The sequence below is a fragment of the Aotus nancymaae genome, unplaced genomic scaffold (assembly GCF_030222135.1).
Source record: "Aotus nancymaae isolate 86718 unplaced genomic scaffold, 86718_ANA_hifiasm-v0.15.2.pri h1tg000027l, whole genome shotgun sequence".
Lineage (NCBI taxonomy): Eukaryota > Metazoa > Chordata > Mammalia > Primates > Aotidae > Aotus > Aotus nancymaae.
Genome location: NW_026988440.1, coordinates 4553478 through 4841835, shown reverse-complemented (window position 1 = coordinate 4841835; position 288358 = coordinate 4553478).

Here is a 288358-nt window from a genome sequence, read left to right as displayed (position 1 = left end):
AGATATTTCTCTTTACAGCCTATACTCCTATTCACTCTGGAATATCCAAGGGCAGCTCCTAGAAGAAATGGGTTTCTGACTAGATGAATGTAAACATAGCTTCAATTCTCTTTGGTGAACGAACAAACAAAGAGCAGTTTGATAGAAATGTTTCTCCTGAATTTCAGACTCAGTCTTACTGTTATTTTAATATATGCCATATTGTGCTTGAAATTCCTCTTTTGGGATTCTGCACAGGAAGGGTTTGCAAACTGCTGAATCCACACACGAGATTAGCTCTGTAAGTTGAATGCACACCTTGACAACCATTCAGTAAGATAGCTGCGTTTTGTTTTTTGAAGAGGATATTTATCTTACAGCCTGTACTCTCATTCGCTCTGGAATATACACACACAGCTCCTAGACTAAACGGGTTTCTAACTCGCTGAATCTAAAGATAGACTCAACTCTCTAAGGTGAACGAACGCACAGCAGAGCAGTTTGAACAAAACGTTTGTACAGAGTATTATACGCAGTCTTACTGCTATTTCTAATATATGCCGATATTGGGCTCTAAATATCTGTTTGGGGATCATGCAGAGAAAGTGTTTGCTGACCGCTGAATACACACACGAGTTTAGCTCTGGAAGTTAAATGCACACATTGACAACCATCCAGTTAGATAGCTGCCTTTTGGTTTTAGAAGGAGATATTTCTCTTTAAAGCCTATTATCCCATTCACTCTGGAAAATCCAAACGCAGCTCCTAGAAGAAATGCGTTTCTAACTCGTTGAATCTAAGCAAAGATTCAAGTCTCTTAGGTGAACGAACGCACAACAGAGCAGTTTGAAAGAAACGTTTCTCCTGAGTTTTAGAAGCTGCCTTACTGCTATTTCTTATATATGCCGGTGTTGGGTTGGAAATGCCTGTTTTGGGATTCTGCACAGAAAGAGTTTGCAGACTGCTGAATCCACACACGAGTTTAACTCTGTAAGTTGAATGCACGCATTGACAACATTCAGTTAGATAGCTGCATTTTGGTTGTCGAAGCAGATATTTCTCTTTACCGCCTATACTCCCAGTCCCTCTGGAATATCCAAACGCAGCTCCTGGAAGAAACGAGTTTCTAACTCCGTTAATCTAAACATAGATTCAACTCTGTTAGGTGAACGAACGCACACCAGAGCAGTTTGAAAGAAAAGTTTGTCCTGAGATTTAGACGCAGTCTTACTGCTATTTCTTATATATGCCACTATGGTGCTGGAAATGCCTGTTTTGGGATTCTGCACAGAAAGTGTTTGCAGACTGCTGAATCCACACACTACTTTAAATCAGTAAGTTGAATGCACACATTGACAACCATTCAGTTAGGGAGCTCTGTTTTGGTTTTAGAAGCACACAATTCTCTTTACATCCTATACTCGCATTCACTCTTTAATATCCAATCGCAGCTCCCAGAAGAAAGGGGTTTCTTAGTTGCTGAATCTAAACATAGATTCAACACTCATAGGTGAACGAACGCACAGCAGAGCACGTTGAAGGAAACGTTTCTCTTGAGTTTTAGAAGCTGTCTTACTGCTATTTCTTATATCAGCCGGTATTCTGCAGTAAATGCCTGTTTTGGGATTCTGCACAGAAAGTATTTGCAGACTGCTGAATCCATGCACGAGTTTAACTCTGTAAGTTCAATTTACACGTTGACAACCATTTAGTTATATAGCAGCGTTTTGGTTTTAGAAGCAGACGTTTCTCTTTACGGCCTATACTCCCATTCACTCTGGATTATCCAAAAGCAGCCCCTAGAAGAAATGGGTTTCTAAATCGCCGAATCTAAACATAGATTCAACTCTCTTAGGTGAACGAACGCACAGCAGAGCAGTTTTAAAGAAACCTTTCTCCTGAGTTTTAGACCCAGTCTTACTGGTATTTCTTATATCAGCCGGTATTCTGCAGTAAATGCCTGTTTTGGGATTCTGCACAGAAAGTATTTGCAGACTGCTGAATCCATGCACGAGTTTAACTCTGTAAGTTAAATTTACACATTGACAACCATTTAGTTATATAGCAGCCTTTTGGTTGTAGAAGCAGATATTTCTCTTTACAGCCTATACTCCTATTCACTCTGGAATATCCAAGGGCAGCTCCTAGAAGAAATGGGTTTCTGACTAGATGAATGTAAACATAGCTTCAATTCTCTTTGGTGAACGAACAAACAAAGAGCAGTTTGATAGAAATGTTTCTCCTGAATTTCAGACTCAGTCTTACTGTTATTTTAATATATGCCATATTGTGCTTGAAATTCCTCTTTTGGGATTCTGCACAGGAAGGGTTTGCAAACTGCTGAATCCACACACGAGATTAGCTCTGTAAGTTGAATGCACACCTTGACAACCATTCAGTAAGATAGCTGCGTTTTGTTTTTTGAAGAGGATATTTATCTTACAGCCTGTACTCTCATTCGCTCTGGAATATACACACACAGCTCCTAGACTAAACGGGTTTCTAACTCGCTGAATCTAAAGATAGACTCAACTCTCTAAGGTGAACGAACGCACAGCAGAGCAGTTTGAACAAAACGTTTGTACAGAGTATTATACGCAGTCTTACTGCTATTTCTAATATATGCCGATATTGGGCTCTAAATATCTGTTTGGGGATCATGCAGAGAAAGTGTTTGCTGACCGCTGAATACACACACGAGTTTAGCTCTGGAAGTTAAATGCACACATTGACAACCATCCAGTTAGATAGCTGCCTTTTGGTTTTAGAAGGAGATATTTCTCTTTAAAGCCTATTATCCCATTCACTCTGGAAAATCCAAACGCAGCTCCTAGAAGAAATGCGCTTCTAACTCGTTGAATCTAAGCAAAGATTCAAGTCTCTTAGGTGAACGAACGCACAACAGAGCAGTTTGAAAGAAACGTTTCTCCTGAGTTTTAGAAGCTGCCTTACTGCTATTTCTTATATATGCCGGTGTTGGGTTGGAAATGCCTGTTTTGGGATTCTGCACAGAAAGAGTTTGCAGACTGCTGAATCCACACACGAGTTTAACTCTGTAAGTTGAATGCACGCATTGACAACATTCAGTTAGATAGCTGCATTTTGGTTGTCGAAGCAGATATTTCTCTTTACCGCCTATACTCCCAGTCACTCTGGAATATCCAAACGCAGCTCCTGGAAGAAACGAGTTTCTAACTCCGTTAATCTAAACATAGATTCAACTCTGTTAGGTGAACGAACGCACAGCAGAGCAGTTTGAAAGAAAAGTTTGTCCTGAGATTTAGACGCAGTCTTACTGCTATTTCTTATATATGCCACTATGGTGCTGGAAATGCCTGTTTTGGGATTCTGCACAGAAAGTGTTTGCAGACTGCTGAATCCACACACTACTTTAAATCAGTAAGTTGAATGCACACATTGACAACCATTCAGTTAGGGAGCTCTGTTTTGGTTTTAGAAGCACACAATTCTCTTTACATCCTATACTCGCATTCACTCTTTAATATCCAATCGCAGCTCCCAGAAGAAAGGGGTTTCTTAGTTGCTGAATCTAAACATAGATTCAACACTCATCGGTGAACGAACGCACAGCAGAGCACGTTGAAGGAAACGTTTCTCTTGAGTTTTAGAAGCTGTCTTACTGCTATTTCTTATATCAGCCGGTATTCTGCAGTAAATGCCTGTTTTGGGATTCTGCACAGAAAGTATTTGCAGACTGCTGAATCCATGCACGAGTTTAACTCTGTAAGTTCAATTTACACGTTGACAACCATTTAGTTATATAGCAGCGTTTTGGTTTTAGAAGCAGACGTTTCTCTTTACAGCCTATACTCCCATTCACTCTGGATTATCCAAAAGCAGCCCCTAGAAGAAATGGGTTCCTAAATCGCCGAATCTAAACATAGATTCAACTCTCTTAGGTGAACGAACGCACAGCAGAGCAGTTTTAAAGAAACCTTTCTCCTGAGTTTTAGACCCAGTCTTACTGGTATTTCTTATATCAGCCGGTATTCTGCAGTAAATGCCTGTTTTGGGATTCTGCACAGAAAGTATTTGCAGACTGCTGAATCCATGCACGAGTTTAACTCTGTAAGTTAAATTTACACATTGACAACCATTTAGTTATATAGCAGCCTTTTGGTTGTAGAAGCAGATATTTCTCTTTACAGCCTATACTCCTATTCACTCTGGAATATCCAAGGGCAGCTCCTAGAAGAAATGGGTTTCTGACTAGATGAATGTAAACATAGCTTCAATTCTCTTTGGTGAACGAACAAACAAAGAGCAGTTTGATAGAAATGTTTCTCCTGAATTTCAGACTCAGTCTTACTGTTATTTTAATATATGCCATATTGTGCTTGAAATTCCTCTTTTGGGATTCTGCACAGGAAGGGTTTGCAAACTGCTGAATCCACACACGAGATTAGCTCTGTAAGTTGAATGCACACCTTGACAACCATTCAGTAAGATAGCTGCGTTTTGTTTTTTGAAGAGGATATTTATCTTACAGCCTGTACTCTCATTCGCTCTGGAATATACACACACAGCTCCTAGACTAAACGGGTTTCTAACTCGCTGAATCTAAAGATAGACTCAACTCTCTAAGGTGAACGAACGCACAGCAGAGCAGTTTGAACAAAACGTTTGTACAGAGTATTATACGCAGTCTTACTGCTATTTCTAATATATGCCGATATTGGGCTCTAAATATCTGTTTGGGGATCATGCAGAGAAAGTGTTTGCTGACCGCTGAATACACACACGAGTTTAGCTCTGGAAGTTAAATGCACACATTGACAACCATCCAGTTAGATAGCTGCCTTTTGGTTTTAGAAGGAGATATTTCTCTTTAAAGCCTATTATCCCATTCACTCTGGAAAATCCAAACGCAGCTCCTAGAAGAAATGCGCTTCTAACTCGTTGAATCTAAGCAAAGATTCAAGTCTCTTAGGTGAACGAACGCACAACAGAGCAGTTTGAAAGAAACGTTTCTCCTGAGTTTTAGAAGCTGCCTTACTGCTATTTCTTATATATGCCGGTGTTGGGTTGGAAATGCCTGTTTTGGGATTCTGCACAGAAAGAGTTTGCAGACTGCTGAATCCACACACGAGTTTAACTCTGTAAGTTGAATGCACGCATTGACAACATTCAGTTAGATAGCTGCATTTTGGTTGTCGAAGCAGATATTTCTCTTTACCGCCTATACTCCCAGTCACTCTGGAATATCCAAACGCAGCTCCTGGAAGAAACGAGTTTCTAACTCCGTTAATCTAAACATAGATTCAACTCTGTTAGGTGAACGAACGCACAGCAGAGCAGTTTGAAAGAAAAGTTTGTCCTGAGATTTAGACGCAGTCTTACTGCTATTTCTTATATATGCCACTATGGTGCTGGAAATGCCTGTTTTGGGATTCTGCACAGAAAGTGTTTGCAGACTGCTGAATCCACACACTACTTTAAATCAGTAAGTTGAATGCACACATTGACAACCATTCAGTTAGGGAGCTCTGTTTTGGTTTTAGAAGCACACAATTCTCTTTACATCCTATACTCGCATTCACTCTTTAATATCCAATCGCAGCTCCCAGAAGAAAGGGGTTTCTTAGTTGCTGAATCTAAACATAGATTCAACACTCATCGGTGAACGAACGCACAGCAGAGCACGTTGAAGGAAACGTTTCTCTTGAGTTTTAGAAGCTGTCTTACTGCTATTTCTTATATCAGCCGGTATTCTGCAGTAAATGCCTGTTTTGGGATTCTGCACAGAAAGTATTTGCAGACTGCTGAATCCATGCACGAGTTTAACTCTGTAAGTTCAATTTACACGTTGACAACCATTTAGTTATATAGCAGCGTTTTGGTTTTAGAAGCAGACGTTTCTCTTTACAGCCTATACTCCCATTCACTCTGGATTATCCAAAAGCAGCCCCTAGAAGAAATGGGTTCCTAAATCGCCGAATCTAAACATAGATTCAACTCTCTTAGGTGAACGAACGCACAGCAGAGCAGTTTTAAAGAAACCTTTCTCCTGAGTTTTAGACCCAGTCTTACTGGTATTTCTTATATCAGCCGGTATTCTGCAGTAAATGCCTGTTTTGGGATTCTGCACAGAAAGTATTTGCAGACTGCTGAATCCATGCACGAGTTTAACTCTGTAAGTTAAATTTACACATTGACAACCATTTAGTTATATAGCAGCCTTTTGGTTGTAGAAGCAGATATTTCTCTTTACAGCCTATACTCCTATTCACTCTGGAATATCCAAGGGCAGCTCCTAGAAGAAATGGGTTTCTGACTAGATGAATGTAAACATAGCTTCAATTCTCTTTGGTGAACGAACAAACAAAGAGCAGTTTGATAGAAATGTTTCTCCTGAATTTCAGACTCAGTCTTACTGTTATTTTAATATATGCCATATTGTGCTTGAAATTCCTCTTTTGGGATTCTGCACAGGAAGGGTTTGCAAACTGCTGAATCCACACACGAGATTAGCTCTGTAAGTTGAATGCACACCTTGACAACCATTCAGTAAGATAGCTGCGTTTTGTTTTTTGAAGAGGATATTTATCTTACAGCCTGTACTCTCATTCGCTCTGGAATATACACACACAGCTCCTAGACTAAACGGGTTTCTAACTCGCTGAATCTAAAGATAGACTCAACTCTCTAAGGTGAACGAACGCACAGCAGAGCAGTTTGAACAAAACGTTTGTACAGAGTATTATACGCAGTCTTACTGCTATTTCTAATATATGCCGATATTGGGCTCTAAATATCTGTTTGGGGATCATGCAGAGAAAGTGTTTGCTGACCGCTGAATACACACACGAGTTTAGCTCTGGAAGTTAAATGCACACATTGACAACCATCCAGTTAGATAGCTGCCTTTTGGTTTTAGAAGGAGATATTTCTCTTTAAAGCCTATTATCCCATTCACTCTGGAAAATCCAAACGCAGCTCCTAGAAGAAATGCGTTTCTAACTCGTTGAATCTAAGCAAAGATTCAAGTCTCTTAGGTGAACGAACGCACAACAGAGCAGTTTGAAAGAAACGTTTCTCCTGAGTTTTAGAAGCTGCCTTACTGCTATTTCTTATATATGCCGGTGTTGGGTTGGAAATGCCTGTTTTGGGATTCTGCACAGAAAGAGTTTGCAGACTGCTGAATCCACACACGAGTTTAACTCTGTAAGTTGAATGCACGCATTGACAACATTCAGTTAGATAGCTGCATTTTGGTTGTCGAAGCAGATATTTCTCTTTACCGCCTATACTCCCAGTCACTCTGGAATATCCAAACGCAGCTCCTGGAAGAAACGAGTTTCTAACTCCGTTAATCTAAACATAGATTCAACTCTGTTAGGTGAACGAACGCACAGCAGAGCAGTTTGAAAGAAAAGTTTGTCCTGAGATTTAGACGCAGTCTTACTGCTATTTCTTATATATGCCACTATGGTGCTGGAAATGCCTGTTTTGGGATTCTGCACAGAAAGTGTTTGCAGACTGCTGAATCCACACACTACTTTAAATCAGTAAGTTGAATGCACACATTGACAACCATTCAGTTAGGGAGCTCTGTTTTGGTTTTAGAAGCACACAATTCTCTTTACATCCTATACTCGCATTCACTCTTTAATATCCAATTGCAGCTCCCAGAAGAAAGGGGTTTCTTAGTTGCTGAATCTAAACATAGATTCAACACTCATAGGTGAACGAACGCACAGCAGAGCACGTTGAAGGAAACGTTTCTCTTGAGTTTTAGAAGCTGTCTTACTGCTATTTCTTATATCAGCCGGTATTCTGCAGTAAATGCCTGTTTTGGGATTCTGCACAGAAAGTATTTGCAGACTGCTGAATCCATGCACGAGTTTAACTCTGTAAGTTCAATTTACACGTTGACAACCATTTAGTTATATAGCAGCGTTTTGGTTTTAGAAGCAGACGTTTCTCTTTACGGCCTATACTCCCATTCACTCTGGATTATCCAAAAGCAGCCCCTAGAAGAAATGGGTTTCTAAATCGCCGAATCTAAACATAGATTCAACTCTCTTAGGTGAACGAACGCACAGCAGAGCAGTTTTAAAGAAACCTTTCTCCTGAGTTTTAGACCCAGTCTTACTGGTATTTCTTATATCAGCCGGTATTCTGCAGTAAATGCCTGTTTTGGGATTCTGCACAGAAAGTATTTGCAGACTGCTGAATCCATGCACGAGTTTAACTCTGTAAGTTAAATTTACACATTGACAACCATTTAGTTATATAGCAGCCTTTTGGTTGTAGAAGCAGATATTTCTCTTTACAGCCTATACTCCTATTCACTCTGGAATATCCAAGGGCAGCTCCTAGAAGAAATGGGTTTCTGACTAGATGAATGTAAACATAGCTTCAATTCTCTTTGGTGAACGAACAAACAAAGAGCAGTTTGATAGAAATGTTTCTCCTGAATTTCAGACTCAGTCTTACTGTTATTTTAATATATGCCATATTGTGCTTGAAATTCCTCTTTTGGGATTCTGCACAGGAAGGGTTTGCAAACTGCTGAATCCACACACGAGATTAGCTCTGTAAGTTGAATGCACACCTTGACAACCATTCAGTAAGATAGCTGCGTTTTGTTTTTTGAAGAGGATATTTATCTTACAGCCTGTACTCTCATTCGCTCTGGAATATACACACACAGCTCCTAGACTAAACGGGTTTCTAACTCGCTGAATCTAAAGATAGACTCAACTCTCTAAGGTGAACGAACGCACAGCAGAGCAGTTTGAACAAAACGTTTGTACAGAGTATTATACGCAGTCTTACTGCTATTTCTAATATATGCCGATATTGGGCTCTAAATATCTGTTTGGGGATCATGCAGAGAAAGTGTTTGCTGACCGCTGAATACACACACGAGTTTAGCTCTGGAAGTTAAATGCACACATTGACAACCATCCAGTTAGATAGCTGCCTTTTGGTTTTAGAAGGAGATATTTCTCTTTAAAGCCTATTATCCCATTCACTCTGGAAAATCCAAACGCAGCTCCTAGAAGAAATGCGTTTCTAACTCGTTGAATCTAAGCAAAGATTCAAGTCTCTTAGGTGAACGAACGCACAACAGAGCAGTTTGAAAGAAACGTTTCTCCTGAGTTTTAGAAGCTGCCTTACTGCTATTTCTTATATATGCCGGTGTTGGGTTGGAAATGCCTGTTTTGGGATTCTGCACAGAAAGAGTTTGCAGACTGCTGAATCCACACACGAGTTTAACTCTGTAAGTTGAATGCACGCATTGACAACATTCAGTTAGATAGCTGCATTTTGGTTGTCGAAGCAGATATTTCTCTTTACCGCCTATACTCCCAGTCACTCTGGAATATCCAAACGCAGCTCCTGGAAGAAACGAGTTTCTAACTCCGTTAATCTAAACATAGATTCAACTCTGTTAGGTGAACGAACGCACAGCAGAGCAGTTTGAAAGAAAAGTTTGTCCTGAGATTTAGACGCAGTCTTACTGCTATTTCTTATATATGCCACTATGGTGCTGGAAATGCCTGTTTTGGGATTCTGCACAGAAAGTGTTTGCAGACTGCTGAATCCACACACTACTTTAAATCAGTAAGTTGAATGCACACATTGACAACCATTCAGTTAGGGAGCTCTGTTTTGGTTTTAGAAGCACACAATTCTCTTTACATCCTATACTCGCATTCACTCTTTAATATCCAATCGCAGCTCCCAGAAGAAAGGGGTTTCTTAGTTGCTGAATCTAAACATAGATTCAACACTCATAGGTGAACGAACGCACAGCAGAGCACGTTGAAGGAAACGTTTCTCTTGAGTTTTAGAAGCTGTCTTACTGCTATTTCTTATATCAGCCGGTATTCTGCAGTAAATGCCTGTTTTGGGATTCTGCACAGAAAGTATTTGCAGACTGCTGAATCCATGCACGAGTTTAACTCTGTAAGTTCAATTTACACGTTGACAACCATTTAGTTATATAGCAGCGTTTTGGTTTTAGAAGCAGACGTTTCTCTTTACGGCCTATACTCCCATTCACTCTGGATTATCCAAAAGCAGCCCCTAGAAGAAATGGGTTTCTAAATCGCCGAATCTAAACATAGATTCAACTCTCTTAGGTGAACGAACGCACAGCAGAGCAGTTTTAAAGAAACCTTTCTCCTGAGTTTTAGACCCAGTCTTACTGGTATTTCTTATATCAGCCGGTATTCTGCAGTAAATGCCTGTTTTGGGATTCTGCACAGAAAGTATTTGCAGACTGCTGAATCCATGCACGAGTTTAACTCTGTAAGTTAAATTTACACATTGACAACCATTTAGTTATATAGCAGCCTTTTGGTTGTAGAAGCAGATATTTCTCTTTACAGCCTATACTCCTATTCACTCTGGAATATCCAAGGGCAGCTCCTAGAAGAAATGGGTTTCTGACTAGATGAATGTAAACATAGCTTCAATTCTCTTTGGTGAACGAACAAACAAAGAGCAGTTTGATAGAAATGTTTCTCCTGAATTTCAGACTCAGTCTTACTGTTATTTTAATATATGCCATATTGTGCTTGAAATTCCTCTTTTGGGATTCTGCACAGGAAGGGTTTGCAAACTGCTGAATCCACACACGAGATTAGCTCTGTAAGTTGAATGCACACCTTGACAACCATTCAGTAAGATAGCTGCGTTTTGTTTTTTGAAGAGGATATTTATCTTACAGCCTGTACTCTCATTCGCTCTGGAATATACACACACAGCTCCTAGACTAAACGGGTTTCTAACTCGCTGAATCTAAAGATAGACTCAACTCTCTAAGGTGAACGAACGCACAGCAGAGCAGTTTGAACAAAACGTTTGTACAGAGTATTATACGCAGTCTTACTGCTATTTCTAATATATGCCGATATTGGGCTCTAAATATCTGTTTGGGGATCATGCAGAGAAAGTGTTTGCTGACCGCTGAATACACACACGAGTTTAGCTCTGGAAGTTAAATGCACACATTGACAACCATCCAGTTAGATAGCTGCCTTTTGGTTTTAGAAGGAGATATTTCTCTTTAAAGCCTATTATCCCATTCACTCTGGAAAATCCAAACGCAGCTCCTAGAAGAAATGCGTTTCTAACTCGTTGAATCTAAGCAAAGATTCAAGTCTCTTAGGTGAACGAACGCACAACAGAGCAGTTTGAAAGAAACGTTTCTCCTGAGTTTTAGAAGCTGCCTTACTGCTATTTCTTATATATGCCGGTGTTGGGTTGGAAATGCCTGTTTTGGGATTCTGCACAGAAAGAGTTTGCAGACTGCTGAATCCACACACGAGTTTAACTCTGTAAGTTGAATGCACGCATTGACAACATTCAGTTAGATAGCTGCATTTTGGTTGTCGAAGCAGATATTTCTCTTTACCGCCTATACTCCCAGTCACTCTGGAATATCCAAACGCAGCTCCTGGAAGAAACGAGTTTCTAACTCCGTTAATCTAAACATAGATTCAACTCTGTTAGGTGAACGAACGCACACCAGAGCAGTTTGAAAGAAAAGTTTGTCCTGAGATTTAGACGCAGTCTTACTGCTATTTCTTATATATGCCACTATGGTGCTGGAAATGCCTGTTTTGGGATTCTGCACAGAAAGTGTTTGCAGACTGCTGAATCCACACACTACTTTAAATCAGTAAGTTGAATGCACACATTGACAACCATTCAGTTAGGGAGCTCTGTTTTGGTTTTAGAAGCACACAATTCTCTTTACATCCTATACTCGCATTCACTCTTTAATATCCAATCGCAGCTCCCAGAAGAAAGGGGTTTCTTAGTTGCTGAATCTAAACATAGATTCAACACTCATAGGTGAACGAACGCACAGCAGAGCACGTTGAAGGAAACGTTTCTCTTGAGTTTTAGAAGCTGTCTTACTGCTATTTCTTATATCAGCCGGTATTCTGCAGTAAATGCCTGTTTTGGGATTCTGCACAGAAAGTATTTGCAGACTGCTGAATCCATGCACGAGTTTAACTCTGTAAGTTCAATTTACACGTTGACAACCATTTAGTTATATAGCAGCGTTTTGGTTTTAGAAGCAGACGTTTCTCTTTACGGCCTATACTCCCATTCACTCTGGATTATCCAAAAGCAGCCCCTAGAAGAAATGGGTTTCTAAATCGCCGAATCTAAACATAGATTCAACTCTCTTAGGTGAACGAACGCACAGCAGAGCAGTTTTAAAGAAACCTTTCTCCTGAGTTTTAGACCCAGTCTTACTGGTATTTCTTATATCAGCCGGTATTCTGCAGTAAATGCCTGTTTTGGGATTCTGCACAGAAAGTATTTGCAGACTGCTGAATCCATGCACGAGTTTAACTCTGTAAGTTAAATTTACACATTGACAACCATTTAGTTATATAGCAGCCTTTTGGTTGTAGAAGCAGATATTTCTCTTTACAGCCTATACTCCTATTCACTCTGGAATATCCAAGGGCAGCTCCTAGAAGAAATGGGTTTCTGACTAGATGAATGTAAACATAGCTTCAATTCTCTTTGGTGAACGAACAAACAAAGAGCAGTTTGATAGAAATGTTTCTCCTGAATTTCAGACTCAGTCTTACTGTTATTTTAATATATGCCATATTGTGCTTGAAATTCCTCTTTTGGGATTCTGCACAGGAAGGGTTTGCAAACTGCTGAATCCACACACGAGATTAGCTCTGTAAGTTGAATGCACACCTTGACAACCATTCAGTAAGATAGCTGCGTTTTGTTTTTTGAAGAGGATATTTATCTTACAGCCTGTACTCTCATTCGCTCTGGAATATACACACACAGCTCCTGGACTAAACGGGTTTCTAACTCGCTGAATCTAAAGATAGACTCAACTCTCTAAGGTGAACGAACGCACAGCAGAGCAGTTTGAAAAAAACGTTTGTACAGAGTATTATACGCAGTCTTACTGCTATTTCTAATATATGCCGATATTGGGCTCTAAATATCTGTTTGGGGATCATGCAGAGAAAGTGTTTGCTGACCGCTGAATACACACACGAGTTTAGCTCTGGAAGTTAAATGCACACATTGACAACCATCCAGTTAGATAGCTGCCTTTTGGTTTTAGAAGGAGATATTTCTCTTTAAAGCCTATTATCCCATTCACTCTGGAAAATCCAAACGCAGCTCCTAGAAGAAATGCGTTTCTAACTCGTTGAATCTAAGCAAAGATTCAAGTCTCTTAGGTGAACGAACGCACAACAGAGCAGTTTGAAAGAAACGTTTCTCCTGAGTTTTAGAAGCAGCCTTACTGCTATTTCTTATATATGCCGGTGTTGGGTTGGAAATGCCTGTTTTGGGATTCTGCACAGAAAGAGTTTGCAGACTGCTGAATCCACACACGAGTTTAACTCTGTAAGTTGAATGCACGCATTGACAACATTCAGTTAGATAGCTGCATTTTGGTTGTAGAAGCAGATATTTCTCTTTACCGCCTATACTCCCAGTCACTCTGGAATATCCAAACGCAGCTCCTGGAAGAAACGAGTTTCTAACTCCGTTAATCTAAACATAGATTCAACTCTGTTAGGTGAACGAACGCACAGCAGAGCAGTTTGAAAGAAAAGTTTGTCCTGAGATTTAGACGCAGTCTTACTGCTATTTCTTATATATGCCACTATGGTGCTGGAAATGCCTGTTTTGGGATTCTGCACAGAAAGTGTTTGCAGACTGCTGAATCCACACACTACTTTAAATCAGTAAGTTGAATGCACACATTGACAACCATTCAGTTAGGGAGCTCTGTTTTGGTTTTAGAAGCACACAATTCTCTTTACATCCTATACTCGCATTCACTCTTTAATATCCAATCGCAGCTCCCAGAAGAAAGGGGTTTCTTAGTTGCTGAATCTAAACATAGATTCAACACTCATAGGTGAACGAACGCACAGCAGAGCACGTTGAAGGAAACGTTTCTCTTGAGTTTTAGAAGCTGTCTTACTGCTATTTCTTATATCAGCCGGTATTCTGCAGTAAATGCCTGTTTTGGGATTCTGCACAGAAAGTATTTGCAGACTGCTGAATCCATGCACGAGTTTAACTCTGTAAGTTCAATTTACACGTTGACAACCATTTAGTTATATAGCAGCGTTTTGGTTTTAGAAGCAGACGTTTCTCTTTACAGCCTATACTCCCATTCACTCTGGATTATCCAAAAGCAGCCCCTAGAAGAAATGGGTTTCTAAATCGCCGAATCTAAACATAGATTCAACTCTCTTAGGTGAACGAACGCACAGCAGAGCAGTTTTAAAGAAACCTTTCTCCTGAGTTTTAGACCCAGTCTTACTGGTATTTCTTATATCAGCCGGTATTCTGCAGTAAATGCCTGTTTTGGGATTCTGCACAGAAAGTATTTGCAGACTGCTGAATCCATGCACGAGTTTAACTCTGTAAGTTAAATTTACACATTGACAACCATTTAGTTATATAGCAGCCTTTTGGTTGTAGAAGCAGATATTTCTCTTTACAGCCTATACTCCTATTCACTCTGGAATATCCAAGGGCAGCTCCTAGAAGAAATGGGTTTCTGACTAGATGAATGTAAACATAGCTTCAATTCTCTTTGGTGAACGAACAAACAAAGAGCAGTTTGATAGAAATGTTTCTCCTGAATTTCAGACTCAGTCTTACTGTTATTTTAATATATGCCATATTGTGCTTGAAATTCCTCTTTTGGGATTCTGCACAGGAAGGGTTTGCAAACTGCTGAATCCACACACGAGATTAGCTCTGTAAGTTGAATGCACACCTTGACAACCATTCAGTAAGATAGCTGCGTTTTGTTTTTTGAAGAGGATATTTATCTTACAGCCTGTACTCTCATTCGCTCTGGAATATACACACACAGCTCCTGGACTAAACGGGTTTCTAACTCGCTGAATCTAAAGATAGACTCAACTCTCTAAGGTGAACGAACGCACAGCAGAGCAGTTTGAAAAAAACGTTTGTACAGAGTATTATACGCAGTCTTACTGCTATTTCTAATATATGCCGATATTGGGCTCTAAATATCTGTTTGGGGATCATGCAGAGAAAGTGTTTGCTGACCGCTGAATACACACACGAGTTTAGCTCTGGAAGTTAAATGCACACATTGACAACCATCCAGTTAGATAGCTGCCTTTTGGTTTTAGAAGGAGATATTTCTCTTTAAAGCCTATTATCCCATTCACTCTGGAAAATCCAAACGCAGCTCCTAGAAGAAATGCGTTTCTAACTCGTTGAATCTAAGCAAAGATTCAAGTCTCTTAGGTGAACGAACGCACAACAGAGCAGTTTGAAAGAAACGTTTCTCCTGAGTTTTAGAAGCAGCCTTACTGCTATTTCTTATATATGCCGGTGTTGGGTTGGAAATGCCTGTTTTGGGATTCTGCACAGAAAGAGTTTGCAGACTGCTGAATCCACACACGAGTTTAACTCTGTAAGTTGAATGCACGCATTGACAACATTCAGTTAGATAGCTGCATTTTGGTTGTAGAAGCAGATATTTCTCTTTACCGCCTATACTCCCAGTCACTCTGGAATATCCAAACGCAGCTCCTGGAAGAAACGAGTTTCTAACTCCGTTAATCTAAACATAGATTCAACTCTGTTAGGTGAACGAACGCACAGCAGAGCAGTTTGAAAGAAAAGTTTGTCCTGAGATTTAGACGCAGTCTTACTGCTATTTCTTATATATGCCACTATGGTGCTGGAAATGCCTGTTTTGGGATTCTGCACAGAAAGTGTTTGCAGACTGCTGAATCCACACACTACTTTAAATCAGTAAGTTGAATGCACACATTGACAACCATTCAGTTAGGGAGCTCTGTTTTGGTTTTAGAAGCACACAATTCTCTTTACATCCTATACTCGCATTCACTCTTTAATATCCAATCGCAGCTCCCAGAAGAAAGGGGTTTCTTAGTTGCTGAATCTAAACATAGATTCAACACTCATAGGTGAACGAACGCACAGCAGAGCACGTTGAAGGAAACGTTTCTCTTGAGTTTTAGAAGCTGTCTTACTGCTATTTCTTATATCAGCCGGTATTCTGCAGTAAATGCCTGTTTTGGGATTCTGCACAGAAAGTATTTGCAGACTGCTGAATCCATGCACGAGTTTAACTCTGTAAGTTCAATTTACACGTTGACAACCATTTAGTTATATAGCAGCGTTTTGGTTTTAGAAGCAGACGTTTCTCTTTACAGCCTATACTCCCATTCACTCTGGATTATCCAAAAGCAGCCCCTAGAAGAAATGGGTTTCTAAATCGCCGAATCTAAACATAGATTCAACTCTCTTAGGTGAACGAACGCACAGCAGAGCAGTTTTAAAGAAACCTTTCTCCTGAGTTTTAGACCCAGTCTTACTGGTATTTCTTATATCAGCCGGTATTCTGCAGTAAATGCCTGTTTTGGGATTCTGCACAGAAAGTATTTGCAGACTGCTGAATCCATGCACGAGTTTAACTCTGTAAGTTAAATTTACACATTGACAACCATTTAGTTATATAGCAGCCTTTTGGTTGTAGAAGCAGATATTTCTCTTTACAGCCTATACTCCTATTCACTCTGGAATATCCAAGGGCAGCTCCTAGAAGAAATGGGTTTCTGACTAGATGAATGTAAACATAGCTTCAATTCTCTTTGGTGAACGAACAAACAAAGAGCAGTTTGATAGAAATGTTTCTCCTGAATTTCAGACTCAGTCTTACTGTTATTTTAATATATGCCATATTGTGCTTGAAATTCCTCTTTTGGGATTCTGCACAGGAAGGGTTTGCAAACTGCTGAATCCACACACGAGATTAGCTCTGTAAGTTGAATGCACACCTTGACAACCATTCAGTAAGATAGCTGCGTTTTGTTTTTTGAAGAGGATATTTATCTTACAGCCTGTACTCTCATTCGCTCTGGAATATACACACACAGCTCCTGGACTAAACGGGTTTCTAACTCGCTGAATCTAAAGATAGACTCAACTCTCTAAGGTGAACGAACGCACAGCAGAGCAGTTTGAACAAAACGTTTGTACAGAGTATTATACGCAGTCTTACTGCTATTTCTAATATATGCCGATATTGGGCTCTAAATATCTGTTTGGGGATCATGCAGAGAAAGTGTTTGCTGACCGCTGAATACACACACGAGTTTAGCTCTGGAAGTTAAATGCACACATTGACAACCATCCAGTTAGATAGCTGCCTTTTGGTTTTAGAAGGAGATATTTCTCTTTAAAGCCTATTATCCCATTCACTCTGGAAAATCCAAACGCAGCTCCTAGAAGAAATGCGCTTCTAACTCGTTGAATCTAAGCAAAGATTCAAGTCTCTTAGGTGAACGAACGCACAACAGAGCAGTTTGAAAGAAACGTTTCTCCTGAGTTTTAGAAGCTGCCTTACTGCTATTTCTTATATATGCCGGTGTTGGGTTGGAAATGCCTGTTTTGGGATTCTGCACAGAAAGAGTTTGCAGACTGCTGAATCCACACACGAGTTTAACTCTGTAAGTTGAATGCACGCATTGACAACATTCAGTTAGATAGCTGCATTTTGGTTGTCGAAGCAGATATTTCTCTTTACCGCCTATACTCCCAGTCACTCTGGAATATCCAAACGCAGCTCCTGGAAGAAACGAGTTTCTAACTCCGTTAATCTAAACATAGATTCAACTCTGTTAGGTGAACGAACGCACAGCAGAGCAGTTTGAAAGAAAAGTTTGTCCTGAGATTTAGACGCAGTCTTACTGCTATTTCTTATATATGCCACTATGGTGCTGGAAATGCCTGTTTTGGGATTCTGCACAGAAAGTGTTTGCAGACTGCTGAATCCACACACTACTTTAAATCAGTAAGTTGAATGCACACATTGACAACCATTCAGTTAGGGAGCTCTGTTTTGGTTTTAGAAGCACACAATTCTCTTTACATCCTATACTCGCATTCACTCTTTAATATCCAATCGCAGCTCCCAGAAGAAAGGGGTTTCTTAGTTGCTGAATCTAAACATAGATTCAACACTCATAGGTGAACGAACGCACAGCAGAGCACGTTGAAGGAAACGTTTCTCTTGAGTTTTAGAAGCTGTCTTACTGCTATTTCTTATATCAGCCGGTATTCTGCAGTAAATGCCTGTTTTGGGATTCTGCACAGAAAGTATTTGCAGACTGCTGAATCCATGCACGAGTTTAACTCTGTAAGTTCAATTTACACGTTGACAACCATTTAGTTATATAGCAGCGTTTTGGTTTTAGAAGCAGACGTTTCTCTTTACAGCCTATACTCCCATTCACTCTGGATTATCCAAAAGCAGCCCCTAGAAGAAATGGGTTTCTAAATCGCCGAATCTAAACATAGATTCAACTCTCTTAGGTGAACGAACGCACAGCAGAGCAGTTTTAAAGAAACCTTTCTCCTGAGTTTTAGACCCAGTCTTACTGGTATTTCTTATATCAGCCGGTATTCTGCAGTAAATGCCTGTTTTGGGATTCTGCACAGAAAGTATTTGCAGACTGCTGAATCCATGCACGAGTTTAACTCTGTAAGTTAAATTTACACATTGACAACCATTTAGTTATATAGCAGCCTTTTGGTTGTAGAAGCAGATATTTCTCTTTACAGCCTATACTCCTATTCACTCTGGAATATCCAAGGGCAGCTCCTAGAAGAAATGGGTTTCTGACTAGATGAATGTAAACATAGCTTCAATTCTCTTTGGTGAACGAACAAACAAAGAGCAGTTTGATAGAAATGTTTCTCCTGAATTTCAGACTCAGTCTTACTGTTATTTTAATATATGCCATATTGTGCTTGAAATTCCTCTTTTGGGATTCTGCACAGGAAGGGTTTGCAAACTGCTGAATCCACACACGAGATTAGCTCTGTAAGTTGAATGCACACCTTGACAACCATTCAGTAAGATAGCTGCGTTTTGTTTTTTGAAGAGGATATTTATCTTACAGCCTGTACTCTCATTCGCTCTGGAATATACACACACAGCTCCTGGACTAAACGGGTTTCTAACTCGCTGAATCTAAAGATAGACTCAACTCTCTAAGGTGAACGAACGCACAGCAGAGCAGTTTGAACAAAACGTTTGTACAGAGTATTATACGCAGTCTTACTGCTATTTCTAATATATGCCGATATTGGGCTCTAAATATCTGTTTGGGGATCATGCAGAGAAAGTGTTTGCTGACCGCTGAATACACACACGAGTTTAGCTCTGGAAGTTAAATGCACACATTGACAACCATCCAGTTAGATAGCTGCCTTTTGGTTTTAGAAGGAGATATTTCTCTTTAAAGCCTATTATCCCATTCACTCTGGAAAATCCAAACGCAGCTCCTAGAAGAAATGCGCTTCTAACTCGTTGAATCTAAGCAAAGATTCAAGTCTCTTAGGTGAACGAACGCACAACAGAGCAGTTTGAAAGAAACGTTTCTCCTGAGTTTTAGAAGCTGCCTTACTGCTATTTCTTATATATGCCGGTGTTGGGTTGGAAATGCCTGTTTTGGGATTCTGCACAGAAAGAGTTTGCAGACTGCTGAATCCACACACGAGTTTAACTCTGTAAGTTGAATGCACGCATTGACAACATTCAGTTAGATAGCTGCATTTTGGTTGTAGAAGCAGATATTTCTCTTTACCGCCTATACTCCCAGTCACTCTGGAATATCCAAACGCAGCTCCTGGAAGAAACGAGTTTCTAACTCCGTTAATCTAAACATAGATTCAACTCTGTTAGGTGAACGAACGCACAGCAGAGCAGTTTGAAAGAAAAGTTTGTCCTGAGATTTAGACGCAGTCTTACTGCTATTTCTTATATATGCCACTATGGTGCTGGAAATGCCTGTTTTGGGATTCTGCACAGAAAGTGTTTGCAGACTGCTGAATCCACACACTACTTTAAATCAGTAAGTTGAATGCACACATTGACAACCATTCAGTTAGGGAGCTCTGTTTTGGTTTTAGAAGCACACAATTCTCTTTACATCCTATACTCGCATTCACTCTTTAATATCCAATCGCAGCTCCCAGAAGAAAGGGGTTTCTTAGTTGCTGAATCTAAACATAGATTCAACACTCATAGGTGAACGAACGCACAGCAGAGCACGTTGAAGGAAACGTTTCTCTTGAGTTTTAGAAGCTGTCTTACTGCTATTTCTTATATCAGCCGGTATTCTGCAGTAAATGCCTGTTTTGGGATTCTGCACAGAAAGTATTTGCAGACTGCTGAATCCATGCACGAGTTTAACTCTGTAAGTTCAATTTACACGTTGACAACCATTTAGTTATATAGCAGCGTTTTGGTTTTAGAAGCAGACGTTTCTCTTTACGGCCTATACTCCCATTCACTCTGGATTATCCAAAAGCAGCCCCTAGAAGAAATGGGTTTCTAAATCGCCGAATCTAAACATAGATTCAACTCTCTTAGGTGAACGAACGCACAGCAGAGCAGTTTTAAAGAAACCTTTCTCCTGAGTTTTAGACCCAGTCTTACTGGTATTTCTTATATCAGCCGGTATTCTGCAGTAAATGCCTGTTTTGGGATTCTGCACAGAAAGTATTTGCAGACTGCTGAATCCATGCACGAGTTTAACTCTGTAAGTTAAATTTACACATTGACAACCATTTAGTTATATAGCAGCCTTTTGGTTGTAGAAGCAGATATTTCTCTTTACAGCCTATACTCCTATTCACTCTGGAATATCCAAGGGCAGCTCCTAGAAGAAATGGGTTTCTGACTAGATGAATGTAAACATAGCTTCAATTCTCTTTGGTGAACGAACAAACAAAGAGCAGTTTGATAGAAATGTTTCTCCTGAATTTCAGACTCAGTCTTACTGTTATTTTAATATATGCCATATTGTGCTTGAAATTCCTCTTTTGGGATTCTGCACAGGAAGGGTTTGCAAACTGCTGAATCCACACACGAGATTAGCTCTGTAAGTTGAATGCACACCTTGACAACCATTCAGTAAGATAGCTGCGTTTTGTTTTTTGAAGAGGATATTTATCTTACAGCCTGTACTCTCATTCGCTCTGGAATATACACACACAGCTCCTGGACTAAACGGGTTTCTAACTCGCTGAATCTAAAGATAGACTCAACTCTCTAAGGTGAACGAACGCACAGCAGAGCAGTTTGAACAAAACGTTTGTACAGAGTATTATACGCAGTCTTACTGCTATTTCTAATATATGCCGATATTGGGCTCTAAATATCTGTTTGGGGATCATGCAGAGAAAGTGTTTGCTGACCGCTGAATACACACACGAGTTTAGCTCTGGAAGTTAAATGCACACATTGACAACCATCCAGTTAGATAGCTGCCTTTTGGTTTTAGAAGGAGATATTTCTCTTTAAAGCCTATTATCCCATTCACTCTGGAAAATCCAAACGCAGCTCCTAGAAGAAATGCGCTTCTAACTCGTTGAATCTAAGCAAAGATTCAAGTCTCTTAGGTGAACGAACGCACAACAGAGCAGTTTGAAAGAAACGTTTCTCCTGAGTTTTAGAAGCTGCCTTACTGCTATTTCTTATATATGCCGGTGTTGGGTTGGAAATGCCTGTTTTGGGATTCTGCACAGAAAGAGTTTGCAGACTGCTGAATCCACACACGAGTTTAACTCTGTAAGTTGAATGCACGCATTGACAACATTCAGTTAGATAGCTGCATTTTGGTTGTAGAAGCAGATATTTCTCTTTACCGCCTATACTCCCAGTCACTCTGGAATATCCAAACGCAGCTCCTGGAAGAAACGAGTTTCTAACTCCGTTAATCTAAACATAGATTCAACTCTGTTAGGTGAACGAACGCACAGCAGAGCAGTTTGAAAGAAAAGTTTGTCCTGAGATTTAGACGCAGTCTTACTGCTATTTCTTATATATGCCACTATGGTGCTGGAAATGCCTGTTTTGGGATTCTGCACAGAAAGTGTTTGCAGACTGCTGAATCCACACACTACTTTAAATCAGTAAGTTGAATGCACACATTGACAACCATTCAGTTAGGGAGCTCTGTTTTGGTTTTAGAAGCACACAATTCTCTTTACATCCTATACTCGCATTCACTCTTTAATATCCAATCGCAGCTCCCAGAAGAAAGGGGTTTCTTAGTTGCTGAATCTAAACATAGATTCAACACTCATAGGTGAACGAACGCACAGCAGAGCACGTTGAAGGAAACGTTTCTCTTGAGTTTTAGAAGCTGTCTTACTGCTATTTCTTATATCAGCCGGTATTCTGCAGTAAATGCCTGTTTTGGGATTCTGCACAGAAAGTATTTGCAGACTGCTGAATCCATGCACGAGTTTAACTCTGTAAGTTCAATTTACACGTTGACAACCATTTAGTTATATAGCAGCGTTTTGGTTTTAGAAGCAGACGTTTCTCTTTACGGCCTATACTCCCATTCACTCTGGATTATCCAAAAGCAGCCCCTAGAAGAAATGGGTTTCTAAATCGCCGAATCTAAACATAGATTCAACTCTCTTAGGTGAACGAACGCACAGCAGAGCAGTTTTAAAGAAACCTTTCTCCTGAGTTTTAGACCCAGTCTTACTGGTATTTCTTATATCAGCCGGTATTCTGCAGTAAATGCCTGTTTTGGGATTCTGCACAGAAAGTATTTGCAGACTGCTGAATCCATGCACGAGTTTAACTCTGTAAGTTAAATTTACACATTGACAACCATTTAGTTATATAGCAGCCTTTTGGTTGTAGAAGCAGATATTTCTCTTTACAGCCTATACTCCTATTCACTCTGGAATATCCAAGGGCAGCTCCTAGAAGAAATGGGTTTCTGACTAGATGAATGTAAACATAGCTTCAATTCTCTTTGGTGAACGAACAAACAAAGAGCAGTTTGATAGAAATGTTTCTCCTGAATTTCAGACTCAGTCTTACTGTTATTTTAATATATGCCATATTGTGCTTGAAATTCCTCTTTTGGGATTCTGCACAGGAAGGGTTTGCAAACTGCTGAATCCACACACGAGATTAGCTCTGTAAGTTGAATGCACACCTTGACAACCATTCAGTAAGATAGCTGCGTTTTGTTTTTTGAAGAGGATATTTATCTTACAGCCTGTACTCTCATTCGCTCTGGAATATACACACACAGCTCCTAGACTAAACGGGTTTCTAACTCGCTGAATCTAAAGATAGACTCAACTCTCTAAGGTGAACGAACGCACAGCAGAGCAGTTTGAACAAAACGTTTGTACAGAGTATTATACGCAGTCTTACTGCTATTTCTAATATATGCCGATATTGGGCTCTAAATATCTGTTTGGGGATCATGCAGAGAAAGTGTTTGCTGACCGCTGAATACACACACGAGTTTAGCTCTGGAAGTTAAATGCACACATTGACAACCATCCAGTTAGATAGCTGCCTTTTGGTTTTAGAAGGAGATATTTCTCTTTAAAGCCTATTATCCCATTCACTCTGGAAAATCCAAACGCAGCTCCTAGAAGAAATGCGCTTCTAACTCGTTGAATCTAAGCAAAGATTCAAGTCTCTTAGGTGAACGAACGCACAACAGAGCAGTTTGAAAGAAACGTTTCTCCTGAGTTTTAGAAGCTGCCTTACTGCTATTTCTTATATATGCCGGTGTTGGGTTGGAAATGCCTGTTTTGGGATTCTGCACAGAAAGAGTTTGCAGACTGCTGAATCCACACACGAGTTTAACTCTGTAAGTTGAATGCACGCATTGACAACATTCAGTTAGATAGCTGCATTTTGGTTGTAGAAGCAGATATTTCTCTTTACCGCCTATACTCCCAGTCACTCTGGAATATCCAAACGCAGCTCCTGGAAGAAACGAGTTTCTAACTCCGTTAATCTAAACATAGATTCAACTCTGTTAGGTGAACGAACGCACAGCAGAGCAGTTTGAAAGAAAAGTTTGTCCTGAGATTTAGACGCAGTCTTACTGCTATTTCTTATATATGCCACTATGGTGCTGGAAATGCCTGTTTTGGGATTCTGCACAGAAAGTGTTTGCAGACTGCTGAATCCACACACTACTTTAAATCAGTAAGTTGAATGCACACATTGACAACCATTCAGTTAGGGAGCTCTGTTTTGGTTTTAGAAGCACACAATTCTCTTTACATCCTATACTCGCATTCACTCTTTAATATCCAATCGCAGCTCCCAGAAGAAAGGGGTTTCTTAGTTGCTGAATCTAAACATAGATTCAACACTCATAGGTGAACGAACGCACAGCAGAGCACGTTGAAGGAAACGTTTCTCTTGAGTTTTAGAAGCTGTCTTACTGCTATTTCTTATATCAGCCGGTATTCTGCAGTAAATGCCTGTTTTGGGATTCTGCACAGAAAGTATTTGCAGACTGCTGAATCCATGCACGAGTTTAACTCTGTAAGTTCAATTTACACGTTGACAACCATTTAGTTATATAGCAGCGTTTTGGTTTTAGAAGCAGACGTTTCTCTTTACGGCCTATACTCCCATTCACTCTGGATTATCCAAAAGCAGCCCCTAGAAGAAATGGGTTTCTAAATCGCCGAATCTAAACATAGATTCAACTCTCTTAGGTGAACGAACGCACAGCAGAGCAGTTTTAAAGAAACCTTTCTCCTGAGTTTTAGACCCAGTCTTACTGGTATTTCTTATATCAGCCGGTATTCTGCAGTAAATGCCTGTTTTGGGATTCTGCACAGAAAGTATTTGCAGACTGCTGAATCCATGCACGAGTTTAACTCTGTAAGTTAAATTTACACATTGACAACCATTTAGTTATATAGCAGCCTTTTGGTTGTAGAAGCAGATATTTCTCTTTACAGCCTATACTCCTATTCACTCTGGAATATCCAAGGGCAGCTCCTAGAAGAAATGGGTTTCTGACTAGATGAATGTAAACATAGCTTCAATTCTCTTTGGTGAACGAACAAACAAAGAGCAGTTTGATAGAAATGTTTCTCCTGAATTTCAGACTCAGTCTTACTGTTATTTTAATATATGCCATATTGTGCTTGAAATTCCTCTTTTGGGATTCTGCACAGGAAGGGTTTGCAAACTGCTGAATCCACACACGAGATTAGCTCTGTAAGTTGAATGCACACCTTGACAACCATTCAGTAAGATAGCTGCGTTTTGTTTTTTGAAGAGGATATTTATCTTACAGCCTGTACTCTCATTCGCTCTGGAATATACACACACAGCTCCTAGACTAAACGGGTTTCTAACTCGCTGAATCTAAAGATAGACTCAACTCTCTAAGGTGAACGAACGCACAGCAGAGCAGTTTGAACAAAACGTTTGTACAGAGTATTATACGCAGTCTTACTGCTATTTCTAATATATGCCGATATTGGGCTCTAAATATCTGTTTGGGGATCATGCAGAGAAAGTGTTTGCTGACCGCTGAATACACACACGAGTTTAGCTCTGGAAGTTAAATGCACACATTGACAACCATCCAGTTAGATAGCTGCCTTTTGGTTTTAGAAGGAGATATTTCTCTTTAAAGCCTATTATCCCATTCACTCTGGAAAATCCAAACGCAGCTCCTAGAAGAAATGCGTTTCTAACTCGTTGAATCTAAGCAAAGATTCAAGTCTCTTAGGTGAACGAACGCACAACAGAGCAGTTTGAAAGAAACGTTTCTCCTGAGTTTTAGAAGCTGCCTTACTGCTATTTCTTATATATGCCGGTGTTGGGTTGGAAATGCCTGTTTTGGGATTCTGCACAGAAAGAGTTTGCAGACTGCTGAATCCACACACGAGTTTAACTCTGTAAGTTGAATGCACGCATTGACAACATTCAGTTAGATAGCTGCATTTTGGTTGTCGAAGCAGATATTTCTCTTTACCGCCTATACTCCCAGTCACTCTGGAATATCCAAACGCAGCTCCTGGAAGAAACGAGTTTCTAACTCCGTTAATCTAAACATAGATTCAACTCTGTTAGGTGAACGAACGCACACCAGAGCAGTTTGAAAGAAAAGTTTGTCCTGAGATTTAGACGCAGTCTTACTGCTATTTCTTATATATGCCACTATGGTGCTGGAAATGCCTGTTTTGGGATTCTGCACAGAAAGTGTTTGCAGACTGCTGAATCCACACACTACTTTAAATCAGTAAGTTGAATGCACACATTGACAACCATTCAGTTAGGGAGCTCTGTTTTGGTTTTAGAAGCACACAATTCTCTTTACATCCTATACTCGCATTCACTCTTTAATATCCAATCGCAGCTCCCAGAAGAAAGGGGTTTCTTAGTTGCTGAATCTAAACATAGATTCAACACTCATAGGTGAACGAACGCACAGCAGAGCACGTTGAAGGAAACGTTTCTCTTGAGTTTTAGAAGCTGTCTTACTGCTATTTCTTATATCAGCCGGTATTCTGCAGTAAATGCCTGTTTTGGGATTCTGCACAGAAAGTATTTGCAGACTGCTGAATCCATGCACGAGTTTAACTCTGTAAGTTCAATTTACACGTTGACAACCATTTAGTTATATAGCAGCGTTTTGGTTTTAGAAGCAGACGTTTCTCTTTACGGCCTATACTCCCATTCACTCTGGATTATCCAAAAGCAGCCCCTAGAAGAAATGGGTTTCTAAATCGCCGAATCTAAACATAGATTCAACTCTCTTAGGTGAACGAACGCACAGCAGAGCAGTTTTAAAGAAACCTTTCTCCTGAGTTTTAGACCCAGTCTTACTGGTATTTCTTATATCAGCCGGTATTCTGCAGTAAATGCCTGTTTTGGGATTCTGCACAGAAAGTATTTGCAGACTGCTGAATCCATGCACGAGTTTAACTCTGTAAGTTAAATTTACACATTGACAACCATTTAGTTATATAGCAGCCTTTTGGTTGTAGAAGCAGATATTTCTCTTTACAGCCTATACTCCTATTCACTCTGGAATATCCAAGGGCAGCTCCTAGAAGAAATGGGTTTCTGACTAGATGAATGTAAACATAGCTTCAATTCTCTTTGGTGAACGAACAAACAAAGAGCAGTTTGATAGAAATGTTTCTCCTGAATTTCAGACTCAGTCTTACTGTTATTTTAATATATGCCATATTGTGCTTGAAATTCCTCTTTTGGGATTCTGCACAGGAAGGGTTTGCAAACTGCTGAATCCACACACGAGATTAGCTCTGTAAGTTGAATGCACACCTTGACAACCATTCAGTAAGATAGCTGCGTTTTGTTTTTTGAAGAGGATATTTATCTTACAGCCTGTACTCTCATTCGCTCTGGAATATACACACACAGCTCCTAGACTAAACGGGTTTCTAACTCGCTGAATCTAAAGATAGACTCAACTCTCTAAGGTGAACGAACGCACAGCAGAGCAGTTTGAACAAAACGTTTGTACAGAGTATTATACGCAGTCTTACTGCTATTTCTAATATATGCCGATATTGGGCTCTAAATATCTGTTTGGGGATCATGCAGAGAAAGTGTTTGCTGACCGCTGAATACACACACGAGTTTAGCTCTGGAAGTTAAATGCACACATTGACAACCATCCAGTTAGATAGCTGCCTTTTGGTTTTAGAAGGAGATATTTCTCTTTAAAGCCTATTATCCCATTCACTCTGGAAAATCCAAACGCAGCTCCTAGAAGAAATGCGCTTCTAACTCGTTGAATCTAAGCAAAGATTCAAGTCTCTTAGGTGAACGAACGCACAACAGAGCAGTTTGAAAGAAACGTTTCTCCTGAGTTTTAGAAGCTGCCTTACTGCTATTTCTTATATATGCCGGTGTTGGGTTGGAAATGCCTGTTTTGGGATTCTGCACAGAAAGAGTTTGCAGACTGCTGAATCCACACACGAGTTTAACTCTGTAAGTTGAATGCACGCATTGACAACATTCAGTTAGATAGCTGCATTTTGGTTGTCGAAGCAGATATTTCTCTTTACCGCCTATACTCCCAGTCACTCTGGAATATCCAAACGCAGCTCCTGGAAGAAACGAGTTTCTAACTCCGTTAATCTAAACATAGATTCAACTCTGTTAGGTGAACGAACGCACACCAGAGCAGTTTGAAAGAAAAGTTTGTCCTGAGATTTAGACGCAGTCTTACTGCTATTTCTTATATATGCCACTATGGTGCTGGAAATGCCTGTTTTGGGATTCTGCACAGAAAGTGTTTGCAGACTGCTGAATCCACACACTACTTTAAATCAGTAAGTTGAATGCACACATTGACAACCATTCAGTTAGGGAGCTCTGTTTTGGTTTTAGAAGCACACAATTCTCTTTACATCCTATACTCGCATTCACTCTTTAATATCCAATCGCAGCTCCCAGAAGAAAGGGGTTTCTTAGTTGCTGAATCTAAACATAGATTCAACACTCATCGGTGAACGAACGCACAGCAGAGCACGTTGAAGGAAACGTTTCTCTTGAGTTTTAGAAGCTGTCTTACTGCTATTTCTTATATCAGCCGGTATTCTGCAGTAAATGCCTGTTTTGGGATTCTGCACAGAAAGTATTTGCAGACTGCTGAATCCATGCACGAGTTTAACTCTGTAAGTTCAATTTACACGTTGACAACCATTTAGTTATATAGCAGCGTTTTGGTTTTAGAAGCAGACGTTTCTCTTTACGGCCTATACTCCCATTCACTCTGGATTATCCAAAAGCAGCCCCTAGAAGAAATGGGTTTCTAAATCGCCGAATCTAAACATAGATTCAACTCTCTTAGGTGAACGAACGCACAGCAGAGCAGTTTTAAAGAAACCTTTCTCCTGAGTTTTAGACCCAGTCTTACTGGTATTTCTTATATCAGCCGGTATTCTGCAGTAAATGCCTGTTTTGGGATTCTGCACAGAAAGTATTTGCAGACTGCTGAATCCATGCACGAGTTTAACTCTGTAAGTTAAATTTACACATTGACAACCATTTAGTTATATAGCAGCCTTTTGGTTGTAGAAGCAGATATTTCTCTTTACAGCCTATACTCCTATTCACTCTGGAATATCCAAGGGCAGCTCCTAGAAGAAATGGGTTTCTGACTAGATGAATGTAAACATAGCTTCAATTCTCTTTGGTGAACGAACAAACAAAGAGCAGTTTGATAGAAATGTTTCTCCTGAATTTCAGACTCAGTCTTACTGTTATTTTAATATATGCCATATTGTGCTTGAAATTCCTCTTTTGGGATTCTGCACAGGAAGGGTTTGCAAACTGCTGAATCCACACACGAGATTAGCTCTGTAAGTTGAATGCACACCTTGACAACCATTCAGTAAGATAGCTGCGTTTTGTTTTTTGAAGAGGATATTTATCTTACAGCCTGTACTCTCATTCGCTCTGGAATATACACACACAGCTCCTAGACTAAACGGGTTTCTAACTCGCTGAATCTAAAGATAGACTCAACTCTCTAAGGTGAACGAACGCACAGCAGAGCAGTTTGAACAAAACGTTTGTACAGAGTATTATACGCAGTCTTACTGCTATTTCTAATATATGCCGATATTGGGCTCTAAATATCTGTTTGGGGATCATGCAGAGAAAGTGTTTGCTGACCGCTGAATACACACACGAGTTTAGCTCTGGAAGTTAAATGCACACATTGACAACCATCCAGTTAGATAGCTGCCTTTTGGTTTTAGAAGGAGATATTTCTCTTTAAAGCCTATTATCCCATTCACTCTGGAAAATCCAAACGCAGCTCCTAGAAGAAATGCGTTTCTAACTCGTTGAATCTAAGCAAAGATTCAAGTCTCTTAGGTGAACGAACGCACAACAGAGCAGTTTGAAAGAAACGTTTCTCCTGAGTTTTAGAAGCTGCCTTACTGCTATTTCTTATATATGCCGGTGTTGGGTTGGAAATGCCTGTTTTGGGATTCTGCACAGAAAGAGTTTGCAGACTGCTGAATCCACACACGAGTTTAACTCTGTAAGTTGAATGCACGCATTGACAACATTCAGTTAGATAGCTGCATTTTGGTTGTCGAAGCAGATATTTCTCTTTACCGCCTATACTCCCAGTCACTCTGGAATATCCAAACGCAGCTCCTGGAAGAAACGAGTTTCTAACTCCGTTAATCTAAACATAGATTCAACTCTGTTAGGTGAACGAACGCACAGCAGAGCAGTTTGAAAGAAAAGTTTGTCCTGAGATTTAGACGCAGTCTTACTGCTATTTCTTATATATGCCACTATGGTGCTGGAAATGCCTGTTTTGGGATTCTGCACAGAAAGTGTTTGCAGACTGCTGAATCCACACACTACTTTAAATCAGTAAGTTGAATGCACACATTGACAACCATTCAGTTAGGGAGCTCTGTTTTGGTTTTAGAAGCACACAATTCTCTTTACATCCTATACTCGCATTCACTCTTTAATATCCAATCGCAGCTCCCAGAAGAAAGGGGTTTCTTAGTTGCTGAATCTAAACATAGATTCAACACTCATCGGTGAACGAACGCACAGCAGAGCACGTTGAAGGAAACGTTTCTCTTGAGTTTTAGAAGCTGTCTTACTGCTATTTCTTATATCAGCCGGTATTCTGCAGTAAATGCCTGTTTTGGGATTCTGCACAGAAAGTATTTGCAGACTGCTGAATCCATGCACGAGTTTAACTCTGTAAGTTCAATTTACACGTTGACAACCATTTAGTTATATAGCAGCGTTTTGGTTTTAGAAGCAGACGTTTCTCTTTACAGCCTATACTCCCATTCACTCTGGATTATCCAAAAGCAGCCCCTAGAAGAAATGGGTTTCTAAATCGCCGAATCTAAACATAGATTCAACTCTCTTAGGTGAACGAACGCACAGCAGAGCAGTTTTAAAGAAACCTTTCTCCTGAGTTTTAGACCCAGTCTTACTGGTATTTCTTATATCAGCCGGTATTCTGCAGTAAATGCCTGTTTTGGGATTCTGCACAGAAAGTATTTGCAGACTGCTGAATCCATGCACGAGTTTAACTCTGTAAGTTAAATTTACACATTGACAACCATTTAGTTATATAGCAGCCTTTTGGTTGTAGAAGCAGATATTTCTCTTTACAGCCTATACTCCTATTCACTCTGGAATATCCAAGGGCAGCTCCTAGAAGAAATGGGTTTCTGACTAGATGAATGTAAACATAGCTTCAATTCTCTTTGGTGAACGAACAAACAAAGAGCAGTTTGATAGAAATGTTTCTCCTGAATTTCAGACTCAGTCTTACTGTTATTTTAATATATGCCATATTGTGCTTGAAATTCCTCTTTTGGGATTCTGCACAGGAAGGGTTTGCAAACTGCTGAATCCACACACGAGATTAGCTCTGTAAGTTGAATGCACACCTTGACAACCATTCAGTAAGATAGCTGCGTTTTGTTTTTTGAAGAGGATATTTATCTTACAGCCTGTACTCTCATTCGCTCTGGAATATACACACACAGCTCCTAGACTAAACGGGTTTCTAACTCGCTGAATCTAAAGATAGACTCAACTCTCTAAGGTGAACGAACGCACAGCAGAGCAGTTTGAACAAAACGTTTGTACAGAGTATTATACGCAGTCTTACTGCTATTTCTAATATATGCCGATATTGGGCTCTAAATATCTGTTTGGGGATCATGCAGAGAAAGTGTTTGCTGACCGCTGAATACACACACGAGTTTAGCTCTGGAAGTTAAATGCACACATTGACAACCATCCAGTTAGATAGCTGCCTTTTGGTTTTAGAAGGAGATATTTCTCTTTAAAGCCTATTATCCCATTCACTCTGGAAAATCCAAACGCAGCTCCTAGAAGAAATGCGCTTCTAACTCGTTGAATCTAAGCAAAGATTCAAGTCTCTTAGGTGAACGAACGCACAACAGAGCAGTTTGAAAGAAACGTTTCTCCTGAGTTTTAGAAGCTGCCTTACTGCTATTTCTTATATATGCCGGTGTTGGGTTGGAAATGCCTGTTTTGGGATTCTGCACAGAAAGAGTTTGCAGACTGCTGAATCCACACACGAGTTTAACTCTGTAAGTTGAATGCACGCATTGACAACATTCAGTTAGATAGCTGCATTTTGGTTGTCGAAGCAGATATTTCTCTTTACCGCCTATACTCCCAGTCACTCTGGAATATCCAAACGCAGCTCCTGGAAGAAACGAGTTTCTAACTCCGTTAATCTAAACATAGATTCAACTCTGTTAGGTGAACGAACGCACAGCAGAGCAGTTTGAAAGAAAAGTTTGTCCTGAGATTTAGACGCAGTCTTACTGCTATTTCTTATATATGCCACTATGGTGCTGGAAATGCCTGTTTTGGGATTCTGCACAGAAAGTGTTTGCAGACTGCTGAATCCACACACTACTTTAAATCAGTAAGTTGAATGCACACATTGACAACCATTCAGTTAGGGAGCTCTGTTTTGGTTTTAGAAGCACACAATTCTCTTTACATCCTATACTCGCATTCACTCTTTAATATCCAATCGCAGCTCCCAGAAGAAAGGGGTTTCTTAGTTGCTGAATCTAAACATAGATTCAACACTCATCGGTGAACGAACGCACAGCAGAGCACGTTGAAGGAAACGTTTCTCTTGAGTTTTAGAAGCTGTCTTACTGCTATTTCTTATATCAGCCGGTATTCTGCAGTAAATGCCTGTTTTGGGATTCTGCACAGAAAGTATTTGCAGACTGCTGAATCCATGCACGAGTTTAACTCTGTAAGTTCAATTTACACGTTGACAACCATTTAGTTATATAGCAGCGTTTTGGTTTTAGAAGCAGACGTTTCTCTTTACAGCCTATACTCCCATTCACTCTGGATTATCCAAAAGCAGCCCCTAGAAGAAATGGGTTTCTAAATCGCCGAATCTAAACATAGATTCAACTCTCTTAGGTGAACGAACGCACAGCAGAGCAGTTTTAAAGAAACCTTTCTCCTGAGTTTTAGACCCAGTCTTACTGGTATTTCTTATATCAGCCGGTATTCTGCAGTAAATGCCTGTTTTGGGATTCTGCACAGAAAGTATTTGCAGACTGCTGAATCCATGCACGAGTTTAACTCTGTAAGTTAAATTTACACATTGACAACCATTTAGTTATATAGCAGCCTTTTGGTTGTAGAAGCAGATATTTCTCTTTACAGCCTATACTCCTATTCACTCTGGAATATCCAAGGGCAGCTCCTAGAAGAAATGGGTTTCTGACTAGATGAATGTAAACATAGCTTCAATTCTCTTTGGTGAACGAACAAACAAAGAGCAGTTTGATAGAAATGTTTCTCCTGAATTTCAGACTCAGTCTTACTGTTATTTTAATATATGCCATATTGTGCTTGAAATTCCTCTTTTGGGATTCTGCACAGGAAGGGTTTGCAAACTGCTGAATCCACACACGAGATTAGCTCTGTAAGTTGAATGCACACCTTGACAACCATTCAGTAAGATAGCTGCGTTTTGTTTTTTGAAGAGGATATTTATCTTACAGCCTGTACTCTCATTCGCTCTGGAATATACACACACAGCTCCTAGACTAAACGGGTTTCTAACTCGCTGAATCTAAAGATAGACTCAACTCTCTAAGGTGAACGAACGCACAGCAGAGCAGTTTGAACAAAACGTTTGTACAGAGTATTATACGCAGTCTTACTGCTATTTCTAATATATGCCGATATTGGGCTCTAAATATCTGTTTGGGGATCATGCAGAGAAAGTGTTTGCTGACCGCTGAATACACACACGAGTTTAGCTCTGGAAGTTAAATGCACACATTGACAACCATCCAGTTAGATAGCTGCCTTTTGGTTTTAGAAGGAGATATTTCTCTTTAAAGCCTATTATCCCATTCACTCTGGAAAATCCAAACGCAGCTCCTAGAAGAAATGCGCTTCTAACTCGTTGAATCTAAGCAAAGATTCAAGTCTCTTAGGTGAACGAACGCACAACAGAGCAGTTTGAAAGAAACGTTTCTCCTGAGTTTTAGAAGCTGCCTTACTGCTATTTCTTATATATGCCGGTGTTGGGTTGGAAATGCCTGTTTTGGGATTCTGCACAGAAAGAGTTTGCAGACTGCTGAATCCACACACGAGTTTAACTCTGTAAGTTGAATGCACGCATTGACAACATTCAGTTAGATAGCTGCATTTTGGTTGTCGAAGCAGATATTTCTCTTTACCGCCTATACTCCCAGTCACTCTGGAATATCCAAACGCAGCTCCTGGAAGAAACGAGTTTCTAACTCCGTTAATCTAAACATAGATTCAACTCTGTTAGGTGAACGAACGCACAGCAGAGCAGTTTGAAAGAAAAGTTTGTCCTGAGATTTAGACGCAGTCTTACTGCTATTTCTTATATATGCCACTATGGTGCTGGAAATGCCTGTTTTGGGATTCTGCACAGAAAGTGTTTGCAGACTGCTGAATCCACACACTACTTTAAATCAGTAAGTTGAATGCACACATTGACAACCATTCAGTTAGGGAGCTCTGTTTTGGTTTTAGAAGCACACAATTCTCTTTACATCCTATACTCGCATTCACTCTTTAATATCCAATCGCAGCTCCCAGAAGAAAGGGGTTTCTTAGTTGCTGAATCTAAACATAGATTCAACACTCATCGGTGAACGAACGCACAGCAGAGCACGTTGAAGGAAACGTTTCTCTTGAGTTTTAGAAGCTGTCTTACTGCTATTTCTTATATCAGCCGGTATTCTGCAGTAAATGCCTGTTTTGGGATTCTGCACAGAAAGTATTTGCAGACTGCTGAATCCATGCACGAGTTTAACTCTGTAAGTTCAATTTACACGTTGACAACCATTTAGTTATATAGCAGCGTTTTGGTTTTAGAAGCAGACGTTTCTCTTTACAGCCTATACTCCCATTCACTCTGGATTATCCAAAAGCAGCCCCTAGAAGAAATGGGTTTCTAAATCGCCGAATCTAAACATAGATTCAACTCTCTTAGGTGAACGAACGCACAGCAGAGCAGTTTTAAAGAAACCTTTCTCCTGAGTTTTAGACCCAGTCTTACTGGTATTTCTTATATCAGCCGGTATTCTGCAGTAAATGCCTGTTTTGGGATTCTGCACAGAAAGTATTTGCAGACTGCTGAATCCATGCACGAGTTTAACTCTGTAAGTTAAATTTACACATTGACAACCATTTAGTTATATAGCAGCCTTTTGGTTGTAGAAGCAGATATTTCTCTTTACAGCCTATACTCCTATTCACTCTGGAATATCCAAGGGCAGCTCCTAGAAGAAATGGGTTTCTGACTAGATGAATGTAAACATAGCTTCAATTCTCTTTGGTGAACGAACAAACAAAGAGCAGTTTGATAGAAATGTTTCTCCTGAATTTCAGACTCAGTCTTACTGTTATTTTAATATATGCCATATTGTGCTTGAAATTCCTCTTTTGGGATTCTGCACAGGAAGGGTTTGCAAACTGCTGAATCCACACACGAGATTAGCTCTGTAAGTTGAATGCACACCTTGACAACCATTCAGTAAGATAGCTGCGTTTTGTTTTTTGAAGAGGATATTTATCTTACAGCCTGTACTCTCATTCGCTCTGGAATATACACACACAGCTCCTAGACTAAACGGGTTTCTAACTCGCTGAATCTAAAGATAGACTCAACTCTCTAAGGTGAACGAACGCACAGCAGAGCAGTTTGAACAAAACGTTTGTACAGAGTATTATACGCAGTCTTACTGCTATTTCTAATATATGCCGATATTGGGCTCTAAATATCTGTTTGGGGATCATGCAGAGAAAGTGTTTGCTGACCGCTGAATACACACACGAGTTTAGCTCTGGAAGTTAAATGCACACATTGACAACCATCCAGTTAGATAGCTGCCTTTTGGTTTTAGAAGGAGATATTTCTCTTTAAAGCCTATTATCCCATTCACTCTGGAAAATCCAAACGCAGCTCCTAGAAGAAATGCGCTTCTAACTCGTTGAATCTAAGCAAAGATTCAAGTCTCTTAGGTGAACGAACGCACAACAGAGCAGTTTGAAAGAAACGTTTCTCCTGAGTTTTAGAAGCTGCCTTACTGCTATTTCTTATATATGCCGGTGTTGGGTTGGAAATGCCTGTTTTGGGATTCTGCACAGAAAGAGTTTGCAGACTGCTGAATCCACACACGAGTTTAACTCTGTAAGTTGAATGCACGCATTGACAACATTCAGTTAGATAGCTGCATTTTGGTTGTCGAAGCAGATATTTCTCTTTACCGCCTATACTCCCAGTCACTCTGGAATATCCAAACGCAGCTCCTGGAAGAAACGAGTTTCTAACTCCGTTAATCTAAACATAGATTCAACTCTGTTAGGTGAACGAACGCACAGCAGAGCAGTTTGAAAGAAAAGTTTGTCCTGAGATTTAGACGCAGTCTTACTGCTATTTCTTATATATGCCACTATGGTGCTGGAAATGCCTGTTTTGGGATTCTGCACAGAAAGTGTTTGCAGACTGCTGAATCCACACACTACTTTAAATCAGTAAGTTGAATGCACACATTGACAACCATTCAGTTAGGGAGCTCTGTTTTGGTTTTAGAAGCACACAATTCTCTTTACATCCTATACTCGCATTCACTCTTTAATATCCAATCGCAGCTCCCAGAAGAAAGGGGTTTCTTAGTTGCTGAATCTAAACATAGATTCAACACTCATAGGTGAACGAACGCACAGCAGAGCACGTTGAAGGAAACGTTTCTCTTGAGTTTTAGAAGCTGTCTTACTGCTATTTCTTATATCAGCCGGTATTCTGCAGTAAATGCCTGTTTTGGGATTCTGCACAGAAAGTATTTGCAGACTGCTGAATCCATGCACGAGTTTAACTCTGTAAGTTCAATTTACACGTTGACAACCATTTAGTTATATAGCAGCGTTTTGGTTTTAGAAGCAGACGTTTCTCTTTACGGCCTATACTCCCATTCACTCTGGATTATCCAAAAGCAGCCCCTAGAAGAAATGGGTTTCTAAATCGCCGAATCTAAACATAGATTCAACTCTCTTAGGTGAACGAACGCACAGCAGAGCAGTTTTAAAGAAACCTTTCTCCTGAGTTTTAGACCCAGTCTTACTGGTATTTCTTATATCAGCCGGTATTCTGCAGTAAATGCCTGTTTTGGGATTCTGCACAGAAAGTATTTGCAGACTGCTGAATCCATGCACGAGTTTAACTCTGTAAGTTAAATTTACACATTGACAACCATTTAGTTATATAGCAGCCTTTTGGTTGTAGAAGCAGATATTTCTCTTTACAGCCTATACTCCTATTCACTCTGGAATATCCAAGGGCAGCTCCTAGAAGAAATGGGTTTCTGACTAGATGAATGTAAACATAGCTTCAATTCTCTTTGGTGAACGAACAAACAAAGAGCAGTTTGATAGAAATGTTTCTCCTGAATTTCAGACTCAGTCTTACTGTTATTTTAATATATGCCATATTGTGCTTGAAATTCCTCTTTTGGGATTCTGCACAGGAAGGGTTTGCAAACTGCTGAATCCACACACGAGATTAGCTCTGTAAGTTGAATGCACACCTTGACAACCATTCAGTAAGATAGCTGCGTTTTGTTTTTTGAAGAGGATATTTATCTTACAGCCTGTACTCTCATTCGCTCTGGAATATACACACACAGCTCCTAGACTAAACGGGTTTCTAACTCGCTGAATCTAAAGATAGACTCAACTCTCTAAGGTGAACGAACGCACAGCAGAGCAGTTTGAACAAAACGTTTGTACAGAGTATTATACGCAGTCTTACTGCTATTTCTAATATATGCCGATATTGGGCTCTAAATATCTGTTTGGGGATCATGCAGAGAAAGTGTTTGCTGACCGCTGAATACACACACGAGTTTAGCTCTGGAAGTTAAATGCACACATTGACAACCATCCAGTTAGATAGCTGCCTTTTGGTTTTAGAAGGAGATATTTCTCTTTAAAGCCTATTATCCCATTCACTCTGGAAAATCCAAACGCAGCTCCTAGAAGAAATGCGTTTCTAACTCGTTGAATCTAAGCAAAGATTCAAGTCTCTTAGGTGAACGAACGCACAACAGAGCAGTTTGAAAGAAACGTTTCTCCTGAGTTTTAGAAGCTGCCTTACTGCTATTTCTTATATATGCCGGTGTTGGGTTGGAAATGCCTGTTTTGGGATTCTGCACAGAAAGAGTTTGCAGACTGCTGAATCCACACACGAGTTTAACTCTGTAAGTTGAATGCACGCATTGACAACATTCAGTTAGATAGCTGCATTTTGGTTGTCGAAGCAGATATTTCTCTTTACCGCCTATACTCCCAGTCACTCTGGAATATCCAAACGCAGCTCCTGGAAGAAACGAGTTTCTAACTCCGTTAATCTAAACATAGATTCAACTCTGTTAGGTGAACGAACGCACAGCAGAGCAGTTTGAAAGAAAAGTTTGTCCTGAGATTTAGACGCAGTCTTACTGCTATTTCTTATATATGCCACTATGGTGCTGGAAATGCCTGTTTTGGGATTCTGCACAGAAAGTGTTTGCAGACTGCTGAATCCACACACTACTTTAAATCAGTAAGTTGAATGCACACATTGACAACCATTCAGTTAGGGAGCTCTGTTTTGGTTTTAGAAGCACACAATTCTCTTTACATCCTATACTCGCATTCACTCTTTAATATCCAATCGCAGCTCCCAGAAGAAAGGGGTTTCTTAGTTGCTGAATCTAAACATAGATTCAACACTCATCGGTGAACGAACGCACAGCAGAGCACGTTGAAGGAAACGTTTCTCTTGAGTTTTAGAAGCTGTCTTACTGCTATTTCTTATATCAGCCGGTATTCTGCAGTAAATGCCTGTTTTGGGATTCTGCACAGAAAGTATTTGCAGACTGCTGAATCCATGCACGAGTTTAACTCTGTAAGTTCAATTTACACGTTGACAACCATTTAGTTATATAGCAGCGTTTTGGTTTTAGAAGCAGACGTTTCTCTTTACGGCCTATACTCCCATTCACTCTGGATTATCCAAAAGCAGCCCCTAGAAGAAATGGGTTTCTAAATCGCCGAATCTAAACATAGATTCAACTCTCTTAGGTGAACGAACGCACAGCAGAGCAGTTTTAAAGAAACCTTTCTCCTGAGTTTTAGACCCAGTCTTACTGGTATTTCTTATATCAGCCGGTATTCTGCAGTAAATGCCTGTTTTGGGATTCTGCACAGAAAGTATTTGCAGACTGCTGAATCCATGCACGAGTTTAACTCTGTAAGTTAAATTTACACATTGACAACCATTTAGTTATATAGCAGCCTTTTGGTTGTAGAAGCAGATATTTCTCTTTACAGCCTATACTCCTATTCACTCTGGAATATCCAAGGGCAGCTCCTAGAAGAAATGGGTTTCTGACTAGATGAATGTAAACATAGCTTCAATTCTCTTTGGTGAACGAACAAACAAAGAGCAGTTTGATAGAAATGTTTCTCCTGAATTTCAGACTCAGTCTTACTGTTATTTTAATATATGCCATATTGTGCTTGAAATTCCTCTTTTGGGATTCTGCACAGGAAGGGTTTGCAAACTGCTGAATCCACACACGAGATTAGCTCTGTAAGTTGAATGCACACCTTGACAACCATTCAGTAAGATAGCTGCGTTTTGTTTTTTGAAGAGGATATTTATCTTACAGCCTGTACTCTCATTCGCTCTGGAATATACACACACAGCTCCTAGACTAAACGGGTTTCTAACTCGCTGAATCTAAAGATAGACTCAACTCTCTAAGGCGAACGAACGCACAGCAGAGCAGTTTGAACAAAACGTTTGTACAGAGTATTATACGCAGTCTTACTGCTATTTCTAATATATGCCGATATTGGGCTCTAAATATCTGTTTGGGGATCATGCAGAGAAAGTGTTTGCTGACCGCTGAATACACACACGAGTTTAGCTCTGGAAGTTAAATGCACACATTGACAACCATCCAGTTAGATAGCTGCCTTTTGGTTTTAGAAGGAGATATTTCTCTTTAAAGCCTATTATCCCATTCACTCTGGAAAATCCAAACGCAGCTCCTAGAAGAAATGCGTTTCTAACTCGTTGAATCTAAGCAAAGATTCAAGTCTCTTAGGTGAACGAACGCACAACAGAGCAGTTTGAAAGAAACGTTTCTCCTGAGTTTTAGAAGCTGCCTTACTGCTATTTCTTATATATGCCGGTGTTGGGTTGGAAATGCCTGTTTTGGGATTCTGCACAGAAAGAGTTTGCAGACTGCTGAATCCACACACGAGTTTAACTCTGTAAGTTGAATGCACGCATTGACAACATTCAGTTAGATAGCTGCATTTTGGTTGTCGAAGCAGATATTTCTCTTTACCGCCTATACTCCCAGTCACTCTGGAATATCCAAACGCAGCTCCTGGAAGAAACGAGTTTCTAACTCCGTTAATCTAAACATAGATTCAACTCTGTTAGGTGAACGAACGCACAGCAGAGCAGTTTGAAAGAAAAGTTTGTCCTGAGATTTAGACGCAGTCTTACTGCTATTTCTTATATATGCCACTATGGTGCTGGAAATGCCTGTTTTGGGATTCTGCACAGAAAGTGTTTGCAGACTGCTGAATCCACACACTACTTTAAATCAGTAAGTTGAATGCACACATTGACAACCATTCAGTTAGGGAGCTCTGTTTTGGTTTTAGAAGCACACAATTCTCTTTACATCCTATACTCGCATTCACTCTTTAATATCCAATCGCAGCTCCCAGAAGAAAGGGGTTTCTTAGTTGCTGAATCTAAACATAGATTCAACACTCATCGGTGAACGAACGCACAGCAGAGCACGTTGAAGGAAACGTTTCTCTTGAGTTTTAGAAGCTGTCTTACTGCTATTTCTTATATCAGCCGGTATTCTGCAGTAAATGCCTGTTTTGGGATTCTGCACAGAAAGTATTTGCAGACTGCTGAATCCATGCACGAGTTTAACTCTGTAAGTTCAATTTACACGTTGACAACCATTTAGTTATATAGCAGCGTTTTGGTTTTAGAAGCAGACGTTTCTCTTTACGGCCTATACTCCCATTCACTCTGGATTATCCAAAAGCAGCCCCTAGAAGAAATGGGTTTCTAAATCGCCGAATCTAAACATAGATTCAACTCTCTTAGGTGAACGAACGCACAGCAGAGCAGTTTTAAAGAAACCTTTCTCCTGAGTTTTAGACCCAGTCTTACTGGTATTTCTTATATCAGCCGGTATTCTGCAGTAAATGCCTGTTTTGGGATTCTGCACAGAAAGTATTTGCAGACTGCTGAATCCATGCACGAGTTTAACTCTGTAAGTTAAATTTACACATTGACAACCATTTAGTTATATAGCAGCCTTTTGGTTGTAGAAGCAGATATTTCTCTTTACAGCCTATACTCCTATTCACTCTGGAATATCCAAGGGCAGCTCCTAGAAGAAATGGGTTTCTGACTAGATGAATGTAAACATAGCTTCAATTCTCTTTGGTGAACGAACAAACAAAGAGCAGTTTGATAGAAATGTTTCTCCTGAATTTCAGACTCAGTCTTACTGTTATTTTAATATATGCCATATTGTGCTTGAAATTCCTCTTTTGGGATTCTGCACAGGAAGGGTTTGCAAACTGCTGAATCCACACACGAGATTAGCTCTGTAAGTTGAATGCACACCTTGACAACCATTCAGTAAGATAGCTGCGTTTTGTTTTTTGAAGAGGATATTTATCTTACAGCCTGTACTCTCATTCGCTCTGGAATATACACACACAGCTCCTAGACTAAACGGGTTTCTAACTCGCTGAATCTAAAGATAGACTCAACTCTCTAAGGTGAACGAACGCACAGCAGAGCAGTTTGAACAAAACGTTTGTACAGAGTATTATACGCAGTCTTACTGCTATTTCTAATATATGCCGATATTGGGCTCTAAATATCTGTTTGGGGATCATGCAGAGAAAGTGTTTGCTGACCGCTGAATACACACACGAGTTTAGCTCTGGAAGTTAAATGCACACATTGACAACCATCCAGTTAGATAGCTGCCTTTTGGTTTTAGAAGGAGATATTTCTCTTTAAAGCCTATTATCCCATTCACTCTGGAAAATCCAAACGCAGCTCCTAGAAGAAATGCGTTTCTAACTCGTTGAATCTAAGCAAAGATTCAAGTCTCTTAGGTGAACGAACGCACAACAGAGCAGTTTGAAAGAAACGTTTCTCCTGAGTTTTAGAAGCTGCCTTACTGCTATTTCTTATATATGCCGGTGTTGGGTTGGAAATGCCTGTTTTGGGATTCTGCACAGAAAGAGTTTGCAGACTGCTGAATCCACACACGAGTTTAACTCTGTAAGTTGAATGCACGCATTGACAACATTCAGTTAGATAGCTGCATTTTGGTTGTCGAAGCAGATATTTCTCTTTACCGCCTATACTCCCAGTCACTCTGGAATATCCAAACGCAGCTCCTGGAAGAAACGAGTTTCTAACTCCGTTAATCTAAACATAGATTCAACTCTGTTAGGTGAACGAACGCACAGCAGAGCAGTTTGAAAGAAAAGTTTGTCCTGAGATTTAGACGCAGTCTTACTGCTATTTCTTATATATGCCACTATGGTGCTGGAAATGCCTGTTTTGGGATTCTGCACAGAAAGTGTTTGCAGACTGCTGAATCCACACACTACTTTAAATCAGTAAGTTGAATGCACACATTGACAACCATTCAGTTAGGGAGCTCTGTTTTGGTTTTAGAAGCACACAATTCTCTTTACATATTATACTCGCATTCACTCTTTAATATCCAATCGCAGCTCCCAGAAGAAAGGGGTTTCTTAGTTGCTGAATCTAAACATAGATTCAACACTCATAGGTGAACGAACGCACAGCAGAGCACGTTGAAGGAAACGTTTCTCTTGAGTTTTAGAAGCTGTCTTACTGCTATTTCTTATATCAGCCGGTATTCTGCAGTAAATGCCTGTTTTGGGATTCTGCACAGAAAGTATTTGCAGACTGCTGAATCCATGCACGAGTTTAACTCTGTAAGTTCAATTTACACGTTGACAACCATTTAGTTATATAGCAGCGTTTTGGTTTTAGAAGCAGACGTTTCTCTTTACGGCCTATACTCCCATTCACTCTGGATTATCCAAAAGCAGCCCCTAGAAGAAATGGGTTTCTAAATCGCCGAATCTAAACATAGATTCAACTCTCTTAGGTGAACGAACGCACAGCAGAGCAGTTTTAAAGAAACCTTTCTCCTGAGTTTTAGACCCAGTCTTACTGGTATTTCTTATATCAGCCGGTATTCTGCAGTAAATGCCTGTTTTGGGATTCTGCACAGAAAGTATTTGCAGACTGCTGAATCCATGCACGAGTTTAACTCTGTAAGTTAAATTTACACATTGACAACCATTTAGTTATATAGCAGCCTTTTGGTTGTAGAAGCAGATATTTCTCTTTACAGCCTATACTCCTATTCACTCTGGAATATCCAAGGGCAGCTCCTAGAAGAAATGGGTTTCTGACTAGATGAATGTAAACATAGCTTCAATTCTCTTTGGTGAACGAACAAACAAAGAGCAGTTTGATAGAAATGTTTCTCCTGAATTTCAGACTCAGTCTTACTGTTATTTTAATATATGCCATATTGTGCTTGAAATTCCTCTTTTGGGATTCTGCACAGGAAGGGTTTGCAAACTGCTGAATCCACACACGAGATTAGCTCTGTAAGTTGAATGCACACCTTGACAACCATTCAGTAAGATAGCTGCGTTTTGTTTTTTGAAGAGGATATTTATCTTACAGCCTGTACTCTCATTCGCTCTGGAATATACACACACAGCTCCTAGACTAAACGGGTTTCTAACTCGCTGAATCTAAAGATAGACTCAACTCTCTAAGGTGAACGAACGCACAGCAGAGCAGTTTGAACAAAACGTTTGTACAGAGTATTATACGCAGTCTTACTGCTATTTCTAATATATGCCGATATTGGGCTCTAAATATCTGTTTGGGGATCATGCAGAGAAAGTGTTTGCTGACCGCTGAATACACACACGAGTTTAGCTCTGGAAGTTAAATGCACACATTGACAACCATCCAGTTAGATAGCTGCCTTTTGGTTTTAGAAGGAGATATTTCTCTTTAAAGCCTATTATCCCATTCACTCTGGAAAATCCAAACGCAGCTCCTAGAAGAAATGCGTTTCTAACTCGTTGAATCTAAGCAAAGATTCAAGTCTCTTAGGTGAACGAACGCACAACAGAGCAGTTTGAAAGAAACGTTTCTCCTGAGTTTTAGAAGCTGCCTTACTGCTATTTCTTATATATGCCGGTGTTGGGTTGGAAATGCCTGTTTTGGGATTCTGCACAGAAAGAGTTTGCAGACTGCTGAATCCACACACGAGTTTAACTCTGTAAGTTGAATGCACGCATTGACAACATTCAGTTAGATAGCTGCATTTTGGTTGTCGAAGCAGATATTTCTCTTTACCGCCTATACTCCCAGTCACTCTGGAATATCCAAACGCAGCTCCTGGAAGAAACGAGTTTCTAACTCCGTTAATCTAAACATAGATTCAACTCTGTTAGGTGAACGAACGCACAGCAGAGCAGTTTGAAAGAAAAGTTTGTCCTGAGATTTAGACGCAGTCTTACTGCTATTTCTTATATATGCCACTATGGTGCTGGAAATGCCTGTTTTGGGATTCTGCACAGAAAGTGTTTGCAGACTGCTGAATCCACACACTACTTTAAATCAGTAAGTTGAATGCACACATTGACAACCATTCAGTTAGGGAGCTCTGTTTTGGTTTTAGAAGCACACAATTCTCTTTACATATTATACTCGCATTCACTCTTTAATATCCAATCGCAGCTCCCAGAAGAAAGGGGTTTCTTAGTTGCTGAATCTAAACATAGATTCAACACTCATAGGTGAACGAACGCACAGCAGAGCACGTTGAAGGAAACGTTTCTCTTGAGTTTTAGAAGCTGTCTTACTGCTATTTCTTATATCAGCCGGTATTCTGCAGTAAATGCCTGTTTTGGGATTCTGCACAGAAAGTATTTGCAGACTGCTGAATCCATGCACGAGTTTAACTCTGTAAGTTCAATTTACACGTTGACAACCATTTAGTTATATAGCAGCGTTTTGGTTTTAGAAGCAGACGTTTCTCTTTACGGCCTATACTCCCATTCACTCTGGATTATCCAAAAGCAGCCCCTAGAAGAAATGGGTTTCTAAATCGCCGAATCTAAACATAGATTCAACTCTCTTAGGTGAACGAACGCACAGCAGAGCAGTTTTAAAGAAACCTTTCTCCTGAGTTTTAGACCCAGTCTTACTGGTATTTCTTATATCAGCCGGTATTCTGCAGTAAATGCCTGTTTTGGGATTCTGCACAGAAAGTATTTGCAGACTGCTGAATCCATGCACGAGTTTAACTCTGTAAGTTAAATTTACACATTGACAACCATTTAGTTATATAGCAGCCTTTTGGTTGTAGAAGCAGATATTTCTCTTTACAGCCTATACTCCTATTCACTCTGGAATATCCAAGGGCAGCTCCTAGAAGAAATGGGTTTCTGACTAGATGAATGTAAACATAGCTTCAATTCTCTTTGGTGAACGAACAAACAAAGAGCAGTTTGATAGAAATGTTTCTCCTGAATTTCAGACTCAGTCTTACTGTTATTTTAATATATGCCATATTGTGCTTGAAATTCCTCTTTTGGGATTCTGCACAGGAAGGGTTTGCAAACTGCTGAATCCACACACGAGATTAGCTCTGTAAGTTGAATGCACACCTTGACAACCATTCAGTAAGATAGCTGCGTTTTGTTTTTTGAAGAGGATATTTATCTTACAGCCTGTACTCTCATTCGCTCTGGAATATACACACACAGCTCCTAGACTAAACGGGTTTCTAACTCGCTGAATCTAAAGATAGACTCAACTCTCTAAGGTGAACGAACGCACAGCAGAGCAGTTTGAACAAAACGTTTGTACAGAGTATTATACGCAGTCTTACTGCTATTTCTAATATATGCCGATATTGGGCTCTAAATATCTGTTTGGGGATCATGCAGAGAAAGTGTTTGCTGACCGCTGAATACACACACGAGTTTAGCTCTGGAAGTTAAATGCACACATTGACAACCATCCAGTTAGATAGCTGCCTTTTGGTTTTAGAAGGAGATATTTCTCTTTAAAGCCTATTATCCCATTCACTCTGGAAAATCCAAACGCAGCTCCTAGAAGAAATGCGTTTCTAACTCGTTGAATCTAAGCAAAGATTCAAGTCTCTTAGGTGAACGAACGCACAACAGAGCAGTTTGAAAGAAACGTTTCTCCTGAGTTTTAGAAGCTGCCTTACTGCTATTTCTTATATATGCCGGTGTTGGGTTGGAAATGCCTGTTTTGGGATTCTGCACAGAAAGAGTTTGCAGACTGCTGAATCCACACACGAGTTTAACTCTGTAAGTTGAATGCACGCATTGACAACATTCAGTTAGATAGCTGCATTTTGGTTGTCGAAGCAGATATTTCTCTTTACCGCCTATACTCCCAGTCACTCTGGAATATCCAAACGCAGCTCCTGGAAGAAACGAGTTTCTAACTCCGTTAATCTAAACATAGATTCAACTCTGTTAGGTGAACGAACGCACAGCAGAGCAGTTTGAAAGAAAAGTTTGTCCTGAGATTTAGACGCAGTCTTACTGCTATTTCTTATATATGCCACTATGGTGCTGGAAATGCCTGTTTTGGGATTCTGCACAGAAAGTGTTTGCAGACTGCTGAATCCACACACTACTTTAAATCAGTAAGTTGAATGCACACATTGACAACCATTCAGTTAGGGAGCTCTGTTTTGGTTTTAGAAGCACACAATTCTCTTTACATCCTATACTCGCATTCACTCTTTAATATCCAATCGCAGCTCCCAGAAGAAAGGGGTTTCTTAGTTGCTGAATCTAAACATAGATTCAACACTCATAGGTGAACGAACGCACAGCAGAGCACGTTGAAGGAAACGTTTCTCTTGAGTTTTAGAAGCTGTCTTACTGCTATTTCTTATATCAGCCGGTATTCTGCAGTAAATGCCTGTTTTGGGATTCTGCACAGAAAGTATTTGCAGACTGCTGAATCCATGCACGAGTTTAACTCTGTAAGTTCAATTTACACGTTGACAACCATTTAGTTATATAGCAGCGTTTTGGTTTTAGAAGCAGAAGTTTCTCTTTACGGCCTATACTCCCATTCACTCTGGATTATCCAAAAGCAGCCCCTAGAAGAAATGGGTTTCTAAATCGCCGAATCTAAACATAGATTCAACTCTCTTAGGTGAACGAACGCACAGCAGAGCAGTTTTAAAGAAACCTTTCTCCTGAGTTTTAGACCCAGTCTTACTGGTATTTCTTATATCAGCCGGTATTCTGCAGTAAATGCCTGTTTTGGGATTCTGCACAGAAAGTATTTGCAGACTGCTGAATCCATGCACGAGTTTAACTCTGTAAGTTAAATTTACACATTGACAACCATTTAGTTATATAGCAGCCTTTTGGTTGTAGAAGCAGATATTTCTCTTTACAGCCTATACTCCTATTCACTCTGGAATATCCAAGGGCAGCTCCTAGAAGAAATGGGTTTCTGACTAGATGAATGTAAACATAGCTTCAATTCTCTTTGGTGAACGAACAAACAAAGAGCAGTTTGATAGAAATGTTTCTCCTGAATTTCAGACTCAGTCTTACTGTTATTTTAATATATGCCATATTGTGCTTGAAATTCCTCTTTTGGGATTCTGCACAGGAAGGGTTTGCAAACTGCTGAATCCACACACGAGATTAGCTCTGTAAGTTGAATGCACACCTTGACAACCATTCAGTAAGATAGCTGCGTTTTGTTTTTTGAAGAGGATATTTATCTTACAGCCTGTACTCTCATTCGCTCTGGAATATACACACACAGCTCCTAGACTAAACGGGTTTCTAACTCGCTGAATCTAAAGATAGACTCAACTCTCTAAGGTGAACGAACGCACAGCAGAGCAGTTTGAACAAAACGTTTGTACAGAGTATTATACGCAGTCTTACTGCTATTTCTAATATATGCCGATATTGGGCTCTAAATATCTGTTTGGGGATCATGCAGAGAAAGTGTTTGCTGACCGCTGAATACACACACGAGTTTAGCTCTGGAAGTTAAATGCACACATTGACAACCATCCAGTTAGATAGCTGCCTTTTGGTTTTAGAAGGAGATATTTCTCTTTAAAGCCTATTATCCCATTCACTCTGGAAAATCCAAACGCAGCTCCTAGAAGAAATGCGTTTCTAACTCGTTGAATCTAAGCAAAGATTCAAGTCTCTTAGGTGAACGAACGCACAACAGAGCAGTTTGAAAGAAACGTTTCTCCTGAGTTTTAGAAGCTGCCTTACTGCTATTTCTTATATATGCCGGTGTTGGGTTGGAAATGCCTGTTTTGGGATTCTGCACAGAAAGAGTTTGCAGACTGCTGAATCCACACACGAGTTTAACTCTGTAAGTTGAATGCACGCATTGACAACATTCAGTTAGATAGCTGCATTTTGGTTGTCGAAGCAGATATTTCTCTTTACCGCCTATACTCCCAGTCACTCTGGAATATCCAAACGCAGCTCCTGGAAGAAACGAGTTTCTAACTCCGTTAATCTAAACATAGATTCAACTCTGTTAGGTGAACGAACGCACAGCAGAGCAGTTTGAAAGAAAAGTTTGTCCTGAGATTTAGACGCAGTCTTACTGCTATTTCTTATATATGCCACTATGGTGCTGGAAATGCCTGTTTTGGGATTCTGCACAGAAAGTGTTTGCAGACTGCTGAATCCACACACTACTTTAAATCAGTAAGTTGAATGCACACATTGACAACCATTCAGTTAGGGAGCTCTGTTTTGGTTTTAGAAGCACACAATTCTCTTAACATCCTATACTCGCATTCACTCTTTAATATCCAATCGCAGCTCCCAGAAGAAAGGGGTTTCTTAGTTGCTGAATCTAAACATAGATTCAACACTCATAGGTGAACGAACGCACAGCAGAGCACGTTGAAGGAAACGTTTCTCTTGAGTTTTAGAAGCTGTCTTACTGCTATTTCTTATATCAGCCGGTATTCTGCAGTAAATGCCTGTTTTGGGATTCTGCACAGAAAGTATTTGCAGACTGCTGAATCCATGCACGAGTTTAACTCTGTAAGTTCAATTTACACGTTGACAACCATTTAGTTATATAGCAGCGTTTTGGTTTTAGAAGCAGAAGTTTCTCTTTACGGCCTATACTCCCATTCACTCTGGATTATCCAAAAGCAGCCCCTAGAAGAAATGGGTTTCTAAATCGCCGAATCTAAACATAGATTCAACTCTCTTAGGTGAACGAACGCACAGCAGAGCAGTTTTAAAGAAACCTTTCTCCTGAGTTTTAGACCCAGTCTTACTGGTATTTCTTATATCAGCCGGTATTCTGCAGTAAATGCCTGTTTTGGGATTCTGCACAGAAAGTATTTGCAGACTGCTGAATCCATGCACGAGTTTAACTCTGTAAGTTAAATTTACACATTGACAACCATTTAGTTATATAGCAGCCTTTTGGTTGTAGAAGCAGATATTTCTCTTTACAGCCTATACTCCTATTCACTCTGGAATATCCAAGGGCAGCTCCTAGAAGAAATGGGTTTCTGACTAGATGAATGTAAACATAGCTTCAATTCTCTTTGGTGAACGAACAAACAAAGAGCAGTTTGATAGAAATGTTTCTCCTGAATTTCAGACTCAGTCTTACTGTTATTTTAATATATGCCATATTGTGCTTGAAATTCCTCTTTTGGGATTCTGCACAGGAAGGGTTTGCAAACTGCTGAATCCACACACGAGATTAGCTCTGTAAGTTGAATGCACACCTTGACAACCATTCAGTAAGATAGCTGCGTTTTGTTTTTTGAAGAGGATATTTATCTTACAGCCTGTACTCTCATTCGCTCTGGAATATACACACACAGCTCCTAGACTAAACGGGTTTCTAACTCGCTGAATCTAAAGATAGACTCAACTCTCTAAGGTGAACGAACGCACAGCAGAGCAGTTTGAACAAAACGTTTGTACAGAGTATTATACGCAGTCTTACTGCTATTTCTAATATATGCCGATATTGGGCTCTAAATATCTGTTTGGGGATCATGCAGAGAAAGTGTTTGCTGACCGCTGAATACACACACGAGTTTAGCTCTGGAAGTTAAATGCACACATTGACAACCATCCAGTTAGATAGCTGCCTTTTGGTTTTAGAAGGAGATATTTCTCTTTAAAGCCTATTATCCCATTCACTCTGGAAAATCCAAACGCAGCTCCTAGAAGAAATGCGTTTCTAACTCGTTGAATCTAAGCAAAGATTCAAGTCTCTTAGGTGAACGAACGCACAACAGAGCAGTTTGAAAGAAACGTTTCTCCTGAGTTTTAGAAGCTGCCTTACTGCTATTTCTTATATATGCCGGTGTTGGGTTGGAAATGCCTGTTTTGGGATTCTGCACAGAAAGAGTTTGCAGACTGCTGAATCCACACACGAGTTTAACTCTGTAAGTTGAATGCACGCATTGACAACATTCAGTTAGATAGCTGCATTTTGGTTGTCGAAGCAGATATTTCTCTTTACCGCCTATACTCCCAGTCACTCTGGAATATCCAAACGCAGCTCCTGGAAGAAACGAGTTTCTAACTCCGTTAATCTAAACATAGATTCAACTCTGTTAGGTGAACGAACGCACAGCAGAGCAGTTTGAAAGAAAAGTTTGTCCTGAGATTTAGACGCAGTCTTACTGCTATTTCTTATATATGCCACTATGGTGCTGGAAATGCCTGTTTTGGGATTCTGCACAGAAAGTGTTTGCAGACTGCTGAATCCACACACTACTTTAAATCAGTAAGTTGAATGCACACATTGACAACCATTCAGTTAGGGAGCTCTGTTTTGGTTTTAGAAGCACACAATTCTCTTAACAGACTATACTCGCATTCACTCTTTAATATCCAATCGCAGCTCCCAGAAGAAAGGGGTTTCTTAGTTGCTGAATCTAAACATAGATTCAACACTCATAGGTGAACGAACGCACAGCAGAGCACGTTGAAGGAAACGTTTCTCTTGAGTTTTAGAAGCTGTCTTACTGCTATTTCTTATATCAGCCGGTATTCTGCAGTAAATGCCTGTTTTGGGATTCTGCACAGAAAGTATTTGCAGACTGCTGAATCCATGCACGAGTTTAACTCTGTAAGTTCAATTTACACGTTGACAACCATTTAGTTATATAGCAGCGTTTTGGTTTTAGAAGCAGACGTTTCTCTTTACAGCCTATACTCCCATTCACTCTGGATTATCCAAAAGCAGCCCCTAGAAGAAATGGGTTTCTAAATCGCCGAATCTAAACATAGATTCAACTCTCTTAGGTGAACGAACGCACAGCAGAGCAGTTTTAAAGAAACCTTTCTCCTGAGTTTTAGACCCAGTCTTACTGGTATTTCTTATATCAGCCGGTATTCCGCAGTAAATGCCTGTTTTGGGATTCTGCACAGAAAGTATTTGCAGACTGCTGAATCCATGCACGAGTTTAACTCTGTAAGTTAAATTTACACATTGACAACCATTTAGTTATATAGCAGCCTTTTGGTTGTAGAAGCAGATATTTCTCTTTACAGCCTATACTCCTATTCACTCTGGAATATCCAAGGGCAGCTCCTAGAAGAAATGGGTTTCTGACTAGATGAATGTAAACATAGCTTCAATTCTCTTTGGTGAACGAACAAACAAAGAGCAGTTTGATAGAAATGTTTCTCCTGAATTTCAGACTCAGTCTTACTGTTATTTTAATATATGCCATATTGTGCTTGAAATTCCTCTTTTGGGATTCTGCACAGGAAGGGTTTGCAAACTGCTGAATCCACACACGAGATTAGCTCTGTAAGTTGAATGCACACCTTGACAACCATTCAGTAAGATAGCTGCGTTTTGTTTTTTGAAGAGGATATTTATCTTACAGCCTGTACTCTCATTCGCTCTGGAATATACACACACAGCTCCTAGACTAAACTTGTTTCTAACTCGCTGAATCTAAAGATAGACTCAACTCTCTAAGGTGAACGAACGCACAGCAGAGCAGTTTGAACAAAACGTTTGTACAGAGTATTATACGCAGTCTTACTGCTATTTCTAATATATGCCGATATTGGGCTCTAAATATCTGTTTGGGGATCATGCAGAGAAAGTGTTTGCTGACCGCTGAAAACACACACGAGTTTAGCTCTGGAAGTTAAATGCACACATTGACAACCATCCAGTTAGATAGCTGCCTTTTGGTTTTAGAAGGAGATATTTCTCTTTAAAGCCTATTATCCCATTCACTCTGGAAAATCCAAACGCAGCTCCTAGAAGAAATGCGTTTCTAACTCGTTGAATCTAAGCAAAGATTCAAGTCTCTTAGGTGAACGAACGCACAACAGAGCAGTTTGAAAGAAACGTTTCTCCTGAGTTTTAGAAGCTGCCTTACTGCTATTTCTTATATATGCCGGTGTTGGGTTGGAAATGCCTGTTTTGGGATTCTGCACAGAAAGAGTTTGCAGACTGCTGAATCCACACACGAGTTTAACTCTGTAAGTTGAATGCACGCATTGACAACATTCAGTTAGATAGCTGCATTTTGGTTGTCGAAGCAGATATTTCTCTTTACCGCCTATACTCCCAGTCACTCTGGAATATCCAAACGCAGCTCCTGGAAGAAACGAGTTTCTAACTCCGTTAATCTAAACATAGATTCAACTCTGTTAGGTGAACGAACGCACAGCAGAGCAGTTTGAAAGAAAAGTTTGTCCTGAGATTTAGACGCAGTCTTACTGCTATTTCTTATATATGCCACTATGGTGCTGGAAATGCCTGTTTTGGGATTCTGCACAGAAAGTGTTTGCAGACTGCTGAATCCACACACTACTTTAAATCAGTAAGTTGAATGCACACATTGACAACCATTCAGTTAGGGAGCTCTGTTTTGGTTTTAGAAGCACACAATTCTCTTAACAGACTATACTCGCATTCACTCTTTAATATCCAATCGCAGCTCCCAGAAGAAAGGGGTTTCTTAGTTGCTGAATCTAAACATAGATTCAACACTCATCGGTGAACGAACGCACAGCAGAGCACGTTGAAGGAAACGTTTCTCTTGAGTTTTAGAAGCTGTCTTACTGCTATTTCTTATATCAGCCGGTATTCTGCAGTAAATGCCTGTTTTGGGATTCTGCACAGAAAGTATTTGCAGACTGCTGAATCCATGCACGAGTTTAACTCTGTAAGTTCAATTTACACGTTGACAACCATTTAGTTATATAGCAGCGTTTTGGTTTTAGAAGCAGACGTTTCTCTTTACAGCCTATACTCCCATTCACTCTGGATTATCCAAAAGCAGCCCCTAGAAGAAATGGGTTTCTAAATCGCCGAATCTAAACATAGATTCAACTCTCTTAGGTGAACGAACGCACAGCAGAGCAGTTTTAAAGAAACCTTTCTCCTGAGTTTTAGACCCAGTCTTACTGGTATTTCTTATATCAGCCGGTATTCCGCAGTAAATGCCTGTTTTGGGATTCTGCACAGAAAGTATTTGCAGACTGCTGAATCCATGCACGAGTTTAACTCTGTAAGTTAAATTTACACATTGACAACCATTTAGTTATATAGCAGCCTTTTGGTTGTAGAAGCAGATATTTCTCTTTACAGCCTATACTCCTATTCACTCTGGAATATCCAAGGGCAGCTCCTAGAAGAAATGGGTTTCTGACTAGATGAATGTAAACATAGCTTCAATTCTCTTTGGTGAACGAACAAACAAAGAGCAGTTTGATAGAAATGTTTCTCCTGAATTTCAGACTCAGTCTTACTGTTATTTTAATATATGCCATATTGTGCTTGAAATTCCTCTTTTGGGATTCTGCACAGGAAGGGTTTGCAAACTGCTGAATCCACACACGAGATTAGCTCTGTAAGTTGAATGCACACCTTGACAACCATTCAGTAAGATAGCTGCGTTTTGTTTTTTGAAGAGGATATTTATCTTACAGCCTGTACTCTCATTCGCTCTGGAATATACACACACAGCTCCTAGACTAAACTTGTTTCTAACTCGCTGAATCTAAAGATAGACTCAACTCTCTAAGGTGAACGAACGCACAGCAGAGCAGTTTGAACAAAACGTTTGTACAGAGTATTATACGCAGTCTTACTGCTATTTCTAATATATGCCGATATTGGGCTCTAAATATCTGTTTGGGGATCATGCAGAGAAAGTGTTTGCTGACCGCTGAAAACACACACGAGTTTAGCTCTGGAAGTTAAATGCACACATTGACAACCATCCAGTTAGATAGCTGCCTTTTGGTTTTAGAAGGAGATATTTCTCTTTAAAGCCTATTATCCCATTCACTCTGGAAAATCCAAACGCAGCTCCTAGAAGAAATGCGTTTCTAACTCGTTGAATCTAAGCAAAGATTCAAGTCTCTTAGGTGAACGAACGCACAACAGAGCAGTTTGAAAGAAACGTTTCTCCTGAGTTTTAGAAGCTGCCTTACTGCTATTTCTTATATATGCCGGTGTTGGGTTGGAAATGCCTGTTTTGGGATTCTGCACAGAAAGAGTTTGCAGACTGCTGAATCCACACACGAGTTTAACTCTGTAAGTTGAATGCACGCATTGACAACATTCAGTTAGATAGCTGCATTTTGGTTGTCGAAGCAGATATTTCTCTTTACCGCCTATACTCCCAGTCACTCTGGAATATCCAAACGCAGCTCCTGGAAGAAACGAGTTTCTAACTCCGTTAATCTAAACATAGATTCAACTCTGTTAGGTGAACGAACGCACAGCAGAGCAGTTTGAAAGAAAAGTTTGTCCTGAGATTTAGACGCAGTCTTACTGCTATTTCTTATATATGCCACTATGGTGCTGGAAATGCCTGTTTTGGGATTCTGCACAGAAAGTGTTTGCAGACTGCTGAATCCACACACTACTTTAAATCAGTAAGTTGAATGCACACATTGACAACCATTCAGTTAGGGAGCTCTGTTTTGGTTTTAGAAGCACACAATTCTCTTTACATCCTATACTCGCATTCACTCTTTAATATCCAATCGCAGCTCCCAGAAGAAAGGGGTTTCTTAGTTGCTGAATCTAAACATAGATTCAACACTCATCGGTGAACGAACGCACAGCAGAGCACGTTGAAGGAAACGTTTCTCTTGAGTTTTAGAAGCTGTCTTACTGCTATTTCTTATATCAGCCGGTATTCTGCAGTAAATGCCTGTTTTGGGATTCTGCACAGAAAGTATTTGCAGACTGCTGAATCCATGCACGAGTTTAACTCTGTAAGTTCAATTTACACGTTGACAACCATTTAGTTATATAGCAGCGTTTTGGTTTTAGAAGCAGACGTTTCTCTTTACAGCCTATACTCCCATTCACTCTGGATTATCCAAAAGCAGCCCCTAGAAGAAATGGGTTTCTAAATCGCCGAATCTAAACATAGATTCAACTCTCTTAGGTGAACGAACGCACAGCAGAGCAGTTTTAAAGAAACCTTTCTCCTGAGTTTTAGACCCAGTCTTACTGGTATTTCTTATATCAGCCGGTATTCCGCAGTAAATGCCTGTTTTGGGATTCTGCACAGAAAGTATTTGCAGACTGCTGAATCCATGCACGAGTTTAACTCTGTAAGTTAAATTTACACATTGACAACCATTTAGTTATATAGCAGCCTTTTGGTTGTAGAAGCAGATATTTCTCTTTACAGCCTATACTCCTATTCACTCTGGAATATCCAAGGGCAGCTCCTAGAAGAAATGGGTTTCTGACTAGATGAATGTAAACATAGCTTCAATTCTCTTTGGTGAACGAACAAACAAAGAGCAGTTTGATAGAAATGTTTCTCCTGAATTTCAGACTCAGTCTTACTGTTATTTTAATATATGCCATATTGTGCTTGAAATTCCTCTTTTGGGATTCTGCACAGGAAGGGTTTGCAAACTGCTGAATCCACACACGAGATTAGCTCTGTAAGTTGAATGCACACCTTGACAACCATTCAGTAAGATAGCTGCGTTTTGTTTTTTGAAGAGGATATTTATCTTACAGCCTGTACTCTCATTCGCTCTGGAATATACACACACAGCTCCTAGACTAAACGGGTTTCTAACTCGCTGAATCTAAAGATAGACTCAACTCTCTAAGGTGAACGAACGCACAGCAGAGCAGTTTGAACAAAACGTTTGTACAGAGTATTATACGCAGTCTTACTGCTATTTCTAATATATGCCGATATTGGGCTCTAAATATCTGTTTGGGGATCATGCAGAGAAAGTGTTTGCTGACCGCTGAATACACACACGAGTTTAGCTCTGGAAGTTAAATGCACACATTGACAACCATCCAGTTAGATAGCTGCCTTTTGGTTTTAGAAGGAGATATTTCTCTTTAAAGCCTATTATCCCATTCACTCTGGAAAATCCAAACGCAGCTCCTAGAAGAAATGCGTTTCTAACTCGTTGAATCTAAGCAAAGATTCAAGTCTCTTAGGTGAACGAACGCACAACAGAGCAGTTTGAAAGAAACGTTTCTCCTGAGTTTTAGAAGCTGCCTTACTGCTATTTCTTATATATGCCGGTGTTGGGTTGGAAATGCCTGTTTTGGGATTCTGCACAGAAAGAGTTTGCAGACTGCTGAATCCACACACGAGTTTAACTCTGTAAGTTGAATGCACGCATTGACAACATTCAGTTAGATAGCTGCATTTTGGTTGTCGAAGCAGATATTTCTCTTTACCGCCTATACTCCCAGTCACTCTGGAATATCCAAACGCAGCTCCTGGAAGAAACGAGTTTCTAACTCCGTTAATCTAAACATAGATTCAACTCTGTTAGGTGAACGAACGCACAGCAGAGCAGTTTGAAAGAAAAGTTTGTCCTGAGATTTAGACGCAGTCTTACTGCTATTTCTTATATATGCCACTATGGTGCTGGAAATGCCTGTTTTGGGATTCTGCACAGAAAGTGTTTGCAGACTGCTGAATCCACACACTACTTTAAATCAGTAAGTTGAATGCACACATTGACAACCATTCAGTTAGGGAGCTCTGTTTTGGTTTTAGAAGCACACAATTCTCTTTACATCCTATACTCGCATTCACTCTTTAATATCCAATCGCAGCTCCCAGAAGAAAGGGGTTTCTTAGTTGCTGAATCTAAACATAGATTCAACACTCATCGGTGAACGAACGCACAGCAGAGCACGTTGAAGGAAACGTTTCTCTTGAGTTTTAGAAGCTGTCTTACTGCTATTTCTTATATCAGCCGGTATTCTGCAGTAAATGCCTGTTTTGGGATTCTGCACAGAAAGTATTTGCAGACTGCTGAATCCATGCACGAGTTTAACTCTGTAAGTTCAATTTACACGTTGACAACCATTTAGTTATATAGCAGCGTTTTGGTTTTAGAAGCAGACGTTTCTCTTTACAGCCTATACTCCCATTCACTCTGGATTATCCAAAAGCAGCCCCTAGAAGAAATGGGTTTCTAAATCGCCGAATCTAAACATAGATTCAACTCTCTTAGGTGAACGAACGCACAGCAGAGCAGTTTTAAAGAAACCTTTCTCCTGAGTTTTAGACCCAGTCTTACTGGTATTTCTTATATCAGCCGGTATTCCGCAGTAAATGCCTGTTTTGGGATTCTGCACAGAAAGTATTTGCAGACTGCTGAATCCATGCACGAGTTTAACTCTGTAAGTTAAATTTACACATTGACAACCATTTAGTTATATAGCAGCCTTTTGGTTGTAGAAGCAGATATTTCTCTTTACAGCCTATACTCCTATTCACTCTGGAATATCCAAGGGCAGCTCCTAGAAGAAATGGGTTTCTGACTAGATGAATGTAAACATAGCTTCAATTCTCTTTGGTGAACGAACAAACAAAGAGCAGTTTGATAGAAATGTTTCTCCTGAATTTCAGACTCAGTCTTACTGTTATTTTAATATATGCCATATTGTGCTTGAAATTCCTCTTTTGGGATTCTGCACAGGAAGGGTTTGCAAACTGCTGAATCCACACACGAGATTAGCTCTGTAAGTTGAATGCACACCTTGACAACCATTCAGTAAGATAGCTGCGTTTTGTTTTTTGAAGAGGATATTTATCTTACAGCCTGTACTCTCATTCGCTCTGGAATATACACACACAGCTCCTAGACTAAACGGGTTTCTAACTCGCTGAATCTAAAGATAGACTCAACTCTCTAAGGTGAACGAACGCACAGCAGAGCAGTTTGAACAAAACGTTTGTACAGAGTATTATACGCAGTCTTACTGCTATTTCTAATATATGCCGATATTGGGCTCTAAATATCTGTTTGGGGATCATGCAGAGAAAGTGTTTGCTGACCGCTGAATACACACACGAGTTTAGCTCTGGAAGTTAAATGCACACATTGACAACCATCCAGTTAGATAGCTGCCTTTTGGTTTTAGAAGGAGATATTTCTCTTTAAAGCCTATTATCCCATTCACTCTGGAAAATCCAAACGCAGCTCCTAGAAGAAATGCGTTTCTAACTCGTTGAATCTAAGCAAAGATTCAAGTCTCTTAGGTGAACGAACGCACAACAGAGCAGTTTGAAAGAAACGTTTCTCCTGAGTTTTAGAAGCTGCCTTACTGCTATTTCTTATATATGCCGGTGTTGGGTTGGAAATGCCTGTTTTGGGATTCTGCACAGAAAGAGTTTGCAGACTGCTGAATCCACACACGAGTTTAACTCTGTAAGTTGAATGCACGCATTGACAACATTCAGTTAGATAGCTGCATTTTGGTTGTCGAAGCAGATATTTCTCTTTACCGCCTATACTCCCAGTCACTCTGGAATATCCAAACGCAGCTCCTGGAAGAAACGAGTTTCTAACTCCGTTAATCTAAACATAGATTCAACTCTGTTAGGTGAACGAACGCACAGCAGAGCAGTTTGAAAGAAAAGTTTGTCCTGAGATTTAGACGCAGTCTTACTGCTATTTCTTATATATGCCACTATGGTGCTGGAAATGCCTGTTTTGGGATTCTGCACAGAAAGTGTTTGCAGACTGCTGAATCCACACACTACTTTAAATCAGTAAGTTGAATGCACACATTGACAACCATTCAGTTAGGGAGCTCTGTTTTGGTTTTAGAAGCACACAATTCTCTTTACATCCTATACTCGCATTCACTCTTTAATATCCAATCGCAGCTCCCAGAAGAAAGGGGTTTCTTAGTTGCTGAATCTAAACATAGATTCAACACTCATCGGTGAACGAACGCACAGCAGAGCACGTTGAAGGAAACGTTTCTCTTGAGTTTTAGAAGCTGTCTTACTGCTATTTCTTATATCAGCCGGTATTCTGCAGTAAATGCCTGTTTTGGGATTCTGCACAGAAAGTATTTGCAGACTGCTGAATCCATGCACGAGTTTAACTCTGTAAGTTCAATTTACACGTTGACAACCATTTAGTTATATAGCAGCGTTTTGGTTTTAGAAGCAGACGTTTCTCTTTACAGCCTATACTCCCATTCACTCTGGATTATCCAAAAGCAGCCCCTAGAAGAAATGGGTTTCTAAATCGCCGAATCTAAACATAGATTCAACTCTCTTAGGTGAACGAACGCACAGCAGAGCAGTTTTAAAGAAACCTTTCTCCTGAGTTTTAGACCCAGTCTTACTGGTATTTCTTATATCAGCCGGTATTCCGCAGTAAATGCCTGTTTTGGGATTCTGCACAGAAAGTATTTGCAGACTGCTGAATCCATGCACGAGTTTAACTCTGTAAGTTAAATTTACACATTGACAACCATTTAGTTATATAGCAGCCTTTTGGTTGTAGAAGCAGATATTTCTCTTTACAGCCTATACTCCTATTCACTCTGGAATATCCAAGGGCAGCTCCTAGAAGAAATGGGTTTCTGACTAGATGAATGTAAACATAGCTTCAATTCTCTTTGGTGAACGAACAAACAAAGAGCAGTTTGATAGAAATGTTTCTCCTGAATTTCAGACTCAGTCTTACTGTTATTTTAATATATGCCATATTGTGCTTGAAATTCCTCTTTTGGGATTCTGCACAGGAAGGGTTTGCAAACTGCTGAATCCACACACGAGATTAGCTCTGTAAGTTGAATGCACACCTTGACAACCATTCAGTAAGATAGCTGCGTTTTGTTTTTTGAAGAGGATATTTATCTTACAGCCTGTACTCTCATTCGCTCTGGAATATACACACACAGCTCCTAGACTAAACGGGTTTCTAACTCGCTGAATCTAAAGATAGACTCAACTCTCTAAGGTGAACGAACGCACAGCAGAGCAGTTTGAACAAAACGTTTGTACAGAGTATTATACGCAGTCTTACTGCTATTTCTAATATATGCCGATATTGGGCTCTAAATATCTGTTTGGGGATCATGCAGAGAAAGTGTTTGCTGACCGCTGAATACACACACGAGTTTAGCTCTGGAAGTTAAATGCACACATTGACAACCATCCAGTTAGATAGCTGCCTTTTGGTTTTAGAAGGAGATATTTCTCTTTAAAGCCTATTATCCCATTCACTCTGGAAAATCCAAACGCAGCTCCTAGAAGAAATGCGTTTCTAACTCGTTGAATCTAAGCAAAGATTCAAGTCTCTTAGGTGAACGAACGCACAACAGAGCAGTTTGAAAGAAACGTTTCTCCTGAGTTTTAGAAGCTGCCTTACTGCTATTTCTTATATATGCCGGTGTTGGGTTGGAAATGCCTGTTTTGGGATTCTGCACAGAAAGAGTTTGCAGACTGCTGAATCCACACACGAGTTTAACTCTGTAAGTTGAATGCACGCATTGACAACATTCAGTTAGATAGCTGCATTTTGGTTGTCGAAGCAGATATTTCTCTTTACCGCCTATACTCCCAGTCACTCTGGAATATCCAAACGCAGCTCCTGGAAGAAACGAGTTTCTAACTCCGTTAATCTAAACATAGATTCAACTCTGTTAGGTGAACGAACGCACAGCAGAGCAGTTTGAAAGAAAAGTTTGTCCTGAGATTTAGACGCAGTCTTACTGCTATTTCTTATATATGCCACTATGGTGCTGGAAATGCCTGTTTTGGGATTCTGCACAGAAAGTGTTTGCAGACTGCTGAATCCACACACTACTTTAAATCAGTAAGTTGAATGCACACATTGACAACCATTCAGTTAGGGAGCTCTGTTTTGGTTTTAGAAGCACACAATTCTCTTTACATCCTATACTCGCATTCACTCTTTAATATCCAATCGCAGCTCCCAGAAGAAAGGGGTTTCTTAGTTGCTGAATCTAAACATAGATTCAACATTCATCGGTGAACGAACGCACAGCAGAGCACGTTGAAGGAAACGTTTCTCTTGAGTTTTAGAAGCTGTCTTACTGCTATTTCTTATATCAGCCGGTATTCTGCAGTAAATGCCTGTTTTGGGATTCTGCACAGAAAGTATTTGCAGACTGCTGAATCCATGCACGAGTTTAACTCTGTAAGTTCAATTTACACGTTGACAACCATTTAGTTATATAGCAGCGTTTTGGTTTTAGAAGCAGACGTTTCTCTTTACAGCCTATACTCCCATTCACTCTGGATTATCCAAAAGCAGCCCCTAGAAGAAATGGGTTTCTAAATCGCCGAATCTAAACATAGATTCAACTCTCTTAGGTGAACGAACGCACAGCAGAGCAGTTTTAAAGAAACCTTTCTCCTGAGTTTTAGACCCAGTCTTACTGGTATTTCTTATATCAGCCGGTATTCCGCAGTAAATGCCTGTTTTGGGATTCTGCACAGAAAGTATTTGCAGACTGCTGAATCCATGCACGAGTTTAACTCTGTAAGTTAAATTTACACATTGACAACCATTTAGTTATATAGCAGCCTTTTGGTTGTAGAAGCAGATATTTCTCTTTACAGCCTATACTCCTATTCACTCTGGAATATCCAAGGGCAGCTCCTAGAAGAAATGGGTTTCTGACTAGATGAATGTAAACATAGCTTCAATTCTCTTTGGTGAACGAACAAACAAAGAGCAGTTTGATAGAAATGTTTCTCCTGAATTTCAGACTCAGTCTTACTGTTATTTTAATATATGCCATATTGTGCTTGAAATTCCTCTTTTGGGATTCTGCACAGGAAGGGTTTGCAAACTGCTGAATCCACACACGAGATTAGCTCTGTAAGTTGAATGCACACCTTGACAACCATTCAGTAAGATAGCTGCGTTTTGTTTTTTGAAGAGGATATTTATCTTACAGCCTGTACTCTCATTCGCTCTGGAATATACACACACAGCTCCTAGACTAAACGGGTTTCTAACTCGCTGAATCTAAAGATAGACTCAACTCTCTAAGGTGAACGAACGCACAGCAGAGCAGTTTGAACAAAACGTTTGTACAGAGTATTATACGCAGTCTTACTGCTATTTCTAATATATGCCGATATTGGGCTCTAAATATCTGTTTGGGGATCATGCAGAGAAAGTGTTTGCTGACCGCTGAATACACACACGAGTTTAGCTCTGGAAGTTAAATGCACACATTGACAACCATCCAGTTAGATAGCTGCCTTTTGGTTTTAGAAGGAGATATTTCTCTTTAAAGCCTATTATCCCATTCACTCTGGAAAATCCAAACGCAGCTCCTAGAAGAAATGCGTTTCTAACTCGTTGAATCTAAGCAAAGATTCAAGTCTCTTAGGTGAACGAACGCACAACAGAGCAGTTTGAAAGAAACGTTTCTCCTGAGTTTTAGAAGCTGCCTTACTGCTATTTCTTATATATGCCGGTGTTGGGTTGGAAATGCCTGTTTTGGGATTCTGCACAGAAAGAGTTTGCAGACTGCTGAATCCACACACGAGTTTAACTCTGTAAGTTGAATGCACGCATTGACAACATTCAGTTAGATAGCTGCATTTTGGTTGTCGAAGCAGATATTTCTCTTTACCGCCTATACTCCCAGTCACTCTGGAATATCCAAACGCAGCTCCTGGAAGAAACGAGTTTCTAACTCCGTTAATCTAAACATAGATTCAACTCTGTTAGGTGAACGAACGCACAGCAGAGCAGTTTGAAAGAAAAGTTTGTCCTGAGATTTAGACGCAGTCTTACTGCTATTTCTTATATATGCCACTATGGTGCTGGAAATGCCTGTTTTGGGATTCTGCACAGAAAGTGTTTGCAGACTGCTGAATCCACACACTACTTTAAATCAGTAAGTTGAATGCACACATTGACAACCATTCAGTTAGGGAGCTCTGTTTTGGTTTTAGAAGCACACAATTCTCTTTACATCCTATACTCGCATTCACTCTTTAATATCCAATCGCAGCTCCCAGAAGAAAGGGGTTTCTTAGTTGCTGAATCTAAACATAGATTCAACACTCATAGGTGAACGAACGCACAGCAGAGCACGTTGAAGGAAACGTTTCTCTTGAGTTTTAGAAGCTGTCTTACTGCTATTTCTTATATCAGCCGGTATTCTGCAGTAAATGCCTGTTTTGGGATTCTGCACAGAAAGTATTTGCAGACTGCTGAATCCATGCACGAGTTTAACTCTGTAAGTTCAATTTACACGTTGACAACCATTTAGTTATATAGCAGCGTTTTGGTTTTAGAAGCAGACGTTTCTCTTTACAGCCTATACTCCCATTCACTCTGGATTATCCAAAAGCAGCCCCTAGAAGAAATGGGTTTCTAAATCGCCGAATCTAAACATAGATTCAACTCTCTTAGGTGAACGAACGCACAGCAGAGCAGTTTTAAAGAAACCTTTCTCCTGAGTTTTAGACCCAGTCTTACTGGTATTTCTTATATCAGCCGGTATTCTGCAGTAAATGCCTGTTTTGGGATTCTGCACAGAAAGTATTTGCAGACTGCTGAATCCATGCACGAGTTTAACTCTGTAAGTTAAATTTACACATTGACAACCATTTAGTTATATAGCAGCCTTTTGGTTGTAGAAGCAGATATTTCTCTTTACAGCCTATACTCCTATTCACTCTGGAATATCCAAGGGCAGCTCCTAGAAGAAATGGGTTTCTGACTAGATGAATGTAAACATAGCTTCAATTCTCTTTGGTGAACGAACAAACAAAGAGCAGTTTGATAGAAATGTTTCTCCTGAATTTCAGACTCAGTCTTACTGTTATTTTAATATATGCCATATTGTGCTTGAAATTCCTCTTTTGGGATTCTGCACAGGAAGGGTTTGCAAACTGCTGAATCCACACACGAGATTAGCTCTGTAAGTTGAATGCACACCTTGACAACCATTCAGTAAGATAGCTGCGTTTTGTTTTTTGAAGAGGATATTTATCTTACAGCCTGTACTCTCATTCGCTCTGGAATATACACACACAGCTCCTAGACTAAACGGGTTTCTAACTCGCTGAATCTAAAGATAGACTCAACTCTCTAAGGTGAACGAACGCACAGCAGAGCAGTTTGAACAAAACGTTTGTACAGAGTATTATACGCAGTCTTACTGCTATTTCTAATATATGCCGATATTGGGCTCTAAATATCTGTTTGGGGATCATGCAGAGAAAGTGTTTGCTGACCGCTGAATACACACACGAGTTTAGCTCTGGAAGTTAAATGCACACATTGACAACCATCCAGTTAGATAGCTGCCTTTTGGTTTTAGAAGGAGATATTTCTCTTTAAAGCCTATTATCCCATTCACTCTGGAAAATCCAAACGCAGCTCCTAGAAGAAATGCGTTTCTAACTCGTTGAATCTAAGCAAAGATTCAAGTCTCTTAGGTGAACGAACGCACAACAGAGCAGTTTGAAAGAAACGTTTCTCCTGAGTTTTAGAAGCTGCCTTACTGCTATTTCTTATATATGCCGGTGTTGGGTTGGAAATGCCTGTTTTGGGATTCTGCACAGAAAGAGTTTGCAGACTGCTGAATCCACACACGAGTTTAACTCTGTAAGTTGAATGCACGCATTGACAACATTCAGTTAGATAGCTGCATTTTGGTTGTCGAAGCAGATATTTCTCTTTACCGCCTATACTCCCAGTCACTCTGGAATATCCAAACGCAGCTCCTGGAAGAAACGAGTTTCTAACTCCGTTAATCTAAACATAGATTCAACTCTGTTAGGTGAACGAACGCACAGCAGAGCAGTTTGAAAGAAAAGTTTGTCCTGAGATTTAGACGCAGTCTTACTGCTATTTCTTATATATGCCACTATGGTGCTGGAAATGCCTGTTTTGGGATTCTGCACAGAAAGTGTTTGCAGACTGCTGAATCCACACACTACTTTAAATCAGTAAGTTGAATGCACACATTGACAACCATTCAGTTAGGGAGCTCTGTTTTGGTTTTAGAAGCACACAATTCTCTTTACATCCTATACTCGCATTCACTCTTTAATATCCAATCGCAGCTCCCAGAAGAAAGGGGTTTCTTAGTTGCTGAATCTAAACATAGATTCAACACTCATAGGTGAACGAACGCACAGCAGAGCACGTTGAAGGAAACGTTTCTCTTGAGTTTTAGAAGCTGTCTTACTGCTATTTCTTATATCAGCCGGTATTCTGCAGTAAATGCCTGTTTTGGGATTCTGCACAGAAAGTATTTGCAGACTGCTGAATCCATGCACGAGTTTAACTCTGTAAGTTCAATTTACACGTTGACAACCATTTAGTTATATAGCAGCGTTTTGGTTTTAGAAGCAGACGTTTCTCTTTACAGCCTATACTCCCATTCACTCTGGATTATCCAAAAGCAGCCCCTAGAAGAAATGGGTTCCTAAATCGCCGAATCTAAACATAGATTCAACTCTCTTAGGTGAACGAACGCACAGCAGAGCAGTTTTAAAGAAACCTTTCTCCTGAGTTTTAGACCCAGTCTTACTGGTATTTCTTATATCAGCCGGTATTCTGCAGTAAATGCCTGTTTTGGGATTCTGCACAGAAAGTATTTGCAGACTGCTGAATCCATGCACGAGTTTAACTCTGTAAGTTAAATTTACACATTGACAACCATTTAGTTATATAGCAGCCTTTTGGTTGTAGAAGCAGATATTTCTCTTTACAGCCTATACTCCTATTCACTCTGGAATATCCAAGGGCAGCTCCTAGAAGAAATGGGTTTCTGACTAGATGAATGTAAACATAGCTTCAATTCTCTTTGGTGAACGAACAAACAAAGAGCAGTTTGATAGAAATGTTTCTCCTGAATTTCAGACTCAGTCTTACTGTTATTTTAATATATGCCATATTGTGCTTGAAATTCCTCTTTTGGGATTCTGCACAGGAAGGGTTTGCAAACTGCTGAATCCACACACGAGATTAGCTCTGTAAGTTGAATGCACACCTTGACAACCATTCAGTAAGATAGCTGCGTTTTGTTTTTTGAAGAGGATATTTATCTTACAGCCTGTACTCTCATTCGCTCTGGAATATACACACACAGCTCCTAGACTAAACGGGTTTCTAACTCGCTGAATCTAAAGATAGACTCAACTCTCTAAGGTGAACGAACGCACAGCAGAGCAGTTTGAACAAAACGTTTGTACAGAGTATTATACGCAGTCTTACTGCTATTTCTAATATATGCCGATATTGGGCTCTAAATATCTGTTTGGGGATCATGCAGAGAAAGTGTTTGCTGACCGCTGAATACACACACGAGTTTAGCTCTGGAAGTTAAATGCACACATTGACAACCATCCAGTTAGATAGCTGCCTTTTGGTTTTAGAAGGAGATATTTCTCTTTAAAGCCTATTATCCCATTCACTCTGGAAAATCCAAACGCAGCTCCTAGAAGAAATGCGTTTCTAACTCGTTGAATCTAAGCAAAGATTCAAGTCTCTTAGGTGAACGAACGCACAACAGAGCAGTTTGAAAGAAACGTTTCTCCTGAGTTTTAGAAGCTGCCTTACTGCTATTTCTTATATATGCCGGTGTTGGGTTGGAAATGCCTGTTTTGGGATTCTGCACAGAAAGAGTTTGCAGACTGCTGAATCCACACACGAGTTTAACTCTGTAAGTTGAATGCACGCATTGACAACATTCAGTTAGATAGCTGCATTTTGGTTGTCGAAGCAGATATTTCTCTTTACCGCCTATACTCCCAGTCACTCTGGAATATCCAAACGCAGCTCCTGGAAGAAACGAGTTTCTAACTCCGTTAATCTAAACATAGATTCAACTCTGTTAGGTGAACGAACGCACAGCAGAGCAGTTTGAAAGAAAAGTTTGTCCTGAGATTTAGACGCAGTCTTACTGCTATTTCTTATATATGCCACTATGGTGCTGGAAATGCCTGTTTTGGGATTCTGCACAGAAAGTGTTTGCAGACTGCTGAATCCACACACTACTTTAAATCAGTAAGTTGAATGCACACATTGACAACCATTCAGTTAGGGAGCTCTGTTTTGGTTTTAGAAGCACACAATTCTCTTTACATCCTATACTCGCATTCACTCTTTAATATCCAATCGCAGCTCCCAGAAGAAAGGGGTTTCTTAGTTGCTGAATCTAAACATAGATTCAACACTCATAGGTGAACGAACGCACAGCAGAGCACGTTGAAGGAAACGTTTCTCTTGAGTTTTAGAAGCTGTCTTACTGCTATTTCTTATATCAGCCGGTATTCTGCAGTAAATGCCTGTTTTGGGATTCTGCACAGAAAGTATTTGCAGACTGCTGAATCCATGCACGAGTTTAACTCTGTAAGTTCAATTTACACGTTGACAACCATTTAGTTATATAGCAGCGTTTTGGTTTTAGAAGCAGACGTTTCTCTTTACAGCCTATACTCCCATTCACTCTGGATTATCCAAAAGCAGCCCCTAGAAGAAATGGGTTTCTAAATCGCCGAATCTAAACATAGATTCAACTCTCTTAGGTGAACGAACGCACAGCAGAGCAGTTTTAAAGAAACCTTTCTCCTGAGTTTTAGACCCAGTCTTACTGGTATTTCTTATATCAGCCGGTATTCTGCAGTAAATGCCTGTTTTGGGATTCTGCACAGAAAGTATTTGCAGACTGCTGAATCCATGCACGAGTTTAACTCTGTAAGTTAAATTTACACATTGACAACCATTTAGTTATATAGCAGCCTTTTGGTTGTAGAAGCAGATATTTCTCTTTACAGCCTATACTCCTATTCACTCTGGAATATCCAAGGGCAGCTCCTAGAAGAAATGGGTTTCTGACTAGATGAATGTAAACATAGCTTCAATTCTCTTTGGTGAACGAACAAACAAAGAGCAGTTTGATAGAAATGTTTCTCCTGAATTTCAGACTCAGTCTTACTGTTATTTTAATATATGCCATATTGTGCTTGAAATTCCTCTTTTGGGATTCTGCACAGGAAGGGTTTGCAAACTGCTGAATCCACACACGAGATTAGCTCTGTAAGTTGAATGCACACCTTGACAACCATTCAGTAAGATAGCTGCGTTTTGTTTTTTGAAGAGGATATTTATCTTACAGCCTGTACTCTCATTCGCTCTGGAATATACACACACAGCTCCTAGACTAAACGGGTTTCTAACTCGCTGAATCTAAAGATAGACTCAACTCTCTAAGGTGAACGAACGCACAGCAGAGCAGTTTGAACAAAACGTTTGTACAGAGTATTATACGCAGTCTTACTGCTATTTCTAATATATGCCGATATTGGGCTCTAAATATCTGTTTGGGGATCATGCAGAGAAAGTGTTTGCTGACCGCTGAATACACACACGAGTTTAGCTCTGGAAGTTAAATGCACACATTGACAACCATCCAGTTAGATAGCTGCCTTTTGGTTTTAGAAGGAGATATTTCTCTTTAAAGCCTATTATCCCATTCACTCTGGAAAATCCAAACGCAGCTCCTAGAAGAAATGCGTTTCTAACTCGTTGAATCTAAGCAAAGATTCAAGTCTCTTAGGTGAACGAACGCACAACAGAGCAGTTTGAAAGAAACGTTTCTCCTGAGTTTTAGAAGCTGCCTTACTGCTATTTCTTATATATGCCGGTGTTGGGTTGGAAATGCCTGTTTTGGGATTCTGCACAGAAAGAGTTTGCAGACTGCTGAATCCACACACGAGTTTAACTCTGTAAGTTGAATGCACGCATTGACAACATTCAGTTAGATAGCTGCATTTTGGTTGTCGAAGCAGATATTTCTCTTTACCGCCTATACTCCCAGTCACTCTGGAATATCCAAACGCAGCTCCTGGAAGAAACGAGTTTCTAACTCCGTTAATCTAAACATAGATTCAACTCTGTTAGGTGAACGAACGCACAGCAGAGCAGTTTGAAAGAAAAGTTTGTCCTGAGATTTAGACGCAGTCTTACTGCTATTTCTTATATATGCCACTATGGTGCTGGAAATGCCTGTTTTGGGATTCTGCACAGAAAGTGTTTGCAGACTGCTGAATCCACACACTACTTTAAATCAGTAAGTTGAATGCACACATTGACAACCATTCAGTTAGGGAGCTCTGTTTTGGTTTTAGAAGCACACAATTCTCTTTACATCCTATACTCGCATTCACTCTTTAATATCCAATCGCAGCTCCCAGAAGAAAGGGGTTTCTTAGTTGCTGAATCTAAACATAGATTCAACACTCATAGGTGAACGAACGCACAGCAGAGCACGTTGAAGGAAACGTTTCTCTTGAGTTTTAGAAGCTGTCTTACTGCTATTTCTTATATCAGCCGGTATTCTGCAGTAAATGCCTGTTTTGGGATTCTGCACAGAAAGTATTTGCAGACTGCTGAATCCATGCACGAGTTTAACTCTGTAAGTTCAATTTACACGTTGACAACCATTTAGTTATATAGCAGCGTTTTGGTTTTAGAAGCAGACGTTTCTCTTTACAGCCTATACTCCCATTCACTCTGGATTATCCAAAAGCAGCCCCTAGAAGAAATGGGTTTCTAAATCGCCGAATCTAAACATAGATTCAACTCTCTTAGGTGAACGAACGCACAGCAGAGCAGTTTTAAAGAAACCTTTCTCCTGAGTTTTAGACCCAGTCTTACTGGTATTTCTTATATCAGCCGGTATTCCGCAGTAAATGCCTGTTTTGGGATTCTGCACAGAAAGTATTTGCAGACTGCTGAATCCATGCACGAGTTTAACTCTGTAAGTTAAATTTACACATTGACAACCATTTAGTTATATAGCAGCCTTTTGGTTGTAGAAGCAGATATTTCTCTTTACAGCCTATACTCCTATTCACTCTGGAATATCCAAGGGCAGCTCCTAGAAGAAATGGGTTTCTGACTAGATGAATGTAAACATAGCTTCAATTCTCTTTGGTGAACGAACAAACAAAGAGCAGTTTGATAGAAATGTTTCTCCTGAATTTCAGACTCAGTCTTACTGTTATTTTAATATATGCCATATTGTGCTTGAAATTCCTCTTTTGGGATTCTGCACAGGAAGGGTTTGCAAACTGCTGAATCCACACACGAGATTAGCTCTGTAAGTTGAATGCACACCTTGACAACCATTCAGTAAGATAGCTGCGTTTTGTTTTTTGAAGAGGATATTTATCTTACAGTCTGTACTCTCATTCGCTCTGGAATATACACACACAGCTCCTAGACTAAACGGGTTTCTAACTCGCTGAATCTAAAGATAGACTCAACTCTCTAAGGTGAACGAACGCACAGCAGAGCAGTTTGAACAAAACGTTTGTACAGAGTATTATACGCAGTCTTACTGCTATTTCTAATATATGCCGATATTGGGCTCTAAATATCTGTTTGGGGATCATGCAGAGAAAGTGTTTGCTGACCGCTGAATACACACACGAGTTTAGCTCTGGAAGTTAAATGCACACATTGACAACCATCCAGTTAGATAGCTGCCTTTTGGTTTTAGAAGGAGATATTTCTCTTTAAAGCCTATTATCCCATTCACTCTGGAAAATCCAAACGCAGCTCCTAGAAGAAATGCGTTTCTAACTCGTTGAATCTAAGCAAAGATTCAAGTCTCTTAGGTGAACGAACGCACAACAGAGCAGTTTGAAAGAAACGTTTCTCCTGAGTTTTAGAAGCTGCCTTACTGCTATTTCTTATATATGCCGGTGTTGGGTTGGAAATGCCTGTTTTGGGATTCTGCACAGAAAGAGTTTGCAGACTGCTGAATCCACACACGAGTTTAACTCTGTAAGTTGAATGCACGCATTGACAACATTCAGTTAGATAGCTGCATTTTGGTTGTCGAAGCAGATATTTCTCTTTACCGCCTATACTCCCAGTCACTCTGGAATATCCAAACGCAGCTCCTGGAAGAAACGAGTTTCTAACTCCGTTAATCTAAACATAGATTCAACTCTGTTAGGTGAACGAACGCACAGCAGAGCAGTTTGAAAGAAAAGTTTGTCCTGAGATTTAGACGCAGTCTTACTGCTATTTCTTATATATGCCACTATGGTGCTGGAAATGCCTGTTTTGGGATTCTGCACAGAAAGTGTTTGCAGACTGCTGAATCCACACACTACTTTAAATCAGTAAGTTGAATGCACACATTGACAACCATTCAGTTAGGGAGCTCTGTTTTGGTTTTAGAAGCACACAATTCTCTTTACATCCTATACTCGCATTCACTCTTTAATATCCAATCGCAGCTCCCAGAAGAAAGGGGTTTCTTAGTTGCTGAATCTAAACATAGATTCAACACTCATAGGTGAACGAACGCACAGCAGAGCACGTTGAAGGAAACGTTTCTCTTGAGTTTTAGAAGCTGTCTTACTGCTATTTCTTATATCAGCCGGTATTCTGCAGTAAATGCCTGTTTTGGGATTCTGCACAGAAAGTATTTGCAGACTGCTGAATCCATGCACGAGTTTAACTCTGTAAGTTCAATTTACACGTTGACAACCATTTAGTTATATAGCAGCGTTTTGGTTTTAGAAGCAGACGATTCTCTTTACAGCCTATACTCCCATTCACTCTGGATTATCCAAAAGCAGCCCCTAGAAGAAATGGGTTTCTAAATCGCCGAATCTAAACATAGATTCAACTCTCTTAGGTGAACGAACGCACAGCAGAGCAGTTTTAAAGAAACCTTTCTCCTGAGTTTTAGACCCAGTCTTACTGGTATTTCTTATATCAGCCGGTATTCCGCAGTAAATGCCTGTTTTGGGATTCTGCACAGAAAGTATTTGCAGACTGCTGAATCCATGCACGAGTTTAACTCTGTAAGTTAAATTTACACATTGACAACCATTTAGTTATATAGCAGCCTTTTGGTTGTAGAAGCAGATATTTCTCTTTACAGCCTATACTCCTATTCACTCTGGAATATCCAAGGGCAGCTCCTAGAAGAAATGGGTTTCTGACTAGATGAATGTAAACATAGCTTCAATTCTCTTTGGTGAACGAACAAACAAAGAGCAGTTTGATAGAAATGTTTCTCCTGAATTTCAGACTCAGTCTTACTGTTATTTTAATATATGCCATATTGTGCTTGAAATTCCTCTTTTGGGATTCTGCACAGGAAGGGTTTGCAAACTGCTGAATCCACACACGAGATTAGCTCTGTAAGTTGAATGCACACCTTGACAACCATTCAGTAAGATAGCTGCGTTTTGTTTTTTGAAGAGGATATTTATCTTACAGCCTGTACTCTCATTCGCTCTGGAATATACACACACAGCTCCTAGACTAAACGGGTTTCTAACTCGCTGAATCTAAAGATAGACTCAACTCTCTAAGGTGAACGAACGCACAGCAGAGCAGTTTGAACAAAACGTTTGTACAGAGTATTATACGCAGTCTTACTGCTATTTCTAATATATGCCGATATTGGGCTCTAAATATCTGTTTGGGGATCATGCAGAGAAAGTGTTTGCTGACCGCTGAATACACACACGAGTTTAGCTCTGGAAGTTAAATGCACACATTGACAACCATCCAGTTAGATAGCTGCCTTTTGGTTTTAGAAGGAGATATTTCTCTTTAAAGCCTATTATCCCATTCACTCTGGAAAATCCAAACGCAGCTCCTAGAAGAAATGCGTTTCTAACTCGTTGAATCTAAGCAAAGATTCAAGTCTCTTAGGTGAACGAACGCACAACAGAGCAGTTTGAAAGAAACGTTTCTCCTGAGTTTTAGAAGCTGCCTTACTGCTATTTCTTATATATGCCGGTGTTGGGTTGGAAATGCCTGTTTTGGGATTCTGCACAGAAAGAGTTTGCAGACTGCTGAATCCACACACGAGTTTAACTCTGTAAGTTGAATGCACGCATTGACAACATTCAGTTAGATAGCTGCATTTTGGTTGTCGAAGCAGATATTTCTCTTTACCGCCTATACTCCCAGTCACTCTGGAATATCCAAACGCAGCTCCTGGAAGAAACGAGTTTCTAACTCCGTTAATCTAAACATAGATTCAACTCTGTTAGGTGAACGAACGCACAGCAGAGCAGTTTGAAAGAAAAGTTTGTCCTGAGATTTAGACGCAGTCTTACTGCTATTTCTTATATATGCCACTATGGTGCTGGAAATGCCTGTTTTGGGATTCTGCACAGAAAGTGTTTGCAGACTGCTGAATCCACACACTACTTTAAATCAGTAAGTTGAATGCACACATTGACAACCATTCAGTTAGGGAGCTCTGTTTTGGTTTTAGAAGCACACAATTCTCTTTACATCCTATACTCGCATTCACTCTTTAATATCCAATCGCAGCTCCCAGAAGAAAGGGGTTTCTTAGTTGCTGAATCTAAACATAGATTCAACACTCATAGGTGAACGAACGCACAGCAGAGCACGTTGAAAGAAACGTTTCTCTTGAGTTTTAGAAGCTGTCTTACTGCTATTTCTTATATCAGCCGGTATTCTGCAGTAAATGCCTGTTTTGGGATTCTGCACAGAAAGTATTTGCAGACTGCTGAATCCATGCACGAGTTTAACTCTGTAAGTTCAATTTACACGTTGACAACCATTTAGTTATATAGCAGCGTTTTGGTTTTAGAAGCAGACGTTTCTCTTTACAGCCTATACTCCCATTCACTCTGGATTATCCAAAAGCAGCCCCTAGAAGAAATGGGTTTCTAAATCGCCGAATCTAAACATAGATTCAACTCTCTTAGGTGAACGAACGCACAGCAGAGCAGTTTTAAAGAAACCTTTCTCCTGAGTTTTAGACCCAGTCTTACTGGTATTTCTTATATCAGCCGGTATTCTGCAGTAAATGCCTGTTTTGGGATTCTGCACAGAAAGTATTTGCAGACTGCTGAATCCATGCACGAGTTTAACTCTGTAAGTTAAATTTACACATTGACAACCATTTAGTTATATAGCAGCCTTTTGGTTGTAGAAGCAGATATTTCTCTTTACAGCCTATACTCCTATTCACTCTGGAATATCCAAGGGCAGCTCCTAGAAGAAATGGGTTTCTGACTAGATGAATGTAAACATAGCTTCAATTCTCTTTGGTGAACGAACAAACAAAGAGCAGTTTGATAGAAATGTTTCTCCTGAATTTCAGACTCAGTCTTACTGTTATTTTAATATGTGCCATATTGTGCTTGAAATTCCTCTTTTGGGATTCTGCACAGGAAGGGTTTGCAAACTGCTGAATCCACACACGAGATTAGCTCTGTAAGTTGAATGCACACCTTGACAACCATTCAGTAAGATAGCTGCGTTTTGTTTTTTGAAGAGGATATTTATCTTACAGCCTGTACTCTCATTCGCTCTGGAATATACACACACAGCTCCTAGACTAAACGGGTTTCTAACTCGCTGAATCTAAAGATAGACTCAACTCTCTAAGGTGAACGAACGCACAGCAGAGCAGTTTGAACAAAACGTTTGTACAGAGTATTATACGCAGTCTTACTGCTATTTCTAATATATGCCGATATTGGGCTCTAAATATCTGTTTGGGGATCATGCAGAGAAAGTGTTTGCTGACCGCTGAATACACACACGAGTTTAGCTCTGGAAGTTAAATGCACACATTGACAACCATCCAGTTAGATAGCTGCCTTTTGGTTTTAGAAGGAGATATTTCTCTTTAAAGCCTATTATCCCATTCACTCTGGAAAATCCAAACGCAGCTCCTAGAAGAAATGCGTTTCTAACTCGTTGAATCTAAGCAAAGATTCAAGTCTCTTAGGTGAACGAACGCACAACAGAGCAGTTTGAAAGAAACGTTTCTCCTGAGTTTTAGAAGCAGCCTTACTGCTATTTCTTATATATGCCGGTGTTGGGTTGGAAATGCCTGTTTTGGGATTCTGCACAGAAAGAGTTTGCAGACTGCTGAATCCACACACGAGTTTAACTCTGTAAGTTGAATGCACGCATTGACAACATTCAGTTAGATAGCTGCATTTTGGTTGTCGAAGCAGATATTTCTCTTTACCGCCTAAACTCCCAGTCACTCTGGAATATCCAAACGCAGCTCCTGGAAGAAACGAGTTTCTAACTCCGTTAATCTAAACATAGATTCAACTCTGTTAGGTGAACGAACGCACAGCAGAGCAGTTTGAAAGAAAAGTTTGTCCTGAGATTTAGACGCAGTCTTACTGCTATTTCTTATATATGCCACTATGGTGCTGGAAATGCCTGTTTTGGGATTCTGCACAGAAAGTGTTTGCAGACTGCTGAATCCACACACTACTTTAAATCAGTAAGTTGAATGCACACATTGACAACCATTCAGTTAGGGAGCTCTGTTTTGGTTTTAGAAGCACACAATTCTCTTTACATCCTATACTCGCATTCACTCTTTAATATCCAATCGCAGCTCCCAGAAGAAAGGGGTTTCTTAGTTGCTGAATCTAAACATAGATTCAACACTCATAGGTGAACGAACGCACAGCAGAGCACGTTGAAGGAAACGTTTCTCTTGAGTTTTAGAAGCTGTCTTACTGCTATTTCTTATATCAGCCGGTATTCTGCAGTAAATGCCTGTTTTGGGATTCTGCACAGAAAGTATTTGCAGACTGCTGAATCCATGCACGAGTTTAACTCTGTAAGTTCAATTTACACGTTGACAACCATTTAGTTATATAGCAGCGTTTTGGTTTTAGAAGCAGACGTTTCTCTTTACAGCCTATACTCCCATTCACTCTGGATTATCCAAAAGCAGCCCCTAGAAGAAATGGGTTTCTAAATCGCCGAATCTAAACATAGATTCAACTCTCTTAGGTGAACGAACGCACAGCAGAGCAGTTTTAAAGAAACCTTTCTCCTGAGTTTTAGACCCAGTCTTACTGGTATTTCTTATATCAGTCGGCATTCCGCAGTAAATGCCTGTTTTGGGATTCTGCACAGAAAGTATTTGCAGACTGCTGAATCCATGCACGAGTTTAACTCTGTAAGTTAAATTTACACGTTGACAACCATTTAGTTATATAGCAGCCTTTTGGTTGTAGAAGCAGATATTTCTCTTTACAGCCTATACTCCTATTCACTCTGGAATATCCAAGGGCAGCTCCTAGAAGAAATGGGTTTCTGACTAGATGAATGTAAACATAGCTTCAATTCTCTTTGGTGAACGAACAAACAAAGAGCAGTTTGATAGAAATGTTTCTCCTGAATTTCAGACTCAGTCTTACTGTTATTTTAATATGTGCCATATTGTGCTTGAAATTCCTCTTTTGGGATTCTGCACAGGAAGGGTTTGCAAACTGCTGAATCCACACACGAGATTAGCTCTGTAAGTTGAATGCACACCTTGACAACCATTCAGTAAGATAGCTGCGTTTTGTTTTTTGAAGAGGATATTTATCTTACAGCCTGTACTCTCATTCGCTCTGGAATATACACACACAGCTCCTAGACTAAACGGGTTTCTAACTCGCTGAATCTAAAGATAGACTCAACTCTCTAAGGTGAACGAACGCACAGCAGAGCAGTTTGAACAAAACGTTTGTACAGAGTATTATACGCAGTCTTACTGCTATTTCTAATATATGCCGATATTGGGCTCTAAATATCTGTTTGGGGATCATGCAGAGAAAGTGTTTGCTGACCGCTGAATACACACACGAGTTTAGCTCTGGAAGTTAAATGCACACATTGACAACCATCCAGTTAGATAGCTGCCTTTTGGTTTTAGAAGGAGATATTTCTCTTTAAAGCCTATTATCCCATTCACTCTGGAAAATCCAAATGCAGCTCCTAGAAGAAATGCGTTTCTAACTCGTTGAATCTAAGCAAAGATTCAAGTCTCTTAGGTGAACGAACGCACAACAGAGCAGTTTGAAAGAAACGTTTCTCCTGAGTTTTAGAAGCTGCCTTACTGCTATTTCTTATATATGCCGGTGTTGGGTTGGAAATGCCTGTTTTGGGATTCTGCACAGAAAGAGTTTGCAGACTGCTGAATCCACACACGAGTTTAACTCTGTAAGTTGAATGCACGCATTGACAACATTCAGTTAGATAGCTGCATTTTGGTTGTCGAAGCAGATATTTCTCTTTACCGCCTATACTCCCAGTCACTCTGGAATATCCAAACGCAGCTCCTGGAAGAAACGAGTTTCTAACTCCGTTAATCTAAACATAGATTCAACTCTGTTAGGTGAACGAACGCACAGCAGAGCAGTTTGAAAGAAAAGTTTGTCCTGAGATTTAGACGCAGTCTTACTGCTATTTCTTATATATGCCACTATGGTGCTGGAAATGCCTGTTTTGGGATTCTGCACAGAAAGTGTTTGCAGACTGCTGAATCCACACACTACTTTAAATCAGTAAGTTGAATGCACACATTGACAACCATTCAGTTAGGGAGCTCTGTTTTGGTTTTAGAAGCACACAATTCTCTTTACATCCTATACTCGCATTCACTCTTTAATATCCAATCGCAGCTCCCAGAAGAAAGGGGTTTCTTAGTTGCTGAATCTAAACATAGATTCAACACTCATAGGTGAACGAACGCACAGCAGAGCACGTTGAAGGAAACGTTTCTCTTGAGTTTTAGAAGCTGTCTTACTGCTATTTCTTTTATCAGCCGGTATTCTGCAGTAAATGCCTGTTTTGGGATTCTGCACAGAAAGTATTTGCAGACTGCTGAATCCATGCACGAGTTTAACTCTGTAAGTTCAATTTACACGTTGACAACCATTTAGTTATATAGCAGCGTTTTGGTTTTAGAAGCAGACGTTTCTCTTTACAGCCTATACTCCCATTCACTCTGGATTATCCAAAAGCAGCCCCTAGAAGAAATGGGTTTCTAAATCGCCGAATCTAAACATAGATTCAACTCTCTTAGGTGAACGAACGCACAGCAGAGCAGTTTTAAAGAAACCTTTCTCCTGAGTTTTAGACCCAGTCTTACTGGTATTTCTTATATCAGCCGGTATTCTGCAGTAAATGCCTGTTTTGGGATTCTGCACAGAAAGTATTTGCAGACTGCTGAATCCATGCACGAGTTTAACTCTGTAAGTTAAATTTACACATTGACAACCATTTAGTTATATAGCAGCCTTTTGGTTGTAGAAGCAGATATTTCTCTTTACAGCCTATACTCCTATTCACTCTGGAATATCCAAGGGCAGCTCCTAGAAGAAATGGGTTTCTGACTAGATGAATGTAAACATAGCTTCAATTCTCTTTGGTGAACGAACAAACAAAGAGCAGTTTGATAGAAATGTTTCTCCTGAATTTCAGACTCAGTCTTACTGTTATTTTAATATGTGCCATATTGTGCTTGAAATTCCTCTTTTGGGATTCTGCACAGGAAGGGTTTGCAAACTGCTGAATCCACACACGAGATTAGCTCTGTAAGTTGAATGCACACCTTGACAACCATTCAGTAAGATAGCTGCGTTTTGTTTTTTGAAGAGGATATTTATCTTACAGCCTGTACTCTCATTCGCTCTGGAATATACACACACAGCTCCTAGACTAAACGGGTTTCTAACTCGCTGAATCTAAAGATAGACTCAACTCTCTAAGGTGAACGAACGCACAGCAGAGCAGTTTGAACAAAACGTTTGTACAGAGTATTATACGCAGTCTTACTGCTATTTCTAATATATGCCGATATTGGGCTCTAAATATCTGTTTGGGGATCATGCAGAGAAAGTGTTTGCTGACCGCTGAATACACACACGAGTTTAGCTCTGGAAGTTAAATGCACACATTGACAACCATCCAGTTAGATAGCTGCCTTTTGGTTTTAGAAGGAGATATTTCTCTTTAAAGCCTATTATCCCATTCACTCTGGAAAATCCAAATGCAGCTCCTAGAAGAAATGCGTTTCTAACTCGTTGAATCTAAGCAAAGATTCAAGTCTCTTAGGTGAACGAACGCACAACAGAGCAGTTTGAAAGAAACGTTTCTCCTGAGTTTTAGAAGCTGCCTTACTGCTATTTCTTATATATGCCGGTGTTGGGTTGGAAATGCCTGTTTTGGGATTCTGCACAGAAAGAGTTTGCAGACTGCTGAATCCACACACGAGTTTAACTCTGTAAGTTGAATGCACGCATTGACAACATTCAGTTAGATAGCTGCATTTTGGTTGTAGAAGCAGATATTTCTCTTTACCGCCTATACTCCCAGTCACTCTGGAATATCCAAACGCAGCTCCTGGAAGAAACGAGTTTCTAACTCCGTTAATCTAAACATAGATTCAACTCTGTTAGGTGAACGAACGCACAGCAGAGCAGTTTGAAAGAAAAGTTTGTCCTGAGATTTAGACGCAGTCTTACTGCTATTTCTTATATATGCCACTATGGTGCTGGAAATGCCTGTTTTGGGATTCTGCACAGAAAGTGTTTGCAGACTGCTGAATCCACACACTACTTTAAATCAGTAAGTTGAATGCACACATTGACAACCATTCAGTTAGGGAGCTCTGTTTTGGTTTTAGAAGCACACAATTCTCTTTACATCCTATACTCGCATTCACTCTTTAATATCCAATCGCAGCTCCCAGAAGAAAGGGGTTTCTTAGTTGCTGAATCTAAACATAGATTCAACACTCATAGGTGAACGAACGCACAGCAGAGCACGTTGAAGGAAACGTTTCTCTTGAGTTTTAGAAGCTGTCTTACTGCTATTTCTTATATCAGCCGGTATTCTGCAGTAAATGCCTGTTTTGGGATTCTGCACAGAAAGTATTTGCAGACTGCTGAATCCATGCACGAGTTTAACTCTGTAAGTTCAATTTACACGTTGACAACCATTTAGTTATATAGCAGCGTTTTGGTTTTAGAAGCAGACGTTTCTCTTTACAGCCTATACTCCCATTCACTCTGGATTATCCAAAAGCAGCCCCTAGAAGAAATGGGTTTCTAAATCGCCGAATCTAAACATAGATTCAACTCTCTTAGGTGAACGAACGCACAGCAGAGCAGTTTTAAAGAAACCTTTCTCCTGAGTTTTAGACCCAGTCTTACTGGTATTTCTTATATCAGCCGGTATTCTGCAGTAAATGCCTGTTTTGGGATTCTGCACAGAAAGTATTTGCAGACTGCTGAATCCATGCACGAGTTTAACTCTGTAAGTTAAATTTACACATTGACAACCATTTAGTTATATAGCAGCCTTTTGGTTGTAGAAGCAGATATTTCTCTTTACAGCCTATACTCCTATTCACTCTGGAATATCCAAGGGCAGCTCCTAGAAGAAATGGGTTTCTGACTAGATGAATGTAAACATAGCTTCAATTCTCTTTGGTGAACGAACAAACAAAGAGCAGTTTGATAGAAATGTTTCTCCTGAATTTCAGACTCAGTCTTACTGTTATTTTAATATATGCCATATTGTGCTTGAAATTCCTCTTTTGGGATTCTGCACAGGAAGGGTTTGCAAACTGCTGAATCCACACACGAGATTAGCTCTGTAAGTTGAATGCACACCTTGACAACCATTCAGTAAGATAGCTGCGTTTTGTTTTTTGAAGAGGATATTTATCTTACAGCCTGTACTCTCATTCGCTCTGGAATATACACACACAGCTCCTAGACTAAACGGGTTTCTAACTCGCTGAATCTAAAGATAGACTCAACTCTCTAAGGTGAACGAACGCACAGCAGAGCAGTTTGAACAAAACGTTTGTACAGAGTATTATACGCAGTCTTACTGCTATTTCTAATATATGCCGATATTGGGCTCTAAATATCTGTTTGGGGATCATGCAGAGAAAGTGTTTGCTGACCGCTGAATACACACACGAGTTTAACTCTGGAAGTTAAATGCACACATTGACAACCATCCAGTTAGATAGCTGCCTTTTGGTTTTAGAAGGAGATATTTCTCTTTAAAGCCTATTATCCCATTCACTCTGGAAAATCCAAACGCAGCTCCTAGAAGAAATGCGTTTCTAACTCGTTGAATCTAAGCAAAGATTCAAGTCTCCTAGGTGAACGAACGCACAACAGAGCAGTTTGAAAGAAACGTTTCTCCTGAGTTTTAGAAGCTGCCTTACTGCTATTTCTTATATATGCCGGTGTTGGGTTGGAAATGCCTGTTTTGGGATTCTGCACAGAAAGAGTTTGCAGACTGCTGAATCCACACACGAGTTTAACTCTGTAAGTTGAATGCACGCATTGACAACATTCAGTTAGATAGCTGCATTTTGGTTGTAGAAGCAGATATTTCTCTTTACCGCCTATACTCCCAGTCACTCTGGAATATCCAAACGCAGCTCCTGGAAGAAACGAGTTTCTAACTCCGTTAATCTAAACATAGATTCAACTCTGTTAGGTGAACGAACGCACAGCAGAGCAGTTTGAAAGAAAAGTTTGTCCTGAGATTTAGACGCAGTCTTACTGCTATTTCTTATATATGCCACTATGGTGCTGGAAATGCCTGTTTTGGGATTCTGCACAGAAAGTGTTTGCAGACTGCTGAATCCACACACTACTTTAAATCAGTAAGTTGAATGCACACATTGACAACCATTCAGTTAGGGAGCTCTGTTTTGGTTTTAGAAGCACACAATTCTCTTTACATCCTATACTCGCATTCACTCTTTAATATCCAATCGCAGCTCCCAGAAGAAAGGGGTTTCTTAGTTGCTGAATCTAAACATAGATTCAACACTCATAGGTGAACGAACGCACAGCAGAGCACGTTGAAGGAAACGTTTCTCTTGAGTTTTAGAAGCTGTCTTACTGCTATTTCTTATATCAGCCGGTATTCTGCAGTAAATGCCTGTTTTGGGATTCTGCACAGAAAGTATTTGCAGACTGCTGAATCCATGCACGAGTTTAACTCTGTAAGTTCAATTTACACGTTGACAACCATTTAGTTATATAGCAGCGTTTTGGTTTTAGAAGCAGACGTTTCTCTTTACAGCCTATACTCCCATTCACTCTGGATTATCCAAAAGCAGCCCCTAGAAGAAATGGGTTCCTAAATCGCCGAATCTAAACATAGATTCAACTCTCTTAGGTGAACGAACGCACAGCAGAGCAGTTTTAAAGAAACCTTTCTCCTGAGTTTTAGACCCAGTCTTACTGGTATTTCTTATATCAGCCGGTAATCCGCAGTAAATGCCTGTTTTGGGATTCTGCACAGAAAGTATTTGCAGACTGCTGAATCCATGCACGAGTTTAACTCTGCAAGTTAAATTTACACATTGACAACCATTTAGTTATATAGCAGCCTTTTGGTTGTAGAAGCAGATATTTCTCTTTACAGCCTATACTCCTATTCACTCTGGAATATCCAAGGGCAGCTCCTAGAAGAAATGGGTTTCTGACTAGATGAATGTAAACATAGCTTCAATTCTCTTTGGTGAACGAACAAACAAAGAGCAGTTTGATAGAAATGTTTCTCCTGAATTTCAGACTCAGTCTTACTGTTATTTTAATATATGCCATATTGTGCTTGAAATTCCTCTTTTGGGATTCTGCACAGGAAGGGTTTGCAATCTGCTGAATCCACACACGAGATTAGCTCTGTAAGTTGAATGCACACCTTGACAACCATTCAGTAAGATAGCTGCGTTTTGTTTTTTGAAGAGGATATTTATCTTACAGCCTGTACTCTCATTCGCTCTGGAATATACACACACAGCTCCTAGACTAAACGGGTTTCTAACTCGCTGAATCTAAAGATAGACTCAACTCTCTTAGGTGAACGAACGCACAGCAGAGCAGTTTGAACAAAACGTTTGTACAGAGTATTATACGCAGTCTTACTGCTATTTCTAATATATGCCGATATTGGGCTCTAAATATCTGTTTGGGGATCATGCAGAGAAAGTGTTTGCTGACCGCTGAATACACACACGAGTTTAGCTCTGGAAGTTAAATGCACACATTGACAACCATCCAGTTAGATAGCTGCCTTTTGGTTTTAGAAGGAGATATTTCTCTTTAAAGCCTATTATCCCATTCACTCTGGAAAATCCAAACGCAGCTCCTAGAAGAAATGCGTTTCTAACTCGTTGAATCTAAGCAAAGATTCAAGTCTCCTAGGTGAACGAACGCACAACAGAGCAGTTTGAAAGAAACGTTTCTCCTGAGTTTTAGAAGCTGCCTTACTGCTATTTCTTATATATGCCGGTGTTGGGTTGGAAATGCCTGTTTTGGGATTCTGCACAGAAAGAGTTTGCAGACTGCTGAATCCACACACGAGTTTAACTCTGTAAGTTGAATGCACGCATTGACAACATTCAGTTAGATAGCTGCATTTTGGTTGTAGAAGCAGATATTTCTCTTTACCGCCTATACTCCCAGTCACTCTGGAATATCCAAACGCAGCTCCTGGAAGAAACGAGTTTCTAACTCCGTTAATCTAAACATAGATTCAACTCTGTTAGGTGAACGAACGCACAGCAGAGCAGTTTGAAAGAAAAGTTTGTCCTGAGATTTAGACGCAGTCTTACTGCTATTTCTTATATATGCCACTATGGTGCTGGAAATGCCTGTTTTGGGATTCTGCACAGAAAGTGTTTGCAGACTGCTGAATCCACACACTACTTTAAATCAGTAAGTTGAATGCACACATTGACAACCATTCAGTTAGGGAGCTCTGTTTTGGTTTTAGAAGCACACAATTCTCTTTACATCCTATACTCGCATTCACTCTTTAATATCCAATCGCAGCTCCCAGAAGAAAGGGGTTTCTTAGTTGCTGAATCTAAACATAGATTCAACACTCATAGGTGAACGAACGCACAGCAGAGCACGTTGAAGGAAACGTTTCTCTTGAGTTTTAGAAGCTGTCTTACTGCTATTTCTTATATCAGCCGGTATTCTGCAGTAAATGCCTGTTTTGGGATTCTGCACAGAAAGTATTTGCAGACTGCTGAATCCATGCACGAGTTTAACTCTGTAAGTTCAATTTACACGTTGACAACCATTTAGTTATATAGCAGCGTTTTGGTTTTAGAAGCAGACGTTTCTCTTTACAGCCTATACTCCCATTCACTCTGGATTATCCAAAAGCAGCCCCTAGAAGAAATGGGTTCCTAAATCGCCGAATCTAAACATAGATTCAACTCTCTTAGGTGAACGAACGCACAGCAGAGCAGTTTTAAAGAAACCTTTCTCCTGAGTTTTAGACCCAGTCTTACTGGTATTTCTTATATCAGCCGGTAATCCGCAGTAAATGCCTGTTTTGGGATTCTGCACAGAAAGTATTTGCAGACTGCTGAATCCATGCACGAGTTTAACTCTGCAAGTTAAATTTACACATTGACAACCATTTAGTTATATAGCAGCCTTTTGGTTGTAGAAGCAGATATTTCTCTTTACAGCCTATACTCCTATTCACTCTGGAATATCCAAGGGCAGCTCCTAGAAGAAATGGGTTTCTGACTAGATGAATGTAAACATAGCTTCAATTCTCTTTGGTGAACGAACAAACAAAGAGCAGTTTGATAGAAATGTTTCTCCTGAATTTCAGACTCAGTCTTACTGTTATTTTAATATATGCCATATTGTGCTTGAAATTCCTCTTTTGGGATTCTGCACAGGAAGGGTTTGCAATCTGCTGAATCCACACACGAGATTAGCTCTGTAAGTTGAATGCACACCTTGACAACCATTCAGTAAGATAGCTGCGTTTTGTTTTTTGAAGAGGATATTTATCTTACAGCCTGTACTCTCATTCGCTCTGGAATATACACACACAGCTCCTAGACTAAACGGGTTTCTAACTCGCTGAATCTAAAGATAGACTCAACTCTCTTAGGTGAACGAACGCACAGCAGAGTAGTTTGAACAAAACGTTTGTACAGAGTATTATACGCAGTCTTACTGCTATTTCTAATATATGCCGATATTGGGCTCTAAATATCTGTTTGGGGATCATGCAGAGAAAGTGTTTGCTGACCGCTGAATACACACACGAGTTTAGCTCTGGAAGTTAAATGCACACATTGACAACCATCCAGTTAGATAGCTGCCTTTTGGTTTTAGAAGGAGATATTTCTCTTTAAAGCCTATTATCCCATTCACTCTGGAAAATCCAAACGCAGCTCCTAGAAGAAATGCGTTTCTAACTCGTTGAATCTAAGCAAAGATTCAAGTCTCTTAGGTGAACGAACGCACAACAGAGCAGTTTGAAAGAAACGTTTCTCCTGAGTTTTAGAAGCTGCCTTACTGCTATTTCTTATATATGCCGGTGTTGGGTTGGAAATGCCTGTTTTGGGATTCTGCACAGAAAGAGTTTGCAGACTGCTGAATCCACACACGAGTTTAACTCTGTAAGTTGAATGCACGCATTGACAACATTCAGTTAGATAGCTGCATTTTGGTTGTCGAAGCAGATATTTCTCTTTACCGCCTATACTCCCAGTCACTCTGGAATATCCAAACGCAGCTCCTGGAAGAAACGAGTTTCGAACTCCGTTAATCTAAACAAAGATTCAACTCTGTTAGGTGAACGAACGCACAGCAGAGCAGTTTTAAAGAAACCTTTCTCCTGAGTTTTAGACCCAGTCTTACTGGTATTTCTTATATCAGCCGGTATTCTGCAGTAAATGCCTGTTTTGGGATTCTGCACAGAAAGTGTTTGCAGTCTGCTGAATCCACACACTACTTTAAATCAGTAAGTTGAATGCACACATTGACAACCATTCAGTTAGGGAGCTCTGTTTTGGTTTTAGAAGCACACAATTCTCTTTACATCCTATACTCCCATTCACTCTTTAATATCCAATCGCAGCTCCCAGAAGAAAGGGGTTTCTTAGTTGCTGAATCTAAACATAGATTCAACACTCATAGGTGAACGAACGCACAGCAGAGCACGTTGAAGGAAACGTTTCTCTTGAGTTTTAGAAGCTGTCTTACTGCTATTTCTTATATCAGCCGGTATTCTGCAGTAAATGCCTGTTTTGGGATTCTGCACAGAAAGTATTTGCAGACTGCTGAATCCATGCACGAGTTTAACTCTGTAAGTTCAATTTACACGTTGACAACCATTTAGTTATATAGCAGCGTTTTGGTTTTAGAAGCAGACGTTTCTCTTTACAGCCTATACTCCCATTCACTCTGGATTATCCAAAAGCAGCCCCTAGAAGAAATGGGTTTCTAAATCGCCGAATCTAAACATAGATTCAACTCTCTTAGGTGAACGAACGCACAGCAGAGCAGTTTTAAAGAAACCTTTCTCCTGAGTTTTAGACCCAGTCTTACTGGTATTTCTTATATCAGTCGGCATTCCGCAGTAAATGCCTGTTTTGGGATTCTGCACAGAAAGTATTTGCAGACTGCTGAATCCATGCACGAGTTTAACTCTGTAAGTTAAATTTACACATTGACAACCATTTAGTTATATAGCAGCCTTTTGGTTGTAGAAGCAGATATTTCTCTTTACAGCCTATACTCCTATTCACTCTGGAATATCCAAGGGCAGCTCCTAGAAGAAATGGGTTTCTGACTAGATGAATGTAAACATAGCTTCAATTCTCTTTGGTGAACGAACAAACAAAGAGCAGTTTGATAGAAATGTTTCTCCTGAATTTCAGACTCAGTCTTACTGTTATTTTAATATATGCCATATTGTGCTTGAAATTCCTCTTTTGGGATTCTGCACAGGAAGGGTTTGCAAACTGCTGAATCCACACACGAGATTAGCTCTGTAAGTTGAATGCACACCTTGACAACCATTCAGTAAGATAGCTGCGTTTTGTTTTTTGAAGAGGATATTTATCTTACAGCCTGTACTCTCATTCGCTCTGGAATATACACACACAGCTCCTAGACTAAACGGGTTTCTAACTCGCTGAATCTAAAGATAGACTCAACTCTCTTAGGTGAACGAACGCACAGCAGAGCAGTTTGAACAAAACGTTTGTACAGAGTATTATACGCAGTCTTACTGCTATTTCTAATATATGCCGATATTGGGCTCTAAATATCTGTTTGGGGATCATGCAGAGAAAGTGTTTGCTGACCGCTGAATACACACACGAGTTTAACTCTGGAAGTTAAATGCACACATTGACAACCATCCAGTTAGATAGCTGCCTTTTGGTTTTAGAAGGAGATATTTCTCTTTAAAGCCTATTATCCCATTCACTCTGGAAAATCCAAACGCAGCTCCTAGAAGAAATGCGTTTCTAACTCGTTGAATCTAAGCAAAGATTCAAGTCTCTTAGGTGAACGAACGCACAACAGAGCAGTTTGAAAGAAACGTTTCTCCTGAGTTTTAGAAGCTGCCTTACTGCTATTTCTTATATATGCCGGTGTTGGGTTGGAAATGCCTGTTTTGGGATTCTGCACAGAAAGAGTTTGCAGACTGCTGAATCCACACACGAGTTTAACTCTGTAAGTTGAATGCACGCATTGACAACATTCAGTTAGATAGCTGCATTTTGGTTGTCGAAGCAGATATTTCTCTTTACCGCCTATACTCCCAGTCACTCTGGAATATCCAAACGCAGCTCCTGGAAGAAACGAGTTTCTAACTCCGTTAATCTAAACAAAGATTCAACTCTGTTAGGTGAACGAACGCACAGCAGAGCAGTTTGAAAGAAAAGTTTGTCCTGAGATTTAGACGCAGTCTTACTGCTATTTCTTATATATGCCACTATGGTGCTGGAAATGCCTGTTTTGGGATTCTGCACAGAAAGTGTTTGCAGACTGCTGAATCCACACACTACTTTAAATCAGTAAGTTGAATGCACACATTGACAACCATTCAGTTAGGGAGCTCTGTTTTGGTTTTAGAAGCACACAATTCTCTTTACATCCTATACTCGCATTCACTCTTTAATATCCAATCGCAGCTCCCAGAAGAAAGGGGTTTCTTAGTTGCTGAATCTAAACATAGATTCAACACTCATAGGTGAACGAACGCACAGCAGAGCACGTTGAAAGAAACGTTTCTCTTGAGTTTTAGAAGCTGTCTTACTGCTATTTCTTATATCAGCCGGTATTCTGCAGTAAATGCCTGTTTTGGGATTCTGCACAGAAAGTATTTGCAGACTGCTGAATCCATGCACGAGTTTAACTCTGTAGGTTCAATTTACACGTTGACAACCATTTAGTTATATAGCAGCGTTTTGGTTTTAGAAGCAGACGTTTCTCTTTACAGCCTATACTCCCATTCACTCTGGATTATCCAAAAGCAGCCCCTAGAAGAAATGGGTTTCTAAATCGCCGAATCTAAACATAGATTCAACTCTCTTAGGTGAACGAACGCACAGCAGAGCAGTTTTAAAGAAACCTTTCTCCTGAGTTTTAGACCCAGTCTTACTGGTATTTCTTATATCAGTCGGCATTCCGCAGTAAATGCCTGTTTTGGGATTCTGCACAGAAAGTATTTGCAGACTGCTGAATCCATGCACGAGTTTAACTCTGTAAGTTAAATTTACACATTGACAACCATTTAGTTATATAGCAGCCTTTTGGTTGTAGAAGCAGATATTTCTCTTTACAGCCTATACTCCTATTCACTCTGGAATATCCAAGGGCAGCTCCTAGAAGAAATGGGTTTCTGACTAGATGAATGTAAACATAGCTTCAATTCTCTTTGGTGAACGAACAAACAAAGAGCAGTTTGATAGAAATGTTTCTCCTGAATTTCAGACTCAGTCTTACTGTTATTTTAATATATGCCATATTGTGCTTGAAATTCCTCTTTTGGGATTCTGCACAGGAAGGGTTTGCAAACTGCTGAATCCACACACGAGATTAGCTCTGTAAGTTGAATGCACACCTTGACAACCATTCAGTAAGATAGCTGCGTTTTGTTTTTTGAAGAGGATATTTATCTTACAGCCTGTACTCTCATTCGCTCTGGAATATACACACACAGCTCCTAGACTAAACGGGTTTCTAACTCGCTGAATCTAAAGATAGACTCAACTCTCTTAGGTGAACGAACGCACAGCAGAGCAGTTTGAACAAAACGTTTGTACAGAGTATTATACGCAGTCTTACTGCTATTTCTAATATATGCCGATATTGGGCTCTAAATATCTGTTTGGGGATCATGCAGAGAAAGTGTTTGCTGACCGCTGAATACACACACGAGTTTAACTCTGGAAGTTAAATGCACACATTGACAACCATCCAGTTAGATAGCTGCCTTTTGGTTTTAGAAGGAGATATTTCTCTTTAAAGCCTATTATCCCATTCACTCTGGAAAATCCAAACGCAGCTCCTAGAAGAAATGCGTTTCTAACTCGTTGAATCTAAGCAAAGATTCAAGTCTCTTAGGTGAACGAACGCACAACAGAGCAGTTTGAAAGAAACGTTTCTCCTGAGTTTTAGAAGCTGCCTTACTGCTATTTCTTATATATGCCGGTGTTGGGTTGGAAATGCCTGTTTTGGGATTCTGCACAGAAAGAGTTTGCAGACTGCTGAATCCACACACGAGTTTAACTCTGTAAGTTGAATGCACGCATTGACAACATTCAGTTAGATAGCTGCATTTTGGTTGTAGAAGCAGATATTTCTCTTTACCGCCTATACTCCCAGTCACTCTGGAATATCCAAACGCAGCTCCTGGAAGAAACGAGTTTCTAACTCCGTTAATCTAAACAAAGATTCAACTCTGTTAGGTGAACGAACGCACAGCAGAGCAGTTTGAAAGAAAAGTTTGTCCTGAGATTTAGACGCAGTCTTACTGCTATTTCTTATATATGCCACTATGGTGCTGGAAATGCCTGTTTTGGGATTCTGCACAGAAAGTGTTTGCAGACTGCTGAATCCACACACTACTTTAAATCAGTAAGTTGAATGCACACATTGACAACCATTCAGTTAGGGAGCTCTGTTTTGGTTTTAGAAGCACACAATTCTCTTTACATCCTATACTCGCATTCACTCTTTAATATCCAATCGCAGCTCCCAGAAGAAAGGGGTTTCTTAGTTGCTGAATCTAAACATAGATTCAACACTCATAGGTGAACGAACGCACAGCAGAGCACGTTGAAAGAAACGTTTCTCTTGAGTTTTAGAAGCTGTCTTACTGCTATTTCTTATATCAGCCGGTATTCTGCAGTAAATGCCTGTTTTGGGATTCTGCACAGAAAGTATTTGCAGACTGCTGAATCCATGCACGAGTTTAACTCTGTAGGTTCAATTTACACGTTGACAACCATTTAGTTATATAGCAGCGTTTTGGTTTTAGAAGCAGACGTTTCTCTTTACAGCCTATACTCCCATTCACTCTGGATTATCCAAAAGCAGCCCCTAGAAGAAATGGGTTTCTAAATCGCCGAATCTAAACATAGATTCAACTCTCTTAGGTGAACGAACGCACAGCAGAGCAGTTTTAAAGAAACCTTTCTCCTGAGTTTTAGACCCAGTCTTACTGGTATTTCTTATATCAGTCGGCATTCCGCAGTAAATGCCTGTTTTGGGATTCTGCACAGAAAGTATTTGCAGACTGCTGAATCCATGCACGAGTTTAACTCTGTAAGTTAAATTTACACATTGACAACCATTTAGTTATATAGCAGCCTTTTGGTTGTAGAAGCAGATATTTCTCTTTACAGCCTATACTCCTATTCACTCTGGAATATCCAAGGGCAGCTCCTAGAAGAAATGGGTTTCTGACTAGATGAATGTAAACATAGCTTCAATTCTCTTTGGTGAACGAACAAACAAAGAGCAGTTTGATAGAAATGTTTCTCCTGAATTTCAGACTCAGTCTTACTGTTATTTTAATATATGCCATATTGTGCTTGAAATTCCTCTTTTGGGATTCTGCACAGGAAGGGTTTGCAAACTGCTGAATCCACACACGAGATTAGCTCTGTAAGTTGAATGCACACCTTGACAACCATTCAGTAAGATAGCTGTGTTTTGTTTTTTGAAGAGGATATTTATCTTACAGCCTGTACTCTCATTCGCTCTGGAATATACACACACAGCTCCTAGACTAAACGGGTTTCTAACTCGCTGAATCTAAAGATAGACTCAACTCTCTTAGGTGAACGAACGCACAGCAGAGCAGTTTGAACAAAACGTTTGTACAGAGTATTATACGCAGTCTTACTGCTATTTCTAATATATGCCGATATTGGGCTCTAAATATCTGTTTGGGGATCATGCAGAGAAAGAGTTTGCTGACCGCTGAATACACACATGAGTTTAACTCTGGAAGTTAAATGCACACATTGACAACCATCCAGTTAGATAGCTGCCTTTTGGTTTTAGAAGGAGATATTTCTCTTTAAAGCCTATTATCCCATTCACTCTGGAAAATCCAAACGCAGCTCCTAGAAGAAATGCGTTTCTAACTCGTTGAATCTAAGCAAAGATTCAAGTCTCTTAGGTGAACGAACGCACAACAGAGCAGTTTGAAAGAAACGTTTCTCCTGAGTTTTAGAAGCTGCCTTACTGCTATTTCTTATATATGCCGGTGTTGGGTTGGAAATGCCTGTTTTGGGATTCTGCACAGAAAGAGTTTGCAGACTGCTGAATCCACACACGAGTTTAACTCTGTAAGTTGAATGCACGCATTGACAACATTCAGTTAGATAGCTGCATTTTGGTTGTCGAAGCAGATATTTCTCTTTACCGCCTATACTCCCAGTCACTCTGGAATATCCAAACGCAGCTCCTGGAAGAAACGAGTTTCTAACTCCGTTAATCTAAACATAGATTCAACTCTGTTAGGTGAACGAACGCACAGCAGAGCAGTTTGAAAGAAAAGTTTGTCCTGAGATTTAGACGCAGTCTTACTGCTATTTCTTATATATGCCACTATGGTGCTGGAAATGCCTGTTTTGGGATTCTGCACAGAAAGTGTTTGCAGACTGCTGAATCCACACACTACTTTAAATCAGTAAGTTGAATGCACACATTGACAACCATTCAGTTAGGGAGCTCTGTTTTGGTTTTAGAAGCACACAATTCTCTTTACATCCTATACTCGCATTCACTCTTTAATATCCAATCGCAGCTCCCAGAAGAAAGGGGTTTCTTAGTTGCTGAATCTAAACATAGATTCAACACTCATAGGTGAACGAACGCACAGCAGAGCACGTTGAAGGAAACGTTTCTCTTGAGTTTTAGAAGCTGTCTTACTGCTATTTCTTATATCAGCCGGTATTCTGCAGTAAATGCCTGTTTTGGGATTCTGCACAGAAAGTATTTGCAGACTGCTGAATCCATGCACGAGTTTAACTCTGTAGGTTCAATTTACACGTTGACAACCATTTAGTTATATAGCAGCGTTTTGGTTTTAGAAGCAGACGTTTCTCTTTACAGCCTATACTCCCATTCACTCTGGATTATCCAAAAGCAGCCCCTAGAAGAAATGGGTTTCTAAATCGCCGAATCTAAACATAGATTCAACTCTCTTAGGTGAACGAACGCACAGCAGAGCAGTTTTAAAGAAACCTTTCTCCTGAGTTTTAGACCCAGTCTTACTGGTATTTCTTATATCAGCCGGTATTCCGCAGTAAATGCCTGTTTTGGGATTCTGCACAGAAAGTATTTGCAGACTGCTGAATCCATGCACGAGTTTAACTCTGTAAGTTAAATTTACACATTGACAACCATTTAGTTATATAGCAGCCTTTTGGTTGTAGAAGCAGATATTTCTCTTTACAGCCTATACTCCTATTCACTCTGGAATATCCAAGGGCAGCTCCTAGAAGAAATGGGTTTCTGACTAGATGAATGTAAACATAGCTTCAATTCTCTTTGGTGAACGAACAAACAAAGAGCAGTTTGATAGAAATGTTTCTCCTGAATTTCAGACTCAGTCTTACTGTTATTTTAATATATGCCATATTGTGCTTGAAATTCCTCTTTTGGGATTCTGCACAGGAAGGGTTTGCAAACTGCTGAATCCACACACGAGATTAGCTCTGTAAGTTGAATGCACACCTTGACAACCATTCAGTAAGATAGCTGCGTTTTGTTTTTTGAAGAGGATATTTATCTTACAGCCTGTACTCTCATTCGCTCTGGAATATACACACACAGCTCCTAGACTAAACGGGTTTCTAACTCGCTGAATCTAAAGATAGACTCAACTCTCTAAGGTGAACGAACGCACAGCAGAGCAGTTTGAACAAAACGTTTGTACAGAGTATTATACGCAGTCTTACTGCTATTTCTAATATATGCCGATATTGGGCTCTAAATATCTGTTTGGGGATCATGCAGAGAAAGTGTTTGCTGACCGCTGAATACACACACGAGTTTAACTCTGGAAGTTAAATGTACACATTGACAACCATCCAGTTAGATAGCTGCCTTTTGGTTTTAGAAGGAGATATTTCTCTTTAAAGCCTATTATCCCATTCACTCTGGAAAATCCAAACGCAGCTCCTAGAAGAAATGCGTTTCTAACTCGTTGAATCTAAGCAAAGATTCAAGTCTCTTAGGTGAACGAACGCACAACAGAGCAGTTTGAAAGAAACGTTTCTCCTGAGTTTTAGAAGCTGCCTTACTGCTATTTCTTATATATGCCGGTGTTGGGTTGGAAATGCCTGTTTTGGGATTCTGCACAGAAAGAGTTTGCAGACTGCTGAATCCACACACGAGTTTAACTCTGTAAGTTGAATGCACGCATTGACAACATTCAGTTACATAGCTGCATTTTGGTTGTAGAAGCAGATATTTCTCTTTACCGCCTATACTCCCAGTCACTCTGGAATATCCAAACGCAGCTCCTGGAAGAAACGAGTTTCGAACTCCGTTAATCTAAACAAAGATTCAACTCTGTTAGGTGAACGAACGCACAGCAGAGCAGTTTTAAAGAAACCTTTCTCCTGAGTTTTAGACCCAGTCTTACTGGTATTTCTTATATCAGCCGGTATTCTGCAGTAAATGCCTGTTTTGGGATTCTGCACAGAAAGTGTTTGCAGTCTGCTGAATCCACACACTACTTTAAATCAGTAAGTTGAATGCACACATTGACAACCATTCAGTTAGGGAGCTCTGTTTTGGTTTTAGAAGCACACAATTCTCTTTACATCCTATACTCCCATTCACTCTTTAATATCCAATCGCAGCTCCCAGAAGAAAGGGGTTTCTTAGTTGCTGAATCTAAACATAGATTCAACACTCATAGGTGAACGAACGCACAGCAGAGCACGTTGAAGGAAACGTTTCTCTTGAGTTTTAGAAGCTGTCTTACTGCTATTTCTTATATCAGCCGGTATTCTGCAGTAAATGCCTGTTTTGGGATTCTGCACAGAAAGTATTTGCAGACTGCTGAATCCATGCACGAGTTTAACTCTGTAAGTTCAATTTACACGTTGACAACCATTTAGTTATATAGCAGCGTTTTGGTTTTAGAAGCAGACGTTTCTCTTTACAGCCTATACTCCCATTCACTCTGGATTATCCAAAAGCAGCCCCTAGAAGAAATGGGTTTCTAAATCGCCGAATCTAAACATAGATTCAACTCTCTTAGGTGAACGAACGCACAGCAGAGCAGTTTTAAAGAAACCTTTCTCCTGAGTTTTAGACCCAGTCTTACTGGTATTTCTTATATCAGTCGGCATTCCGCAGTAAATGCCTGTTTTGGGATTCTGCACAGAAAGTATTTGCAGACTGCTGAATCCATGCACGAGTTTAACTCTGTAAGTTAAATTTACACATTGACAACCATTTAGTTATATAGCAGCCTTTTGGTTGTAGAAGCAGATATTTCTCTTTACAGCCTATACTCCTATTCACTCTGGAATATCCAAGGGCAGCTCCTAGAAGAAATGGGTTTCTGACTAGATGAATGTAAACATAGCTTCAATTCTCTTTGGTGAACGAACAAACAAAGAGCAGTTTGATAGAAATGTTTCTCCTGAATTTCAGACTCAGTCTTACTGTTATTTTAATATATGCCATATTGTGCTTGAAATTCCTCTTTTGGGATTCTGCACAGGAAGGGTTTGCAAACTGCTGAATCCACACACGAGATTAGCTCTGTAAGTTGAATGCACACCTTGACAACCATTCAGTAAGATAGCTGCGTTTTGTTTTTTGAAGAGGATATTTATCTTACAGCCTGTACTCTCATTCGCTCTGGAATATACACACACAGCTCCTAGACTAAACGGGTTTCTAACTCGCTGAATCTAAAGATAGACTCAACTCTCTTAGGTGAACGAACGCACAGCAGAGCAGTTTGAACAAAACGTTTGTACAGAGTATTATACGCAGTCTTACTGCTATTTCTAATATATGCCGATATTGGGCTCTAAATATCTGTTTGGGGATCATGCAGAGAAAGTGTTTGCTGACCGCTGAATACACACACGAGTTTAACTCTGGAAGTTAAATGCACACATTGACAACCATCCAGTTAGATAGCTGCCTTTTGGTTTTAGAAGGAGATATTTCTCTTTAAAGCCTATTATCCCATTCACTCTGGAAAATCCAAACGCAGCTCCTAGAAGAAATGCGTTTCTAACTCGTTGAATCTAAGCAAAGATTCAAGTCTCTTAGGTGAACGAACGCACAACAGAGCAGTTTGAAAGAAACGTTTCTCCTGAGTTTTAGAAGCTGCCTTACTGCTATTTCTTATATATGCCGGTGTTGGGTTGGAAATGCCTGTTTTGGGATTCTGCACAGAAAGAGTTTGCAGACTGCTGAATCCACACACGAGTTTAACTCTGTAAGTTGAATGCACGCATTGACAACATTCAGTTAGATAGCTGCATTTTGGTTGTCGAAGCAGATATTTCTCTTTACCGCCTATACTCCCAGTCACTCTGGAATATCCAAACGCAGCTCCTGGAAGAAACGAGTTTCGAACTCCGTTAATCTAAACAAAGATTCAACTCTGTTAGGTGAACGAACGCACAGCAGAGCAGTTTGAAAGAAAAGTTTGTCCTGAGATTTAGACGCAGTCTTACTGCTATTTCTTATATATGCCACTATGGTGCTGGAAATGCCTGTTTTGGGATTCTGCACAGAAAGTGTTTGCAGACTGCTGAATCCACACACTACTTTAAATCAGTAAGTTGAATGCACACATTGACAACCATTCAGTTAGGGAGCTCTGTTTTGGTTTTAGAAGCACACAATTCTCTTTACATCCTATACTCGCATTCACTCTTTAATATCCAATCGCAGCTCCCAGAAGAAAGGGGTTTCTTAGTTGCTGAATCTAAACATAGATTCAACACTCATAGGTGAACGAACGCACAGCAGAGCACGTTGAAAGAAACGTTTCTCTTGAGTTTTAGAAGCTGTCTTACTGCTATTTCTTATATCAGCCGGTATTCTGCAGTAAATGCCTGTTTTGGGATTCTGCACAGAAAGTATTTGCAGACTGCTGAATCCATGCACGAGTTTAACTCTGTAGGTTCAATTTACACGTTGACAACCATTTAGTTATATAGCAGCGTTTTGGTTTTAGAAGCAGACGTTTCTCTTTACAGCCTATACTCCCATTCACTCTGGATTATCCAAAAGCAGCCCCTAGAAGAAATGGGTTCCTAAATCGCCGAATCTAAACATAGATTCAACTCTCTTAGGTGAACGAACGCACAGCAGAGCAGTTTTAAAGAAACCTTTCTCCTGAGTTTTAGACCCAGTCTTACTGGTATTTCTTATATCAGCCGGTATTCTGCAGTAAATGCCTGTTTTGGGATTCTGCACAGAAAGTATTTGCAGACTGCTGAATCCATGCACGAGTTTAACTCTGTAAGTTAAATTTACACATTGACAACCATTTAGTTATATAGCAGCCTTTTGGTTGTAGAAGCAGATATTTCTCTTTACAGCCTATACTCCTATTCACTCTGGAATATCCAAGGGCAGCTCCTAGAAGAAATGGGTTTCTGACTAGATGAATGTAAACATAGCTTCAATTCTCTTTGGTGAACGAACAAACAAAGAGCAGTTTGATAGAAATGTTTCTCCTGAATTTCAGACTCAGTCTTACTGTTATTTTAATATATGCCATATTGTGCTTGAAATTCCTCTTTTGGGATTCTGCACAGGAAGGGTTTGCAAACTGCTGAATCCACACACGAGATTAGCTCTGTAAGTTGAATGCACACCTTGACAACCATTCAGTAAGATAGCTGCGTTTTGTTTTTTGAAGAGGATATTTATCTTACAGCCTGTACTCTCATTCGCTCTGGAATATACACACACAGCTCCTAGACTAAACGGGTTTCTAACTCGCTGAATCTAAAGATAGACTCAACTCTCTAAGGTGAACGAACGCACAGCAGAGCAGTTTGAACAAAACGTTTGTACAGAGTATTATACGCAGTCTTACTGCTATTTCTAATATATGCCGATATTGGGCTCTAAATATCTGTTTGGGGATCATGCAGAGAAAGTGTTTGCTGACCGCTGAATACACACACGAGTTTAACTCTGGAAGTTAAATGCACACATTGACAACCATCCAGTTAGATAGCTGCCTTTTGGTTTTAGAAGGAGATATTTCTCTTTAAAGCCTATTATCCCATTCACTCTGGAAAATCCAAACGCAGCTCCTAGAAGAAATGCGTTTCTAACTCGTTGAATCTAAGCAAAGATTCAAGTCTCTTAGGTGAACGAACGCACAACAGAGCAGTTTGAAAGAAACGTTTCTCCTGAGTTTTAGAAGCTGCCTTACTGCTATTTCTTATATATGCCGGTGTTGGGTTGGAAATGCCTGTTTTGGGATTCTGCACAGAAAGAGTTTGCAGACTGCTGAATCCACACACGAGTTTAACTCTGTAAGTTGAATGCACGCATTGACAACATTCAGTTAGATAGCTGCATTTTGGTTGTAGAAGCAGATATTTCTCTTTACCGCCTATACTCCCAGTCACTCTGGAATATCCAAACGCAGCTCCTGGAAGAAACGAGTTTCTAACTCCGTTAATCTAAACATAGATTCAACTCTGTTAGGTGAACGAACGCACAGCAGAGCAGTTTGAAAGAAAAGTTTGTCCTGAGATTTAGACGCAGTCTTACTGCTATTTCTTATATATGCCACTATGGTGCTGGAAATGCCTGTTTTGGGATTCTGCACAGAAAGTGTTTGCAGACTGCTGAATCCACACACTACTTTAAATCAGTAAGTTGAATGCACACATTGACAACCATTCAGTTAGGGAGCTCTGTTTTGGTTTTAGAAGCACACAATTCTCTTTACATCCTATACTCGCATTCACTCTTTAATATCCAATCGCAGCTCCCAGAAGAAAGGGGTTTCTTAGTTGCTGAATCTAAACATAGATTCAACACTCATAGGTGAACGAACGCACAGCAGAGCACGTTGAAGGAAACGTTTCTCTTGAGTTTTAGAAGCTGTCTTACTGCTATTTCTTATATCAGCCGGTATTCTGCAGTAAATGCCTGTTTTGGGATTCTGCACAGAAAGTATTTGCAGACTGCTGAATCCATGCACGAGTTTAACTCTGTAAGTTCAATTTACACGTTGACAACCATTTAGTTATATAGCAGCGTTTTGGTTTTAGAAGCAGACGTTTCTCTTTACAGCCTATACTCCCATTCACTCTGGATTATCCAAAAGCAGCCCCTAGAAGAAATGGGTTTCTAAATCGCCGAATCTAAACATAGATTCAACTCTCTTAGGTGAACGAACGCACAGCAGAGCAGTTTTAAAGAAACCTTTCTCCTGAGTTTTAGACCCAGTCTTACTGGTATTTCTTATATCAGCCGGTATTCTGCAGTAAATGCCTGTTTTGGGATTCTGCACAGAAAGTATTTGCAGACTGCTGAATCCATGCACGAGTTTAACTCTGTAAGTTAAATTTACACATTGACAACCATTTAGTTATATAGCAGCCTTTTGGTTGTAGAAGCAGATATTTCTCTTTACAGCCTATACTCCTATTCACTCTGGAATATCCAAGGGCAGCTCCTAGAAGAAATGGGTTTCTGACTAGATGAATGTAAACATAGCTTCAATTCTCTTTGGTGAACGAACAAACAAAGAGCAGTTTGATAGAAATGTTTCTCCTGAATTTCAGACTCAGTCTTACTGTTATTTTAATATATGCCATATTGTGCTTGAAATTCCTCTTTTGGGATTCTGCACAGGAAGGGTTTGCAAACTGCTGAATCCACACACGAGATTAGCTCTGTAAGTTGAATGCACACCTTGACAACCATTCAGTAAGATAGCTGCGTTTTGTTTTTTGAAGAGGATATTTATCTTACAGCCTGTACTCTCATTCGCTCTGGAATATACACACACAGCTCCTAGACTAAACGGGTTTCTAACTCGCTGAATCTAAAGATAGACTCAACTCTCTAAGGTGAACGAACGCACAGCAGAGCAGTTTGAACAAAACGTTTGTACAGAGTATTATATGCAGTCTTACTGCTATTTCTAATATATGCCGATATTGGGCTCTAAATATCTGTTTGGGGATCATGCAGAGAAAGTGTTTGCTGACCGCTGAATACACACACGAGTTTAACTCTGGAAGTTAAATGCACACATTGACAACCATCCAGTTAGATAGCTGCCTTTTGGTTTTAGAAGGAGATATTTCTCTTTAAAGCCTATTATCCCATTCACTCTGGAAAATCCAAACGCAGCTCCTAGAAGAAATGCGTTTCTAACTCGTTGAATCTAAGCAAAGATTCAAGTCTCTTAGGTGAACGAACGCACAACAGAGCAGTTTGAAAGAAACGTTTCTCCTGAGTTTTAGAAGCTGCCTTACTGCTATTTCTTATATATGCCGGTGTTGGGTTGGAAATGCCTGTTTTGGGATTCTGCACAGAAAGAGTTTGCAGACTGCTGAATCCACACACGAGTTTAACTCTGTAAGTTGAATGCACGCATTGACAACATTCAGTTAGATAGCTGCATTTTGGTTGTAGAAGCAGATATTTCTCTTTACCGCCTATACTCCCAGTCACTCTGGAATATCCAAACGCAGCTCCTGGAAGAAACGAGTTTCTAACTCCGTTAATCTAAACATAGATTCAACTCTGTTAGGTGAACGAACGCACAGCAGAGCAGTTTTAAAGAAACCTTTCTCCTGAGTTTTAGACCCAGTCTTACTGGTATTTCTTATATCAGCCGGTATTCTGCAGTAAATGCCTGTTTTGGGATTCTGCACAGAAAGTGTTTGCAGTCTGCTGAATCCACACACTACTTTAAATCAGTAAGTTGAATGCACACATTGACAACCATTCAGTTAGGGAGCTCTGTTTTGGTTTTAGAAGCACACAATTCTCTTTACATCCTATACTCGCATTCACTCTTTAATATCCAATCGCAGCTCCCAGAAGAAAGGGGTTTCTTAGTTGCTGAATCTAAACATAGATTCAACACTCATAGGTGAACGAACGCACAGCAGAGCACGTTGAAAGAAACGTTTCTCTTGAGTTTTAGAAGCTGTCTTACTGCTATTTCTTATATCAGCCGGTATTCTGCAGTAAATGCCTGTTTTGGGATTCTGCACAGAAAGTATTTGCAGACTGCTGAATCCATGCACGAGTTTAACTCTGTAAGTTCAATTTACACGTTGACAACCATTTAGTTATATAGCAGCGTTTTGGTTTTAGAAGCAGACGTTTCTCTTTACAGCCTATACTCCCATTCACTCTGGATTATCCAAAAGCAGCCCCTAGAAGAAATGGGTTCCTAAATCGCCGAATCTAAACATAGATTCAACTCTCTTAGGTGAACGAACGCACAGCAGAGCAGTTTTAAAGAAACCTTTCTCCTGAGTTTTAGACCCAGTCTTACTGGTATTTCTTATATCAGCCGGTATTCTGCAGTAAATGCCTGTTTTGGGATTCTGCACAGAAAGTATTTGCAGACTGCTGAATCCATGCACGAGTTTAACTCTGTAAGTTAAATTTACACATTGACAACCATTTAGTTATATAGCAGCCTTTTGGTTGTAGAAGCAGATATTTCTCTTTACAGCCTATACTCCTATTCACTCTGGAATATCCAAGGGCAGCTCCTAGAAGAAATGGGTTTCTGACTAGATGAATGTAAACATAGCTTCAATTCTCTTTGGTGAACGAACAAACAAAGAGCAGTTTGATAGAAATGTTTCTCCTGAATTTCAGACTCAGTCTTACTGTTATTTTAATATATGCCATATTGTGCTTGAAATTCCTCTTTTGGGATTCTGCACAGGAAGGGTTTGCAAACTGCTGAATCCACACACGAGATTAGCTCTGTAAGTTGAATGCACACCTTGACAACCATTCAGTAAGATAGCTGCGTTTTGTTTTTTGAAGAGGATATTTATCTTACAGCCTGTACTCTCATTCGCTCTGGAATATACACACACAGCTCCTAGACTAAACGGGTTTCTAACTCGCTGAATCTAAAGATAGACTCAACTCTCTAAGGTGAACGAACGCACAGCAGAGCAGTTTGAACAAAACGTTTGTACAGAGTATTATACGCAGTCTTACTGCTATTTCTAATATATGCCGATATTGGGCTCTAAATATCTGTTTGGGGATCATGCAGAGAAAGTGTTTGCTGACCGCTGAATACACACACGAGTTTAACTCTGGAAGTTAAATGCACACATTGACAACCATCCAGTTAGATAGCTGCCTTTTGGTTTTAGAAGGAGATATTTCTCTTTAAAGCCTATTATCCCATTCACTCTGGAAAATCCAAACGCAGCTCCTAGAAGAAATGCGTTTCTAACTCGTTGAATCTTAGCAAAGATTCAAGTCTCTTAGGTGAACGAACGCACAACAGAGCAGTTTGAAAGAAACGTTTCTCCTGAGTTTTAGAAGCAGCCTTACTGCTATTTCTTATATATGCCGGTGTTGGGTTGGAAATGCCTGTTTTGGGATTCTGCACAGAAAGAGTTTGCAGACTGCTGAATCCACACACGAGTTTAACTCTGTAAGTTGAATGCACGCATTGACAACATTCAGTTAGATTGCTGCATTTTGGTTGTAGAAGAAGATAATTCTCTTTACCGCCTATACTCCCAGTCACTCTGGAATATCCAAATGCAGCTCCTGGAGGAAACGAGTTTCTAACTCCGTTAGTCTAAACAAAGATTCAACTCTGTTAGGTGAACAAAAGCACAGCAGAGCAGTTTGAAAGAAAAGTTTGTCCTGAGATTTAGACGCAGTCTTACTGCTATTTCTTATATATGCCACTATGGTGCTGGAAATGCCTGTTTTGGGATTCTGCACAGAAAGTGTTTGCAGACTGCTGAATCCACACACTACTTTAAATCAGTAAGTTGAATGCACACATTGACAACCATTCAGTTAGGGAGCTCTGTTTTGGTTTTAGAAGCACACAATTCTCTTTACATCCTATACTCCCATTCACTCTTTAATATCCAATCGCAGCTCCCAGAAGAAAGGGGTTTCTTAGTTGCTGAATCTAAACATAGATTCAACACTCATAGGTGAACGAACGCACAGCAGAGCACTTTGAAAGAAACGTTTCTCTTGAGTTTTAGAAGCTGTCTTACTGCTATTTCTTATATCAGCCGGTATTCTGCAGGAAATGCCTGTTTTGGGATTCTGCACAGAAAGTATTTGCAGACTGCTGAATCCATGCACGAGTTTAACTCTGTAAGTTCAATTTACACGTTGACAACCATTTAGTTATATAGCAGCGTTTTGGTTTTAGAAGCAGACGTTTCTCTTTACAGCCTATACTCCCATTCACTCTGGATTATCCAAAAGCAGCCCCTAGAAGAAATGGGTTTCTAAATCGCCGAATCTAAACATAGATTCAACTCTCTTAGGTGAACGAACGCACAGCAGAGCAGTTTTAAAGAAACCTTTCTCCTGAGTTTTAGACCCAGTCTTACTGGTATTTCTTATATCAGCCGGTATTCTGCAGTAAATGCCTTTTTTGGGATTCTGCACAGAAAGTATTTGCAGACTGCTGAATCCATGCACGAGTTTAACTCTGTAAGTTAAATTTACACATTGACAACCATTTAGTTATATAGCAGCCTTTTGGTTGTAGAAGCAGATATTTCTCTTTACAGCCTATACTCCTATTCACTCTGGAATATCCAAGGACAGCTCCTAGAAGAAATGGGTTTCTGACTAGATGAATGTAAACATAGCTTCAATTCTCTTTGGTGAACGAACAAACAAAGAGCAGTTTGATAGAAATGTTTCTCCTGAATTTCAGACTCAGTCTTACTGTTATTTTAATATATGCCATATTGTGCTTGAAATTCCTCTTTTGGGATTCTGCACAGGAAGGGTTTGCAAACTGCTGAATCCACACACGAGATTAGCTCTGTAAGTTGAATGCACACCTTGACAACCATTCAGTAAGATAGCTGCGTTTTGTTTTTTGAAGAGGATATTTATCTTACAGCCTGTACTCTCATTCGCTCTGGAATATACACACACAGCTCCTAGACTAAACGGGTTTCTAACTCGCTGAATCTAAAGATAGACTCAACTCTCTAAGGTGAACGAACGCACAGCAGAGCAGTTTGAACAAAACGTTTGTACAGAGTATTATACGCAGTCTTACTGCTATTTCTAATATATGCCGATATTGGGCTCTAAATATCTGTTTGGGGATCATGCAGAGAAAGTGTTTGCTGACCGCTGAATACACACACGAGTTTAACTCTGGAAGTTAAATGCACACATTGACAACCATCCAGTTAGATAGCTGCCTTTTGGTTTTAGAAGGAGATATTTCTCTTTAAAGCCTATTATCCCATTCACTCTGGAAAATCCAAACGCAGCTCCTAGAAGAAATGCGTTTCTAACTCGTTGAATCTAAGCAAAGATTCAAGTCTCTTAGGTGAACGAACGCACAACAGAGCAGTTTGAAAGAAACGTTTCTCCTGAGTTTTAGAAGCTGCCTTACTGCTATTTCTTATATATGCCGGTGTTGGGTTGGAAATGCCTGTTTTGGGATTCTGCACAGAAAGAGTTTGCAGACTGCTGAATCCACACACGAGTTTAACTCTGTAAGTTGAATGCACGCATTGACAACATTCAGTTAGATAGCTGCATTTTGGTTGTAGAAGCAGATATTTCTCTTTACCGCCTATACTCCCAGTCACTCTGGAATATCCAAACGCAGCTCCTGGAAGAAACGAGTTTCTAACTCCGTTAATCTAAACATAGATTCAACTCTGTTAGGTGAACGAACGCACAGCAGAGCAGTTTTAAAGAAACCTTTCTCCTGAGTTTTAGACCCAGTCTTACTGGTATTTCTTATATCAGCCGGTATTCTGCAGTAAATGCCTGTTTTGGGATTCTGCACAGAAAGTGTTTGCAGTCTGCTGAATCCACACACTACTTTAAATCAGTAAGTTGAATGCACACATTGACAACCATTCAGTTAGGGAGCTCTGTTTTGGTTTTAGAAGCACACAATTCTCTTTACATCCTATACTCGCATTCACTCTTTAATATCCAATCGCAGCTCCCAGAAGAAAGGGGTTTCTTAGTTGCTGAATCTAAACATAGATTCAACACTCATAGGTGAACGAACGCACAGCAGAGCACGTTGAAAGAAACGTTTCTCTTGAGTTTTAGAAGCTGTCTTACTGCTATTTCTTATATCAGCCGGTATTCTGCAGTAAATGCCTGTTTTGGGATTCTGCACAGAAAGTATTTGCAGACTGCTGAATCCATGCACGAGTTTAACTCTGTAAGTTCAATTTACACGTTGACAACCATTTAGTTATATAGCAGCGTTTTGGTTTTAGAAGCAGACGTTTCTCTTTACAGCCTATACTCCCATTCACTCTGGATTATCCAAAAGCAGCCCCTAGAAGAAATGGGTTCCTAAATCGCCGAATCTAAACATAGATTCAACTCTCTTAGGTGAACGAACGCACAGCAGAGCAGTTTTAAAGAAACCTTTCTCCTGAGTTTTAGACCCAGTCTTACTGGTATTTCTTATATCAGCCGGTATTCTGCAGTAAATGCCTGTTTTGGGATTCTGCACAGAAAGTATTTGCAGACTGCTGAATCCATGCACGAGTTTAACTCTGTAAGTTAAATTTACACATTGACAACCATTTAGTTATATAGCAGCCTTTTGGTTGTAGAAGCAGATATTTCTCTTTACAGCCTATACTCCTATTCACTCTGGAATATCCAAGGGCAGCTCCTAGAAGAAATGGGTTTCTGACTAGATGAATGTAAACATAGCTTCAATTCTCTTTGGTGAACGAACAAACAAAGAGCAGTTTGATAGAAATGTTTCTCCTGAATTTCAGACTCAGTCTTACTGTTATTTTAATATATGCCATATTGTGCTTGAAATTCCTCTTTTGGGATTCTGCACAGGAAGGGTTTGCAAACTGCTGAATCCACACACGAGATTAGCTCTGTAAGTTGAATGCACACCTTGACAACCATTCAGTAAGATAGCTGCGTTTTGTTTTTTGAAGAGGATATTTATCTTACAGCCTGTACTCTCATTCGCTCTGGAATATACACACACAGCTCCTAGACTAAACGGGTTTCTAACTCGCTGAATCTAAAGATAGACTCAACTCTCTAAGGTGAACGAACGCACAGCAGAGCAGTTTGAACAAAACGTTTGTACAGAGTATTATACGCAGTCTTACTGCTATTTCTAATATATGCCGATATTGGGCTCTAAATATCTGTTTGGGGATCATGCAGAGAAAGTGTTTGCTGACCGCTGAATACACACACGAGTTTAACTCTGGAAGTTAAATGCACACATTGACAACCATCCAGTTAGATAGCTGCCTTTTGGTTTTAGAAGGAGATATTTCTCTTTAAAGCCTATTATCCCATTCACTCTGGAAAATCCAAACGCAGCTCCTAGAAGAAATGCGTTTCTAACTCGTTGAATCTTAGCAAAGATTCAAGTCTCTTAGGTGAACGAACGCACAACAGAGCAGTTTGAAAGAAACGTTTCTCCTGAGTTTTAGAAGCAGCCTTACTGCTATTTCTTATATATGCCGGTGTTGGGTTGGAAATGCCTGTTTTGGGATTCTGCACAGAAAGAGTTTGCAGACTGCTGAATCCACACACGAGTTTAACTCTGTAAGTTGAATGCACGCATTGACAACATTCAGTTAGATTGCTGCATTTTGGTTGTAGAAGAAGATAATTCTCTTTACCGCCTATACTCCCAGTCACTCTGGAATATCCAAATGCAGCTCCTGGAGGAAACGAGTTTCTAACTCCGTTAGTCTAAACAAAGATTCAACTCTGTTAGGTGAACAAAAGCACAGCAGAGCAGTTTGAAAGAAAAGTTTGTCCTGAGATTTAGACGCAGTCTTACTGCTATTTCTTATATATGCCACTATGGTGCTGGAAATGCCTGTTTTGGGATTCTGCACAGAAAGTGTTTGCAGACTGCTGAATCCACACACTACTTTAAATCAGTAAGTTGAATGCACACATTGACAACCATTCAGTTAGGGAGCTCTGTTTTGGTTTTAGAAGCACACAATTCTCTTTACATCCTATACTCCCATTCACTCTTTAATATCCAATCGCAGCTCCCAGAAGAAAGGGGTTTCTTAGTTGCTGAATCTAAACATAGATTCAACACTCATAGGTGAACGAACGCACAGCAGAGCACTTTGAAAGAAACGTTTCTCTTGAGTTTTAGAAGCTGTCTTACTGCTATTTCTTATATCAGCCGGTATTCTGCAGGAAATGCCTGTTTTGGGATTCTGCACAGAAAGTATTTGCAGACTGCTGAATCCATGCACGAGTTTAACTCTGTAAGTTCAATTTACACGTTGACAACCATTTAGTTATATAGCAGCGTTTTGGTTTTAGAAGCAGACGTTTCTCTTTACAGCCTATACTCCCATTCACTCTGGATTATCCAAAAGCAGCCCCTAGAAGAAATGGGTTTCTAAATCGCCGAATCTAAACATAGATTCAACTCTCTTAGGTGAACGAACGCACAGCAGAGCAGTTTTAAAGAAACCTTTCTCCTGAGTTTTAGACCCAGTCTTACTGGTATTTCTTATATCAGCCGGTATTCTGCAGTAAATGCCTTTTTTGGGATTCTGCACAGAAAGTATTTGCAGACTGCTGAATCCATGCACGAGTTTAACTCTGTAAGTTAAATTTACACATTGACAACCATTTAGTTATATAGCAGCCTTTTGGTTGTAGAAGCAGATATTTCTCTTTACAGCCTATACTCCTATTCACTCTGGAATATCCAAGGACAGCTCCTAGAAGAAATGGGTTTCTGACTAGATGAATGTAAACATAGCTTCAATTCTCTTTGGTGAACGAACAAACAAAGAGCAGTTTGATAGAAATGTTTCTCCTGAATTTCAGACTCAGTCTTACTGTTATTTTAATATATGCCATATTGTGCTTGAAATTCCTCTTTTGGGATTCTGCACAGGAAGGGTTTGCAAACTGCTGAATCCACACACGAGATTAGCTCTGTAAGTTGAATGCACACCTTGACAACCATTCAGTAAGATAGCTGCGTTTTGTTTTTTGAAGAGGATATTTATCTTACAGCCTGTACTCTCATTCGCTCTGGAATATACACACACAGCTCCTAGACTAAACGGGTTTCTAACTCGCTGAATCTAAAGATAGACTCAACTCTCTAAGGTGAACGAACGCACAGCAGAGCAGTTTGAACAAAACGTTTGTACAGAGTATTATACGCAGTCTTACTGCTATTTCTAATATATGCCGATATTGGGCTCTAAATATCTGTTTGGGGATCATGCAGAGAAAGTGTTTGCTGACCGCTGAATACACACACGAGTTTAACTCTGGAAGTTAAATGCACACATTGACAACCATCCAGTTAGATAGCTGCCTTTTGGTTTTAGAAGGAGATATTTCTCTTTAAAGCCTATTATCCCATTCACTCTGGAAAATCCAAACGCAGCTCCTAGAAGAAATGCGTTTCTAACTCGTTGAATCTAAGCAAAGATTCAAGTCTCTTAGGTGAACGAACGCACAACAGAGCAGTTTGAAAGAAACGTTTCTCCTGAGTTTTAGAAGCTGCCTTACTGCTATTTCTTATATATGCCGGTGTTGGGTTGGAAATGCCTGTTTTGGGATTCTGCACAGAAAGAGTTTGCAGACTGCTGAATCCACACACGAGTTTAACTCTGTAAGTTGAATGCACGCATTGACAACATTCAGTTAGATAGCTGCATTTTGGTTGTAGAAGCAGATATTTCTCTTTACCGCCTATACTCCCAGTCACTCTGGAATATCCAAACGCAGCTCCTGGAAGAAACGAGTTTCAAACTCCGTTAATCTAAACAAAGATTCAACTCTGTTAGGTGAACGAACGCACAGCAGAGCAGTTTGAAAGAAAAGTTTGTCCTGAGATTTAGACGCAGTCTTACTGCTATTTCTTATATATGCCACTATGGTGCTGGAAATGCCTGTTTTGGGATTCTGCACAGAAAGTGTTTGCAGACTGCTGAATCCACACACTACTTTAAATCAGTAAGTTGAATGCACACATTGACAACCATTCAGTTAGGGAGCTCTGTTTTGGTTTTAGAAGCACACAATTCTCTTTACATCCTATACTCCCATTCACTCTTTAATATCCAATCGCAGCTCCCAGAAGAAAGGGGTTTCTTAGTTGCTGAATCTAAACATAGATTCAACACTCATAGGTGAACGAACGCACAGCAGAGCACTTTGAAAGAAACGTTTCTCTTGAGTTTTAGAAGCTGTCTTACTGCTATTTCTTATATCAGCCGGTATTCTGCAGGAAATGCCTGTTTTGGGATTCTGCACAGAAAGTATTTGCAGACTGCTGAATCCATGCACGAGTTTAACTCTGTAAGTTCAATTTACACGTTGACAACCATTTAGTTATATAGCAGCGTTTTGGTTTTAGAAGCAGACGTTTCTCTTTACAGCCTATACTCCCATTCACTCTGGATTATCCAAAAGCAGCCCCTAGAAGAAATGGGTTTCTAAATCGCCGAATCTAAACATAGATTCAACTCTCTTAGGTGAACGAACGCACAGCAGAGCAGTTTTAAAGAAACCTTTCTCCTGAGTTTTAGACCCAGTCTTACTGGTATTTCTTATATCAGTCGGCATTCCGCAGTAAATGCCTGTTTTGGGATTCTGCACAGAAAGTATTTGCAGACTGCTGAATCCATGCACGAGTTTAACTCTGTAAGTTAAATTTACACATTGACAACCATTTAGTTATATAGCAGCCTTTTGGTTGTAGAAGCAGATATTTCTCTTTACAGCCTATACTCCTATTCACTCTGGAATATCCAAGGGCAGCTCCTAGAAGAAATGGGTTTCTGACTAGATGAATGTAAACATAGCTTCAATTCTCTTTGGTGAACGAACAAACAAAGAGCAGTTTGATAGAAATGTTTCTCCTGAATTTCAGACTCAGTCTTACTGTTATTTTAATATATGCCATATTGTGCTTGAAATTCCTCTTTTGGGATTCTGCACAGGAAGGGTTTGCAAACTGCTGAATCCACACACGAGATTAGCTCTGTAAGTTGAATGCACACCTTGACAACCATTCAGTAAGATAGCTGTGTTTTGTTTTTTGAAGAGGATATTTATCTTACAGCCTGTACTCTCATTCGCTCTGGAATATACACACACAGCTCCTAGACTAAACGGGTTTCTAACTCGCTGAATCTAAAGATAGACTCAACTCTCTAAGGTGAACGAACGCACAGCAGAGCAGTTTGAACAAAACGTTTGTACAGAGTATTATACGCAGTCTTACTGCTATTTCTAATATATGCCGATATTGGGCTCTAAATATCTGTTTGGGGATCATGCAGAGAAAGTGTTTGCTGACCGCTGAATACACACACGAGTTTAACTCTGGAAGTTAAATGCACACATTGACAACCATCCAGTTAGATAGCTGTCTTTTGGTTTTAGAAGGAGATATTTCTCTTTAAAGCCTATTATCCCATTCACTCTGGAAAATCCAAACGCAGCTCCTAGAAGAAATGCGTTTCTAACTCGTTGAATCTAAGCAAAGATTCAAGTCTCTTAGGTGAACGAACGCACAACAGAGCAGTTTGAAAGAAACGTTTCTCCTGAGTTTTAGAAGCTGCCTTACTGCTATTTCTTATATATGCCGGTGTTGGGTTGGAAATGCCTGTTTTGGGATTCTGCACAGAAAGAGTTTGCAGACTGCTGAATCCACACACGAGTTTAACTCTGTAAGTTGAATGCACGCATTGACAACATTCAGTTAGATAGCTGCATTTTGGTTGTAGAAGCAGATATTTCTCTTTACCGCCTATACTCCCAGTCACTCTGGAATATCCAAACGCAGCTCCTGGAAGAAACGAGTTTCTAACTCCGTTAATCTAAACAAAGATTCAACTCTGTTAGGTGAACGAACGCACAGCAGAGCAGTTTGAAAGAAAAGTTTGTCCTGAGATTTAGACGCAGTCTTACTGCTATTTCTTATATATGCCACTATGGTGCTGGAAATGCCTGTTTTGGGATTCTGCACAGAAAGTGTTTGCAGACTGCTGAATCCACACACTACTTTAAATCAGTAAGTTGAATGCACACTTTGACAACCATTCAGTTAGGGAGCTCTGTTTTGGTTTTAGAAGCACACAATTCTCTTTACATCCTATACTCGCATTCACTCTTTAATATCCAATCGCAGCTCCCAGAAGAAAGGGGTTTCTTAGTTGCTGAATCTAAACATAGATTCAACACTCATAGGTGAATGAACGCACAGCAGAGCACGTTGAAAGAAACGTTTCTCTTGAGTTTTAGAAGCTGTCTTACTGCTATTTCTTATATCAGCCGGTATTCTGCAGTAAATGCCTGTTTTGGGATTCTGCACAGAAAGTATTTGCAGACTGCTGAATCCATGCACGAGTTTAACTCTGTAAGTTCAATTTACACGTTGACAACCATTTAGTTATATAGCAGCGTTTTGGTTTTAGAAGCAGACGTTTCTCTTTACAGCCTATACTCCCATTCACTCTGGATTATCCAAAAGCAGCCCCTAGAAGAAATGGGTTCCTAAATCGCCGAATCTAAACATAGATTCAACTCTCTTAGGTGAACAAACGCACAGCAGAGCAGTTTTAAAGAAACCTTTCTCCTGAGTTTTAGACCCAGTCTTACTGGTATTTCTTATATCAGCCGGTATTCTGCAGTAAATGCCTGTTTTGGGATTCTGCACAGAAAGTATTTGCAGACTGCTGAATCCATGCACGAGTTTAACTCTGTAAGTTAAATTTACACATTGACAACCATTTAGTTATATAGCAGCCTTTTGGTTGTAGAAGCAGATATTTCTCTTTACAGCCTATACTCCTATTCACTCTGGAATATCCAAGGGCAGCTCCTAGAAGAAATGGGTTTCTGACTAGATGAATGTAAACATAGCTTCAATTCTCTTTGGTGAACGAACAAACAAAGAGCAGTTTGATAGAAATGTTTCTCCTGAATTTCAGACTCAGTCTTACTGTTATTTTAATATATGCCATATTGTGCTTGAAATTCCTCTTTTGGGATTCTGCACAGGAAGGGTTTGCAAACTGCTGAATCCACACACGAGATTAGCTCTGTAAGTTGAATGCACACCTTGACAACCATTCAGTAAGATAGCTGCGTTTTGTTTTTTGAAGAGGATATTTATCTTACAGCCTGTACTCTCATTCGCTCTGGAATATACACACACAGCTCCTAGACTAAACGGGTTTCTAACTCGCTGAATCTAAAGATAGACTCAACTCTCTAAGGTGAACGAACGCACAGCAGAGCAGTTTGAACAAAACGTTTGTACAGAGTATTATACGCAGTCTTACTGCTATTTCTAATATATGCCGATATTGGGCTCTAAATATCTGTTTGGGGATCATGCAGAGAAAGTGTTTGCTGACCGCTGAATACACACACGAGTTTAGCTCTGGAAGTTAAATGCACACATTGACAACCATCCAGTTAGATAGCTGCCTTTTGGTTTTAGAAGGAGATATTTCTCTTTAAAGCCTATTATCCCATTCACTCTGGAAAATCCAAACGCAGCTCCTAGAAGAAATGCGTTTCTAACTCGTTGAATCTTAGCAAAGATTCAAGTCTCTTAGGTGAACGAACGCACAACAGAGCAGTTTGAAAGAAACGTTTCTCCTGAGTTTTAGAAGCAGCCTTACTGCTATTTCTTATATATGCCGGTGTTGGGTTGGAAATGCCTGTTTTGGGATTCTGCACAGAAAGAGTTTGCAGACTGCTGAATCCACACACGAGTTTAACTCTGTAAGTTGAATGCACGCATTGACAACATTCAGTTAGATAGCTGCATTTTGGTTGTAGAAGAAGATAATTCTCTTTACCGCCTATACTCCCAGTCACTCTGGAATATCCAAACGCAGCTCCTGGAAGAAACGAGTTTCTAACTCCGTTAGTCTAAACAAAGATTCAACTCTGTTAGGTGAACAAAAGCACAGCAGAGCAGTTTGAAAGAAAAGTTTGTCCTGAGATTTAGATGCAGTCTTACTGCTATTTCTTATATATGCCACTATGGTGCTGGAAATGCCTGTTTTGGGATTCTGCACAGAAAGTGTTTGCAGACTGCTGAATCCACACACTACTTTAAATCAGTAAGTTGAATGCACACATTGACAACCATTCAGTTAGGGAGCTCTGTTTTGGTTTTAGAAGCACACAATTCTCTTTACATCCTATACTCCCATTCACTCTTTAATATCCAATCGCAGCTCCCAGAAGAAAGGGGTTTCTTAGTTGCTGAATCTAAACATAGATTCAACACTCATAGGTGAACGAACGCACAGCAGAGCACTTTGAAAGAAACGTTTCTCTTGAGTTTTAGAAGCTGTCTTACTGCTATTTCTTATATCAGCCGGTATTCTGCAGGAAATGCCTGTTTTGGGATTCTGCACAGAAAGTATTTGCAGACTGCTGAATCCATGCACGAGTTTAACTCTGTAAGTTCAATTTACACGTTGACAACCATTTAGTTATATAGCAGCGTTTTGGTTTTAGAAGCAGACGTTTCTCTTTACAGCCTATACTCCCATTCACTCTGGATTATCCAAAAGCAGCCCCTAGAAGAAATGGGTTTCTAAATCGCCGAATCTAAACATAGATTCAACTCTCTTAGGTGAACGAACGCACAGCAGAGCAGTTTTAAAGAAACCTTTCTCCTGAGTTTTAGACCCAGTCTTACTGGTATTTCTTATATCAGCCGGTATTCTGCAGTAAATGCCTGTTTTGGGATTCTGCACAGAAAGTATTTGCAGACTGCTGAATCCATGCACGAGTTTAACTCTGTAAGTTAAATTTACACATTGACAACCATTTAGTTATATAGCAGCCTTTTGGTTGTAGAAGCAGATATTTCTCTTTACAGCCTATACTCCTATTCACTCTGGAATATCCAAGGGCAGCTCCTAGAAGAAATGGGTTTCTGACTAGATGAATGTAAACATAGCTTCAATTCTCTTTGGTGAACGAACAAACAAAGAGCAGTTTGATAGAAATGTTTCTCCTGAATTTCAGACTCAGTCTTACTGTTATTTTAATATATGCCATATTGTGCTTGAAATTCCTCTTTTGGGATTCTGCACAGGAAGGGTTTGCAAACTGCTGAATCCACACACGAGATTAGCTCTGTAAGTTGAATGCACACCTTGACAACCATTCAGTAAGATAGCTGTGTTTTGTTTTTTGAAGAGGATATTTATCTTACAGCCTGTACTCTCATTCGCTCTGGAATATACACACACAGCTCCTAGACTAAACGGGTTTCTAACTCGCTGAATCTAAAGATAGACTCAACTCTCTAAGGTGAACGAACGCACAGCAGAGCAGTTTGAACAAAACGTTTGTACAGAGTATTATATGCAGTCTTACTGCTATTTCTAATATATGCCGATATTGGGCTCTAAATATCTGTTTGGGGATCATGCAGAGAAAGTGTTTGCTGACCGCTGAATACACACACGAGTTTAACTCTGGAAGTTAAATGCACACATTGACAACCATCCAGTTAGATAGCTGCCTTTTGGTTTTAGAAGGAGATATTTCTCTTTAAAGCCTATTATCCCATTCACTCTGGAAAATCCAAACGCAGCTCCTAGAAGAAATGCGTTTCTAACTCGTTGAATCTAAGCAAAGATTCAAGTCTCTTAGGTGAACGAACGCACAACAGAGCAGTTTGAAAGAAACGTTTCTCCTGAGTTTTAGAAGCTGCCTTACTGCTATTTCTTATATATGCCGGTGTTGGGTTGGAAATGCCTGTTTTGGGATTCTGCACAGAAAGAGTTTGCAGACTGCTGAATCCACACACGAGTTTAACTCTGTAAGTTGAATGCACGCATTGACAACATTCAGTTAGATAGCTGCATTTTGGTTGTAGAAGCAGATATTTCTCTTTACCGCCTATACTCCCAGTCACTCTGGAATATCCAAACGCAGCTCCTGGAAGAAACGAGTTTCGAACTCCATTAATCTAAACAAAGATTCAACTCTGTTAGGTGAACGAACGCACAGCAGAGCAGTTTGAAAGAAAAGTTTGTCCTGAGATTTAGACGCAGTCTTACTGCTATTTCTTATATATGCCACTATGGTGCTGGAAATGCCTGTTTTGGGATTCTGCACAGAAAGTGTTTGCAGACTGCTGAATCCACACACTACTTTAAATCAGTAAGTTGAATGCACACATTGACAACCATTCAGTTAGGGAGCTCTGTTTTGGTTTTAGAAGCACACAATTCTCTTTACATCCTATACTCCCATTCACTCTTTAATATCCAATCGCAGCTCCCAGAAGAAAGGGGTTTCTTAGTTGCTGAATCTAAACATAGATTCAACACTCATAGGTGAACGAACGCACAGCAGAGCACGTTGAAAGAAACGTTTCTCTTGAGTTTTAGAAGCTGTCTTACTGCTATTTCTTATATCAGCCGGTATTCTGCAGTAAATGCCTGTTTTGGGATTCTGCACAGAAAGTATTTGCAGACTGCTGAATCCATGCACGAGTTTAACTCTGTAAGTTCAATTTACACGTTGACAACCATTTAGTTATATAGCAGCGTTTTGGTTTTAGAAGCAGACGTTTCTCTTTACAGCCTATACTCCCATTCACTCTGGATTATCCAAAAGCAGCCCCTAGAAGAAATGGGTTCCTAAATCGCCGAATCTAAACATAGATTCAACTCTCTTAGGTGAACGAACGCACAGCAGAGCAGTTTTAAAGAAACCTTTCTCCTGAGTTTTAGACCCAGTCTTACTGGTATTTCTTATATCAGCCGGTATTCTGCAGTAAATGCCTGTTTTGGGATTCTGCACAGAAAGTATTTGCAGACTGCTGAATCCATGCACGAGTTTAACTCTGTAAGTTAAATTTACACATTGACAACCATTTAGTTATATAGCAGCCTTTTGGTTGTAGAAGCAGATATTTCTCTTTACAGCCTATACTCCTATTCACTCTGGAATATCCAAGGGCAGCTCCTAGAAGAAATGGGTTTCTGACTAGATGAATGTAAACATAGCTTCAATTCTCTTTGGTGAACGAACAAACAAAGAGCAGTTTGATAGAAATGTTTCTCCTGAATTTCAGACTCAGTCTTACTGTTATTTTAATATATGCCATATTGTGCTTGAAATTCCTCTTTTGGGATTCTGCACAGGAAGGGTTTGCAAACTGCTGAATCCACACACGAGATTAGCTCTGTAAGTTGAATGCACACCTTGACAACCATTCAGTAAGATAGCTGCGTTTTGTTTTTTGAAGAGGATATTTATCTTACAGCCTGTACTCTCATTCGCTCTGGAATATACACACACAGCTCCTAGACTAAACGGGTTTCTAACTCGCTGAATCTAAAGATAGACTCAACTCTCTAAGGTGAACGAACGCACAGCAGAGCAGTTTGAACAAAACGTTTGTACAGAGTATTATACGCAGTCTTACTGCTATTTCTAATATATGCCGATATTGGGCTCTAAATATCTGTTTGGGGATCATGCAGAGAAAGTGTTTGCTGACCGCTGAATACACACACGAGTTTAACTCTGGAAGTTAAATGCACACATTGACAACCATCCAGTTAGATAGCTGCCTTTTGGTTTTAGAAGGAGATATTTCTCTTTAAAGCCTATTATCCCATTCACTCTGGAAAATCCAAACGCAGCTCCTAGAAGAAATGCGTTTCTAACTCGTTGAATCTTAGCAAAGATTCAAGTCTCTTAGGTGAACGAACGCACAACAGAGCAGTTTGAAAGAAACGTTTCTCCTGAGTTTTAGAAGCAGCCTTACTGCTATTTCTTATATATGCCGGTGTTGGGTTGGAAATGCCTGTTTTGGGATTCTGCACAGAAAGAGTTTGCAGACTGCTGAATCCACACACGAGTTTAACTCTGTAAGTTGAATGCACGCATTGACAACATTCAGTTAGATAGCTGCATTTTCGTTGTAGAAGAAGATAATTCTCTTTACCGCCTATACTCCCAGTCACTCTGGAATATCCAAACGCAGCTCCTGGAGGAAACGAGTTTCTAACTCCGTTAGTCTAAATAAAGATTCAACTCTGTTAGGTGAACAAAAGCACAGCAGAGCAGTTTGAAAGAAAAGTTTGTCCTGAGATTTAGACGCAGTCTTACTGCTATTTCTTATATATGCCACTATGGTGCTGGAAATGCCTGTTTTGGGATTCTGCACAGAAAGTGTTTGCAGACTGCTGAATCCACACACTACTTTAAATCAGTAAGTTGAATGCACACTTTGAGAACCATTCAGTTAGGGAGCTCTGTTTTGGTTTTAGAAGCACACAATTCTCTTTACATCCTATACTCGCATTCACTCTTTAATATCCAATCGCAGCTCCCAGAAGAAAGGGGTTTCTTAGTTGCTGAATCTAAACATAGATTCAACACTCATAGGTGAACGAACGCACAGCAGAGCACTTTGAAAGAAACGTTTCTCTTGAGTTTTAGAAGCTGTCTTACTGCTATTTCTTATATCAGCCGGTATTCTGCAGGAAATGCCTGTTTTGGGATTCTGCACAGAAAGTATTTGCAGACTGCTGAATCCATGCACGAGTTTAACTCTGTAAGTTCAATTTACACGTTGACAACCATTTAGTTATATAGCAGCGTTTTGGTTTTAGAAGCAGACGTTTCTCTTTACAGCCTATACTCCCATTCACTCTGGATTATCCAAAAGCAGCCCCTAGAAGAAATGGGTTTCTAAATCGCCGAATCTAAACATAGATTCAACTCTCTTAGGTGAACGAACGCACAGCAGAGCAGTTTTAAAGAAACCTTTCTCCTGAGTTTTAGACCCAGTCTTACTGGTATTTCTTATATCAGCCGGTATTCTGCAGTAAATGCCTTTTTTGGGATTCTGCACAGAAAGTATTTGCAGACTGCTGAATCCATGCACGAGTTTAACTCTGTAAGTTAAATTTACACATTGACAACCATTTAGTTATATAGCAGCCTTTTGGTTGTAGAAGCAGATATTTCTCTTTACAGCCTATACTCCTATTCACTCTGGAATATCCAAGGGCAGCTCCTAGAAGAAATGGGTTTCTGACTAGATGAATGTAAACATAGCTTCAATTCTCTTTGGTGAACGAACAAACAAAGAGCAGTTTGATAGAAATGTTTCTCCTGAATTTCAGACTCAGTCTTACTGTTATTTTAATATATGCCATATTGTGCTTGAAATTCCTCTTTTGGGATTCTGCACAGGAAGGGTTTGCAAACTGCTGAATCCACACACGAGATTAGCTCTGTAAGTTGAATGCACACCTTGACAACCATTCAGTAAGATAGCTGCGTTTTGTTTTTTGAAGAGGATATTTATCTTACAGCCTGTACTCTCATTCGCTCTGGAATATACACACACAGCTCCTAGACTAAACGGGTTTCTAACTCGCTGAATCTAAAGATAGACTCAACTCTCTAAGGTGAACGAACGCACAGCAGAGCAGTTTGAACAAAACGTTTGTACAGAGTATTATACGCAGTCTTACTGCTATTTCTAATATATGCCGATATTGGGCTCTAAATATCTGTTTGGGGATCATGCAGAGAAAGTGTTTGCTGACCGCTGAATACACACACGAGTTTAACTCTGGAAGTTAAATGCACACATTGACAACCATCCAGTTAGATAGCTGCCTTTTGGTTTTAGAAGGAGATATTTCTCTTTAAAGCCTATTATCCCATTCACTCTGGAAAATCCAAACGCAGCTCCTAGAAGAAATGCGTTTCTAACTCGTTGAATCTAAGCAAAGATTCAAGTCTCTTAGGTGAACGAACGCACAACAGAGCAGTTTGAAAGAAACGTTTCTCCTGAGTTTTAGAAGCTGCCTTACTGCTATTTCTTATATATGCCGGTGTTGGGTTGGAAATGCCTGTTTTGGGATTCTGCACAGAAAGAGTTTGCAGACTGCTGAATCCACACACGAGTTTAACTCTGTAAGTTGAATGCACGCATTGACAACATTCAGTTAGATAGCTGCATTTTGGTTGTAGAAGCAGATATTTCTCTTTACCGCCTATACTCCCAGTCACTCTGGAATATCCAAACGCAGCTCCTGGAAGAAACGAGTTTCGAACTCCGTTAATCTAAACAAAGATTCAACTCTGTTAGGTGAACAAAAGCACAGCAGAGCAGTTTGAAAGAAAAGTTTGTCCTGAGATTTAGACGCAGTCTTACTGCTATTTCTTATATATGCCACTATGGTGCTGGAAATGCCTGTTTTGGGATTCTGCACAGAAAGTGTTTGCAGACTGCTGAATCCACACACTACTTTAAATCAGTAAGTTGAATGCACACATTGACAACCATTCAGTTAGGGAGCTCTGTTTTGGTTTTAGAAGCACACAATTCTCTTTACATCCTATACTCCCTTTCACTCTTTAATATCCAATCGCAGCTCCCAGAAGAAAGGGGTTTCTTAGTTGCTGAATCTAAACATAGATTCAACACTCATAGGTGAACGAACGCACAGCAGAGCACTTTGAAAGAAACGTTTCTCTTGAGTTTTAGAAGCTGTCTTACTGCTATTTCTTATATCAGCCGGTATTCTGCAGGAAATGCCTGTTTTGGGATTCTGCACAGAAAGTATTTGCAGACTGCTGAATCCATGCACGAGTTTAACTCTGTAAGTTCAATTTACACGTTGACAACCATTTAGTTATATAGCAGCGTTTTGGTTTTAGAAGCAGACGTTTCTCTTTACAGCCTATACTCCCATTCACTCTGGATTATCCAAAAGCAGCCCCTAGAAGAAATGGGTTTCTAAATCGCCGAATCTAAACATAGATTCAACTCTCTTAGGTGAACGAACGCACAGCAGAGCAGTTTTAAAGAAACCTTTCTCCTGAGTTTTAGACCCAGTCTTACTGGTATTTCTTATATCAGTCGGCATTCCGCAGTAAATGCCTGTTTTGGGATTCTGCACAGAAAGTATTTGCAGACTGCTGAATCCATGCACGAGTTTAACTCTGTAAGTTAAATTTACACATTGACAACCATTTAGTTATATAGCAGCCTTTTGGTTGTAGAAGCAGATATTTCTCTTTACAGCCTATACTCCTATTCACTCTGGAATATCCAAGGGCAGCTCCTAGAAGAAATGGGTTTCTGACTAGATGAATGTAAACATAGCTTCAATTCTCTTTGGTGAACGAACAAACAAAGAGCAGTTTGATAGAAATGTTTCTCCTGAATTTCAGACTCAGTCTTACTGTTATTTTAATATATGCCATATTGTGCTTGAAATTCCTCTTTTGGGATTCTGCACAGGAAGGGTTTGCAAACTGCTGAATCCACACACGAGATTAGCTCTGTAAGGTGAATGCACACCTTGACAACCATTCAGTAAGATAGCTGTGTTTTGTTTTTTGAAGAGGATATTTATCTTACAGCCTGTACTCTCATTCGCTCTGGAATATACACACACAGCTCCTAGACTAAACGGGTTTCTAACTCGCTGAATCTAAAGATAGACTCAACTCTCTAAGGTGAACGAACGCACAGCAGAGCAGTTTGAACAAAACGTTTGTACAGAGTATTATACGCAGTCTTACTGCTATTTCTAATATATGCCGATATTGGGCTCTAAATATCTGTTTGGGGATCATGCAGAGAAAGTGTTTGCTGACCGCTGAATACACACACGAGTTTAACTCTGGAAGTTAAATGCACACATTGACAACCATCCAGTTAGATAGCTGCCTTTTGGTTTTAGAAGGAGATATTTCTCTTTAAAGCCTATTATCCCATTCACTCTGGAAAATCCAAACGCAGCTCCTAGAAGAAATGCGTTTCTAACTCGTTGAATCTAAGCAAAGATTCAAGTCTCTTAGGTGAACGAACGCACAACAGAGCAGTTTGAAAGAAACGTTTCTCCTGAGTTTTAGAAGCTGCCTTACTGCTATTTCTTATATATGCCGGTGTTGGGTTGGAAATGCCTGTTTTGGGATTCTGCACAGAAAGAGTTTGCAGACTGCTGAATCCACACACGAGTTTAACTCTGTAAGTTGAATGCACGCATTGACAACATTCAGTTAGATAGCTGCATTTTGGTTGTAGAAGCAGATATTTCTCTTTACCGCCTATACTCCCAGTCACTCTGGAATATCCAAACGCAGCTCCTGGAAGAAACGAGTTTCTAACTCCGTTAATCTAAACAAAGATTCAACTCTGTTAGGTGAACGAACGCACAGCAGAGCAGTTTGAAAGAAAAGTTTGTCCTGAGATTTAGACGCAGTCTTACTGCTATTTCTTATGTATGCCACTATGGTGCTGGAAATGCCTGTTTTGGGATTCTGCACAGAAAGTGTTTGCAGACTGCTGAATCCACACACTACTTTAAATCAGTAAGTTGAATGCACACATTGACAACCATTCAGTTAGGGAGCTCTGTTTTGGTTTTAGAAGCACACAATTCTCTTTACATCCTATACTCGCATTCACTCTTTAATATCCAATCGCAGCTCCCAGAAGAAAGGGGTTTCTTAGTTGCTGAATCTAAACATAGATTCAACACTCATAGGTGAACGAACGCACAGCAGAGCACGTTGAAAGAAACGTTTCTCTTGAGTTTTAGAAGCTGTCTTACTGCTATTTCTTATATCAGCCGGTATTCTGCAGTAAATGCCTGTTTTGGGATTCTGCACAGAAAGTATTTGCAGACTGCTGAATCCATGCACGAGTTTAACTCTGTAAGTTCAATTTACACGTTGACAACCATTTAGTTATATAGCAGCGTTTTGGTTTTAGAAGCAGACGTTTCTCTTTACAGCCTATACTCCCATTCACTCTGGATTATCCAAAAGCAGCCCCTAGAAGAAATGGGTTCCTAAATCGCCGAATCTAAACATAGATTCAACTCTCTTAGGTGAACGAACGCACAGCAGAGCAGTTTTAAAGAAACCTTTCTCCTGAGTTTTAGACCCAGTCTTACTGGTATTTCTTATATCAGCCGGTATTCCGCAGTAAATGCCTGTTTTGGGATTCTGCACAGAAAGTATTTGCAGACTGCTGAATCCATGCACGAGTTTAACTCTGTAAGTTAAATTTACACATTGACAACCATTTAGTTATATAGCAGCCTTTTGGTTGTAGAAGCAGATATTTCTCTTTACAGCCTATACTCCTATTCACTCTGGAATATCCAAGGGCAGCTCCTAGAAGAAATGGGTTTCTGACTAGATGAATGTAAACATAGCTTCAATTCTCTTTGGTGAACGAACAAACAAAGAGCAGTTTGATAGAAATGTTTCTCCTGAATTTCAGACTCAGTCTTACTGTTATTTTAATATATGCCATATTGTGCTTGAAATTCCTCTTTTGGGATTCTGCACAGGAAGGGTTTGCAAACTGCTGAATCCACACACGAGATTAGCTCTGTAAGTTGAATGCACACCTTGACAACCATTCAGTAAGATAGCTGTGTTTTGTTTTTTGAAGAGGATATTTATCTTACAGCCTGTACTCTCATTCGCTCTGGAATATACACACACAGCTCCTAGACTAAACGGGTTTCTAACTCGCTGAATCTAAAGATAGACTAAACTCTCTAAGGTGAACGAACGCACAGCAGAGCAGTTTGAACAAAACGTTTGTACAGAGTATTATACACAGTCTTACTGCTATTTCTAATATATGCCGATATTGGGCTCTAAATATCTGTTTGGGGATCATGCAGAGAAAGTGTTTGCTGACCGCTGAATACACACACGAGTTTAACTCTGGAAGTTAAATGCACACATTGACAACCATCCAGTTAGATAGCTGCCTTTTGGTTTTAGAAGGAGATATTTCTCTTTAAAGCCTATTATCCCATTCACTCTGGAAAATCCAAACGCAGCTCCTAGAAGAAATGCGTTTCTAACTCGTTGAATCTAAGCAAAGATTCAAGTCTCTTAGGTGAACGAACGCACAACAGAGCAGTTTGAAAGAAACGTTTCTCCTGAGTTTTAGAAGCTGCCTTACTGCTATTTCTTATATATGCCGGTGTTGGGTTGGAAATGCCTGTTTTGGGATTCTGCACAGAAAGAGTTTGCAGACTGCTGAATCCACACACGAGTTTAACTCTGTAAGTTGAATGCACGCATTGACAACATTCAGTTAGATAGCTGCATTTTGGTTGTAGAAGCAGATATTTCTCTTTACCGCCTATACTCCCAGTCACTCTGGAATATCCAAACGCAGCTCCTGGAAGAAACGAGTTTCTAACTCCGTTAATCTAAACAAAGATTCAACTCTGTTAGGTGAACGAACGCACAGCAGAGCAGTTTGAAAGAAAAGTTTGTCCTGAGATTTAGACGCAGTCTTACTGCTATTTCTTATGTATGCCACTATGGTGCTGGAAATGCCTGTTTTGGGATTCTGCACAGAAAGTGTTTGCAGACTGCTGAATCCACACACTACTTTAAATCAGTAAGTTGAATGCACACATTGACAACCATTCAGTTAGGGAGCTCTGTTTTGGTTTTAGAAGCACACAATTCTCTTTACATCCTATACTCGCATTCACTCTTTAATATCCAATCGCAGCTCCCAGAAGAAAGGGGTTTCTTAGTTGCTGAATCTAAACATAGATTCAACACTCATAGGTGAACGAACGCACAGCAGAGCACGTTGAAAGAAACGTTTCTCTTGAGTTTTAGAAGCTGTCTTACTGCTATTTCTTATATCAGCCGGTATTCTGCAGTAAATGCCTGTTTTGGGATTCTGCACAGAAAGTATTTGCAGACTGCTGAATCCATGCACGAGTTTAACTCTGTAAGTTCAATTTACACGTTGACAACCATTTAGTTATATAGCAGCGTTTTGGTTTTAGAAGCAGACGTTTCTCTTTACAGCCTATACTCCCATTCACTCTGGATTATCCAAAAGCAGCCCCTAGAAGAAATGGGTTCCTAAATCGCCGAATCTAAACATAGATTCAACTCTCTTAGGTGAACGAACGCACAGCAGAGCAGTTTTAAAGAAACCTTTCTCCTGAGTTTTAGACCCAGTCTTACTGGTATTTCTTATATCAGCCGGTATTCCGCAGTAAATGCCTGTTTTGGGATTCTGCACAGAAAGTATTTGCAGACTGCTGAATCCATGCACGAGTTTAACTCTGTAAGTTAAATTTACACATTGACAACCATTTAGTTATATAGCAGCCTTTTGGTTGTAGAAGCAGATATTTCTCTTTACAGCCTATACTCCTATTCACTCTGGAATATCCAAGGGCAGCTCCTAGAAGAAATGGGTTTCTGACTAGATGAATGTAAACATAGCTTCAATTCTCTTTGGTGAACGAACAAACAAAGAGCAGTTTGATAGAAATGTTTCTCCTGAATTTCAGACTCAGTCTTACTGTTATTTTAATATATGCCATATTGTGCTTGAAATTCCTCTTTTGGGATTCTGCACAGGAAGGGTTTGCAAACTGCTGAATCCACACACGAGATTAGCTCTGTAAGTTGAATGCACACCTTGACAACCATTCAGTAAGATAGCTGTGTTTTGTTTTTTGAAGAGGATATTTATCTTACAGCCTGTACTCTCATTCGCTCTGGAATATACACACACAGCTCCTAGACTAAACGGGTTTCTAACTCGCTGAATCTAAAGATAGACTAAACTCTCTAAGGTGAACGAACGCACAGCAGAGCAGTTTGAACAAAACGTTTGTACAGAGTATTATACACAGTCTTACTGCTATTTCTAATATATGCCGATATTGGGCTCTAAATATCTGTTTGGGGATCATGCAGAGAAAGTGTTTGCTGACCGCTGAATACACACACGAGTTTAACTCTGGAAGTTAAATGCACACATTGACAACCATCCAGTTAGATAGCTGCCTTTTGGTTTTAGAAGGAGATATTTCTCTTTAAAGCCTATTATCCCATTCACTCTGGAAAATCCAAACGCAGCTCCTAGAAGAAATGCGTTTCTAACTCGTTGAATCTAAGCAAAGATTCAAGTCTCTTAGGTGAACGAACGCACAACAGAGCAGTTTGAAAGAAACGTTTCTCCTGAGTTTTAGAAGCTGCCTTACTGCTATTTCTTATATATGCCGGTGTTGGGTTGGAAATGCCTGTTTTGGGATTCTGCACAGAAAGAGTTTGCAGACTGCTGAATCCACACACGAGTTTAACTCTGTAAGTTGAATGCACGCATTGACAACATTCAGTTAGATAGCTGCATTTTGGTTGTAGAAGCAGATATTTCTCTTTACCGCCTATACTCCCAGTCACTCTGGAATATCCAAACGCAGCTCCTGGAAGAAACGAGTTTCGAACTCCGTTAATCTAAACAAAGATTCAACTCTGTTAGGTGAACGAACGCACAGCAGAGCAGTTTGAAAGAAAAGATTGTCCTGAGATTTAGACGCAGTCTTACTGCTATTTCTTAAATATGCCACTATGGTGCTGGAAATGCCTGTTTTGGGATTCTGCACAGAAAGTGTTTGCAGACTACTGAATCCACACACTACTTTAAATCAGTAAGTTGAATGCACACATTGACAACCATTCAGTTAGGGAGCTCTGTTTTGGTTTTAGAAGCACACAATTCTCTTTACATCCTATACTCCCATTCACTCTTTAATATCCAATCGCAGCTCCCAGAAGAAAGGGGTTTCTTAGTTGCTGAATCTAAACACAGATTCAACACTCATAGGTGAACGAACGCACAGCAGAGCACGTTGAAAGAAACGTTTCTCTTGAGTTTTAGAAGCTGTCTTACTGCTATTTCTTATATCAGCCGGTATTCTGCAGTAAATGCCTGTTTTGGGATTCTGCACAGAAAGTATTTGCAGACTGCTGAATCCATGCACGAGTTTAACTCTGTAAGTTCAATTTACACGTTGACAACCATTTAGTTATATAGCAGCGTTTTGGTTTTAGAAGCAGACGTTTCTCTTTACAGCCTATACTCCCATTCACTCTGGATTATCCAAAAGCAGCCCCTAGAAGAAATGGGTTCCTAAATCGCCGAATCTAAACATAGATTCAACTCTCTTAGGTGAACGAACGCACAGCAGAGCACGTTGAAAGAAACGTTTCTCTTGAGTTTTAGAAGCTGTCTTACTGGTATTTCTTATATCAGCCGGTATTCTGCAGTAAATGCCTGTTTTGGGATTCTGCACAGAAAGTATTTGCAGACTGCTGAATCCATGCACGAGTTTAACTCTGTAAGTTAAATTTACACATTGACAACCATTTAGTTATATAGCAGCCTTTTGGTTGTAGAAGCAGATATTTCTCTTTACAGCCTATACTCCTATTCACTCTGGAATATCCAAGGGCAGCTCCTAGAAGAAATGGGTTTCTGACTAGATGAATGTAAACATAGCTTCAATTCTCTTTGGTGAACGAACAAACAAAGAGCAGTTTGATAGAAATGTTTCTCCTGAATTTCAGACTCAGTCTTACTGTTATTTTAATATATGCCATATTGTGCTTGAAATTCCTCTTTTGGGATTCTGCACAGGAAGGGTTTGCAAACTGCTGAATCCACACACGAGATTAGCTCTGTAAGTTGAATGCACACCTTGACAACCATTCAGTAAGATAGCTGTGTTTTGTTTTTTGAAGAGGATATTTATCTTACAGCCTGTACTCTCATTCGCTCTGGAATATACACACACAGCTCCTAGACTAAACGGGTTTCTAACTCGCTGAATCTAAAGATAGACTAAACTCTCTTAGGTGAACGAACGCACAGCAGAGCAGTTTGAACAAAACGTTTGTACAGAGTATTATACGCAGTCTTACTGCTATTTCTAATATATGCCGATATTGGGCTCTAAATATCTGTTTGGGGATCATGCAGAGAAAGTGTTTGCTGACCGCTGAATACACACACGAGTTTAACTCTGGAAGTTAAATGCACACATTGACAACCATCCAGTTAGATAGCTGCCTTTTGGTTTTAGAAGGAGATATTTCTCTTTAAAGCCTATTATCCCATTCACTCTGGAAAATCCAAACGCAGCTCCTAGAAGAAATGCGTTTCTAACTCGTTGAATCTAAGCAAAGATTCAAGTCTCTTAGGTGAACAAACGCACAACAGAGCAGTTTGAAAGAAACGTTTCTCCTGAGTTTTAGAAGCTGCCTTACTGCTATTTCTTATATATGCCGGTGTTGGGTTGGAAATGCCTGTTTTGGGATTCTGCACAGAAAGAGTTTGCAGACTGCTGAATCCACACACGAGTTTAACTCTGTAAGTTGAATGCACGCATTGACAACATTCAGTTAGATAGCTGCATTTTGGTTGTAGAAGCAGATATTTCTCTTTACCGCCTATACTCCCAGTCACTCTGGAATATCCAAACGCAGCTCCTGGAAGAAACGAGTTTCTAACTCCGTTAATCTAAACAAAGATTCAACTCTGTTAGGTGAACGAACGCACAGCAGAGCAGTTTGAAAGAAAAGATTGTCCTGAGATTTAGACGCAGTCTTACTGCTATTTCTTAAATATGCCACTATGGTGCTGGAAATGCCTGTTTTGGGATTCTGCACAGAAAGTGTTTGCAGACTGCTGAATCCACACACTACTTTAAATCAGTAAGTTGAATGCACACATTGACAACCATTCAGTTAGGGAGCTCTGTTTTGGTTTTAGAAGCACACAATTCTCTTTACATCCTATACTCCCATTCACTCTTTAATATCCAATCGCAGCTCCCAGAAGAAAGGGGTTTCTTAGTTGCTGAATCTAAACACAGATTCAACACTCATAGGTGAACGAACGCACAGCAGAGCACGTTGAAAGAAACGTTTCTCTTGAGTTTTAGAAGCTGTCTTACTGCTATTTCTTATATCAGCCGGTATTCTGCAGTAAATGCCTGTTTTGGGATTCTGCACAGAAAGTATTTGCAGACTGCTGAATCCATGCACGAGTTTAACTCTGTAAGTTCAATTTACACGTTGACAACCATTTAGTTATATAGCAGCGTTTTGGTTTTAGAAGCAGACGTTTCTCTTTACAGCCTATACTCCCATTCACTCTGGATTATCCAAAAGCAGCCCCTAGAAGAAATGGGTTCCTAAATCGCCGAATCTAAACATAGATTCAACTCTCTTAGGTGAACGAACGCACAGCAGAGCACGTTGAAAGAAACGTTTCTCTTGAGTTTTAGAAGCTGTCTTACTGCTATTTCTTATATCAGCCGGTATTCTGCAGTAAATGCCTGTTTTGGGATTCTGCACAGAAAGTATTTGCAGACTGCTGAATCCATGCACGAGTTTAACTCTGTAGGTTCAATTTACACGTTGACAACCATTTAGTTATATAGCAGCGTTTTGGTTTTAGAAGCAGACGTTTCTCTTTACAGCCTATACTCCCATTCACTCTGGATTATCCAAAAGCAGCCCCTAGAAGAAATGGGTTTCTAAATCGCCGAATCTAAACATAGATTCAACTCTCTTAGGTGAACGAACGCACAGCAGAGCAGTTTTAAAGAAACCTTTCTCCTGAGTTTTAGACCCAGTCTTACTGGTATTTCTTATATCAGCCGGTATTCCGCAGTAAATGCCTGTTTTGGGATTCTGCACAGAAAGTATTTGCAGACTGCTGAATCCATGCACGAGTTTAACTCTGTAAGTTAAATTTACACATTGACAACCATTTAGTTATATAGCAGCCTTTTGGTTGTAGAAGCAGATATTTCTCTTTACAGCCTATACTCCTATTCACTCTGGAATATCCAAGGGCAGCTCCTAGAAGAAATGGGTTTCTGACTAGATGAATGTAAACATAGCTTCAATTCTCTTTGGTGAACGAACAAACAAAGAGCAGTTTGATAGAAATGTTTCTCCTGAATTTCAGACTCAGTCTTACTGTTATTTTAATATATGCCATATTGTGCTTGAAATTCCTCTTTTGGGATTCTGCACAGGAAGGGTTTGCAAACTGCTGAATCCACACACGAGATTAGCTCTGTAAGTTGAATGCACACCTTGACAACCATTCAGTAAGATAGCTGTGTTTTGTTTTTTGAAGAGGATATTTATCTTACAGCCTGTACTCTCATTCGCTCTGGAATATACACACACAGCTCCTAGACTAAACGGGTTTCTAACTCGCTGAATCTAAAGATAGACTAAACTCTCTTAGGTGAACGAACGCACAGCAGAGCAGTTTGAACAAAACGTTTGTACAGAGTATTATACGCAGTCTTACTGCTATTTCTAATATATGCCGATATTGGGCTCTAAATATCTGTTTGGGGATCATGCAGAGAAAGTGTTTGCTGACCGCTGAATACACACACGAGTTTAACTCTGGAAGTTAAATGCACACATTGACAACCATCCAGTTAGATAGCTGCCTTTTGGTTTTAGAAGGAGATATTTCTCTTTAAAGCCTATTATCCCATTCACTCTGGAAAATCCAAACGCAGCTCCTAGAAGAAATGCGTTTCTAACTCGTTGAATCTAAGCAAAGATTCAAGTCTCTTAGGTGAACGAACGCACAACAGAGCAGTTTGAAAGAAACGTTTCTCCTGAGTTTTAGAAGCTGCCTTACTGCTATTTCTTATATATGCCGGTGTTGGGTTGGAAATGCCTGTTTTGGGATTCTGCACAGAAAGAGTTTGCAGACTGCTGAATCCACACACGAGTTTAACTCTGTAAGTTGAATGCACGCATTGACAACATTCAGTTAGATAGCTGCATTTTGGTTGTAGAAGCAGATATTTCTCTTTACCGCCTATACTCCCAGTCACTCTGGAATATCCAAACGCAGCTCCTGGAAGAAACGAGTTTCGAACTCCGTTAATCTAAACAAAGATTCAACTCTGTTAGGTGAACGAACGCACAGCAGAGCAGTTTGAAAGAAAAGATTGTCCTGAGATTTAGACGCAGTCTTACTGCTATTTCTTAAATATGCCACTATGGTGCTGGAAATGCCTGTTTTGGGATTCTGCACAGAAAGTGTTTGCAGACTGCTGAATCCACACACTACTTTAAATCAGTAAGTTGAATGCACACATTGACAACCATTCAGTTAGGGAGCTCTGTTTTGGTTTTAGAAGCACACAATTCTCTTTACATCCTATACTCCCATTCACTCTTTAATATCCAATCGCAGCTCCCAGAAGAAAGGGGTTTCTTAGTTGCTGAATCTAAACATAGATTCAACACTCATAGGTGAACGAACGCACAGCAGAGCACGTTGAAAGAAACGTTTCTCTTGAGTTTTAGAAGCTGTCTTACTGCTATTTCTTATATCAGCCGGTATTCTGCAGTAAATGCCTGTTTTGGGATTCTGCACAGAAAGTATTTGCAGACTGCTGAATCCATGCACGAGTTTAACTCTGTAAGTTCAATTTACACGTTGACAACCATTTAGTTATATAGCAGCGTTTTGGTTTTAGAAGCAGACGTTTCTCTTTACAGCCTATACTCCCATTCACTCTGGATTATCCAAAAGCAGCCCCTAGAAGAAATGGGTTCCTAAATCGCCGAATCTAAACATAGATTCAACTCTCTTAGGTGAACGAACGCACAGCAGAGCACGTTGAAAGAAACGTTTCTCTTGAGTTTTAGAAGCTGTCTTACTGGTATTTCTTATATCAGCCGGTATTCTGCAGTAAATGCCTGTTTTGGGATTCTGCACAGAAAGTATTTGCAGACTGCTGAATCCATGCACGAGTTTAACTCTGTAAGTTAAATTTACACATTGACAACCATTTAGTTATATAGCAGCCTTTTGGTTGTAGAAGCAGATATTTCTCTTTACAGCCTATACTCCTATTCACTCTGGAATATCCAAGGGCAGCTCCTAGAAGAAATGGGTTTCTGACTAGATGAATGTAAACATAGCTTCAATTCTCTTTGGTGAACGAACAAACAAAGAGCAGTTTGATAGAAATGTTTCTCCTGAATTTCAGACTCAGTCTTACTGTTATTTTAATATATGCCATATTGTGCTTGAAATTCCTCTTTTGGGATTCTGCACAGGAAGGGTTTGCAAACTGCTGAATCCACACACGAGATTAGCTCTGTAAGTTGAATGCACACCTTGACAACCATTCAGTAAGATAGCTGCGTTTTGTTTTTTGAAGAGGATATTTATCTTACAGCCTGTACTCTCATTCGCTCTGGAATATACACACACAGCTCCTAGACTAAACGGGTTTCTAACTCGCTGAATCTAAAGATAGACTCAACTCTCTAAGGTGAACGAACGCACAGCAGAGCAGTTTGAACAAAACGTTTGTACAGAGTATTATACGCAGTCTTACTGATATTTCTAATATATGCCGATATTGGGCTCTAAATATCTGTTTGGGGATCATGCAGAGAGAGTGTTTGCTGACCGCTGAATACACACACGAGTTTAACTCTGGAAGTTAAATGCACACATTGACAACCATCCAGTTAGATAGCTGCCTTTTGGTTTTAGAAGGAGATATTTCTCTTTAAAGCCTATTATCCCATTCACTCTGGAAAATCCAAACGCAGCTCCTAGAAGAAATGCGTTTCTAACTCGTTGAATCTTAGCAAAGATTCAAGTCTCTTACGTGAATGAACGCACAACAGAGCAGTTTGAAAGAAACGTTTCTCCTGAGTTTTAGAAGCTGCCTTACTGCTATTTCTTTTTTTTTTTTTTTTTTTTTTTTTTTTTCTGTAGTTACCTCATTTGTTTATTTTTTTTTTTTTTTTTTTTTTTTAATTGCATTTTAGGTTTTGGGGTACATGTGAAAAACATGCAAGGTTGTTGCTTAGGTGCATACGTGGCAGTGTGATTTGCTGCCTTCCTCCCCTTCACCCATATCTGGCATTTCTCCCCATGCTATCCCTCCCCAATTCCCCACCCCCCCGCTGTCCCCCCCACTCCCCCACAACAGACCCCCATGTATAGTGCTCCCCTCCCTGTGTCCATGTGTTCTCCTTGTTCAACACCCGCCTATGAGTGAGAACATGTGGTGTTTGATTTTGTGTTCTTGTGTCAGTTTGCTGAGAATGATGTTTTCCAGGTTCATCCATGTCCCTACAAAGGACGCGAACTCCTCGTTTTTAATGGCTGCATAATATTCCATGGTGTATATGTGCCACATTTTTCCTGTCCAGTCTATCATCGATGGGCATTTGGGTTGGTTCCAGGTCTTTGCTATTGTAAACTGTGCTGCAATGAACATTCGTGTGCATGTGTCCTTATAGTAGAACGATTTATAATCCTTTGGATATATGCCCAGTAATGGGATTGCTGGGTCAAATGGAATTTCTAATTCTAGGTCCTTGAGGAATCGCCACACTGTTTTCCACAATGGTTGAACTAATTTACACTCCCACCAACAGTGTAAAAGTGTTCCTATTTCTCCACATCCTCTCCAGCATCTGTTGTCTCCAGATTTTTTAATGATTGCCATTCTAACTGGTGTGAGATGGTATCTCAATGTAGTTTTGATTTGCATTTCTCTAATGGCCAGTGATGATGAGCATTTTTTCATATGCTTGTTGGCCTCATGTATGTCTTCTTTTGTAAAGTATCTGTTCATGTCCTTCGCCCACTTTTGAATGGGCTTGTTTGTTTTTTTCTTGTAAATCTTTTTTAGCTCGTTGTAAATTCTGGATATCAGCCCTTTGTCAGATGGGTAGGCTGCGAAAATTTTTTCCCATTCTGTTGGTTGCCGATTCACTCTATTGACTGTTTCTTTTGCTGTGCAGAAGCTGTGGAGTTTGATTAGGTCCCATTTGTCTATTTTGGCTTTTGTTGCCAATGCTTTTGGTGTTTTGGTCATGAAGTCCTTGCCTACGCCTATGTCCTGAATGGTTTTGCCTAGGTTTCCTTCTAGTGTTTTTATGGTGTTAGGTCTTATGTTTAAGTCTTTAATCCATCTGGAGTCAATTTTAGTGTAAGGTGTTAGGAAGGGGTCCATTTTCTGCTTTCTGCATATGGCTAGCCAGTTTTCCCAACACCACTTATTGAACAGGGAATCCTTTCCCCATTGCTTGTTTTTATCAGGTTTGTCAAATATCAGGTGGTTGTAGATATGTTGTGTTGCCTCCGATGCCTCTGTTCTGTTCCATTGGTCTATATCTCTGTTTTGGTACCAGTACCATGCTGTTTTGATTACTGTAGCCTTGTAGTAGAGTTTGATGTCTGGTAGTGTGATGCCTCCTGCTTTGTTCTTTTTGCTTAGAATTGACTTGGCTATGCGGGCTCTCTTTTGGTTCCATATGAAGTTTAAGGTGGTTTTTTCCAGTTCTGTGAAGAAGGTCATTGGTAGCTTGATGGGGATAGCATTGAATCTGTATATTACTTTGGGCAGTATGGCCATTTTCACGATATTAATTCTTCCTAACCATGAACATGGAATGTTTCTCCATCTGTTTGTGTCCTCTCTTATTTCGTTGAGCAGTGATTTGTAGTTCTCCTTGAAGAGGTCCTTTACATTCCTTGTTAGTTGTATTCCTAGATATTTTATTCTCTTTGTAGCGATTGTGAATGGCAGTTCGTTCTTGATTTGGCTCTCTTTAAGTCTGTTATTGGTGTATAGGAACGCTTGTGATTTTTGCACATTGATTTTGTATCCTGAGACTTTGCTAAAGTTGCTTATCAGTTTCAGGAGCTTTTGGGCTGAGATGAGGGGGTCTTCTAGATATACAATCATGTCATCTGCAAATAGAGACAATTTGACTTCCTCCTTTCCTAATTGAATACCCTTTATTTCTTTTTCTTGCCTGATTGCTCTGGCTAGAACTTCCAGTACTATATTGAATAGGAGTGGTGAGAGAGGGCATCCTTGTCTAGTGCCAGATTTCAAAGGGAATGCTTCCAGTTTTTGCCCGTTCAGTATGATATTGGCTGTCGGTTTGTCGTAAATAGCTTTTATTATTTTGAGATACGTTCCATCGATACCTAGTTTATTGAGGGTTTTTAGCATAAAGGGCTGTTGAATTTTGTCGAAGACCTTCTCTGCATCAATTGAGATAATCATGTGGTTTTTGTCTTTGGTTCTGTTTATGTGGTGAATTACATTTATAGACTTGCGTATATTGAACCAGCCTTGCATCCCCGGGATGAATCCTACTTGATCATGGTGGATAAGCTTTTTGATGTGCTGTTGTAATCGGCTTGCCATTATTTTATTGAAGATTTTTGCATCTATGTTCATCATGGATATTGGCCTGTAGTTTTCTTTTCTTGTTGAGTCTCTGCCAGGTTTTGGTATTAGGATGATGTTGGTCTCATAAAATGATTTGGGAAGGATTCCCTCTTTTTGGATTATTTGGAATAGTTTCAGTAGGAATGGTATCAGTTCCTCTTTGTATGTCTGGTAGAATTCGGCTGTGAACCCATCTGGGCCTGGGCTTTTTTTGGGTGGTAGGCTCTTAATTGCTGCCTCGACTTCAGACCTTGTTATTGGTCTATTCAGGGTTTCGACTTCTTCCTGGTTTAGGCTTGGCAGGAGGCAGCTGTCCAGGAATTTATCCATTTCCTCCAGGTTTTCTAATTTATGTGCATAGAGTTGTTTGTAATAATCTCTGATGATGGTTTGAATTTCTGTGGAATCTGTGGTGATATCGCCTTTGTCATTTTTTATTGCATCTATTTGGTTATTCTCTCTTTTCTTTTTTATTAGTCTGGCTAGTGGTCTGTCTATTTTGTTGATCTTTTCAAAAAACCAGCTCCTGGATTTATTGATTTTTTGAAGGGTTTTTCGTGTCTCTATCTCCTTCAATTCTGCTTTGATCTTAGTTATTTCTTGTCTTCTGCTAGGTTTTGAGTTTTTTTGATCTTGCTCCTCTAGCTCTTTCAATTTTGACGATAGGGTGTCAATTTTAGATCTCTCCTTTCTTCTCATGTGGGCACTTATTGCTATATATTTTCCTCTAGAGACTGCTTTAAATGTGTCCCAGAGATTCTGGTATGTGGTGTCTTCATTCTCGTTGGTTTCGAAGAACGTCTTTATTTCTGCCTTCATTTCATTGTTTATCCAGTCAACATTCAGGAGAAAGTTGTTCATTTTCCATGAGGCTGTGCGGTTCTGGGTTGGTTTCTGAATTCTGAGTTCTAACTTGATTGCACTGTGGTCTGAGAGACTGTTTGTTATGGTTTCCGTTCTTTTGCATTTGCTGAGGAGTGATTTACTTCCAATTATGTGGTCAATTTTAGAGTAGGTGTGATGTGGTGCTGAGAAGAATGTATATTCTGTGGATTTGGGGTGGAGAGTTCTGTAAATGTCTATTAGGTTTGCTTGTTCCAGGTCTGAGTTCAAGTCCTGGATATCCTTGTTAATTTTCTGTCTCGTTGATCTGTCTAATATTGACAGTGGTGTGTTGAAGTCTCCCACTATTATTGTGTGGGAGTCTAAGTCTCTTTGTAAGTCTTTAAGAACTTGCCTTATGTATCTGGGTGCTCCTGTATTAGGTGCATATATATTTAGGATCGTTAGCTCTTCTTGCTGCATTGATCCTTTTACCATTATGTAATGTCCTTCTTTGTCTCTTTTGATCTTTGTTGCTTTAAAGTCTATTTTATCAGAGATGAGAATTGCAACTCCTGCTTTTTTTTGCTCTCCATTTGCTTGGTAAATCTTCCTCCATCCCTTTATTTTGAGCCTTTGTGTATCCTTGCATGCGAGATGGGTTTCCTGGATACAGCACACTGATGGGTTTTGGCTTTTTATCCAATTTGCCAGTCTGTGTCTTTTGATTGGGGCATTTAGTCCGTTTACATTTAGGGTTAATATTGTTATGTGTGAATTCAATCCTGTCATTTTGGTGCTAGGTGGCTGTTTTGCCCTTTGGTTGATGCAGATTCTTCATTGTGTTGATGCTCTTTACCTTTTCGTGTGTTTTTGGAGTGGCTGGTACTGGTTGTTCTTTTCTATGTGTAGTGCCTCCTTCAGGAGCTCTTGTAGAGCTGGTCTGGTGGTGATGAACTCTCTGAGTTCTTGCTTGTTCACAAAGGATTTTATTTTTCCTTCACTTATGAAGCTTAGTTTGGCTGGATACGAAATTCTGGGTTGAAAGTTCTTTTCCTTAAGGATGTTGAATATTGGCCCCCACTCTCTTCTGGCCTGTAGGGTTTCTGCTGAGAGATCTGCAGTGAGTCTGATGGGCTTCCCTTTGTGGGTAACCCGACCTTTCTCTCTGGCTGCCCTTAGTATTTTCTCCTTCATTTCAACCCTGGTGAATCTGATGATTATGTGTCTTGGGGTTGCTCTTCTAGAGGAGTATCTTTGTGGTGTTCTCTGTATTTCCTGGACTTGAATCTCGGCCTGCCTTGTTAGGTTGGGGAAGTTTTCCTGGATAATATCCTGAAGAGTATTTTCCAGCTTGGATGCATTCTCTTCGTCACATTCAGGTACACCTATCAAACGTAGATTAGGTCTTTTCACATAGTCCCATATTTCTTGTTGACTTTGTTCATTCCTTTTTACCCTGTTTTCTCTAATCTTGCCTTCTCGTTTTTTTTCATTGAGTTGATCTTCGACCTCTGATATCCTTTCTTCTGCTTGGTCAATTCGGCTGTTGAAACTTGTGCATGCTTCACGAAGTTCTCGTGTTGTGTTTTTCAGCTCCATCAATTCGCTCATATTCCTCTCTAAGTTGTCCATTCTTGTTAGCATTTCGTCAAGTCTTTTTTCAAGGTTCTTAGTTTCTTTGCATTGGGTTAGAACATGTTCTTTTAGCTCACGGAAGTTTCTTATTATCCACTTTCTGAAAGCTGATTCTGTCATTTCATCACACTCATTCTCCGTCCAGTCTTGTTCCCTTGCTGGTGGGGAGTTGTGATCCCTTGTAGGAGGAGAAGTGTTCTGGTTTTGGGTGTTTTCATCCTTTTTGCGCTGGTTTCTTCCCATCTTTGTGGATTTTTCCACCTGCTGACTTTGTAGTTGTTGTCTTTCTGATTTTGGTAATTTTAAGTCTGCTGTGGCAGAACTCATAAACCCCCTGCTCTTCCCCCGAGGTGTTCTGTCCCAGGGAGTTACTGTTTTCTGATGTTCCCCTGTGCGGTTGCTGTTTTCCCTGCCCACAAGGTGGCAGCCTAGTCACACTCAGGTTGCAGAGGCTTCGCTAAGCTGCTGTGGGCTCCACCCAGCTTCCGTGTGAACTTCTGGGTGTAGTTAGAACTGCTTCCGCTATGTTGGCCCGCCCCTGTAGTGACGGAGTCTCTGTAGTGGCGGATTGCCTTGGTACAGAACAGCAGGGTGCCTATGGAGAACACCCCTCCTCCACAGAGCTGGACCGTCCCGGTTTCAGTTGTGTTTCAGGTCTTCTTGCTGGGTAAGAGGGGACACCGTCTCATCCGATCTGCCTCCGGAGCCGCTGCGTTGGCTAAAGCCGCGGCTCGGAGATTCGTGGCGCTGGCCTGGCTCCCCGTTTCAGCTCCCCTTGCTGGCTTATAGGGGACTCAGACTCTCTCACTTTATACAGTGAGCCGTTGCCTCAGGGTGCCGGCCCAGCGGCTGCGCCGTTCAAGCCAGCGGCGCCAGCGGCGCTGGCGACCCGTGTGGCTTTTCTGCGTGTGAATCTCCTGTTCTGTGGGCAGTAAAAATCAGTCTGGAAATACGGCGTCCACTCACCCTCTGTGCTTTCTCTCGGAGCTGCATTCCCGAGTTCCTCCTAAGCGGCCATCTTGGATCTCCGACCCGGCCATCTTGGATCTCCGACCTGCTATTTCTTATATATGCCGTTGTTGGTTTGGAAATGCCTGTTTTGGGATTCTGCACAGAAAGAGTTTGCAGACTGCTGAATCCACACACGAGTTTAACTCTGTAAGTTGAATGCACGCATTGACAACATTCAGTTAGATAGCTGCATTTTGGTTGTAGAAGCAGATATTTCTCTTTACCGCCTATACTCCCAGTCACTCTGGAATATCCAAACGCAGCTCCTGGAAGAAACGAGTTTCTAACTCCGTTAATCTAAACATAGATTCAACTCTGTTAGGTGAACGAACGCACAGCAGAGCAGTTTGAAAGAAAAGTTTGTCCTGAGATTTAGACGCAGTCTTACTGCTATTTCTTATATATGCCACTATGGTGCTGGAAATGCCTGTTTTGGGATTCTGCACAGAAAGTGTTTGCAGACTGCTGAATCCACACACTACTTTAAATCAGTAAGTTGAATGCACACATTGACAACCATTCAGTTAGGGAGCTCTGTTTTGGTTTTAGAAGCACACAATTCTCTTTACATCCTATACTCGCATTCACTCTTTAATATCCAATCGCAGCTCCCAGAAGAAAGGGGTTTCTTAGTTGCTGAATCTAAACATAGATTCAACACTCATAGGTGAACGAACGCACAGCAGAGCACGTTGAAGGAAACGTTTCTCTTGAGTTTTAGAAGCTGTCTTACTGCTATTTCTTATATCAGCCGGTATTCTGCAGTAAATGCCTGTTTTGGGATTCTGCACAGAAAGTATTTGCAGACTGCTGAATCCATGCACGAGTTTAACTCTGTAAGTTCAATTTACACGTTGACAACCATTTAGTTATATAGCAGCGTTTTGGTTTTAGAAGCAGACGTTTCTCTTTACAGCCTATACTCCCATTCACTCTGGATTATCCAAAAGCAGCCCCTAGAAGAAATGGGTTCCTAAATCGCCGAATCTAAACATAGATTCAACTCTCTTAGGTGAACGAACGCACAGCAGAGCAGTTTTAAAGAAACCTTTCTCCTGAGTTTTAGACCCAGTCTTACTGGTATTTCTTATATCAGCCGGTATTCTGCAGTAAATGCCTGTTTTGGGATTCTGCACAGAAAGTATTTGCAGACTGCTGAATCCATGCACGAGTTTAACTCTGTAAGTTAAATTTACACATTGACAACCATTTAGTTATATAGCAGCCTTTTGGTTGTAGAAGCAGATATTTCTCTTTACAGCCTATACTCCTATTCACTCTGGAATATCCAAGGGCAGCTCCTAGAAGAAATGGGTTTCTGACTAGATGAATGTAAACATAGCTTCAATTCTCTTTGGTGAACGAACAAACAAAGAGCAGTTTGATAGAAATGTTTCTCCTGAATTTCAGACTCAGTCTTACTGTTATTTTAATATATGCCATATTGTGCTTGAAATTCCTCTTTTGGGATTCTGCACAGGAAGGGTTTGCAAACTGCTGAATCCACACACGAGATTAGCTCTGTAAGTTGAATGCACACCTTGACAACCATTCAGTAAGATAGCTGCGTTTTGTTTTTTGAAGAGGATATACACACAGCTCCTAGACTAAACGGGTTTCTAACTCGCTGAATCTAAAGATAGACTCAACTCTCTAAGGTGAACGAACGCACAGCAGAGCAGTTTGAACAAAACGTTTGTACAGAGTATTATACGCAGTCTTACTGCTATTTCTAATATATGCCGATATTGGGCTCTAAATATCTGTTTGGGGATCATGCAGAGAAAGTGTTTGCTGACCGCTGAATACACACACGAGTTTAACTCTGGAAGTTAAATGCACACATTGACAACCATCCAGTTAGATAGCTGCCTTTTGGTTTTAGAAGGAGATATTTCTCTTTAAAGCCTATTATCCCATTCACTCTGGAAAATCCAAACGCAGCTCCTAGAAGAAATGCGTTTCTAACTCGTTGAATCTAAGCAAAGATTCAAGTCTCTTAGGTGAACGAACGCACAACAGAGCAGTTTGAAAGAAACGTTTCTCCTGAGTTTTAGAAGCAGCCTTACTGCTATTTCTTATATATGCCGGTGTTGGGTTGGAAATGCCTGTTTTGGGATTCTGCACAGAAAGAGTTTGCAGACTGCTGAATCCACACACGAGTTTAACTCTGTAAGTTGAATGCACGCATTGACAACATTCAGTTAGATAGCTGCATTTTGGTTGTAGAAGCAGATATTTCTCTTTACCGCCTATACTCCCAGTCACTCTGGAATATCCAAACGCAGCTCCTGGAAGAAACGAGTTTCTAACTCCGTTAATCTAAACAAAGATTCAACTCTGTTAGGTGAACGAACGCACAGCAGAGCAGTTTGAAAGAAAAGTTTGTCCTGAGATTTAGACGCAGTCTTACTGCTATTTCTTATATATGCCACTATGGTGCTGGAAATGCCTGTTTTGGGATTCTGCACAGAAAGTGTTTGCAGTCTGCTGAATCCACACACTACTTTAAATCAGTAAGTTGAATGCACACATTGACAACCATTCAGTTAGGGAGCTCTGTTTTGGTTTTAGAAGCACACAATTCTCTTTACATCCTATACTCGCATTCACTCTTTAATATCCAATCGCAGCTCCCAGAAGAAAGGGGTTTCTTAGTTGCTGAATCTAAACATAGATTCAACACTCATAGGTGAACGAACGCACAGCAGAGCACGTTGAAGGAAACGTTTCTCTTGAGTTTTAGAAGCTGTCTTACTGCTATTTCTTATATCAGCCGGTATTCTGCAGGAAATGCCTGTTTTGGGATTCTGCACAGAAAGTATTTGCAGACTGCTGAATCCATGCACGAGTTTAACTCTGTAAGTTCAATTTACACGTTGACAACCATTTAGTTATATAGCAGCGTTTTGGTTTTAGAAGCAGACGTTTCTCTTTACTGCCTATACTCCCATTCACTCTGGATTATCCAAAAGCAGCCCCTAGAAGAAAAGGGTTTCTAAATCGCCGAATCTAAACATAGATTCAACTCTCTTAGGTGAACGAACGCACAGCAGAGCAGTTTTAAAGAAACCTTTCTCCTGAGTTTTAGACCCAGTCTTACTGGTATTTCTTATATCAGCCGGTATTCCGCAGTAAATGCCTGTTTTGGGATTCTGCACAGAAAGTATTTGCAGACTGCTGAATCCATGCACGAGTTTAACTCTGTAAGTTAAATTTACACATTGACAACCATTTAGTTATACAGCAGCCTTTTGGTTGTAGAAGCAGATATTTCTCTTTACAGCCTATACTCCTATTCACTCTGGAATATCCAAGGGCAGCTCCTAGAAGAAATGGGTTTCTGACTAGGTGAATTTAAACATAGCTTCAATTCTCTTTGGTGAACGAACAAACAAAGAGCAGTTTGATAGAAATGTTTCTCCTGAATTTCAGACTCAGTCTTACTGTTATTTTAATATATGCCATATTGTGCTTGAAATTCCTCTTTTGGGATTCTGCACAGGAAGGGTTTGCAAACTGCTGAATCCACACACGAGATTAGCTCTATAAGTTGAATGCACACCTTGACAACCATTCAGTAAGATAGCTGTGTTTTGTTTTTTGAAGTGGATATTTATCTTACAGCCTGTACTCTCATTCGCTCTGGAATATACACACACAGCTCCTAGACTAAACGGGTTTCTAACTCGCTGAATCTAAAGATAGACTCAACTCTCTAAGGTGAACGAACGCACAGCAGAGCAGTTTGAACAAAACGTTTGTACAGAGTATTATACGCAGTCTTACTGCTATTTCTAATATATGCCGATATTGGGCTCTAAATATCTGTTTGGGGATCATGCAGAGAAAGTGTTTGCTGACCGCTGAATACACACACGAGTTTAACTCTGGAAGTTAAATGCACACATTGACAACCATCCAGTTAGATAGCTGCCTTTTGGTTTTAGAAGGAGATATTTCTCTTTAAAGCCTATTATCCCATTCACTCTGGAAAATCCAAACGCAGCTCCTAGAAGAAATGCGTTTCTAACTCGTTGAATCTAAGCAAAGATTCAAGTCTCTTAGGTGAACGAACGCACAACAGAGCAGTTTGAAAGAAACGTTTCTCCTGAGTTTTAGAAGCTGCCTTACTGCTATTTCTTATATATGCCAGTGTTGGGTTGGAAATGCCTGTTTTGGGATTCTGCACAGAAAGAGTTTGCAGACTGCTGAATCCACACACGAGTTTAACTCTGTAAGTTGAATGCACGCATTGACAACATTCAGTTAGATAGCTGCATTTTGGTTGTCGAAGCAGATATTTCTCTTTACCGCCTATACTCCCAGTCACTCTGGAATATCCAAACGCAGCTCCTGGAAGAAACGAGTTTCTAACTCCGTTAATCTAAACATAGATTCAACTCTGTTAGGTGAACGAACGCACAGCAGAGCAGTTTGAAAGAAAAGTTTGTCCTGAGATTTAGACGCAGTCTTACTGCTATTTCTTATATATGCCACTATGGTGCTGGAAATGCCTGTTTTGGGATTCTGCACAGAAAGTGTTTGCAGACTGCTGAATCCACACACTACTTTAAATCAGTAAGTTGAATGCACACATTGACAACCATTCAGTTAGGGAGCTCTGTTTTGGTTTTAGAAGCACACAATTCTCTTTACATCCTATACTCCCATTCACTCTTTAATATCCAATCGCAGCTCCCAGAAGAAAGGGGTTTCTTAGTTGCTGAATCTAAACACAGATTCAACACTCATAGGTGAACGAACGCACAGCAGAGCACGTTGAAAGAAACGTTTCTCGTGAGTTTTAGAAGCTGTCTTACTGCTATTTCTTATATCAGCCGGTATTCTGCAGTAAATGCCTGTTTTGGGATTCTGCACAGAAAGTATTTGCAGACTGCTGAATCCATGCACGAGTTTAACTCTGTAAGTTCAATTTACACGTTGACAACCATTTAGTTATATAGCAGCGTTTTGGTTTTAGAAGCAGACGTTTCTCTTTACAGCCTATACTCCCATTCACTCTGGATTATCCAAAAGCAGCCCCTAGAAGAAATGGGTTCCTAAATCGCCGAATCTAAACATAGATTCAACTCTCTTAGGTGAACGAACGCACAGCAGAGCACGTTGAAAGAAACGTTTCTCTTGAGTTTTAGAAGCTGTCTTACTGCTATTTCTTATATCAGCCGGTATTCTGCAGTAAATGCCTGTTTTGGGATTCTGCACAGAAAGTATTTGCAGACTGCTGAATCCATGCACGAGTTTAACTCTGTAAGTTCAATTTACACGTTGACAACCATTTAGTTATATAGCAGCGTTTTGGTTTTAGAAGCAGACGTTTCTCTTTACAGCCTATACTCCCATTCACTCTGGATTATCCAAAAGCAGCCCCTAGAAGAAATGGGTTCCTAAATCGCCGAATCTAAACATAGATTCAACTCTCTTAGGTGAACGAACGCACAGCAGAGCAGTTTTAAAGAAAGCTTTCTCCTGAGTTTTAGACCCAGTCTTACTGGTATTTCTTATATCAGCCGGTATTCTGCAGTAAATGCCTGTTTTGGGATTCTGCACAGAAAGTATTTGCAGACTGCTGAATCCATGCACGAGTTTAACTCTGTAAGTTAAATTTACACATTGACAACCATTTAGTTATATAGCAGCCTTTTGGTTGTAGAAGCAGATATTTCTCTTTACAGCCTATACTCCTATTCACTCTGGAATATCCAAGGGCAGCTCCTAGAAGAAATGGGTTTCTGACTAGATGAATGTAAACATAGCTTCAATTCTCTTTGGTGAACGAACAAACAAAGAGCAGTTTGATAGAAATGTTTCTCCTGAATTTCAGACTCAGTCTTACTGTTATTTTAATATATGCCATATTGTGCTTGAAATTCCTCTTTTGGGATTCTGCACAGGAAGGGTTTGCAAACTGCTGAATCCACACACGAGATTAGCTCTGTAAGTTGAATGCACACCTTGACAACCATTCAGTAAGATAGCTGCGTTTTGTTTTTTGAAGAGGATATTTATCTTACAGCCTGTACTCTCATTCGCTCTGGAATATACACACACAGCTCCTAGACTAAACGGGTTTCTAACTCGCTGAATCTAAAGATAGACTCAACTCTCTAAGGTGAACGAACGCACAGCAGAGCAGTTTGAACAAAACGTTTGTACAGAGTATTATACGCAGTCTTACTGATATTTCTAATATATGCCGATATTGGGCTCTAAATATCTGTTTGGGGATCATGCAGAGAGAGTGTTTGCTGACCGCTGAATACACACACGAGTTTAACTCTGGAAGTTAAATGCACACATTGACAACCATCCAGTTAGATAGCTGCCTTTTGGTTTTAGAAGGAGATATTTCTCTTTAAAGCCTATTATCCCATTCACTCTGGAAAATCCAAACGCAGCTCCTAGAAGAAATGCGTTTCTAACTCGTTGAATCTTAGCAAAGATTCAAGTCTCTTAGGTGAACGAACGCACAACAGAGCAGTTTGAAAGAAACGTTTCTCCTGAGTTTTAGAAGCTGCCTTACTGCTATTTCTTTTTTTTTTTTTTTTTTTTTTTTTTTTTTTTTTTTTCTGTAGTTACCTCATTTGTTTATTTTTTATTTTTTTTTTTTTTTTTAATTGCATTTTAGGTTTTGGGGTACATGTGAAAAACATGCAAGGTTGTTGCTTAGGTGCATACGTGGCAGTGTGATTTGCTGCCTTCCTCCCCTTCACCCATATCTGGCATTTCTCCCCATGCTATCCCTCCCCAATTCCCCACCCCCCCGCTGTCCCCCCCACTCCCCCACAACAGACCCCCATGTATAGTGCTCCCCTCCCTGTGTCCATGTGTTCTCCTTGTTCAACACCCGCCTATGAGTGAGAACATGTGGTGTTTGATTTTGTGTTCTTGTGTCATTTTGCTGAGAATGATGTTTTCCAGGTTCATCCATGTCCCTACAAAGGACGCGAACTCCTCGTTTTTAATGGCTGCATAATATTCCATGGTGTATATGTGCCACATTTTTCCTGTCCAGTCTATCATCGATGGGCATTTGGGATGGTTCCAGGTCTTTGCTATTGTAAACTGTGCTGCAATGAACATTCGTGTGCATGTGTCCTTATAGTAGAACGATTTATAATCCTTTGGATATATGCCCAGTAATGGGATTGCTGGGTCAAATGGAATTTCTAATTCTAGGTCCTTGAGGAATCGCCACACTGTTTTCCACAATGGTTGAACTAATTTACACTCCCACCAACAGTGTAAAAGTGTTCCTATTTCTCCACATCCTCTCCAGCATCTGTTGTCTCCAGATTTTTTAATGATTGCCATTCTAACTGGTGTGAGATGGTATCTCAATGTAGTTTTGATTTGCATTTCTCTAATGGCCAGTGATGATGAGCATTTTTTCATATGCTTGTTGGCCTCATGTATGTCTTCTTTTGTAAAGTATCTGTTCATGTCCTTCGCCCACTTTTGAATGGGCTTGTTTGTTTTTTTCTTGTAAATCTTTTTTAGCTCGTTGTAAATTCTGGATATCAGCCCTTTGTCAGATGGGTAGGCTGCGAAAATTTTTTCCCATTCTGTTGGTTGCCGATTCACTCTATTGACTGTTTCTTTTGCTGTGCAGAAGCTGTGGAGTTTGATTAGGTCCCATTTGTCTATTTTGGCTTTTGTTGCCAATGCTTTTGGTGTTTTGGTCATGAAGTCCTTGCCTACGCCTATGTCCTGAATGGTTTTGCCTAGGTTTCCTTCTAGTGTTTTTATGGTGTTAGGTCTTATGTTTAAGTCTTTAATCCATCTGGAGTCAATTTTAGTGTAAGGTGTTAGGAAGGGGTCCATTTTCTGCTTTCTGCATATGGCTAGCCAGTTTTCCCAACACCACTTATTGAACAGGGAATCCTTTCCCCATTGCTTGTTTTTATCAGGTTTGTCAAATATCAGGTGGTTGTAGATATGTTGTGTTGCCTCCGATGCCTCTGTTCTGTTCCATTGGTCTATATCTCTGTTTTGGTACCAGTACCATGCTGTTTTGATTACTGTAGCCTTGTAGTAGAGTTTGATGTCTGGTAGTGTGATGCCTCCTGCTTTGTTCTTTTTGCTTAGAATTGACTTGGCTATGCGGGCTCTCTTTTGGTTCCATATGAAGTTTAAGGTGGTTTTTTCCAGTTCTGTGAAGAAGGTCATTGGTAGCTTGATGGGGATAGCATTGAATCTGTATATTACTTTGGGCAGTATGGCCATTTTCACGATATTAATTCTTCCTAACCATGAACATGGAATGTTTCTCCATCTGTTTGTGTCCTCTCTTATTTCGTTGAGCAGTGATTTGTAGTTCTCCTTGAAGAGGTCCTTTACATTCCTTGTTAGTTGTATTCCTAGATATTTTATTCTCTTTGTAGCGATTGTGAATGGCAGTTCGTTCTTGATTTGGCTCTCTTTAAGTCTGTTATTGGTGTATAGGAACGCTTGTGATTTTTGCACATTGATTTTGTATCCTGAGACTTTGCTAAAGTTGCTTATCAGTTTCAGGAGCTTTTGGGCTGAGATGAGGGGGTCTTCTAGATATACAATCATGTCATCTGCAAATAGAGACAATTTGACTTCCTCCTTTCCTAATTGAATACCCTTTATTTCTTTTTCTTGCCTGATTGCTCTGGCTAGAACTTCCAGTACTATATTGAATAGGAGTGGTGAGAGAGGGCATCCTTGTCTAGTGCCAGATTTCAAAGGGAATGCTTCCAGTTTTTGCCCGTTCAGTATGATATTGGCTGTCGGTTTGTCGTAAATAGCTTTTATTATTTTGAGATACGTTCCATCGATACCTAGTTTATTGAGGGTTTTTAGCATAAAGGGCTGTTGAATTTTGTCGAAGGCCTTCTCTGCATCAATTGAGATAATCATGTGGTTTTTGTCTTTGGTTCTGTTTATGTGGTGAATTACATTTATAGACTTGCGTATATTGAACCAGCCTTGCATCCCCGGGATGAATCCTACTTGATCATGGTGGATAAGCTTTTTGATGTGCTGTTGTAATCGGCTTGCCATTATTTTATTGAAGATTTTTGCATCTATGTTCATCATGGATATTGGCCTGTAGTTTTCTTTTCTTGTTGAGTCTCTGCCAGGTTTTGGTATTAGGATGATGTTGGTCTCATAAAATGATTTGGGAAGGATTCCCTCTTTTTGGATTATTTGGAATAGTTTCAGTAGGAATGGTATCAGTTCCTCTTTGTATGTCTGGTAGAATTCGGCTGTGAACCCATGTGGGCCTGGGCTTTTTTTGGGTGGTAGGCTCTTAATTGCTGCCTCGACTTCAGACCTTGTTATTGGTCTATTCAGGGTTTCGACTTCTTCCTGGTTTAGGCTTGGCAGGAGGCAGCTGTCCAGGAATTTATCCATTTCCTCCAGGTTTTCTAATTTATGTGCATAGAGTTGTTTGTAATAATCTCTGATGATGGTTTGAATTTCTGTGGAATCTGTGGTGATATCGCCTTTGTCATTTTTTATTGCATCTATTTGGTTATTCTCTCTTTTCTTTTTTATTAGTCTGGCTAGTGGTCTGTCTATTTTGTTGATCTTTTCAAAAAACCAGCTCCTGGATTTATTGATTTTTTGAAGGGTTTTTCGTGTCTCTATCTCCTTCAATTCTGCTTTGATCTTAGTTATTTCTTGTCTTCTGCTAGGTTTTGAGTTTTTTTGATCTTGCTCCTCTAGCTCTTTCAATTTTGACGATAGGGTGTCAATTTTAGATCTCTCCTTTCTTCTCATGTGGGCACTTATTGCTATATATTTTCCTCTAGAGACTGCTTTAAATGTGTCCCAGAGATTCTGGTATGTGGTGTCTTCATTCTCGTTGGTTTCGAAGAACGTCTTTATTTCTGCCTTCATTTCATTGTTTATCCAGTCAACATTCAGGAGAAAGTTGTTCATTTTCCATGAGGCTGTGCGGTTCTGGGTTGGTTTCTGAATTCTGAGTTCTAACTTGATTGCACTGTGGTCTGAGAGACTGTTTGTTATGGTTTCCGTTCTTTTGCATTTGCTGAGGAGTGATTTACTTCCAATTATGTGGTCAATTTTAGAGTAGGTGTGATGTGGTGCTGAGAAGAATGTATATTCTGTGGATTTGGGGTGGAGAGTTCTGTAAATGTCTATTAGGTTTGCTTGTTCCAGGTCTGAGTTCAAGTCCTGGATATCCTTGTTAATTTTCTGTCTCGTTGATCTGTCTAATATTGACAGTGGTGTGTTGAAGTCTCCCACTATTATTGTGTGGGAGTCTAAGTCTCTTTGTAAGTCTTTAAGAACTTGCCTTATGTATCTGGGTGCTCCTGTATTAGGTGCATATATATTTAGGATCGTTAGCTCTTCTTGCTGCATTGATCCTTTTACCATTATGTAATGTCCTTCTTTGTCTCTTTTGATCTTTGTTGCTTTAAAGTCTATTTTATCAGAGATGAGAATTGCAACTCCTGCTTTTTTTTGCTCTCCATTTGCTTGGTAAATCTTCCTCCATCCCTTTATTTTGAGCCTTTGTGTATCCTTGCATGCGAGATGGGTTTCCTGGATACAGCACACTGATGGGTTTTGGCTTTTTATCCAATTTGCCAGTCTGTGTCTTTTGATTGGGGCATTTAGTCCGTTTACATTTAGGGTTAATATTGTTATGTGTGAATTCAATCCTGTCATTTTGGTGCTAGGTGGCTGTTTTGCCCTTTGGTTGATGCAGATTCTTCATTGTGTTGATGCTCTTTACCTTTTCGTGTGTTTTTGGAGTGGCTGGTACTGGTTGTTCTTTTCTATGTGTAGTGCCTCCTTCAGGAGCTCTTGTAGAGCTGGTCTGGTGGTGATGAACTCTCTGAGTTCTTGCTTGTTCACAAAGGATTTTATTTTTCCTTCACTTATGAAGCTTAGTTTGGCTGGATACGAAATTCTGGGTTGAAAGTTCTTTTCCTTAAGGATGTTGAATATTGGCCCCCACTCTCTTCTGGCCTGTAGGGTTTCTGCTGAGAGATCTGCAGTGAGTCTCATGGGCTTCCCTTTGTGGGTAACCCGACCTTTCTCTCTGGCTGCCCTTAGTATTTTCTCCTTCATTTCAACCCTGGTGAATCTGATGATTATGTGTCTTGGGGTTGCTCTTCTAGAGGAGTATCTTTGTGGTGTTCTCTGTATTTCCTGGACTTGAATCTCGGCCTGCCTTGTTAGGTTGGGGAAGTTTTCCTGGATAATATCCTGAAGAGTATTTTCCAGCTTGGATGCATTCTCTTCGTCACATTCAGGTACACCTATCAAACGTAGATTAGGTCTTTTCACATAGTCCCATATTTCTTGTTGACTTTGTTCATTCCTTTTTACCCTGTTTTCTCTAATCTTGCCTTCTCGTTTTTTTTCATTGAGTTGATCTTCGACCTCTGATATCCTTTCTTCTGCTTGGTCAATTCGGCTGTTGAAACTTGTGCATGCTTCACGAAGTTCTCGTGTTGTGTTTTTCAGCTCCATCAATTCGCTCATATTCCTCTCTAAGTTGTCCATTCTTGTTAGCATTTCGTCAAGTCTTTTTTCAAGGTTCTTAGTTTCTTTGCATTGGGTTAGAACATGTTCTTTTAGCTCACGGAAGTTTCTTATTATCCACTTTCTGAAAGCTGATTCTGTCATTTCATCACACTCATTCTCCGTCCAGTCTTGTTCCCTTGCTGGTGGGGAGTTGTGATCCCTTGTAGGAGGAGAAGTGTTCTGGTTTTGGGTGTTTTCATCCTTTTTGCGCTGGTTTCTTCCCATCTTTGTGGATTTTTCCACCTGCTGACTTTGTAGTTGTTGTCTTTCTGATTTTGGTAATTTTAAGTCTGCTGTGGCAGAACTCATAAACCCCCTGCTCTTCCCCCGAGGTGTTCTGTCCCAGGGAGTTACTGTTTTCTGATGTTCCCCTGTGCGGTTGCTGTTTTCCCTGCCCACAAGGTGGCAGCCTAGTCACACTCAGGTTGCAGAGGCTTCGCTAAGCTGCTGTGGGCTCCACCCAGCTTCCGTGTGAACTTCTGGGTGTAGTTAGAACTGCTTCCGCTATGTTGGCCCGCCCCTGTAGTGACGGAGTCTCTGTAGTGGCGGATTGCCTTGGTACAGAACAGCAGGGTGCCTATGGAGAACGCCCCTCCTCCACAGAGCTGGACCGTCCCGGTTTCAGTTGTGTTTCAGGTCTTCTTGCTGGGTAAGAGGGGACACCGTCTCATCCGATCTGCCTCCGGAGCCGCTGCGTTGGCTAAAGCCGCGGCTCGGAGATTCGTGGCGCTGGCCTGGCTCCCCGTTTCAGCTCCCCTTGCTGGCTTATAGGGGACTCAGACTCTCTCACTTTATACAGTGAGCCGTTGCCTCAGGGTGCCGGCCCAGCGGCTGCGCCGTTCAAGCCAGCGGCGCCAGCGGCGCTGGCGACCCGTGTGGCTTCTCTGCGTGTGAATCTCCTGTTCTGTGGGCAGTAAAAATCAGTCTGGAAATACGGCGTCCACTCACCCTCTGTGCTTTCTCTCGGAGCTGCATTCCCCAGTTCCTCCTAAGCGGCCATCTTGGATCTCCGACCCGGCCATCTTGGATCTCCGACCTGCTATTTCTTATATATGCCGTTGTTGGTTTGGAAATGCCTGTTTTGGGATTCTGCACAGAAAGAGTTTGCAGACTGCTGAATCCACACACGAGTTTAACTCTGTAAGTTGAATGCACGCATTGACAACATTCAGTTAGATAGCTGCATTTTGGTTGTCGAAGCAGATATTTCTCTTTACCGCCTATACTCCCAGTCACTCTGGAATATCCAAACGCAGCTCCTGGAAGAAACGAGTTTCTAACTCCGTTAATCTAAACATAGATTCAACTCTGTTAGGTGAACGAACGCACAGCAGAGCAGTTTGAAAGAAAAGTTTGTCCTGAGATTTAGACGCAGTCTTACTGCTATTTCTTATATATGCCACTATGGTGCTGGAAATGCCTGTTTTGGGATTCTGCACAGAAAGTGTTTGCAGACTGCTGAATCCACACACTACTTTAAATCAGTAAGTTGAATGCACACATTGACAACCATTCAGTTAGGGAGCTCTGTTTTGGTTTTAGAAGCACACAATTCTCTTTACATCCTATACTCGCATTCACTCTTTAATATCCAATCGCAGCTCCCAGAAGAAAGGGGTTTCTTAGTTGCTGAATCTAAACATAGATTCAACACTCATAGGTGAACGAACGCACAGCAGAGCACGTTGAAGGAAACGTTTCTCTTGAGTTTTAGAAGCTGTCTTACTGCTATTTCTTATATCAGCCGGTATTCTGCAGGAAATGCCTGTTTTGGGATTCTGCACAGAAAGTATTTGCAGACTGCTGAATCCATGCACGAGTTTAACTCTGTAAGTTCAATTTACACGTTGACAACCATTTAGTTATATAGCAGCGTTTTGGTTTTAGAAGCAGACGTTTCTCTTTACAGCCTATACTCCCATTCACTCTGGATTATCCAAAAGCAGCCCCTAGAAGAAATGGGTTCCTAAATCGCCGAATCTAAACATAGATTCAACTCTCTTAGGTGAACGAACGCACAGCAGAGCAGTTTTAAAGAAACCTTTCTCCTGAGTTTTAGACCCAGTCTTACTGGTATTTCTTATATCAGCCGGTATTCTGCAGTAAATGCCTGTTTTGGGATTCTGCACAGAAAGTATTTGCAGACTGCTGAATCCATGCACGAGTTTAACTCTGTAAGTTAAATTTACACATTGACAACCATTTAGTTATATAGCAGCCTTTTGGTTGTAGAAGCAGATATTTCTCTTTACAGCCTATACTCCTATTCACTCTGGAATATCCAAGGGCAGCTCCTAGAAGAAATGGGTTTCTGACTAGATGAATGTAAACATAGCTTCAATTCTCTTTGGTGAACGAACAAACAAAGAGCAGTTTGATAGAAATGTTTCTCCTGAATTTCAGACTCAGTCTTACTGTTATTTTAATATATGCCATATTGTGCTTGAAATTCCTCTTTTGGGATTCTGCACAGGAAGGGTTTGCAAACTGCTGAATCCACACACGAGATTAGCTCTGTAAGTTGAATGCACACCTTGACAACCATTCAGTAAGATAGCTGCGTTTTGTTTTTTGAAGAGGATATACACACAGCTCCTAGACTAAACGGGTTTCTAACTCGCTGAATCTAAAGATAGACTCAACTCTCTAAGGTGAACGAACGCACAGCAGAGCAGTTTGAACAAAACGTTTGTACAGAGTATTATACGCAGTCTTACTGCTATTTCTAATATATGCCGATATTGGGCTCTAAATATCTGTTTGGGGATCATGCAGAGAAAGTGTTTGCTGACCGCTGAATACACACACGAGTTTAACTCTGGAAGTTAAATGCACACATTGACAACCATCCAGTTAGATAGCTGCCTTTTGGTTTTAGAAGGAGATATTTCTCTTTAAAGCCTATTATCCCATTCACTCTGGAAAATCCAAACGCAGCTCCTAGAAGAAATGCGTTTCTAACTCGTTGAATCTAAGCAAAGATTCAAGTCTCTTAGGTGAACGAACGCACAACAGAGCAGTTTGAAAGAAACGTTTCTCCTGAGTTTTAGAAGCTGCCTTACTGCTATTTCTTATATATGCCGGTGTTGGGTTGGAAATGCCTGTTTTGGGATTCTGCACAGAAAGAGTTTGCAGACTGCTGAATCCACACACGAGTTTAACTCTGTAAGTTGAATGCACGCATTGACAACATTCAGTTAGATAGCTGCATTTTGGTTGTAGAAGCAGATATTTCTCTTTACCGCCTATACTCCCAGTCACTCTGGAATATCCAAACGCAGCTCCTGGAAGAAACGAGTTTCTAACTCCGTTAATCTAAACAAAGATTCAACTCTGTTAGGTGAACGAACGCACAGCAGAGCAGTTTGAAAGAAAAGTTTGTCCTGAGATTTAGACGCAGTCTTACTGCTATTTCTTATATATGCCACTATGGTGCTGGAAATGCCTGTTTTGGGATTCTGCACAGAAAGTGTTTGCAGTCTGCTGAATCCACACACTACTTTAAATCAGTAAGTTGAATGCACACATTGACAACCATTCAGTTAGGGAGCTCTGTTTTGGTTTTAGAAGCACACAATTCTCTTTACATCCTATACTCGCATTCACTCTTTAATATCCAATCGCAGCTCCCAGAAGAAAGGGGTTTCTTAGTTGCTGAATCTAAACATAGATTCAACACTCATAGGTGAACGAACGCACAGCAGAGCACGTTGAAGGAAACGTTTCTCTTGAGTTTTAGAAGCTGTCTTACTGCTATTTCTTATATCAGCCGGTATTCTGCAGGAAATGCCTGTTTTGGGATTCTGCACAGAAAGTATTTGCAGACTGCTGAATCCATGCACGAGTTTAACTCTGTAAGTTCAATTTACACGTTGACAACCATTTAGTTATATAGCAGCGTTTTGGTTTTAGAAGCAGACGTTTCTCTTTACTGCCTATACTCCCATTCACTCTGGATTATCCAAAAGCAGCCCCTAGAAGAAATGGGTTTCTAAATCGCCGAATCTAAACATAGATTCAACTCTCTTAGGTGAACGAACGCACAGCAGAGCAGTTTTAAAGAAACCTTTCTCCTGAGTTTTAGACCCAGTCTTACTGGTATTTCTTATGTCAGCCGGTATTCCGCAGTAAATGCCTGTTTTGGGATTCTGCACAGAAAGTATTTGCAGACTGCTGAATCCATGCACGAGTTTAACTCTGTAAGTTAAATTTACACATTGACAACCATTTAGTTATATAGCAGCCTTTTGGTTGTAGAAGCAGATATTTCTCTTTACAGCCTATACTCCTATTCACTCTGGAATATCCAAGGGCAGCTCCTAGAAGAAATGGGTTTCTGACTAGATGAATGTAAACATAGCTTCAATTCTCTTTGGTGAACGAACAAACAAAGAGCAGTTTGATAGAAATGTTTCTCCTGAATTTCAGACTCAGTCTTACTGTTATTTCAATATATGCCATATTGTGCTTGAAATTCCTCTTTTGGGATTCTGCACAGGAAGGGTTTGCAAACTGCTGAATCCACACACGAGATTAGCTCTGTAAGTTGAATGCACACCTTGACAACCATTCAGTAAGATAGCTGTGTTTTGTTTTTTGAAGAGGATATTTATCTTACAGCCTGTACTCTCATTCGCTCTGGAATATACACACACAGCTCCTAGACTAAACGGGTTTCTAACTCGCTGAATCTAAAGATAGACTCAACTCTCTAAGGTGAACGAACGCACAGCAGAGCAGTTTGAACAAAACGTTTGTACAGAGTATTATACGCAGTCTTACTGCTATTTCTAATATATGCCGATATTGGGCTCTAAATATCTGTTTGGGGATCATGCAGAGAAAGTGTTTGCTGACCGCTGAATACACACACGAGTTTAACTCTGGAAGTTAAATGCACACATTGACAACCATCCAGTTAGATAGCTGCCTTTTGGTTTTAGAAGGAGATATTTCTCTTTAAAGCCTATTATCCCATTCACTCTGGAAAATCCAAACGCAGCTCCTAGAAGAAATGCGTTTCTAACTCGTTGAATCTAAGCAAAGATTCAAGTCTCTTAGGTGAACGAACGCACAACAGAGCAGTTTGAAAGAAACGTTTCTCCTGAGTTTTAGAAGCAGCCTTACTGCTATTTCTTATATATGCCGGTGTTGGGTTGGAAATGCCTGTTTTGGGATTCTGCACAGAAAGAGTTTGCAGACTGCTGAATCCACACACGAGTTTAACTCTGTAAGTTGAATGCACGCATTGACAACATTCAGTTAGATAGCTGCATTTTGGTTGTAGAAGCAGATATTTCTCTTTACCGCCTATACTCCCAGTCACTCTGGAATATCCAAACGCAGCTCCTGGAAGAAACGAGTTTCTAATTCCGTTAATCTAAACATAGATTCAACTCTGTTAGGTGAACGAACGCACAGCAGAGCAGTTTGAAAGAAAAGTTTGTCCTGAGATTTAGACGCAGTCTTACTGCTATTTCTTATATATGCCACTATGGTGCTGGAAATGCCTGTTTTGGGATTCTGCACAGAAAGTGTTTGCAGACTGCTGAATCCACACACTACTTTAAATCAGTAAGTTGAATGCACACATTGACAACCATTCAGTTAGGGAGCTCTGTTTTGGTTTTAGAAGCACACAATTCTCTTTACATCCTATACTCGCATTCACTCTTTAATATCCAATCGCAGCTCCCAGAAGAAAGGGGTTTCTTAGTTGCTGAATCTAAACATAGATTCAACACTCATAGGTGAACGAACGCACAGCAGAGCACGTTGAAGGAAACGTTTCTCTTGAGTTTTAGAAGCTGTCTTACTGCTATTTCTTATATCAGCCGGTATTCTGCAGTAAATGCCTGTTTTGGGATTCTGCACAGAAAGTATTTGCAGACTGCTGAATCCATGCACGAGTTTAACTCTGTAAGTTCAATTTACACGTTGACAACCATTTAGTTATATAGCAGCGTTTTGGTTTTAGAAGCAGACGTTTCTCTTTACAGCCTATACTCCCATTCACTCTGGATTATCCAAAAGCAGCCCCCAGAAGAAATGGGTTTCTAAATCGCCGAATCTAAACATAGATTCAACTCTCTTAGGTGAACGAACGCACAGCAGAGCAGTTTTAAAGAAACCTTTCTCCTGAGTTTTAGACCCAGTCTTACTGGTATTTCTTATATCAGCCGGTATTCTGCAGTAAATGCCTGTTTTGGGATTCTGCACAGAAAGTATTTGCAGACTGCTGAATCCATGCACGAGTTTAACTCTGTAAGTTAAATTTACACATTGACAACCATTTAGTTATATAGCAGCCTTTTGGTTGTAGAAGCAGATATTTCTCTTTACAGCCTATACTCCTATTCACTCTGGAATATCCAAGGGCAGCTCCTAGAAGAAATGGGTTTCTGACTAGATGAATGTAAACATAGCTTCAATTCTCTTTGGTGAACGAACAAACAAAGAGCAGTTTGATAGAAATGTTTCTCCTGAATTTCAGACTCAGTCTTACTGTTATTTTAATATATGCCATATTGTGCTTGAAATTCCTCTTTTGGGATTCTGCACAGGAAGGGTTTGCAAACTGCTGAATCCACACACGAGATTAGCTCTGTAAGTTGAATGCACACCTTGACAACCATTCAGTAAGATAGCTGCGTTTTGTTTTTTGAAGAGGATATTTATCTTACAGCCTGTACTCTCATTCGCTCTGGAATATACACACAGAGCTCCTCGACTAAACTTGTTTCTAACTCGCTGAATCTAAAGATAGACTCAACTCTCTAAGGTGAACGAACGCACAGCAGAGCAGTTTGAACAAAACGTTTGTACAGAGTATTATACGCAGTCTTACTGCTATTTCTAATATATGCCGATATTGGGCTCTAAATATCTGTTTGGGGATCATGCAGAGAAAGTGTTTGCTGACCGCTGAATACACACACGAGTTTAACTCTGGAAGTTAAATGCACACATTGACAACCATCCAGTTAGATAGCTGCCTTTTGGTTTTAGAAGGAGATATTTCTCTTTAAAGCCTATTATCCCATTCACTCTGGAAAATCCAAACGCAGCTCCTAGAAGAAATGCGTTTCTAACTCGTTGAATCTAAGCAAAGATTCAAGTCTCTTAGGTGAACGAACGCACAACAGAGCAGTTTGAAAGAAACGTTTCTCCTGAGTTTTAGAAGCAGCCTTACTGCTATTTCTTATATATGCCGGTGTTGGGTTGGAAATGCCTGTTTTGGGATTCTGCACAGAAAGAGTTTGCAGACTGCTGAATCCACACACGAGTTTAACTCTGTAAGTTGAATGCACGCATTGACAACATTCAGTTAGATAGCTGCATTTTGGTTGTAGAAGCAGATATTTCTCTTTACCGCCTATACTCCCAGTCACTCTGGAATATCCAAACGCAGCTCCTGGAAGAAACGAGTTTCTAACTCCGTTAATCTAAACATAGATTCAACTCTGTTAGGTGAACGAACGCACAGCAGAGCAGTTTGAAAGAAAAGTTTGTCCTGAGATTTAGACGCAGTCTTACTGCTATTTCTTATATATGCCGCTATGGTGCTGGAAATGCCTGTTTTGGGATTCTGCACAGAAAGTGTTTGCAGACTGCTGAATCCACACACTACTTTAAATCAGTAAGTTGAATGCACACATTGACAACCATTCAGTTAGGGAGCTCTGTTTTGGTTTTAGTAGCACACAATTCTCTTTACATCCTATACTCCCATTCACTCTTTAATATCCAATCGCAGCTCCCAGAAGAAAGGGGTTTCTTAGTTGCTGAATCTAAACATAGATTCAACACTCATAGGTGAACGAACGCACAGCAGAGCACGTTGAAAGAAACGTTTCTCTTGAGTTTTAGAAGCTGTCTTACTGCTATTTCTTATATCAGCCGGTATTCTGCAGTAAATGCCTGTTTTGGGATTCTGCACAGAAAGTATTTGCAGACTGCTGAATCCATGCACGAGTTTAACTCTGTAAGTTCAATTTACACGTTGACAACCATTTAGTTATATAGCAGCGTTTTGGTTTTAGAAGCAGACGTTTCTCTTTACAGCCTATACTCCCATTCACTCTGGATTATCCAAAAGCAGCCCCTAGAAGAAATGGGTTTCTAAATCGCCGAATCTAAACATAGATTCAACTCTCTTAGGTGAACGAACGCACAGCAGAGCAGTTTTAAAGAAAGCTTTCTCCTGAGTTTTAGACCCAGTCTTACTGGTATTTCTTATATCAGCCGGTATTCTGCAGTAAATGCCTGTTTTGGGATTCTGCACAGAAAGTATTTGCAGACTGCTGAATCCATGCACGAGTTTAACTCTGTAAGTTAAATTTACACATTGACAACCATTTAGTTATATAGCAGCCTTTTGGTTGTAGAAGCAGATATTTCTCTTTACAGCCTATACTCCTATTCACTCTGGAATATCCAAGGGCAGCTCCTAGAAGAAATGGGTTTCTGACTAGATGAATGTAAACATAGCTTCAATTCTCTTTGGTGAACGAACAAACAAAGAGCAGTTTGATAGAAATGTTTCTCCTGAATTTCAGACTCAGTCTTACTGTTATTTTAATATATGCCATATTGTGCTTGAAATTCCTCTTTTGGGATTCTGCACAGGAAGGGTTTGCAAACTGCTGAATCCACACACGAGATTAGCTCTGTAAGTTGAATGCACACCTTGACAACCATTCAGTAAGATAGCTGTGTTTTGTTTTTTGAAGAGGATATTTATCTTACAGCCTGTACTCTCATTCGCTCTGGAATATACACACACAGCTCCTCGACTAAACTTGTTTCTAACTCGCTGAATCTAAAGATAGACTCAACTCTCTAAGGTGAACGAACGCACAGCAGAGCAGTTTGAACAAAACGTTTGTACAGAGTATTATACGCAGTCTTACTGCTATTTCTAATATATGCCGATATTGGGCTCTAAATATCTGTTTGGGGATCATGCAGAGAAAGTGTTTGCTGACCGCTGAATACACACACGAGTTTAACTCTGGAAGTTAAATGCACACATTGACAACCATCCAGTTAGATAGCTGCCTTTTGGTTTTAGAAGGAGATATTTCTCTTTAAAGCCTATTATCCCATTCACTCTGGAAAATCCAAACGCAGCTCCTAGAAGAAATGCGTTTCTAACTCGTTGAATCTAAGCAAAGATTCAAGTCTCTTAGGTGAACGAACGCACAACGGAGCAGTTTGAAAGAAACGTTTCTCCTGAGTTTTAGAAGCTGCCTTACTGCTATTTCTTATATATGCCGGTGTTGGGTTGGAAATGCCTGTTTTGGGATTCTGCACAGAAAGAGTTTGCAGACTGCTGAATCCACACACGAGTTTAACTCTGTAAGTTGAATGCACGCATTGACAACATTCAGTTAGATAGCTGCATTTTGGTTGTCGAAGCAGATATTTCTCTTTACCGCCTATACTCCCAGTCACTCTGGAATATCCAAACGCAGCTCCTGGAAGAAACGAGTTTCTAACTCCGTTAATCTAAACATAGATTCAACTCTGTTAGGTGAACGAACGCACAGCAGAGCAGTTTGAAAGAAAAGTTTGTCCTGAGATTTAGACGCAGTCTTACTGCTATTTCTTATATATGCCACTATGGTGCTGGAAATGCCTGTTTTGGGATTCTGCACAGAAAGTGTTTGCAGACTGCTGAATCCACACACTACTTTAAATCAGTAAGTTGAATGCACACATTGACAACCATTCAGTTAGGGAGCTCTGTTTTGGTTTTAGAAGCACACAATTCTCTTTACATCCTATACTCGCATTCACTCTTTAATATCCAATCGCAGCTCCCAGAAGAAAGGGGTTTCTTAGTTGCTGAATCTAAACATAGATTCAACACTCATAGGTGAACGAACGCACAGCAGAGCACGTTGAAGGAAACGTTTCTCTTGAGTTTTAGAAGCTGTCTTACTGCTATTTCTTATATCAGCCGGTATTCTGCAGTAAATGCCTGTTTTGGGATTCTGCACAGAAAGTATTTGCAGACTGCTGAATCCATGCACGAGTTTAACTCTGTAAGTTCAATTTACACGTTGACAACCATTTAGTTATATAGCAGCGTTTTGGTTTTAGAAGCAGACGTTTCTCTTTACGGCCTATACTCCCATTCACTCTGGATTATCCAAAAGCAGCCCCTAGAAGAAATGGGTTTCTAAATCGCCGAATCTAAGCATAGATTCAACTCTCTTAGGTGAACGAACGCACAGCAGAGCAGTTTTAAAGAAACCTTTCTCCTGAGTTTTAGACCCAGTCTTACTGGTATTTCTTATATCAGCCGGTATTCTGCAGTAAATGCCTGTTTTGGGATTCTGCACAGAAAGTATTTGCAGACTGCTGAATCCATGCACGAGTTTAACTCTGTAAGTTAAATTTACACATTGACAACCATTTAGTTATATAGCAGCCTTTTGGTTGTAGAAGCAGATATTTCTCTTTACAGCCTATACTCCTATTCACTCTGGAATATCCAAGGGCAGCTCCTAGAAGAAATGGGTTTCTGACTAGATGAATGTAAACATAGCTTCAATTCTCTTTGGTGAACGAACAAACAAAGAGCAGTTTGATAGAAATGTTTCTCCTGAATTTCAGACTCAGTCTTACTGTTATTTTAATATATGCTATATTGTGCTTGAAATTCCTCTTTTGGGATTCTGCACAGGAAGGGTTTGCAAACTGCTGAATCCACACACGAGATTAGCTCTGTAAGTTGAATGCACACCTTGACAACCATTCAGTAAGATAGCTGCGTTTTGTTTTTTGAAGAGGATATTTATCTTACAGCCTGTACTCTCATTCGCTCTGGAATATACACACACAGCTCCTAGACTAAACGGGTTTCTAACCCGCTGAATCTAAAGATAGACTCAACTCTCTTAGGTGAACGAACGCACAGCAGAGCAGTTTGAACAAAACGTTTGTACAGAGTATTATACGCAGTCTTACTGCTATTTCTAATATATGCCGATATTGGGCTCTAAATATCTGTTTGGGGATCATGCAGAGAAAGTGTTTGCTGACCGCTGAATACACACACGAGTTTAACTCTGGAAGTTAAATGCACACATTGACAACCATCCAGTTAGATAGCTGCCTTTTGGTTTTAGAAGGAGATATTTCTCTTTAAAGCCTATTATCCCATTCACTCTGGAAAATCCAAACGCAGCTCCTAGAAGAAATGCGTTTCTAACTCGTTGAATCTAAGCAAAGATTCAAGTCTCTTAGGTGAACGAACGCACAACAGAGCAGTTTGAAAGAAACCTTTCTCCTGAGTTTTAGAAGCTGCCTTACTGCTATTTCTTATATATGCCGGTGTTGGGTTGGAAATGCCTGTTTTGGGATTCTGCACAGAAAGAGTTTGCAGACTGCTGAATCCACACACGAGTTTAACTCTGTAAGTTGAATGCACGCATTGACAACATTCAGTTAGATAGCTGCATTTTGGTTGTAGAAGCAGATATTTCTCTTTACCGCCTATACTCCCAGTCACTCTGGAATATCCAAACGCAGCTCCTGGAAGAAACGAGTTTCTAACTCTGTTAATCTAAACATAGATTCAACTCTGTTAGGTGAACGAACGCACACCAGAGCAGTTTGAAAGAAAAGTTTGTCCTGAGATTTAGACGCAGTCTTACTGCTATTTCTTATATATGCCACTATGGTGCTGGAAATGCCTGTTTTGGGATTCTGCACAGAAAGTGTTTGCAGACTGCTGAATCCACACACTACTTTAAATCAGTAAGTTGAATGCACACATTGACAACCATTCAGTTAGGGAGCTCTGTTTTGGTTTTAGTAGCACACAATTCTCTTTACATCCTATACTCCCATTCACTCTTTAATATCCAATCGCAGCTCCCAGAAGAAAGGGGTTTCTTAGTTGCTGAATCTAAACATAGATTCAACACTCATAGGTGAACGAACGCACAGCAGAGCACGTTGAAAGAAACGTTTCTCTTGAGTTTTAGAAGCTGTCTTACTGCTATTTCTTATATCAGCCGGTATTCTGCAGTAAATGCCTGTTTTGGGATTCTGCACAGAAAGTATTTGCAGACTGCTGAATCCATGCACGAGTTTAACTCTGTAAGTTCAATTTACACGTTGACAACCATTTAGTTATATAGCAGCGTTTTGGTTTTAGAAGCAGACGTTTCTCTTTACGGCCTATACTCCCATTCACTCTGGATTATCCAAAAGCAGCCCCTAGAAGAAATGGGTTTCTAAATCGCCGAATCTAAACATAGATTCAACTCTCTTAGGTGAACGAACGCACAGCAGAGCAGTTTTAAAGAAACCTTTCTCCTGAGTTTTAGACCCAGTCTTACTGGTATTTCTTATATCAGCCGGTATTCTGCAGTAAATGCCTGTTTTGGGATTCTGCACAGAAAGTATTTGCAGACTGCTGAATCCATGCACGAGTTTAACTCTGTAAGTTAAATTTACACATTGACAACCATTTAGTTATATAGCAGCCTTTTGGTTGTAGAAGCAGATATTTCTCTTTACAGCCTATACTCCTATTCACTCTGGAATATCCAAGGGCAGCTCCTAGAAGAAATGGGTTTCTGACTAGATGAATGTAAACATAGCTTCAATTCTCTTTGGTGAACGAACAAACAAAGAGCAGTTTGATAGAAATGTTTCTCCTGAATTTCAGACTCAGTCTTACTGTTATTTTAATATATGCCATATTGTGCTTGAAATTCCTCTTTTGGGATTCTGCACAGGAAGGGTTTGCAAACTGCTGAATCCACACACGAGATTAGCTCTGTAAGTTGAATGCACACCTTGACAACCATTCAGTAAGATAGCTGCGTTTTGTTTTTTGAAGAGGATATACACACAGCTCCTAGACTAAACGGGTTTCTAACTCGCTGAATCTAAAGATAGACTCAACTCTCTAAGGTGAACGAACGCACAGCAGAGCAGTTTGAACAAAACGTTTGTACAGAGTATTATACGCAGTCTTACTGCTATTTCTAATATATGCCGATATTGGGCTCTAAATATCTGTTTGGGGATCATGCAGAGAAAGTGTTTGCTGACCGCTGAATACACACACGAGTTTAACTCTGGAAGTTAAATGCACACATTGACAACCATCCAGTTAGATAGCTGCCTTTTGGTTTTAGAAGGAGATATTTCTCTTTAAAGCCTATTATCCCATTCACTCTGGAAAATCCAAACGCAGCTCCTAGAAGAAATGCGTTTCTAACTCGTTGAATCTAAGCAAAGATTCAAGTCTCTTAGGTGAACGAACGCACAACGGAGCAGTTTGAAAGAAACGTTTCTCCTGAGTTTTAGAAGCTGCCTTACTGCTATTTCTTATATATGCCGGTGTTGGGTTGGAAATGCCTGTTTTGGGATTCTGCACAGAAAGTGTTTGCAGACTGCTGAATCCACACACGAGTTTAACTCTGTAAGTTGAATGCACCCATTGACAACATTCAGTTAGATAGCTGCATTTTGGTTGTAGAAGCAGATATTTCTCTTTACCGCCTATACTCCCAGTCACTCTGGAATATCCAAACGCAGCTCCTGGAAGAAACGAGTTTCTAACTCCGTTAATCTAAACATAGATTCAACTCTGTTAGGTGAACGAACGCACAGCAGAGCAGTTTGAAAGAAAAGTTTGTCCTGAGATTTAGACGCAGTCTTACTGCTATTTCTTATATATGCCACTATGGTGCTGGAAATGCCTGTTTTGGGATTCTGCACAGAAAGTGTTTGAAGACTGCTGAATCCACACACTACTTTAAATCAGTAAGTTGAATGCACACATTGACAACCATTCAGTTAGGGAGCTCTGTTTTGGTTTTAGAAGCACACAATTCTCTTTACATCCTATACTCGCATTCACTCTTTAATATCCAATCGCAGCTCCCAGAAGAAAGGGGTTTCTTAGTTGCTGAATCTAAACATAGATTCAACACTCATAGGTGAACGAACGCACAGCAGAGCACGTTGAAAGAAACGTTTCTCTTGAGTTTTAGAAGCTGTCTTACTGCTATTTCTTATATCAGCCGGTATTCTGCAGTAAATGCCTGTTTTGGGATTCTGCACAGAAAGTATTTGCAGACTGCTGAATCCATGCACGAGTTTAACTCTGTAAGTTCAATTTACACGTTGACAACCATTTAGTTATATAGCAGCGTTTTGGTTTTAGAAGCAGACGTTTCTCTTTACAGCCTATACTCCCATTCACTCTGGATTATCCAAAAGCAGCCCCTAGAAGAAATGGGTTTCTAAATCGCCGAATCTAAACATAGATTCAACTCTCTTAGGTGAACGAACGCACAGCAGAGCAGTTTTAAAGAAACCTTTCTCCTGAGTTTTAGACCCAGTCTTACTGGTATTTCTTATATCAGCCGGTATTCTGCAGTAAATGCCTGTTTTGGGATTCTGCACAGAAAGTATTTGCAGACTGCTGAATCCATGCACGAGTTTAACTCTGTAAGTTAAATTTACACATTGACAACCATTTAGTTATATAGCAGCCTTTTGGTTGTAGAAGCAGATATTTCTCTTTACAGCCTATACTCCTATTCACTCTGGAATATCCAAGGGCAGCTCCTAGAAGAAATGGGTTTCTGACTAGATGAATGTAAACATAGCTTCAATTCTCTTTGGTGAACGAACAAACAAAGAGCAGTTTGATAGAAATGTTTCTCCTGAATTTCAGACTCAGTCTTACTGTTATTTTAATATATGCCATATTGTGCTTGAAATTCCTCTTTTGGGATTCTGCACAGGAAGGGTTTGCAAACTGCTGAATCCACACACGAGATTAGCTCTGTAAGTTGAATGCACACCTTGACAACCATTCAGTAAGATAGCTGCGTTTTGTTTTTTGAAGAGGATATTTATCTTACAGCCTGTACTCTCATTCGCTCTGGAATATACACACACAGCTCCTAGACTAAACGGGTTTCTAACTCGCTGAATCTAAAGGTAGACTCAACTCTCTAAGGTGAACGAACTCACAGCAGAGCACTTTGAACAAAACATTTTTACAGAGTATTATACGCAGTCTTACTGCTATTTCTAATATATGCCGATATTGGGCTCTAAATATCTGTTTGGGGATCATGCAGAGAAAGTGTTTGCTGACCGCTGAAATCACACACGAGTTTAACTCTGGAAGTTAAATGCACACATTGACAACCATCCAGTTAGATAGCTGCCTTTACGTTTTACAAGGAGATATTTCTCTTTAAAGCCTATTATCCCATTCACTCTGGAAAATCCAAACGCAGCTCCTAGAAGAAATGCGTTTCTAACTCGTTGAATCTAAGCAAAGATTCAAGTCTCTTAGGTGAAGGAACGCACAACAGAGCAGTTTGAAAAAACGTTTCTCCTGAGTTTTAGAAGCAGCCTTACAGCTGTTTCTTATATATGCCGGTGTTGGGTTGGAAATGCCTGTTTTGGGATTCTGCACAGAAAGAGTTTGCAGACTGCTGAATCCACACACGAGTTTAACTCCGGAAGTTGAGTGCACACATTGACAACCGTTCTGTTAGATAGCTGCGTTTTGGATTTAGGAGCAGTTATTTCCCTCTGCTTACTGCTGTTTCTTCCATATGCCGGTGTTGGGCTGAAAACGCCTGTTTTGAGAATCTGCACAGAAAGGGTTTGCAGACTGCTGAATCCACACAGGGGTTTAACTCTGGAAGTTGAGTGCACACATTGACAACCGTTCTGTTAGATAGCTGAGTTTTGGATTTAGAAGCAGATATTTCCCTGTGCTTACTGCTGTTTCTTCCATATGCAGGTATTGGGCTAAAAACGCCTGTTTTGAGACTCTGCACAGAAAGTGTTTGCAGACTGCTGAATCCACACACGGGTTTAACTCTGGAACTTGAGTGCACACATTGACAACCGTTCTGTGAGATAGCTGCGTTTTGGATTTAGAAGCAGATATTTCCCTGTGCTTACTGCTGTTAATTCCATATGCCGGTAATGGGCTGAAAACGACTGTCTTGGGACTCTGCACAGAAAGTGTTTGCAGACTGCTGAATCCACACACGGGTTTAACTCCGGAAGTTGAGTGCACACATTGACAACCGTTCTGTTAGATAGCTGCGTTTTGGATTTAGAAGCAGATATTTCCCTGTGCTTACTGCTGTTTCTTCCATATGCCGGTATTGGGCTGAAAACGCCTGTATTTGGACTGTGCAAAGAAAGTGTTTGCAGACTGCTGCATCCACACACCGATTTAACTCTGGAAATTGAGTGCACACATTGACAACCGTTCTGTTAGATAGCTGTGTTTTGGATTTAGAAGCAGATATTTCCCTGTGCTTACTGCTCTTTCTTCCATATTCCGGTATTGGGCTGAAAACACCTGTTTTGAGACCCTGCACAGAAAGTGTTTACGGACTGCTGAATCCTCACACGGGTTTAAGTCTGGAAGTTGAGTGCACACATTGACAACCGTTCTGTTAGATAGCTGCGTTTTCGATTTAGAAGCAGATATTTCCCTGTGCTTACTGCTGTTTCTTCCATATGCCGGTATTGGGCTGAAAATGCCTGATTTGACAGTCTGCACAGAAAGTGTTTGCAGACTGCTGAATCCACACACGGATTTAACTCTCTAAGTTCAGTGCACACATTGACAAGCGTTCTGTTAGATAGCTGCGTTTTGGATTTAGAAGCAGATATTTCCCTGTGCTTACTGCTGTTTCTTCCATATGCCGGTATTGGGCTGAAAAGGCCTGATTTGAGAGTCTGCACAGAAAGTGTTTGCATACTGCTGAATCCACACAACGGTTTAACTCTGGAAGTTGAGTGCAAACATTGACAACCGTTCTGTTAGATAGCTGCGTTTTGGATTTAGAAGCAGATATTTCCCTGTGTTTGCTGCTGTTTCTTCCATATGCCGGTATTGGGCTGAAAACGCCTGTTTTGAGACACTGCACAGAAAGTGTTTGCAGACTGCTGAATCCACACACGGGTTTAACTCTGGAACTTGAGTGCGCACATTGACAACCGTTCTGTGAGATAGCTGCGTTTTGGATTTAGAAGCAGATATTTCCCTGTGCTTAGTGCTGTTAATTCCATATGCCGGTAATGGGCTGAAAACGCCTGTTTTGGGACTCTGCACAGAAAGTGTTTGCAGACTGCTGAATCCACACGCGGGTTTGACTCTGGAAGTTGAGTGCACACATTGACAACCGTTCTGTTAGATAGCTGCGTTTTGGATTTAGAAGCAGATATTTCCCTGTGCTTACTGCTGTTTCTTCCATATGTCGGTATTGGGCTGAAAAGGCCTGTATTTGGACTGTGCAAAGAAAGTGTTTGCAGACAGCTGAATCCACACAACGATTTAACTCTGGAAGTTGAGTGCACACATTTACAACCTTTCTGTTAGAAAGCTATGTTTTGGATTTTGAAGCAGATATTTCCCTGTGCTTACTGCTCTTTCTTCCATATGCCGGTATTGGGCTGATAACGCCTGTACTTGGAGTGTGCACAGAAAGTGTTTGCAGACTGCTGAATCCACACACGGGTTTAACTCTGGAAGTTGAGTGCACACATTGACAACCGTTCTGTTAGATAGCTGCGTATTGGATTTAGAAACAGATATTTCCCTGTGCTTACTGCTGTTTCTTCCATATGCCGGTATTGGGCTGAAAACACCTGTTTTGAGACCCTGCACAGAAAGTGTTTACGGACTGCTGAATCCTCACACGGGTTTACCTCTGGAAGTTGAGTGCACACATTTGCAACCGTTATGTTAGATAGCTGCGTTTTCGATTTAGAAGCAGATATTTCCCTGTGCTTACTGCTGTTTCTTCCATATGCCGCTATTGGGCTGAAAAGGCCTGATTTGAGAGTCTGCACAGAAAGTGTTTACAGACTGCTGAATCCACACACGGGTTTAACTCTGGAAGTTGAGTGCACATACTGACAACCGTTCTGTTAGATAGCTGCGTTTTGGATTTAGAAGCAGATATTTCCCTGTGTTTGCTGCTGTTTCTTCCATATGCCGGAATTGGGCTGAAAACGACTGTTTTGAGACACTGCACAGAAAGTGTTTGCAGACTGCTGAATCCACACACGGGTTTAACTATGGAAGCTGAGTGCACACATTGACAACCGTTCTGTGAGATAGCTGCGTTTTGGATTTAGAGGCAGATATTTTCCTGCGCTTACTGCTGTTAATTCCATATGCCGGTAATGGTATGAAAACGCCTGTTTTGGGACTCTGCACAGAAAGTGTTTGCAGACTGCTGAATCCACACACGGGTTTAACTCCGGAAGTTGAGTGCACACATTGACAACCGTTCTGTTAGATAGCTGCATTTTGGATTTAGAAGCAGATATTTCCCTGTGCTTACTGCTGTTTCTTCCATATGCCGGTATTGGGCTGAAAACGCCTGTATTTGGACTGTGCAAAGAAAGTGTTTGCAGACTCCTGAATCCACACACCGATTTAACTCTGGAAGTTGAGTGCACACATTGACAACCGTTCTGTTATTTAGCTGTGTTTTGGATTTAGAAGCAAATATTTCCCTGTGCTTACTGCTCTTTCTTCCATATGCCGGTATTGGGCTGATAACGCCTGTATCTGGAGTGTGCACAGAAAGTGTTTGCAGACTGCTGAATCCACACACGGGTTTAACTCTGGAAGTTGAGTGCACACATTGACAACCGTTCTGTTAGATAGCTGCGTATTGGATTTAGAATCAGATATTTCCCTGTGCTTACTGCTGTTTCTTCCATATGCCGGTATTGGGCTGAAAACACCTGTTTTGAGACCCTGCACAGAAAGTGTTTACGGACTGCTGAATCCTCACACGGGTTTAACTCTGGAAGTTGAGTGCACACATTGACAACCGTTCTGTTAGATAGCTGCCTTTTGGATTGAGAAGCAGATATTTCCCTGTGCTTACTGCTGTTTCTTCCATATGCCGGTATTGGGCTGAAAACACCTGTTTTGAGACCCTGCACAGAAAGTGTTTACGGACTGCTGAATCCTCACACGGGTTTAACTCTGGAAGTTGAGTGCACACATTGACAACCGTTCTGTTAAATAGCTGCGCTTTGGATTTAGAAGCAGATATTTCCCTGTGCTTACTGCTGTTTCTTCCATATGCCGGTATTGGGCTGAAAACGCCTGTTTTGAGACTCTGCACAGAAAGTGTTTGCAGACTGCTGAATCCACACACGGATTTAACTCTGGAAGTTGAGTGCACACATTGACAACCGTTCTGTTAGATAGCTGCGTTTTCGATTTAGAAGCAGATATTTCCCTGTGCTTACTGCTGTTTCTTCCATATGCCGGTATTGGGCTGAAAAGGCCTGATTTGAGAGTCTGCACAGAAAGTGTTTGCTGACTGCTGAATCCACACATCGGTTTAACTCTGGAAGTTGAGTGCACACATTGACAACCGTTCTGTCAGATAGCTGCGTTTTGGTTTTATAAGCAGATATTTCCCTGTGCTTACTGCTCTTTCTTCCATATGCCGGTAATGGACTGATAACGCCTGTATTTGGAGTGTGCACATAAAGTGTTTGCAGACTGCTGAATCCACACACGGGTTTAACTCTGTAAGGTGAGTGCACACATTGACAACCGATCTGTTAGATAGCTGCGTTTTGGATTTAGAAGCAGATATTTCCCTGTGCTTACTGCTGTTTCTTCCATATGCCGGCATTGGGCTGAAAACACCTGTTTTGAGACCCTGCACAGAAAGTGTTTACGGACTGCTGAATCCACACACGTGTTTAACTCTGGAAGCTGAGTGCACACATTGACAACCGTTCTGTTAGATAGCTGCGTTTTGGATTGAGAAGCAGATATTTCCCTGTGCTTACTGCTGTTTCTTCCATATGCCGGTATTGGGCTGAAACGGCCTGATTTGAGAGTCTGCACAGAAAGTGTTTGCATACTGCTGAATCCACACAACAGTTTAACTCTGGAAGTTGAGTGCACACATTGACAACCGTTCTGTTAGATAGCTGAGTTTTGGATATAGAAGCAGATATTTCCCTGTGCTTACTGCTGTTTCTTCCATATGCAGGTATTGGGCTGAAAAGGCCGGATTTGAGAGTCTGCACAGAAAGTGTTTGCATACTGCTGAATCCACACAACAGTTTAACTCTGGAAGTTGAGTGCACACATTGACAACCGTTCTGTGAGATAGCTGCGTTTTGGATTTAGAAGCAGATATTTTCCTGTGCTTACTGCTGTTAATTCCATATGCCGGTAATGGGATGAAAACGCCGGTTTTGGGACTCTGCACAGAAAGTGTTTGCAGACTGCTGAATCCACACACGGGTTTAACTCCGGAAGTTGAGTGCACACATTGACAACCGTTCTGTTAGATAGCTGCGTTTTGGATTTAGAAGCAGATATTTCCCTGTGCTTACTGATGTTTCTTCCATATGCCGGTATTGGGCTGAAAACGCCAGTTTTGAGAGTCTGCACTGAAAGGGTTTGCAGACTGCTGAATCCACACACAGGTTTAACTCTGGAAGTTGAGTGTACACATTGACAACCGTTCTGTTAGATAGCTGCGTTTTCGATTTAGAAGCAGATATTTCCCTGTGTTTACTGCTGTTTCTTCCATATGCCGGTATTGGGCTGAAAACGCCTGTTTTGGGACTCTGCACAGAAAGGGTTTGCAGACTGCTGAATCCACACACGGGTTTAACTCTGGAAGTTGAGTGCACACATTGACAACCGTTCTGATAGATAGCTGCGTTTTGGATTTAGAAGCAGATATTTCCCTGTGCTTACTGCTGTTTCTTCCATAAGCAGGTATTGGGCTGAAAACGCCTGTTTTGGGACTCTGCACAGAAAGTGTTTGCAGACTGCTGAATCCACACACGGGTTTAACTCTGGAAGTTGCGTGCACACATTGACAACAGTTCTGTTAGATAGCCGCGTTTTGGATTGAGAAGCAGATATTTCCCTGTGCTTACTACTGTTTCCTCCATATGCCGGTATTGGTCTGAAAACGCCTGTTTTGGGACTCTGCACAGAAAGTGTTTGCAGACTGCTGAATCCACACACGGGTTTAGCTCTGCAAGTTGAGTGCTCACATTGACAACCATTCTGTTAGATAGCTGCGTTTTGGATTGAGAAGCAGATATTTCCCTGTTCTTACTGCTGTTTCTTCCATATGCCGGTATTGGGCTGAAAACGCCTGTTTTGGGACACTGCACAGAAAGTGTTTGCAGACTGCTGAATACACACGGGTTTAACTCCGGAATTTGGTGCACACATTGACAACCGTTCTGTTAGATAGCTGCGTTTTGGATTTAGAAGCAGATATTTCCCTGTGCTTACTGCTGTTTCTTCCATATGCCGGTATTAGGCTGAAAACCCCTGTTTTGAGACACTGCACAGAAAATGTTTGCAGACTGCTGAATCCACAAACGGGTTTAAGTCTGGAAGTTGAGTGCACACATTGACAACCGTTCTGTTAGATAGCTGCGTTTTGGATTTAGGAGCAAAAATTTCCCTGTGCTTACTGCTGTTTCTTCCATATGCCGGTGTTGGGCTAAAAACGCCTGTTTTGAGAATCTGCACAGAAAGGGTTTGCAGACTGCTGAATCCACACACGGGTTTAACTCTGGAAGTTGAGTGCACACATTGACAACCGTTCTGTTAGATACCTGAGTTTTGTATTTAGAAGCAGATATTTCCCTGTGCTTACTGCTGTTTCTTCCATATGCAGGTATTGGGCTGAAAACGCCTGTTTTGAGACTCTGCACAGAAAGTGTTTACAGACTGCTGAATCCACACACGGGTTTAACTCTGGAACTTGAGTGCATACATTGACAACCGTTCTGTTAGATAGCTGAGTTTTGGATTTAGTAGCAGATATTTCCTTGTGCTTACTGCTGTTTCTTCCATATGCAGGTATTGGGCTGAAAACGCCTCTTTGGGACTCTGCACAGAAAGTGTTTGCAGACTGCTGAATCCACACACGGGTTTAACTCTGGAAGGTGAGTGCACACATTGACAACCGTTCTCTTAGATAGCTGCGTATTGGATTTAGAAGCAGATATTTCCTTGTGCTTACTGCAGTTTCTTCCTTATGCCGGCATTGGGCTGAAAACACCTGTTTTGAGACCCTGCACAGAAAGTGTTTACAGACTGCTGAATCCTCACATGTGTTTAACTCTGGAAGTTGAGTGCACACATTGACAACCGTTCTGTTAGATAGCTGCGTTTTGGATTGAGAAGCAGATACTTCCCTGTGCTTACGGCTGTTTCTTCCATATGCCGGTATTGGGCTGAAAAGGCCTGATTTGAGAGTCTGCACAGAAAGTGTTTTCAGACTGCTGAATCCACACACGGATTTAACTCTGGAAGTTGAGTGCACACATTGACAACCGTTCTGTTAGATAGCTGCGTTTTCGATTTAGAAGCAGATATTTCCCTGTGCTTACTGCTGTTTCTTCCATATGCCGGTATTGGTCTGAAAAGGCCTGATTTGAGAGTCTGCACAGAAAGTGTTTGCATACTGCTGAATCCACACACGGGTTTAACTCTGGAAGTTGAGTGCACACATTGACAACCGTTCTGTTAGATAGCTGCGTTTTTTATTTAGAACCAGATATTTCCCTGAGTTTGCTGCTGTTTCTTCCATATGCCGGTATTCGGCTGAAAACACCTGTTTTGTGACTCTGCACAGAAAGGGTTTGCAGACTGCTGAATCCACACACGGGTTTAACTCTGGAAGATGAGTGCACACATTGACAACCGTTCTGTTAGATAGTTGCGTTTTGGATTGAGAAGCAGATATTTCCCTGTGCTTACTGCTGTATCTCCCATATGCCGGTATCGGGCTGAAAACGCCTGTATTTGGACTGTGCAAAGAAAGTGTTTGCAGACTCCTGAATCCACACACCGATTTAACTCTGGAAGTTGAGTGCACACATTGACAACCGTTCTGTTATTTAGCTGTGTTTTGGATTTAGAAGCAAATATTTCCCTGTGCTTACTGCTCTTTCTTCCATATGCCGGTATTGGGCTGATAACGCCTGTATCTGGAGTGTGCACAGAAAGTGTTTGCAGACTGCTGAATCCACACACGGGTTTAACTCTGGAAGTTGAGTGCACACATTGACAACCGTTCTGTTAGATAGCTGCGTATTGGATTTAGAATCAGATATTTCCCTGTGCTTACTGCTGTTTCTTCCATATGCCGGTATTGGGCTGAAAACACCTGTTTTGAGACCCTGCACAGAAAGTGTTTACGGACTGCTGAATCCTCACACGGGTTTAACTCTGGAAGTTGAGTGCACACATTGACAACCGTTCTGTTAGATAGCTGCCTTTTGGATTGAGAAGCAGATATTTCCCTGTGCTTACTGCTGTTTCTTCCATATACCGGTATTGGGCTGAAAACACCTGTTTTGAGACCCTGCACAGAAAGTGTTTACGGAAAGCTGAATCCTCACACGGGTTTAACTCTGGAAGTTGAGTGCACACATTGACAACCGTTCTGTTAAATAGCTGCGCTTTGGATTTAGAAGCAGATATTTCCCTGTGCTTACTGCTGTTTCTTCCATATGCCGGTATTGGGCTGAAAACGCCTGTTTTGAGACTCTGCACAGAAAGTGTTTGCAGACTGCTGAATCCACACACGGATTTAACTCTGGAAGTTGAGTGCACACATTGACAACCGTTCTGTTAGATAGCTGCGTTTTCGATTTAGAAGCAGATATTTCCCTGTGCTTACTGCTGTTTCTTCCATATGCCGGTATTGGGCTGAAAAGGCCTGATTTGAGAGTCTGCACAGAAAGTGTTTGCAGACTGCTGAATCCACACATCGGTTTAACTCTGGAAGTTGAGTGCACACATTGACAACCGTTCTGTCAGATAGCTGCGTTTTGGTTTTATAAGCAGATATTTCCCTGTGCTTACTGCTCTTTCTTCCATATGCCGGTAATGGACTGATAACGCCTGTATTTGGAGTGTGCACATAAAGTGTTTGCAGACTGCTGAATCCACACACGGGTTTAACTCTGTAAGGTGAGTGCACACATTGACAACCGATCTGTTAGATAGCTGCGTTTTGGATTTAGAAGCAGATATTTCCCTGTGCTTACTGCTGTTTCTTCCATATGCCGGCATTGGGCTGAAAACACCTGTTTTGAGACCCCTGCACAGAAAGTGTTTACGGACTGCTGAATCCACACACGTGTTTAACTCTGGAAGCTGAGTGCACACATTGACAACCGTTCTGTTAGATAGCTGCGTTTTGTATTGAGAAGCAGATATTTCCCTGTGCTTACTGCTGTTTCTTCCATATGCCGGTATTGGGCTGAAACGGCCTGATTTGAGAGTCTGCACAGAAAGTGTTTGCATACTGCTGAATCCACACAACAGTTTAACTCTGGAAGTTGAGTGCACACATTGACAACCGTTCTGTTAGATAGCTGAGTTTTGGATTTAGAAGCAGATATTTCCCTGTGCTTACTGCTCTTTCTTCCATATGCCGGTATTGGGCTGAACAGGCTTGATTTGAGAGTCTGCACAGAAAGTGTTTGCAGACTGCTGAATCCACAAACCGTTTTAACTCTGGAAGTTGAGTGCACACATTGACAACCGTTCTGTCAGATAGCTGCGTTTTGGATTTAGAAGCAGATATTTCCCTGTGCTTACTGCTCTTTCTTCCATATGCCGTTATTGGATTGATAACGCCTGTATTTGGAGTGTGCACATAAAGTGTTTGCAGACTGCTGAATCCACACACGGGTTTAACTCTGGAAGTTGAGTGCACACATTGACAACCGTTCTGTTAGATAGCTGCGTTTTGGATTAAGAAGCAGATATTTCCCTGAGTTTACTGCTGTTTCTTCCAAATGCCCGTATTGGGCTGAAAACGCCTGTTTTGAGACTCTGCACAGAAAGTGTTTACGGACTGCTGAATCCACACACGGGTTTAACTCTGGAAGTTGAGTGCACCCATTGACAACAGTTCTGTTAGATAGCTGCGTTTTGCATTTAGAAGCAGATATTTCCCTGTGCTTACTGCTGTTTCTTCCATATGCCGGTATTGGGCTGAAAACGCCCGTTTTGAGAGTCTGCACAGAAAGTGTTTGCAGACTGCTGAATCCACACACGGGTTTAACTCTGGAAGTTGAGTGCACACATTGACAACCGTCTGTTAGATAGCTGCGTTTTGGATTTAGAAGCAGATATTTCCCTGTGCTTACTGCTGTTTCTTCCCTATGCTGGTTTTGGGCTGAAAAGGCCTGACTTGAGAGTCTGCACAGAAAGTGTTTGCAGACTGCTGAATCCACACACCGGTTTAACTCTGGAAGTTGAGTGCACACATTGACAACTGTTCTGTTAGACAGCTGCGTTTTGGATTTAGAAGCAAATATTTCCCTGTGCTTACTGCTGTTTCTTCCATAAGCAGGTATTGGGCTGAAAACGCCTGTTTTGGGACTCTGCACAGAAACTGTTTGCAGACTGCTGAATCCACACACGGGTTTAACTCTGGAAGTTGCGTGCACACATTGACAACAGTTCTGTTAGATAGCCGCGTTTTGGATTTAGAAGCAGATATTTCCCTGTGCTTACTACTGTTTCTTCCATATGCCGGTATTGGGTTAAAAACGCCTGTTTTGGGACTCTGCACAGAAAGTGTTTGCAGACTGCTGAATCCACACACGGGTTTAGCTCTGCAAGTTGAGTGCTCACATTGACAACCATTCTGTTAGATAGCTGCGTTTTGGATTGAGAAGCAGATACTTCCCTGTGCTTACTGCTGTTTCTTCCATATGCCGGTATTGGGCTGAAAACGCCTGTTTTGGGACACTGCACAGAAAGTGTTTGCAGACTGCTGAATCCACACACGGGTTTAACTCCGGAATTTGGTGCACACATTGACAACCGTTCTGTTAGATAGCTGCGTTTTGGATTTAGAAGCAGATATTTCCCTGTGCTTACTGCTGTTTCTTCCATATGCCGGTATTGGGCTGAAAACCCCTGTTTTGAGACACTGCACAGAAAATGTTTGCAGACTGCTGAATCCACAAACGGGTTTAAGTCTGGAAGTTGAGTGCACACATTGACAACCGTTCTGTTAGATAGCTGCGTTTTGGATTTAGGAGCCAAATATTTCCCTGTGCTTACTGCTGTTTCTTCCATATGCCGGTGTTGGGCTAAAAACGCCTGTTTTGAGAATCTGCACAGAAAGGGTTTGCAGACTGCTGAATCCACACACGGGTTTAACTCTGGAAGTTGAGTGCACACGTTGACAACCGTTCTGTTAGATAGCTGAGTTTTGGATTTAGAAGCAGATATTTCCCTGTGCTTACTGCTGTTTCTTCCATATGCCGGTATTGGGCTGAAAACGCCTGTATTTGGACTGTGCAAAGAAAGTGTTTGCAGACTCCTGAATCCACACACCGATTTAACTCTGGAAGTTGAGTGCACACATTGACAACCGTTCTGTTAGATAGCTGTGTTTTGGATTTAGAAGCAAATATTTCCCTGTGCTTACTGCTCTTTCTTCCATATGCCGGTATTGGGCTGATAACGCCTGTATCTGGAGTGTGCACAGAAAGTGTTTGCAGACTGCTGAATCCACACACGGGTTTAACTCTGGAAGTTGAGTGCACACATTGACAACCGTTCTGTTAGATAGCTGCGTATTGGATTTAGAATCAGATATTTCCCTGTGCTTACTGCTGTTTCTTCCATATGCCGGTATTGGGCTGAAAACACCTGTTTTGAGACCCTGCACAGAAAGTGTTTACGGACTGCTGAATCCTCACACGGGTTTAACTCTGGAAGTTGAGTGCACACATTGACAACCGTTCTGTTAGATAGCTGCCTTTTGGATTGAGAAGCAGATATTTCCCTGTGCTTACTGCTGTTTCTTCATATGCCGGTATTGGGCTGAAAACACCTGTTTTGAGACCCTGCACAGAAAGTGTTTACGGACTGCTGAATCCTCACACGGGTTTAACTCTGGAAGTTGAGTGCACACATTGACAACCGTTCTGTTAAATAGCTGCGCTTTGGATTTAGAAGCAGATATTTCCCTGTGCTTACTGCTGTTTCTTCCATATGCCGGTAATGGACTGATAACGCCTGTATTTGGAGTGTGCACATAAAGTGTTTGCAGACTGCTGAATCCACACACGGGTTTAACTCTGTAAGGTGAGTGCACACATTGACAACCGATCTGTTAGATAGCTGCGTTTTGGATTTAGAAGCAGATATTTCCCTGTGCTTACTGCTGTTTCTTCCATATGCCGGCATTGGGCTGAAAACACCTGTTTTGAGACCCTGCACAGAAAGTGTTTACGGACTGCTGAATCCACACACGTGTTTAACTCTGGAAGCTGAGTGCACACATTGACAACCGTTCTGTTAGATAGCTGCGTTTTGTATTGAGAAGCAGATATTTCCCTGTGCTTACTGCTGTTTCTTCCATATGCCGGTATTGGGCTGAAACGGCCTGATTTGAGAGTCTGCACAGAAAGTGTTTGCATACTGCTGAATCCACACAACAGTTTAACTCTGGAAGTTGAGTGCACACATTGACAACCGTTCTGTTAGATAGCTGAGTTTTGGATATAGAAGCAGATATTTCCCTGTGCTTACTGCTGTTTCTTCCATATGCAGGTATTGGGCTGAAAAGGCCGGATTTGAGAGTCTGCACAGAAAGTGTTTGCATACTGCTGAATCCACACAACAGTTTAACTCTGGAAGTTGAGTGCACACATTGACAACCGTTCTGTGAGATAGCTGCGTTTTGGATTTAGAAGCAGATATTTTCCTGTGCTTACTGCTGTTAATTCCATATGCCGGTAATGGGATGAAAACGCCGGTTTTGGGACTCTGCACAGAAAGTGTTTACAGACTGCTGAATCCACACACGGGTTTAACTCCGGAAGTTGAGTGCACACATTGACAACCGTTCTGTTAGATAGCTGCGTTTTGGATTTAGAAGCAGATATTTCCCTGTGCTTACTGATGTTTCTTCCATATGCCGGTATTGGGCTGAAAACGCCAGTTTTGAGAGTCTGCACTGAAAGGGTTTGCAGACTGCTGAATCCACACACGGGTTTAACTCTGGAAGTTGAGTGTACACATTGACAACCGTTCTGTTAGATAGCTGCGTTTTCGATTTAGAAGCAGATATTTCCCTGTGTTTACTGCTGTTTCTTCCATATGCCGGTATTGGGCTGAAAACGCCTGTTTTGGGACTCTGCACAGAAAGGGTTTGCAGACTGCTGAATCCACACACGGGTTTAACTCTGGAAGTTGAGTGCACACATTGACAACCGTTCTGATAGATAGCTGCGTTTTGGATTTAGAAGCAGATATTTCCCTGTGCTTACTGCTGTTTCTTCCATAAGCAGGTATTGGGCTGAAAACGCCTGTTTTGGGACTCTGCACAGAAAGTGTTTGCAGACTGCTGAATCCACACACGGGTTTAACTCTGGAAGTTGCGTGCACACATTGACAACAGTTCTGTTAGATAGCCGCGTTTTGGATTTAGAAGCAGATATTTCCCTGTGCTTACTACTGTTTCCTCCATATGCCGGTATTGGTCTGAAAACGCCTGTTTTGGGACTCTGCACAGAAAGTGTTTGCAGACTGCTGAATCCACACACGGGTTTAGCTCTGCAAGTTGAGTGCTCACATTGACAACCATTCTGTTAGATAGCTGCGTTTTGGATTGAGAAGCAGATATTTCCCTGTGCTTACTGCTGTTTCTTCCATATGCCGGTATTGGGCTGAAAACGCCTGTTTTGGGACACTGCACAGAAAGTGTTTGCAGACTGCTGATTCCACACACGGGTTTAACTCCGGAATTTGGTGCACACATTGACAACCGTTCTGTTAGATAGCTGCGTTTTGGATTTAGAAGCAGATATTTCCCTGTGCTTACTGCTGTTTCTTCCATATGCCGGTATTAGGCTGAAAACCCCTGTTTTGAGACACTGCACAGAAAATGTTTGCAGACTGCTGAATCCACAAACGGGTTTAAGTCTGGAAGTTGAGTGCACACATTGACAACCGTTCTGTTAGATAGCTGCGTGTTGGATTTAGGAGCAAAAATTTCCCTGTGCTTACTGCTGTTTCTTCCATATGCCGGTGTTGGGCTAAAAACGCCTGTTTTGAGAATCTGCACAGAAAGGGTTTGCAGACTGCTGAATCCACACACGGGTTTAACTCTGGAAGTTGAGTGCACACATTGACAACCGTTCTGTTAGATACCTGAGTTTTGGATTTAGAAGCAGATATTTCCCTGTGCTTACTGCTGTTTCTTCCATATGCAGGTATTGGGCTGAAAACGCCTGTTTTGAGACTCTGCACAGAAAGTGTTTACAGACTGCTGAATCCACACACGGGTTTAACTCTGGAACTTGAGTGCATACATTGACAACCGTTCTGTTAGATAGCTGAGTTTTGGATTTAGTAGCAGATATTTCCTTGTGCTTACTGCTGTTTCTTCCATATGCAGGTATTGGGCTGAAAACGCCTTTTTTGGGACTCTGCACAGAAAGTGTTTGCAGACTGCTGAATCCACACACGGGTTTAACTCTGGAACTTGAGTGCACACATTGACAACCGTTCTGTGAGATAGCTGCGTTTTGGATTTAGAAGCAGATATTTCCCTGTGCTTACTGCTGTTAATTCCATATGCCGGTAATGGGCTGAAAACGCCTCTTTGGGACTCTGCACAGAAAGTGTTTGCAGACTGCTGAATCCACACACGGGTTTAACTCTGGAAGGTGAGTGCACACATTGACAACCGTTCTCTTAGATAGCTGCGTATTGGATTTAGAAGCAGATATTTCCTTGTGCTTACTGCAGTTTCTTCCATATGCCGGCATTGGGCTGAAAACACCTGTTTTGAGACCCTGCACAGAAAGTGTTTACAGACTGCTGAATCCTCACATGTGTTTAACTCTGGAAGTTGAGTGCACACATTGACAACCGTTCTGTTAGATAGCTGCGTTTTGGATTGAGAAGCAGATACTTCCCTGTGCTTACGGCTGTTTCTTCCATATGCCGGTATTGGGCTGAAAAGGCCTGATTTGAGAGTCTGCACAGAAAGTGTTTTCAGACTGCTGAATCCACACACGGATTTAACTCTGGAAGTTGAGTGCACACATTGACAACCGTTCTGTTAGATAGCTGCGTTTTCGATTTAGAAGCAGATATTTCCCTGTGCTTACTGCTGTTTCTTCCATATGCCGGTATTGGTCTGAAAAGGCCTGATTTGAGAGTCTGCACAGAAAGTGTTTGCATACTGCTGAATCCACACACGGGTTTAACTCTGGAAGTTGAGTGCACACATTGACAACCGTTCTGTTAGATAGCTGCGTTTTTTATTTAGAACCAGATATTTCCCTGAGTTTGCTGCTGTTTCTTCCATATGCCGGTATTCGGCTGAAAACACCTGTTTTCTGACTCTGCACAGAAAGGGTTTGCAGACTGCTGAATCCACACACGGGTTTAACTCTGGAAGATGAGTGCACACATTGACAGCCGTTCTGTTAGATAGTTGCGTTTTGGATTGAGAAGCAGATATTTCCCTGTGCTTACTGCTGTATCTCCCATATGCCGGTATCGGGCTGAAAACGCCTGTTTTCGGACTCTGCAAAGAAAGTGTTTGCAGGCCGCTGAATCCTCACACGGGTTTAACTCTGGAAGTTGAGTGCTCACATTGACAACCGTTCTGTTAGATAGCTGCATTTTGGATTGAGAAGCAGATATTTCCCTGTGCTTACTGCTGTTTCTTACTTATGCCGGTATTGGGCTGAACAGGCCTGATTTGAGAGTCTGCACAGAAAGTGTTTGCAGACTGCTGAATCCACAAACCGTTTTAACTCTGGAAGTTGAGTGCACACATTGACAACCGTTCTGTCAGATAGCTGCGTTTTGGATTTAGAAGCAGATATTTCCCTGTGCTTACTGCTCTTTCTTCCATATGCCGGTATTGGGCTGAACAGGCTTGATTTGAGAGTCTGCACAGAAAGTGTGTGCAGACTGCTGAATCCACAAACCGTTTTAACTCTGGAAATTGAGTGCACACATTGACAACCGTTCTGTCAGATAGCTGCGTTTTGGATTTAGAAGCAGATATTTCCCTGTGCTTACTGCTCTTTCTTCCATATGCCGTTATTGGATTGATAACGCCTGTATTTGGAGTGTGCACATAAAGTGTTTGCAGACTGCTGAATCCACACACGGGTTTAACTCTGGAAGTTGAGTGCACACATTGACAACCGTTCTGTTAGATAGCTGCGTTTTGGATTAAGAAGCAGATATTTCCCTGAGTTTACTGCTGTTTCTTCCAAATGCCCGTATTGGGCTGAAAACGCCTGTTTTGAGACTCTGCACAGAAAGTGTTTACGGACTGCTGAATCCACACACGGGTTTAACTCTGGAAGTTGAGTGCACCCATTGACAACAGTTCTGTTAGATAGCTGCGTTTTGCATTTAGAAGCAGATATTTCCCTGTGCTTACTGCTGTTTCTTCCATATGCCGGTATTGGGCTGAAAACGCCCGTTTTGAGAGTCTGCACAGAAAGTGTTTGCAGACTGCTGAATCCACACACGGGTTTAACTCTGGAAGTTGAGTGCACACATTGACAACCGTTCTGTTAGATAGCTGCGTTTTGGATTTAGAAGCAGATATTTCCCTGTGCTTACTGCTGTTTCTTCCCTATGCTGGTTTTGGGCTGAAAAGGCCTGACTTGAGAGTCTGCACAGAAAGTGTTTGCAGACTGCTGAATCCACACACCGGTTTAACTCTGGAAGTTGAGTGCACACATTGACAACCGTTCTGTTAGACAGCTGCGTTTTGGATTTAGAAGCAAATATTTCCCTGTGCTTACTGCTGTTTCTTCCATAAGCAGGTATTGGGCTGAAAACGCCTGTTTTGGGACTCTGCACAGAAAGTGTTTGCAGACTGCTGAATCCACACACGGGTTTAACTCTGGAAGTTGCGTGCACACATTGACAACAGTTCTGTTAGATAGCCGCGTTTTGGATTTAGAAGCAGATATTTCCCTGTGCTTACTACTGTTTCTTCCATATGCCGGTATTGGGCTGAAAACGCCTGTTTTGGGACTCTGCACAGAAAGTGTTTGCAGACTGCTGAATCCACACACGGGTTTAGCTCTGCAAGTTGAGTGCTCACATTGACAACCATTCTGTTAGATAGCTGCGTTTTGGATTGAGAAGCAGATACTTCCCTGTGCTTACTGCTGTTTCTTCCATATGCCGGTATTGGGCTGAAAACGCCTGTTTTGGGACACTGCACAGAAAGTGTTTGCAGACTGCTGAATCCACACACGGGTTTAACTCCGGAATTTGGTGCACACATTGACAACCGTTCTGTTAGATAGCTGCGTTTTGGATTTAGAAGCAGATATTTCCCTGTGCTTACTGCTGTTTCTTCCATATGCCGGTATTGGGCTGAAAACCCCTGTTTTGAGACACTGCACAGAAAATGTTTGCAGACTGCTGAATCCACAAACGGGTTTAAGTCTGGAAGTTGAGTGCACACATTGACAACCGTTCTGTTAGATAGCTGCGTTTTGGATTTAGGAGCAAATATTTCCCTGTGCTTACTGCTGTTTCTTCCATATGCCGGTGTTGGGCTAAAAACGCCTGTTTTGAGAATCTGCACAGAAAGGGTTTGCAGACTGCTGAATCCACACACGGGTTTAACCCTGGAAGTTGAGTGCACACGTTGACAACCGTTCTGTTAGATAGCTGAGTTTTGGATTTAGAAGCAGATATTTCCCTGTGCTTACTGCTGTTTCTTCCATATGCAGGTATTGGGCTGAAAACGCCTGTTTTGAGACTCTGCACAGAAAGTGTTTACAGACTGCTGAATCCACACACGGGTTTAACTCTGGAACTTGAGTGCATACATTGACAACCGTTCTGTTAGATAGCTGAGTTTTGGATTTAGTAGCAGATATTTCCTTGTGCTTACTGCTGTTTCTTCAATATGCAGGTATTGGGCTGAAACCGCCTGTTTTGGGACTCTGCACAGAAAGTGTTTGCAGACTGCTGAATCCACACACGGGTTTAACTCTGGAACTTGAGTGCACACATTGACAACCGTTCTGTGAGATAGCTGCGTTTTGGATTTAGAAGCAGATATTTCCCTGTGCTTACTGCTGTTAATTCCATATGCCGGTAATGGGCTGAAAACGCCTCTTTGGGACTCTGCACAGAAAGTGTTTGCAGACTGCTGAATCCACACACGGGTTTAACTCTGGAAGTTGAGTGCATACATTGACAACCGTTCTCTTAGATAGCTGCGTATTGGATTTAGAAGCAGATATTTCCTTGTGCTTACTGCAGTTTCTTCCATATGCCGGCATTGGGTTGAAAACACCTGTTTTGATACCCTGCACATAAAGTGTTTACAGACTGCTGAATCCTCACATGTGTTTAACTCTGGAAGTTGAGTGCACACATTGACAACCGTTCTGTTAGATAGCTGCGTTTTCGATTTAGAAGCAGATATTTCCCTGTGCTTACTGCTGTTTCTTCCATATGCCGGTATTGGTCTGAAAAGGCCTGATTTGAGAGTCTGCACAGAAAGTGTTTGCATACTGCTGAATCCACACACGGGTTTAACTCTGGAAGTTGAGTGCACACATTGACAACCGTTCTGTTAGATAGCTGCGTTTTTTATTTAGAACCAGATATTTCCCTGAGTTTGCTGCTGTTTCTTCCATATGCCGGTATTCGGCTGAACACACCTGTTTTGTGACTCTGCACAGAAAGGGTTTGCAGACTGCTGAATCCACACACGGGTTTAACTCTGGAAGATGAGTGCACACATTGACAACCGTTCTGTTAGATAGTTGCGTTTTGGATTGAGAAGCAGATATTTCCCTGTGCTTACTGCTGTATCTTCCATATGCCGGTATCGGGCTGAAAACGCCTGTTTTCGGACTCTGCAAAGAAAGTGTTTGCAGGCTGCTGAATCCTCACACGGGTTTAACTCTGGAAGTTGAGTGCTCACATTGACAACCGTTCTGTTAGATAGCTGCATTTTGGATTGAGAAGCAGATATTTCCCTGTGGTTACTGCTGTTTCTTACTTATGCCGGTATTGGGCTGAACAGGCCTGATTTGAGAGTCTGCACAGAAAGGGTTTGCAGACTGCTGAATCCACAAACCGTTTTAACTCTGGAAGTTGAGTGCACACATTGACAACCGTTCTGTCAGAGAGCTGCGTTTTGGATTTAGAAGCAGATATTTCCCTGTGCTTACTGCTCTTTCTTCCATATGCCGGTATTGGGCTGAACAGGCTTGATTTGAGAGTCTGCACAGAAAGTGTTTGCAGACTGCTGAATCCACAAACCGTTTTAACTCTGGAAGTTGAGTGCACACATTGACAACCGTTCTGTCAGATAGCTGCGTTTTGGATTTAGAAGCAGATATTTCCCTGTGCTTACTGCTCTTTCTTCCATATGCCGGTATTGGATTGATAACGCCTGTATTTGGAGTGTGCACATAAAGTGTTTGCAGACTGCTGAATCCACACACGGGTTTAACTCTGGAAGTTGAGTGCACACATTGACAACCGTTCTGTTAGATAGCTGCGTTTTGGATTTAGAAGCAGATATTTCCCTGTGCTTACTGCTGTTTCTTCCCTATGCTGGTTTTGGGCTGAAAAGGCCTGACTTGAGCGTCTGCACAGAAAGTGTTTGCAGACTGCTGAATCCACACACCGGTTTAACTCTGGAAGTTGAGTGCACACATTGACAACCGTTCTGTTAGACAGCTGCGTTTTGGATTTAGAAGCAAATATTTCCCTGTGCTTACTGCTGTTTCTTCCATATGGCTGTATTGGGCTGAAAACGCGTTTTGTGACTCTGCACAGAAAGGGATGCAGACTGCTGAATCCACACACGGTTTAACTCTGGAAGTTGAGTGCACACATTGACCACCCTTCTGTTAGATAGCTGCGTTTTGGATTTAGAAGCAGATATTTCCCTGTGCTTACTGCTGTTTCTTCCATATGCCGGTATTTGGCTGAAAACGCCTGTTTTGAGACTCTGCACAGAAACTGTTTGCAGACTGCTGAATCCACACAAGGGTTTAATTCTGAAAGTTGAGTGCACACATTGACAACCGTTATGTTAGATAGCTCCGTTTTGGATTTAGAAGCAGATATTTCCCTGTGCTTATTGCTGTTTCTTCCAAATGCCGGTATTGTCCTGAAAACGCCTGTTTTGAGACTCTGCACAGAAAGTGTTTGCAGACTGCTGAATCCACACACGGATTTAACTCTGGAAGTTGAGTGCACACATTGACAACCGTTCTGTTAGATAACTGCGTTTTCGATTTAGAAGCAGACATTTCCCTGTGCTTACTGCTGTTTCTTCCATATGCCGGTATTGGGCTGAAAAGGCCTGATTTGAGAGTCTGCACAGAAAGTGTTTGCAGACTGCTTAATCCACACAACGGTTTAACTCTGGAAGTTGAGTGCACACATTGACAACCGTTCTGTTAGATAGCTGCGTCTTGGATTTAGAAGCAGATGTTTCCCTGTGTTTACTGCTGTATCTTCCATATGCCGGAATTGGGCTGAAAACGCCTGTTTTGGGACTCTGCACAGAAAGTGTTTGCAGGCTGCTGAATCCACACACGGGTTTAACTCTGGAAGTTGAGTGCACACATTGACAACAGTTCTGTTAGATAGCCGCGTTTTGGATTTAGAAGCAGATATTTCGCTGTGCTTACTGCTGTTTCTTCCATATGCCGGTATTGGGCTGAAAACGCCTGTTTTGGGACTCTGCACAGAAAGTGCTTGCAGACTGCTGAATCCACACACGGGTTTAACTCTGGAAGTTGAGTGCTCACATTGACAACCGTTCTGTTAGATAGCTGCGTTTTGGATTGAGAAGCAGATATTTCCCTGTGCTTACTGCTGTTTCTTCCTTATGCTGGTATTGGGCTGAAAACGCCTGTTTTGGGACACTGCACAGAAAGTGCTTTCAGACTGCTGAATCCACACACGGGTTTAACTCCTTAAGTTGAGTGCACACATTGACAACGGTTCTGTTAGATAGCTGCGTTTTGGATTTAGAAGCAGATATTTCCCTGTGCTTACTGCTGTTTCTTCCATATGCCGGTATTGGTCCCAAAAGGCCTGATTTGAGAGTCTGCACAGAAAGTGTTTGCATACTGCTGATTCCACACAACGGTTTAACTCTTGAAGTTGAGTGCACATTGACAACCGTTCTGTTAGATAGCTGCGTTTTGGATTTAGAAGCAGATATTTCTCTGTGTTTGCTGCTGTTTCTTCCATATGCCGGTATTGGGCTGAAAACACCTGTTTTGTGACTCTGCACAGAAAGGGTTTGCAGGCTGCTGAATCCACACACGGGTTTAACTCTGGAAGTTGAGTGCTCACATTGACAACCGTTCTGTTAGATAGCTGCATTTTGGATTGAGAAGCAGATATTTCCCTGTGCTTACTGCTGTTTCTTACTTATGCCGGTATTGGGCTGAAAACGCCTGTTTTGGGACACTGTACAGAAAGTGCTTGCAGACTGCTGAATCCACACATGGGTTTAACTCCGGAAGTTGAGTGCGCACATTGACAACCGTTCTGTTAGATAACTGCGTTTTGGATTTAGAAGCAGATATTTCCCTGAGCTTGCTGCTATTTCTTCCATATGCCGGTATTGGGCTGAAAACGCCTGTTTTGAGACTCTGCACAGAAAGTGTTTTCGGACTGCTGAATCCACACACGGGTTTAACTCTGGAAGTTGAGTGCACACATTGACAACAGTTCTGTTAGATAGCTGCGTTTTGGATTTAGAAGCAGATATTTCCCTGTGCTTACTGCTGTTTCTTCCGTATGCCGGTATTGCGCTGAAAACGCCAGTTTTGAGAGTCTGCACAGAAAAGGTTTGCAGACTGCTGAATTCACACACGGGTTTAACTCTGGAAGTTGAGTGCACACATTGACAACCGTTCTGTTAGATAGCTGCGTATTGGATTTAAAAGCAGATATTTCCCTGTGCTTACTGCTCTTTCTTCCATATGCCGGTATTGGGCTGAAAAGGCCTGATTTGAGAGTCTGCACAGAAAGTGTTTGCAGACTGCTGAATCCACACAACAGTTTAACTCTGGAAGTTGAGTGCACACATTGACAACCGTTCTCTTAGATAGCTGCGTTTTGGATTTAGAAGCAGATATTTCCCTGTGTTTACCGCTGTTTCTTCCGTATGCCGCTTTTGGGCTGAAAACGCCTGTTTTGGGACTCTGCACAGAAACGGTTTGCAGACTGCTGAATCCACACACGGGTGTAACTCTGGAAGTTGAGTGCACACATTGACAACCGTTCTGTTAGATAGCTGAGTTTTGGATTGAGAAGCAGATATTTCCCTGTGCTTACTTCTGTTTCTTCCATATGCTGGTATTGGGCTGAAAACACCAGTTTTGAGACTCTGCACAGAATGTGTTTGCAGACCGCGAATCCACACACGGGTTTAACTCTGGAAGTTGAGTGCACACATTGACAACCGTTCTGTGAGATAGCTGCGTTTCTGATTTAGAAGCAGATATTTCCCTGTGGTTACTGCAGTTTCTTCCATATGCCGGTATTGGGCTGAAAACGCCTGTTTTGGGACTCTGCAGAGAAAGTGTTTGCAGACTGCTGAATCCACACACGGGTTTAACTCCGGAAGTTGAGTGCACACATTGACAACCGTTCGATAGATAGCTGCGTTTTGGATTAAGAAGCAGATATTTCCCTGTGCTTACTGCTGTATCTTCCATATGCCGGTGTTGGGCTGATAATACCTGTTTTGAGACTCTGAACAGAAAGTGTTTGCAGACTGCTGAATCCAGACACGGGTTTAACTCTGGAAGTTGAGTGCACACATTGACAACCGTTCTGTTAGATAGCTGCGATTTGGATTTAGAAGCTGATATTTCCTTGTGCTTACTGCTGTTTCTTCCATATGCCGGTATTGGGCTGAAAACGCCTGTTTTGTGACTCTGCACAGAAAGTGTTTGCAGACTGCTGAATCCACACACGGGTTTAACTCTGGAAGTTGAGTGCACACATTGACAACCATTCTGTTAGATAGCTGCGTTTTGGATTTAGAAGCAGATATTTCCATGTGCTTACTGCTGTTTCTTCCATATGCCGGTATGGGGCTGAAAACGCCTGTTTTGGGACTCTGCACAGAAAGTGTTTGCAGACTGCTGAATCCACACACGGGTTTAACTCTGGAAATTGAGTGCTCACATTGACAACCGTTCTGTTAGATAGCTGCGTTTTGGATTGAGAAGCAGATATTTCCCTGTGCTTACTGCTGTTTCTTCCTTATGCTGGTATTGGACTGAAAACGCCTGTTTTGGGACACTGCACAGAAAGTGCTTTCAGACTGCTGAATCCACACACGGGTTTAACTCTTTAAGTTGAGTGCGCACATTGACAACCGTTCTGTTAGATAGCTGCGTTTTGGATTTAGAAGCAGATATTTCCCTGTGCTTACTGCTGTTTCTTCCATATGCTGGTAATGGTTTGAAAACGCCTGATTTGAGAGTCTGCACAGAAAGTGTTTGCATACTGCTGAATCCACACAACGGTTTAACTCTGGAAGTTGAGTGCACACATTGACAACCGTTCTGTTAGATACCTGCGTTTTGGATTTAGAAGCAGATATTTCCCTGTGTTTACCGCTGTTTCTTCCGTATGCCGGTATTGGGCTGAAAACGCCTGTTTTGGGACTCTGCAGAGAAAGGGTTTGCAGACTGCTGAATCCACACACGGGTTTAACTCTGGAAGTTGAGTGCACACATTGACAACCGTTCTGTTAGATAGCTGAGTTTTGGATTGAGAAGCATATATTTCCCTGTGCTTACTGCTGTTTCTTCCATATGCTGGTATTGGGCTGAAAACACCAGTTTTGAGACTCTGCACAGAATGTGTTTGCAGACCGCGAATCCAAACACGGGTTTAACTCTGGAAGTTGAGTGCACACATTGACAACCGTTCTGTGAGATAGCTGCGTTTTTGATTTAGAAGCAGATATTTCCCTGTGCTTACTGCAGTTTCTTCCATATGCCGGTATTGGGCTGAAAACGCCTGTTTTGATACACTGCACAGAAAGTGCTTTCAGACTGCTGAATCCACACACGGGTTTAACTCCTTAAGTTGAGTGCGCACATTGACAACCGTTCTGTTAGATAGCTGCGTTTGGGATTTAGAAGCAGATATTTCCCTGTGCTTACAGCTGTTTCTTCCATATGCTGGTATTGGTCTGAAAAGGCCTGATTTGAGAGTCTGCACAGAAAGTGTTTGCAGACTGCTGAATCCACACACGGGTTTAACTCTGGAAGTTGAGTGCACACATTGACAACCGTTCTGTTAGATAGTTGCGCTTTGGATTGAGAAGCAGATATTTCCCTGTGCTTACTGCTGTATCTTCCATATGCCGGTATCGGGCTGAAAATGCCTGTTTTCGGACTCTGCAAAGAAAGTGTTTGCAGGCTGCTGAATCCACACACGGGTTTAACTCTGGAAGTTGAGTGCTCACATTGACAACCGTTCTGTTAGATAGCTGCATTTTGGATTGAGAAGCAGATATTTCCCTGTGCTTACTGCTGTTTCTTCCATATGCCGGTATTGGGCTGAAAACGCCTGTTTTGGGACACTGCACAGAATGTGCTTGCAGACTGCTGAATCCACACATGGGTTTAACTCCGGAAGTTGAATGCGCACATTGACAACCGATCTGTTAGCTGCGTTTTGGATTTAGAAGCAGATTTTTCCCTGTGCTTACTGCTGTTACTTCCATATGCAGGTATTGGACTGAAAACGCCTGTTTTGAGACTCTGCACAGAAAGTGTTTGCAGACTGCTGAATCCACACACGGGTTTAACTCTGGAAGTTGAGTGCACACATTGAAAACCGTTCTGTTAGATAGCTGCGATTTGGATTTAGAAGCTGATATTTCCCTGTGCTTACTGCTGTTTCTTCCATATGCCAGTATTGGGTTGAAAACGCCTGTTTTGTGACTCTGCACAGAAAGTGTTTGCAGACTGCTGAATCCACACATGGGTTTAACTCTGGAAGTTGAGTGCACACATTGACCACCGTTATGTAAGATAGCTCCGTTTTGGATTTCGAAGCATATATTTCCCTGTGTTTACTGCTGTTTCTTCCATATGCCGGTATTGGACTGAAAACGCCTGTTTTGAGACTATGCACAGAAAGTGTTTGCAGACTGCTGAATCCACACACGGGTTTAACTCTGGAAGCTGAGTGCACACGTTGACAACCGTTGTGTTAGACAGCTGCGTTTTCGATTTAGAAGCAGATATTTCCCTGTGCTTATTGCTGTTTCTTCCATATGCCGGTTTTGGGCTGAACAGGCCTGATTTGAGAGTCTGCACAGAAAGTGTTTGCAGACTGCTGAATCCACAAACCGGTTTAACTCTGGAAGTTGAGTCCACACATTGACAACCGTTCTGTCAGATAGCTGCGTTTTGGATTTAGAAGCAGATATTTCCCTGTGCTTACTGCTCTTTCTTCCATATGCCGGTATTGGATTGATAACGCCTGTATTTGGAGTGTGCAATAAAGTGTTTGCAGACTGCTGAATCCACACACCGGTTTAACGCTGGAAGTTGAGTGCACACATTGACAACCGTTGTGTTAGACAGCTGCGTTTTGGATTTAGAAGCAAATATTTCCCTGTGCTTACTGCTGTTTCTTCCATATGGCTGTATTGGGCTGAAAACGCGTTTTGTGACTCTGCACAGAAAGGGATGCAGACTGCTGAATCCACACACGGTTTAACTCTGGAAGTTGAGTGCACACATTGACAACCGTTCTGTTTGATAGCTGCGTTTTTGATTTAGAAGCAGATATTTCCCTGTGCTTACTGCTGTTTCTTCCATATGCCGGTATAGGGCTGAAAAGGCCTGATTTGAGTGTCTGCACAGAAAGTGTTTGCAGACTGCTGAATCCACACAATGGTTTATCTCTGGAAGTTGAGTGCACACATTGACAACTGTTCTGTTAGATAGCTGCGTTTTGGATTTAGAAGCAGATATTTCCCTGTGCTTACTGCTGTTTCTTCCATATGCCGGTATTGGGCTGAAAACGCCTGATTTGAGACTCTGCACAGAAACTGTTTGCAGATTGCTGAATCCACACACGGGTTTAACTCTGAAAGTTGAGTGCACACATTGACAACCGTTATGTTAGATAGCTGCGTTTGGGATTTAGAAGCAGATATTTCCCTGTGCTTACTGCTGTTTCTTCCATATGCTGGTATTGGTCTCAAAAGGCCTGATTTGAGAGTCTGCACAGAAAGTGTTTGCATACTGCTGAATCCACACAACGGTTTAACTCTGGAAGTTGAGTGCACACATTGACAACCGTTCTGTTAAATAGCTGCGTTTTGGATTCAGAAGCAGATATTTCCCTGTGTTTGCTGCTGTTTCTTCCATATGCCGGTATTGGGCTGAAAACACCTGTTTTGTGACTCTGCACAGAAAGGGTTTGCAGACTGCTGAATCCACACATGGGTTTAACTCTGGAAGTTGAGTGCACACATTGACAACCGATCTGTTAGATAGTTGCGTTTTGGATTGAGAAGCAGATATTTACCTGTGCTTACTGCTGTATCTTCCATATGCCGGTATCGGGCTGAAAATGCCTGTTTTCGGACTCTGCACAGAAAGTGTTTGCAGGCTACTGAATCCACACACGGGTTTAACTCTGGAAGTTGAGTGCACACATTGACAACCGTTCTGTTAGATAGCTGAGTTTTGGATTGAGAAGCAGATATTTCCCTGTGCTTACTGCTGTTTCTTCCATATGCTGGTATTGGGCTGAAAACACCAGTTTTGAGACTCTGCACAGAATGTGTTTGCAGACCGCGAATCCAAACACGGGTTTAACTCTGGAAGTTGAGTGCACACATTGACAACCGTTCTGTGAGATAGCTGCGTTTTTGATTTAGAAGCAGATATTTCCCTGTGCTTACTGCAGTTTCTTCCATATGCCGGTATTGGGCTGAAAACACCTGTTTTGATACACTGCACAGAAAGTGCTTTCAGACTGCTGAATCCACACACGGGTTTAACTCCTTAAGTTGAGTGCGCACATTGACAGCCGTTCTGTTAGATAGCTGCGTTTGGGATTTAGAAGCAGATATTTCCCTGTGCTTACTGCTGTTTCTTCCATATGCTGGTATTGGTCTGAAAAGGCCTGATTTGAGAGTCTGCACAGAAAGTGTTTGCAGACTGCTGAATCCACACACGGGTTTAACTCTGGAAGTTGAGTGCACACATTGACAACCGTTCTGTTAGATAGTTGCGCTTTGGATTGAGAAGCAGATATTTCCCTGTGCTTACTGCTGTATCTTCCATATGCCGGTATCGGGCTGAAAATGCCTGTTTTCGGACTCTGCACAGAAAGTGTTTGCAGGCTGCTGAATCCACACACGGGTTTAACTCTGGAAGTTGAGTGCTCACATTGACAACCGTTCTGTTAGATAGCTGCATTTTGGATTGAGAAGCAGATATTTCCCTGTGCTTACTGCTGTTTCTTCCATATGCCGGTATTGGGCTGAAAACGCCTGTTTTGGGATACTGCACAGAATGTGCTTGCAGACTGCTGAATCCACACATGGGTTTAACTCCGGAAGTTGAATGCGTACATTGACAACCGATCTGTTAGCTGCGTTTTGGATTTAGAAGCAGATTTTTCCCTGTGCTTACTGCTGTTACTTCCATATGCAGGTATTGGACTGAAAACGCCTGTTTTGAGGCTCTGCACAGAAAGTGTTTGCAGACTGCTGAATCCACACACGGGTTTAACTCTGCAAGTTGAGTGCACACATTGACAACCGTTTTGTGAGATAGCTGCGTTTTGGATTTAGAAGCAGATATTTCCCTGTGCTTACTGCTGTTAATTCCATATGCCGGTAAAGGGCTGAAAACGCCTCTTTGGGACTCTGCACAGAAAGTGTTTGCAGACTGCTGAATCCACACACGGGTTTAACTCTGGAAGGTGAGTGCACACATTGACAACCGTTCTCTTAGATAGCTGCGTATTGGATTTAGAAGCAGATATTTCCTTGTGCTTACTGCAGTTTCTTCCATATGCCGGCATTGGGCTGAAAACACCTGTTTTGAGACCCTGCACAGAAAGTGTTTACAGACTGCTGAATCCTCACATGTGTTTAACTCTGGAAGTTGAGTGCACACATTGACAACCGTTCTGTTAGATAGCTGCGTTTTGGATTGAGAAGCAGATACTTCCCTGTGCTTACGGCTGTTTCTTCCATATGCCGGTATTGGGCTGAAAAGGCCTGATTTGAGAGTCTGCACAGAAAGTGTTTTCAGACTGCTGAATCCACACACGGATTTAACTCTGGAAGTTGAGTGCACACATTGACAACCGTTCTGTTAGATAGCTGCGTTTTCGATTTAGAAGCAGATATTTCCCTGTGCTTACTGCTGTTTCTTCCATATGCCGGTATTGGTCTGAAAAGGCCTGATTTGAGAGTCTGCACAGAAAGTGTTTGCATACTGCTGAATCCACACACGGGTTTAACTCTGGAAGTTGAGTGCACACATTGACAACCGTTCTGTTAGATAGCTGCGTTTTTTATTTAGAACCAGATATTTCCCTGAGTTTGCTGCTGTTTCTTCCATATGCCGGTATTCGGCTGAAAACACCTGTTTTGTGACTCTGCACAGAAAGGGTTTGCAGACTGCTGAATCCACACACGGGTTTAACTCCGGAATTTGGTGCACACATTGACAACCGTTCTGTTAGATAGCTGCGTTTTGGATTTAGAAGCAGATATTTCCCTGTGCTTACTGCTGTTTCTTCCATATGCCGGTATTGGGCTGAAAACCCCTGTTTTGAGACACTGCACAGAAAATGTTTGCAGACTGCTGAATCCACAAACGGGTTTAAGTCTGGAAGTTGAGTGCACACATTGACAACCGTTCTGTTAGATAGCTGCGTTTTGGATTTAGGAGCAAATATTTCCCTGTGCTTACTGCTGTTTCTTCCATATGCCGGTGTTGGGCTAAAAACGCCTGTTTTGAGAATCTGCACAGAAAGTGTTTGCATACTGCTGATTCCACACAACGGTTTAACTCTTGAAGTTGAGTGCACATTGACAACCGTTCTGTTAGATAGCTGCGTTTTGGATTTAGAAGCAGATATTTCTCTGTGTTTGCTGCTGTTTCTTCCATATGCCGGTATTGGGCTGAAAACACCTGTTTTGTGACTCTGCACAGAAAGGGTTTGCAGGCTGCTGAATCCACACACGGGTTTAACTCTGGAAGTTGAGTGCTCACATTGACAACCGTTCTGTTAGATAGCTGCATTTTGGATTGAGAAGCAGATATTTCCCTGTGCTTACTGCTGTTTCTTACTTATGCCGGTATTGGGCTGAAAACGCCTGTTTTGGGACACTGTACAGAAAGTGCTTGCAGACTGCTGAATCCACACATGGGTTTAACTCCGGAAGTTGAGTGCGCACATTGACAACCGTTCTGTTAGATAACTGCATTTTGGATTTAGAAGCAGATATTTCCCTGAGCTTGCTGCTATTTCTTCCATATGCCGGTATTGGGCTGAAAACGCCTGTTTTGAGACTCTGCACAGAAAGTGTTTACGGACTGCTGAATCCACACACGGGTTTAACTCTGGAAGTTGAGTGCACACATTGACAACAGTTCTGTTAGATAGCTGCGTTTTGGATTTAGAAGCAGATATTTCCCTGTGCTTACTGCTGTTTCTTCCGTATGCCGGTATTGCGCTGAAAACGCCAGTTTTGAGAGTCTGCACAGAAAAGGTTTGCAGACTGCTGAATTCACACACGGGTTTAACTCTGGAAGTTGAGTGCACACATTGACAACCGTTCTGTTAGATAGCTGCGTATTGGATTTAAAAGCAGATATTTCCCTGTGCTTACTGCTCTTTCTTCCATATGCCGGTATTGGGCTGAAAAGGCCTGATTTGAGAGTCTGCACAGAAAGTGTTTGCAGACTGCTGAATCCACACAACAGTTTAACTCTGGAAGTTGAGTGCACACATTGACAACCGTTCTCTTAGATAGCTGCGTTTTGGATTTAGAAGCAGATATTTCCCTGTGTTTACCGCTGTTTCTTCCGTATGCCGCTTTTGGGCTGAAAACGCCTGTTTTGGGACTCTGCACAGAAACGGTTTGCAGACTGCTGAATCCACACACGGGTGTAACTCTGGAAGTTGAGTGCACACATTGACAACCGTTCTGTTAGATAGCTGAGTTTTGGATTGAGAAGCAGATATTTCCCTGGGCTTACTTCTGTTTCTTCCATATGCTGGTATTGGGCTGAAAACACCAGTTTTGAGACTCTGCACAGAATGTGTTTGCAGACCGCGAATCCACACACGGGTTTAACTCTGGAAGTTGAGTGCACACATTGACAACCGTTCTGTGAAATAGCTGCGTTTCTGATTTAGAAGCAGATATTTCCCTGTGGTTACTGCAGTTTCTTCCATATGCCGGTATTGGGCTGAAAACGCCTGTTTTGGGACTCTGCAGAGAAAGTGTTTGCAGACTGCTGAATCCACACACGGGTTTAACTCCGGAAGTTGAGTGCACACATTGACAACCGTTCTGTTAGATAGCTGCGTTTTGGATTAAGAAGCAGATATTTCCCTGTGCTTACTGCTGTATCTTCCATATGCCGGTGTTGGGCTGATAATACCTGTTTTGAGACTCTGAACAGAAAGTGTTTGCAGACTGCTGAATCCAGACACGGGTTTAACTCTGGAAGTTGAGTGCACACATTGAAAACCGTTCTGTTAGATAGCTGCGATTTGGATTTAGAAGCTGATATTTCCTTGTGCTTACTGCTGTTTCTTCCATATGCCGGTATTGGGCTGAAAACGCCTGTTTTGTGACTCTGCACAGAAAGTGTTTGCAGACTGCTGAATCCACACACGGGTTTAACTCTGGAAGTTGAGTGCACACATTGACAACCATTCTGTTAGATAGCTGCGTTTTGGATTTAGAAGCAGATATTTCCATGTGCTTACTGCTGTTTCTTCCATATGCCGGTATTGGGCTGAAAACACCTGTTTTGAGACCCTGCACAGAAAGTGTTTACGGACTGCTGAATCCACACACGGGTTTATCTCTGGGAGTTGAGTGCACACATTGACAATCGTTCTGTTAGATAGCTGCGCTTTGGATTTAGAAGCAGATATTTCCCTGTGATTACTGCTGTTTCTTCCATATGCCGGTATTGGGCTTAAAACGCCTGATTTGAGACTCTGCACAGAAACTGTTTGCAGACTGCTGAATCCACACACGGGTTTAACTCTGAAAGTTGAGTGCACACATTGACAACCGTTATGTTAGATAGCTCCGTTTTGGATTTAGAAGCAGATATTTCCCTGTGCTTATTGCTGTTTCTTCCATATGCCGGTATTGTCCTGAAAACTCCTGTTTTGAGACTCTGCACAAAAAGTGTTTGCAGACTGCTGAATCCACACACGGATTTAACTCTGGAAGTTGAGTGCACACATTGACAACCGTTCTCTTAGATAACTGCGTTTTCGATTTAGAAGCAGATATTTCCCTGTGCTTACTGCTGTTTCTTCCGTATGCCGGTATTGGGCTGAAAAGGCCTGATTTGAGAGTCTGCACAGAAAGTGTTTGCAGACTGCTGAATCCACACAACGGTTTAACTCTGGAAGTTGAGTGCACACATTGACAACCGTTCTGTTAGATAGCTGCGTCTTGGATTTAGAAGCAGATATTTCCCTGTGTTTACTGCTGTATCTTCCATATGCCGGAATTGGGCTGAAAACGCCTGTTTTGGGACTCTGCACAGAAAGTGTTTGCAGGCTGCTGAATCCACACACGGGTTTAACTCTGGAAGTTGAGTGCACACATTGAAAACAGTTCTGTTAGATAGCCGCGTTTTGGATTTAGAAGCAGATATTTCCCTGTGCTTACTGCTGTTTCTTCCATATGCCGGTATTGGGCTGAAAACGCCTGTTTTGGGACTCTGCACAGAAAGTGTTTGCAGACTGCTGAATCCACACACGGGTTTAACTCTGGAAATTGAGTGCTCACATTGACAACCGTTCTGTTAGATAGCTGCGTTTTGGATTGAGAAGCAGATATTTCCCTGTGCTTACTGCTGTTTCTTCCTTATGCTGGTATTGGACTGAAAACGCCTGTTTTGGGACACTGCACAGAAAGTGCTTTCAGACTGCTGAATCCACACACGGGTTTAACTCCTTAAGTTGAGTGCGCACATTGACAACCGTTCTGTTAGATAGCTGCGTTTTGGATTTAGAAGCAGATATTTCCCTGTGCTTACTGCTGTTTCTTCCATATGCTGGTAATGGTTTGAAAACGCCTGATTTGAGAGTCTGCACAGAAAGTGTTTGCATACTGCTGAATCCACACAACGGTTTAACTCTGGAAGTTGAGTGCACACATTGACAACCGTTCTGTTAGATACCTGCGTTTTGGATTTAGAAGCAGATATTTCCCTGTGTTTACCGCTGTTTCTTCCGTATGCCGGTATTGGGCTGAAAACGCCTGTTTTGGGACTCTGCAGAGAAAGGGTTTGCAGACTGCTGAATCCACACACGGGTTTAACTCTGGAAGTTGAGTGCACACATTGACAACCGTTCTGTTAGATAGCTGCGTTTTGGATTGAGAAGCAGATACTTCCCTGTGCTTACGGCTGTTTCTTCCATATGCCGGTATTGGGCTGAAAAGGCCTGATTTGAGAGTCTGCACAGAAAGTGTTTTCAGACTGCTGAATCCACACACGGATTTAACTCTGGAAGTTGAGTGCACACATTGACAACCGTTCTGTTAGATAGCTGCGTTTTCGATTTAGAAGCAGATATTTCCCTGTGCTTACTGCTGTTTCTTCCATATGCCGGTATTGGTCTGAAAAGGCCTGATTTGAGAGTCTGCACAGAAAGTGTTTGCATACTGCTGAATCCACACACGGGTTTAACTCTGGAAGTTGAGTGCACACATTGACAACCGTTCTGTTAGATAGCTGCGTTTTTTATTTAGAACCAGATATTTCCCTGAGTTTGCTGCTGTTTCTTCCATATGCCGGTATTCGGCTGAAAACACCTGTTTTGTGACTCTGCACAGAAAGGGTTTGCAGACTGCTGAATCCACACACGGGTTTAACTCCGGAATTTGGTGCACACATTGACAACCGTTCTGTTAGATAGCTGCGTTTTGGATTTAGAAGCAGATATTTCCCTGTGCTTACTGCTGTTTCTTCCATATGCCGGTATTGGGCTGAAAACCCCTGTTTTGAGACACTGCACAGAAAATGTTTGCAGACTGCTGAATCCACAAACGGGTTTAAGTCTGGAAGTTGAGTGCACACATTGACAACCGTTCTGTTAGATAGCTGCGTTTTGGATTTAGGAGCAAATATTTCCCTGTGCTTACTGCTGTTTCTTCCATATGCCGGTGTTGGGCTAAAAACGCCTGTTTTGAGAATCTGCACAGAAAGTGTTTGCATACTGCTGATTCCACACAACGGTTTAACTCTTGAAGTTGAGTGCACATTGACAACCGTTCTGTTAGATAGCTGCGTTTTGGATTTAGAAGCAGATATTTCTCTGTGTTTGCTGCTGTTTCTTCCATATGCCGGTATTGGGCTGAAAACACCTGTTTTGTGACTCTGCACAGAAAGGGTTTGCAGGCTGCTGAATCCACACACGGGTTTAACTCTGGAAGTTGAGTGCTCACATTGACAACCGTTCTGTTAGATAGCTGCATTTTGGATTGAGAAGCAGATATTTCCCTGTGCTTACTGCTGTTTCTTACTTATGCCGGTATTGGGCTGAAAACGCCTGTTTTGGGACACTGTACAGAAAGTGCTTGCAGACTGCTGAATCCACACATGGGTTTAACTCCGGAAGTTGAGTGCGCACATTGACAACCGTTCTGTTAGATAACTGCATTTTGGATTTAGAAGCAGATATTTCCCTGAGCTTGCTGCTATTTCTTCCATATGCCGGTATTGGGCTGAAAACGCCTGTTTTGAGACTCTGCACAGAAAGTGTTTACGGACTGCTGAATCCACACACGGGTTTAACTCTGGAAGTTGAGTGCACACATTGACAACAGTTCTGTTAGATAGCTGCGTTTTGGATTTAGAAGCAGATATTTCCCTGTGCTTACTGCTGTTTCTTCCGTATGCCGGTATTGCGCTGAAAACGCCAGTTTTGAGAGTCTGCACAGAAAAGGTTTGCAGACTGCTGAATTCACACACGGGTTTAACTCTGGAAGTTGAGTGCACACATTGACAACCGTTCTGTTAGATAGCTGCGTATTGGATTTAAAAGCAGATATTTCCCTGTGCTTACTGCTCTTTCTTCCATATGCCGGTATTGGGCTGAAAAGGCCTGATTTGAGAGTCTGCACAGAAAGTGTTTGCAGACTGCTGAATCCACACAACAGTTTAACTCTGGAAGTTGAGTGCACACATTGACAACCGTTCTCTTAGATAGCTGCGTTTTGGATTTAGAAGCAGATATTTCCCTGTGTTTACCGCTGTTTCTTCCGTATGCCGCTTTTGGGCTGAAAACGCCTGTTTTGGGACTCTGCACAGAAACGGTTTGCAGACTGCTGAATCCACACACGGGTGTAACTCTGGAAGTTGAGTGCACACATTGACAACCGTTCTGTTAGATAGCTGAGTTTTGGATTGAGAAGCAGATATTTCCCTGGGCTTACTTCTGTTTCTTCCATATGCTGGTATTGGGCTGAAAACACCAGTTTTGAGACTCTGCACAGAATGTGTTTGCAGACCGCGAATCCACACACGGGTTTAACTCTGGAAGTTGAGTGCACACATTGACAACCGTTCTGTGAAATAGCTGCGTTTCTGATTTAGAAGCAGATATTTCCCTGTGGTTACTGCAGTTTCTTCCATATGCCGGTATTGGGCTGAAAACGCCTGTTTTGGGACTCTGCAGAGAAAGTGTTTGCAGACTGCTGAATCCACACACGGGTTTAACTCCGGAAGTTGAGTGCACACATTGACAACCGTTCTGTTAGATAGCTGCGTTTTGGATTAAGAAGCAGATATTTCCCTGTGCTTACTGCTGTATCTTCCATATGCCGGTGTTGGGCTGATAATACCTGTTTTGAGACTCTGAACAGAAAGTGTTTGCAGACTGCTGAATCCAGACACGGGTTTAACTCTGGAAGTTGAGTGCACACATTGAAAACCGTTCTGTTAGATAGCTGCGATTTGGATTTAGAAGCTGATATTTCCTTGTGCTTACTGCTGTTTCTTCCATATGCCGGTATTGGGCTGAAAACGCCTGTTTTGTGACTCTGCACAGAAAGTGTTTGCAGACTGCTGAATCCACACACGGGTTTAACTCTGGAAGTTGAGTGCACACATTGACAACCATTCTGTTAGATAGCTGCGTTTTGGATTTAGAAGCAGATATTTCCATGTGCTTACTGCTGTTTCTTCCATATGCCGGTATTGGGCTGAAAACACCTGTTTTGAGACCCTGCACAGAAAGTGTTTACGGACTGCTGAATCCACACACGGGTTTATCTCTGGGAGTTGAGTGCACACATTGACAATCGTTCTGTTAGATAGCTGCGCTTTGGATTTAGAAGCAGATATTTCCCTGTGATTACTGCTGTTTCTTCCATATGCCGGTATTGGGCTTAAAACGCCTGATTTGAGACTCTGCACAGAAACTGTTTGCAGACTGCTGAATCCACACACGGGTTTAACTCTGAAAGTTGAGTGCACACATTGACAACCGTTATGTTAGATAGCTCCGTTTTGGATTTAGAAGCAGATATTTCCCTGTGCTTATTGCTGTTTCTTCCATATGCCGGTATTGTCCTGAAAACTCCTGTTTTGAGACTCTGCACAAAAAGTGTTTGCAGACTGCTGAATCCACACACGGATTTAACTCTGGAAGTTGAGTGCACACATTGACAACCGTTCTCTTAGATAACTGCGTTTTCGATTTAGAAGCAGATATTTCCCTGTGCTTACTGCTGTTTCTTCCGTATGCCGGTATTGGGCTGAAAAGGCCTGATTTGAGAGTCTGCACAGAAAGTGTTTGCAGACTGCTGAATCCACACAACGGTTTAACTCTGGAAGTTGAGTGCACACATTGACAACCGTTCTGTTAGATAGCTGCGTCTTGGATTTAGAAGCAGATATTTCCCTGTGTTTACTGCTGTATCTTCCATATGCCGGAATTGGGCTGAAAACGCCTGTTTTGGGACTCTGCACAGAAAGTGTTTGCAGGCTGCTGAATCCACACACGGGTTTAACTCTGGAAGTTGAGTGCACACATTGAAAACAGTTCTGTTAGATAGCCGCGTTTTGGATTTAGAAGCAGATATTTCCCTGTGCTTACTGCTGTTTCTTCCATATGCCGGTATTGGGCTGAAAACGCCTGTTTTGGGACTCTGCACAGAAAGTGTTTGCAGACTGCTGAATCCACACACGGGTTTAACTCTGGAAATTGAGTGCTCACATTGACAACCGTTCTGTTAGATAGCTGCGTTTTGGATTGAGAAGCAGATATTTCCCTGTGCTTACTGCTGTTTCTTCCTTATGCTGGTATTGGACTGAAAACGCCTGTTTTGGGACACTGCACAGAAAGTGCTTTCAGACTGCTGAATCCACACACGGGTTTAACTCCTTAAGTTGAGTGCGCACATTGACAACCGTTCTGTTAGATAGCTGCGTTTTGGATTTAGAAGCAGATATTTCCCTGTGCTTACTGCTGTTTCTTCCATATGCTGGTAATGGTTTGAAAACGCCTGATTTGAGAGTCTGCACAGAAAGTGTTTGCATACTGCTGAATCCACACAACGGTTTAACTCTGGAAGTTGAGTGCACACATTGACAACCGTTCTGTTAGATACCTGCGTTTTGGATTTAGAAGCAGATATTTCCCTGTGTTTACCGCTGTTTCTTCCGTATGCCGGTATTGGGCTGAAAACGCCTGTTTTGGGACTCTGCAGAGAAAGGGTTTGCAGACTGCTGAATCCACACACGGGTTTAACTCTGGAAGTTGAGTGCACACATTGACAACCGTTCTGTTAGATAGCTGAGTTTTGGATTGAGAAGCAGATATTTCCCTGTGCTTACTGCTGTTTCTTCCATATGCTGGTATTGGGCTGAAAACACCAGTTTTGAGACTCTGCACAGAATGTGTTTGCAGACCGCGAATCCAAACACGGGTTTAACTCTGGAAGTTGAGTGCACACATTGACAACCGTTCTGTGAGATAGCTGCGTTTTTGATTTAGAAGCAGATATTTCCCTGTGCTTACTGCAGTTTCTTCCATATGCCGGTATTGGGCTGAAAACGCCTGTTTTGATACACTGCACAGAAAGTGCTTTCAGACTGCTGAATCCACACACGGGTTTAACTCCTTAAGTTGAGTGCGCACATTGACAACCGTTCTGTTAGATAGCTGCGTTTGGGATTTAGAAGCAGATATTTCCCTGTGCTTACTGCTGTTTCTTCCATATGCTGGTATTGGTCTGAAAAGGCCTGATTTGAGAGTCTGCACAGAAAGTGTTTGCAGACTGCTGAATCCACACACGGGTTTAACTCTGGAAGTTGAGTGCACACATTGACAACCGTTCTGTTAGATAGTTGCGCTTTGGATTGAGAAGCAGATATTTCCTTGTGCTTACTGCTGTATCTTCCATATGCCGGTATCGGGCTGAAAATGCCTGTTTTCGGACTCTGCACAGAAAGTGTTTGCAGGCTGCTGAATCCACACACGGGTTTAACTCTGGAAGTTGAGTGCTCACATTGACAACCGTTCTGTTAGATAGCTGCATTTTGGATTGAGAAGCAGATATTTCCCTGTGCTTACTGCTGTTTCTTCCATATGCCGGTATTGGGCTGAAAACGCCTGTTTTGGGACACTGCACAGAATGTGCTTGCAGACTGCTGAATCCACACATGGGTTTAACTCCGGAAGTTGAATGCGCACATTGACAACCGATCTGTTAGCTGCGTTTTGGATTTAGAAGCAGATTTTTCCCTGTGCTTACTGCTGTTACTTCCATATGCAGGTATTGGACTGAAAACGCCTGTTTTGAGACTCTGCACAGAAAGTGTTTGCAGACTGCTGAATCCACACACGGGTTTAACTCTGGAAGTTGAGTGCACACATTGAAAACCGTTCTGTTAGATAGCTGCGATTTGGATTTAGAAGCTGATATTTCCCTGTGCTTACTGCTGTTTCTTCCATATGCCAGTATTGGGCTGAAAACGCCTGTTTTGTGACTCTGCACAGAAAGTGTTTGCAGACTGCTGAATCCACACATGGGTTTAACTCTGGAAGTTGAGTGCACACATTGACCACCGTTATGTAAGATAGCCCCGTTTTGGATTTCGAAGCATATATTTCCCTGTGTTTACTGCTGTTTCTTCCATATGCCGGTATTGGACTGAAAACGCCTGTTTTGAGACTATGCACAGAAAGTGTTTGCAGACTGCTGAATCCACACACGGGTTTAACTCTGGAAGCTGAGTGCACACGTTGACAACCGTTGTGTTAGACAGCTGCGTTTTCGATTTAGAAGCAGATATTTCCCTGTGCTTATTGCTGTTTCTTCCATATGCCGGTTTTGGGCTGATCAGGCCTGATTTGAGAGTCTGCACAGAAAGTGTTTGCAGACTGCTGAATCCACAAACCGGTTTAACTCTGGAAGTTGAGTCCACACATTGACAACCGTTCTGTCCGATAGCTGCGTTTTGTATTTAGAAGCAGATATTTCCCTGTGCTTACTGCTCTTTCTTCCATATGCCGGTATTGGATTGATAACGCCTGTATTTGGAGTGTGCAAATAAAGTGTTTGCAGACTGCTGAATCCACACACCGGTTTAACGCTGGAAGTTGAGTGCACACATTGACAACCGTTGTGTTAGACAGCTGCGTTTTGGATTTAGAAGCAAATATTTCCCTGTGCTTACTGCTGTTTCTTCCATATGGCTGTATTGGGCTGAAAACGCGTTTTGTGACTCTGCACAGAAAGGGATGCAGACTGCTGAATCCACACACGGTTTAACTCTGGAAGTTGAGTGCACACATTGACAACCGTTCTGTTTGATAGCTGCGTTTTTGATTTAGAAGCAGATATTTCCCTGTGCTTACTGCTGTTTCTTCCATATGCCGGTATAGGGCTGAAAAGGCCTGATTTGAGTGTCTGCACAGAAAGTGTTTGCAGACTGCTGAATCCACACAATGGTTTATCTCTGGAAGTTGAGTGCACACATTGACAACTGTTCTGTTAGATAGCTGCGTTTTGGATTTAGAAGCAGATATTTCCCTGTGCTTACTGCTGTTTCTTCCATATGCCGGTATTGGGCTGAAAACGCCTGATTTGAGACTCTGCACAGAAACTGTTTGCAGATTGCTGAATCCACACACGGGTTTAACTCTGAAAGTTGAGTGCACACATTGACAACCGTTATGTTAGATAGCTGCGTTTGGGATTTAGAAGCAGATATTTCCCTGTGCTTACTGCTGTTTCTTCCATATGCTGGTATTGGTCTGAAAAGGCCTGATTTGAGAGTCTGCACAGAAAGTGTTTGCATACTGCTGAATCCACACAACGGTTTAACTCTGGAAGTTGAGTGCACACATTGACAACCGTTCTGTTAAATAGCTGCGTTTTGGATTCAGAAGCAGATATTTCCCTGTGTTTGCTGCTGTTTCTTCCATATGCCGGTATTGGGCTGAAAACACCTGTTTTGTGACTCTGCACAGAAAGGGTTTGCAGACTGCTGAATCCACACATGGGTTTAACTCTGGAAGTTGAGTGCACACATTGACAACCGATCTGTTAGATAGTTGCGTTTTGGATTGAGAAGCAGATATTTACCTGTGCTTACTGCTGTATCTTCCATATGCCGGTATCGGGCTGAAAATGCCTGTTTTCGGACTCTGCACAGAAAGTGTTTGCAGGCTACTGAATCCACACACGGGTTTAACTCTGGAAGTTGAGTGCACACATTGACAACCGTTCTGTTAGATAGCTGAGTTTTGGATTGAGAAGCAGATATTTCCCTGTGCTTACTGCTGTTTCTTCCATATGCTGGTATTGGGCTGAAAACACCAGTTTTGAGACTCTGCACAGAATGTGTTTGCAGACCGCGAATCCAAACACGGGTTTAACTCTGGAAGTTGAGTGCACACATTGACAACCGTTCTGTGAGATAGCTGCGTTTTTGATTTAGAAGCAGATATTTCCCTGTGCTTACTGCAATTTCTTCCATATGCCGGTATTGGGCTGAAAACGCCTGTTTTGATACACTGCACAGAAAGTGCTTTCAGACTGCTGAATCCACACACGGGTTTAACTCCTTAAGTTGAGTGCGCACATTGACAGCCGTTCTGTTAGATAGCTGCGTTTGGGATTTAGAAGCAGATATTTCCCTGTGCTTACTGCTGTTTCTTCCATATGCTGGTATTGGTCTGAAAAGGCCTGATTTGAGAGTCTGCACAGAAAGTGTTTGCAGACTGCTGAATCCACACACGGGTTTAACTCTGGAAGTTGAGTGCACACATTGACAACCGTTCTGTTAGATAGTTGCGCTTTGGATTGAGAAGCAGATATTTCCCTGTGCTTACTGCTGTCTCTTCCATATGCCGGTATCGGGCTGAAAATGCCTGTTTTCGGACTCTGCACAGAAAGTGTTTGCAGGCTGCTGAATCCACACACGGGTTTAACTCTGGAAGTTGAGTGCTCACATTGACAACCGTTCTGTTAGATAGCTGCATTTTGGATTGAGAAGCAGATATTTCCCTTTGCTTACTGCTGTTTCTTCCATATGCCGGTATTGGGCTGAAAACGCCTGTTTTGGGACACTGCACAGAATGTGCTTGCAGACTGCTGAATCCACACATGGGTTTAACTCCGGAAGTTGAATGCGCACATTGACAACCGATCTGTTAGCTGCGTTTTGGATTTAGAAGCAGATTTTTCCCTGTGCTTACTGCTGTTACTTCCATATGCAGGTATTGGACTGAAAACGCCTGTTTTGAGACTCTGCACAGAAAGTGTTTGCAGACTGCTGAATCCACACACGGGTTTAACTCTGGAAGTTGAGTGCACACATTGAAAACCGTTCTGTTAGACAGCTGCGATTTGGATTTAGAAGCTGATATTTCCCTGTGCTTACTGCTGTTTCTTCCATATGCCAGTATTGGGCTGAAAACGCCTGTTTTGTGACTCTGCACAGAAAGTGTTTGCAGACTGCTGAATCCACACATGGGTTTAACTCTGGAAGTTGAGTGCACACATTGACCACCGTTATGTAAGATAGCCCCGTTTTGGATTTCGAAGCATATATTTCCCTGTGTTTACTGCTGTTTCTTCCATATGCCGGTATTGGACTGAAAACGCCTGTTTTGAGACTCTGCACAGAAAGTGTTTGCAGACTGCTGAATCCACACACGGGTTTAACTCTGGAAGCTGAGTGCACACGTTGACAACCGTTGTGTTAGACAGCTGCGTTTTCGATTTAGAAGCAGATATTTCCCTGTGCTTATTGCTGTTTCTTCCATATGCCGGTTTTGGGCTGAACAGGCCTGATTTGAGAGTCTGCACAGAAAGTGTTTGCAGACTGCTGAATCCACAAACCGGTTTAACTCTGGAAGTTGAGTCCACACATTGACAACCGTTCTGTCAGATAGCTGCGTTTTGGATTTAGAAGCAGATATTTCCCTGTGCTTACTGCTCTTTCTTCCATATGCCGGTATTGGATTGATAACGCCTGTATTTGGAGTGTGCAAATAAAGTGTTTGCAGACTGCTGAATCCACACACCGGTTTAACGCTGGAAGTTGAGTGCACACATTGACAACCGTTGTGTTAGACAGCTGCGTTTTGGATTTAGAAGCAAATGTTTCCCTGTGCTTACTGCTGTTTCTTCCATATGGCTGTATTGGGCTGAAAACGCGTTTTGTGACTCTGCACAGAAAGGGATGCAGACTGCTGAATCCACACACGGTTTAACTCTGGAAGTTGAGTGCACACATTGACAACCGTTCTGTTTGATAGCTGCGTTTTCGATTTAGAAGCAGATATTTCCCTGTGCTTACTGCTGTTTCTTCCATATGCCGGTATAGGGCTGAAAAGGCCTGATTTGAGTGTCTGCACAGAAAGTGTTTGCAGACTGCTGAATACACACAATGGTTTATCTCTGGAAGTTGAGTGCACACATTGACAACTGTTCTGTTAGATAGCTGAGTTTTGGATTTAGTAGCAGATATTTCCTTGTGCTTACTGCTGTTTCTTCCATATGCAGGTATTGGGCTGAAAACGCCTGTTTTGGGACTCTGCACAGAAAGTGTTTGCAGACTGCTGAATCCACACACGGGTTTAACTCTGGAACTTGAGTGCACACATTGACAACCGTTCTGTGAGATAGCTGCGTTTTGGATTTAGAAGCAGATATTTCCCTGTGCTTACTGCTGTTAATTCCATATGCCGGTAATGGGCTGAAAACGCCTCTTTGGGACTCTGCACAGAAAGTGTTTGCAGACTGCTGAATCCACACACGGGTTTAACTCTGGAAGGTGAGTGCACACATTGACAACCGTTGTCTTAGATAGCTGCGTATTGGATTTAGAAGCAGATATTTCCTTGTGCTTACTGCAGTTTCTTCCATATGCCGGCATTGGGCTGAAAACACCTGTTTTGAGACCCTGCACAGAAAGTGTTTACAGACTGCTGAATCCTCACATGTGTTTAACTCTGGAAGTTGAGTGCACACATTGACAACCGTTCTGTTAGATAGCTGCGTTTTGGATTGAGAAGCAGATACTTCCCTGTGCTTACGGCTGTTTCTTCCATATGCCGGTATTGGGCTGAAAAGGACTGATTTGAGAGTCTGCACAGAAAGTGTTTTCAGACTGCTGAATCCACACACGGATTTAACTCTGGAAGTTGAGTGCACACATTGACAACCGTTCTGTTAGATAGCTGCGTTTTCGATTTAGAAGCAGATATTTCCCTGTGCTTTCTGCTGTTTCTTCCATATGCCGGTATTGGTCTGAAAAGGCCTGATTTGAGAGTCTGCACAGAAAGTGTTTGCATACTGCTGAATCCACACACGGGTTTAACTCTGGAAGTTGAGTGCACACATTGACAACCGTTCTGTTAGATAGCTGCGTTTTTTATTTAGAACCAGATATTTCCCTGAGTTTGCTGCTGTTTCTTCCATATGCCGGTATTCGGCTGAAAACACCTGTTTTCTGACTCTGCACAGAAAGGGTTTGCAGACTGCTGAATCCACACACGGGTTTAACTCTGGAAGATGAGTGCACACATTGACAACCGTTCTGTTAGATAGTTGCGTTTTGGATTGAGAAGCAGATATTTCCCTGTGCTTACTGCTGTATCTCCCATATGCCGGTATCGGGCTGAAAACGCCTGTTTTCGGACTCTGCAAAGAAAGTGTTTGCAGGCCGCTGAATCCTCACACGGGTTTAACTCTGGAAGTTGAGTGCTCACATTGACAACCGTTCTGTTAGATAGCTGCATTTTGGATTGAGAAGCAGATATTTCCCTGTGCTTACTGCTGTTTCTTACTTATGCCGGTATTGGGCTGAACAGGCCTGATTTGAGAGTCTGCACAGAAAGTGTTTGCAGACTGCTGAATCCACAAACCGTTTTAACTCTGGAAGTTGAGTGCACACATTGACAACCGTTCTGTCAGATAGCTGCGTTTTGGATTTAGAAGCAGATATTTCCCTGTGCTTACTGCTCTTTCTTCCATATGCCGGTATTGGGCTGAACAGGCTTGATTTGAGAGTCTGCACAGAAAGTGTGTGCAGACTGCTGAATCCACAAACCGTTTTAACTCTGGAAGTTGAGTGCACACATTGACAACCGTTCTGTCAGATAGCTGCGTTTTGGATTTAGAAGCAGATATTTCCCTGTGCTTACTGCTCTTTCTTCCATATGCCGTTATTGGATTGATAACGCCTGTATTTGGAGTGTGCACATAAAGTGTTTGCAGACTGCTGAATCCACACACGGGTTTAACTCTGGAAGTTGAGTGCACACATTGACAACCGTTCTGTTAGATAGCTGCGTTTTGGATTAAGAAGCAGATATTTCCCTGAGTTTACTGCTGTTTCTTCCAAATGCCCGTATTGGGCTGAAAACGCCTGTTTTGAGACTCTGCACAGAAAGTGTTTACGGACTGCTGAATCCACACACGGGTTTAACTCTGGAAGTTGAGTGCACCCATTGACAACAGTTCTGTTAGATAGCTGCGTTTTGCATTTAGAAGCAGATATTTCCCTGTGCTTACTGCTGTTTCTTCCATATGCCGGTATTGGGCTGAAAACGCCCGTTTTGAGAGTCTGCACAGAAAGTGTTTGCAGACTGCTGAATCCACACACGGGTTTAACTCTGGAAGTTGAGTGCACACATTGACAACCGTTCTGTTAGATAGCTGCGTTTTGGATTTAGAAGCAGATATTTCCCTGTGCTTACTGCTGTTTCTTCCCTATGCTGGTTTTGGGCTGAAAAGGCCTGACTTGAGAGTCTGCACAGAAAGTGTTTGCAGACTGCTGAATCCACACACCGGTTTAACTCTGGAAGTTGAGTGCACACATTGACAACCGTTCTGTTAGATAGCTGCGTTTTGGATTTAGAAGCAAATATTTCCCTGTGCTTACTGCTGTTTCTTCCATAAGCAGGTATTGGGCTGAAAACGCCTGTTTTGGGACTCTGCACAGAAAGTGTTTGCAGACTGCTGAATCCACACACGGGTTTAACTCTGGAAGTTGCGTGCACACATTGACAACAGTTCTGTTAGATAGCCGCGTTTTGGATTTAGAAGCAGATATTTCCCTGTGCTTACTACTGTTTCTTCCATATGCCGGTATTGGGCTGAAAACGCCTGTTTTGGGACTCTGCACAGAAAGTGTTTGCAGACTGCTGAATCCACACACGGGTTTAGCTCTGCAAGTTGAGTGCTCACATTGACAACCATTCTGTTAGATAGCTGCGTTTTGGATTGAGAAGCAGATACTTCCCTGTGCTTACTGCTGTTTCTTCCATATGCCGGTATTGGGCTGAAAACGCCTGTTTTGGGACACTGCACAGAAAGTGTTTGCAGACTGCTGAATCCACACACGGGTTTAACTCCGGAATTTGGTGCACACATTGACAACCGTTCTGTTAGATAGCTGCGTTTTGGATTTAGAAGCAGATATTTCCCTGTGCTTACTGCTGTTTCTTCCATATGCCGGTATTGGGCTGAAAACCCCTGTTTTGAGACACTGCACAGAAAATGTTTGCAGACTGCTGAATCCACAAACGGGTTTAAGTCTGGAAGTTGAGTGCACACATTGACAACCGTTCTGTTAGATAGCTGCGTTTTGGATTTAGGAGCAAATATTTCCCTGTGCTTACTGCTGTTTCTTCCATATTCTGGTGTTGGGCTAAAAACGCCTGTTTTGAGAATCTGCACAGAAAGGGTTTGCAGACTGCTGAATCCACACACGGGTTTAACCCTGGAAGTTGAGTGCACACGTTGACAACCGTTCTGTTAGATAGCTGAGTTTTGGATTTAGAAGCAGATATTTCCCTGTGCTTACTGCTGTTTCTTCCATATGCAGGTATTGGGCTGAAAACGCCTGTTTTGAGACTCTGCACAGAAAGTGTTTACAGACTGCTGAATCCACACACGGGTTTAACTCTGGAACTTGAGTGCATACATTGACAACCGTTCTGTTAGATAGCTGAGTTTTGGATTTAGTAGCAGATATTTCCTTGTGCTTACTGCTGTTTCTTCCATATGCCGGTATTGGTCTGAAAAGGCCTGATTTGAGAGTCTGCACAGAAAGTGTTTGCATACTGCTGAATCCACACACGGGTTTAACTCTGGAAGTTGAGTGCACACATTGACAACCGTTCTGTTAGATAGCTGCGTTTTTTATTTAGAACCAGATATTTCCCTGAGTTTGCTGCTGTTTCTTCCATATGCCGGTATTCGGCTGAAAACACCTGTTTTGTGACTCTGCACAGAAAGGGTTTGCAGACTGCTGAATCCACACACGGGTTTAACTCTGGAAGATGAGTGCACACATTGACAACCGTTCTGTTAGATAGTTGCGTTTTGGATTGAGAAGCAGATATTTCCCTGTGCTTACTGCTGTATCTTCCATAGGCCGGTATCGGGCTGAAAACGCCTGTTTTCGGACTCTGCAAAGAAAGTGTTTGCAGGCTGCTGAATCCTCACACGGGTTTAACTCTGGAAGTTGAGTGCTCACATTGACAACCGTTCTGTTAGATAGCTGCATTTTGGATTGAGAAGCAGATATTTCCCTGTGCTTACTGCTGTTTCTTACTTATGCCGGTATTGGGCTGAACAGGCCTGATTTGAGAGTCTGCACAGAAAGGGTTTGCAGACTGCTGAATCCACAAACCGTTTTAACTCTGGAAGTTGAGTGCACACATTGACAACCGTTCTGTCAGATAGCTGCGTTTTGGATTTAGAAGCAGATATTTCCCTGTGCTTACTGCTCTTTCTTCCATATGCCGGTATTGGGCTGAACAGGCTTGATTTGAGAGTCTGCACAGAAAGTGTTTGCAGACTGCTGAATCCACAAACCGTTTTAACTCTGGAAGTTGAGTGGACACATTGACAACCGTTCTGTCAGATAGCTGCGTTTTGGATTTAGAAGCAGATATTTCCCTGTGCTTACTGCTCTTTCTTCCATATGCCGGTATTGGATTGATAACGCCTGTATTTGGAGTGTGCACATAAAGTGTTTGCAGACTGCTGAATCCACACACGGGTTTAACTCTGGAAGTTGAGTGCACACATTGACAACCGTTCTGTTAGATAGCTGCATTTTGGATTTAGAAGCAGATATTTCCCTTTGCTTACTGCTGTTTCTTCCCTATGCTGGTTTTGGGCTAAAAACGCCTGACTTGAGCGTCTGCACAGAAAGTGTTTGCAGACTGCTGAATCCACACACCGGTTTAACTCTGGAAGTTGAGTGCACACATTGACAACCGTTCTGTTAGACAGCTGCGTTTTGGATTTAGAAGCAAATATTTCCCTGTGCTTACTGCTGTTTCTTCCATATGGCTGTATTGGGCTGAAAACGCGTTTTGTGACTCTGCACAGAAAGGGATGCAGACTGCTGAATCCACACACGGTTTAACTCTGGAAGTTGAGTGCACACATTGACCACCCTTCTGTTAGATAGCTGCGTTTTGGATTTAGAAGCAGATATTTCCCTGTGCTTACTGCTGTTTCTTCCATATGCCGGTATTTGGCTGAAAACGCCTGTTTTGAGACTCTGCACAGAAACTGTTTGCAGACTGCTGAATCCACACAAGGGTTTAATTCTGAAAGTTGAGTGCACACATTGACAACCGTTATGTTAGATAGCTCCGTTTTGGATTTAGAAGCAGATATTTCCCTGTGCTTATTGCTGTTTCTTCCAAATGCCGGTATTGTCCTGAAAACGCCTGTTTTGAGACTCTGCACAGAAAGTGTTTGCAGACTGCTGAATCCACACACGGATTTAACTCTGGAAGTTGAGTGCACACATTGACAACCGTTCTGTTAGATAACTGCGTTTTCGATTTAGAAGCAGACATTTCCCTGTGCTTACTGCTGTTTCTTCCATATGCCGGTATTGGGCTGAAAAGGCCTGATTTCAGAGTCTGCACAGAAAGTGTTTGCAGACTGCTTAATCCACACAACGGTTTAACTCTGGAAGTTGAGTGCACACATTGACAACCGTTCTGTTAGATAGCTGCGTCTTGGATTTAGAAGCAGATGTTTCCCTGTGTTTACTGCTGTATCTTCCATATGCCGGAATTGGGCTGAAAACGCCTGTTTTGGGACTCTGCACAGAAAGTGTTTGCAGGCTGCTGAATCCACACACGGGTTTAACTCTGGAAGTTGAGTGCACACATTGACAACAGTTCTGTTAGATAGCCGCGTTTTGGATTTAGAAGCAGATATTTCGCTGTGCTTACTGCTGTTTCTTCCATATGCCGGTATTGGGCTGAAAACGCCTGTTTTGGGACTCTGCACAGAAAGTGCTTGCAGACTGCTGAATCCACACACGGGTTTAACTCTGGAAGTTGAGTGCTCACATTGACAACCGTTCTGTTAGATAGCTGCGTTTTGGATTGAGAAGCAGATATTTCCCTGTGCTTACTGCTGTTTCTTCCTTATGCTGGTATTGGGCTGAAAACGCCTGTTTTGGGACACTGCACAGAAAGTGCTTTCAGACTGCTGAATCCACACACGGGTTTAACTCCTTAAGTTGAGTGCGCACATTGACAACGGTTCTGTTAGATAGCTGCGTTTTGGATTTAGAAGCAGATATTTCCCTGTGCTTACTGCTGTTTCTTCCATATGCCGGTATTGGTCCCAAAAGGCCTGATTTGAGAGTCTGCACAGAAAGTGTTTGCATACTGCTGATTCCACACAACGGTTTAACTCTTGAAGTTGAGTGCACATTGACAACCGTTCTGTTAGATAGCTGCGTTTTGGATTTAGAAGCAGATATTTCTCTGTGTTTGCTGCTGTTTCTTCCATATGCCGGTATTGGGCTGAAAACACCTGTTTTGTGACTCTGCACAGAAAGGGTTTGCAGGCTGCTGAATCCACACACGGGTTTAACTCTGGAAGTTGAGTGCTCACATTGACAACCGTTCTGTTAGATAGCTGCATTTTGGATTGAGAAGCAGATATTTCCCTGTGCTTACTGCTGTTTCTTACTTATGCCGGTATTGGGCTGAAAACGCCTGTTTTGGGACACTGTACAGAAAGTGCTTGCAGACTGCTGAATCCACACATGGGTTTAACTCCGGAAGTTGAGTGCGCACATTGACAACCGTTCTGTTAGATAACTGCGTTTTGGATTTAGAAGCAGATATTTCCCTGAGCTTGCTGCTGTTTCTTCCATATGCCGGTATTGGGCTGAAAACGCCTTTTTTGAGACTCTGCACAGAAAGTGTTTACGGACTGCTGAATCCACACACGGGTTTAACTCTGGAAGTTGAGTGCACACATTGATAACCGTTCTCTTAGATAACTGCGTTTTCGATTTAGAAGCAGATATTTCCCTGTGCTTACTGCTGTTTCTTCCGTATGCCGGTATTGGGCTGAAAAGGCCTGATTTGAGAGTCTGCACAGAAAGTGTTTGCAGACTGCTGAATCCACACAACGGTTTAACTCTGGAAGTTGAGTGCACACATTGACAACCGTTCTGTTAGATAGCTGCGTCTTGGATTTAGAAGCAGATATTTCCCTGTGTTTACTGCTGTATCTTCCATATGCCGGAATTGGGCTGAAAACGCCTGTTTTGGGACTCTGCACAGAAAGTGTTTGCAGACTGCTGAATCCACACACGGGTTTAACTCTGGAAATTGAGTGCTCACATTGACAACCGTTCTGTTAGATAGCTGCGTTTTGGATTGAGAAGCAGATATTTCCCTGTGCTTACTGCTGTTTCTTCCTTATGCTGGTATTGGACTGAAAACGCCTGTTTTGGGACACTGCACAGAAAGTGCTTTCAGACTGCTGAATCCACACACGGGTTTAACTCCTTAAGTTGAGTGCGCACATTGACAACCGTTCTGTTAGATAGCTGCGTTTTGGATTTAGAAGCAGATATTTCCCTGTGCTTACTGCTGTTTCTTCCATATGCTGGTAATGGTTTGAAAACGCCTGATTTGAGAGTCTGCACAGAAAGTGTTTGCATACTGCTGAATCCACACAACGGTTTAACTCTGGAAGTTGAGTGCACACATTGACAACCGTTCTGTTAGATACCTGCGTTTTGGATTTAGAAGCAGATATTTCCCTGTGTTTACCGCTGTTTCTTCCGTATGCCGGTATTGGGCTGAAAACGCCTGTTTTGGGACTCTGCAGAGAAAGGGTTTGCAGACTGCTGAATCCACACACGGGTTTAACTCTGGAAGTTGAGTGCACACATTGACAACCGTTCTGTTAGATAGCTGAGTTTTGGATTGAGAAGCAGATATTTCCCTGTGCTTACTGCTGTTTCTTCCATATGCTGGTATTGGGCTGAAAACACCAGTTTTGAGACTCTGCACAGAATGTGTTTGCAGACCGCGAATCCAAACACGGGTTTAACTCTGGAAGTTGAGTGCACACATTGACAACCGTTCTGTGAGATAGCTGCGTTTTTGATTTAGAAGCAGATATTTCCCTGTGCTTACTGCAGTTTCTTCCATATGCCGGTATTGGGCTGAAAACGCCTGTTTTGATACACTGCACAGAAAGTGCTTTCAGACTGCTGAATCCACACACGGGTTTAACTCCTTAAGTTGAGTGCGCACATTGACAACCGTTCTGTTAGATAGCTGCGTTTGGGATTTAGAAGCAGATATTTCCCTGTGCTTACTGCTGTTTCTTCCATATGCTGGTATTGGTCTGAAAAGGCCTGATTTGAGAGTCTGCACAGAAAGTGTTTGCAGACTGCTGAATCCACATACGGGTTTAACTCTGGAAGTTGAGTGCACAAATTGACAACCGTTCTGTTAGATAGTTGCGCTTTGGATTGATAAGCAGATATTTCCCTGTGCTTACTGCTGTATCTTCCATATGCCGGTATCGGGCTGAAAATGCCTGTTTTCGGACTCTGCACAGAAAGTGTTTGCAGGCTGCTGAATCCACACACGGGTTTAACTCTGGAAGTTGAGTGCTCACATTGACAACCGTTCTGTTAGATAGCTGCATTTTGGATTGAGAAGCAGATATTTCCCTGTGCTTACTGCTGTTTCTTCCATATGCCGGTATTGGGCTGAAAACGCCTGTTTTGGGACACTGCACAGAATGTGCTTGCAGACTGCTGAATCCACACATGGGTTTAACTCCGGAAGTTGAATGCGCACATTGACAACCGATCTGTTAGCTGCGTTTTGGATTTAGAAGCAGATTTTTCCCTGTGCTTACTGCTGTTACTTCCATATGCAGGTATTGCACTGAAAACGCCTGTTTTGAGACTCTGCACAGAAAGTGTTTGCAGACTGCTGAATCCACACACGGGTTTAACTCTGGAAGTTGAGTGCACACATTGAAAACCGTTCTGTTAGATAGCTGCGATTTGGATTTAGAAGCTGATATTTCCCTGTGCTTACTGCTGTTTCTTCCATATGCCAGTATTGGGCTGAAAACGCCTGTTTTGTGACTCTGCACAGAAAGTGTTTGCAGACTGCTGAATCCACACATGGGTTTAACTCTGGAAGTTGAGTGCACACATTGACCACCGTTATGTAAGATAGCTCCGTTTTGGATTTCGAAGCATATATTTCCCTGTGTTTACTGCTGTTTCTTCCATATGCCGGTATTGGACTGAAAACGCCTGTTTTGAGACAATGCACAGAAAGTGTTTGCAGACTGCTGAATCCACACACGGGTTTAACTCTGGAAGCTGAGTGCACACGTTGACAACCGTTGTGTTAGACAGCTGCGTTTTCGATTTAGAAGCAGATATTTCCCTGTGCTTATTGCTGTTTCTTCCATATGCCGGTTTTGGGCTGAACAGGCCTGATTTGAGAGTCTGCACAGAAAGTGTTTGCAGACTGCTGAATCCACAAACCGGTTTAACTCTGCAAGTTGAGTCCACACATTGACAACCGTTCTGTCAGATAGCTGCGTTTTGGATTTAGAAGCAGATATTTCCCTGTGCTTACTGCTCTTTCTTCCATATGCCGGTATTGGATTGATAACGCCTGTATTTGGAGTGTGCAAATAAAGTGTTTGCAGACTGCTGAATCCACACACCGGTTTAACGCTGGAAGTTGAGTGCACACATTGACAACCGTTGTGTTAGATAGCTGCGTTTTGGATTTAGAAGCAAATATTTCCCTGTGCTTACTGCTGTTTCTTCCATATGGCTGTATTGGGCTGAAAACGCGTTTTGTGACTCTGCACAGAAAGGGATGCAGACTGCTGAATCCACACACGGTTTAACTCTGGAAGTTGAGTGCACACATTGACAACCGTTCTGTTTGATAGCTGCGTTTTTGATTTAGAAGCAGATATTTCCCTGTGCTTACTGCTGTTTCTTCCATATGCCGGTATAGGGCTGAAAAGGCCTGATTTGAGTGTCTGCACAGAAAGTGTTTGCAGACTGCTGAATCCACACAATGGTTTATCTCTGGAAGTTGAGTGCACACATTGACAACTGTTCTGTTAGATAGCTGCGTTTTGGATTTAGAAGCAGATATTTCCCTGTGCTTACTGCTGTTTCTTCCATATGCCGGTATTGGGCTGAAAACGCCTGATTTGAGACTCTGCACAGAAACTGTTTGCAGATTGCTGAATCCACACACGGGTTTAACTCTGAAAGTTGAGTGCACACATTGACAACCGTTATGTTAGATAGCTGCGTTTGGGATTTAGAAGCAGATATTTCCCTGTGCTTACTGCTGTTTCTTCCATATGCTGGTATTGGTCTGAAAAGGCCTGATTTGAGAGTCTGCACAGAAAGTGTTTGCATACTGCTGAATCCACACAACGGTTTAACTCTGGAAGTTGAGTGCACACATTGACAACCGTTGTGTTAAATAGCTGCGTTTTGGATTCAGAAGCAGATATTTCCCTGTGTTTGCTGCTGTTTCTTCCATATGCCGGTATTGGGCTGAAAACACCTGTTTTGTGACTCTGCACAGAAAGGGTTTGCAGACTGCTGAATCCACACATGGGTTTAACTCTGGAAGTTGACTGCACACATTGACAACCGATCTGTTAGATAGTTGCGTTTTGGATTGAGGAGCAGATATTTACCTGTGCTTACTGCTGTATCTTCCATATGCCGGTATCGGGCTGAAAATGCCTGTTTTCGGACTCTGCACAGAAAGTGTTTGCAGGCTACTGAATCCACACACGGGTTTAACTCTGGAAGTTGAGTGCACACCTTGACAACCGTTCTGTTAGAAAGCTGAGTTTTGGATTGAGAAGCAGATATTTCCCTGTGCTTACTGCTGTTTCTTCCATATGCTGGTATTGGGCTGAAAACACCAGTTTTGAGACTCTGCACAGAATGTGTTTGCAGACCGCGAATCCAAACACGGGTTTAACTCTGGAAGTTGAGTGCACACATTGACAACCGTTCTGTGAGATAGCTGCGTTTTTGATTTAGAAGCAGATATTTCCCTGTGCTTACTGCAGTTTCTTCCATATGCCGGTATTGGGCTGAAAACCCCTGTTTTGATACACTGCACAGAAAGTGCTTTCAGACTGCTGAATCCACACACGGGTTTAACTCCTTAAGTTGAGTGCGCACATTGACAACCGTTCTGTTAGATAGCTGCGTTTGGGATTTAGAAGCAGATATTTCCCTGTGCTTACTGCTGTTTCTTCCATATGCTGGTATTGGTCTGAAAAGGCCTGATTTGAGAGTCTGCACAGAAAGTGTTTGCAGACTGCTGAATCCACACACGGGTTTAACTCTGGAAGTTGAGTGCACACATTGACAACCGTTCTGTTAGATAGTTGCGCTTTGGATTGAGAAGCAGATATTTCCCTGTGCTTACTGCTGTATCTTCCATATGCCGGTATCGGGCTGAAAATGCCTGTTTTCGGACTCTGCACAGAAAGTGTTTGCAAGCTGCTGAATCCACACACGGGTTTAACTCTGGAAGTTGAGTGCTCACATTGACAACCGTTCTGTTAGATAGCTGCATTTTGGATTGAGAAGCAGATATTTCCCTGTGCTTACTGCTGTTTCTTCCATATGCCGGTATTGGGATGAAAACGCCTGTTTTGGGACACTGCACAGAATGTGCTTGCAGACTGCTGAATCCACACATGGGTTTAACTCCGGAAGTTGAATGCGCACATTGACAACCGATCTGTTAGCTGCGTTTTGGATTTAGAAGCAGATTTTTCCCTGTGCTTACTGCTGTTACTTCCATATGCAGGTATTGGACTGAAAACGCCTGTTTTGAGACTCTGCACAGAAAGTGTTTGCAGACTGCTGAATCCACACACGGGTTTAACTCTGGAAGTTGAGTGCACACATTGAAAACCGTTCTGTTAGATAGCTGCGATTTGGATTTAGAAGCTGATATTTCCCTGTGCTTACTGCTGTTTCTTCCATATGCCAGTATTGGGCTGAAAACGCCTGTTTTGTGACTCTGCACAGAAAGTGTTTGCAGACTGCTGAATCCACACATGGGTTTAACTCTGGAAGTTGAGTCCACACATTGACAACCGTTCTGTCAGATAGCTGCGTTTTGGATTTAGAAGCAGATATTTCCCTGTGCTTACTGCTCTTTCTTCCATATGCCGGTATTGGATTGATAACGCCTGTATTTGGAGTGTGCAAATAAAGTGTTTGCAGACTGCTGAATCCACACACCGGTTTAACGCTGGAAGTTGAGTGCACACATTGACAACCGTTGTGTTAGACAGCTGCGTTTTGGATTTAGAAGCAAATGTTTCCCTGTGCTTACTGCTGTTTCTTCCATATGGCTGTATTGGGCTGAAAACGCGTTTTGTGACTCTGCACAGAAAGGGATGCAGACTGCTGAATCCACACACGGTTTAACTCTGGAAGTTGAGTGCACACATTGACAACCGTTCTGTTTGATAGCTGCGTTTTCGATTTAGAAGCAGATATTTCCCTGTGCTTACTGCTGTTTCTTCCATATGCCGGTATAGGGCTGAAAAGGCCTGATTTGAGTGTCTGCACAGAAAGTGTTTGCAGACTGCTGAATCCACACAATGGTTTATCTCTGGAAGTTGAGTGCACACATTGACAACTGTTCTGTTAGATAGCTGCGTTTTGGATTTAGAAGCAGATATTTCCCTGTGCTTACTGCTGTTTCTTCCATATGCCGGTATTGGGCTGAAAACGCCTGATTTGAGACTCTGCACAGAAACTGTTTGCAGACTGCTGAATCCACACACGGGTTTAACTCTGAAAGTTGAGTGCACACATTGACAACCGTTATGTTAGATAGCTGCGTTTGGGATTTAGAAGCAGATATTTCCCTGTGCTTACTGCTGTTTCTTCCATATGCTGGTATTGGTCTGAAAAGGCCTGATTTGAGAGTCTGCACAGAAAGTGTTTGCATACTGCTGAGTCCACACAACGGTTTAACTCTGGAAGTTGAGTGCACACATTGACAACCGTTCTGTTAAATAGCTGCGTTTTGGATTCAGAAGCAGATATTTCCCTGTGTTTGCTGCTGTTTCTTCCATATGCCGGTATTGGGCTGAAAACACCTGTTTTGTGACTCTGCACAGAAAGGGTTTGCAGACTGCTGAATCCACACATGGGTTTAACTCTGGAAGTTGAGTGCACACATTGACAACCGATCTGTTAGATAGTTGCGTTTTGGATTGAGAAGCAGATATTTACCTGTGCTTACTGCTGTATCTTCCATATGCCGGTATCGGGCTGAAAATGCCTGTTTTCGGACTCTGCACAGAAAGTGTTTGCAGGCTACTGAATCCACACACGGGTTTAACTCTGGAAGTTGAGTGCTCACATTGACAACCGTTCTGTTAGATAGCTGAGTTTTGGATTGAGAAGCAGATATTTCCCTGTGCTTACTGCTGTTTCTTACTTATGCCGGTATTGGGATGAAAACGCCGGTTTTGGGACACTGCACAGAATGTGCTTGCAGACTGCTGAATCCACACATGGGTTTAACTCCGGAAGTTGAGTGCGCACATTGACAACCGATCTGTTAGATAGCTGCGTTTTGGATGTAGAAGCAGATTTTTCCCTGTGCTTAATGCTGTTACTTCCATATGCAGGTATTGGGCTGAAAACGCCTGTTTTGAGACTCTGCACAGAAAGTGTTTGCAGACTGCTGAATCCACACACGGGTTTAACTCTGGACGTTGAGTGCACACATTGAAAACCGTTCTGTTAGATAGCTGCGATTTGGATTTAGAAGCTGATATTTCCCTGTGCTTACTGCTGTTTCTTCCATATGCCGGTATTGGGCTGAAAACGCCTGTTTTGTGACTCTGCACAGAAAGTGTTTGCAGACTGCTGAATCCACACATGGGTTTAACTCTGGAAGTTGAGTGCACACATTGACCGCCGTTATGTAAGATAGCTCCATTTTGGATTTAGAAGCATATATTTCCCTGTGCTTACTGCTGTTTCTTCCATATGCCGGTATTGGACTGAAAACGCCTGTTTTGAGACTCTGCACAGAAAGGGTTTGCAGACTGCTGAATCCACACACGGGTTTAACTCTGGAAGCTGAGTGCACACGTTGACAACCGTTGTGTTAGACAGCTGAGTTTTCGATTTAGAAGCAGATATTTCCCTGTGCTTATTGCTGTTTCTTCCATATGCCGGTTTTGGGCTGAACAGGCCTGATTTGAGAGTCTGCACAGAAAGTGTTTGCAGACTGCTGAATCCACAAACCGGTTTAACTCTAGAAGTTGAGTGCACACATTGACAACCGTTCTGTCAGATAGCTGTGTTTTGGATTTAGAAGCAGATATTTCCCTGTGCTTACTGCTCTTTCTTCCATATGCCGGTATTGGATTGATAACGCCTGTATTTGGAGTGTGCAAATAAAGTGTTTGCCGACTGCTGAATCCACACACCGGTTTAACTCTGGAAGTTGAGTGCACACATTGACAACCGTTCTGTTAGACAGCTGCGTTTTGGATTTAGAAGCAAATATTTCCCTGTGTTTAGTGCTGTTTCTTCCATATGCCGGTATTGGGCTGAAAACGCCTGTTTTGTGACTCTGCACAGTAAGGGTTTGCAGACTGCTGAATCCACACATGGGTTTAACTCTGGAAGTTGAGTGCACACATTGACAAACGTTCCGTTAGATAGCTGTGTTTTGGATTTAGAAGCAGATATTTCCCTGTGCTTACTGCTGTTTCTTCCATATGCCGGTATTGGACTGAAAACAACTGTTTTGAGACCATGCACAGAAAGTGTTTACGGACTGCTGAATCCACACACGGGTTTAACTCTGGAAGTTGAGTGCACACATTGACAACCGTTCTGTTAGATAGCTGAGTTTTGGATTGAGAAGCAGATATTTCCCTGTGCTTACTGCTGTTTCTTCCATATGCTGGTATTGGGCTGAAAACACCAGTTTTGAGACTCTGCACAGAATGTGTTTGCAGACCGCGAATCCACACACGGGTTTAACTCTGGAAGTTGAGTGCACACATTGACAACCGTTCTGTGAGATAGCTGCGTTTTTGATTTAGAAGCAGATATTTCCCTGTGCTTACTGCTGTTTCTTCCATATGCCGGTATTGGGCTGAAAACGCCTGTTTTGGGACTCTGCACAGAAAGTGTTTGCAGACTGCTGAATCCACACACGGGTTTAACTCCGGAAGTTGAGTGCACACATTGACAACCGTTCTGTTAGATAGCTGCGTTTTGGATTTAGAAGCAGATATTTCCCTGTGCTTACTGCTCTTTCTTCCATATGCCGGTGTTGGGCTGATAATACCTCTTTTGAGACTCGGCACAGAAAGTGTTTGCAGACTGCTGAATCCAGACACGGGTTTAACTATGGAACTTGAGTGCATACATTGACAACCGTTCTGATAGATAGCTGCATTTTGGATTTAGAAGCATATATTTCCCTGTGCTTACAGCTTTTTCTTCCATATGCCGGTATTGGGCTGAAAACTCCTGATTTGAGACTCTGCACAGAAACTGTTTGCAGACTGCTGAATCCACACACGGGTTTAACTCTGAAAGTTGAGTGCACACATTGACAACCGTTAAGTTAGATAGCTCCGTTTTGGATTTAGAAGCAGGTATTTCCCTGTGCTTATTGCTGTTTCTTCCATATGCCGGTATTGGGCTGAAAACGCCTGTTTTGAGACTCTGCACAGAAAGTGTTTGCAGACTGCTGAATCCACACACGGATTTAACTCTGGAAGTTGAGTGCACACATTGACAACCGTTCTGTCAGATAGCTGCGTTTTGGATTTAGAAGCAGATATTTCCCTATGCTTACTGCTCTTTCTTCCATATGCCGGTACTGGGCTGATAACGCCTATATTTGGAGTGTGCACAGAAAGTGTTTGCAGACTGCTGAATCCACACACGGGTTTATCTCTGGAACTTGAGTGCACACATTGACAACCGTTCTGTTAGATAGCTGCGTATTGGATTTAAAAGCAGATATTTCCCTGTGCTTACTGCTGTTTCTTCCATATGCCGGTATTGGACTGAAAACGCCTGTTTTGAGACTCTGCACAGAAAGTGTTTGCAGACTGCTGAATCCACACACCGGTTTAACTCTGGAAGCTGAGGGCACACATTGACAACCGTTCTATTTGATAGCTGCGTTTTCGATTTAGAAGCAGATATTTCCCTGTGCTTACTGCTGTTTCTTCCATATGCCGGTATTGGGCTGAAGAGGCCTGATTTGAGAGTCTGCACAGAAAGTGTTTGCAGACTGCTGAATCCACACAACGGTTTAACTCTGGAAGTTGAGTGCACACATTGACAACTGTTCTGTTAGATAGCTGCGTTTTGGATTTAGAAGCAGATATTTCCCTGTGTTTAGTGCTGTTTCTTCCAAAGGCCGGTATTGGGCTGAAAACGCCTGTTTTGTGACTCTGTACAATAAGGGTTTGCAGACTGCTGAATCCACACACGGGTTTAACTCTGGAAGTTGAGTGCACACATTGACAACCGTTCCGTTAGATAGCTGTGTTTTGGATTTGGAAGCAGATATTTCCCTGTGCTTGCAGCTGTTTCTTCCATTTGCCGGTATTGGGCTGAAAACAACTGTTTTGAGACCATGCACAGAAAGTGTTTACGGACTGCTGAATCCACACACGGGTATAACTCTGGAAGTTGAGTGCACACATTGACAACCGTTCTGTTTGATAGCTGCGCTTTGGATTTAGAAGCAGATATTTCCCTGTGCTTACTGCTGTTTCTTCCATATGCCGGTATTGGGCTGCAAACGCCTGTTTTGAGACTCTGCACAGAAACTGTTTGCAGACAGCTGAATCCACACACGGGTTAAACTCTGAAAGTTGAGTGCACACATTGACAACCGTTATGTTAGATAGCTCTGTTTTGGATTTAGAAGAAGATATTTCCCTGTGCTTACTGCTGTTTCTTCCATATGCCGGTATTGGACTGAAAACGCCTGTTTTGAGACTCTGCACAGAAAGTGTTTGCAGACTGCTGAATCCACACACGGATTTAACTCTGGAAGTTGAGTGCACACATTGACAACCGTTCTGTTAGATAGCTGCGTTTTCGATTTAGAAGCAGATATTTCCCTGTGCTTACTGCTGTTTCTTCCATATGCCGGTATTGGGCTGAAAAGGCCTGATTTGAGAGTCTGCACAGAAAGTGTTTGCAGACTGCTGAATCCACACAACAGTTTAACTCTGGAAGTTGAGTGCACACATTGACAACCGTTCTCTTAGATAGCTGCGTTTTGGATTTAGAAGCAGATATTTCCCTGTGTTTACCGCTGTTTCTTCCGTATGCCGGTATTGGGCTGAAAACGCCTGTTTTGGGACTCTGCACAAAAAGGGTTTGCAGACTGCTGAATCCACACACGGGTGTAACTCTGGAAGTTGAGTGCACACATTGACAACCGTTCTGTTAGATAGATGAGTTTTGGATTGAGAAGCAGATATTTCCCTGTGCTTACTTCTGTTTCTTCCATATGCTGGTATTGGGCTGAAAACACCAGTTTTGAGACTCCGCACAGAATGTGTTTGCAGACCGCGAATCCACACACGGGTTTAACTCTGGAAGTTGAGTGCACACATTGACAACCGTTCTGTGAGATAGCTGCGTTTCTGATTTAGAAGCAGATATTTCCCTGTGGTTACTGCAGTTTCTTCCATATGCCGGTATTGGGCTGAAAACGCCTGTTTTGGGACTCTGCAGAGAAACTGTTTGCAGACTGCTGAATCCACACACGGGTTTAACTCCGGAAGTTGAGTGCACACATTGACAACCGTTCTGTTAGATAGCTGCGTTTTGGATTTAGAAGCAGATATTTCCCTGTGCTTACTGCTGTTTCTTCCATATGCCGGTATTGGGCTGCAAACGCCTGTTTTGAGACTCTGCACAGAAACTGTTTGCAGACAGCTGAATCCACACACGGGTTAAACTCTGAAAGTTGAGTGCACACATTGACAACCGTTATGTTAGATAGCTCTGTTTTGGATTTACAAGAAGATATTTCCCTGTGCTTACTGCTGTTTCTTCCATATGCCGGTATTGGACTGAAAACGCCTGTTTTGAGACTCTGCACAGAAAGTGTTTGCAGACTGCTGAATCCACACACGGATTTAACTCTGGAAGTTGAGTGCACACATTGACAACCGTTCTGTTAGATAGCTGCGTTTTCGATTTAGAAGCAGACATTTCCCTGTGCTTACTGCTGTTTCTTCCTTATGCCGGTATTGGGCTGAAAAGGCGTGATTTGAGAGTCTGCACAGAAAGTGTTTGCAGACTGCTGAATCCACACAACAGTTTAACTCTGGAAGTTGAGTGCACACATTGACAACCGTTCTCTTAGATAGCTGCGTTTTGGATTTAGAAGCAGATATTTCCCTGTGTTTACCGCTGTTTCTTCCGTATGCCGGTATTGGGCTGAAAACGCCTGTTTTGGGACTCTGCACAGAAAGGGTTTGCAGACTGCTGAATCCACACACGGGTGTAACTCTGGAAGTTGAGTGCACACATTGACAACCGTTCTGTTAGATAGCTGAGTTTTGGATTGAGAAGCAGATATTTCCCTGTGCTTACTTCTGTTTCTTCCATATGCTGGTATTGGGCTGAAAACACCAGTTTTGAGACTCTGCACAGAATGTGTTTGCAGACCGCGAATCCACACACGGGTTTAACTCTGGAAATTGAGTGCACACATTGACAACCGTTCTGTGAGATAGCTGCGTTTCTGATTTAGAAGCAGATATTTCCCTGTGGTTACTGCAGTTTCTTCCACATGCCGGTATTGGGCTGAAAACGCATGTTTTGGGACTCTGCAGAGAAAGTGTTTGCAGACTGCTGAATCCACACACGGGTTTAACTCCGGAAGTTGAGTGCACACATTGACAACCGTTCTGTTAGATAGCTGCGTTTTGGATTTAGAAGCAGATATTTCCCTGTCCTTACTGCTGTATCTTCCATATGCAGGTGTTGGGCTGATAATACCTGTTTTGAGACTCTGAACAGAAAGTGTTTGCAGACTGCTGAATCCAGACACGGGTTTAACTCTGGAAGTTGAGAGCACACATTGAAAACCGTTCTGTTAGATAGCTGCGATTTGGATTTAGAAGCTGATATTTCCCTGTGCTTACTGCTGTTTCTTCCATATGCCGGTATTGGGCTGAAAACGCCTGTTTTGTGACTCTGCACAGAAAGTGTTTGCAGACTGCTGAATCCACACACGGGTTTAACTCTGGAAGTTGAGTGCACACATTGACAACCATTCTGTTAGATAGCTGCGTTTTGGATTTAGAAGCAGATATTTCCATGTGCTTACTGCTGTTTCTTCCATATGCCGGTATTGGGCTGAAAACACCTGTTTTGAGACCCTGCACAGAAAGTGTTTACGGACTGCTGAATCCACACACGGGTTTATCTCTGGGAGTTGAGTGCACACATTGACAATCGTTCTGTTAGATAGCTGCGCTTTGGATTTAGAAGCAGATATTTCCCTGTGATTACTGCTGTTTCTTCCATATGCCGTTTTTGGGCTTAAAACGCCTGATTTGAGACTCTGCACAGAAACTGTTTGCAGACTGCTGAATCCACACACGGGTTTAACTCTGAACGTTGAGTGCACACATTGACAACCGTTATGTTAGATAGCTCCGTTTTGGATTTAGAAGCAGATATTTCCCTGTGCTTATTGCTGTTTCTTCCATATGCCGGTATTGTCCTGAAAACTCCTGTTTTGAGACTCTGCACAAAAAGTGTTTGCAGACTGCTGAATCCACTCACGGATTTAACTCTGGAAGTTGAGTGCACACATTGACAACCGTTCTCTTAGATAACTGCGTTTTCGATTTAGAAGCAGATATTTCCCTGTGCTTACTGCTGTTTCTTCCGTATGCCGGTATTGGGCTGAAAAGGCCTGATTTGAGAGTCTGCACAGAAAGTGTTTGCAGACTGCTGAATCCACACAACGGTTTAACTCTGGAAGTTGAGTGCACACATTGACAACCGTTCTGTTAGATAGCTGCGTCTTGGATTTAGAAGCAGATATTTCCCTGTGTTTACTGCTGTATCTTCCATATGCCGGAATTGGGCTGAAAACGCCTGTTTTGGGACTCTGCACAGAAAGAGTTTGCAGGCTGCTGAATCCACACACGAGTTTAACTCTGGAAGTTGAGTGCACACATTGACAACAGTTCTGTTAGATAGCCGCGTTTTGGATTTAGAAGCAGATATTTCCCTGTGCTTACTGCTGTTTCTTCCATATGCCGGTATTGGGCTGAAAACGCCTGTTTTGGGACTCTGCACAGAAAGTGTTTGCAGACTGCTGAATCCACACACGGGTTTAACTCTGGAAATTGAGTGCTCACATTGACAACCGTTCTGTTAGATAGCTGCGTTTTGGATTGAGAAGCGGATATTTCCCTGTGCTTACTGCTGTTTCTTCCTTATGCTGGTATTGGGCTGAAAACGCCTGTTTTGGGACACTGCACAGAAAGTGCTTTCAGACTGCTGAATCCACACACGGGTTTAACTCCTTAAGTTGAGTGCGCACATTGACAACCGTTCTGTTAGATAGCTGCGTTTTGGATTTAGAAGCAGATATTTCCCTGTGCTTACTGCTGTTTCTTCCATATGCTGGTAATGGTTTGAAAACGCCTGATTTGAGAGTCTGCACAGAAAGTGTTTGCATTCTGCTGAATCCACACAACGGTTTAACTCTGGAAGTTGAGTGCACACATTGACAACCGTTCTGTTAGATAGCTGCGTTTTGGATTTAGAAGCAGATATTTCCCTGTGTTTACCGCTGTTTCTTCCGTATGCCGGTATTGGGCTGAAAACGACTGTTTTGGGACTCTGCACAGAAAGGGTTTGCAGACTGCTGAATCCACACACGGGTTTAACTCTGGAAGTTGAGTGCACACATTGACAACCGTTCTGTTAGATAGCTGAGTTTTGGATTGAGAAGCAGATATTTCCCTGTGCTTACTGCTGTTTCTTCCATATGCTGGTATTGGGCTGAAAACACCAGTTTTGAGACTCTGCACAGAATGTGTTTGCAGACCGCGAATCCAAACACGGGTTTAACTCTGGGAGTTGAGTGCACACATTGACAACCGTTCTGTGAGATAGCTGCGTTTTTGATTTAGAAGCAGATATTTCCCTGTGCTTACTGCAGTTTCTTCCATATGCCGGTATTGGGCTGAAAACGCCTGTTTTGATACACTGCACAGAAAGTGCTTTCAGACTACTGAATCCACACACGGGTTTAACTCCTTAAGTTGAGTGCGCACATTGACAACCGTTCTGTTAGATAGCTGGGTTTGGGATTTAGAAGCAGATATTTCCCTGTGCTTACTGCTGTTTCTTCCATATGCTGGTATTGGTCTGAAAAGGCCTGATTTGAGAGTCTGCACAGAAAGTGTTTGCAGACTGCTGAATCCACACACGGGTTTAACTCTGGAAGTTGAGTGCACACATTGACAACCGTTCTGTTAGATAGTTGCGCTTTGGATTGATAAGCAGATATTTCCCTGTGCTTACTGCTGTATCTTCCATATGCCGGTATCGGGCTGAAAATGCCTGTTTTCGGACTCTGCACAGAAAGTGTTTGCAGGCTGCTGAATCCACACACGGGTTTAACTCTGGAAGTTGAGTGCTCACATTGACAACCGTTCTGTTAGATAGCTGCATTTTGGATTGAGAAGCAGATATTTCCCTGTGCTTAATGCTGTTTCTTACTTATGCCGGTATTGCGCTGAAAATGCCTGTTGTGGGACACTGCACAGAATGTGCTTGCAGACTGCTGAATCCACACATGGGTTTAAATCCGGAAGTTGAGTGCGCACATTGACAACCGATCTGTTAGCTGCGTTTTGGATTTAGAAGCAGATTTTTCCCTGTGCTTACTGCTGTTACTTCCATATGCAGGTATTGGGCTGAAAACGCCTGTTTTGGGACTCTGCACAGAAAGTGTTTGCAGACTGCTGAATCCACACACGGGTTTAACTCTGGAAGTTGAGTGCACACATTGAAAACCGTTCTGTTAGATAGCTGCGATTTGGATTTAGAAGCTGATATTTCCCTGTGCTTACTGCTGTTTCTTCCATATGCCGGTATTGGGCTGAAAACGCCTGTTTTGTGACTCTGCACAGAAAGTGTTTGCAGACTGCTGAATCCACACATGGGTTTAACTCTGGAAGTTGAGTGCACACATTGACCACCGTTATGTAAGATAGCTCCGTTTTGGATTTAGAAGCATATATTTCCCTGTGCTTACTGCTGTTTCTTCCATATGCCGGTATTGGACTGAAAACGCCTGTTTTGAGACTCTGCACAGAAAGTGTTTGCAGACTGCTGAATCCACACACGGGTTTAACTCTGGAAGCTGAGTGCACACGTTGACAACCGTTGTGTTAGACAGCTGCGTTTTCGATTTAGAAGCAGATATTTCCCTGTGCTTATTGCTGTTTCTTCCATATGCCGGTTTTGGGCTGAACAGGCCTGATTTGAGAGTCTGCACAGAAAGTGTTTGCAGACTGCTGAATCCACAAACCGGTTTAACTCTAGAAGTTGAGTGCACACATTGACAACCGTTCTGTCAGATAGCTGCGTTTTGGATTTAGAAGCAGATATTTCCCTGTGCTTACTGCTCTTTCTTCCATATGCCGGTATTGGATTGATAACGCCTGTATTTGGAGTGTGCAAATAAAGTGTTTGCCGACTGCTGAATCCACACACCAATTTAACTCTGGAAGTTGAGTGCACACATTGACAACCGTTCTGTTAGACAGCTGCGTTTTGGATTTAGAAGCAAATATTTCCCTGTGTTTAGTGCTGTTTCTTCCATATGCCGGTATTGGGCTGAAAACGCCTGTTTTGTGACTCTGCACAGTAAGGGTTTGCAGACTGCTGAATCCACACACGGGTTTAACTCTGGAAGTTGAGTGCACACATTGACAACCGTTCCGTTAGATAGCTGTGTTTTGGATTTAGAAGCAGATATTTCCCTGTGCTTACTGCTGTTTCTTCCATATGGCGGTATTGGACTGAAAACAACTGTTTTGAGACCATGCACAGAAAGTGTTTACGGACTGCTGAATCCACACACGGGTTTAACTCTGGAAGTTGAGTGCACACATTGACAACCGTTCTGTTAGATAGCTGAGTTTTGGATTGAGAAGCAGATATTTCCCTGTGCTTACTGCTGTTTCTTCCATAAGCTGGTATTGGGCTGAAAACACCAGTTTTGAGACTCTGCACAGTATGTGTTTGCAGACCGCGAATCCACACACGGGTTTAACTCTGGAAGTTGAGTGCACACATTGACAACCGTTCTGTGAGATAGCTGCGTTTTTGATTTAGAAGCAGATATTTCCCTGTGCTTACTGCAGTTTCTTCCATATGCCGGTATTGGGCTGAAAACGCCTGTTTTGGGACTCTGCACAGAAACTGTTTGCAGACTGCTGAATCCACACACGGGTTTACCTCCGGAAGTTGAGTGCACACATTGACAACCGTTCTGTTAGATAGCTGCGTTTTGGATTTAGAAGCATGTATTTCCCTGTGCTTACAGCTTTTTCTTCCATATGCCGGTATTGGGCTGAAAACTCCTGATTTGAGACTCTGCACAGAAACTGTTTGCAGACTGCTGAATCCACACACGGGTTTAACTCTGAAAGTTGAGTGCACACATTGACAACCGTTAAGTTAGATAGCTCCGTTTTGGATTTAGAAGCAGGTATTTCCCTGTGCTTATTGCTGTTTCTTCCATATGCCGGTATTGGGCTGAAAACGCCTGTTTTGAGACTCTGCACAGAAAGTGTTTGCAGACTGCTGAATCCACACACGGATTTAACTCTGGAAGTTGAGTGCACACTTTGACAACCGTTCTGTCAGATAGCTGCGTTTTGGATTTAGAAACAGATATTTCCCTGTGCTTACTGCTCTTTCTTCCATATGCCGGTATTGGGCTGATAACGCCTATATTTGGAGTGTGCACAGAAAGTGTTTGCAGACTGCTGAATCCACACACGGGTTTAACTCTGGAACTTGAGTGCACACATTGACAACCGTTCTGTTAGATAGCTGCGTATTGGATTTAAAAGCAGATATTTCCCTGTGCTTACTGCTGTTTCTTCCATATGCCGGTATTGGGCTGAAGAGGCCTGATTTGAGAGTCTGCACAGAAAGTGTTTGCAGACTGCTGAATCCACACACCGGTTTAACTCTGGAAGCTGAGGGCACACATTGACAACCGTTCTATTTGATAGCTGCGTTTTCGATTTAGAAGCAGATATTTCCCTGTGCTTTCTGCTGTTTCTTCCATATGCCGGTATTGGGCTGAAGAGGCCTGATTTGAGAGTCTGCACAGAAAGTGTTTGCAGACTGCTGAATCCACACAACGGTTTAACTCTGGAAGTTGAGTGTACACATTGACAACTGTTCTGTTAGATAGCTGCGTTTTGGATTTAGAAGCAGATATTTCCCTGTGTTTAGTGCTGTTTCTTCCATAGGCCGGTATTGGGCTGAAAACGCCTGTTTTGTGACTCTGTACAATAAGGGTTTGCAGACTGCTGAATCCACACACGGGTTTAACTCTGGAAGTTGAGTGCACACATTGACAACCGTTCCGTTAGATAGCTGTGTTTTGGATTTGGAAGCAGATATTTCCCTGTGCTTGCTGCTGTTTCTTCCATATCCCGGTATTGGGCTGAAAACAACTGTTTTGAGACCATGCACAGAAAGTGTTTACGGACTGCTGAATCCACACACGGGTTTACCTCTGGAAGTTGAGTGCACACATTGACAACCGTTCTGTTTAATAGCTGCGCTTTGGATTTAGAAGCAGATATTTCCCTGTGCTTACTGCTGTTTCTTCCATATGCCGGTATTGGGCTGAAAACGCCTGTTTTGAGACTCTGCACAGAAACTGTTTGCAGACAGCTGAATCCACACACGGGTTAAACTCTGAAAGTTGAGTGCACACATTCACAACCGTTATGTTAGATAGCTCTGTTTTGGATTTAGAAGAAGATATTTCCCTGTGCTTACTGCTGTTTCTTCCATATGCCGGTATTGGACTGAAAACGCCTGTTTTGAGACTCTGCACAGAAAGTGTTTGCAGACTGCTGAATCCACACACGGATTTAACTCTGGAAGTTGAGTGCACACATTGACAACCGTTCTGTTAGATAGCTGCGTTTTCGATTTAGAAGCAGATATTTCCCTGTGCTTATTGCTGTTTCTTCCATATGCCGGTATTGGGCTGAAAAGGCGTGATTTGAGAGTCTGCACAGAAAGTGTTTGCAGACTGCTGAATCCACACAACAGTTTAACTCTGGAAGTTGAGTGCACACATTGACAACCGTTCTCTTAGATAGCTGCGTTTTGGATTTAGAAGCAGATATTTCCCTGTGTTTACCGCTGTTTCTTCCGTATGCCGGTATTGGGCTGAAAACGCCTGTTTTGGGACTCTGCACAGAAAGCGTTTGCAGACTGCTGAATCCACACACGGGTGTAACTCTGGAATTGAGTGCACACATTGACAACCGTTCTGTTAGATAGCTGAGTTTTGGATTGAGAAGCAGATATTTCCCTGTGCTTACTTCTGTTTCTTCCATATGCTGGTATTGGGCTGAAAACACCAGTTTTGAGACTCTGCACAGAATGTGTTTGCAGACCGCGAATCCACACACGGGTTTAACTCTGGAAGTTGAGTGCACACATTGACAACCGTTCTGTGAGATAGCTGCGTTTCTGATTTAGAAGCAGATATTTCCCTGTGGTTACTGCAGTTTCTTCCATATGCCGGTACTGGGCTGAAAACGCCTGTTTTGGGACTCTGCAGAGAAAGTGTTTGCAGACTGCTGAATCCACACACAGGTTTAACTCTGGAAGTTGAGTGCACACATTGACAACCGTTCTGTGAGATAGCTGCGTTTTTGATTTAGAAGCAGATATTTCCCTGTGCTTACTGCAGTTTCTTCCATATGCCGGTATTGGGCTGAAAACGCCTGTTTTGGGACTCTGCACAGAAAGTGTTTGCAGACTGCTGAATCCACACACGGGTTTAACTCCGGAAGTTGAGTGCACACATTGACAACCGTTCTGTTAGATAGCTGCGTTTTGGATTTAGAAGCAGATATTTCCCTGTGCTTACTGCTCTTTCTTCCATATGCCGGTGTTGGGCTGATAATACCTGTTTTGAGACTCGGTCCAGAAAGTGTTTGCAGACTGCTGAATCCAGACACGGGTTTAACTATGGAACTTGAGTGCATACATTGACAACCGTTCTGTTAGATAGCTGCGTTTTGGATTTAGAAGCATATATTTCCCTGTGCTTACAGCTTTTTCTTCCATATGCCGGTATTGGGCTGAAAACTCCTGATTTGAGACTCTGCACAGAAACTGTTTGCAGACTGCTGAATCCACACACGGGTTTAACTCTGAAAGTTGAGTGCACACATTGACAACCGTTAAGTTAGATAGCTCCGTTTTGGATTTAGAAGCAGGTATTTCCCTGTGCTTATTGCTGTTTCTTCCATATGCCGGTATTGGGCTGAAAACGCCTGTTTTGAGACTCTGCACAGAAAGTGTTTGCAGACTGCTGAATCCACACACGGATTTAACTCTGGAAGTTGAGTGCACACATTGACAACCGTTCTGTTAGATAGCTCCGTCTTGGATTTAGAAGCAGATATTTCCCTGTGTTTACTGCTGTATCTTCCATATGCCGGTATTGGGCTGAAAACGCTTGTTTTGGGACTCTGCACAGAAAGTGTTTGCAGGCTGCTGAATCCACACACGGGTTTAACTCTGGAAGTTGAGTGCACACATTGACAACCGTTCTGTTAGATAGCTGCGTCTTGGATTTAGAAGCAGATATTTCCCTGTGTTTACTGCTGTATCTTCCATATGCCGGTATTGGGCTGAAAACGCTTGTTTTGGGACTCTGCACAGAAAGTGTTTGCAGGCTGCTGAATCCACACACGGGTTTAACTCTGGAAGTTGAGTGCACACATTGACAACCGTTCTGTTAGATAGCTGCGTTTTGGATTGAGAAGCAGATATTTCCCTGTGCTTACTGCTCTTTCTTCCTTATGCTGTTATTGGGCTGAAAACGCCTGTTTTGGGACATTGCACAGAAAGTGCTTTCAGACTGCTGTATCCACACACGGGTTTAACTCCTTAAATTGAGTGCGCACATTGACAACCGTTCTGTTAGATAGCTGCGTTTTGGATTTAGAAGCAGATATTTCCCTGTGCTTACTGCTGTTTCTTCCACATGCAGGTGTTGGGCTGAAAACGCCGGTTTTGAGACTCTGCACAGAAAGTGTTTGCAGACTGCTGAATCCACACACGGGTTTAACTCTGGAACTTTCGTGCACACATTGACAACCGTTCTGTGAGATAGCTGTGTTTTGGATTTAGAAGCAGATATCTCCCTGTGCTTACTGCTGTTTCTTCCATATGCCGATATTGGCTGAAAACCCCTGTTTTGAGACACTGCACAGAAAAAGGTTGCAAACTGCTGAATCCACACACGGGTTTAACTCTGGATGTTGATTGCACACATTGACAACAGTTCTGTTAGATAGCTGCCTTTTGGATTCAGAAGCAGATATTTCACTGTGCTTACTGCTGTTTCTTCCATATGCCGGTATTGGGCTGAAAAAGCCTGTATTTGGACTCTGCAAAGAAAGTGTTTGCAGGCTGCTGAATCCACACACGGGTTTAACTCTGGAAGTTGAGTGCACACATTGACAACCGTTCTGTTAGATAGCTGTGTTTTGGATTTAGAAGCAGATATTTCCCTGTGCTTATTGCTGTTTCTTCCATATGCCTGTTTTGGGCTGCACAGGCCTGATTTGGGAGTCTGCACAGAAAGTGTTTGCAGACTGCTGAATCCACAAACCGGTTTAACTCTGGAAGTTGAGTGCACACATTGACAACCGTTCTGTCAGATAGCTGCATTTTGGATTTAGAAGCAGATATTTCCCTGTGCTTACTGCTCTTTCTTCCATATGCCGGTATTGGATTGATAACGCCTGTATTTGGAGTGTGCAAATAAAGTGTTTGCAGACTGCTGAATCCACACACGGGTTTAACTCTGGAAGTTGAGTGCACACATTGACAACCGTTCTGTTAGACAGCTGCGTTTTGTAGTTAGAAGCAAATATTTCCCTGTGCTTACTGCTGTTTCTTCCATATGGCTGTATTGGGCTGAAAACGCGTTTTGTGACTCTGCACAGAAAGGGATGCAGACTGCTGAATCCACACACGGTTTAACTCTGGAAGTTGAGTGCACACATTGACAACCGTTCTGTTTGATAGCTGTGTTTTCGATTTAGAAGCAGATATTTCCCTGTGCTTACTGCTGTTTCTTCCATATGCCGGTATAGGGCTGAAAAGGCCTGATTTGAGAGTCTGCACAGAAAGTGTTTGCAGACTGCTGAATCCACACAACGGTTCAACTCTGGAAGTTGAGTGCACACATTGACAACTGTTCTGTTAGATAGCTGCGTTTTGGATTTAGAAGCAGATATTTCCCTGTGTTTAGTGCTGTTTCTTCCATATGCCGGTATTGGGCTGAAAACGCCTGTTTTGTGACTCTGCACAGTAAGGGTTTGCAGACTGCTGAATCCACACACGGGTTTAACTCTGGAAGTTGAGTGCACACATTGACAACAGTTCTGTTAGAGAGCCGCGTTTTGGATTTAGAAGCAGATATTTCCCTGTGCTTACTGCTGTTTCTTCCATATGCCGGTATTGGGCTGAAAACGCCTGTTTTTTGACTCTTCACAGAAAGTGTTTGCAGACTGCTGAATCCACACACGGGTTTAACTCTGGAAGTTGAGTGCTCACATTGACAACCGTTCTGTTAGATAGCTGCGTTTTGGATTGAGAAGCAGATATTTCCCTGTGCTTACTGCTGTTTCTTCCATATGCTGGTATTGGGCTGAAAACACCAGTTTTGAGACTCTGCACAGAATGTGTTTGCAGACCGCGAATCCACACGCGGGTTTAACTCTGGAAGTTGAGTGCACACATTCACAACCGTTCTGTGAGATAGCTGCGTTTTGGATTTAGAAGCAGATATTTCCCTGTGCTTACTGCAGTTTCTTCCATATGCCGGTATTGGGCTGAAAACGCCTGTTTTGGGACTCTGCACAGAAAGTGTTTGCAGACTGCTGAATCCACACATGGGTTTACCTCCGGAAGTTGAGTGCACACATTGACAACCGTTCTGTTAGATAGCTGCGTTTTGGATTTAGAAGCATATATTTCCCTGTGCTTAAAGCTTTTTCTTCCATATGCCGGTATTGGGCTGAAAACTCCTGATTTGAGACTCTGCACAGAAACTGTTTGCAGACTGCTGAATCCACACACGGGTTTAACTCTGAAAGTTGAGTGCACACATTGACAACCGTTAAGTTAGATAGCTCCGTTTTGGATTTAGAAGCAGGTATTTCCCTATGCTTATTGCTGTTTCTTCCATATACCGGTATTGGGCTGAAAACGCCTGTTTTGAGACTCTGCACAGAAAGTGTTTGCAGACTGCTGAATCCACACACGGATTTAACTCTGGAAGTTGAGTGCACACTTTGACAACCGTTCTGTCAGATAGCTGCGTTTTGGATTTAGAAACAGATATTTCCCTGTGCTTACTGCTCTTTCTTCCATATGCCGGTATTGGGCTGATAACGCCTATATTTGGAGTGTGCACAGAAAGTGTTTGCAGACTGCTGAATCCACACACGGGTTTAACTCTGGAACTTGAGTGCACACATTGACAACCGTTCTGTTAGATAGCTGCGTATTGGATTTAAAAGCAGATATTTCCCTGTGCTTACTGCTGTTTCTTCCATATGCCGGTATTGGGCTGAAGAGGCCTGATTTGAGAGTCTGCACAGAAAGTGTTTGCAGACTGCTGAATCCACACACCGGTTTAACTCTGGAAGCTGAGGGCACACATTGACAACCGTTCTATTTGATAGCTGCGTTTTCGATTTAGAAGCAGATATTTCCCTGTGCTTACTGCTGTTTCTTCCATATGCCGGTATTGGGCTGAAGAGGCCTGATTTGAGAGTCTGCACAGAAAGTGTTTGCAGACTGCTGAATACACACAACGGTTTAACTCTGGAAGTTGAGTGTACACATTGACAACTGTTCTGTTAGATAGCTGCGTTTTGGATTTAGAAGCAGATATTTCCCTGTGTTTAGTGCTGTTTCTTCCATAGGCCGGTATTGGGCTGAAAACGCCTGTTTTGTGACTCTGTACAATAAGGGTTTGCAGACTGCTGAATCCACACACGGGTTTAACTCTGGAAGTTGAGTGCACACATTGACAACCGTTCCGTTAGATAGCTGTGTTTTGGATTTGGAAGCAGATATTTCCCTGTGCTTGCTGCTGTTTCTTCCATATCCCGGTATTGGGCTGAAAACAACTGTTTTGAGACCATGCACAGAAAGTGTTTACGGACTGCTGAATCCACACACGGGTTTACCTCTGGAAGTTGAGTGCACACATTGACAACCGTTCTGTTTAATAGCTGCGCTTTGGATTTAGAAGCAGATATTTCCCTGTGCTTACTGCTGTTTCTTCCATATGCCGGTATTGGGCTGAAAACGCCTGTTTTGAGACTCTGCACAGAAACTGTTTGCAGACACCTGAATCCACACACGGGTTAAACTCTGAAAGTTGAGTGCACACATTCACAACCGTTATGTTAGATAGCTCTGTTTTGGATTTAGAAGAAGATATTTCCCTGTGCTTACTGCTGTTTCTTCCATATGCCGGTATTGGACTGAAAACGCCTGTTTTGAGACTCTGCACAGAAAGTGTTTGCAGACTGCTGAATCCACACACGGATTTAACTCTGGAAGTTGAGTGCACACATTGACAACCGTTCTGTTAGATAGCTGCGTTTTCGATTTAGAAGCAGATATTTCCCTGTGCTTATTGCTGTTTCTTCCATATGCCGGTATTGGGCTGAAAAGGCGTGATTTGAGAGTCTGCACAGAAAGTGTTTGCAGACTGCTGAATCCACACAACAGTTTAACTCTGGAAGTTGAGTGCACACATTGACAACCGTTCTCTTAGATAGCTGCGTTTTGGATTTAGAAGCAGATATTTCCCTGTGTTTACCGCTGTTTCTTCTGTATGCCGGTATTGGGCTGAAAACGTCTGTTTTGGGACTCTGCACAGAAAGGGTTTGCAGACTGCTGAATCCACACACGGGTGTAACTCTGGAATTGAGTGCACACATTGACAACCGTTCTGTTAGATAGCTGAGTTTTGGATTGAGAAGCAGATATTTCCCTGTGCTTACTTCTGTTTCTTCCATATGCTGGTATTGGGCTGAAAACACCAGTTTTGAGACTCTGCACAGAATGTGTTTGCAGACCGCGAATCCACACACGGGTTTAACTCTGGAAGTTGAGTGCACACATTGACAACCGTTCTGTGAGATAGCTGCGTTTCTGATTTAGAAGCAGATATTTCCCTGTGGTTACTGCAGTTTCTTCCATATGCCGGTATTGGGCTGAAAACGCCTGTTTTGGGACTCTGCAGAGAAAGTGTTTGCAGACTGCTGAATCCACACACAGGTTTAACTCTGGAAGTTGAGTGCACACATTGACAACCGTTCTGTGAGATAGCTGCGTTTTTGATTTAGAAGCAGATATTTCCCTGTGCTTACTGCAGTTTCTTCCATATGCCGGTATTGGGCTGAAAACGCCTGTTTTGGGACTCTGCACAGAAAGTGTTTGCAGACTGCTGAATCCACACACGGGTTTAACTCCGGAAGTTGAGTGCACACATTGACAACCGTTCTGTTAGATAGCTGCGTTTTGGATTTAGAAGCAGATATTTCCCTGTGCTTACTGCTCTTTCTTCCATATGCCGGTGTTGGGCTGATAATACCTGTTTTGAGACTCGGTCCAGAAAGTGTTTGCAGACTGCTGAATCCAGACACGGGTTTAACTATGGAACTTGAGTGCATACATTGACAACCGTTCTGTTAGATAGCTGCGTTTTGGATTTAGAAGCATATATTTCCCTGTGCTTACAGCTTTTTCTTCCATATGCCGGTATTGGGCTGAAAACTCCTGATTTGAGACTCTGCACAGAAACTGTTTGCAGACTGCTGAATCCACACACGGGTTTAACTCTGAAAGTTGAGTGCACACATTGACAACCGTTAAGTTAGAAAGCTCCGTTTTGGATTTAGAAGCAGGTATTTCCCTGTGCTTATTGCTGTTTCTTCCATATGCCGGTATTGGGCTGAAAACGCCTGTTTTGAGACTCTGCACAGAAAGTGTTTGCAGACTGCTGAATCCACACACGGATTTAACTCTGGAAGTTGAGTGCACACATTGACAACCGTTCTGTTAGATAGCTCCGTCTTGGATTTAGAAGCAGATATTTCCCTGTGTTTACTGCTGTATCTTCCATATGCCGGTATTGGGCTGAAAACGCTTGTTTTGGGACTCTGCACAGAAAGTGTTTGCAGGCTGCTGAATCCACACACGGGTTTAACTCTGGAAGTTGAGTGCACACATTGACAACCGTTCTGTTAGATAGCTGCGTCTTGGATTTATAAGCAGATATTTCCCTGTGTTTACTGCTGTATCTTCCATATGCCGGTATTGGGCTGAAAACGCTTGTTTTGGGACTCTGCACAGAAAGTGTTTGCAGGCTGCTGAATCCACACACGGGTTTAACTCTGGAAGTTGAGTGCACACATTGACAACCGTTCTGTTAGATAGCTGCGTTTTGGATTGAGAAGCAGATATTTCCCTGTGCTTACTGCTCTTTCTTCCTTATGCTGGTATTGGGCTGAAAACGCCTGTTTTGGGACATTGCACAGAAAGTGCTTTCAGACTGCTGAATCCACACACGGGTTTAACTCCTTAAATTGAGTGCGCACATTGACAACCGTTCTGTTAGATAGCTGCGTTTTGGATTTAGAAGCAGATATTTCCCTGTGCTTACTGCTGTTTCTTCCACATGCAGGTGTTGGGCTGAAAACGCCGGTTTTGAGACTCTGCACAGAAAGTGTTTGCAGACTGCTGAATCCACACACGGGTTTAACTCTGGAACTTTCGTGCACACATTGACAACCGTTCTGTGAGAAAGCTGTGTTTTGGATTTAGAAGCAGATATCTCCCTGTGCTTACTGCTGTTTCTTCCATATGCCGATATTGGCTGAAAACACCTGTTTTGAGACACTGCACAGAAAAAGGTTGCAAACTGCTGAATCCACACACGGGTTTAACTCTGGATGTTGATTGCACACATTGACAACAGTTCTGTTAGATAGCTGCCTTTTGGATTCAGAAGCAGATATTTCACTGTGCTTACTGCTGTTTCTTCCATATGCCGGTATTGGGCTGAAAAAGCCTGTATTTGGACTCTGCAAAGAAAGTGTTTGCAGACTGCTGAATCCACACACGGGTTTAACTCTGGAAGTTGAGTGCACACATTGACAACCGTTCTGTTAGATAGCTGTGTTTTGGATTTAGAAGCAGATATTTCCCTGTGCTTATTGCTGTTTCTTCCATATGCCGGTTTTGGGCTGCACAGGCCTGATTTGGGAGTCTGCACAGAAAGTGTTTGCAGACTGCTGAATCCACAAACCGGTTTAACTCTGGAAGTTGAGTGCACACATTGACAACCGTTCTGTCAGATAGCTGCATTTTGGATTTAGAAGCAGATATTTCCCTGTGCTTACTGCTCTTTCTTCCATATGCCGGTATTGGATTGATAACGCCTGTATTTGGAGTGTGCAAATAAAGTGTTTGCAGACTGCTGAATCCACACACGGGTTTAACTCTGGAAGTTGAGTGCACACATTGACAACCGTTCTGTTAGACAGCTGCGTTTTGTATTTAGAAGCAAATATTTCCCTGTGCTTACTGCTGTTTCTTCCATATGGCTGTATTGGGCTGAAAACGCGTTTTGTGACTCTGCACAGAAAGGGATGCAGACTGCTGAATCCACACACGGTTTAACTCTGGAAGTTGAGTGCACACATTGACAACCGTTCTGTTTGATAGCTGTGTTTTCGATTTAGAAGCAGATATTTCCCTGTGCTTACTGCTGTTTCTTCCATATGCCGGTATAGGGCTGAAAAGGCCTGATTTGAGAGTCTGCACAGAAAGTGTTTGCAGACTGCTGAATCCACACAACGGTTCAACTCTGGAAGTTGAGTGCACACATTGACAACTGTTCTGTTAGATAGCTGCGTTTTGGATTTAGAAGCAGATATTTCCCTGTGTTTAGTGCTGTTTCTTCCATATGCCGGTATTGGGCTGAAAACGCCTGTTTTGTGACTCTGCACAGTAAGGGTTTGCAGACTGCTGAATCCACACACGGGTTTAACTCTGGAAGTTGAGTGCACACATTGACAACAGTTCTGTTAGAGAGCCGCGTTTTGGATTTAGAAGCAGATATTTCCCTGTGCTTACTGCTGTTTCTTCCATATGCCGGTATTGGGCTGAAAACGCCTGTTTTGGGACTCTTCACAGAAAGTGTTTGCAGACTGCTGAATCCACACACGGGTTTAACTCTGGAAGTTGAGTGCTCACATTGACAACCGTTCTGTTAGATAGCTGCGTTTTGGATTGAGAAGCAGATATTTCCCTGTGCTTACTGCTGTTTCTTCCATATGCTGGTATTGGGCTGAAAACACCAGTTTTGAGACTCTGCACAGAATGTGTTTGCAGACCGCGAATCCACACACGGGTTTAACTCTGGAAGTTGAGTGCACACATTCACAACCGTTCTGTGAGATAGCTGCGTTTTTGATTTAGAAGCAGATATTTCCCTGTGCTTACTGCAGTTTCTTCCATATGCCGGTATTGGGCTGAAAACGCCTGTTTTGGGACACTGCACAGAAAGTGCTTTCAGACTGCTGAATCCACACACGGGTTTAACTCCTTAAGTTGAGTGCGCACATTGACAACCTTTCTGTTAGATAGCTGCGTTTGGGATTTAGAAGCACATATTTCCCTGTGCTTACTGCTGTTTCTTCCATATGCTGGTATTGGTCTGAAAAGGCCTGATTTGAGAGTCTGCACAGAAAGTGTTTGCATACTGCTGAATCCACACAACGGTTTAACTCTGGAAGTTGAGTGCACACATTGACAACCGTTCTGTTAGATAGCTGCGTTTGGGATTCAGAAGCAGATATTTCCCTGTGTTTGCTGCTGTTTCTTCCATATGCCGGTATTGGGCTGAAAACACCTGTTTTGTGACTCTGCACAGAAAGGGTTTGCAGACTGCTGAATCCAGACACGGGTTTAACTCTGGAAGTTGAGTGCACACATTGACAACCGTTCTGTTAGATAGTTGCGTTTTGGATTGAGAAGCAGATATTTCCATGTGCTTACTGCTGTATCTTCCATATGCCGCTATCGGGCTGAAAATGCCTGTTTTTGGAATCTGCACAAAAAGTGTTTGCAGGCTGCTGAATCCACACACGGGTTTAACTCTGGAAGTTGAGTGCTCACATTGACAACCGTTCTGTTAGATAGCTGCATTTTGGATTGAGAAGCAGATATTTCCCTGTGCTTACTGCTGTTTCTTACTTATGCCGGTACTGGGCTGAAAACGTCTGTTTTGGGACACTGCACAGAATGTGCTTGCAGACTGCTGAATCCACACATGGGTTTAACTCCGGAAGTTGAGTGCGCACATTGACAACCGATCTGTTAGATAGCTGCGTTTGGGATTTAGAAGCAGATATTTCCCTGTGCTTACTGCTGTTTCTTCCATATGCTGGTATTGGTCTGAAAAGGCCTGATTTGAGAGTCTGCACAGAAAGTGTTTGCATACTGCTGAATCCACACAACGGTTTAACTCTGGAAGTTGAGTGCACACATTGACAACCGTTCTGTTAGATAGCTGCGTTTTGGATTCAGAAGCAGATATTTCCCTGTGTTTGCTGCTGTTTCTTCCATATGCCGGTATTGGGCTGAAACACCTGTTTTGTGACTCTGCACAGAAAGGGTTTGCAGACTGCTGAATCCACACACGAGTTTAACTCTGGAAGTTGAGTGCACACATTGACAACCGATCTGTTAGATAGTTGCGTTTTGGATTGAGAAGCAGATATTTCCCTGTGCTTACTGCTGTATCTTCCATATGCCGGTATCGGGCTGAAAATGCCTGTTTTCGGACTCTGCACAGAAAGTGTTTGCAGGCTACTGAATCCACACACGGGTTTAACTCCGGAAGTTGAGTGCTCACATTGACAACCGTTCTGTTAGATAGCTGCATTTTGGATTGAGAAGCAGATATTTCCCTGTGCCTACTGCTGTTTCTTACTTATGCCGGTATTGGGCTGAAAACGCCGGTTTTGGGACACTGCACAGAATGTGCTTGCAGACTGCTGAATCCACACATGGGTTTAACTCCGGAAGTTGAGTGCGCACATTGACAACAAATCTGTTAGATAGCTGCGTTTTGCATGTAGAAGCAGATTTTTCCCTGTGCTTACTGCTGTTACTTCCATATGCAGTTATTGGGCTGAAAACGCCTGTTTTAAGACTCTGCACAGAAAGTGTTTGCAGACTGCTGAATCCACACACGGGTTTAACTCTGGAAGTTGAGTGCACACATTGAAAATCGTTCTGTTGGATAGCTGCGATTTGGATTTAGAAGCTGATATTTCCCTGTGCTTACTGCTGTTTCTTCCATATGCCGGTATTGGGCTGAAAACGCCTGTTTTGTGTCTCTGCACAGAAAGTGTTTGCAGACTGCTGAATCCACACATGGGTTTAACTCTGGAAGTTGAGTGCACACATCGACCACCGTTATGTAAGATAGCTCCATTTTGGATTTAGAAGCATATATTTCCCTGTGCTTACTGCTGTTTCTTCCATATGCCGGTATTGGACTGAAAACGCCTGTTTTGAGACTCTGCACAGAAAGTGTTTGCAGACTGCTGAATCCACACACGGGTTTAACTCTGGAAGCTGAGTGCACACGTTGACAACCGTTGTGTTAGACAGCTGCGTTTTCGATTTAGAAGCAGATATTTCCCTGTGCTTATTGCTGTTTCTTCCATATGCCGGTTTTGGGCTGAACAGGCCTGATTTGAGAGTCTGCACAGAAAGTGTTTGCAGACTGCTGAATCCACAAACCGGTTTAACTCTAGAAGTTGAGTGCACACATTGACAACCGTTCTGTCAGATGGCTGCGTTTTGGATTTAGAAGCAGATATTTCCCTGTGCTTACTGCTCTTTCTTCCATATGCCGGTATTGGATTGATAACGCCTGTATTTGGAGTGTGCAAATAAAGTGTTTGCCGACTGCTGAATCCACACACCGGTTTAACTCCGGAATTTGAGTGCACACATTGACAACCGTTCTGTTAGACAGCTGCGTTTTGGATTTAGAAGCAAATATTTCCCTGTGCTTACTGCTGTTTCTTCCATATGGCTGTATTGGGCTGAAAACGCGTTTTGTGACTCTGCACAGAAAGGGATGCAGACTGCTGAATCCACACACGGTTTAACTCTGGAAGTTGAGTGCACACATTGACAACCGTTCTGTTTGATAGCTGCGTTTTCGATTTAGAAGCAGATATTTCCCTGTGCTTACTGCTGTTTCTTCCATATGCCGGTATAGGGCTGAAAAGGCCTGATTTGAGAGTCTGCACAGAAAGTGTTTGCAGACTGCTGAATCCACACAACGGTTTATCTCTGGAAGTTGAGTGCACACATTGACAACTGTTCTGTTAGATAGCTGCGTTTTGGATTTAGAAGCAGATATTTCCCTGTGTTTAGTGCTGTTTCTTCCATATGCCGGTATTGGGATGAAAACACCTGTTTTGTGACTCTGCACAGTAAGGGTTTGCAGACTGCTGAATCCACACACGGGTTTAACTCTGGAAGTTGAGTGCACACATTGACAACCGTTCCGTTAGATAGCTGTGTTTTGGATTTAGAAGCAGATATTTCCCTGTGCTTACTGCTGTTTCTTCCATATGCCGGTATTGGACTGAAAACAACTGTTTTGAGACCATGCACAGAAAGTGTTTACGGACTGCTGAATCCACACACGGGTTTAACTCTGGAAGTTGAGTGCACACATTGACAACCGTTCTGTTACATAGCTGAGTTTTGGATTGAGAAGCAGATATTTCCCTGTGCTTACTGCTGTTTCTTCCATATGCTGGTATTGGGCTGAAAACACCAGTTTTGAGACTCTGCACAGAATGTGTTTGCAGACCGCGAATCCACACACGGGTTTAACTCTGGAAGTTGAGTGCACACATTGACAACCGTTCTGTGAGATAGCTGCGTTTTTGATTTAGAAGCAGATATTTCCCTGTGCTTACTGCAGTTTCTTCCATATGCCGGTATTGGGCTGAAAACGCCTGTTTTGGGACTCTGCACAGAAAGTGTTTGCAGACTGCTGAATCCACACACGGGTTTAACTCCGGAAGTTGAGTGCACACATTGACAACCGTTCTGTTAGATAGCTGCGTTTTGGATTTAGAAGCAGATATTTCCCTGTGCTTACTGCTCTTTCTTCCATATGCCGGTGTTGGGCTGATAATACCTGTTTTGAGACTCGGTCCAGAAAGTGTTTGCAGACTGCTGAATCCAGACACGGGTTTAACTATGGAACTTGAGTGCATACATTGACAACCGTTCTGTTAGATAGCTGCGTTTTGGATTTAGAAGCATATATTTCCCTGTGCTTACAGCTTTTTCTTCCATATGCCGGTATTGGGCTGAAAACTCCTGATTTGAGACTCTGCACAGAAACTGTTTGCAGACTGCTGAATCCACACACGGGTTTAACTCTGAAAGTTGAGTGCACACATTGACAACCGTTAAGTTAGATAGCTCCGTTTTGGATTTAGAAGCAGGTATTTCCCTGTGCTTATTGCTGTTTCTTCCATATGCCGGTATTGGGCTGAAAACGCCTGTTTTGAGACTCTGCACAGAAAGTGTTTGCAGACTGCTGAATCCACACACGGATTTAACTCTGGAAGTTGAGTGCACACATTGACAACCGTTCTGTTAGATAGCTCCGTCTTGGATTTAGAAGCAGATATTTCCCTGTGTTTACTGCTGTATCTTCCATATGCCGGTATTGGGCTGAAAACGCTTGTTTTGGGACTCTGCACAGAAAGTGTTTGCAGGCTGCTGAATCCACACACGGGTTTAACTCTGGAAGTTGAGTGCACACATTGACAACCGTTCTGTTAGATAGCTGCGTCTTGGATTTAGAAGCAGATATTTCCCTGTGTTTACTGCTGTATCTTCCATATGCCGGTATTGGGCTGAAAACGCTTGTTTTGGGACTCTGCACAGAAAGTGTTTGCAGGCTGCTGAATCCACACACGGGTTTAACTCTGGAAGTTGAGTGCACACATTGACAACCGTTCTGTTAGATAGCTGCGTTTTGGATTGAGAAGCAGATATTTCCCTGTGCTTACTGCTCTTTCTTCCTTATGCTGGTATTGGGCTGAAAACGCCTGTTTTGGGACATTGCACAGAAAGTGCTTTCAGACTGCTGAATCCACACACGGGTTTAACTCCTTAAATTGAGTGCGCACATTGACAACCGTTCTGTTAGATAGCTGCGTTTTGGATTTAGAAGCAGATATTTCCCTGTGCTTACTGCTGTTTCTTCCACATGCAGGTGTTGGGCTGAAAACGCCGGTTTTGAGACTCTGCACAGAAAGTGTTTGCAGACTGCTGAATCCACACACGGGTTTAACTCTGGAACTTTCGTGCACACATTGACAACCGTTCTGTGAGATAGCTGTGTTTTGGATTTAGAAGCAGATATCTCCCTGTGCTTACTGCTGTTTCTTCCATATGCCGATATTGGCTGAAAACCCCTGTTTTGAGACACTGCACAGAAAAAGGTTGCAAACTGCTGAATCCACACACGGGTTTAACTCTGGATGTTGATTGCACACATTGACAACAGTTCTGTTAGATAGCTGCCTTTTGGATTCAGAAGCAGATATTTCACTGTGCTTACTGCTGTTTCTTCCATATGCCGGTATTGGGCTGAAAAAGCCTGTATTTGGACTCTGCAAAGAAAGTGTTTGCAGGCTGCTGAATCCACACACGGGTTTACCTCTGGAAGTTGAGTGCACACATTGACAACCGTTCTGTTAGATAGCTGTGTTTTGGATTTAGAAGCAGATATTTCCCTGTGCTTATTGCTGTTTCTTCCATATGCCGGTTTTGGGCTGCACAGGCCTGATTTGGGAGTTTGCACAGAAAGTGTTTGCAGACTGCTGAATCCACAAACTGGTTTAACTCTGGAAGTTGAGTGCACACATTGACAACCGTTCTGTCAGATAGCTGCGTTTTGGATATAGAAGCAGATATTTCCCTGTGCTTACTGCTCTTTCTTCCATATGCCGGTATTGGATTGATAACGCCTGTATTTGGAGTGTGCAAATAAAGTGTTTGCAGACTGCTGAATCCACACACGGGTTTAACTCTGGAAGTTGAGTGCACACATTGACAACCGTTCTGTTAGACAGCTGCGTTTTGTATTTAGAAGCAAATATTTCCCTGTGCTTACTGCTGTTTCTTCCATATGGCTGTATTGGGCTGAAAACGCGTTTTGTGACTCTGCACAGAAAGGGATGCAGACTGCTGAATCCACACACGGTTTAACTCTGGAAGTTGAGTGCACACATTGACAACCGTTCTGTTTGATAGCTGCGTTTTCGATTTAGAAGCAGATATTTCCCTTTGCTTACTGCTGTTTCTTCCATATGCCGGTATAGGGCTGAAAAGGCCTGATTTGAGAGTCTGCACAGAAAGTGTTTGCAGACTGCTGAATCCACACAACGGTTTAACTCTGGAAGTTGAGTGCACACATTGACAACTGTTCTGTTAGATATCTGCGTTTTGGATTTAGAAGCAGATATTTCCCTGTGTTTAGTGCTGTTTCTTCCATATGCCTTTATTGGGCTGAAAACGCCTGTTTTGTGACTCTGCACAGTAAGGGTTTGCAGACTGCTGAATCCACACACGGGTTTAACTCTGGAAGTTCAGTGCACACATTGACAACAGTTCTGTTAGAGAGCCGCGTTTTGGATTTAGAAGCAGATATTTCCCTGTGCTTACTGCTGTTTCTTCCATATGCCGGTATTGGGCTGAAAACGCCTGTTTTTTGACTCTTCACAGAAAGTGTTTGCAGACTGCTGAATCCACACACGGGTTTAACTCTGGAAGTTGAGTGCTCACATTGACAACCGTTCTGTTAGATAGCTGCGTTTTGGATTGAGAAGCAGATATTTCCCTGTGCTTACTGCTGTTTCTTCCATATGCTGGTATTGGGCTGAAAACACCAGTTTTGAGACTCTGCACAGAATGTGTTTGCAGACCGCGAATCCACACACGGGTTTAACTCTGGAAGTTGAGTGCACACATTCACAACCGTTCTGTGAGATAGCTGCGTTTTTGATTTAGAAGCAGATATTTCCCTGTGCTTACTGCAGTTTCTTCCATATGCCGGTATTGGGCTGAAAACGCCTGTTTTGGGACACTGCACAGAAAGTGCTTTCAGACTGCTGAATCCACACACGGGTTTAACTCCTTAAGTTGAGTGCGCACATTGACAACCTTTCTGTTAGATAGCTGCGTTTGGGATTTAGAAGCAGATATTTCCCTGTGCTTACTGCTGTTTCTTCCATATGCTGGTATTGGTCTGAAAAGGCCTGATTTGAGAGTCTGCACAGAAAGTGTTTGCATACTGCTGAATCCACACAACGGTTTAACTCTGGAAGTTGAGTGCACACATTGACAACCGTTCTGTTAGATAGCTGCGTTTGGGATTCAGAAGCAGATATTTCCCTGTGTTTGCTGCTGTTTCTTCCATATGCCGGTATTGGGCTGAAAACACCTGTTTTGTGACTCTGCACAGAAAGGGTTTGCAGACTGCTGAATCCAGACACGGGTTTAACTCTGGAAGTTGAGTGCACACATTGACAACCGTTCTGTTAGATAGTTGCGTTTTGGATTGAGAAGCAGATATTTCCATGTGCTTACTGCTGTATGTTCCATATGCCGCTATCGGGCTGAAAATGCCTGTTTTTGGAATCTGCACAAAAAGTGTTTGCAGGCTGCTGAATCCACACACGGGTTTAACTCTGGAAGTTGAGTGCTCACATTGACAACCGTTCTGTTAGATAGCTGCATTTTGGATTGAGAAGCAGATATTTCCCTGTGCTTACTGCTGTTTCTTACTTATGCCGGTACTGGGCTGAAAACGTCTGTTTTGGGACACTGCACAGAATGTGCTTGCAGACTGCTGAATCCACACATGGGTTTAACTCCGGAAGTTGAGTGCGCACATTGACAACCGATCTGTTAGATAGCTGCGTTTTGGATTTAGAAGCAGATTTTTCCCTGTGCTTACTGCTGTTACTTCCATATGCAGGTATTGGGCTGAAAACGCCTGTTTTGAGACTCTGCACACAAAGTGTTTGCAGACTGCTGAATCCACACACGGGTTTAACTCTGGAAGTTGAGTGCACACATTGAAAACCGTTCTGTTAGATAGCTGCGATTTGGATTTAGAAGCTGATATTTCCCTGTGCTTACTGCTGTTTCTTCCATATGCCGGTATTGGACTGAAAACGCCTGTTTTGTGACTCTGCACAGAAAGTGTTTGCAGACCTCTGAATCCACACATGGGTTTAACTCTGGAAGTTGAGTGCACACATTGACCACCGTTATGTAAGATAGCTCCGTTTTGGATTTAGAAGCATATATTTCCCTGTGCTTACTGCTGTTTCTTCCATATGCCGGTATTGGACTGAAAACGCCTGTTTTGAGACTCTGCACAGAAAGTGTTTGCAGACTGCTGAATCCACACACGGGTTTAACTCTGGAAGCTGAGTGCACACGTTGACAACCGTTGTGTTAGACAGCTGCGTTTTCGATTTAGAAGCAGATATTTCCCTGTGCTTATTGCTGTTTCTTCCATATGCCAGTTTTGGGCTGAACAGGCCTGATTTGAGAGTCTGCACAGAAAGTGTTTGCAGACTGCTGAATCCACAAACCGGTTTAACTCTGGAAGTTGAGTGCACACATTGACAACCGTTCTGTCAGATAGCTGCGTTTTGGATTTAGAAGCAGATATTTCCCTGTGTTTACTGCTCTTTCTTCCATATGCCGGTATTGGATTGATAACGCCTGTATTTGGAGTGTGCAATTAAATGTTTGCAGACTGCTGAATCCACACAACGGTTTAAAACTGGAAGTTGAGTGCACACATTGACAACCGTTCTGTTAGACAGCTGCGTTTTGGATTTAGAAGCAAATATTTCCCTGTGCTTACTGCTGTTTCTTCCATATGGCTGTATTGGGCTGAAAACGCGTTTTGTGACTCTGCACAGAAAGGGATGCAGACTGCTGAATCCACACACGGTTTAACTCTGGAAGTTGAGTGCACACATTGACAACCGTTCTGTTTGATAGCTGCGTTTTCGATTTAGAAGCAGATATTTCCCTGTGCTTACTGCTGTTTCTTCCATATGCCGGTATAGGGCTGAAAAGGCCTGATTTGAGAGTCTGCACAGAAAGTGTTTGCAGACTGCTGAATCCACACAACGGTTTAACTCTGGAAGTTGAGTGCACACATTGACAACTGTTCTGTTAGATAGCTGCGTTTTGGATTTAGAAGCAGATATTTCCCTGTGTTTAGTGCTGTTTCTTCCATATGCCGGTATTGGGCTGAAAACGCCTGTTTTGTGACTCTGCACAGTAAGGGTTTGCAGACTGCTGAATCCACACACGGGTTTAACTCTGGAAGTTGAGTGCACACATTGACAACCGTTCCGTTAGATAGCTGTGTTTTGGATTTAGAAGCAGATATTTCCCTGTGCTTACTGCTGTTTCTTCCATATGCCGCTATTGGGCTGAAAACGCCTGTTTTGAGACTCTGCACAGAAAGTGCTTGCAGACTGCTGAATCCACACACGGATTTAACTCTGGAAGTTGAGTGCACACATTGACAACCGTTCTGTTAGATAGCTCCGTCTTGGATTTAGAAGCATATATTTCCCTGTGTTTACTGCTGTATCTTCCATATGCCGGTATTGGGCTGAAAACGCTTGTTTTGGGACTCTGCACAGAAAGTGTTTGCAGGCTGCTGAATCCACACACGGATTTAACTCTGGAATTTGAGTGCTCACATTGACAACCGTTTTGTTAGATAGCTGCGTTTTGGATTTAGGAGCAGATATTGCCCTTTGCTTACTGCTGTTTCTTCCATATGCCGGTGTTGTGCTGAAAACGCCTGTTTTCAGAGTCTGCACATAAAGGGTGTGCAGACTGCTGAATCCACACACGGGTTTAACTCTGGAAGTTGAGTGCACACATTGACAACCGTTCTGTTAGATAGCTGAGTTTTGGATTTAGAAGCAGATATTTCCCTGTGCTTACTGCTGTTTCTTCCGTATGCAGGTATTGGGCTGAAAACGCCTGTTTTGAGACTCTGCACAGAAAGTGTTTGCAGACTGCTGAATCCACACTCGGGTTTAACTCTGGAAGTTGAGTGCACACATTGACAACCGTTCTGTGAGATAGCTGCGTTTTGTATTTAGAATCAGATATTTCCCTGTACTTACTGCTGTTAATTCCATATGCCGGTATTGGGCTGAAAACGCCTGTTTTGGGACTCTGCACAGAAAGTGTTTGCAGACTGCTGAATCCACACACGGGTTTAACTCCGGAAGTTGAGTGCACACATTGACAACCGTTCTGTTAGATAGCTGCGTTTTGGATTTAGAAGCAGATATTTCCCTGTGCTTACTGCTGTTTCTTCCATATGCCGCTATTGGGCTGAAAACCCCTGTTTTGAGACACTGCACAGAAAATGTTTGCAGATTACTGAAACCACACACGGGTTTTACTCTGGAAGTTGAGTGCACACATTGACAACCGTTCTGTTAGACAGCTGCCTTTTGGATTCAGAAGCAGATGTTTCCCTGTGCTTACTGCTGTTTCTTCCATATGCCGGTATTGGGCTGAAAACGCCTGTATTTGGACTGTGCACAGAAAGTGTTTGCAGACTGCTGAATCCACACACGAGTTTAACTCTGGAAGTTGAGTGAACACATTGACAACCGTTCTGTTAGATAGCTGCGTTTTGGATTTAGAAGCAGATATTTCCCTGTGCTTACTGCTGTTTCTTCCATATGCCGGTATTGGTCTGAAAACGCCTGTATTTGGACTGTGCAAAGAAAGTGTTTGCAGACTGCTGAATCCACACACGGGTTTAGCTCTGGAAGTTGAGTGAACACATTGACAACCGTTCTGTTAGATAGCTGCGTTTTGGATTGAGAAGCAGATATTTCCCTGTGCTTACTGCTGTTTCTTCCTTATGCTGGTATTGGGCTGAAAACGCCTGTTTTGGGACACTGCACAGAAAGTGCTTTCAGACTGCTGAATCCACACACGGGTTTAACTCCTTAAGTTGAGTGCGCACATTGACAACCGTTCTGTTAGATAGCTGCGTTTTGGATTTAGAAGCAGATATTTCCCTGTGCTTACTGTTGTTTCTTCCATATGCTGGTAATGGTTTGAAAACGCCTGATTTGAGAGTCTGCACAGAAAGTGTTTGCATACTGCTGAATCCACACAACGGTTTAACTCTGGAAGTTGAGTGCACACATTGACAACCGTTCTGTTAGATAGCTGCGTTTTGGATTTAGAAGCAGATATTTCCCTGTGTTTACCGCTGTTTCTTCCGTATGCTGGTATTGGGCTGAAAACGCCTGTTTTGGGACTCTGCACAGAAAGGGTTTGCAGACTGCTGAATCCACACACGGGTTTAACTCTTGAAGTTGAGTGCACACATTGACAACCGTTCTGTTAGATAGCTGAGTTTTGGATTGAGAAGCAGATATTTCCCTGTGCTTACTGCTGTTTCTTCCATATGCTGGTATTGGGCTGAAAACACCAGTTTTGAGACTCTGCACAGAATGTGTTTGCAGACCGCGAATCCAAACACGGGTTTAACTCTGGAAGTTGAGTGCGCACATTGACAACCGTTCTGTTAGATAGCTGCGTTTGGGATTTAGAAGCAGATATTTCCCTGTGCTTACTGCTGTTTCTTCCATATGCTGGTATTGGTCTGAAAAGGCCTGATTTGAGAGTCTGCACAGAAAGTGTTTGCAGACTGCTGAATCCACACACGGGTTTAACTCTGGAAGTTGAGTGCACACATTGACAACCGTTCTGTTAGATAGTTGCGCTTTGGATTGAGAAGCAGATATTTCCCTTTGCTTACTGCTGTATCTTCCATATGCCGGTATCGGGCTGAAAATGCCTGTTTTCGGACTCTGTACAGAAAGTGTTTGCAGGCTGCTGAATCCACACACGGGTTTAACTCTGGAAGTTGAGTGCTCACATTGACAACCGTTCTGTTAGATAGCTGCATTTTGGATTGAGAAGCAGATATTTCCCTGTGCTTACTGCTGTTTCTTACTTATGCCGGTATTGGGCTGAAAACGACTATTTTGGGACACTGCACAGAATGTGCTTGCAGACTGCTGAATCCACACATGGGTTTAACTCCGGAAGTTGAGTGCGCACATTGACAACCGATCTGTTGGCTGCGTTTTGGATTTAGAAGCAGATTTTTCCCTGTGCTTACTGCTGTTACTTCCATATGCAGGTATTGGGCTGAAAACGCCTGTTTTGAGACTCTGCACAGAAAGTGTTTGCAGACTGCTGAATCCACACACGGGTTTAACTCTGGAAGTTGAGTGCACACATTGACAACCGTTCTGTTAGATACCTGCGATTTGGATTTAGAAGCTGATATTTCCCTGTGCTTACTGCTGTTTCTTCCATATGCCGGTATTGGGCTGAAAACGCCTGTTTTGTGACTCTGCACAGAAAGTGTTTGCAGACTGCTGAATCCACACATGGGTTTAAATCTGGAAGTTGAGTGCACACATTGACCACCGTTATGTAAGATAGCTCCGTTTTGGATTTAGAAGCATATATTTCCCTGTGCTTACTGCTGTTACTTCCATATGCAGGTATTGGGCTGAAAACGCCTGTTTTGAGACTCTGCACAGAAAGTGTTTGCAGACTGCTGAATCCACACACGGGTTTAACTCTGGAAGCTCAGTGCACACGTTGACAACCGTTGTGTTAGACAGCTGCGTTTTCGATTTAGAAGCAGATATTTCCCTGTGCTTATTGCTGTTTCTTCCATATGCCGGTTTTGGGCTGAACAGGCCTGATTTGAGAGTCTGTACAGAAAGTGTTTGCAGACTGCTGAATCCACAAACCGGTTTAACTCTGGAAGTTGAGTGCACACATTGACAACCGTTCTGTCAGATAGCTGCGTTTTGGATTTAGAAGCAGATATTTCCCTGTGTTTACTGCTCTTTCTTCCATATGCCGGTATTGGATTGATAACGCCTGTATTTGGAGTGTGCAAATAAAGTGTTTGCAGACTGCTGAATCCACACACGGGTTTAACTCTGGAAGTTGAGTGCACACATTGACAACCGTTCTGTTAGACAGCTGTGTTTTGGATTTAGAAGCAAATATTTCCCTGTGCTTAATGCTGTTTCTTCCATATGGCTGTATTGGGCTGAAAACGCGTTTTGTGACTCTGCACAGAAAGGGATGCAGACTGCTGAATCCACACACGGTTTAACTCTGGAAGTTGAGTGCACACATTGACAACCGTTCTGTTTGATAGCTGTGTTTTCGATTTAGAAGCAGATATTTCCCTGTGCTTACTGCTGTTTCTTCCATATGCCGGTATAGGGCTGAAAAGGCCTGATTTGAGAGTCTGCACAGAAAGTGTTTGCAGACTGCTGAATCCACACAACGGTTCAACTCTGGAAGTTGAGTGCACACATTGACAACTGTTCTGTTAGATAGCTGCGTTTTGGATTTAGAAGCAGATATTTCCCTGTGTTTAGTGCTGTTTCTTCCATATGCCGGTATTGGGCTGAAAACGCCTGTTTTGTGACTCTGCACAGTAAGGGTTTGCAGACTGCTGAATCCACACACGGGTTTAACTCTGGAAGTTGAGTGCACACATTGACAACAGTTCTGTTAGAGAGCCGCGTTTTGGATTTAGAAGCAGATATTTCCCTGTGCTTACTGCTGTTTCTTCCATATGCCGGTATTGGGCTGAAAACGCCTGTTTTGGGACTCTTCACAGAAAGTGTTTGCAGACTGCTGAATCCACACACGGGTTTAACTCTGGAAGTTGAGTGCTCACATTGACAACCGTTCTGTTAGATAGCTGCGTTTTGGATTGAGAAGCAGATATTTCCCTGTGCTTACTGCTGTTTCTTCCATATGCTGGTATTGGGCTGAAAACACCAGTTTTGAGACTCTGCACAGAATGTGTTTGCAGACCGCGAATCCACACACGGGTTTAACTCTGGAAGTTGAGTGCACACATTCACAACCGTTCTGTGAGATAGCTGCGTTTTTGATTTAGAAGCAGATATTTCCCTGTGCTTACTGCAGTTTCTTCCATATGCCGGTATTGGGCTGAAAACGCCTGTTTTGGGACACTGCACAGAAAGTGCTTTCAGACTGCTGAATCCACACACGGGTTTAACTCCTTAAGTTGAGTGCGCACATTGACAACCTTTCTGTTAGATAGCTGCGTTTGGGATTTAGAAGCACATATTTCCCTGTGCTTACTGCTGTTTCTTCCATATGCTGGTATTGGTCTGAAAAGGCCTGATTTGAGAGTCCGCACAGAAAGTGTTTGCATACTGCTGAATCCACACAACGGTTTAACTCTGGAAGTTGAGTGCACACATTGACAACCGTTCTGTTAGATAGCTGCGTTTGGGATTCAGAAGCAGATATTTCCCTGTGTTTGCTGCTGTTTCTTCCATATGCCGGTATTGGGCTGAAAACACCTGTTTTGTGACTCTGCACAGAAAGGGTTTGCAGACTGCTGAATCCAGACACGGGTTTAACTCTGGAAGTTGAGTGCACACATTGAGAACCGTTCTGTTAGATAGTTGCGTTTTGGATTGAGAAGCAGATATTTCCATGTGCTTACTGCTGTATCTTCCATATGCCGCTATCGGGCTGAAAATGCCTGTTTTTGGAATCTGCACAAAAAGTGTTTGCAGGCTGCTGAATCCACACACGGGTTTAACTCTGGAAGTTGAGTGCTCACATTGACAACCGTTCTGTTAGATAGCTGCATTTTGGATTGAGAAGCAGATATTTCCCTGTGCTTACTGCTGTTTCTTACTTATGCCGGTACTGGGCTGAAAACGTCTGTTTTGGGACACTGCACAGAATGTGCTTGCAGATTGCTGAATCCACACATGGGTTTAACTCCGGAAGTTGAGTGCGCACATTGACAACCGATCTGTTAGATAGCTGCGTTTGGGATTTAGAAGCAGATATTTCCCTGTGCTTACTGCTGTTTCTTCCATATGCTGGTATTGGTCTGAAAAGGCCTGATTTGAGAGTCTGCACAGAAAGTGTTTGCATACTGCTGAATCCACACAACGGTTTAACTCTGGAAGTTGAGTGCACACATTGACAACCGTTCTGTTAGATAGCTGCGTTTTGGATTCAGAAGCAGATATTTCCCTGTGTTTGCTGCTGTTTCTTCCATATGCCGGTATTGGGCTGAAAACACCTGTTTTGTGACTCTGCACAGAAAGGGTTTGCAGACTGCTGAATCCACACACGAGTTTAACTCTGGAAGTTGAGTGCACACATTGACAACCGATCTGTTAGATAGTTGCGTTTTGGATTGAGAAGCAGATATTTCCCTGTGCTTACTGCTGTATCTTCCATATGCCGGTATCGGGCTGAAAATGCCTGTTTTCGGACTCTGCACAGAAAGTGTTTGCAGGCTACTGAATCCACACACGGGTTTAACTCTGGAAGTTGAGTGCTCACATTGACAACCGTTCTGTTAGATAGCTGCATTTTGGATTGAGAAGCAGATATTTCCCTGTGCCTACTGCTGTTTCTTACTTATGCCGGTATTGGGCTGAAAACGCCGGTTTTGGGACACTGCACAGAATGTGCTTGCAGACTGCTGAATCCACACATGGGTTTAACTCCGGAAGTTGAGTGCGCACATTGACAACAAATCTGTTAGATAGCTGCGTTTTGCATGTAGAAGCAGATTTTTCCCTGTGCTTACTGCTGTTACTTCCATATGCAGTTATTGGGCTGAAAACGCCTGTTTTAAGACTCTGCACAGAAAGTGTTTGCAGACTGCTGAATCCACACACGGGTTTAACTCTGGAAGTTGAGTGCACACATTGAAAACCGTTCTGTTAGATAGCTGCGATTTGGATTTAGAAGCTGATATTTCCCTGTGCTTACTGCTGTTTCTTCCATATGCCAGTATTGGGCTGAAAACGCCTGTTTTGTGTCTCTGCACAGAAAGTGTTTGCAGACTGCTGAATCCACACATGGGTTTAACTCTGGAAGTTGAGTGCACACATCGACCACCGTTATGTAAGATAGCTCCATTTTGGATTTAGAAGCATATATTTCCCTGTGCTTACTGCTGTTTCTTCCATATGCCGGTATTGGACTGAAAACGCCTGTTTTGAGACTCTGCACAGAAAGTGTTTGCAGACTGCTGAATCCACACACGGGTTTAACTCTGGAAGCTGAGTGCACACGTTGACAACCGTTGTGTTAGACAGCTGCGTTTTCGATTTAGAAGCAGATATTTCCCTGTGCTTATTGCTGTTTCTTCCATATGCCGGTATAGGGCTGAACAGGCCTGATTTGAGAGTCTGCACAGAAAGTGTTTGCAGACTGCTGAATCCACACAACGGTTTATCTCTGGAAGTTGAGTGCACACATTGACAACTGTTCTGTTAGATAGCTGCGTTTTGGATTTAGAAGCAGATATTTCCCTGTGTTTAGTGCTGTTTCTTCCATATGCCGGTATTGGGCTGAAAACACCTGTTTTGTGACTCTGCACAGTAAGGGTTTGCAGACTGCTGAATCCACACACGGGTTTAACTCTGGAAGTTGAGTGCACACATTGACAACCGTTCCGTTAGATAGCTGTGTTTTGGATTTAGAAGCAGATATTTCCCTGTGCTTACTGCTGTTTCTTCCATATGCCGGTATTGGACTGAAAACAACTGTTTTGAGACCATGCACAGAAAGTGTTTACGGACTGCTGAATCCACACACGGGTTTAACTCTGGAAGTTGAGTGCACACATTGACAACCGTTCTGTTACATAGCTGAGTTTTGGATTGAGAAGCAGATATTTCCCTGTGCTTACTGCTGTTTCTTCCATATGCTGGTATTGGGCTGAAAACACCAGTTTTGAGACTCTGCACAGAATGTGTTTGCAGACCGCGAATCCACACACGGGTTTAACTCTGGAAGTTGAGTGCACACATTGACAACCGTTCTGTGAGATAGCTGCGTTTTTGATTTAGAAGCAGATATTTCCCTGTGCTTACTGCAGTTTCTTCCATATGCCGGTATTGGGCTGAAAACGCCTGTTTTGGGACTCTGCACAGAAAGTGTTTGCAGACTGCTGAATCCACACACGGGTTTAACTCCGGAAGTTGAGTGCACACATTGACAACCGTTCTGTTAGATAGCTGCGTTTTGGATTTAGAAGCAGATATTTCCCTGTGCTTACTGCTCTTTCTTCCATATGCCGGTGTTGGGCTGATAATACCTGTTTTGAGACTCGGTCCAGAAAGTGTTTGCAGACTGCTGAATCCAGACACGGGTTTAACTATGGAACTTGAGTGCATACATTGACAACCGTTCTGTTAGATAGCTGCGTTTTGGATTTAGAAGCATATATTTCCCTGTGCTTACAGCTTTTTCTTCCATATGCCGGTATTGGGCTGAAAACTCCTGATTTGAGACTCTGCACAGAAACTGTTTGCAGACTGCTGAATCCACACACGGGTTTAACTCTGAAAGTTGAGTGCACACATTGACAACCGTTAAGTTAGATAGCTCCGTTTTGGATTTAGAAGCAGGTATTTCCCTGTGCTTATTGCTGTTTCTTCCATATGCCGGTATTGGGCTGAAAACGCCTGTTTTGAGACTCTGCACAGAAAGTGTTTGCAGACTGCTGAATCCACACACGGATTTAACTCTGGAAGTTGAGTGCACACATTGACAACCGTTCTGTTAGATAGCTCCGTCTTGGATTTAGAAGCAGATATTTCCCTGTGTTTACTGCTGTATCTTCCATATGCCGGTATTGGGCTGAAAACGCTTGTTTTGGGACTCTGCACAGAAAGTGTTTGCAGGCTGCTGAATCCACACACGGGTTTAACTCTGGAAGTTGAGTGCACACATTGACAACCGTTCTGTTAGATAGCTGCGTCTTGGATTTAGAAGCAGATATTTCCCTGTGTTTACTGCTGTATCTTCCATATGCCGGTATTGGGCTGAAAACGCTTGTTTTGGGACTCTGCACAGAAAGTGTTTGCAGGCTGCTGAATCCACACACGGGTTTAACTCTGGAAGTTGAGTGCACACATTGAAAACCGTTCTGTTAGATAGCTGCGTTTTGGATTGAGAAGCAGATATTTCCCTGTGCTTACTGCTCTTTCTTCCTTATGCTGGTATTGGGCTGAAAACGCCTGTTTTGGGACATTGCACAGAAAGTGCTTTCAGACTGCTGAATCCACACACGGGTTTAACTCCTTAAATTGAGTGCGCACATTGACAACCGTTCTGTTAGATAGCTGCGTTTTGGATTTAGAAGCAGATATTTCCCTGTGCTTACTGCTGTTTCTTCCACATGCAGGTGTTGGGCTGAAAACGCCGGTTTTGAGACTCTGCACAGAAAGTGTTTGCAGACTGCTGAATCCACACACGGGTTTAACTCTGGAACTTTCGTGCACACATTGACAACCGTTCTGTGAGATAGCTGTGTTTTGGATTTAGAAGCAGATATCTCCCTGTGCTTACTCTGTTTCTTCCATATGCCGATATTGGCTGAAAACCCCTGTTTTGAGACACTGCACAGAAAAAGGTTGCAAACTGCTGAATCCACACACGGGTTTAACTCTGGATGTTGATTGCACACATTGACAACAGTTCTGTTAGATAGCTGCCTTTTGGATTCAGAAGCAGATATTTCACTGTGCTTACTGCTGTTTCTTCCATATGCCGGTATTGGGCTGAAAAAGCCTGTATTTGGACTCTGCAAAGAAAGTGTTTGCAGGCTGCTGAATCCACACACGGGTTTACCTCTGGAAGTTGAGTGCACACATTGACAACCGTTCTGTTAGATAGCTGTGTTTTGGATTTAGAAGCAGATATTTCCCTGTGCTTATTGCTGTTTCTTCCATATGCCGGTTTTGGGCTGCACAGGCCTGATTTGGGAGTCTGCACAGAAAGTGTTTGCAGACTGCTGAATCCACAAACCGGTTTAACTCTGGAAGTTGAGTGCACACATTGACAACCGTTCTGTCAGATAGCTGCGTTTTGGATATAGAAGCAGATATTTCCCTGTGCTTACTGCTCTTTCTTCCATATGCCGGTATTGGATTGATAACGCCTGTATTTGGAGTGTGCAAATAAAGTGTTTGCAGACTGCTGAATCCACACACGGGTTTAACTCTGGAAGTTGAGTGCACACATTGACAACCGTTCTGTTAGACAGCTGCGTTTTGTATTTAGAAGCAAATATTTCCCTGTGCTTACTGCTGTTTCTTCCATATGGCTGTATTGGGCTGAAAACGCGTTTTGTGACTCTGCACAGAAAGGGATGCAGACTGCTGAATCCACACACGGTTTAACTCTGGAAGTTGAGTGCACACATTGACAACCGTTCTGTTTGATAGCTGCGTTTTCGATTTAGAAGCAGATATTTCCCTTTGCTTACTGCTGTTTCTTCCATATGCCGGTATAGGGCTGAAAAGGCCTGATTTGAGAGTCTGCACAGAAAGTGTTTGCAGACTGCTGAATCCACACAACGGTTTAACTCTGGAAGTTGAGTGCACACATTGACAACTGTTCTGTTAGATATCTGCGTTTTGGATTTAGAAGCAGATATTTCCCTGTGTTTAGTGCTGTTTCTTCCATATGCCTTTATTGGGCTGAAAACGCCTGTTTTGTGACTCTGCACAGTAAGGGTTTGCAGACTGCTGAATCCACACACGGGTTTAACTCTGGAAGTTCAGTGCACACATTGACAACAGTTCTGTTAGAGAGCCGCGTTTTGGATTTAGAAGCAGATATTTCCCTGTGCTTACTGCTGTTTCTTCCATATGCCGGTATTGGGCTGAAAACGCCTGTTTTGGGACTCTTCACAGAAAGTGTTTGCAGACTGCTGAATCCACACACGGGTTTAACTCTGGAAGTTGAGTGCTCACATTGACAACCGTTCTGTTAGATAGCTGCGTTTTGGATTGAGAAGCAGATATTTCCCTGTGCTTACTGCTGTTTCTTCCATATGCTGGTATTGGGCTGAAAACACCAGTTTTGAGACTCTGCACAGAATGTGTTTGCAGACCGCGAATCCACACACGGGTTTAACTCTGGAAGTTGAGTGCACACATTCACAACCGTTCTGTGAGATAGCTGCGTTTTTGATTTAGAAGCAGATATTTCGCTGTGCTTACTGCAGTTTCTTCCATATGCCGGTATTGGGCTGAAAACGCCTGTTTTGGGACACTGCACAGAAAGTGCTTTCAGACTGCTGAATCCACACACGGGTTTAACTCCTTAAGTTGAGTGCGCACATTGACAACCTTTCTGTTAGATAGCTGCGTTTGGGATTTAGAAGCAGATATTTCCCTGTGCTTACTGCTGTTTCTTCCATATGCTGGTATTGGTCTGAAAAGGCCTGATTTGAGAGTCTGCACAGAAAGTGTTTGCATACTGCTGAATCCACACAACGGTTTAACTCTGGAAGTTGAGTGCACACATTGACAACCGTTCTGTTAGATAGCTGCGTTTGGGATTCAGAAGCAGATATTTCCCTGTGTTTGCTGCTGTTTCTTCCATATGCCGGTATTGGGCTGAAAACACCTGTTTTGTGACTCTGCACAGAAAGGGTTTGCAGACTGCTGAATCCAGACACGGGTTTAACTCTGGAAGTTGAGTGCACACATTGACAACCGTTCTGTTAGATAGTTGCGTTTTGGATTGAGAAGCAGATATTTCCATGTGCTTACTGCTGTATGTTCCATATGCCGCTATCGGGCTGAAAATGCCTGTTTTTGGAATCTGCACAAAAAGTGTTTGCAGGCTGCTGAATCCACACACGGGTTTAACTCTGGAAGTTGAGTACTCACATTGACAACCGTTCTGTTAGATAGCTGCATTTTGGATTGAGAAGCAGATATTTCCCTGTGCTTACTGCTGTTTCTTACTTATGCCGGTACTGGGCTGAAAACGTCTGTTTTGGGACACTGCACAGAATGTGCTTGCAGACTGCTGAATCCACACATGGGTTTAACTCCGGAAGTTGAGTGCGCACATTGACAACCGATCTGTTAGATAGCTGCGTTTTGGATTTAGAAGCAGATTTTTCCCTGTGCTTACTGCTGTTACTTCCATATGCAGGTATTGGGCTGAAAACGCCTGTTTTGAGACTCTGCACACAAAGTGTTTGCAGACTGCTGAATCCACACACGGGTTTAACTCTGGAAGTTGAGTGCACACATTGAAAACCGTTCTGTTAGATAGCTGCGATTTGGATTTAGAAGCTGATATTTCCCTGTGCTTACTGCTGTTTCTTCCATATGCCGGTATTGGACTGAAAACGCCTGTTTTGTGACTCTGCACAGAAAGTGTTTGCAGACCTCTGAATCCACACATGGGTTTAACTCTGGAAGTTGAGTGCACACATTGACCACCGTTATGTAAGATAGCTCCGTTTTGGATTTAGAAGCATATATTTCCCTGTGCTTACTGCTGTTTCTTCCATATGCCGGTATTGGACTGAAAACGCCTGTTTTGAGACTCTGCACAGAAAGTGTTTGCAGACTGCTGAATCCACACACGGGTTTAACTCTGGAAGCTGAGTGCACACGTTGACAACCGTTGTGTTAGACAGCTGCGTTTTCGATTTAGACCAGATATTTCCCTGTGCTTATTGCTGTTTCTTCCATATGCCAGTTTTGGGCTGAACAGGCCTGATTTGAGAGTCTGCACAGAAAGTGTTTGCAGACTGCTGAATCCACAAACCGGTTTAACTCTGGAAGTTGAGTGCACACATTGACAACCGTTCTGTCAGATAGCTGCGTTTTGGATTTAGAAGCAGATATTTCCCTGTGTTTACTGCTCTTTCTTCCATATGCCGGTATTGGATTGATAACGCCTGTATTTGGAGTGTGCAATTAAATGTTTGCAGACTGCTGAATCCACACAACGGTTTAAAACTGGAAGTTGAGTGCACACATTGACAACCGTTCTGTTAGACAGCTGCGTTTTGGATTTAGAAGCAAATATTTCCCTGTGCTTACTGCTGTTTCTTCCATATGGCTGTATTGGGCTGAAAACGCGTTTTGTGACTCTGCACAGAAAGGGATGCAGACTGCTGAATCCACACACGGTTTAACTCTGGAAGTTGAGTGCACACATTGACAACCGTTCTGTTTGATAGCTGCGTTTTCGATTTAGAAGCAGATATTTCCCTGTGCTTACTGCTGTTTCTTCCATATGCCGGTATAGGGCTGAAAAGGCCTGATTTGAGAGTCTGCACAGAAAGTGTTTGCAGACTGCTGAATCCACACAACGGTTTAACTCTGGAAGTTGAGTGCACACATTGACAACTGTTCTGTTAGATAGCTGCGTTTTGGATTTAGAAGCAGATATTTCCCTGTGTTTAGTGCTGTTTCTTCCATATGCCGGTATTGGGCTGAAAACGCCTGTTTTGTGACTCTGCACAGTAAGGGTTTGCAGACTGCTGAATCCACACACGGGTTTAACTCTGGAAGTTGAGTGCACACATTGACAACCGTTCCGTTAGATAGCTGTGTTTTGGATTTAGAAGCAGATATTTCCCTGTGCTTACTGCTGTTTCTTCCATATGCCGCTATTGGGCTGAAAACGCCTGTTTTGAGACTCTGCACAGAAAGTGCTTGCAGACTGCTGAATCCACACACGGATTTAACTCTGGAAGTTGAGTGCACACATTGACAACCGTTCTGTTAGATAGCTCCGTCTTGGATTTAGAAGCATATATTTCCCTGTGTTTACTGCTGTATCTTCCATATGCCGGTATTGGGCTGAAAACGCTTGTTTTGGGACTCTGCACAGAAAGTGTTTGCAGGCTGCTGAATCCACACACGGATTTAACTCTGGAATTTGAGTGCTCACATTGACAACCGTTTTGTTAGATAGCTGCGTTTTGGATTTAGGAGCAGATATTGCCCTTTGCTTACTGCTGTTTCTTCCATATGCCGGTGTTGTGCTGAAAACGCCTGTTTTCACAGTCTGCACATAAAGGGTGTGCAGACTGCTGAATCCACACACGGGTTTAACTCTGGAAGTTGAGTGCACACATTGACAACCGTTCTGTTAGATAGCTGAGTTTTGGATTTAGAAGCAGATATTTCCCTGTGCTTACTGCTGTTTCTTCCGTATGCAGGTATTGGGCTGAAAACGCCTGTTTTGAGACTCTGCACAGAAAGTGTTTGCAGACTGCTGAATCCACACTCGGGTTTAACTCTGGAAGTTGAGTGCACACATTGACAACCGTTCTGTGAGATAGCTGCGTTTTGTATTTAGAATCAGATATTTCCCTGTACTTACTGCTGTTAATTCCATATGCCGGTATTGGGCTGAAAACGCCTGTTTTGGGACTCTGCACAGAAAGTGTTTGCAGACTGCTGAATCCACACACGGGTTTAACTCCGGAAGTTGAGTGCACACATTGACAACCGTTCTGTTAGATAGCTGCGTTTTGGATTTAGAAGCAGATATTTCCCTGTGCTTACTGCTGTTTCTTCCATATGCCGCTATTGGGCTGAAAACCCCTGTTTTGAGACACTGCACAGAAAATGTTTGCAGATTACTGAAACCACACACGGGTTTAACTCTGGAAGTTGAGTGCACACATTGACAACCGTTCTGTTAGACAGCTGCCTTTTGGATTCAGAAGCAGATGTTTCCCTGTGCTTACTGCTGTTTCTTCCATATGACGGTATTGGGCTGAAAACGCCTGTATTTGGACTGTGCACAGAAAGTGTTTGCAGACTGCTGAATCCACACACGAGTTTAACTCTGGAAGTTGAGTGAACACATTGACAACCGTTCTGTTAGATAGCTGCGTTTTGGATTTAGAAGCAGATATTTCCCTGTGCTTACTGCTGTTTCTTCCATATGCCGGTATTGGTCTGAAAACGCCTGTATTTGGACTGTGCAAAGAAAGTGTTTGCAGACTGCTGAATCCACAAACGGGTTTAGCTCTGGAAGTTGAGTGAACACATTGACAACCGTTCTGTTAGATAGCTGCGTTTTGGATTGAGAAGCAGATATTTCCCTGTGCTTACTGTTGTTTCTTCCTTATGCTGGTATTGGGCTGAAAACGCCTGTTTTGGGACACTGCACAGAAAGTGCTTTCAGACTGCTGAATCCACACACGGGTTTAACTCCTTAAGTTGAGTGCGCACATTGACAACCGTTCTGTTAGATAGCTGCGTTTTGGATTTAGAAGCAGATATTTCCCTGTGCTTACTGTTGTTTCTTCCATATGCTGGTAATGGTTTGAAAACGCCTGATTTGAGAGTCTGCACAGAAAGTGTTTGCATACTGCTGAATCCACACAACGGTTTAACTCTGGAAGTTGAGTGCACACATTGACAACCGTTCTGTTAGATAGCTGCGTTTTGGATTTAGAAGCAGATATTTCCCTGTGTTTACCGCTGTTTCTTCCGTATGCTGGTATTGGGCTGAAAACGCCTGTTTTGGGACTCTGCACAGAAAGGGTTTGCAGACTGCTGAATCCACACACGGGTTTAACTCTTGAAGTTGAGTGCACACATTGACAACCGTTCTGTTAGATAGCTGAGCTTTGGATTGAGAAGCAGATATTTCCCTGTGCTTACTGCTGTTTCTTCCATATGCTGGTATTGGGCTGAAAACACCAGTTTTGAGACTCTGCACAGAATGTGTTTGCAGACCGCGAATCCAAACACGGGTTTAACTCTGGAAGTTGAGTGCGCACATTGACAACCGTTCTGTTAGATAGCTGCGTTTGGGATTTAGAAGCAGATATTTCCCTGTGCTTACTGCTGTTTCTTCCATATGCTGGTATTGGTCTGAAAAGGCCTGATTTGAGAGTCTGCACAGAAAGTGTTTGCAGACTGCTGAATCCACACACGGGTTTAACTCTGGAAGTTGAGTGCACACATTGACAACCGTTCTGTTAGATAGTTGCGCTTTGGATTGAGAAGCAGATATTTCCCTTTGCTTACTGCTGTATCTTCCATATGCCGGTATCGGGCTGAAAATGCCTGTTTTCGGACTCTGTACAGAAAGTGTTTGCAGGCTGCTGAATCCACACACGGGTTTAACTCTGGAAGTTGAGTGCTCACATTGACAACCGTTCTGTTAGATAGCTGCATTTTGGATTGAGAAGCAGATATTTCCCTGTGCTTACTGCTGTTTCTTACTTATGCCGGTATTGGGCTGAAAACGACTATTTTGGGACACTGCACAGAATGTGCTTGCAGACTGCTGAATCCACACATGGGTTTAACTCCGGAAGTTCAGTGCGCACATTGACAACCGATCTGTTGGCTGCGTTTTGGATTTAGAAGCAGATTTTTCCCTGTGCTTACTGCTGTTACTTCCATATGCAGGTATTGGGCTGAAAATGCCTGTTTTGAGACTCTGCACAGAAAGTGTTTGCAGACTGCTGAATCCACACACGGGTTTAACTCTGGAAGTTGAGTGCACACATTGACAACCGTTCTGTTAGATACCTGCGATTTGGATTTAGAAGCTGATATTTCCCTGTGCTTACTGCTGTTTCTTCCATATGCCGGTATTGGGCTGAAAACGCCTGTTTTGTGACTCTGCACAGAAAGTGTTTGCAGACTGCTGAATCCACACATGGGTTTAAATCTGGAAGTTGAGTGCACACATTGACCACCGTTATGTAAGATAGCTCCGTTTTGGATTTAGAAGCATATATTTCCCTGTGCTTACTGCTGTTACTTCCATATGCAGGTATTGGGCTGAAAACGCCTGTTTTGAGACTCTGCACAGAAAGTGTTTGCAGACTGCTGAATCCACACACGGGTTTAACTCTGGAAGCTCAGTGCACACGTTGACAACCGTTGTGTTAGACAGCTGCGTTTTCGATTTAGAAGCAGATATTTCCCTGTGCTTATTGCTGTTTCTTCCATATGCCGGTTTTGGGCTGAACAGGCCTGATTTGAGAGTCTGTACAGAAAGTGTTTGCAGACTGCTGAATCCACAAACCGGTTTAACTCTGGAAGTTGAGTGCACACATTGACAACCGTTCTGTCAGATAGCTGCGTTTTGGATTTAGAAGCAGATATTTCCCTGTGTTTACTGCTCTTTCTTCCATATGCCGGTATTGGATTGATAACGCCTGTATTTGGAGTGTGCAATTAAAGTGTTTGCAGACTGCTGAATCCACACAACGGTTTAAAACTGGAAGTTGAGTGCACACATTGACAACCGTTCTGTTAGACAGCTGCGTTTTGGATTTAGAAGCAAATATTTCCCTGTGCTTACTGCTGTTTCTTCCATATGGCTGTATTGGGCTGAAAACGCGTTTTGTGACTCTGCACAGAAAGGGATGCAGACTGCTGAATCCACACACGGTTTAACTCTGGAAGTTGAGTGCACACATTGACAACCGTTCTGTTTGATAGCTGCGTTTTCGATTTAGAAGCAGATATTTCCCTGTGCTTACTGCTGTTTCTTCCATATGCCGGTAGAGGGCTGAAAAGGCCTGATTTGAGAGTCTGCACAGAAAGTGTTTGCAGACTGCTGAATCCACACAACGGTTTAACTCTGGAAGTTGAGTGCACACATTGACAACTGTTCTGTTAGATAGCTGCGTTTTGGATTTAGAAGCGGATATTTCCCTGTGTTTAGTGCTGTTTCTTCCATATGCCGGTATTGGGCTGAAAACGCCTGTTTTGTGACTCTGCACAGTAAGGGTTTGCAGACTGCTGAATCCACACACGGGTTTAACTCTGGAAGTTGAGTGCACACATTGACAACCGTTCCGTTAGATAGCTGTGTTTTGGATTTAGAAGCAGATATTTCCCTGTGCTTACTGCTGTTTCTTCCATATGCCGCTATTGGGCTGAAAACGCCTGTTTTGAGACTCTGCACAGAAAGTGCTTGCAGACTGCTGAATCCACACACGGATTTAACTCTGGAAGTTGAGTGCACACATTGACAACCGTTCTGTTAGATAGCTCCGTCTTGGATTTAGAAGCATATATTTCCCTGTGTTTACTGCTGTATCTTCCATATGCCGGTATTGGGCTGAAAACGCTTGTTTTGGGACTCTGCACAGAAAGTGTTTGCAGGCTGCTGAATCCACACACGGATTTAACTCTGGAATTTGAGTGCTCACATTGACAACCGTTTTGTTAGATAGCTGCGTTTTGGATTTAGGAGCAGATATTGCCCTTTGCTTACTGCTGTTTCTTCCATATGCCGGTGTTGTGCTGAAAACGCCTGTTTTCAGAGTCTGCACATAAAGGGTGTGCAGACTGCTGAATCCACACACGGGTTTAACTCTGGAAGTTGAGTGCACACATTGACAACCGTTCTGTTAGATAGCTGAGTTTTGGATTTAGAAGCAGATATTTCCCTGTGCTTACTGCTGTTTCTTCCGTATGCAGGTATTGGGCTGAAAACGCCTGTTTTGAGACTCTGCACAGAAAGTGTTTGCAGACTGCTGAATCCACACTCGGGTTTAACTCTGGAAGTTGAGTGCACACATTGACAACCGTTCTGTGAGATAGCTGCGTTTTGTATTTAGAATCAGATATTTCCCTGTACTTACTGCTGTTAATTCCATATGCCGGTATTGGGCTGAAAACGCCTGTTTTGGGACTCTGCACAGAAAGTGTTTGCAGACTGCTGAATCCACACACGGGTTTAACTCCGGAAGTTGAGTGCACACATTGACAACCGTTCTGTTAGATAGCTGCGTTTTGGATTTAGAAGCAGATATTTCCCTGTGCTTACTGCTGTTTCTTCCATATGCCGCTATTGGGCTGAAAACCCCTGTTTTGAGACACTGCACAGAAAATGTTTGCAGATTACTGAAACCACACACGGGTTTAACTCTGGAAGTTGAGTGCACACATTGACAACCGTTCTGTTAGACAGCTGCCTTTTGGATTCAGAAGCAGATATTTCCCTGTGCTTACTGCTGTTTCTTCCATATGCCGGTATTGGGCTGAAAACGCCTGTATTTGGACTGTGCACAGAAAGTGTTTGCAGACTGCTGAATCCACACACGAGTTTAACTCTGGAAGTTGAGTGAACACATTGACAACCGTTCTGTTAGATAGCTGCGTTTTGGATTTAGAAGCAGATATTTCCCTGTGCTTACTGCTGTTTCTTCCATATGCCGGTATTGGTCTGAAAACGCCTGTATTTGGACTGTGCAAAGAAAGTGTTTGCAGACTGCTGAATCCACACACGGGTTTAGCTCTGGAAGTTGAGTGAACACATTGACAACCGTTCTGTTAGATAGCTGCGTTTTGGATTGAGAAGCAGATATTTCCCTGTGCTTACTGCTGTTTCTTCCTTATGCTGGTATTGGGCTGAAAACGCCTGTTTTGGGACACTGCACAGAAAGTGCTTTCAGACTGCTGAATCCACACACGGGTTTAACTCCTTAAGTTGAGTGCGCACATTGACAACCGTTCTGTTAGATAGCTGCGTTTTGGATTTAGAAGCAGATATTTCCCTGTGCTTACTGTTGTTTCTTCCATATGCTGGTAATGGTTTGAAAACGCCTGATTTGAGAGTCTGCACAGAAAGTGTTTGCATACTGCTGAATCCACACAACGGTTTAACTCTGGAAGTTGAGTGCACACATTGACAACCGTTCTGTTAGATAGCTGCGTTTTGGATTTAGAAGCAGATATTTCCCTGTGTTTACCGCTGTTTCTTCCGTATGCTGGTATTGGGCTGAAAACGCCTGTTTTGGGACTCTGCACAGAAAGGGTTTGCAGACTGCTGAATCCACACACGGGTTTAACTCTTGAAGTTGAGTGCACACATTGACAACCGTTCTGTTAGATAGCTGAGTTTTGGATTGAGAAGCAGATATTTCCCTGTGCTTACTGCTGTTTCTTCCATATGCTGGTATTGGGCTGAAAACACCAGTTTTGAGACTCTGCACAGAATGTGTTTGCAGACCGCGAATCCAAACACGGGTTTAACTCTGGAAGTTGAGTGCGCACATTGACAACCGTTCTGTTAGATAGCTGCGTTTGGGATTTAGAAGCAGATATTTCCCTGTGCTTACTGCTGTTTCTTCCATATGCTGGTATTGGTCTGAAAAGGCCTGATTTGAGAGTCTGCACAGAAAGTGTTTGCAGACTGCTGAATCCACACACGGGTTTAACTCTGGAAGTTGAGTGCACACATTGACAACCGTTCTGTTAGATAGTTGCGCTTTGGATTGAGAAGCAGATATTTCCCTTTGCTTACTGCTGTATCTTCCATATGCCGGTATCGGGCTGAAAATGCCTGTTTTCGGACTCTGTACAGAAAGTGTTTGCAGGCTGCTGAATCCACACACGGGTTTAACTCTGGAAGTTGAGTGCTCACATTGACAACCGTTCTGTTAGATAGCTGCATTTTGGATTGAGAAGCAGATATTTCCCTGTGCTTACTGCTGTTTCTTACTTATGCCGGTATTGGGCTGAAAACGACTATTTTGGGACACTGCACAGAATGTGCTTGCAGACTGCTGAATCCACACATGGGTTTAACTCCGGAAGTTGAGTGCGCACATTGACAACCGATCTGTTGGCTGCGTTTTGGATTTAGAAGCAGATTTTTCCCTGTGCTTACTGCTGTTACTTCCATATGCAGGTATTGGGCTGAAAACGCCTGTTTTGAGACTCTGCACAGAAAGTGTTTGCAGACTGCTGAATCCACACACGGGTTTAACTCTGGAAGTTGAGTGCACACATTGACAACCGTTCTGTTAGATACCTGCGATTTGGATTTAGAAGCTGATATTTCCCTGTGCTTACTGCTGTTTCTTCCATATGCCGGTATTGGGCTGAAAACGCCTGTTTTGTGACTCTGCACAGAAAGTGTTTGCAGACTGCTGAATCCACACATGGGTTTAAATCTGGAAGCTGAGTGCACACATTGACCACCGTTATGTAAGATAGCTCCGTTTTGGATTTAGAAGCATATATTTCCCTGTGCTTACTGCTGTTACTTCCATATGCAGGTATTGGGCTGAAAACGCCTGTTTTGAGACTCTGCACAGAAAGTGTTTGCAGACTGCTGAATCCACACACGGGTTTAACTCTGGAAGCTCAGTGCACACGTTGACAACCGTTGTGTTAGACAGCTGCGTTTTCGATTTAGAAGCAGATATTTCCCTGTGCTTATTGCTGTTTCTTCCATATGCCGGTTTTGGGCTGAACAGGCCTGATTTGAGAGTCCTGTACAGAAAGTGTTTGCAGACTGCTGAATCCACAAACCGGTTTAACTCTGGAAGTTGAGTGCACACATTGACAACCGTTCTGTCAGATAGCTGCGTTTTGGATTTAGAAGCAGATATTTCCCTGTGCTTACTGCTCTTTCTTCCATATGCCGGTATTGGATTGATAATGCCTGTATTTGGAGTGTGCAAATAAATGTGTTTGCAGACTGCTGAATCCACACACCGGTTTAACGCTGGAAGTTGAGTGCACACATTGACAACCGTTGTGTTAGACAGCTGCGTTTTGGATTTAGAAGCAAATATTTCCCTGTGCTTACTGCTGTTTCTTCCATATATCTGTATTGGGCTGAAAACGCGTTTTGTGACTCTGCACAGAAAGGGATGCAGACTGCTGAATCCACACACGGTTTAACTCTGGAAGTTGAGTGCACACATTGACAACCGTTCTGTTTGATAGCTGCGTTTTCGATTTAGAAGCAGATATTTCCCTGTGCTTACTGCTGTTTCTTCCATATGCCGGTAGAGGGCTGAAAAGGCCTGATTTGAGAGTCTGCACAGAAAGTGTTTGCAGACTGCTGAATCCACACAGTGGTTTATCTCCGGAAGTTGAGTGCACACATTGACAACTGTTCTGTTAGATAGCTGCGTTTTGGATTTAGAAGCAGATATTTCCCTGTGCTTACTGCTGTTTCTTCCATATGCCGGTATTGGGCTGAAAACGCCTGATTTGAGACTCTGCACAGAAACTGTTTGCAGACTGCTGAATCCACACACGGGTTTTACTCTGAAAGTTGAGTGCACACATTGACAACCGTTCTGTTAGATAGCTGCGTTTGGGATTTAGAAGCAGATATTTCCCTGTGCTTACTGCTGTTTCTTCCATATGGCTGTATTGGGCTGAAAACGCGTTTTGTGACTCTGCACAGAAAGGGATGCAGACTGCTGAATCCACACACGGTTTAACTCTGGAAGTTGAGTGCACACATTGACAACCGTTCTGTTTGATAGCTGTGTTTTCGATTTAGAAGCAGATATTTCCCTGTGCTGACTGCTGTTTCTTCCATATGCCGGTATAAGGGCTGAAAAGGCCTGATTTGAGAGTCTGCACAGAAAGTGTTTGCAGACTGCTGAATCCACACAACGGTTTATCTCTGGAAGTTGAGTGCACACATGACAACTGTTCTGTTAGATAGCTGCGTTTTGGATTTAGAAGCAGATATTTCCCTGTGTTTAGTGCTGTTTCTTCCATATGCCGGTATTGGGCTAATAACGCCTGTATTTGGAGTGTGCACAGAATGTGTTTGCAGACTGCTGAATCCACACACGGGTTTAACTCTGGAAGTTGAGTGCACACATTGACAACCATTCTGTTAGATAGCTGCGTTTTGGATTTTGAAGCAGATATTTCCATGTGCTTACTGCTGTTTCTTCCATATGCCGGTATTGGGCTGAAAACACCTGTTTTGAGACCCTGCACAGAAAGTGTTTACGGACTGCTGAATCCACACACGGTTTTAACTCTGGGAGTTGAGTGTACACATTGACAATCGTTCTGTTAGATAGCTGCGCTTTGGATTTAGAAGCAGATATTTCCCTGTGCTTACTGCTGTTTCTTCCATATGCCGGTATTGGGCTGAAAACTCCTGATTTGAGACTCTGCACAGAAACTGTTTGCAGACTGCTGAATCCACACACGGGTTTAACTCTGAAAGTTGAGTGCACACATTGACAACCGTTAAGTTAGATAGCTCCGTTTTGGATTTAGAAGCAGGTATTTCCCTGTGCTTATTGCTGTTTCTTCCATATGCCGGTATTGGGCTGAAAACGCCTGTTTTGAGACTCTGCACAGAAAGTGTTTGCAGACTGCTGAATCCACACACGGATTTAACTCTGGAAGTTGAGTGCACACATTGACAACCGTTCTGTTAGATAGCTCCGTCTTGGATTTAGAAGCAGATATTTCCCTGTGTTTACTGCTGTATCTTCCATATGCCGGTATTGGGCTGAAAACGCTTGTTTTGGGACTCTGCACAGAAAGTGTTTGCAGGCTGCTGAATCCACACACGGGTTTAACTCTGGAAGTTGAGTGCACACATTGACAACCGTTCTGTTAGATAGCTGCGTCTTGGATTTAGAAGCAGATATTTCCCTGTGTTTACTGCTGTATCTTCCATATGCCGGTATTGGGCTGAAAACGCTTGTTTTGGGTCTCTGCACAGAAAGTGTTTGCAGGCTGCTTAATCCACACACGGGTTTAACTCTGGAAGTTGAGGGCACACACTGACAACCGTTCTGTTAGATAGTTGCGTTTTGGATTGAGAAGCAGATATTTCCCTGTGCTTACTGCTCTTTCTTCCTTATGCTGGTATTGGGCTGAAAACGCCTGTTTTGGGACATTGCACAGAAAGTGCTTTCAGACTGCTGAATCCACACACGGGTTTAACTCCTTAAATTGAGTGCGCACATTGACAACCGTTCTGTTAGATAGCTGCGTTTTGGATTTAGAAGCAGATATTTCCCTGTGCTTACTGCTGTTTCTTCCACATGCAGGTGTTGGGGTGAAAACGCCTGTTTTGAGACTCTGCACAGAAAGTGTTTGCAGACTGCTGAATCCACACACGGGTTTAACTCTGGAACTTGAGTGCACACATTGACAACCGTTCTGTGAGATAGCTGTGTTTTGGATTTAGAAGCAGATATCTCCCTGTGCTTACTGCTGTTTCTTCCATATGCCGATATTGGCTGAAAACCCCTGTTTTGAGACACTGCACAGAAAAAGGTTGCAGACTGCTGAATCCACACACGGGTTTAACTCTGGAAGTTGAGTGCACACATTGACAACCGTTCTGTTAGATAGCTGTGTTTTGGATTTAGAAGCAGATATTTCCCTGTGCTTATTGCTGTTTCTTCCATATGCCGGTTTGGGCTGCACAGGCCTGATTTGGGAGTCTGCACAGAAAGTGTTTGCAGACTGCTGAATCCACAAACCGGTTTAACTCTGGAAGTTGAGTGCACACATTGACAACCGTTCTGTCAGATAGCTGCGTTTTGGATTTAGAAGCAGATATTTCCCTGTGCTTACTGCTCTTTCTTCCATATGCCGGTATTGGATTGATAACGCCTGTATTTGGAGTGTGCAAAAAAAGTGTTTGCAGACTGCTGAATCCACACACGGGTTTAACTCTGGAAGTTGAGTGCACACATTGACAACCGTTCTGTTAGACAGCTGCGTTTTGGATTTAGAAGCAAATATTTCCCTGTGCTTACTGCTGTTTCTTCCATATGGCTGTATTGGGCTGAAAACGCGTTTTGTGACTCTGCACAGAAAGGGATGCAGACTGCTGAATCCACACACGGTTTAACTCTGGAAGTTGAGTGCACACATTGACAACCGTTCTGTTTGATAGCTGCGTTTTCGATTTAGAAGCAGATATTTCCCTGTGCTTACTGCTGTTTCTTCCATATGCCGGTATAGGGCTGAAAAGGCCTGATTTGAGAGTCTGCACAGAAAGTGTTTGCAGACTGCTGAATCCACACAACGGTTTAACTCTGGAAGTTGAGTGCACACATTGACAACTGTTCGGTTAGATAGCTGTGTTTTGGATTTAGAAGCAGATATTTCCCTGTGTTTAGTGCTGTTTCTTCCATATGCCGGTATTGGGCTGAAAACGCCTGTTTTGTGACTCTGCACAGTAAGGGTTTGCAGACTGCTGAATCCACACACGGGTTTAACTCTGCAAGTTGAGTGCACACATTGACAACCGTTCCGTTAGATAGCTGTGTTTTGGATTTAGAAGCAGATATTTCCCTGTGCTTACTGCTGTTTCTTCCATATGCCGGTATTGGGCTGAAAACGCCTGTTTTGAGACTCTGCACAGAAAGTGCTTGCAGACTGCTGAATCCACACACGGATTTAACTCTGGAAGTTGAGTGCACACATTGACAACCGTTCTGTTAGATAGCTCCGTCTTGGATTTAGAAGCATATATTTCCCTGTGTTTACTGCTGTATCTTTCATATGCCAGTATTGGGCTGAAAACGCTTGTTTTGGGACTCTGCACAGAAAGTGTTTGCAGGCTGCTGAATCCACACACGGGTTTAACTCTGGAAGTTGAGTGCACACATTGACAACCGTTGTTAGACAGCTGTTTTTTGGATTCAGAAGCAGATATTTCCCTGTGCTTACTGCTGTTTCTTCCATATGCCGGTATTGGGCTGAAAACGCCTGTATTTGGACTGTGCACAGAAAGTGTTTTCAGACTGCTGAATCCACACACGAGTTTAACTCTGGAAGTTGAGTGAACACATTGACAACCGTTCTGTTAGATAGCTGCGTTTTGGATTTAGAAGCAGATATTTCCCTGTCCTTACTGCTGTTTCTTCCATATGCCGGTATTGGTCTGAAAACGCCTGTATTTGGACTGTGCAAAGAAAGTGTTTGCAGACTGCTGAATCCACACACGGGTTTAGCTCTGGAAGTTGAGTGGACACATTGACAACCGTTCTGTTAGATAGCTGCGTTTTGGATTTAGAAGCAGATATTTCCCTGTGCTTGCTGCTGTATCTTCCATATGCCGGTATTGGGCTGAAAACGCCTGTTTTGGGACTCTGCAGAGAAAGTGTTTGCAGACTGCTGAATCCACACACGGGTTTAACTCTGGAAGTTGAGTGCACACATTGACAACAGTTCTGTTAGATAGCCGCGTTTCGGATTTAGAAGCAGATATTTCCATGTGCTTACTGCTGTTTCTTCCATATGACGGGATTGGGCTGAAAACGCTTGTTTTGGGACTCTGCACAGAAAGTGTTTGCAGACTGCTGAATCCACATACGGGTTTTACTCTGGAACTTGAGTGCTCACATTGACAACCGTTCTGTTAGATAGCTGCGTTTTGGATTTAGGAGCAGATATTGCCCTTTTCTTACTGCTATTTCTTCCATATGCCGGTGTTGTGCTGAAAACGCCTGTTTTCAGAGTCTGCACATAAAGGGTGTGCAGACTGCTGAATCCACACACGGGTTTAACTCTGGAAGTTGAGTGCACACATTGACAACCGTTCTGTTAGATAGCTGAGTTTTGGATTTAGAAGCAGATATTTCCCTGTGCTTACTGCTGTTTCTTCCATATGCAGGTATTGGGCTGAAAACGCCTGTTTTGAGACTCTGCACAGAAAGTGTTTGCAGACTGCTGAATCCACACTCGGGTTTAACTCTGGAAGTTGAGTGCACACATTGACAACCGTTCTGTGAGATAGCTGCGTTTTGTATTTAGAATCAGATATTTCCCTGTACTTACTGCTGTTAATTCCATATGCCGGTATTGGGCTGAAAACGCCTGTTTTGGGACTCTGCACAGAAAGTGTTTGCAGACTGCTGAATCCACACACGGGTTTAACTCCGGAAGTTGAGTGCACACATTGACAACCGTTCTGTTAGATAGCTGCGTTTTGGATTTAGAAGCAGATATTTCCCTGTGCTTACTGCTGTTTCTTCCATATGCCGCTATTGGGCTGAAAACCCCTGTTTTGAGACACTGCACAGAAAATGTTTGCAGATTACTGAAACCACACACGGGTTTAACTCTGGAAGTTGAGTGCACACATTGACAACCGTTCTGTTAGACAGCTGCCTTTTGGATTCAGAAGCAGATATTTCCCTGTGCTTACTGCTGTTTCTTCCATATGCCGGTATTGGGCTGAAAACGCCTGTATTTGGACTGTGCACAGAAAGTGTTTGCAGACTGCTGAATCCACACACGGGTTTGGCTCTGGAAGTTGAGTGGACACATTGACAACCGTTCTGTTAGATAGCTGCATTTTGGATTTAGAAGCAGATATTTCCCTGGGCTTACTGCTGTTTCTTTCATATGCCGTTATTGGACTGAAAACGCCTGTTTTGAGACTGTGCACAGAAATTGTTTGCAGACTGCTGAATCCACACATGGGTTTAACTCTGTATGTTGAGTGCAGATATTGACAACCGTTCTGTTAGATAGCTGCGTTTTGGATTTAAAAGCAGATATTTCCTTGTCCTTACTGCTGTTTCTTCCATATGCCGGTATTGGGCTGAAAAGGCCTGATTTGAGAGTCTGCACAGAAAGTGTTTGCAGACTGCTGAATCCACACACCGGTTTAATTCTGGAAGTTGAGTGCACACATTGACAACCGTTCTGATGGATAGCTGCGATTTGGATTTAAAAGCAGATATTTCCCTGTGCTTACTGCTGTTTCTTCCATCTGCCGGTATTGGGCTGAAAACGACTGTTTTGGGACTCAGCAAAGAAAAGGTTTGCAGACTGCTGAATCCACACACGGGTTTATCTCTGGAAGTTGAGTGCACACATTGACAACCGTTCTGTTAGATAGCTGCGTTTTGGATTTAGAAGCAGATATTTCCCTGTGCTTACTGCTGTTTCTTCCATATGCTGGTATTGGACTGAAAACGCCTGTATTTGGACTGTGCAGAGAAAGTGTTTGCAGACTGCTGAATCCACACACGGGTTTAACTCTGGAAGTTGAGTGCACACATTGACAACCATTCTGTTAGATACCTGCGTTTTGGATTTAGAAGCAGATATTTCCCTGTGCTTACTGCTGTTTCTTCCATATGCTGGTATTGGACTGAAAACGCCTGTATTTGGACTGTGCAGAGAAAGTGTTTGCAGACTGCTGAATCCACACACGGGTTTAACTCTGGAAGTTGAGTGCACACATTGACAACCGTTATGTTAGATAGCTCCGTTTTGGATTTAGAAGAAGATATTTCCCTGTGGTTACTGCTGTTTCTTCCATATGCCGGTATTGGGCTGAAAACGCCTGTTATGGGACTCTGCACAGAAGGTGTTTGCAGACTGCTGAATCCACACACGGGTTTAAATCTGGAAGTTGATTGCACACATTGACAACCGTTCTGTTAGATAGCTGCGTTTTCGATTTAGATGCAGATATTTCCCTGTGCTTACTGCTCTTTCTTCCATATGCCGGTATTGGGCTGAAAAGGCGTGATTTGAGAGCCTGCACAGAAACTGTTTGCAGACTGCTGAATCCACACACCGGTTTAACTCTGGAAGTTGAGTGCACACATTGACAACCGTTCTGTTAGATAGCTGCGTTTTGGATTTAGAAGCAGATATTGCCCTGTGCTTACTGCTGTTTCTTCCATATGCCGCTGTTGCGCTGAAAACGCCTGTTTTGAGAGTCTGCACAGAAAGGGTTTGCAGACTGCTGAATCCACACACGGGTTTAACTCTGGAAGTTGAGTGCACACATTGACAACCGTTCGGTTAGATAGCTGCGTTTTGGATTTAGAAGCAGATATTTCCCTGTGCTTACTGCTGTTTCTTCCATATGCCGGTATTGGGCTGAAAACGCCTATTTTGAGACACTGCACAGAAAATGTTTGCAGACTGCTGAATCCACACACGGGTTTAACTCTGGAAGTTGAGTGCACACATTGACAACCGTTCTGTTAGATAGCTGCCTTTTGGATTCAGAAGCAGATATTTCCCTGTGCTTACTGCTGTTTCTTCCATATGCCGGTATTGGGCTGAAAACGCCTGTATTTGGACTGTGCCCAAAAAGTGTTTGCAGACTGTTGAATCCACACACGGGTTTAACTCTGGGAGTTGAGTGCACACATTGACAACCGTTCTGTTAGATAGCTGCGTTTTGGATTTAGAAGCAGATATTTCACTGTGCTTACTGCTGTTTCTTCCATATGCCGGTATTGGGATGAAAACGCCTGTATTTGGACTGTGCCCAGGAAAGGATTGCAGACTGCTGAATCCACACACGGGTTTAACTCTGGAAGTTGAGTGCACACATTGACAACCGTTTTGTGAGATAGCTGCGTTTTGGATTTAGAAGCAGATATTTCCCTGTGCTTACTGCTGTTTCTTCCATATGCCGGTATTGGAGTGAAAACGCCTGTATTTGGACTGCGCACAGAAAGAGTTTGCAGACTGCTGAATCCACACACGGGTTTAACTGTGGAAGTTGAGTGCACACACTGACAACCATTCTGTTAGATAGCTGAGCTTTGAATTTAGAAGCAGATATTACCCTGTGCTTACTGCTGTTTCTTCCATATGCCGGTATTGGGCTGAAAATGCCTGTTTTGAGACTCTGCACAGAAACTGTTTGCAAACTGCTGAATCCACACACGGGTTTAACTCTGAAAGTTGAGTGCACACATTGACAACCGTTATGTTAGATAGCTGCGTTTTGGATTTAGAAGCAGATATTTCCCTGCGGTTACTGCTGTTTCTTCCATATGCCGGTATTGGGCTGAAAACGCCTGTTTTGAGACTCTGCACAGAAAGTGTTTGCAGACTGCTGAATCCACACACGGGTTTAACTCTGGAAGTTGAGTGCACACATTGACAACCGTTATGTTAGATAGCTGCGTTTTCGATTTAGAAGCAGACATTTCCCTGTGCTTACTGCTGTTTCTTCCATATGCCGGTATTGGGCTGAAAAGGCCTGATTTGAGAGTCTGCACAGAAAGTGTTTGCAGACTGCTGAATCCACACACCGCTTTAACTCTGGAAGTTGAGTGCACACATTGACAACCGTTCTGATAGATAGCTGCGTTTTGGATTTAGAAGCAGATATTTCCCTGTGCTTACTGCTGTTTCTTCCGTATGCCGGTATTGGGCTGAAAAAGCCTGTTTTGAGACTCTGCATAGAAAGTGTTTGCAGACTGCTGAATCCACACACGGGTTTAACTCTGGAAGTTGAGTGCACACACTGACAACCGTTCTGTTAGATAGCTGCGTTTTGGATTTAGGAGCAGATATTTCCCTGTACTTACTGCTGTTTCTTCCATATGCCGGTATTGGGCTGAAAAGGCCTGATGTGAGAGTCTGCACAGAAAGTGTTCGCAGACTGCTGAATCCACACAACGGTTTAAACTCTGGAAGTTGAGTGCACACAATGACAACCGTTCTGATAGTTAGCTGCGATTTGGATTTAGAAGCAGATATTTCCCTGTGCTTACTGCTGTTTCTTCCATATGCCGGTATTGGGCTGAAAACGCCTGTTTTGAGACTCTGCAAAGAAATCGTTTGCAGACTGCTGAATCCACACACGGGTTTAACTCTGGGAGTTGAGTGCACACATTGACAACCGTTATGATAGATAGCTGCGTTTTGGATTTAGAAGCAGATATTTCCCTGTGCTTACTGCTGCTTCTTCCATATGCCGGTATTGGGCTGAAAAGGCCTGATTTGAGAGTCTGCACAGAAAGTGTTTGCAGACTGCTGAATCCACACCCGGATTTAACTCTAGATGTTGAGTGCAAACATTGACAACCGTTCTGTGAGATAGCTATGTTTTGGATTTAGAAGCAGATATTTCCCTGTGCTTACTGCTGTTTCTTCCATATGCCGGTATTGGGCTGAAAACGCCTGTTTTGGGAATTTGCACAGAAAGTGTTTGCAGACTGCGGAATCCACACACGGGTTTATCTCTGGAAGTTAAGTGCACACATTGACAACCGTTCTGTTAGATAGCTGCGTTTTGGATTTAGAAGCAGGCATTTCCCTGTGCTTACTGCTGTTTCTTCCATATGCAGGTATTGGGCTGAAAACGCCTATATTTGGACTGTGCACAGAAAGGGTTTGCAGATTGCTGAATCCACACACGGGTTTATCTCTGGAAGTTGAGTGCACACTTTGACAACCGTTATGTTAGATAACTGCGCTTTGGATTTAGAAGCAGATATTTGCCTGTGGATACTGCTGTTTCTTCCGAATGCCGTTATTGGGCTGAAAACGCCTGTTTTGAGATTCTGCACAGAAAGTGCTTGCAGACTGCTGAATCCAAACACTGTTTTAACTCTGGAAGATAAGTGCACACATTGACAACCGTTCTGTTAGATAGCTGCGTTTTGGATTTAGAAGCAGATATTCCCTGTGCTTACTGCTGTTTCTTCCATATGGCGGTATTGGGCTGAAAACGCCTGTTTTGAGACTCTGCACATAAATGTGTTTGCAGGACTGTTGAATCCACTCACGGTTTAACTCTGGAAGTTGAGTGCCCACATTGACAACCGTTCTGTTAGATAGCTGCGTTTTGGATTTAGAAGCAGATATTTCCCTGTGCTTACTGCTGTTTCTTCCATATGCCGGTATTGGGCTGAAAACGCCTGTTTTGAGACTCTGCACAGAAAGTTTTTGCAGACTGCTGAATCCACACACGGGTTTAACTCTGGAAGTTGAGTCACCACATTGACAACCGTTCTGATAGATAGCTGCGTTTTGGATTTAGAAGCAGATATTTCCCTGTGCTTACTGCTGTTTCTTCCATATGCCGGTAATGGGCTGAAAAAGCCTGTTTTGAGACTCTGCACAGAAAGTGTTTGCAGACTGCTGAATCCACACAGGGGTTTAACTCTGGAAGTTGAGTGCACACATTGACAACCGTTCGGTTAGATAGCTCCGTTTTGGATTTAGAAGCAGATATTTCCCTGTGGATACTGCTGTTTCTTCCATATGCCGGTATTGGGCTGAAAACGCCTGTTTTGAGATTCTGCACAGAAAGTGTTTGCAGACTGCTGAATCCAAACACTGGTTTAACTCTGGAAGCTGAGTGCACACATTGACAACCGTTCTGTTAGATAGCTGCGTTTTGGATTTAGAAGCAGATATTTCCCTGTGCTTACTGCTGTTTCTTCCGTATGCCGGTATTGGGCAGAAAACGCCTGTTTTGAGACTCTGCACAGAAAGTGTTTGCAGACTGCTGAATCCACACACTGGTTTAACTCTGGAAGTTGAGTGCACACATTGACAACCGTTCTGTTAGATAGCTGCGTTTTGGATTTATAAGCAGATATTTCCCTGTGCTTACTGCTGTTTCTTCCATATGTCGGTATTGGGCTGAAAACGCCAGGTTTGGGACTCTGTACAAAATGTTTTTGCAGACTGCTGAATCCACACACGGGTTTAACTCTGGAAGTTGAGTGCACACATTGACAACCGTTCTGTGAGATAGCTACGTTTTGGATTTAGAAGCAGATATTTCCCTGTGCTTACTGCTGTTTCTTCCGTAGGCCGGTATTGGGCTGAAAATGACTGTTTTAGGACTTTGCACAGAAAGTGTTTGCAGACTGCGGAAACCACACACGGGTTTAACTCTGGAAGTGGAGTGCACACATTGACAACCGTTCTGTTAGATAGCTGCGTTTTGGATTTATAAGCAGATATTTCCCTGTGCTTACTGTTGTTTCTTCCATATGTAGGTATTGGGGTGAAAACGCCTATATTTGGACTGTGCACAGAAAGGTTTTGCAGACTGCTGAATCCACACACAGGTTTATCTCTGGAAGTTGAGTGCACACATTGACAACCGTTCGGTTAGATAGCTGCGTTTTGGATTTAGAAGCAGATATTTCCCTGTGGATACTGCTGTTTCTTCCATATGCCGTTATTGGGCTGAAAACGCTTGTTTTGAGATTCTGCACAGAAAGTACTTGGAGACTGCTGAATCCAAACACTGTTTTAACTCTGGAAGATGAGTGCACACATTGACAACCGTTCTGTTAGATAGCTGCGTTTTGGATTTAGAAGCAGATATTTCCCTGTGCTTACTGCTGTTTCTTCCATATGCCGGTATTGGGCTGAAAAGGCCTGATTTGAGAGTCTGCACAGAAAGTGTTTGCAGACTGCTGAATCCACACACCGGTTTAACTCTGGAAGTTGAGTGCACACATTGACAACCGTTCTGATAGATAGCTGCGTTTTGGATTTAGAAGCAGATATTTCCCTGTGCTTACTGCTGTTTCTTCCGTATGCCGGTATTGGGCTGAAAAAGCCTGTTTTGAGACTCTGCATAGAAAGTGTTTGCAGACTGCTGAATCCACACACGGGTTTAACTCTGGAAGTTGAGTGCACACACTGACAACCGTTCTGTTAGATAGCTGCGTTTTGGAATAAGAAGCAGATATTTCCCTGTGCTTACTGCTGTTTCTTCCATATGCCGGTATTGGGCTGAAAACGCCAGTTTTAGGACTCTGCATAGAACGTGTTTGCAGACTGCTGAATACACACACGGGTTTAACTCTGGAAGTTGAGTGCAAAAATTGACAACCGTTCTGATAGATAGCTGCGTTTTGAATTTAGAAACCGATATTTCCCTGTGCTTACTGCTGTTTCTTCCATATGCCGGTATTGGGCTGAAAACGCCTGTTTTGAGACTCTGCACAGAAAGGGTTTGCAGACTTCTGAATCCACACACGGGTTTAACTCTGGAAGTTGAGTGCACACATTGACAACCGTTCTGTTAGATAGCTGCGTTTTGGATTTGAAAGCAGATATTTCCCTGTGCTTACTGCTGTTTCTTCCATATGCCGGTATTGGGCTGAAAACGCCTATTTTGAGACTCTGCACAGAAACTGTTTACGGACTGCTGAATGCACACACGGGTTTAACTCTGGAAGTTGAGTGCACACATTGACAACCGTTCTGTTAGACAGCTGCGTTTTGGATTTTAGGAGCAGATATTTCCCTGTGCTTACTGCTGTTTCTTCCATATGCCGGTATTGGGCTGAAAAGGCCTGATGTGAGAGTCTGCACAGAAAGTGTTTGCAGACTGCTGAATCCACACAACGGTTTAACTCTGGAAGTTGAGTGCACACAATGACAACCGTTCTGATAGTTAGCTGCGATTTGGATTTAGAAGCAGATATTTCCCTGTGCTTACTGCTGTTTCTTCCATATGCCGGTATTGGGCTGAAAACGCCTGTTTTGAGACTCTGCAAAGAAATCGTTTGCAGACTGCTGAATCCACACACGGGTTTAACTCTGGGAGTTGAGTGCACACATTGACAACCGTTATGATAGATAGCTGCGTTTTGGATTTAGAAGCAGATATTTCCCTGTGCTTACTGCTGCTTCTTCCATATGCCGGTATTGGGCTGAAAAGGCCTGATTTGAGAGTCTGCACAGAAAGTGTTTGCAGACTGCTGAATCCACACCCGGGTTTAACTCTAGAAGTTGAGTGCAAACATTGACAACCGTTCTGTGAGATAGCTATGTTTTGGATTTAGAAGCAGATATTTCCCTGTGCTTACTGCTGTTTCTTCCATATGCCGGTATTGGGCTGAAAACGCCTGTTTTGGGACTCTGCACAGAAAGTGTTTGCAGACTGCGGAATCCACACACGGGTTTATCTCTGGAAGTTAAGTGCACACATTGACAACCGTTCTGTTAGATAGCTGCGTTTTGGATTTAGAAGCAGGCATTTCCCTGTGCTTACTGCTGTTTCTTCCATATGCAGGTATTGGGCTGAAAACGCCTATATTTGGACTGTGCACAGAAAGGGTTTGCAGATTGCTGAATCCACACACGGGTTTATCTCTGGAAGTTGAGTGCACACATTGACAACCGTTATGTTAGATAACTGCGCTTTGGATTTAGAAGCAGATATTTGCCTGTTTATACTGCTGTTTCTTCCGTATGCCGTTATTGGGCTGAAAACGCCTGTTTTGAGATTCTGCACAGAAAGTGCTTGCAGACTGCTGAATCCAAACACTGTTTTAACTCTGGAAGATAAGTGCACACATTGACAACCGTTCTGTTAGATAGCTGCGTTTTGGATTTAGAAGCAGATATTTCCCAGTGCTTACTGCTGTTTCTTCCATATGGCGGTATTGGGCTGAAAACGCCTGTTTTGAGACTCTGCACATAAAGTGTTTGCAGACTGTTGAATCCACTCACGGTTTAACTCTGGAAGTTCAGTGCCCACATTGACAACCGTTCTGTTAGATAGCTGCGTTTTGGATTTAGAAGCAGATATTTCCCTGTGCTTACTGCTGTTTCTTCCATATGCCGGTATTGGGCTGAAAACGCCTGTTTTGAGACTCTGCACAGAAAGTGTTTGCAGACTGCTGAATCCACACACGGGTTTAACTCTGGAAGTTGAGTGCACACATTGACAACCGTTCTATTAGATAGCTGCGTTTTGGATTTAGAAGCAGATATTTCCCTGTGCTTACTGCTCTTTTTTCCACATGCCAGTATTGGGCTGAAAATGCCTGTATTTGGACAGTGCACAGAAAGTGTTTGCAGACTGCTGAATCCACACACGGGTTTAACTCTGGAAGTTGAGTGCACACATTGAGAACCGTTCTGTTAGATAGCTGCCTTTTGGATTTAGAAGCAGATATTTCCCTGTGGTTACTGCTGTTTCTTCCATATGCCGGTATTGGGCTGAAAACGCCTGTTTTGAGAGTCTGCACAGAAAGTGTTTGTAGACTGCTGAATCCACACACGTGTTTAACTCTGGAAGTTGAGTGCACACATTGACAACCGTTCTGTTAGATAGCTGTGTTTTGGATTTAGAAGCAGATATTTCCCTGTGCTTACTGCTGTTTCATCCATATGCCGGTATCGGGCTGAAAACGCCTGTGTTGAGACTCTGCACAGAAAGTGTTTGCAGACTGCTGAATCCCCACACTGGTTTTACTCTGGAAGTTGAGTGAACACATTGACAATCGTTCTGTTAGATAGCTGCGTTTTGGATTTAGAAGCAGATATTTCCCTGTGCTTACTGCTGTTTCTTCCATATGCCGGTATTGCGCGGAAAACGCCTGTTTTGAGACTCCACACAGAATGTATTAGCAGGCTGCTGATTCCACTCACGGGTTTAAATTAGGAAGTTGAGTGCACACATTGACAACCGTTCTGTTAGATAGCTGCCTTTTGGGTTTAGATGCAGATATATCCCTGTGCTTACTGCTGTTTCTTCCATATGCCATTATTGGGCTGAAAACGCCTCTCTTTAAAGTCTGCACAGAAAGTTTTTGCAGACTGCTGAATCCACTCACGGGTTTAACTCGTGAAGTTAAGTGCACACATTGAGAACATTTCTGTTAGATAGTTGCATTTTCGATTTAGAAGCAGATAATTCCCTGTGCTTACCTCTGCTTCTTCCATATGCCGGTAATGAGCTGAAAACGCCTGTTTTGCGACTCTGCACAGAAAGTGTTTATGGACTGCTGAATCCACACACGGGTTTAGCTCTGGAAGTTGAGTGCACACATTGACAACCGTTCTGTTAAATAGCTGCGTTTTGGATTTAGAAGCAGATATTTCCCTGGGCTTACTTCTGATTCTTCCATATGCCGGTATTGGGCTGAAAACGCCTGTATTTGGACTGTGCCCAGAAAGTTTTTGCCGACTGTTGAATCCACACACGGGTTTAACTCTGGAAGTTGAGTACACACATTGACAACCGTTCTGTTAGATAGCTGCGTTTTGGATTTAGAAGCAGATATTTCACTGTGCTTACGGCTGTTTCTTCCATATGCCGGTATTGGGCTGAAAACGCCTGTATTTGGACTGTGCCCTGAAAAGGTTGCAGACTGCTGAATCCACACACGGGTTTAACTCTGGAAGTTGAGTGCACACATTGACAACCGTTCTGTTAGATAGCTGCGTTTTGGATTTAGAAGCAGATATTTCCCTGTGCTTACTGCTGTTTCTTCCATATGCCGATATTGGGCTGAAAACGCCTATTTTGAGACACTGCACAGAAAATGTTTGCAGACTGCTGAATCCACACACGGGTTTAACTCTGGAAGTTGAGTGCACACATTGACAACCGTTCTTTTAGATAGCTGTCTTTCGGATTCAGAAGCAGATATTTCCCTGTGCTTACTGCTGTTTCTTCCATATGCCGGTATTGGGCTGAAAACGCCTGTATTTGGACTGTGCACAGAAAGTGTTTGCAGACTGTTGAATCCACACACGGGTTTAACTCTGGAAGTTGAGTGCACACATTGACAACCGTTCTGTTAGATAGCTGCGTTTTGGATTTAGAAGCAGATATTTCCCTGTGCTTACTGCTGTTTCTTCCATATGCTGGTATTGGGCTGAAAACGCCTGTTTTGAGACTCTGCACAGAAAGTGTTTGCAGACTGCTGAATCCACACACGGGCTTAACTCTGGAAGTTGAGTGCACACATTGACAACCGTTCTGTTAGATAGCTGCGCTTTGGATTTAGAAGCAGATATTTCCCTGTGCTTACTGCTGTTTCTTCCATATGCCGGTATTGGGCTGAAAACGCCTGTTTTGAGACTCTGCACAGAAAGTGTTTGCAGACTGCTGAATCCACACAGGGGTTTAACTCTGGAAGTTAAGTGCACACATTGACAACCGTTCTGTTAGATAGCTGCGTTTTCTATTTAGAAGCAGGTATTTCCCTGTGCTTACTGCTGTTTCTTCCATATGCCGGTATTGGGCTGTAAATGCGTGATTTGAGAGCCTGCACAGAAAGTGTTTGCAGACTGCTTAATCCAACACCGGTTTAACTCTGGAAGTTGAGTGCACACATTGACAACCGTTCTGTTAGATAGCTGTGTTTTGGATTTAGAAGCAGATATTTCCCTGTGCTTACTGCTGTTTCTTCCATATGCCGGTGTTGGGCTGAAAACGCCTGTTTTGAGAGTCTGCATAGAAAGGGTTTGCAGACTGATGAATCCACACACGGGTTTAACTCTGGAAGATGAGTGCACATATTGACAACCGTTCTGTTAGATAGCTGCGTTTTGGATTTAGAAGCAGATTTTTTCCCTGTGCTTACTGCTGTTTCTTTCATATGCCGGTATTGGGCTGAAAACCCCTGTTTTGAGACACTGCACAGAAAATATTTGCAGACCGCTGAATCCACACACGGGTTTAACTCTGGAAATTGAGTGCACACATTGACAATCGTTCTGTTAGATAGCTGCGTTTTGGATTTAGAAGCAGATATTTCCCTGTGCTTACTGCTGTTTCTTCCATATGCCGGTATTGGGCTGAAAACGCCTGTATTTGGACTGTGCCCAGAAAAGGTTTGCAGACTGCTGAATCCACACACGGGTTTAACTCTGGAAGTTGAGTGCATACATTGACAACCGTTCTGTTAGATAGCTGCGTTTTAAATTTAGAAGCAGATATTTCCCTGTGCTTACTGCTGTTTCTTCCATATGCCGGTACTGGGCTGAAAACGCCTATTTTGAGACACTGCACAGAAAATGTTTGCAGACTGCTGAATCCTCACACGGGTTTAACTCTGGAAGTTGAGTGCACACCTTGACAACCGTTCTTTTAGATAGCTGCGTTTTGGATTCAGAAGCAGATATTTCCCTGTGCTTACTGCTGTTTCTTCCATATGCCGGTATTGGGCTGAAAACGCCTGTATTTGGACTGTGCCCAGAAAGTGTTTGCAGACTGTTGAATCCACACACGGGTTTAACTCTGGAAGTTGAGTGCACACATTGACAACCGTTCCGTTAGATAGCTGCGTTTTGGATTTAGAAGCAGATATTTCACTGTGCTTACTGCTGTTTCTTCCATATGCCGGTATTGGGCTGAAATCTCCTGTATTTGGACTGTGACCAGAAAGTGCTTGCAGACTGTTGAATCCACACACGGGTTTAACTCTGGAAGTTGAGTGCACACATTGACAACCGTTCTGTGAGATAGCTGCGTTTTGGATTTAGAAGCAGATATTTCCCTGTGCTTACTGCTGTTTCTTCCATATGCCGGTATTGGACTGAAAACGCCTGTATTTGGACTGCGCACAGAATGTGTTTGCAGACTGCTGAATCCACACACGGGTTTAACTCTGGAAGTTGAGTGCACACATTGACAACCGTTCTGTT